This window comes from Bombina bombina, chromosome 12 (genome assembly GCF_027579735.1).
Source record: "Bombina bombina isolate aBomBom1 chromosome 12, aBomBom1.pri, whole genome shotgun sequence".
NCBI lineage: Eukaryota > Metazoa > Chordata > Amphibia > Anura > Bombinatoridae > Bombina > Bombina bombina.
In genome coordinates, this window is record NC_069510.1 from 37,071,669 (window position 1) to 37,359,119 (window position 287,451).

General features: G+C 40.3%; 1 protein-coding gene across 1 annotated transcript; it reads right to left on the minus strand.

The window, feature by feature from the left end:
- Positions 1–80,789: 80,789 nt before the first annotated feature.
- Positions 80,790–203,193, minus strand: LOC128642645 (Golgi-associated plant pathogenesis-related protein 1-like). The gene is made up of 5 exons (XM_053695426.1): positions 203,176–203,193; positions 202,546–202,651; positions 146,177–146,389; positions 103,899–103,976; positions 80,790–80,950 (listed from the first exon to the last, which is right to left on the minus strand). The coding sequence occupies exons 1-5, from the start codon at positions 203,191–203,193 to the stop codon at positions 80,790–80,792; spliced, it is 576 nt and encodes a 191-aa protein (XP_053551401.1).
- Positions 203,194–287,451: the final 84,258 nt, after the last annotated feature.

Sequence of the window (287,451 nt, forward strand, 5' to 3'; positions counted from 1 at the left end):
GAGCATTTTCTGAGCCATTTTAATGGTATCTGCCTGTGGCAGAAGGCTGTTTCTTCCAATTGTTCACAGACATGGCAGGGTCCCATGGGTACTGTGCCTATTTGTCTGGGCAATGGAGCGCCGGCCCGTGGCCTCGCTCATGGGTCGATGAGGGGCTGGTTCGAAATCTGTGCCATTTGGAGCTTTTCCCCATCATAGTGGCCCTTCGAGGCTTGGGGCGACCAGCTCCGAGACTGCAAAGTGGTATTCTGGACAGATAACATGAGCCTTGTTTTTGATATTAACAAGCTCACGTCTGGGCCTCCTCCTGTGGTGCGATACTTAAGGCTGCTGGTGCTGAGGTGTCTGCACCTGAACATTGTGTTCCGCGCTAAGCATGTCCCTAGCATTCAGAATAGGATTGCAGATGCGCTTTGCCATTTTCAATGGGAAGCCTTCTATGTGTTAGTTCCTCAAGCAGATACTAACAGATCCCTTTGTCCTGATTATCTATGGAAGGTAGCGCTGGATGGGTACCTTTGATCGGGATGATCTGTTCTTTACTTTCCCCTTATATCTGGAACACTTATGTTAAGCAATGGACTGAGCGGATTGCTTTCTGTGATAGGATGGGCTGACCATCTTGTGTTTGCGACCAATGGGGTTTTCTGGAATGGATCACTGAGCTCAAAGGTAATGGGGTATCTAAGGGAGCGGTCGGTTCTCGACTGACCGCTGCGTCCTTCTTCTGTAAGCTATATGGCCTCGCTGACTCTTCTAAGACCTTCCTGGTTAGGCAGGTATTGAGGGGTTGGGGCATATGGTGCCCAGAACAAAGGACGTTAGGGAACCCATCACTATCGAGCGCTTGATTTTCCTGTGTCAGGCTTTGCCTGCAGTGTATTCGTCTGCCTACAAGGCTACCCTGTTCTCGGCTGCCTTTGGGTTGGCTTTTCATGGGGCACTCAGGGTCGGGGAATTGGTCCCCCCCTCAAGGAACAAGCCTGGAGGTCTTCAGGCCTCTCATGTCAAGAACGACGAGTCGTCTATTCTTGTATTTCTTCCCAGATCAAAGACTGACCAAGAAGGGAAAGGAGTTTGGATGTCTTTACTGGCCCATGAAGGCTCAGCATGTTGCCCAGTCAGGCTCCTTAGGACCTACATGGACGTTGCAATTCCTTGTTTACGGGGAGGGTTCCCAGTTGACAAGATTCTAATTGCAGAGAGTCCTGGGCTAGTTGGCATCTAGAGTGGGCCTTGACCCGAGGGTCATTGCTCCTCACTCATTCAGGGTTGGAGTGGCTACCACTGCCACAGGTTTAGGCTGGTCTGCTAACCACATTAGATTACTGGGGAGATGGAGGTCTAATAGATACCTGTTGTACGTTAGGCCTTTAACTGTGTGAATGTTTGTTTCCACTTGCGATGTTTCCTGTTTAACTCTTGTTTCTTTGCAGGGCCGAGGGATGGTCCATTGAGAGTGTGGATCACGGGTCACTCCTACATCCATTGGGTGGAGCTGAGAGCAATCGCGAGACCTGATGGGCGTCAGCTGGGGTTCCCCTCATCTAGGGTCACCATTAGATGGTTGGGGCGTAGTGGTCTGACTTGGCAGGGTCTGCCTGAGTTACTGCATGGGGCATTGCATAGGTGGGAGAAACCCCACATTATGATCATTCATGCCTGGGGAATGATATGGGGCTCTTACCGTGCAAGCGGCTTAGTGCTGTAATTCAGTTTGATCTGTGCACTTTTCAGACGTGGGTTCCCAATGCAAAGTTAGGGTGGTCCAACATCATCCCTAGAATTGAGTGGCACCATATGCAGTCCCACAGGGTGGCCTTTTAGGTCCGGAAGAAACTTAATAAGGAAGTTAGGATCTTCCTAGGACAGTTAGGAGGTTTTGTTGTGGAGCACGGGAAAATCACAATGGCTGAGAGGAGCATCTACAGGAGGGAGGGGGTGCACCTCTCTGAGAGGGGCATTGACCTGTTCCTGTGTAATTTGAGGCATGCTATTTTGTTACACCTATGAGTGTGGCAGCAAGAGCTGTGCCTGTTGGGCTGCCTCTTATGGCGGTTGGCCCGCGCCCCGGTTTGCCATCAGAAAAAGAGTGACGGCTGCCCAGGGGAGGGTGGTCTCTGCAGGCGTGTGCCTGGGGTCCCTCCCCCATTCGAGAGATGCCGAGAACTCCCTAAGCCTTCTGCGTGCAGCTAAGCTCCGCTTGTGTGGGCATTCATGGGCGTGGCCCATCTTCCTAGCAGGGGGATGCTTACTCTCCTAGCAGATTGCCGCCACATCGTATAGGTTTGCCTTGTTGCTTCCAGTCGGTTCTCTTGTTCCATAATAAACGTGACCCACGGGTCTTTTCCTACACTCTGTGTTTTGTGATTATTTATAAGGTTTAAGTATATAAGTTATTATTATTATGCTTATGGTTCAGTCAGTTCTATGACTGTTATGTTATTACAGCAAGCCAGGAGGCTAGGGCATTTAATTACTTAAGACAGTGGAGGGCAGAATAGCCTGTAAGAAACATAAGAATTAAGGCCCTTAGGAGTGTGCTGCTCTGAAGTGTTGCATTAGTTTGGGTGGGGATTTAGCTTACCTATAAGAAGCTAGGTTGCAGGCCCCAGACCCTCTTTCCAGCTTGTCTTCACAGCTTCGCTCCCTCCCGTTTTTTTGGTAAGACGGCAATCTTTAGGCTGGGCATCACTATGGTGTTCTCAGCAGGGGGTCCAAGGCAGGATGAGGGCTATGTGGCTCATTTCCTTAAGTCCAAGGACAGTAGTTTTTTACTCCCCAGGTAGTGGCATGCACACGCGCCTAGTCACACCTGGTCCTACTGGTTTGGGGTTCTATGTTTACACTCTGGTTAGGTGGTTGGCCTGTGCCCCAGTTTGCCATCAGAGGTAGAGTGACGGCTGCCCAGGGGAGGGTGGTCTCTGCAGGCGCGTGCCTGGGGTCCCTCCCCCATTCTTAAGATGGAGAGAACTCCCTAAGCCTTCTGCGTGCAGCTAAGCTCTGCTTGTGTGGGCATTCATGGGCGCAGCCCATCTTCCTAGCAGGGGGTTGCTAACTCTCCTAGCTAGATTGCCGCCACCTGGTATAGGTTTGCCTTGTTGCTTACAGCCAGTTCTCTTGTTCCATAATAAATGTGGCCCATGGGTCTATTCCCACACTCTGTGTTTTGTGTTTAAAAGTTCTAAGTATATAAGTTTTTATTATTATGGTTATGGTTCAGTCAGTTCTATGACTGTTATGTTATTACAGCAAGCCAGGAGGATAGGGCATTTAATTACTTATGTTACCCTGCGTGTGTATGTGCCAGTGTGTAAATGTTCCCTTGCGTGTGTATGTACCAGTGTGTGTAAATGTTGCCCTGTTTGCATATCTGCTAGTGTGTTAATGTTACCGTGTGTGTATCTGCCGTGTTGTGTGTAAAGATTACCCTGTGTGTGTATGTGCCAGTGTGTAAATGTTACCCTGTGTGTGTATGTGCCAGTGTATAAATGTTACCCTCTGTGTGTATGCGCCAGTGTGTGTAAATGTTACCCTCTGTGTGTATGTGCCAGTGTGTGTAAATGTTACCCTGTGTGTATGTGCCAGTGTGTGTAAATGTTACCCTGTGTGTGTATGTACCGGTGTGTGTAAATGTTACCCTGTGTGTATGTGCCAGTGTATGCAAATGTTACCCTCTGTCTGTGTGTATGTGCCGGTGTGTGTAAATGTTACCCTGCGTGTGTATGTGCCAGTGTGTGTAAATGTTACCCTTTTTGTGTAAGTGCTGGTGTGTGTAAATGTTACTCTTCATGTGTATGTGCCAGTGTGTGTAAATGTTACCCTTTTTGTGTAAGTGCCAGTGTGTGTAAATGTTACCCTGCGTATGTATGTGCCGGTGTGTGTAAATGTTACCCTGCATGTGTATGTGCCGGTGTGTGTAAATGTTACCCTGCATGTGTATGTGCCGGTGTGTGTAAATGTTACCCTGCATGTGTATGTGCCTAGTGTGTAAATGTTACCCTGCATGTGTAAGTGCCGGTGTGTAAATGTTACCCTGCGTGTGTATGTGCCAGTGTGTGTAAATGTTACCCTTTTTGTGTAAGTGCCGGTGTGTGTAAATGTTACCCTGCATTTGTATGTGCCGGTGTGGGTAAATGTTACCCTGCATGTGTATGTGCCGGTGTGTAAATGTTACCCTGCATGGGTATGTGCCGGTGTGTATAAATGTTACCCTGCGTGTGTATGTGCCAGTGTGTAAATGTTACCCTGCGTGTGTATGTGCCGGTGTGTGTAAATGTTACCCTGCATGTGTATGTGCCGATGTGTGTAAATGTTGCCCTGTTTGTGTATGTGCCAGTGTGTAAATGTTACCCTGTTTGTGTATGTGCCAGTGTGTAAATTTTACCCTGCGTGTGTATGTGCCAGTGTGTGTAGAAATGTTACCCTGTTTGTGTATGTGCCAGTATGTAAATGTTACCCTGCGTGTATATGTGCCAGTGTGTAAATGTTGGTAAATTCTGGCAAGGATAAGACTCTTAAGCGCTACTGCTTAATTACCCGATATGGAAAGATAGTCTTACTATGTAATTTGAATCAATAAATTCTGTTTATTTTGAACACAATATAAATACAAACAGTTAGATCTAAAAGTTTGAAATAAAAATATAGTCTAAATCACTGTTAGTTAAAACAAATATTTAAAACAGATAGTTAAGACAAATAGGTTGGCCAACCTAAAAACATGAGTCGGATGAATCAATATAATATGCTATAATCTCATAGATGTATTGAATAAGCAAGTTAATATATGTATATATGTCTGGATATATTTGAGCCTAGGTAAAGATTGCAGATATTATTTGTGGATCTGATGTGGCGCAATTTATGATACAATAAAGTATTCACAAAGAATATTTGCAATGTTTAGTGATATTTATTTCAGTGTAAAAATAAAAACATACAAACAATTTTCATCAATAGTATCAGCCTTAAACGTATAAATGATTACATAAAATAATTTAGTAAAATGCTGAAAGGATGAAAGTCTTTTTGTAGAGAACCTGGAAATAGCAGTATTCTGCTTAAGCTGGTAAATGTTAAAAGAGTGGAAGTCTTTATTGCGGCAATTGTATGCTCGACAATGAACTGCTTATTAAGCTTCGCTGTTATATCCTTCGTAAATGTTTATGTGTGGGCGTGTCACTAGGCAAGTTTTTGGAGTCGGCAAAAGTAAAGTTATAGAGTACTGCTTTGTGATTGGCGTGATCCGCTTTTTACATGAACTTTCTTAATGTACTCACAGTTACAGGTGTCTTCAGCGTTTTTTTCTGTTCGTCTATCTCTGTTGTTTTTGATTTTCGTGTTGTCCCTTTTTTCTTTTTTTTTTTTTTTCTTTTTTTTGTAGTGGACCGCAAAGCCAACATCTGATCTGATCTGATCTGCAAACATAACGCTTGAAAGGAACATTAAGCGTTTCCACAAATAAACCGCAAACTACTTAGTCCTTTTTTCGGACAGCCAAGAAACAACAGAAGCACACTTAATAACAGCCAGCAAGAAGGAACCTGCTGACACCTGCAAAGGGAAGTACTCTGAAACAAAGAGAGTACGGAGCTAACTCCCTGCTATTTGGAAGATTTAGGAGTGGTAACAGTAACCACACACCATTGCAACTATTCCAGCATTCACTCCACCACGAACACACAATGTGGACAAAAGACACTCAAAAAAAGGGGACAACACGAAAATCAAAAACAACAGAGAACATTGTTTTTACAGGGAAACAGGAAATTAATATTTGATGAAACCCTTGGATATTTATCGATTCTTCATCACTATTATCTTGCACATACTATCTTTTGGAATACATCACCACCATTATTAAGGAACTATTCATTAATTATTTATTTCTACACGACTTGGATAATATTAGACTTTTGGATCATATTGGTGTTTTCCATCACTTGAATCATTTTTGGACCACCACTTATTCATTTTTTCACATTTTTTTTATTTTGTATTTTTACATTTTTATATATTTTTACATTTTTACTTTTTATATATTTTTGTATTTTTACCCATTTTTCACAGAACCACACGATTTTTATCATTAATTTTTTTATCATAATAATTTTTTATCACCATTTCAGGGATTTGCATATTGTTTATATCCATGGACTAACTATCCATTGTATTCATACAAACTTCCCTTCTTTTTAATATTCATATTTGTTCATCTGTTTTTACATTAATACTGCTACCAGTGTCTGAACCGCATCACCTTGGTTTTATCATTAGTGTATTATTATCATATGTTTTATTTCTTATTATCACGGATCCATGAATTTTAGCATTGTATGTTTTATAGTATTGTATGAATTTTAGCATTGTATGTTTTAATAGCATCGCTAAGATTAACTTTTATCATTGTAATAAGGCCGCCTCTAATCTAAATGCATTTTGATAGTTTTTCACCACTAGAGGGCATTAGTTCACGTGTTTCATATAGATAACATTGAGCTCATGCATGTGAATTTAACATGGAGACAGCTCTGGCTAAAATGCAAGTCTGTCAAAAGAGGGGCAGTCTGCTGAGGCTTAGATACAAGGTAATTAGAGGTAAAACTGGTATAATTACTGTTGGTTATTCAAAACTGGGGAATGGGTAATAAAGGGGTTATCTATCTTTTAAAACCACAACAATTATGGTGTTGACTGTCCCTATAATACTTTGATATTCCTTCCTCTGTAGAGGTATTTCCTGTGCCAGACCGTGCTATGGAAATTATTGCACAGGAATGGGAGAGACATGGAATTCCTTTCTCAGTCTCCTGTTTCTTAAAAAATGTTTCCTGTTGATAAATCCATTAAGGAATCATGGCTAGTGGTGCCCAAAGTGGAAGGGGTGATTTTGACTTTGGCTAAGAACTACTATTCTTATTGAGGATAGCTGCTCTTTCAAGGATCCAATGGATAAAAAGCTGGAGGCCTATTTAAAAAATGTATGCATCAAGGCCTCCAATGGCAACCTGCAGTGTGTATTGTCTGACAAGTGCAGCAGGCTATTGGTTTGACGCATTGTCTGAGTCTCTTCAGGCAGAAACTTCCTTAGACATCCAAGACAGTATTTAAGGCTCTAAAGTTATCCAATTCCTTTATTACTGATGCTGCATTGCAGGTTATTAAGTTAGGAGCAAAAATATCTGGTTTTGCGGTATTAGCGTGCAGCGCTTTATGGTTGAATTCTTGGTCATCGGATGTTTCATCTAAATCCAAGTTTTGGTGATTGCCTACAAGGGTAAGACCTTGTTTGGGCTGGTTTGGCAGAAATTATTTCCAATATCACGGGTGGTAAAGGTTCTTTTCTTCAACAAGATAATAGATCGAAAGGACGTCAGAATAATTTTCGTTTCCTTCATAACTTCAGAGGTAAGGCTTCCCCTCCCTCTTCCAAACGAACAGTACAAGCCATATTGGAAATCTAATCAGTCTTGGAACAAAAGGAGGCAATCTAAGAAGCCTGCTGCTGGTTCTAAATAAGCATTAAGGCTCTGCCCCTGGTCTGGATCAAGTTGGGGGCAGACTTTCATGGTTTTTCCAAGCATGGGTAAGGGATGTCCCAGACCCTTGGGCTGTGGGCATAGTATCCCAGGGTTACAAATTAGAGTTCAAGACCTTTCCTTCCAGGGGCAGGATCCACCTCAAGACTATCTGCAGACCAGATAGAGGCATTCTTGAAATGTGTACAGGACCTTTTAGATTTGTTAGTGGTAGTTTCTGTTCTGATTCAGGAACAGGGTCTAGGGTTCTATTCCAATCTGTTCGTGGTTCCCAAAAAAGAGGAAACTTTCCGATCTATTCTAGACCTGAAATGTCTAAAAATGTTTCACAGAGTTCCGTCCTTTAAGATGGTCACTATATGTTCCATTCTTCCGTTGGTCCAAGAGGGTCAATTCATGACAACTATAGACTTGAAGGATGCATACCTTCATGTTCCCATTCACAGGGATCATCACAAATTTGAGATTTGCCTTTCTGGACAAACACTTTCAGTTTGTAGCTCTTCCTTTTAGTCTTGCCACAGCTCCCAGAATTTCTTCAAAGGTTCTGGGTGCTCTCATGGCAGTGATTTGGTCTCGAAATTGCAGTGGCGCCCTATCTGGATGACATTCTGGTTCAAGCGCCATCTTTTCAACAAGCAAACTCTCTCATACAGAGATCTTGTTATCTTTTCTACGTTCCCACGGTTGGAAAGTGAATCTGGGGAAGAGTTCCCTTATTCTAGCTACAAGGGTTGCTTTCTTAGGGACCATAATAGATGCTCTATTAATGAGAATATGATGGGTCAGAAAAGCCAAGATCCTTTCTTCTTGCCTCTCTTCAGTCTACTGTTCGACCTTCAGTAGCTCTATGTATGGAGGTAATTAGTCTGATGGTAGCTTCCATGAACATCCTCCCATTCGCTCGGTTACATTTGAGAGCTCTGGAGTTATGCATGCGCAGATAATGGAACGGCCTCTATGTGGATCTGTCTAAGAGGATCGATCTAGATCAGTCAACAAGAGACTCTCTCCCGGGGTGGCTTTCTCAGGATCATCTCTCAGGGCACATGCTTCCAGAGACCTTCCTGGGTGATTGTGACTAAGGATGCCAGCTTGCTGGGGAGAAGTCTGGGACTCGTTAAAGGCGCCTGGACTCAGGAGTCGGTTCTCCCCATAAACATCTTGGAGTTGAGAGCAATATTCAATGCACTGATGGCTTGGTCTCAGTTAGCTTTAGCCCAGTTTATCAGGTTCCAGTCGGACAACATAACCTCAGTGGCTTACTTCAATCACCAGGGAGGAACTTGGCCATGAAGGAGGTAGCTCAAGTTATTCAGTGGGCAGAAGCTCACAATTGCTGTCTATCTGCTATCCACATTCCAGGAGTGGACAACTGAAGTGGATTTTCTGAGCAGACAGTATTTTCATCCCAGGGAGAGGGATCTCCATCCGGAGGTGTTCTCCAGCTTGACCCTCAAATGGGGGTGCTGGATCTGATGGCATCTCGGCAGAATGCCAAGGTACAGTTCGAGGTCAAGGGATCCTCAGGCCGCTCTGATGCGCTGGCGGTTTCTTGGATTTTCAGTCTTGCATACCTGTTTCTTCCATTTACTCTCCTTCCATGAGTCATTGCTCATATCAAGCAGGAGAGCATCAGTGATTCTCATAGTTCCTGCGTGGCCTTGCAGGATCTGGTATGTAGATCTAGTGGAGACATCTCTTCCAACTTGGAGACTGCCTCTCAGGAAGGATCTTCTACTTTAGGGTCCTTTCCTCCATCCAAATCTAGTTTCTCTGAAGCGGACTACTTGGAGATTGAACGCTTAGTTCTGTAAGTGTGGGTTTTCTGAGTGGGTTATTGAGACTATAATTAAGGCTCACAAGCCTGTTACTAGAAAGATTTATCATAAGTTATGGCGTAAATATCTTGGTGTGAATCCAAGGGCTACTCGGAGTAGGGTCAGGATTCCTAGAATTGTCATTTCTCCAGGAAGGTCTGGAGAAGGGTTTGTCAGCAAGTACTCTGAAGGGTCAGATTTCTGCTTTGTCCATTTTGTTCCATAAGCGTCTGGCAAAGGTCTCAGGCCTTTGTTTAAGTTGGTTTCTGCTCCTTGGAGTCGACCTTGTTTTTAAAGTTTTGCAGCAGGCTCCGTTTGAGTCTATGCATTCCATAGATATTAAGTTATCTTGGAAGGTTTTGTTTCTTATCTCTTCTGCTTGGAGAGTCTCAGAACTCTCAGCTTTGCAGTTTGATTCTCCTTATCTTTCATGCCGATAAAGTGATTCTTTGTACAAAGTTAGGTTTTCTTCCTAAAGTTGTTTCAAATAGAAATACTAATCAGGAAATTGTTGTTCCTTTATGTCCTAAGCCTTCTTGTCATAACCTGGATGTTGTGCGTGATCTTAAATTCTATCTGCAGGCATCTAAGGATTTTCACCAGTCTTCTGCCCTGTTCGTTTGTTTTTCTGGAACATGTAAGGGTCAGAAAACTACTGCTACTTTCCTTCTGGCTGAGAAATATAATTCGTTTGGCCTATGAGACTGCTGGACAGCAGCCTCCTGAGAGAATTACAGCTCATTCCACTAGGGCTGTCTCTTCTTCTTGGGCTTTCAAGAATGAAGCTTTTATGGAACAAATTTGCAAGGCGGCAACTTGGTCTCTGCATACTATTTTCCAATATCGATACTTTTGCCTCAGCTGAGGCTTCTTTTGAGGGAGAGGTTTTTAAGCAGTGATGCCTTCTGTTTAGGTTACCTGTCTTTGTCCCTCCCTAATCTGTGTCCTCTAGCTTGGGTATTTATTCCCAACAGTAATTGATGATTCTGTGGACTCACCGTGTCTTAAGAAAGAAAACAAAATTTATGCTTACCTGATAAATTTCTTTCTGGAAATGTGAGTCCACGGCCCCACCCTTATTAAAGACAGTTATTTTTGTCTAAGACCTCAGGCACCTCCACACCTTGTGTTGCTTCTTTTTCTCAATTTCCCTTAAGTTGAATCACTGGGGGTTTTGGGTAAGAAAAGTAATATTTAACAGCCTGGCTGTGGTGCTCTTTGCCTCCTCCTGCTGGCCAGGAGTGGTATTTCCAATAGTAATTGATGCCGTGGACTCATCATATCCAGAAAGAGAAATTTATCAGGTAAGCATAAATTTTGTTTTTCATATATTCAAATGATCGACTATCAAGAGTCTACAACTTAAATGGACAGGAAACCCTAAAATGTTAGTTTTATGACTCAGATAGAAGTAAATAGGAAACAAAATTAGATTCTCTATTATCAAATATGCTTTATTCTCACGTCTTGTTGTAGAGAAATCTAGATAAGTAACATCCATTTCTTGACTACTACATAGGAAATAGTATTGGCAACTAGTGTTTGTGCTAATGTAGGACAATCTGCAATATGTAGCAGCAGTGCACGCTCCTGATCTTGCCTTCCTGCTTTTCAAAAAAAAGATATTGAGAAAACAAAATTTAATAATAGAAGCTTATTGGATAATTGTTTAAAATTGCATGATCTGTCCATTAACGCAAATGCTTATTTGTAACTGCACAAAACCTCAATTGTGGGGGGGGGGGGTTGCTGCAGAAAATTTTATTTTATAGGGTTTATACCTTGTTTGTTTAAAAAGCTGGCTGACCGGTAAAACAATAAATTTCTTATACTGATATGTTTCTAATTACACACTAAGTCCAGTATTTTCATAAGATTTACATTTTATTCAAATAATCACTAATTTACACACCAAAAAACTCTCCTTGCATTTTAAAGCAGACATGTTACTTTTAATGTAATATGATGTATACGTATGGGTTTACTGTGACGCAATGTATACGTATGGACTTACTGTGACGCAATGTATATGTATGGGTTTACTGTAACGCAATGTATATGTATGGGTTTACTGTAACGCAATGTATATGTATGGGTTTACTGTGCCGTAATGTATACGTATGGGTTTACTGTGACGTAATGTATACGTATGGGTTTACTGTGGTTAAACATGTGGTGATATTGTTTGTTATGCATTTTTCACAGGAACAGAAACAAATACAATAGTTATAACCACAAAGAAGAGTAAAATACTTAAATTAAAATATGGCCATAATTAGTTTAAATGAAATCCCACTTACCTTGTAGTTATTGTTTGTATTGATGTATGGATTAAAGCCCAAATAATAAACACAACAGCTTCTGATGAAGGGAATTGTATTAAAGAGCAAATATAAAAAGTAACTCAATACATAGACACCTAATAAGGTCTTACAATTACATAAATGCTGTTTTAGAGAATATAATTATTGCACATAACTTTATTGCCCACTTCAGATGCCTGTTGCTCTCTACAGTTCTGTTCAATAGTCAGCACCACCTGTAACAAAATCATGTAAGCTATGGTCCCATTCCATAAGTCTAAATGCTAATGTGGTGGTGTCCATTTAGATATTCTACTCAGGATGTTAAAGGAACTATCACATTGAGCCAATGGCAACTACTTATCAAGCCATCAACTTACCTGCATTAGACGGCACCAATACGCTTGCCTAAGTTCGCCTAACATCGCTGCTGCAGACCTGAATACGCTCTCCAAAATTACCAAAAAAGCTGTCAAAAAGCAGCGCACCAAATACGATCAGCCAATAGAATGCGAGCTCAATCTGATTGGCTGATTGGATCAGCCAATCCGATTGAACTTGAATCCGATTGGCTGATTCAATCAGCCAATCAGATTTTTCCTACCTTAATTCCGATTGGCTGATAGAATCCTATCAGCCAATCGGAATTCGAGGGACGCCATCTTGGATGACGTCACTTAAAGGAACCTTCATATGTCGTCTAGTTGTCGGGAGAAGAGGATGTTCCGCGCCGGAGGTCTTGAAGATGGAGACGCTCCTCGTCGGATGGATGAAGATAGAAGATGCCGCTTGGATGAAGATGTTTGCCGGTCCAGATGTCCTCTTCTGCCCGGATAGGATGAAGACTTCTGCCGCTCCGGATGTCTTCTTTTGGTCCATCGCTGCTCGGCTGAGTGAAGACGACTCAAGGTAGGGAGATCTTCATGGGGGTAGTGTTAGATTTATTTAAGGGGGGTTTGGGTTAGAGTAGGGGTATGTGGGTTGTAATGTTGGGGGGTGGTATTGTGTTTTTTTACAGGCAAAAGAGCTGATTTCTTTGGGGCATGCCCCGCAAAAAGCCCTTTTAAGGGCTGGTAAGGTAATAGAACTATTAACTATTTTAATTTAGATTAGGGTAGGGAATTTTTTTATTTTGGGGGGCTTTGTTAATTTATTAGGGGGCTTAGAGTAGGTGTAATTATCTTAAAATTCTTGTAATCTTTTTTTATTTTTTGTATATTAGTGTTTGTTTGTTTTTGTAGTTTAGTTTATTTAATTGTAGGTACTTGTAGTTAATTGATTTAATTTATTTATTGATAGTGTAGTAATATAAACCCTAAAATAGCTACAATATAATTATTCGTTATATTGTAGCTATATTAGGGTTTATTTTACAGGTAAGTATTTAGTTTTAAATAGGAAGACTTTATTTAATAATATTTAATTTATTTTGTTAGATAAAAATTATATTTAACTTAGGGGGTGTTAGGGTTAGGGATAGACTTAGCTTTAGGGGTTAATACATTTATTAGAGTAGCGGCGAGGTCCGGTCGGCAGATTAGGGGTTAATACTTGAAGTTAGGTGTCACTGATGTTAGGGAGGGCAGATTAGGGGTTAATACAATTTATTATAGGGTTTGCGAGGCGGGAGTGCGGCGGTTTAGGGGTTAATACATTTATTATAGTGGCGGCGAGTGTAGGTAAAGTAGCGGCGACGTGGGGTGGGGGGGGTCAGATTAGGGGTTAATAAATATAGGGGTCGGCGATGTTAGGGGCAGCAGATTAGGGGTACATAGGTATAATGTAGGTTGCGGCGGTGTCCGGAGCGGCAGATTAGGGGTTAATAATAAAATGCAGGGGTCAGCGATAGCGGGGTCGGCAGATTAGGGGTTAATAAGTGTAAGGTTAGGGATGTTTAGACTCGGGGTTCATGTTAGGGTGTTAGGTGCAGACTTAGAAAGTGTTTCCCCATAGGAAACAATGGGGCTGCGTTGGGAGCTTAACGCTGCTTTTTTGCAGGTGTTAGGTTTTTTTTCAGCCCAAACTGCCCCATTGTTTCCTATAGGGGAATCGTGCATAAGCATGTTTTTCCAGCTAGTCGCTACCGTAAGCAACGCTGGTATTGAGAGTTGAAGTGGCGGTAAATATGCCTCTACGTTCCCTTTTTGGAGCCTAACGCAGCCCTTCAGAGAACTCTAAATACCAGCGTTATTTAAAAGGTGCAGGGGGAAAAAAACACGCGTAGCTAACGCACCCCTTTGGCCGCAAAACTCTAAATCTAGGCGATAGTGTTGTGCATTTTATGTTTGTTTTTTATACACATAAACAGATATGAGAGATTTTTAATGTATAAATACAAATGCTATTTTTTAAGATTTATTTTATTATATTCTCATTGTTTTTCTTCTCCTGATTTGTAAATGTTAAACATAATATTTGAGTGTTGAGATGCTGGATCAGACCCCGGTGCTGTACTTGCCAGTTCTTCCCTAATGCACTGCTGGGCAAAGACTGTAACATAAAAGTCTAAAATAAATAAACCTGACCATTGAAAATCAAGTGACTAAAAGACAATAATATTATATTATACTGCATTAGTCTCAATATGTCACATAAAATGTAGGTTTGAATGTAACCTGAGGTAAAATCACCTCTATCCTATAACTGCACAAATGCGCAATAGTTTATTCCCGTGCATATTAAATAGTTTTTTTTATATTTCTGTGTGAAGTTCCTGTCAGGAACACGTTACAAGAAGCATTATTCTTGTTTTATTTCATATTTATCATTTTTACTTCAGTTTTGTTGTTCTCTAACTCAGCGACCATAATAAGCAACAAGTTAAAAACAGGCAGCGCCTTAGCACAAGGAAGTAACTTATTGGCTTGTACTTATCAGGCGCTTCCCACAGTGCGCAGTGACACTAAAGCAGCAGAGTATTCTTACCTTGTATGAGGCAATTTGTGAGGCAGCGGGTAAGGGAGATTTAACAAACTACTTCTTAGTAGTGTAGATGGCTTCATAAGGGTATGAATTTGTATATCAGCAAACACTTTATGTCATAAGTTTAAATATACGTGTAATGAAGCTGTTGCTCCCAGTAAAATAACACATGATACTATAAACATATTGAGCTTGTGATTAGGGTGTATTTCATCTTTGACCAGTAGGTGTCACTGTCACACAGCTGTGCTGCGTATTTACTTACTTTTCCTGTCATAGATAACAAACGTAGTTACTGGTGAGTAGTTGAGTTTAGTTACATTTGTTTAGTATTAATAGTTGTTTCTCTGCTATCACTAAACTTTTTGTTTTCCGTTTTGTATATTCTTTTTATTGTAACCAATTGTTTTCTAAACCTATACTAGAGACTGTTAGGTATTTAATAACCTCTAATATTATGTTTGCTGCATCAAATGCTGTGCTGCATGCACATTTTAAAACCAACGGCTCTAGAAGTGCATCTGCCCCATAGAAACAGCTGTTTGCCTTTTACTTGTACACTTTTTATTTATCCTGAAATAAGTTGTATTTGCTGCAAACATAAAATATTTTATCTCCATAAACATAATGCATCTTATGCAGACTGATAAGCAATACTATATTATTATTTACTATCACATTACTATTTGTTCCATAACCATAATGCATCTTATGCAGACTGATAAGCAATACTATATTATTATTTACTATCACATTACTATTTTGTTCCATAACCATAATGCATCTTGTGCATACTGATAGCAATACTATATTATTATTTACTATCACATTACTATTTGTTCCATAATCATAATGCATCTTGTGCAGGCTGATAAGCAATACTATATTATTATTTACTATCACATTACTATTTTGTTCCATAACCATAATGTATCTTGTGCTGGCTGATAAGCAATACTATATTATTATTTACTATCACATTACTATTTTGTTCCATAACCATAATGCATCTTGTGCAGACTGATAAACAATACTATATTATTATTTACTATCACATTACTATTTTGTTCCATAACCATAATGCATCTTGTGCAGACTGATAAACAATACTATATTATTATTTACTATCACATTACTATTTGTTCCATAACCATAATGCATCTTGTGCATACTGATAGCAATACTATATTATTATTTACTATCACATTACTATTTGTTCCATAATCATAATGCATCTTGTGCAGGCTGATAAGCAATACTATATTATTATTTACTATCACATTACTATTTTGTTCCATAACCATAATGTATCTTGTGCTGGCTGATAAGCAATACTATATTATTATTTACTATCACATTACTATTTTGTTCCATAACCATAATGCATCTTGTGCTGGCTGATAAGCAATACTATATTATTATTTACTATCACATTACTATTTGTTCCATAATCATAATGCATCTTGTGCAGGCTGATAAGCAATACTATATTATTATTTACTATCACATTACTATTTTGTTCCATAACCATAATGCATCTTGTGCAGACTGATAAGCAATACTATATTATTATTTACTATCACATTACTATTTTGTTCCATAACCATAATGCATCTTCTGCAGGCTGATAAGCAATACTATATTATTATTTACTATCACATTACTATTTTGTTCCATAACCATAATGCATCTTGTGCATACTGATAGCAATACTATATTATTATTTACTATCACATTACTATTTGTTCCATAACCATAATGCATCTTGTGCAGGCTGATAAGCAATACTATATTATTATTTACTATCACATTACTATTTTGTTCCATAACCATAATGCATCTTGTGCAGACTGATAAGCAATACTATATTATTATTTACTATCACATTACTATTTTGTTCCATAAACATAATGCATCTTGTGCAAGCTGATAAGCAATACTATATTATTATTTACTATCACATTACTTTTTATTCCATAACCATAATGCATCTTGTGCATACTGATAAGCATTACTATATTATTATTTACTATCACATTACTATTTGTTCCATAATCATAATGCATCTTGTGCAGGCTGATAAGCAATACTATATTATTATTTACTATCACATTACTATTTTGTTCCATAACCATAATGTATCTTGTGCAGACTGATAAGCAATACTATATTATTATTTACTATCACATTACTATTTTGTTCCATAACCATAATGCATCTTGTGCAGGCTGATAAGCAATACTATATTATTATTTACTATCACATTACTATTTGTTCCATAACCATAATGCATCTTGTGCAGACTTATAAACAATACTATATTATTATTTACTATCACATTACTATTTGTTCCATAACCATAATACATCTTGTGCAGGCTGATAAGCAATACTATATTATTATTATTTACTATCACATTACTATTTGTTCCATAACCATAATATATTATTATTTACTATCACATTACTATTTGTTCCATAACCATAATGCATATTTTGCAGGCTGATAAGCAATACTATATTATTATTTGCTATCACATTACTATTTGTTCCATAACCATAATACATCTTGTGCAGGCTGATAAGCAATACTATATTATTATTTGCTATCACATTACTATTTGTTCCATAACTATAATACATCTTGTGCAGGCTGATAAGCAATACTATATTATTATTTACTATCACATTACTATTTGTTCCATAACCATAATACATCTTGTGCAGGCTGATAAGCAATACTATATTATTATTTGCAATCACATTACTATTTGTTCCATAACCATAATATATTATTATTTACTATCACATTGCTATTTTGTTCCATAACCATAATGCATCTTGTGCAGACTGATAAGCAATACTATATTATTATTTACTATCACTTTGCTATTTTGTTCCATAATGCATCTTGTGCAGGCTCATAAGCAATACTATATTATTATTTACTATACCATTACTATTTTGTTCCATAACCATAATACATCTTGTGCAGACTGATAAGCAATACTATATTATTATTTACTATCACATTACTATTTTGTTCCATAACCATAATGCATCTTGTGCAGGCTGATAAGCAATACTATATTATTATTTACTATCACATTACTATTTTGTTCCATAACCATAATGCATCTTGTGCAGACTGATAAGCAATATTATATTATTATTTACTATCACATTACTATTTTGTTCCATAACCATAATGTATCTTGTGCTGGCTGATAAGCAATACTATATTATTATTTACTATCACATTACTATTTTGTTCCATAACCATAATACATCTTGTGCAGACTGATAAGCAATACTATATTATTATTTACTATCACATTACTATTTTGTTCCATAACCATAATGCATCTTGTGCAGACTGATAAGCAATTCTATATTATTATTTACTATCACATTACTATTTTGTTCCATAACCATAATGCATCTTGTGCAGGCTGATAAGCAATACTATATTATTATTTACTATCACATTACTATTTGTTCCATAACCATAATGCATATTTTGCAGGCTGATAAGCAATACTATATTATTATTTACTATCACATTACTATTTTGTTCCATAACCATAATGCATCTTCTGCAGGCTGATAAGCAATACTATATTATTATTTGCTATCACATTACTATTTGTTCCATAACCATAATACATCTTGTGCAGGCTGATAAGCAATACTATATTATTATTTGCTATCACATTACTATTTGTTCCATAACTATAATACATCTTGTGCAGGCTGATAAGCAATACTATATTATTATTTACTATCACATTACTATTTGTTCCATAACCATAATACATCTTGTGCAGGCTGATAAGCAATACTATATTATTATTTGCGATCACATTACTATTTGTTCCATAACCATAATATATTATTATTTACTATCACATTGCTATTTTGTTCCATAACCATAATGCATCTTGTGCAGACTGATAAGCAATACTATATTATTATTTACTATCACTTTGCTATTTTGTTCCATAACCATAATGCATCTTGTGCAGGCTGATAAGCAATACTATATTATTATTTACTATACCATTACTATTTTGTTCCATAACCATAATACATCTTGTGCAGACTGATAAGCAATACTATATTATTATTTACTATCACATTACTATTTTGTTCCATAACCATAATGCATCTTGTGCAGGCTGATAAGCAATACTATATTATTATTTACTATCACATTACTATTTTGTTCCATAACCATAATGCATCTTGTGCAGACTGATAAGCAATACTATATTATTATTTACTATCACATTACTATTTTGTTCCATAACCATAATGCATCTTGTGCAGACTGATAAGCAATTCTATATTATTATTTACTATCACATTACTATTTTGTTCCATAACCATAATGCATCTTGTGCAGGCTGATAAGCAATACTATATTATTATTTATTATCACATTACTATGTTGTTCCATAACCATAATACATCTTGTGCAGGCTGATAAGCAATACTATATTGTTATTTACTATCACATAACCATACTTTATCTTGTGCAGACTGATAAGCAATACTATATTGTTATTTACTATCACATAACCATAATGCATCTTGTGCAGACTGATAAGCAATACTATATTGTTATTTACTATCACATAACCATAATACATCTTGTGCAGACTGATAAGCAATACTATATTATTATTTACTATCACATTACTGTTTTGTTCCATAACCATAATACATCTTGTGCAGACTGATAAGCAATACTGTATTATTATTATTATTTACTATAACATTACTATTTTGTACCATAATGCATCTTGTGCAGACTGATAAGCAATACTATATTATTATTTACTATCACATTACTATTTTGTTCCATAACCATAATGCATCTTGTGCAGACTGATAAGCAATACTATATTATTATTTACTATCACATTACTATTTTGTTCCATAACCATAATGCATCTTGTGCAGACTGATAAGCAATACTATATTATTATTTACTATAACATTACTATTTTGTTCCATAACCATAATGCATCTTGTGCAGACTGATAAGCAATACAATATTATTATTATTTACTATCACATTACTATTTGTTCTATAACCATAATGTATCTTGTGCAGGCTGATAAGCAATACTAACTATATTATTATTTACTATCACATTACTATGTGTTCCATAACCATAATGCATCTTGTGCAGACTGATAAGCAATACTATATTATTATTTACTATCACATTACTATTTTGTCCCATAACCATAATGCATCTTGTGCAGACTGATAAGCAATACTATATTATTATTATTATTATTATTATTATTATTATTTACTATCACATTACTGTTTTGTTCCATAACCATAATGCGTCTTGTGCAGGCTGATAAGCAATACTATATTATTATTTACTATCACATTACTATTTTGTTCCATAATGCATCTTGTGCAGGCTGATAAGAAATACAATATTATTATTTACTATAACATTACTATTATGTTCCATAACCATAATGCATCTTGTGCAGGCTGATAAGCAATACTATATTATTATTTACTATCACATTACTATTTTGTTCCATAACCATAATGCATCTTGTGCAGACTGATAAGCAATATTATATTATTATTTACTATCACATTACTATTTTGTTCCATAACCATAATGTATCTTGTGCTGGCTGATAAGCAATACTATATTATTATTTACTATCACATTACTATTTTGTTCCATAACCATAATGCATCTTGTGCAGGCTGATAAGCAATAATATATTATTATTTACTATCACATTACTATTTGTTCCATAACCATAATGCATCTTGTGCAGACTGATAAGCAATACTATATTATTATTATTATTATTATTATTTACTATCACATTACTATTTGTTACATAACCATAATGCATCCTGTGCAGGCTGATAAACAATACTATATTATTATTTACTATCACATTACTATTTTGTTCCATAATACATCTTGTGCAGGCTGATAAGCAATACTATATTATTATTTACTATCACATTACTATTTTGTTCCATAACCATAATGCATCTTGTGCTGGCTGATAAGCAATACTATATTATTATTATTATTATTATTTTTTTTAAGGAATATTATTTTTATTAAGGAAAAGGTATCGCAACAACAGTAAAAAAGAAATAGATCAAGGTACAGATTATACTTGACAAAAATATTTGAACATTTCTCATGTTAGTAATGAACTTTTGAAAAAAGCAAAGAAATATCATTATTGCCATTTTAGATGGGTAATCTAAGCCTGAGCTATAGAAAGGGTAACTAAATAAGAATAAAGGCTTTCAATTCAAGCTATAACATATTTGGTTATAAGGAAATTTCTTAAGAGAAGTTATATCAATGTGTCTGAAATGAAAGTCCTAAAATTTCGGATACAGTCCTATAAAAAAAGAGAAATTAAATATGGTCCAACAAAAAGGGCTGTAAGTGTAAACTACATTTACATAGAATAAGTCTTAACTGTTACTATCCTTTGACTTATTGTTTCTCTAGCAATTTTCTAGTCAGAAATGAGCACAGGGGAACGAAGAAATGATCTAATACCCTCATTATAACGTTATCCCCTTTGATTGAATCCCCGCCCCTTGACCAAAGGGATTGGGGCGTAGCACGTGGCGTGGTAAATTCCATAACATCGACAAGACAAGACATGGCAGACTAACAGACAAAACGAGACAAAAAGCAACAAAGGGAAAAAAAAACAAAAAAACCCCCCCAAAATAAGCCTATTATTTCTATTCCTCTCCCCCAACCCCCCAGAACTTAATACCACTCCGCTGGAAAAACGTTAGATAAAATTAAAGATTAAAAATATTCTGTCCTACGAAAGTTATATATAAGAGAGAATTGTATTTGCAGTGGGTAGGCTAAAATAACTCTTAGCCATTTTACAAAGAAATCTTTTGTTTTTTTCTTATATAAAGCTGATATATTCTTTTGTTTGAAAACTATCTGAGAATAAATATGGTTTGTAAAACATAGAATTGTAGGTGCCTTCTTACTTTTCCAATTTTTTAATATCAGATTACGTCCTAAAGCAATTGAAGTGTTGATAAGATTAGTATTTATTTTCTTAGTGTCTGTAAATAAAAAAAAAAATATCTCTGGATTTCAATTTAACTCTGTTTTCTAGATTTTTGTTGAGCCAAAATTCCACCTTGCTCCAGAACTGTGCTATTTTAGGACACAGTCAGAAGCAGTGTATTAAGTCTGCTTTCTCCAACATTGGTGTGTCCGGTCCACGGCGTCATCCTTACTTGTGGGATATTCTCTTCCCCAACAGGAAATGGCAAAGAGTCCCAGCAAAGCTGGTCACATGATCCCTCCTAGGCTCCGCCCACCCCAGTCATTCTCTTTGCCGTTGCACAGGCAACATCTCCACGGAGATGGTTAAGAGTTTTTTGGTGTTTAAATGTAGTTTTTATTCTTCTATCAAGTGTTTGTTATTTTAAAATAGTGCTGGTATGTACTATTTACTCTGAAACAGAAAAGGATGAAGATTTCTGTTTGTAAGAGGAAGATGATTTTAGCAGACAGTAACTAAAATCGGTTGCTGTTTCCACATAGGACTGTTGAGATGAAGTAACTTCAGTTGGGGGAAACAGTTAGCAGACTTTTCTGCTTAAGGTATGACTAGCCATATTTCTAACAAGACTGTGTAATGCTGGAAGGCTGTCATTTCCCCTCATGGGGACCGGTAAGCCATTTTCTTAGTCAAAAACAAACAGAATAAAGGGCTTATTATGGGCTAAAAAACTGGTAGACATTTTTATGGGCTAAATCGATTGCTTTATTTGTGCATATTATTCAAATTTAGGCTAACAATTGATATTTATAATCTTGGGGAACGTTTATAAAATGGCAGGCACTGTATTGGACACCTTTTTCAGGCAGGGGGCCTTTCTAGTCATAGACTGAGCCTCATTTTCGCTCCATTAATGCGCAGTTGTTTTTTGAGAACAGGGCATGCAGATGCATGTGTGTGGATCTAAGAATCTCTGAAAAAGCTTTTAGAAGGCGTCATTTGGTATCGTATTCCCCTCAGGGCTTGGTTGGGTCTTAGCAAAGACTGTATCTGGGACTGTATAGGGGTTAAATTGAAAAACGGCTCCGGTTCCGTTATTTTAAGGGTTAAAGCTCTGAAATTTGGTGTGCAATACTTTTACGGCTTTAAGACACTGTTCATACTTTTTCACATATTCAGTAATAAAGTGTTTTCTGTTTGAAATTTAAAGTGACAGTAACGGTTTTATTTTAAAACGTTTTTTGTGCATTGTTGACAAGTTTAAGCCTGTTTAACATGTCTATACCTTCAGATAAGCTATGTTCTATATGTATGAAAGCCAATGTGTCTCCCCATTTAAATTTATGTGATAATTGTGCCATAGCGTCCAAACAAAGTAAGGACAGTACTGCCACAAATAATGATATTGCCCAAGATTATTCTTCAAATGAGGGGAGTAAACATGCAGGAGGCCCCTAGTACATCTAGGGCGCCAATACTTATTACCATGCAACAATTAACGGCTGTAATGGATAACTCCATAGCAAATCTTTTATCCAAAATGCCTACTTATCAGAGAAAGCGCGATTGCTCTGTTTTAAACACTGAAGAGCAAGAGGACGCTGATGATAATTGTTCTGTCATACCCTCACACCAATCTGAAGGGGCCATGAGGGAGGTTTTGTCTGAGGGAGAAATTTCAGATTCAGGAAAAATTTCTCATCAAGCTGAACCTGATGTTGTGACATTTAAATTTAAATTAGAACATCTCCGCGCACTGCTTAAGGAGGTGTTATCTACTCTGGATGATTGTGACAATTTGGTCATTCCAGAGAAATTATGCAAGATGGACAGGTTCCTAGAGGTTCCGGTGCCCCCCGACGCTTTTCCTATACCCAAGCGGGTGGCGGACATAGTAAATAAAGAGTGGGAAAAGCCCGGTATACCTTTTGTTCCTCCCCCTGTATTTAAGAAATTATTTCCTATGGTCGACCCCAGAAAGGACTTATGGCAGACAGTCCCCAAGGTCGAGGGGGCAGTTTCTACTCTAAACAAACGCACTACTATTCCTATCGAAGATAGTTGTGCTTTCAAAGATCCTATGGATAAAAAATTGGAAGGTTTGCTTAAAAAGATTTTTGTACAGCAAGGCTACCTTCTACAACCAATTTCATGCATTGTTCCTGTCACTACGGCAGCGTGGTTCTGGTTCGAGGAACTAGAAAAGTCGCTCAGTAGAGAAACTCCATATGAGGAGGTGATGGACAGAGTTCACGCACTTAAATTGGCTAACTCTTTTATTTTAGATGCCGCTTTGCAATTAGCAAAATTAGCGGCGAAAAATTGAGGGTTTGCTATTGTGGCGCGCAGAGCGCTTTGGCTAAAGTCTTGGTCAGCGGATGTGTCATCCAAGACAAAATTACTTAACATTCCTTTCAAAGGTAAAACTTTATTTGGACCTGATTTGAAAGAGATTATTTCAGACATCACTGGGGGAAAGGGCCACGCCCTTCCACAGGATAGGTCTTTTAAGGCTAAAAATAAGCCTAATTTTCGTCCCTTTCGCAGAAATGGACCAGCCTCTAATTCTGCATCCTCTAAGCAAGAGGGTAATGCCTCACAACCCAAACCAGCCTGGAAACCAATGCAAGGCTGGAACAAAGGTAAGCAGGCCAAGAAGCCTGCCACTGCTAACAAGACAGCATGAAGGAGTAGCCCCCGATCCGGGACCGGATCTGGTGGGGGGCAGACTCTCTCTCTTTGCTCAGGCTTGGGCAAGAGATGTTCAGGATCCTTGGGCGCTAGAAATAGTTTCTCAAGGTTATCTCCTGGAATTCAAGGAACTACCCCCAAGGGGAAGGTTCCACAAGTCTCACTTATCCTCAAACCAAATAAAGAGACAGGCATTCTTACATTGTGTAGAAGACCTGTTAAAGATGGGAGTGATACACCCAGTTCCAATAAAGGAACAAGGAATGGGATCTTATTCCAATCTGTTCGTAGTTCCCAAAAAAGAGGGAACGTTCAGACCAATTTTGGATTTGAAGATCCTAAACAAATTTCTCAGGGTACCATCGTTCAAAATGGAAACTATTCGAACGATTCTACCCACCATCCAGGAAAGTCAATTTATGACTACCGTGGATCTAAAGGATGCGTACCTACATATCCCTATCCACAAGGAACATCATCAGTTCCTAAGGTTCGCTTTTCTGGACAAACATTACCAGTTTGTGGCTCTTCCATTCGGATTAGCCTTACTTGGACGACATTCTAATACAAGCGTCGTCCCTGTCAAAGGCAAAGGCTCATACGGACATCGTTCTAGCCTTTCTCACATCTCACGGATGGAAGGTGAACAAAGAAAAGAGTTCTCTGTCCCCGTCAACAAGAGTTCCCTTCTTGGGAACAATAATAGATTCCTTAGAAATGAGGATTTTTCTGACAGAGGTCAGAAAATCAAACTTCTAAGCTCTTGTCAAGTGCTTCATTCTGTTCCTCGTCCTTCCATAGCGCAGTGCATGGAAGTAATAGGATTGATGGTTGCAACAATGGACATAGTTCCTTTTGCACGAATTCATCTAAGACCATTACAACTGTGCATGCTCAAACAGTGGAATGGGGATTATACAGACTTGTCTCCAATGATTCAAGTAGATCAAAAGACCAGAGATTCACTCCGTTGGTGGCTGACCCTGGACCATCTGTCCCAGGGAATGAGCTTCCGCAGGCCAAAGTGGGTCATTGTCACGACCGACGCCAGTCTAGTGGGCTGGGGTGCGGTCTGGGAATCCCTGAAAGCTCAGGGTCTATGGTCTCGGGAAGAGTCTCTTCTCCCGATAAACATTCTGGAACTGAGAGTGATATTCAATGCTCTCAGAGCTTGGCCTCAACTAGCAAAGGCCAAATTCATAAGGTTCCAATCAGACAACATGACGACTGCTGCTTATATCAATCATCAAGGGGGAACAAAGAGTTCCCTGGCGATGAAAGAAGTGACCAAAATAATTCAATGGGCGGAGGATCACTCCTGCCACTTGTCTGCGATCCACATCCCAGGAGTGGAAAATTGGGAAGCGGATTTTCTGAGTCGTCAGACATTTCATCCGGGGGAGTGGGAACTCCATCCGGAAATCTTTGCCCAAATAACTCAATTATGGGGCATTCCAGACATGGATCTGATGGCGTCTCGTCAGAACTTCAAGGTTCCTTGCTACGGGTCCAGATCCAGGGATCCCAAGGCGACTCTAGTAGATGCACTAGTAGCACCTTGGACTTTCAACCTAGCTTACGTATTCCCACCGTTTCCTCTCATTCCCAGGCTGGTAGCCAGGATCAATCAGGAGAGGGCCTCGGTGATCTTGATAGTTCCTGCGTGGCCACGCAGGACTTGGTATGCAGACCTGGTGAATATGTCATCGGCTCCACCATGGAAGCTACCTTTGAGACAGGACCTTCTTGTTCAAGGTCCATTCGAACACCCAAATCTGGTCTCCCTCCAACTGACGGCTTGGAGATTGAACGCTTGATTCTATCAAAGCGTGGGTTTTCAGATTCGGTGATAGATACTCTGGTTCAGGCCAGAAAACCTGTAACTAGAAAAATTTACCATAAAATATGGAAAAAATATATCTGTTGGTGTGAATCCAAAGGATTCCCATGGAATAAGATAAAAATTCCTAAGATTCTCTCCTTTCTTCAAGAAGGTTTGGAGAAAGGATTATCTGCAAGTTCTCTAAAGGGACAGATCTCTGCTTTATCTGTCTTACTACACAAAAGACTGGCAGCTGTGCCAGATGTTCAAGCATTTGTTCAGGCTCTGGTTAGGATCAAGCCTGTTTACAGACCTTTAACTCCTCCCTGGAGTCTAAATCTAGTTCTTTCAGTTCTTCAAGGGGTTCCGTTTGAACCCTTACATTCCATAGATATTAAGTTACTATCTTGGAAAGTTTTGTTTTTGGTTGCAATTTCTTCTGCTAGAAGAGTTTCAGAGTTATCTGCTCTGCAGTGTTCTCCTCCTTATCTGGTGTTCCATGCAGATAAGGTGGTTTTGCGTACTAAGCCTGGTTTTCTTCCTAAAGTTGTTTCTAACAAAAATATTAACCAGGAGATAGTTGTACCTTCTTTGTGTCCGAATCCAGTTTCAAAGAAGGAACGTTTGTTACACAATTTGGGCGTTGTCCGTGCTCTAAAGTTCTATTTAGAGGCTACTAAAGATTTCAGACAAACATCTTCCTTGTTTGTTGTTTATTCTGGTAAAAGGAGAGGTCAAAAAGCGACTTCTACCTCTCTTTCCTTTTGGCTTAAAAGCATCATCCGATTGGCTTATGAGACTGCCGGACGGCAGCCTCCTGAAAGAATCACAGCTCACTCCACTAGGGCTGTGGCTTCCACATGGGCCTTCAAGAACGAGGCTTCTGTTGACCAGATATGTAAGGCAGCGACTTGGTCTTCACTGCACACTTTTGCCAAATTTTACAAATTTGATACTTTTGCTTCTTCGGAGGCTATTTTTGGGAGAAAGGTTTTGCAAGCTGTGGTTCCTTCCGTTTAGGTGACCTGATTTGCTCCCTTCATCCGTGTCCTAAAGCTTTGGTATTGGTTCCCACAAGTAAGGATGACGCCGTGGACCGGACACACCAATGTTGGAGAAAACAGAATTTATGCTTACCTGATAAATTACTTTCTCCAACGGTGTGTCCGGTCCACGGCCCGCCCTGGTTTTTTAATCAGGTCTGATGAATTATTTTCTCTAACTACAGTCACCACGGTATAATATGGTTTCTCCTATATATATTTCCTCCTGTCCGTCGGTCGAATGACTGGGGTGGGCGGAGCCTAGGAGGGATCATGTGACCAGCTTTGCTGGGACTCTTTGCCATTTCCTGTTGGGGAAGAGAATATCCCACAAGTAAGGATGACGCCGTGGACCGGACACACCGTTGGAGAAAGTAATTTATCAGGTAAGCATAAATTCTGTTTTTGAATTATTACATTTAGGGCAATTATTGCTGGAGTTTATATTCCATTTACAGACTTTCCAAGGGGTCAGGTAGGCATTGTTGAGTAACTTTAAATGGGATTCTTTCCAAGATATGGGAATAATAACGCTCTTAACCCATTTAAAACTTAGGCTTAATACTTCTAATGAGACATTGTTGTAATGGGTACTCCATTTATCTAAAAGATGGTTAGTTATTACTTGGCCCTGCTTTGCGAGCATAATTTTATATAACAACGCTATACTGTGATTGTCGGTTTTATAGCTCGCTACATAGGATTTAATTACGCCCAACCAATAGATTCTACGTTAGATTTTTGGATTCCCGTTGCAAAGTGACTTATCTGCAAGTAAGCGAAAAAGTTCTTATTGGGTAAACTAAATTCCCTGGAAATATCTTCAAAAGATCTCATTTGTAGCCGATTATTTAGACATTGATAAACATAAACCAGTCCTTGTTGCGTCCACCTATTATAAATCTCACAAGATAGACCAGGTAAAAATTTCGGGTTGCCTTGAATCGGGAGATATGGAGACAATTCAAAATTTACTTCTAACAATGTATTCAATTTTTGCCATGCTTCAATAGTATTTCGTATTATATTCAAACTTTTGAGATGATTTGGCATGTGGGTTATTGAACAGTGAAGCAGAGCTTTCAGTGAATATGGGGCACATAGTTCTTTTTCTATGGATAAGAGTGTGAGATAGTTTGCTTCGGTTATCCAGTCAAAGGCATAACGGGCTAAAATTGCAGTATTATATTTTTTGATATCTGGGAGGGACAGACCGCCCTCTTCTAATTTATGAGTTAATTTTGGGATAGATAATAAATGTCTCATATTGCTCCAAAGAAAGTTAGCACACTCTCTATTAAATCTCTTAATATCTTGGTTCGGAATAAATAGAGGGACATTCTGCATAATATACATCAGCTGCGGGAATAGAATAGTTTTAATAATCATCTCCTTAGCAGAGAGAGAGATGGGGAAGATGCTCCACCGTTTAAGTTTTTCATTTACATTTCTAAAAAATAAAGCATAGTTTAGTCTGTACCATTGATTTGGATCAGTATGGAAATAGATCCCTAAATATTTAATACTGAGAGATTCCTGGAAGGGGTGTTCCTGAATACTTTTTTTGTTTTTGTGTATCCAGAGGATTTCAGATTTATTAGCGTTAATTTTATAACCCGAAAAGGTGCTGAACGTGTCAATGATATTTAGAGCCTTGGGTATATTTATCTTAGTATTTTTAGTAAATAGTAACAGATCATCTGCATAGAGTGATAATACTAGTTTTTGCTCTCCCATCTTAATACCTTGTAGTTCCTCTCGTAAATAGATAGCAAGGGGCTCTATCGCGACGTTGAATAACAACGGGGAAAGTGGGCAGCCTTGTCTCGTCCCTCTGTGCAATATGAAGTTAGAAGTCTGACTTCCGTTTATTAATAGAGTAGATCTTGGATAATAATATATGATCTTTACAAATTGAAGAAAGTAACCTGAGAACCCGAATTTGCTCTTTCTGTTTTATTTCACAGAAAGATTGCTAAACTTCTTGATATTCACTGTTTTGTACAGGCTTTAGTTCGTATTAAGCCTGTCATTAAATCATTTTCTCCTCCTTGGAGTCTTAATTTGGTTTTGAAGGCTTTACAGGCTCCTCCATTTGAGCCCATGCATTCTTTGGACTAGAGCTGAAACAACTAATCGACATAATCGATAATAATCGATTATGAAAATAGTTGTCAACGAATCTCATAATCGATTAGTTGGTTTGCAATTAGTTGCACTAGCTGCTTTATTCCAATGAGCTCCTGCACATGGTATTGTGTTTTATTGTTATGCCCTTAGCCTAAAGGACGTCAAGAGACATTTACTTTTCACTTTTTCAGGACAGTATAAGTTTATTTTTAAGTTTACAACTACTCCTAGCTTATGTGCAACCCAGAAATAAAATAGGAGTCATAATTTGTATTGTTTATATTAAATTAGGTGATTTGGGACTATGCCCATGATTTAGTGCCAAACTTATTTACACATAGCCCTAGATTGATGGCATTTGTTATATGAATTGATATCACTATTACCTGTTTGCACAATTATTAGCGGATCACTTGCTATTTCTGATTTATATATATATATATATATATATATATATATATATATATATATATATATATATATGTATGTACTGTATAGATAAATGTGTAAGGTTGTGTCCTGTTACTGATATTTAGTCTTTAGCCCTTTTTTATTTTTTTAAATTAATTGGAATGTGTACCAAATTCAACCTCTAAGTATATATCTGTTATTTTAGGAGTGGACCTTATAGCTGGTTTGGTTGTTTACCATTGCATATAGATATTCAAGATATTTTTATGTCAGAATGAAGTCCAGGCCCCTTGCATTGGTGGAGAGCTAACAAAGATAAATAGCCCACCTTGGTGAAATTGGCAAAACCCTATTTTTGCATCTCAGGCACCTCAACACCATCTGAGTGCCTCTTCTCTGCTGCAGGCAAACTAGCTTGCAAATAAGAGAGCCAGCCTCAGCCAGGAGCATGTGACATGTTGACATTTTTGCATTTTAATGCAAAGTTTCTGAAAGAGTGAATAACAGAATGTTATAAACAGTGATAGTCTACCTATTACTAGTTCTACCTCTTTGCAACAGTTTGTGGTTTTGTTTTGCTTAATTATAAAAATGTGCTCTGCTGCTTAAAAAATCAGTTGTGTTAATGTAAAGTTTTAGTCTGAAGTTTATATTTGTAATACTCAATATGTGGATTTTATTTTAAATATAGGATTTTTTTTTTTTATCCGATTAAGCCAAAAAAATAATCGTCTCATTAATCGATTATGAAAATAGTCGTTAGTTGCAGCCCTACTTTGGACATTAAACTACTTTCTTGGAAAGTGTTGTTCCTTTTGGCTATCTCTTCTGCTAGAAGAGTTTCTGAGCTATCTGCTCTTTCTTGTGAATCTCCTTTTCTGATTTTTCATCAGGATAAGGCGGTATTGCGGACTTCATTTCAATTTTTACCCAAGGTTGTGAATTCTAACAACATTAGTAGAGAAATTGTTGTTCCTTCCTTGTGTCCTAATCCTAAGAATTCTTTGGGAAGATCCTTACATTCTTTGGATGTGGTAAGAGCTTTGAAATATTATGTTGAAGCTACCAAAGATTTCAGGAAGACTTCTAGTCTATTTGTTATATTTTCTGGTCCTAGGAAAGGTCAGAAGGCTTCTGCTATTTCCTTGTCTAATTGGTTAAAGCTTTTGATTAATTAAGCTTATTTGAAGTCGGTAAGACCCCGCCTCAGAGAATTACATTCTACTAGATCACTCTCTACTTCGTGGGCTTTTAAGAATGAAGCTTCAGTTGATCAGATTTGCAAAGCGGCAACTTGGTCCTCTTTGCATACATTTACTAAATTCTACCGTTTTGATGTATTTGCTTCTTCAGAAGCAGTTTTTGGTAGAAAAGTTCTTCAGGCAGCTGTTTCAGTTTGATTCTTCTGCTGATGTTTTAAGTTTTTCTTGTCATTAAAAGAATAAACTTATAATTTGGGTTGTGGATTATTTTTTCAGCGGAAAATGGCTGTTTTTTATTTTATCCCTCCCTCTCTAGTGACTCTTGCGTGGAGTTCCACATTTTGGGTATTGATATTCCATACGTCACTAGCTCATGGACTCTTGCCAATTACATGAAAGAAAACATAATTTATGTAAGAATTTACCTGATAAATTCATTTCTTTCATATTGGCAAGAGTCCATGAGGCCCATCCTTTTTATGGTGGTTATGATTTTTTGTATAAAGCACAATTATTTCCAAATTCCTTTGTTGATGCTTTTTACTCCTTTCTTTATCACCCCACTACTTGGCTATTCGTTAAACTGTATTGTGGGTGCGGTGAGGGTTGTATTTATATGGCATTTTGAGGTTTGGGAAACTTTGCCCCTCCTGGTAGGATTGTATAGCTCATGGACTCTTCCCAATATGAAATAAATTAATTTATCAGGTAAATTCTTACATAAATTATGTTTTTTAAATCAAGATAGCAAGAGAATTGAAGAAACCTTGATAATAGTAGTAAATTAGAAATTTGCTTTAAACTGATACTCTATCTGAATCATGAAAGAAAAAAATTGGGTTTAGTATCCCTTTAAGCAATGGTATGTGTAAAATCGTAATGACTTGCTATTTAAACTTGGATGTATTAAGTTTCCTTTTGAATAACATCAATTACTGAAAGGACCGCAAGCACTTGACAGAGCTATATATATATTTATATATATATATATATATATATATATATATATATATATATATATATATATCTCAAAACATGATAAAAATATTTTTAGAGCTTACAGATGGACAGAAGCAGTGTTCTGTTCAAACCCTCACCACTATAGACTATTTATAGTTAAACATTTACACAGAGATTGCGAGTTTTGCGGTAACAGGGGTGCGTTGCTAACAAGCATTTTTTTTCAACACTCCCTTAAGACAACGCTGGTATTACGGGGTTTTTTAAACCCGGCGTTAGACTCAAAAAAGTGAGCTGAGAGCAAAATTTAGCTCCACATCTCACTGTAATACCAGCGCTGCTTACGGTAGTGGTGAGCTGGCTAAACGTGCTCGTGCACGATTTCCCCATAGGAAGCAATGGGGCTGAGAAGGCTGCAAAAAAGCAGCGTTCAGCTCCTAACGCAGCCCCATTGATTCCTATGGGGAAAGGAATTTTATGTCTACACCTAACACCCTAACATGAACCCCGAGTCTAAACACCCCTAATCTTACACTTATTAACCCTTAATCTGCCGTCCCCGGCATCGTCGCCACCTACATTATAATTATTAACCCCTACTCTGCCACTCCGGACACCGCCGCCACCTACATTATATGTATTAACCCCTAATCTGCCGCCCCCAACATCGCCGAACCCTACATTATATTTATTAAACCCTAATCTGCCCCCACAACGTCGCCGCAATTATATTAAATGTATTAACCCCTAATCTAACGTCGCCGCCACTATAATAAATGAATAACCCCTAAACCTAAGTCTAACCCTAACCCCCCCCTAATTTAAATATAATTTAAATAAATCTAAATAAAATAACTACAATTAAATAAATTATTCCTATTTAAAACTAAATACTTACCTATAAAATAAACCCTAAGATAGCTACAATATAACAAATAGTTACATTGTAGCTATTTTAGGATTTATTTCTATTTTACAGGCAAGTTTGTATTTATTTTAACTAGGTACAATAGTTATTAAATAGTTATTAATTATTTAATAACTACCTAGCTAAACTAAAATGTACCTGTAAAATAAATCCTAACCTAAGTTACAATTACACATAACACTACACTATAATTAAATTAATTACCTAAACTACCTACAATTAATTACAAATAAATTAATAAACTAAAGTACGAAAAACAACAAACACTAAATTACAGAAAATAAAAAAATATTTTAAAATTTTTTAAACTAATTACACCTACTCTAATCCCCCTAATAAAATAAAAAAGCCCCCCAAAATAATAAAAATCCCTACCCTATACTAAATTACAAATAGCCCTTAAAAGGGCCTTTTGCGGGGCATTGCCCCAAAGTAATCAGCTCTATTAACTGGAAAAAAATACAATACCCCCCCAACATTAAAACCCACCACCACACACCCAACCCTACTCTAAAACCCACCCAATCCCCCCTTAATAAAACCTAACGCTAACCCCCTTGAAGATCATCCTACCTTGAGATGTCTTTACCCAGCCGGGCACAAGTGGACCTCCAGAGGGGCAGAAGTCTTCATCCGATCTGGGCAGAAGAGGACCTCCAGACGGGCAGAAGGCTTCATCCAGACGGCATCTTCTATCTTTATCCATCCGGAGCGGAGCGGGTCCATCTTCAATCCAGCCGATGCAGAGCATCCTCTTCAAACGAAGTCCAAGAGAAGAATCAAGGTTCCTTTAAATGACATCATCCAAGATGGCGTCCCTTGAATTCCGATTGGCTGATAGGATTCTATCAGCCAATCGGAATTAAGGTAGGAAAAATCCTATTGGCTGATCCAATCAGCCAATAGGATTGAGCTTGCATTCTATTGGCTGTTCCAATCAGCCAATAGAATGCGACCTCAATCCTATTGGCTGATTGCATCAGCCATTAGGATTTTTCCTACCTTAATTCCGATTGGCTGATAGAATCCTATCAGCCAATCTGAATTCAAGGGACGCCATCTTGGATGACGTCATTTAAAGGAACCTTCATTCTTCGCTTGGACTTCGTTTGAAGAGGATGCTCCGCGTCGGCTGGATTGAAGATGGACCCGCTCCGCTCCGGATGGATGAAGATAGAAGATGCCGCCTGGATGAAGCCTTCTGCCCGTCTGGAGGTCCTCTTCTGCCCGGATCGGATGAAGACTTCTGCCCCTCTGGAGGTCCACTTGTGCCCGGCTAGGCGAAGACGTCTCAAGGTAGAGTGATCTTCAAGGGGGTTAGTGTTAGGTTTTATTAAGGGGGGGTTGGGTGGGTTTTAGAGTAGGGTTGGGTGTGTGGGTTTTAATGTTGGGGGGGTATTGTATTTTTTTTTACAGGTAATGGAGCTGATTACTTTGGGGCAATGCCCCGCAAAAGGCCCTTTTAAGGGCTATTTGTAATTTAGTATAGGGTAGGGATTTTTATTATTTTGGGGGGATTTTTTATTTTATTAGGGGGATTAGAGTAGGTGTAATTAGTTTAAAAAAATGTAATTATTTTTTTATTTTCTGTAATTTAGTGTTTGTTGTTTTTCGTACTTTAGTTTATTTTATTTAATTGTAATTAATTGTAGGTAGTTTAGGTAATTAATTTAATGATAGTGTAGTGTTAAGTGTAATTGTAGGTTAGGATTTATTTTACAGGTAAATTTGTCTTTATTTTAGCTAGGTAGTTATTAAATAGTTAATAACTATTTAATAACTAATGTACCTAGTTAAAATAAATACAAAATTGCCTGTAAAATAAAAATAAACCCTGAGATAGCTACAATGTAACTATTAGTTATATTGTAGCTATCTTAGGGTTTATTTTATAGGTAAGTATTTAGTTTTAAATAGGAATAATTTATTTATTTGTAGTAATTTTATTTAGAGTATTTTAAATTATATTTAAGTTAGGGGGGGTTAGGGTTAGACTTAGGTTTAGGGGTTAATACTTTTAATATAGTAGCGGCGACGTTGGGGGTTGCAGATTAGGGGTTAATAAATGTAGATAGGTGTCGGCGATGTTAGGGACGGCAAATTAGGGGTTAATAAAATGTAACTAGTGTTTGCGAGGCGGGAGTGCGGCGGTTTAGGGGTTAATATATTTATTAAAGTGGCGGCGATGTCCGGTCGGCAGATTAGGGGTTAAACTTTTAATTTAAGTGTTTCCGATGTGGGGGTGGGGGTGGGGGGGGCTCAGTTTAGGGGTTAATAGGTAGTGTATGGGTGTTAGTGTACTTTTTAGCACTTTAGTTAAGAGTTTTATGTTACAGCGTTAGCCCATAAAACTTAACTACTGACTTTTAAATGCGGTAGGAGTCTTGACAGGAGAGGGTCTACCGCTCACTTCTTCCAAGACTCGTAATACCGACTTTATGCAAGTCCCATTGAAAAGATAGGATACGCAATTTACGTAAGGGGATTTGCGGTAAGCTTGAGTCGCGGAAGAAAAGTGAGCGGTACACCTGTACTTGCCTGACTCGTAATACCAGCGGGCGTTAAAAAGCAGCGTTGGGACATCTCAACGCTGCTTTTTAAGGCTAACGTAAGACCCGTAATCTAGCTGTTAGATTGTAGAATTTGCAAAGGAAAATAAGGGAAAGCTACAGGATGAAATTATAAACATATTTAAAAGACAAGAGATTCATGATTGTGGCGTCATAATAAGGGAAGGCATATCTAACCTGGGTGACACCGAGCTAGCAACCACAATAAAAATGGCTGATAGCAGTTAACTGAAAGCAAAGCACATCCACATAGTCATATTGGTTTAGCAACATAACTCTGTTACTCCACTAATTTATGTAGACATCTGCTCTCACTTTCATGGCTGTCTATGTGTCTTTATCTTCCTGCAGCTCATCTCACTGATCAATATCATTTTCATAGATTTGTATGTATAGGAAGTTTAGTTTGAATGATTTGCGTGACAGGGACATTGTGAGGGATCCGTGCATACTGCTTAAAAACAGTTTTTCAAACTATGTTTAATATATATTGTTTATTGTAAACTTCTAGGTAACACATGAAACAGTTGAAACAGCTGTGCCCAAAGAAGATTTTTCAAAGGAGTTGGATATAACCATAAAATGAGCAAAAATAGTAAAAAATAACATTATGGAATCCAATCAAAAAAAAAAAAAAAAGACATGAAGCCTTGAAAAGTATTTCATACAATGTAGGTGACTTGGTTGTTAAAAAAAAAAGTGAAATCCCTGAAAGGAAAGGTGGAAAAATAGATCAAACATTTACTGGACCCTTCACAATAGTGAATGTTGAAAGCAAAGTGGCACACATTAGGGTCGATAATGGAAAAATGGAGATGGTAAATTTTGATCATTTAAAAGCATAAAAAAACCCCATCAAAACGTGTGCCTCAGAAATATAAAACAAAAAACGTCATTAAAGAGAAAATTTCCGATAATTATACGAAATCATCAGAGACAGAAAGAAAATGTACGTGTGCAGATATCACGGAAAGAGTCAATGATTGTATAGTTGAGTTATCAGAGCAACTAATATCGTAAGATGATTTTAAAAGTGAAATAAAATCTCAAATTCCAAATGCTGAAGGTATGTTTAAATAAAATTAGAATATTAATGCATTTATATGTTAATTAGTAAAACATAAATCATATTTCTTTCTTTCTTAGTTATCCCAGAGATTTGGAGGCAAATCACAGGGCATCTCCTTGTGACAAAAATTGGGAAATTCACAGTTTTTGATGATGATTTACTTGTTTTAAAACCGGGGAATGAGCTAGAAAGTCAAGTGAGTTCTGTAAAAAATAAATAAAAAAATTTCAGTGATAAAAATGTAATGTTAAAATTGAGAATAATGTAATTTTTTTTAAACTCACACTAGCATTTATTTATTTCATACTTTTTGAAAATAAGGCCATTGTTTTATACTGAATATACTATCGTAAAATTATTTTCGCAGATCATAAATGCATACATATTTTTCTTGGTGTCTGACTTTAATAAAAAAGTACACAAAACAAGCTTTTCAAATTGACATCTACGCGATGAGGAGCATCTGGGAAGGAAAACCCCCCTTATTAAAAAAGGTAAATTATAGGGACATTCGAGTAAAAAATGAACTATCATGATTGTAATTTCAAACAAATTTTATATAATCATTTTTGCTTTTTTTCCCCTGGTATTCTTAGTTGATAATTAAACCTAGGTAGGATCATATGCTCATTTCTTAGCCCTTTGAAGGGCGCCTATTATCTGAATTTATTTTGACAATTTTTCACAGCTAGAGGGCGTTAGTTCATGTGTGCCATATAAATAACATTGTGCTCATGTCCACGGAGTTACAGTACATAGGAGTCAGCACTGATAAATTAAATAAGAGGGCTGTCTTCAGAGGCTTAGATACAAGGTAATGACAGAGATAAAAAGTATATTAATAGAACTGTGTTAGCTATTCAAAATGTATTATCAATATTTTAAAAATAAAAATCTGCTTTAGACTGTACATTTAAAATACTATCGCCTAGATTTAGAGTTCTGCGTTAGCCATCAAAACCAGCGTTAGGGGGTCCTAATGCTGGTTTTGGCCTACCGCTGGTATTTAGAGTCTTGTAGGTAAGGGTCTAACGCTCACTTTCCAGCCGCGACTTTTCCATACCGCAGATCCCCTTACGTCAATTGCGTATCCTATCTTTTCAATGGGGTCTTTCTAACGCCGGTATTTAGAGTCTTGACTGAAGTGAGCGTTAGAACTCTAACGACAAGACTCCACCCGCAGAAAAAAGTCAGGAGTTAAGAGCTTTCTGGGCTAATGCCGGTTCATAAAGCTCTTAACTACTGTGCTCTAAAGTACACTAACACCCATAAACTACCTATATACCCCTAAACCGGGGCCCCCCCACATCGCCGCCACTCTATTACATTTTTTTAACCCTTAATCTGCCGACTTCACACCGCCGCAACCTACATTATCCCTATGTACCCCTAATCTGCTGCCCCTAACATCGCCGACCCCTACATAATATTTATTACCCCCTTATCTGTCCCCCCAACGTCGCCGCTACCTACCTACACTTTTTAACCCCTAATCTGCCGACCGGACCTCGCCGCTTTTATAATAAATGTATTAACCCCTAAACCGCCTCACTCCCAACTCAAAAACCCTATAATAAATAGTATTAACCCCTAATCTGCCTTCCCTAACATCGCCGACACCTAACTTCAAGTATTAACCCCTAATCTTCCGACCGGACCTCGCCGCTACTCTAATAAATGTATTAACCCCTAAAGCTAAGTCTAACACTAACACCCCCCTAAGTTAAATATAATTTAAATCTAACGAAATAAAATAAATCTTATTAACTAAAGTATTCCTATTTAAAGCTTTATACTTTCCTGTAAAATAAGCCCTAATATAGCTACAATATAACGAATAATTATATTGTAGCTATTTTAGGATTTATATTGATTTTACAGGCAACTTTGTATTTATTTTAACTAGGTACAATAGCTATTAAATAGTTAATAACTGTCAGGTTGTCGTCCTCTCTATGTATACAACATAACAAACTTGTCTCACTTTAGGACCCAGCAGCTTACTCTCAACAGCTTTATAAGCCTCACCTGCCCTAGTCTCATTGCTTAGTATTGGAGACAGATAGTATCCTTACAGCCATCCTCTACCTGAAGAGCTATTTTACAAGCTCCCTCTTGATCCAGCTTATTCTGTGAACGCTGTTCACAAAGCACCTACTGCTTCATCCCCACATAACCTCTGCTCAACTTACTTTTTGGGGAAAGTGTCTACCTTTGTTTCAGTTCGTACAAGCAGCCTGTCATCTCTACGCTGCTGCCCGCAATCCGCTCACAGCCTCCTAGCGCTGACATCAGACGCCTGGCCCGCTCCTCACAACCTCCACGCCTGACTCTGAGCTGCAGCATTCTCCTTCTTGCAACGGCCGCAACTTACACTTAAGTTTATACCGGTAAGAACATCTACTACATGTATACATTTCTTGTAGAAAGTGTTAAGCTGCCATATTTGAACTTATAAGCGCTTGGATAAAAGTATATGCATATATTACAAGGACTGTTATCAGAATCTCTGCAAACAATCTCTCTAAATATAAAATCCATTTTGTGCACACTGCAAAAAGCACTCTTGGCGTTTTATTATAGTTAAGCTGACAGCTTGTAATATTTCCTAGATACAAAGGGCTGTTATAACTACTCTATTTCAGACTGCAGTTTTCAGTAATACTGATATTTGGTTTTGTATTTCACATTTGAACTGTTTGCTAGTTTTCCTGCCACACTTATTCAGTGTATCAATATACACATGTGGTGGCTATAGGAACTACTAACAAACGCCTTCAATATATTATATCCTGCTGTACAGGGAGTGTAGAATTATTAGGCAAATGAGTATTTTGACCACATCATCCTCTTTATGCATGTTGTCTTACTCCAAGCTGTATAGGCTCCAAAGCCTACTACCAATTAAGCATATTAGGTGATGTGCATCTCTGTAATGAGAAGGGGTGTGGTCTAATGACATCAACACCCTATATCAGGTGTGCATAATTATTAGGCAACTTCCTTTCCTTTGGCAAAATGGGTCAAAAGAAGGACTTGACAGGCTCAGAAAAGTCAAAAATAGTGAGATATCTTGCAGAGCGATGCAGCACTCTTAAAATTGCAAAGCTTCTGAAGCGTGATCATCGAACAATCAAGCGTTTCATTCAAAATAGTCAACAGGTTTGCAAGAAGCGTGTGGAAAAACCAAGGCGCAAAATAACTGCCCATGAACTGAGAAAAGTCAAGCGTGCAGCTGCCAAGATGCCACTTGCCACCAGTTTGGCCATATTTCAGAGCTGCAACATCACTGGAGTGCCCGAAAGCACAAGGTGTGCAATACTCAGAGACATGGCCAAGGTAAGAAAGGCTGAAAGACGACCACCACTGAACAAGACACACAAGCTGAAACGTCAAGACTGGGCCAAGAAATATCTCAAGACTGATTTTTCTAAGGTTTTATGGACTGATGAAATGAGAGTGAGTCTTGATGGGCCAGATGGATGGGCCCGTGGCTGGATTGGTAAAGGGCAGAGAGCTCCAGTCCGACTCAGACGCCAGCAAGGTGGAGTACTGGTTTGGGCTGGTATCATCAAAGATGAGCTTGTGGGGCCTTTTCGGGTTGAGGATGGAGTCAAGCTCAACTCCCAGTCCTACTGCCTGTTTCTGGAAGACACCTTCAAGCAGTGGTACAGGAAGAAGTCTGCATCCTTCAAGAAAAACATGATTTTCATGCAGGACAATGCTCCATCACACGCGTCCAAGTACTCCACAGCGTGGCTGGCAAGAAAGGGTATAAAAGAAGAAAATCTAATGACATGGCCTCCTTGTTCACCTGATCTGAACCCCATTGAGAACCTGTGGTCCATCATCAAATGTGATATTTACAAGGAGGGAAAACAGTACACCTCTCTGAACAGTGTCTGGGAGGCTGTGGTTGCTGCTGCACGCAATGTTGATGGTGAACAGATCAAAACACTGACAGAATCCATGGATGGCAGGCTTTTGAGTGTCCTTGCAAAGAAAGGTGGCTATATTGGTCACTGATTTGTTTTTGTTTTGTTTTTAAATGTCAGAAATGTATATTTGTGAATGTTGAGATGTTATATTGGTTTCACTGGTAAAAATAAATAATTGAAATGGGTATATATTTGTCTTTTGTTAAGTTGCCTAATAATTATGCACAGTAATAGTCACCTGCACACACAGATATCCCCCTAAAATAGCTATAACTAAAAACAAACTAAAAACTACTTCCAAAACTATTCAGCTTTGATATTAATGAGTTTTTTGGGTTCATTGAGAACATGGTTGTTGTTGTTCAATAATAAAATTAATCCTCAAAAATACAACTTGCCTAATAATTCTGCACTCCCTGTATGGTTTTATGGACTCAACTATGCTGCCAGATTTCTCTATGCTGCATCCATTAACCACCTCAGCAACATACACAAATGTATCTAAGTCCCAGCAGTTGTGGTTCACTTTTCTAACATGGCCCAAACATTCTATTTTTTTTAGATATATTAAGGTTGAGCCTGACAGAGACAGAATACTAAGCCAATTACAACATGGACCCAGCCAGGATCAACGCCCATATGCAGACATTAAACCAAAGGGTTGATATACTAACTGAAGGTCTAAATACACTCAAGTCTGAGAATGATACATTAAAAGCATATATTAGGGATGTTGTTGATAAAAGACTTCCCATAATAGAGCCTTAGGTCAGTCCTCCTGAGAAATTTCATGGTGATAGGTCTATCTATAGAGATTTTAAAAATGCCTGTTTACTAATGTTTTCTCTCAGACCCCACACTTACCCTAACGATAGAGCTAGGGTTCTCACTGTCATATCTTACCTAAGGGGAGAGCCCCGCACGTGGGCTAATGCTTATTTTGAGAACAATGATGAAATATTGAATTCCTTAGAAAAAAATTTCACTGCGATGGGTCAACTCTATGAGGACCCATACAAACAAATCACTGCAGAAAATGCTATGAGAAGTCTTAGACAAAAGAAAAGAGTAGTTGAAGACTACATTACTGACTTTAAAAAATGGGCAAAAGATACTTTATGGAACGATATTTCATTGAGAAATCAACTCAGACTAGGTCTCTCTGATGGAATAAAAGATGAACTTTCTAGATTAGAGTTACCACCTACACTTGAGCAATTAATGACCCTTACTATAACGATAGACAGACGTCTTAGGGAAAGACAGCAGGAGAGGTCTTATCACGACACATACCCAAAGAAACAGACAACACCTCACATAGTCAAACCTACATCTGAACCTATGGACATTGGTATGATAAAAGGTCCTCTGTCGCCCGAGGAAAAGATCAGGAGAAGAACAATCTCTGTTTGTATTGTGCATCGGATAACCACACTGTCAAAGAATGCCCATCTCTCCAGAGGCAAAACAAGGGTAAGACTATTATGCAACCATACTGCTGCAGTACTCTGATACAACCATCATCCTACCTAAATTTATCCCTTCTCTTACAGTGGGACCTTCACCGAGTCAACACTTCCGCGATAATTGACTCAGGAGCAACAGCCTCATATATAGATAAACAATTCACACATGTAAATAAAATACCTTTGGTGCACAAACGGACTCCTGTTTCTTTGAGAGGCATTGATGGCAATCCCATCACTTCTGGCCCAGTAGAATTTCAAACAATTCCCCTGCTAGTAGTGACCTCAGAACATCACAGGGAGTATATTACATTCAATGTTATCTCCTCGCCTATTTCACCCATAGTTTTAGGCATTAGTTGGCTCACTACACATAATCCTCACATTAACTGGGCTAATCAATCCCTTACATTTAATTCCAGTTTCTGCTTGTCTACCTGTTTTCCAGTCACTGTTTTACAAACCACTGAAGTCTTCCAAGATGTCAGCATTCCTGAAGTTTACCAGGATTATGCCGATGTGTTTAGTAAAACAGATTCTGAAAACCTGCCTACCCACAGGAAATATGATTGCCTGATTGAAATCATACCAGGCTCTGAAATCCCATCTGGGCATATATTCCCTCTATCAGAGCCAGAGCTCAAACACTTGAAATCATACCTTGATGAAAATTTAAAAAAAGGATTTATACGTCCTTCCACATCTCCGGCCAGTGCCGGTATATTTTTCGTAAAAAATAAAGATGGGTCTCTTAGACCAATTGTCGATTACAGGCAGTTAAACAAAATAACAGTCAAAAACCGTTATCCCCTGCCCCTCATTCCAGAACTCATAGAAAGATTGGAGGGGGCTAAATTCTTCACAAAATTAGACTTAAGGGGTGCATACAATCTCATACGGATTAGGTCAGGCGATGAATGGTTGACGGCATTTAGGACCCACTACGGCCTATTTGAGTATGTCGTTATGCCGTTTGGCCTTTGTAACGCCCCTGCAACCTTTCAGCACCTGATCAATGACCTATTCAGAGATATCTTAGATGTCTATATAGTTATTTACTTAGATGACATCTTAATATACTCTAAAACTTATCAAGAACACGTCCTCCACGTAAGACAAGTCCTCTCTAGGCTCAGAGGTAACCATCTATATGCAAAAGCTGAAAAGTGTTTGTTTAACTTACAGTCTATATCATTTTTGGGTTATGAAATAACTTCTTCTGGTATTCGTATGGAAAACAAAAAGATAGAAGCTATTCTAAACTGGCCTATTCCCAAAACTAAACGCCAGGTACGATGCTTCATGGGTTTCGCGAACTTCTACCGCAAGTTCATAAATTTTTTTTCAAAACTCGCAATACCTTTAACAGCCCTAACAAGAGCGAATACACCTTTTAAATGGACCCAGGAAGCTCAAACTGCTTTTGACTTCTTCAAACAAAGATTTACTACAGCACCTATTCTGCGTTTCCCCAATATGAAACTTCAGTTCATACTGGAGGTCGACGCCTCCAACCTCGCCATTGGGGCCATCTTATCACAGAGAGAAGATTTAACAAAACCTCTGCATCCTGTAGCTTTTTATTCCCGTACTTTAAATACAGCTGAACAAAACTATGCAATTGGTGACAAGGAACTTCTTGCAATAAAACTTTCATTAGAACATTGGCGTCACTTGTTGGAAGGGGTCACCATTCCTACATTAATTTACACAGACCACAGGAATTTGCAATACCTGAAAAGTACTCGTACCTTGTCAGCTAGACAAGTCAGATGGAATCTTTTCTTCTCTCGCTTCAACTTTCTTATCACTTACCGACCTTCTGGTAAAAACCAGAAAGCTGATGCTCTTTCCAGAATTGCATCTGAGACTTCAGTATCCACAACGGAACAATCTATTATCCCAAAGGATAAATTCCTTCTATTTACTTTTGAATCTTTACCGACAGTCCTGAAAGAACAAAACAAAGATCACAATAAACCATTACATATGATACAACTTCATCCAGACGGTTGTTATTACCATGGTTTAAAACTATACATTCCACCATCACTCAGACCCTCGCTACTTCGCAGTGTCCATGAATCATTTCTAGCGGGTCATCCTGGGATTACCAAAACCCATGAATTAGTCACAAGACACTACTGGTGGCCTCATTTGTATAAAGATATCAAAGAACACGTTCTTTCTTGTCCTGTCTGCACTATCTCTAAAAGAGATAAACATCCACCTTATGGCTTGCTCATGCCTTTACCTACCCCTACAAGACCATGGTCTGTAATCGCATTGGATTTTATTGTCGATTTACCAGTGTCATCCAGAAACACTACAATCCTCGTCGTAGTGGATTTATTTACTAAAATGTGCCATTTTATACCCTTTACCAAACTACCAACTGCAATGGAGACCATACATTTATTGCTTAATCATGTATTCAAGCATCATGGGCTTCCCACTACCATTCTCAGTGACCGTGGTACACAATTTTCCAGCAGATTATGGCAAGAATTTTGCAAAACATTCTCTTTACAAAGAAAACTCACTACAGCCTACCATCCTCAGGGAAACGGTCAAACCGAAAGGTGCAACCAGTGGTTGGAACAATTCCTCAGGTCCTTCTGTTCTTCTCAGCAACATCACTGGACTGACTTTATATCCTATGCTGAATTCTGTTACAATAATACTCATCATTCCGCAATTAATCAAACACCCTTCTTTGCTAACTATGGATTTCATCCTCGGTTCCACCTACTGCCAACATCCGATACCTTATCGCCCAGTATTTCCCAATTATCTGAAGATATCTCTTCGAACTTCAAGAATATTGAATTAGCTATAGGTAAAGCCAAGGATCAGTACAAGAGGTATTACGATTGCCGAAGATTGCCTGCTCCTCACTACGCACCAGGTGATTTGGTCTGGCTTTCCACCAGGAATATGAAATTGAATACACCCTCGAAAAAACTCTCTCCTCTGTTTGTTGGTCCATACCCTGTTGAGAGGGTTATTAACCTCAATGCTGTTCGTTTGACCTTACCGAATTCCCTTAAAATCCATCCGACATTTCATGTTTCCCTGCTGAAACCCTATAAGGAGCTCCGAGCCTCGACTACTGTAACTCCTCATCCTACTGTTGCTATAGACCCTAACCTGGAATATGAGGTTTCCTCTATCTTGGACTCTCGTCGAAGGAATGGTCGGTTGGAATATCTTGTAAACTGGAAAGGTTACTCCTCTGATGAAGACTCCTGGGAACCGGCCTCTAACATTTCTGCTCCTCGACTTGTATCCCGGTTTCACTAACGCAATCCGGATAGCCCTCGACCCTGAGCACCGGGAGTTGCTCCTTGAGAGGGGGGTCCTGTCAGGTTGTCATCCTCTATGTATACAACATAACAAACTTGTCTCACTTTAGGACCCAGCAGCTTACTCTCAACAGCTTTATAAGCCTCACCTGCCCTATTCTCATTGCTTAGTATTGGAGACAGATAGTATCCTTACAGCCATCCTCTACCTGAAGAGCTATTTTACAAGCTCCCTCTTGATCCAGCTTATTCTGTGAACGCTGTTCACAAAGCACCTACTGCTTCATCCCCACATAACCTCTGCTCAACTTACTTTTTGGGGAAAGTGTCTACCTTTGTTTCAGTTCGTACAAGCAGCCTGTCATCTCTACGCTGCTGCCCACAATCCGCTCACAGCCTCCTTGTGCTGACGTCAGACGCCTGGCCCGCTTCTTACAACCTCCACGCCTGACTCTGAGCTGCAGCATTCTCCTTCTTGCAACGGCCGCAACTTACACTTAAGTTTATCATGGTAAGAACATCTGCTACATGTATACATTTCTTGTGGAAAGTGTTAAGCTGCCATATTTGAACTTATAAGCGCTTGGATAAAAGTATATGCATATATTACAAGGACTGTTATCAGAATCTCTGCAAACAATCTCTCTAAATATAAAATCCATTTTGTGCACACTGCAAAAAGCACTCTTGGCGTTTTATTATAGTTAAGCTGACAGCTTGTAATATTTCCTAGATACAAAGGGCTGTTATAACTACTCTATTTCAGACTGCAGTTTTCAGTAATACTGATATTTGGTTTTGTATTTCACATTTGAACTGTTTACTAGTTTTCCTGCCACACTTATTCAGTGTATCAATATACACATGTGGTGGCTATAGGAACTACTAACAAACGCCTTCAATATATTATATCCTGCTGTATGGTTTTATGGACTCAACTATGCTGCCAGATTTCTCTATGCTGCATCCATTAACCACCTCAGCAACATACACAAATTTATCTATCTAAGTCCCAGCAGTTGTGGTTCACTTTTCTAGCATGGCCCAAACATTCTAATTTTTTTAGATATATTAAGGTTGAGCCTGACAATAACTATTTAATAGCTACCTAGTTAAAATAATTACAAAATTACCTGTAAAATAAATACTAACCTAAGTTACAATTAAACCTAACACTATACTATCAATAAATTAATTAAATAAACTACCTACAATTATCTACAATTAAATCAACTAAACTAAATTACAAAAAATAAAAAAAGATTACATGAATTTTAAACTAATTACACCTACTCTAAGCCCCCTAAAAAATAACAAAGCCCCCCAAAATAAAAAAAATGCCCTACCCTATTCTAAAATAAAAATTTAACAGCTCTTTTACCTTACCAGCCCTTAAAAGGGCCTTTTGCGGGGCATGCCCCAAAGAAAACAGCTCTTTTGCATCTAAAAAAACATACAATACCCCCCCAACATTACAACCCACCACCCACATACCCCTAATCTAACCCAAACCCCTATTAAAAAACCTAACACTAAGCCCCTGAAGATCTTCCTACCTTATCTTCACCACGCCGGGCATCACCGATCCATCCAGAAGAGGGTCCTAAGTCTTCATCCTATCCGGCAAGAAGAGGTCCAGAAGAGGGTCCGAAGTCTTCATCCTATCTGGCAAGAAGAGGGCATCCGGACCGGTAGACATCTTCATCCAGGCGGCATCTTCAATCTTCTTCCATCCGGCGCGGAGCGGGACCATCTTGAAGCAGCCGACGCGGATCCATCCTCTTCTTCTGGCGACTCCCGACGAATGAAGGTTCCTGTAAGTGATGTCATCCAAGATGGCGTCCCTCGAATTCCGATTGGCTGATAGGATTCTATCAGCCAATCGGAATTAAGGTAGGAAAAATCTGATTGGCTGATTGAATCAGCCAATCAGATTCAAGTTCAATCGGATTGGCTGATCCAATCAGCCAATCAGATTGAGCTTGCATTCTTTTGGCTGTTCCGATCAGCCAATAGAATGCGAGCTCAATCTGATTGGCTGATTGGATCAGCCAATCCGATTGAACTTGAATCTGATTGGCTGATTCAATCAGCCAATCAGATTTTTCCTACCTTAATTCCGATTGGCTGATAGAATCCTATCAGCCAATCGGAATTCAAGGGATGCCATCTTGGATGACGTCATTTAAAGGAACCTTCATTCGGCGAGTAGGCGTCGTGGCAGAAGGATGGATCCGCGTCGGCTGGAAGAAGATGGCTCCGCTCCGGATGGATGGATGAAGATAGAAGATGCCACTTGGATGAAGATGTCTACCAGTCCGGATGTCCTCTTCTGCCCGGATAGGATGAAGACTGCCGCTCCGTATGCCCTCTTTTGGTCCATCGGATGAAGACTTCGGCCTGATTGGGTGAAGACGACTCAAGGTAGGGAGATCTTCAGGGGGGTAGTGTTAGGTTTATTTAAGGGGTGTTTGGGTTAGAGTAGGGGTATGTGGGTGGTGGGTTGTAATGTTGGGGGGTGGTATTGTGTGTTTTTTTACAGGCAAAAGAGCTGATTTCTTTGGGACATGCCCCGCAAAAAGCCCTTTTAAGGGCTGGTAAGGTAATAGAGCTGTTAACTTTTTAAATTTAGATTAGGGTAGGGAATTTTTTTTATTTTGGGGGGCTTTGTTATTTTATTAGGGGGCTTAGAGTAGGTGTAATTAGCTTAAAATTCTTGTAATCTTTTTTTATTTTTTGTAATTTAGTGTTTGTTTTTTTTGTATTTTAGTTTAGTTTATTTAATTGTAGGTAATTGTAGGTACTTGTAGTCAGCGATGGTGCTGATGGTTTGTTGTGTGAGAGGGTTAGGAGGGAAATGGGTGGGCAGCCCATCGCTGGAGGGGAGCAGGAGCAGGTGGGACCGCTACGCTACAGAAAGGAAAATTAGAGCGTCAGTGAGGAGGAAGGAAGGAGAGGGGGATCCTATGCTGGAAAGGGTGGGAAAGCAATCTGACAGGGGGAGAGTAATGAGGGGGGCAGCTACACTATAGAAACAAATGTTTTTTTGCTTTTTTAAAAAAAAAAATGAAGTAAAAAGTATAGCAAACTGGGTACTGGCAGACAGCTGCCGGTACCTAAGATGGCGGCTAACTGGTAGAGGGGGGAGGGTCAGAGAGCTGTTTGGGGGGGATCAGCGAGGTTGGGGGTTAGGGGGGATCCTACACTGCAGAAAACATATTAAAAATATATTTAAATAAAAGCCTTTTATTTTCATACTGGCAGACTTTCTGCCATATTTAAGATGAAAGCGAGCATTGGGGGGTGGGGGAGGGAAGAGAGCTGTTTGAGAGGAATCAGGGGGTGGGATGTGTCAGGAGGGAGGATAATCTGTATACTAAAGCTAACATTAACCTTACAAGCTACCTAATTAACCCTTTTACTGCTGGGCATAATAAAAGTGTGGTGCACAGCTGAAATTAGCAGCCTTCCAATTAAAAAGCCATATATGTCTGCTATTTCTCAACAAAGGGGATTTTTTTTATTTGATCGCATTTGGCTGTGAAATGGTGGCATAAAATTTACCAAAATAGGCCTAGATCAATACTTTAGGTTGTCTACTAAAAAAAATATAGACAGTTTTGATAGGTAAATATTTCTGTTTAAATAGAGTGATAGCAAAAATGATAAAAATACTCTGCTCTTTTGGGGAAGTTTTAGTCTGAAATGCCGGTCCATTAAGGGGGTAAACATGGAGTATTTCTAAACTCAGGACAAAATTTAGAAACTTTTTAGCATGGGTGTTTTTTGGTGGTTGTAGATGTTTTTCATCATATTTTCAAGTTTTTCATCATATTTTGATGAAAATAGTGGTATCATTAGGAAGTCCATTTAATGGCGAGTAAAACAGTATATAATATGTGTTGCTACAGTAAATGAATAAGAGGAATATACACAGCAAAACAAAAACACAGCAGAAATGTAAAAACAGCCCTGGAGGCCTATGTATCAAGCCGTCAATTTAGTTAGATTCGCCGGCACCAATACGCTCACCTAACATTGCCTAACATCGCAGCCGCGTATCTCAATACGCTCTCCATATTTATAACAAAAGCTTTCAAAAAGCAGTCCACCAAGTACGGGGCGATGAGCAGTGGACTGTTGTTAACTAACATTCATCAATCTTGCTGCTATTCGGCTTTTTAACAACTTTATTTATACCCTGTCACTAAACACCCACACTATACTAAAATGTTTAACCCCTATCCCGCTGCTCCCGGAGCACACCGCAACTAAATAAAATATATTAACCCCTATCACGCCGCTCCCGGTGCCCACTGCAACTAAATAAAATATAATAACACCTATCCCGCCGCTCCCGGAGCCCACCACAACTAAATAAACGTATTAACCCCTAAACCCCTGGCCTCCCACATCACTACCATTAACTAAACCTATTACCCCTAAACCGCCAGCCCCCCACATCGCCATAAACTAAATTAACCTATTAACCCCTAAACCTAACAACCCCATAACTTTAAATTAAAATTACAACATCCCTATCTTATAATAAATTAAAACTTACCTCTTTAGAATTAAATTACACCCTGTTTCAAATTATTATGCCAATGATATCTTTCTCATTTACCTAAATAATTGATGTAAACAACAGTCAGCATAATTCTAATGTTATCAACTATTAAGAGTACAATTCAAATTTTATTGAACAAACCTCCTAATGGTAACAGTATTTTTTTTTTTTTTAAATAAAAAACTTACAATGCACTGTTCCAAATTATTATGCACAATAAGGTTCAAAACACTTTATAGGTTGTAAAGAACTGAAATATGTCATTTGTTGTGTTTGCAGCATATTTACTGAAATCAAAAGCTATTTCAATCAAACTTTGAACAACATTTTAACTTTTTAAACATTTTAACAGGTCACGTTACATTTTAAAATAGGACCCCTTATTTGATAGCAGCTTCACAAGTCTTGCATCCATTGAACTTGTGAGTTTTTGGACAGTTTCTGCTTGAATTTGTTTGCAAGATGTCAGAATAGCCTCCCAGAGCTGCTGTTTGGATGTAAACTGCCCCCCACCCTCATAGATCCTTTGCTTGAGGATGCTCCAAAGGTTCTCAATAGGATTGAGGTCAGGGGAGGATGGAGGCCACACCATGACTTTCTCTCCTTTTATCCCCATAGCAGCCATTGATGCAGAGGTATTCTCTGCAGCATGAGATGGTGCATTGTCATGCATGAAGATGATTTTATTACGGAAAGCATAGTTCTTCCTTCTGTACCAGGGAAGGAAGTGGTCAGTCAGGAACTCCACATACTTTGCAGAGGTCATCTTTACACCTTCGGGGGCCCTAAAGGGGCCGACCAGCTCTCTTCCCATGATTCCGGCCCAAAACATGACTCCACTACCGCCTTGCTGACTTTGCAGCCTTGTTGGAACAGGGTGGCCGTCCACCAACCATCCACTACTCCATCCATCTGGACCATCCAGGGTTGCACGGCACTCATCAGTGAACAGGACTGTTTGAAAATTAGTCTTCATGTATTTTTCTGCCCAATGCAGCCGTTTCTGCTTGTGAGCATTGGTTAGTGGTGGCAGAATGGAAGGTTTATGCACAATTTCAAGACTCTGGAGAACTCTACACCTTGATGTCCGTGGGACTCCAGAGGCACCAGCAGCTTCAAATATCTGTTTGCTGCTATGTAATGGTATTTTAGCAGCTTCTCTTGTCACGCTCGCCAGCAGAGGTTCTGGCGGCTCCTTCAGCGTGTCTGTTGCCGGGTAACGTCTTCTCCACTCTGAGCCGTCCCCCTCTGCTGACGTAATGACTGGCTTCTTATTCCGGTCTCCCTCTTCCTCCGGTGCCTGATTGTTTGTTTCATTTGGTTGCTGTTGTGAGTACTCTTACTTTGTTGCTACTTCAATTCCTGAACCTTTGCCTGAACGACCACTCTATTTCTTATTCCTCAAACTGCCTGATTACAAGTTGCCAGACTTTGCATATGCGACTACTCTATTGCTTAGCCCTCAAACTGCCTGATTACAAGTTGCCAGACTCTACATATACGACTACTCTATTGCTTAACCCTCAAACTGCCTGATTACTAGTTGCCAAACTCTGCATAAATGACTACTCTATTGCTTAACCCTCAAACTGCTTGATTACAAGTTGCCAAACACTGCATAAACGACTACTCTATTGCTTAACCCTCAAACTGCCTGATTACAAGTTGCCAAACTCTGCATAATCGACTGCTCTTATGCTTAACCCTCAAACTGCCTGATTTCAAGTTGCAAAAACTCTGCTTCATTTTCCACGCCTGGCTTAACCCTTAAAGTGCCTGATTTCAAAGTACCTAAATCCTTCCTTATTGACTGTTTGTTTATGGTACCCTATTCTGAAGTTTTGACCTGCAGCAATCTCTCCAGAGGACCTAGACCAACACTGCTCCATATTGTGAGTACCTTGTTTTGTAGTAGTTGTCGTGGGGTCACGTCCTGGATTAAACTCAGAGTGGAAGGGTGTTATTTCTCCAACATTGGTGTGTCCGGTCCACGGCGTCATCCTTACTTGTGGGATATTCTCTTCCCCAACAGGAAATGGCAAAGAGTCCCAGCAAAGCTGGTCACATGATCCCTCCTAGGCTCCGCCCACCCCAGTCATTCTCTTTGCCGTTGCACAGGCAACATCTCCACGGAGATGGTTAAGAGTTTTTTGGTGTTTAAATGTAGTTTTTATTCTTCTATCAAGTGTTTGTTATTTTAAAATAGTGCTGGTATGTACTATTTACTCTGAAACAGAAAAGGATGAAGATTTCTGTTTGTAAGAGGAAGATGATTTTAGCAGACAGTAACTAAAATCGGTTGCTGTTTCCACATAGGACTTTTGAGATGAAGTAACTTCAGTTGGGGGAAACAGTTAGCAGACTTTTCTGCTTAAGGTATGACTAGCCATATTTCTAACAAGACTGTGTAATGCTGGAAGGCTGTCATTTCCCTTCATGGGGACCGGTAAGCCATTTTCTTAGTCAAAAACAAACAGAATAAAGGGCTTATTATGGGCTAAAAAACTGGTAGACATTTTTATGGGCTAAATCGATTGCTTTATTTGTGCATATTATTCAGATTTAGGCTAATAATTGGCATTTATAATCTTGGGGAACGTTTATAAAATGGCAGGCACTGTATTGGACACCTTTTTCAGTCAGGGGGGCCTTTCTAGTCATAGAATGAGCCTCATTTTCGCGCCATTAATGCGCAGTTGTTTTTTGAGAGCAGGGCATGCAGATGCATGTGTGTGGATCTAAGAATCTCTGAAAAAGCTTTTAGAAGGCGTCATTTGGTATCGTATTCCCCTCAGGGCTTGGTTGGGTCTTAGCAAAGACTATATCTGGGACTGTATAGGGGTTAAATTGAAAAACGGCTCCAGTTCCGTTATTTTAAGGGTTAAAGCTCTGAAATTTGGTGTGCAATACTTTTAAGGCTTTAAGACACTGTGGTGAAATTTTGGTAATTTTTGAACAATTCCTTCATACTTTTTCACATATTCAGTAATAAAGTGTTTTCTGTTTGAAATTTAAAGTGACAGTAACGGTTTTATTTTAAAACGTTTTTTGTGCCTTGTTGACAAGTTTAAGCCTGTTTAACATGTCTGTACCTTCAGATAAGCTATGTTCTATATGTATGAAAGCCAATGTGTCTCCCCATTTAAATTTATGTGATAATTGTGCCATAGCGTCCAAACAAAGTAAGGACAGTACTGCCACAAATAATGATATTGCCCAAGATTATTCTTCAAATGAGGGGAGTAAACATGATACTACATCATCTCCTACTGTGTCTACACCAGTTTTGCCCATGCAGGAGGCCCCTAGTACATCTAGGGCGCCAATACTTATTACCATGCAACAATTAACGGCTGTAATGGATAACTCCATAGCAAATCTTTTATCCAAAATGCCTACTTATCAGAGAAAGCGCGATTGCTCTGTTTTAAACACTGAAGAGCAAGAGGACGCTGATGATAATTGTTCTGTCATACCCTCACACCAATCTGAAGGGGCCATGAGGGAGGTTTTGTCTGAGGGAGAAATTTCAGATTCAGGAAAAATTTCTCATCAAGCTGAACCTGATGTTGTGACATTTAAATTTAAATTAGAACATCTCCGCGTACTGCTTAAGGAGGTGTTATCTACTCTGGATGATTGTGACAATTTGGTCATTCCAGAGAAATTATGCAAGATGGACAGGTTCCTAGAGGTTCCGGTGCCCCCCAACGCTTTTCCTATACCCAAGCGGGTGGCGGACATAGTAAATAAAGAGTGGGAAAAGCCCGGCATACCTTTTGTTCCTCCCCCTATATTTAAGAAATTATTTCCTATGGTCGACCCCAGAAAGGACTTATGGCAGACAGTCCCCAAGGTCGAGGGGGCAGTTTCTACTCTAAACAAACGCACTACTATTCCTATCGAAGATAGTTGTGCTTTCAAAGATCCTATGGATAAAAAATTGGAAGGTTTGCATAAAAAGATTTTTGTACAGCAAGGCTACCTTCTACAACCAATTTCATGCATTGTTCCTGTCACTACGGCAGCGTGGTTCTGGTTCGAGGAACTAGAAAAGTCGCTCAGTAGAGAAACTCCATATGAGGAGGTTATGGACAGAGTTCACGCACTTAAATTGGCTAACTCTTTTATTTTAGATGCCGCTTTGCAATTAGCAAAATTAGCGGCGAAAAATTCAGGGTTTGCTATCGTGGCGCGCAGAGCGCTTTGGCTAAAGTCTTGGTCAGCGGATGTGTCATCCAAGACAAAATTGCTTAACATTCCTTTCAAAGGTAAAACTTTATTTGGACCTGATTTGAAAGAGATTATTTCAGACATCACTGGGGGAAAGGGCCATGCCCTTCCACAGGATAGGTCTTTTAAGGCTAAAAATAAACCTAATTTTCGTCCCTTTCGCAGAAATGGACCAGCCTCTAATTCTGCATCCTCTAAGCAAGAGGGTAATGCCTCACAACCCAAACCAGCCTGGAAACCAATGCAAGGCTGGAACAAGGGTAAGCAGGCCAAGAAGCCTGCCACTGCTAACAAAACAGCATGAAGGAGTAGCCCCCGATCCGGGACCGGATCTGGTGGGGGGCAGACTTTCTCTCTTTGCTCAGGCTTGGGCAAGAGATGTTCAGGATCCTTGGGCGCTAGAAATAGTTTCTCAAGGTTATCTCCTGGAATTCAAGGAACTACCCCCAAGAGGAAGGTTCCACAAGTCTCACTTATCCTCAAACCAAATAAAGAGACAGGCATTCTTACATTGTGTAGAAGACCTGTTAAAGATGGGAGTGATACACCCAGTTCCAATAAAGGAACAAGGAATGGGATTTTATTCCAATCTGTTCGTAGTTCCCAAAAAAGAGGGAACGTTCAGACCAATTTTGGATTTGAAGATCCTAAACAAATTTCTCAGGGTACCATCGTTCAAAATGGAAACCATTCGAACGATTCTACCCACCATCCAGGAAAGTCAATTTATGACTACCGTGGATCTAAAGGATGCGTACCTACATATCCCTATCCACAAGGAACATCATCAGTTCCTAAGGTTCGCTTTTCTGGACAAACATTACCAGTTTGTGGCTCTTCCATTCGGATTAGCCACTGCTCCAAGGATTTTCACAAAGGTGCTAGGGTCCCTTCTAGCGGTTCTAAGACCAAGGGGCATTGCAGTAGTACCTTACTTGGACGACATTCTAATACAAGCGTTGTCCCTGTCAAAGGCAAAGGCTCATACGGACATCGTTCTAGCCTTTCTCACATCTCACGGATGGAAGGTGAACAAAGAAAAGAGTTCTCTGTCCCCGTCAACTAGAGTTCCCTTCTTGGGAACAATAATAGATTCCTTAGAAATGAGGATTTTTCTGACAGAGGTCAGAAAATCAAAACTTCTAAGCTCTTGTCAAGTGCTTCATTCTGTTCCTCGTCCTTCCATAGCGCAGTGCATGGAAGTAATAGGATTGATGGTTGCAACAATGGACATAGTTCCCTTTGCACTAATTCATCTAAGACCATTACAACTGTGCATGCTCAAACAGTGGAATGGGGATTATACAGACTTGTCTCCAATGATTCAAGTAGATCAAAAGACCAGAGATTCACTCCGTTGGTGGCTGACCCTGGACCATCTGTCTCAGGGAATGAGCTTCCGCAGGCCAGAGTGGGTCATTGTCACGACCGACGCCAGTTTAGTGGGCTGGGGTGCGGTCTGGGAATCCCTGAAAGCTCAGGGTCTATGGTCTCGGGAGGAGTCTCTTCTCCCGATAAACATTCTGGAACTGAGAGCGATATTCAATGCTCTCAGAGCTTGGCCTCAACTAGCAAAGGCCAAATTCATAAGGTTCCAATCAGACAACATGACGACTGTTGCCTATATCAATCATCAAGGGGGAACAAAGAGTTCCCTGGCGATGAAAGAAGTGACCAAAATAATTCAATGGGCGGAGGATCACTCCTGCCACTTGTCTGCGATCCACATCCCAGGAGTGGAAAATTGGGAAGCGGATTTTCTGAGTCGTCAGACATTTCATCCGGGGGAGTGAGAACTCCATCCGGAAATCTTTGCCCAAATAACTCAATTATGGGGCATTCCAGACATGGATCTGATGGCGTCTCGTCAGAACTTCAAGGTTCCTTGCTACGGGTCCAGATCCAGGGATCCCAAGGCGACTCTAGTAGATGCACTAGTAGCACCTTGGACTTTCAACCTAGCTTACGTATTCCCACCGTTTCCTCTCATTCCCAGGCTGATAGCCAGGATCAATCAGGAGAGGGCCTCGGTGATCTTGATAGCTCCTACGTGGCCACGCAGGACTTGGTATGCAGACCTTGTGAATATGTCATCGGCTCCACCATGGAAGCTACCTTTGAGACAGGACCTTCTTGTTCAAGGTCCATTCGAACACCCAAATCTGGTCTCCCTCCAACTGACGGCTTGGAGATTGAACGCTTGATTCTATCAAAGCGTGGGTTTTCAGATTCGGTGATAGATACTCTGGTTCAGGCCAGAAAACCTGTAACTAGAAAAATTTTCCATAAAATATGGAAAAAATATATCTGTTGGTGTGAATCCAAAGGATTCCCATGGAATAAGATAAAAATTCCTAAGATTCTCTCCTTTCTTCAAGAAGGTTTGGAGAAAGGATTATCTGCAAGTTCTCTAAAGGGACAGATCTCTGCTTTATCGGTCTTACTACACAAAAGACTGGCAGCTGTGCCAGATGTTCAAGCTTTTGTTCAGGCTCTGCTTAGGATCAAGCCTGTTTACAGACCTTTGACTCCTCCCTGGAGTCTAAATCTAGTTCTTTCAGTTCTTCAAGGGGTTCCGTTTGAACCCTTACATTCCATAGATATTAAGTTACTATCTTGGAAAGTTTTGTTTTTGGTTGCAATTTCTTCTGCTAGAAGAGTTTCAGAGTTATCTGCTCTGCAGTGTTCTCCTCCTTATCTGGTGTTCCATGCAGATAAGGTGGTTTTGCGTACTAAGCCTGGTTTTCTTCCTAAAGTTGTTTCTAACAAAAATATTAACCAGGAGATAGTTGCACCTTCTTTGTGTCCGAATCCAGTTTCAAAGAAGGAACGTTTGTTACACAATTTGGACGTTGTCCGTGCTCTAAAGTTCTATTTAGAGGCTACTAAAGATTTCAGACAAACATCTTCCTTGTTTGTTGTTTATTCTGGTAAAAGGAGAGGTCTAAAAGCGACTTCTACCTCTCTTTCCTTTTGGCTTAAAAGCATTATCCGATTGGCTTATGAGACTGCCGGACGGCAGCCTCCTGAAAGAATCACAGCTCACTCCACTAGGGCTGTGGCTTCCACATGGGCCTTCAAGAACGAGGCTTCTGTTGACCAGATATGTAAGGCAGCGACTTGGTCTTCACTGCACACTTTTGCCAAATTTTACAAATTTGATACTTTTGCTTCTTCGGAGGCTATTTTTGGGAGAAAGGTTTTGCAAGCTGTGGTGCCTTCCGTTTAGGTGACCTGATTTGCTCCCTCCCTTCATCCGTGTCCTAAAGCTTTGGTATTGGTTCCCACAAGTAAGGATGACGCCGTGGACCGGACACACCAATGTTGGAGGAAAACAGAATTTATGCTTACCTGATAAATTACTTTCTCCAACGGTGTGTCCGGTCCACGGCCCCGCCCTGGTTTTTTAATCAGGTCTGATGAATTATTTTCTCTAACTACAGTCACCACGGTACCATATGGTTTCTCCTATATATATTTCCTCCTGTCCGTCGGTCGAATGACTGGGGTGGGCGGAGCCTAGGAGGGATCATGTGACCAGCTTTGCTGGGACTCTTTGCCATTTCCTGTTGGGGAAGAGAATATCCCACAAGTAAGGATGACACCGTGGACCGGACACACCGTTGGAGAAAGTAATTTATCAGGTAAGCATAAATTCTGTTTTTAGTTCGCCCTAGCATTTGGGTCTTTTACTGGACATTACCTAACCTGACATCTCTCTTGATCCGATGCATGGATCTGGCAGAAATCTTCATCAATGTGCCTTTATCTGCATAAACCCATCTGTGCTCTGAATCAGCCACAAATCTCTTAATAGTGCAATGATCACGTTTTCAGGAAATATCTAATGTTTTCATACCTCGTCCAAGGCATTGAACTATTTCACTCTTTTCGGTAGCAGAGAGATCCTTTTTCTTCCCCATATTGCTTGAAAATGGTGCTCTGCTTAATAATGTGGAACAACCTCCTTTAGTAGTTTTTCCTTTAATTGGGCTCACCTGGCAATCTAATTATCACAGGTGTCCAAGAATGTTTTCAGTGATCATAAGAGCCCTGAGACACAATGCCATCCATGAGTTAATCTGAAAAACAAAAATGTAATCTTTTGTGACACTGAAATAGAATTTGCATAATAATTTGGAACAGGGTGTAAACTATATTAAACTATTAATTAACCTACCCTAACTATTATACTAAAATTTTATTAAACTAAAAATTTTATTAAATTAACTATATCACATATTTAAAAAGCTAACCCTACTCAAGTTATTTAAATATACTATTAAAAATTACTAAGTTACACAAAAAAATAAAAACTAAGTTACACAAAATAAAAAACACTAAGTTACACAAAATAAAAAATAAATTATGAAATATTTAAACTAATTACACCTAATATAATAGCCCTATCAAAATAAAAAAGAACCCCCAAAATAAAAAACCCTAGCCTACACTAGACTACCAATGGCCCTTAAAAGGGCATTTTGCGAGGCATTGCCCCAAAGAAATCAGCTCTTTTACCTGTTAAAAAAAATACAAACAACCCCCAACAGTTAAACCCACCACCCACACAACCAACACCCCCAAATAAAAACCTATCTAAAAAAACCTAAGCTCCCCATTGCCCTGAAAAGGGCATTTGTATGGGCATTGCCCTAAAAAAGGGCATGTAGCTCTTTTACATGCCCAGACTCTACTCTAAAAATAAAAAACCCACCCAATAAACCCTTAATAAAACCTAACACTAACCCCGAAGATCCACTTACAGTTTTATAAAACTTACAGTTTATAAAACTTACCAGGATAGGCTCAATGACCTAAATATGTATAGCTTAGAGGAGAGAAGGGAAAGAGGTGATATGATAGCAACTTTCAAGTACATTAAAGGGTTTAGTAAAACTGAGGCTGTGGGTATTTTACATAAAATGGAAAATTCAAGAACAAGGGGTCATGAGCTCAAGCTAAAGGGTAGTAGATTCAGGAGTAATTTGAGGAAGCACTTCTTTACAGAAAGAGTGATTGATTTATGGAATAAACTTCCTCAAGAGGTAGTAGCAACAAACACTGTGGGGGACTTTAAAAATGCATGGGACAAGCATAGGGCTATCCTACGAACTAGATAAGTTTATACTGTTAGGTAAGGTGGGGCAGACTTGCTGGGCCTATGGCTCTTATCTGCCGTCAATATCTATGTTTCTATGTTTTTGAAGACCCGACATCCATCTTCATCCATCCGGGAGAAGTCTTCATCCAAGCGGCAAGAAGTCCTCAACGAAGCTGGGAGAAGTCTTCATCATGCAATCAGCCAATGGGATTAAGGATTTTTTTACCCTTTAATTTTGATTGGCTGATAGAATTCTATCAGGCAATCGGAATTCAAGGTACGCCATCTTGGATAACGTCCCTTAAAGGGGACCTTCAGTGCATGGCTGGGACCATATGAAGAGGATGCTCCACGCCGGATGTCTTGAAGATGGAGCCGCTCTGCATCGGAGGGATGAAGATAAAAGATGCCGTCTGGATGAAGACTTTTGCCCGTCTGGAGGACGACTTCTTGCCGCTTGGATGAAGACTTCTCCCGGATGAATGAGGATGGATGTCGGGTCTTCAAAAACTGTAAATGGATCTTCGGGGGTTAGTGTTAGGTTTTATTAAGGGTTTATTGGGTGGGTTTTATTTTTAGAGTAGGGTCTGGGCATGTAAAAGAGCTAAATGCCCTTTTCAGGGCAATGCCCATACAAATGCCCTTTTCAGGGCAATGGGGAGCTTAGGTTTTTTAGATAGGTTTTTATTTGGGGGGTTGGTTGTGTGGGTGGTGGGTTTAACTGTTGGGGGGGTTGTTTGTATTTTTTTTAACAGGTAAAAGAGCTTATTTCTTTGGGGCAATGCCCAGCAAAATGCCCTTTTAAGGGCTATTGGTAGTTTAGTGTAGGCAATGGTTTTTTATTTTATTTTGGGGGTCTTTTTTATTTTGATAGGGCTATTTGATTAGGTGTTATTAGTTTAAATATTTCATAATTTTCTTTTTTATTTTGTGTAACTTAGTATTTTTTATTTTGTGTAACTTAGTTTTTATTTTTTTGTAACTTAGTAATTTTTAATAGTATATTTAAATAACTTGAGTAGGGTTAGAATTTTTAAATATCTTATATAGTTAATTTAATTGTTAGTTTAATGTAATTGTAGTATAATAATTCTAAAGGTAAGTTTAAATTTATTATAAGATAGGGATGAGGTCATTTTAATGTAAAGTTAGTGGGTTGTTAGGTTTAGGGCTTAATAGCTTAATTTAGTTTATGGCGATGTGGGGGGTTGGCGGTTTAGGGGTTAATAGGTTTAGTAAGTGGTAGTGATGTGGGAGGCCAGGGGTTTAGGGGTTAATATATTTATTAAGTTGCGGTGGGCTCCGGGAGCGGAGGGATAGGGGTTAATAACTTTATTTAGTTGCAGCGATGTCAGGGAGCGGCGGGATAGGGGTTAATAATATTATGTAGGTGGCGGCAATGTCAGAGCAGAAGATTAGGGGTGTTTAGACTTGGGGTATATGTTAGGGTGTTAGGTGTAAACTTTACTTGTTTTCTCCCATAGAAATCAATGGGATATCTGGCAGCAGCGAACATAAGCTTTCGCTGCTTTCAGACTCCCATTGATTCCTATGGAATCCGCGGCCTCCAGGGTGGCGGATTGAAAAGCAGGTACGCTGGGCCGGAATAGTGGCGAGCGTACCTATTAGATATTTGTTAACACGAAAAAGTTGTCAGATAGTGCCGAATTTGTATTCGGAACATCTGTAATGACGTAAGCATCGATCTGTGTCGGATTGCAACTGGAGGATCGTATGTTACGTCACAAATTTCAACTTTTGCTGGTCTGTAGGCTTTGATAAATAAGGCGAATCAGGCTCGCCACAATTACGCTGTGGAATTCCGGCGTATTCGCGGTTGACGGCTTGATAAGTAGGCCTCCTGGTCTTTAACTATAATAAAATGGAAAAAACGGTCTGGTCACTAAGGGGTTAAAAGGGTTGTCGATCAAGTAGGGTGCAAGGGATCAAGTCCGTATTTTAGTATGTTATTGACAATTTGATGATGCACCTAGAGATACCACTTGTTTGGGGGTGCTACCTTCTGGAAAAATGGGGGACAGTTTAAATCCGGTTATCACTATTAAACACAACAAACTACCAAAAATACATTTTAATGTAAATGCAATGCTTAAAGCATTATGCAATATACATGCATAACTGTTTAAATATTGAATATCAATGCAAGGCCTGACTACATTATATCTACAATCTTTGAAATAAAATGCATGGTCATGTATAATACATATTAGTTTGAGTATTGGATTTATAAAATACAATGTAGATATTCTTGCTTGATGCGTTTATTATTTTAAATACAAATATATTTTTAAAATAGATATTTATGTTATAAAAGACAATTGCATTATAATTATAGTATTACATAACTGCATGCCTGTTATATAATAAAACAGTTGTGATGCTAATACCTTTTGTGACATGAATATACACTTTAAAATATATCTTTATCTTTAAAATAATAAACTCAAGACAAAATGCATACATATTAATTTATATACAGAAGTTAAAAGAAAATGCATCATACATAAGAATGCATATTTTTATTTTAAAAAGTATAGATAAATACACTATTAACCCCTAAGATGCCGTAACTTAAATATGTAATCAACTCCCATACAGGTATGTTGGTGGTTAGTTGATTAAGGCCTAATAAATGGTAGCCATCAATAATCACCTAATCAACCCCCATACAGGTATGATGGGTGGTTAGGAGATTAAGGCCTACAAAATACTAACAATAATTACCTAGTCAACCCCCATATAAGTATGAGCAGTGGTTAGGAGATTAAGGCCTAAACCGCCACCTCCCAACGCAAGCAATAACTACACTAACACCTAAGTTACAAAAATAAAAAAGGCTAAGTTATAAAAAAAAAACTACAGTATTCAAAATAATAAAACATTATACCTAACACATGCCCCATAAAATAATAAACCCATCCAAAAAAAAGCCTCCAAAACCTCATGCCCTAACACTAAAATAAATTACAATAGCCTTTAAAAGGGCCTTTTGTTGGGCATTACTCTAAAGTGATTTTAGCTTTTTTTTAAAAAAATAAAATAAATACAAAACCCCCCATCTACATTACAAGTATCCCCTACCCCCAAAATGACAAAAACTAACTCAAAAAACCTTTGCTAGAAAACAAAAAACAAAAAGCCCATTCTTAAAACTAAAAAACACCCCAAAAAAAGCCCTAACTAACCCCAAAAATTGATAGGGAATCCGGCTCCTCTTGATTCAATGTTGGGCCCTCTTCATCTAGGTGCTGATGGTCCATCTTCACGGTGCTGGACGTGGACTTTTGGCGGCCTCTTCTGCCGCCTCCACTCCGCTATCTCCTGGGAGCCCTGCTCTTCATGAGTTTTTTGCCACACACTGAAATCCCGGAAGTGCAGAATCCCAATATATAGGGGTACCACTTAATTCCAATTGGTTGATTTTAAATCAGTCAATCCCTATTGGCTAATTTGGCTAACCAATAGTAAGAACTTTTTTTAAATTTAAAGGGACTGTCTACACAAAAAATGTTCTTATTTAAAAAGATAGATAATCCCTTTATTACCCATTCCCCGTTTTTGCATAACCAACACAGTTATATTAATGTACTTTTTACCTCTGTGATTACCTTGCATCTAAGCCTCTGCAGACAACCTCCTTATCTAAGTGCCTTTGACAGACATGCAGTGTAGTCAATCAGTGAAGACTCCTAAATAACTTCACGGGAGTGAGCACAATGTTATCTATATGACACACATGAACTAACACTGTTTAACTGTGAAAAACCTTCAAAATGCTCTGAGCTAAGAGGCGGTTTTCAAAGGTTTAGAAATGTGTTTGAGCCTAGCTAGGTTTAGCTTTTCAAAAATACCACCAAGGGAACAAAGCAAATTTGATGATAAAAGTAAATTTGAAAGTTGTTTAAAATTGCATGGCCTATCTGAATCATGAACGTTTAGTTTTGACTTTACTGTCCCTTTAAATTCTAATTATCCTTACTAATTGTAATTTTTTTTTAGTGTTATGGGTTTAGGTTTTTTGTTTTGGGTGGGGTTTTTTATGCGCTATGTAGTTTAGTGTTAGGTATAATGGTGTGCTTTTTATTTTGGATATACTTTTTCTGTAACTTAATGGGGTTAGTGTAGAGGGGGGTTTAGATTAGAGGAGGGGTAGGTGTTAGGTAGAGTAGGGTTACATTGTGTTTGAGATTTGGCGGTTTAGGTTTATTTATTTTTTTACTTAGATTTTTTTAATTTTTTTATTCTAACTTAGGGGGTTTAGTTTAGAGGGGGGTTAGGTTAGTTTGCATTTGGGGTGTATGGTGGCATAGGGTTTAATAGAGACATAGGGGGGTAGTTATCAAGCTGTCAACCTCAAATACGCTGGAATTCCGCAGCGTATTTGTGGCGAGGCTGATTCGCTTTAGTTATCAAAGGTTAGACACCGGCAAAAGTAGAATTTTGTGACATAAGCTTCGATCCGCCGGGCAAAGTCCGACACAGATCGATTCTTACGTCACTCCAGATGTTCCGCACACAAGTGCGGCACAATCTGACTACTTTTGGTAGTTATCAAAAAACTAGCAGGTACGCTCGGCACTTTTCCGGCCCAGTGTACCTGGTTTTCAATCCGCCGCCCATAGGAATCAATGGGAGTCTGACCATAGCGAAAGTACAAGTTCGCTGCTGCCCGACATCCCATTGATTTCTATGGGAGCTGTCTACACCTAACACCCTAACATGTACCCCGAGTCTAAACACCCCTAATCTGTCCCCCCCTACACCGCCGCAACTAAATAAAGTTATTACCCCTAAACTGCTGCTCCCAGAGCCCACCGCAAGCTACTCTATACATATTAACCCCTAAACCGCCGCTCCCTGACCCCGCCGCAACTATAATAAATGTATTAACCCCTAAACCGCCGCTCCCTGACCCCGCCGCAAATATAATAAATGTATTAACCCCTAAACCGCTGCTCCCGGACACCGCCGCAACCTACATTATACCTAGTAACCCCTAACCTGCCCCCCCATACCGCCGCCCTCTATAATAAAGTTATTAACCCCTATCCTGCTGATCCTACACCTCGCCGCAACTAAACAAAATAGTTTAACCCCTAAACCGCCGCTCCCGGACCCTGCCGCAACCTATATTAAATTTATTAACCCCTAATCGGCCCCCCCTAACCGTCGCCACCTATAATACATTTATTAACCCCTATCCTGCCCCCCACTACACCGCCGCCACTGTAATAAATGTATTAACCCCTAAACCTAAGTCTAACACTAACCCTAACACCCCCCTAACTTAAATATTAATTAAATAAATCTAAATAATATTTCTATTATTAACTAAATTAATCCTATTTAAAACTAAATACTTACCTTTAAAATAAACCCTAATATAGCTACAATATAAATAATAATTATATTGTAGCTATTTTAGGATTTATATTTATTTTACAGGTAACTTTGTATTTATTTTAGCTAGTTAGAATAGTTATTAAATAGTTATTAACTGTTTAATAACTACCTAGCTAAAAGAAATACAAAATTACCTGTAAAATAAATCCTAACCTAAATTACAATTAAACCTAACACTACACTATCATTAAATTAATTAAATAAATTAACTACAAATAACTACAATTAAATACAATTACATAAACTAACTAAAGTACAAAAAATAAAAAAAGCTAAGTTACAAAAAATAAAAAAATAGGTTACAAACATTTAAAAAATATTACAACAATTTTAAGCTAATTACACCTAATCTAAGCCCCCTATTAAAATAACAAAGCCCCCCAAAATAAAAAAATTCCCTACCCTATTCTACATTAAAAAAGTTCAAAGCTCTTTTACCTTACCAGCCTTTAAAGGGCCTTTTGTGGGGCATGCCCCAAAGAAAACTGCTCTTTTGCCTGTAAAAGAAAAATACAACCCCCCCCAACATTAAAACCCACCACCCACATACCTAATCTAACCCAAACCCCATTAAAATAACCTAACACTAATCCCCTGAAGATCATCCTACCTTTAGTCGTCTTCACTCAGCCGAGCCACCGATGGAACTGAAGAGGAGATCCGGAGCGGCAGAAGTGATCCTCCAAGGGGCGCTGAAGAAATCTTCCATCCGATGAAGTGATCCTCCAGGTGGCGCTGAAGAAGTCTTCTATCCGGGCGATGTCATCTTCCAAGCGGGGTCTTCAATCTTCATCCCGCCGACGCGGAACATCCTTCTTTCCCGACGGACTACCGACGAATGAAGGCTCCTTTAAGGGACGTCATCCAAGATGGCGTCCCTTCAATTCCGATTGGCTGATAGGATTCAATCAGCCAATCGGAATTAAGGTAGGAAAAATCTGATTAGCTGATTGAATCAGCCAATCAGATTGAGCTTGCATTCTATTGGTTGATCGGATCAGCCAATAGAATGCGAGCTCAATCTGATTGGCTGATTGGATCAGCCAATCGGATTGAACTTCAAATCTGATTGGCTGATTCAATCAGCCAATCAGATTTTCCTACCTTAATTCCGATTGGCTGATAGAATCCTATCAGCCAATCGGAATTGAAGGGACGCCATTTTGGATGACGTCCCTTAAAGGAGCCTTCATTCGTCGGTAGTCCGTCGGGAAAGAAGGATGTTCCGCGTCAGCGGGATGAAGATTGAAGACCCTGCTTGAAAGATGACATCGCCCGGATAGAAGACTTCTTCAGCGCCGCTTGGAAGATGACATCGCCCGGATGGAAGACTTCTTCAGCGCCGCCTGGAGGATCACTTCATCGGATGGAAGATTTCTTCAGCGCCCCTTGGAGGATCACTTCTGCCGCTCCGGATCTGCTCTTCAGTTGCATCGGTGGCTCGGCTGAGTGAAGATGACTAAAGGTAGGATGATCTTCAGGGGATTAGTGTTAGGTTATTTTAAGGGGGGTTTGGGTAGATTAGGGGTATGTGGGTGGTGGGTTTTAATGTTGGAGGGGGGTTGTAATTTTCTTTTACAGGCAAAAGAGCAGTTTTCTTTGGGGCATGCCCCACAAAAGGCCCTTTTAAGGGCTGGTAAGGTAAAAGAGCTTTGAACTTTTTAATGTAGAATAGGGTAGGGAATTTTTTTATTTTGGGGGGCTTTGTTATTTTATTAGGGGGCTTAGATTAGGTGTAATTAGCTTAAAATTGTTGCAATATTTTTTAATGTTTGTAACCTATTTTTTTATTTTTGTAACTTAGCTTTTTTTATTTTTTGTACTTTAGTTAGTTTATGTAATTGTATTTAATTGTAGTTATTTGTATTTAATTTATTTAATTTATTTAATGATAGTGTTGTGTTAGGTTTAATTGTAACTTAGGTTAGAATTTATTTTACAGGTAATTTTGTATTTCTTTTAGCTAGGTAGTTATTAAATAGTTAATAACTATTTAATAACTATTCTAACTAGCTAAAAATAAATACAAAGTTACCTGTAAAATAAAAATAAATCCTAAAATAGCTACAATGTAATTATTAATTACATTGTAGCTATCTTAGGGTTTATTTTACAGGTAAGTATTTAGTTTTAAATAGGAATAATTTATTTAAGTATAGTGTAGTGTTAGGTGTAATTGTAACTTAGGTTAGTTTTTTTTTTTTACAGGTAAATTTCTCTTTATTTTAACTAGGTAGCTATTAAATAGTTAATAACTATTTAATATCTATTGTACCTAGTTAAAATAAATTGAAAAGTTACCTATAAAATAAAAATAAATCCTAAGATAGCTACAATATAATTATTATTTATTATTTTTTATTTTTTTTATTTTCAAAGAGTTTTATTGGTATTTTATCACAAAAATACAGTGATGTTAGTGAGATAACATTTCTTTAAAACATTTAACTTTACAACACGGTACACGTCAGCTTAACATATTGAAAGTTACTTTCTGAGATTACATCTCTTCCTGGTATATATATAGTCTAGGCGAGCATTTGATAACTTCATGCTTACTAGTTTCATGTTATACATTCTACTTCCTATACACCTATAGAAGTAATCACTCAGCACCCCGCTTCGAGCCTCATGTCCTGTTCCAGGGGTGTCGAAGGTCGGGCCAGCCATGATTGTGTGAAACCTGCTTTTGTCAGATCCCAATATAATTTGATGTCTAAAAATAATGCCTTTCTCTGTGTTTTAAAATAGCTGTATTCCTCTAATAGTAGTGTGTCTTCGACATGTTTCATCCACTCCTGCACTGTAGGTTGTACAGGGGTTTTCCATTTACTAGCTATCAAGGACCTAGCTGAGTTTAGAGAAAACTGGACCACCTTTTGTCTGATTTGGCACATATTTCTGGGGAGGGCGTTCAGCAATGCAATAACAGGGGTTAGTGTGAATGCGTCGCCTACCAGTTGCCTTAGGAAAAGTTCTATCTCTCGCCATAATGGCCTAACCACGGGACAATACCACCACATATGGGACATAGACCCCCTGTGGCTGCATCCCCTCCAGTAGAGGTCGGATGTGTGTGGGTATATGCTTTTAAGGCGTGATGGTGTCAGGTACCACCTGGATAATAACTTATAATTGAGTTCTAGCATTCTAGTTGATGATGATGACCTCCCCACCAGGGCATAGATTCTACTCCATTCTTTGTCCTCTAAGTCAATATTTAGGTCTTGCTGCCATTTGGTGGTATATGACGGTCGTGTAACCCTGCCGTCTGCCTGTAACATGGATTTTGCTAGTGATAAAGTGTGCTTGAGGGGGCCTTGAGCAGTACATATGGTCTCGAACCGGGTCATGGGTCTCGTCCAGTCCGGTTTATGCTTAGACGTATCAAAAAGATGTTGCAACTGTCCATACTTCAACCAATTTGCAAACACCCCATGCAGGATGTCCCCTAGCTTTTGTCTGTTTTTGAAAGGGCAAGTCCTCAAAATTTCGTCCCAGATCGTAAATACTGAGGTGTAAAATTTGAAAGTGTTAGTCGCTACTGGTCTATGTGACTTGGGAATCCAACACAGGGCTCCTACATGCGGGGTTTTCAATATGTGGGAATCAATCGTTATCCAGGCTTTTGTGGCCTCATTCCTATTCCAATCTAATACCCTCTGAACCCCTATTGACCTGTAGTATGTCTCCACGCAGGGGAGTCCCACCCCCCCCCCACCCGCCAGAGTCCTGTAGAGTGTGTTCCTATCCACTCGAGGTTTTATCGAGCCCCCCACATATTTATTCAGTAAAGCCTGTAGTTTTTGATAAAGCTGGGCGGAAGGTGTATTGGAAGCGCTTGCATAATATACAAAATTCTAGGGAGAGCTGTCATTTTCAATGTTTGAATCCTCCCCCACCAAGAGAAGGGCTTCGTCCCCCAGACCTATAAATCTTTCTGTGTGTTATTATAGAGTGACCCAAAGTTAAAATTGAACAGAAGCTTGTGTTTTGGCGCTAGTTTTATTCCTAGATATTTAATAGCCTTAGACTGCAATTGGTAGGGGCAGTCCTTCATTAGTGATTCTAACTCCTTTTCTGTCAAATTTACGTTTAATATCTCAGACTTTTGATGGTTAATTGAAAAATATGATAATCTACCAAATTCCCTAAACTCCTCTGTCACCGCGGGTAAGGAAGTGTCGGGGGAAGTAAGAGACAGCAGCACATCGTCCGCATACAGCGAGACCTTGTAGTTATTTGGTCCTAGGGGTATCCCTTTGATTAGCTCATTCTGTCTTATGCGCGCCGCCAGCGTTTCAATACCCAGCACAAATAGCAAGGGGGACAGAGGGCACCCTTGCCTCGTCCCATTCCCTATCTGAAAGGAAATCAGACAAAACAACCGTTCACCTTAATCTTTGCTGTTGGTTTGACATACATTGACTGAATTCTATTTATTACTAACTCTCCGAAGCCGAATTTTTTCAGGGTAGCAAATAAAAAGGACCAATTAAGGCGATCAAACGCCTTTTCTGCGTCTGACGCTAATAAAATGGAGCTTATTCCCTGTGTCTTGGCGTACTCCATTAACTGCAGGGCTCTTATGGTGTTGTCCCTGGCCTCTCTGCCAGGAACAAAACCAACCTGGTCTGTATGTACTAATGTTGGAAGGAAGGGGCTAATTCTAGCTGCCAGGATTTTCGCGTAGATTTTCAAATCCGTATTCAGGAGGGATATTGGTCTGAATTTAGATGGGGTATCTGATAGGTTTTCTAATTTTGGGATCACTGCGATGTGCGCTTCTTTGGTTAGAATGGGGAACTGCTCTCTTTCATCAACAGCCTGAAACAACGAAAGTAGGTGGGGCGCTAGGACCGTACCAAAGGTTTTATAGTATTTATTTGATAGGCCGTCTGGACCAGGGCTCTTTCCTGCAGGCAGCGATTTAATAGCTTTAAGAATTTCTTGTATTGTTATTGGCTCTTCCAGCGCTAATCTTTGTTGTTCGCTCAACCGTGGAAGCTCTACAGATCCTAAGTAGTTGTCAATATCTGCTTCACTAGGGGAAGGTATGGACCTGTCCAAATTGTAGATGTTGTCATAGAAGCGTCTAAAAACTTCTGCTATCTCTGGACTCTTATGAATGTTATTTCCAGAGCTGTCTTTTATACTAAAAATGTGGTGTTTGGCTGTTTTCTTGCGTAGAGCTTTTGCTAATAGTGCTCCCGCTCTATTACCTCCCTGGAAATATACCCTGTTCAGAAATAATGCCCTCCTATGAGCGACTTTGGTTAGATACGAGTTAAGCGCTAATCTAGCCTCTGTTAACTTAGTGAGGGACCTGTCATCAGTGGGGGTCTGTTTGTGAGTGGTTTCCGCCCTGTGTAGTTCTGCTGAAAGTTCTTTGTATGTCAAGTTATGGAGTTTCTTTAGTCTGATGCTGTGACTAATAAAATTACCTCTTATTACAGCTTTAATGAGCTTCCCATAGGACACCTTTCGTATCTACTGAGTCGGAATTATGAGCGAAATATTCTTCCAATTTCTCCCTAATGTCTTGTACTATATCAGGGTTGTGAAGTTGTGAATCATCTAGTCTCCAAAATGAGTGTCTCTGGGGTTTTGTGGGCCAATTTATCTCTAAAAGTACTGTCGCATGATCAGACCAAGCTGCCGGGGTGATCTCTGTATGGGTTGCTAAGGTGAGGTGACTGTGTTCTATCAACAGGTAGTCTATTCGGGAGTATGATTTCTTTGCATATGAGTAAAAAGTGAAGTCTCTAGAGAGTGCATGCTGTAGTCCATCTTCGGCTCTAGGGGTACATTCAGGTCACCACCCACTATTAATATTCCTCTTTTAATCTCAAGGAGTTTTTCACATACCCTTCTGATAAACCTTGCTTGTTTCACGTTGGGAGCATAAACACAGGCCAGCGTGACTGGTGTTTCGAATATAGAGCCTCTCAATATGAGGAGTCTGCCCTCTCTGTCTTCATATTTATCTAGTAGTTGAAAGGGGACATTTTTATGTAACAAGACCCCTACTCCCGCTACCTTCTTGTTTGGGTTGGCGTTAAAAAAACCCAAAGGGTAATCCGGTGACATAAATTTGGGCGCATTAGATCCCAAAAAGTGGGTCTCTTGGATGAAAACTACGTCACCCTTAAGTTTACGAAAGTGGTTTAGTGCTATGGACCTCTTTGTGGGAGAGTTGAGGCCTCTGCAGTTTTGGGACAACAACACTAGTGGTTTGCTAGCCATAACCTATGAGACCTAAGTGGTTTGTGCTGTTCAGCTAGTGTTTCGACATGTATTATAGTGTGGTGCAGGCCGGCCTCCTCCGCTCCCAGAAAAACACGAGACTTACCGCTGCTTTCTCTATCTCTCGACTGTCTAAAAATTCTAACACCTTCATGGACAGTTGTAACGCTTACATAGGAATAGTATCTCTGGTGAATCGCTGGCTGACTTATTAAAAACAGAACAACAATAACAAAAATCAATGATAACATAACAGAAACAAAATTATCAACAACAATTAACATATTGTGGTCTTCAGACACAGTAGTGTCTAAACTAAATAGGGGGTGGATAGAGACTGAAATACTCTCAACATTCACATTGGGAAATGGACAGTAATAGAATCTTATTGTACATGCATATCTTGTGAAATTTACGGATCTAGCTCATTATTAATCTAACTTGTAAAGGGCAACAGCATTATAAACTTCAAAACCAAAATGCACAATTATGTCTTCTCTTAACTAGGTCATTATTCTCTTAAGTTAAAGTCCTATTAATGGAGGGTGAGCTCTCATTCATGGTCAATGACCCATCTTATAAGTCTCACTCTCAGTTGATCAAGTGTCCTCCACCACCTTCAGTCTATTCTGTATTGGTGGAATCTGATTTTTTGTCCTTTTCCGATTGACCTTTTGCCAATGGGGTCTCTGAGGGAGCTGTACCTCCCCCGTAGGTTGCTCCCTGAGAGAGCTTTCTTGTGTATTGATGGTGTGGGTGGGTAGCGGTATGTCAATCAATTTACAGAATTCTTCAAGATCCTCAGTGGACTTATAGGTGGCGACTTTGTTTCCTTTGTTGACCCTTAAGCAGAAAGGGAATCCCACCTATAAGGGTATCTCCAGCTCTCGCAAGTGTTCGGTGAGGTACCTGGCTTCTTTTCTATTATTTAATGTCATAGGACTAAGGTCTGCGTAAATTTGTATCGAGGGACCCTCGAAGTTGAGAGGAATGCCTTCCTCGCTGCTTGTTGCAACTAGTTCTTTATCTTGGTATTGATGAAATTTAATGATTAAGTCCCGTGGGGGGTCAGCATCTCCTGGCTTGGGCCTAAGTGCCCTGTGGGCCCTGTCTAGCTGATATGGGGGTGAAGTGGTATCCTTTGTTAAATGTTGGAAAAGTCTTTGCAAATATTGTGGGGTGAGATCGTGTGTGACGCTTTCTGGGACTCCTCTAATTCTTAGATTTTGCCGTCTCCCCCTATTGTCTAGATCCTCCAGATGGCTCTTTAATTGCTGAATTTCAATATCTTGTACCGAGAGGCATCTAGAGTGACCATCTAACACAGTGTTAGTGTCATTCACTTGCTCTTCCATATAATCAATTCTCTCCCCCATCTCTACCAGATCTTTCCTTACTTCTGCCAAACCATCCTTTACAATCTTTGCAACTTGCTGCAGTAGGGTATTAAAGTCCTCTTTGGTTGGCAAGGTATCTAAATCAGCTCTTGTTAGTGGGGCACTTCTCTCTGATAGTGTTGATTTAGGGGATGTATTTGTAGACATTTCTCCTGCCTCTTCATCTAATTCCACATCTGAGTGCTGTGAAGTAGTCAAAGCTTTAAAGTATGTGTTCAATTTGGTACTTGCAGCTAAAGTGGATTTTGCTGCTTTGTGAGCCTTTTTGAAGACATTCTGTTATACAGGTAATGCAGTGCAACTTGGTGTGCAGTCTGGGCTGCTTGCTTGTTTGCGGTCTGTGGCCTGGTGGAAGTGACAGGATTTCTAATGAGGGTGTATGCGTTTATCTCTGTCTGACGTCACTTCAAGTGTCTGAGCCTTTAATAAAGTTTGTCTCTGATTAGATTTAGAGTACGGCCCCAAAGTAGGTGTTTTGAAGGCAGTGTGCAAAACTGTGTGTATCTCAGGGGGCCACGTGTATAACTAGGGCCGTGTGGCGTACCTTTAGCTTGTCTCCCGTGTCTGGCTGTGTATCAAGTACGTCCCAAGCAAGTTTTTAACATATGAGCAATGTCCATGTGCTTTTTAAGCCCTTTCTCTGTACCCCTCAGTTAAAATGAATGCGCTGTGTGCGCTCTGTCTGGGTGCTGCTACAATCAAAGATGGCGCATGTGAGGTAGCGTGGTTCTTGTTTCGGGCCCCACCCGGTGTCTTAGCGCAATTGTAAGGTAAAGATGCTAAATTGGCCCCTTCAGATTCTTACTTTGTGATCCGGAGAGGGTTGCTGATAATCTGTAGCCTTTCTATTGCGGGTTATGAGTAGGCCCGGCTCCGGTGTGATCTGTATGGCACTCCGGTGTCTGTGTAGCTCCGGGGCAGGGACTTTCCTCCTTTCAAGTGCTTTGTAGCAGCAGTGCTGTTTATAGAGGGGTAATCAGGCTATTAAGGGGCAGAAAAGTGCGGTCGATTACATGTTTATCTGCTCCCAATGTAAACTATCGCACAGAGCTTCTCCTAAGTGCGACTCTCCATCTTGGTAGTCGGCTCTGCCCCCCATAATTATTATTTATATTGTACTATCTTAGGGTTTATTTTATAGGTAAGTATTTATTTTAAATAGGATTAATTTAGTTAATAAGAGTTATAATATTTAGATGTATTTAATTAATATTTAAGTTAGGGGGGTGTTATGGTTATGTTAGACTTAGGTTTAGGGGGTTAATAAATTTATTACAGTGGCGGCGGTGTAGTGGGGGGCAGGATAGGGGTTAATAAATTATTATAGGTGCGACGGTGTAGGGGGGGAAGATTAGGGGGTTAATAAATTTAATATAGGTTGCGGCAGGGTCCGGGAGCGGCGGTTTAGGGGTTAGAACTTTATTTAGTTGCGGGCGAGGTGCGGGATCAGCAGGATAGGGGTAATAACTTTATTATAGAGGGGCGGCGGTATAGGGGGTGGGCAGGATAGGGGTTACTAGTGTATAATGTAGGTTGCGGCGGGTGTCCGGGAGCGGGCGGTTTAGGGGGGTTAATTAACATAATTTATGTAAGAACTTACCTGATAAATTCATTTCTTTCATATTAGCAAGAGTCCATGAGCTAGTGAAGTATGGGATATACATTCCTACCAGGAGGGGCTAAGTTTCCCAAACCTCAAAATGCCTATAAATACACCCTCACCACACCAACAAATCAGTTTAACGAATAGCCAAGAAGTGGGGTGATAAGAAAAAAGTGCGAAAGCATATAAAATAAGGAATTGGAATAATTGTGCTTTATACAAAAAAATCATAACCACCACAAAAAGGGGTGGGGCCTCATGGACTCTTGCTAATATGAAAGAAAATGAATTTTATCAGGTAAGTTCTTACATAAATTATGTTTTCTTTCATGTAATTAGCAAGAGTCCATGAGCTAGTGACGTATGGGATAATGACTACCCAAGATGTGGATCTTTCCACGCAAGAGGTCACTAGAGAGGGAGGGATAAAATAAAGACAGCCAATTCCTGCTGAAAATAATTCATCACCCAAAATAAAGTTTAATGAAAACATAAGCAGAAGATTCAAACTGAAACCGCTGCCTGAAGTACTCTTCTAACCAAAAACTGGCTTCAGAAGAAGAAAACACATCAAAATGGTAGAATTTAGTAAAAGTATGCAAAGAGGACCAAGTGCTGCTTTGCAAATCTGATCACACCGAAGCTTCATTCCTAAACGCCCAGGAAGTAGAAACTGACCTAGTAGAATGAGCTGTAAGACCTTTTGAGGCGGAGTTTTATACCCGACTCGACATAGGCATGATGAATTAAAGATTTCAACCAAGATGCCAAAGAGAATGGCAGAAGCTTTCTGGCCTTTTCTAGAACCGGAAAAGAATAACAAATAGACTAGAAGTCTTTCGGAAAGATTTAGTAGTTTCAACATAATATTTCAAAGCTCTAACAACACCAAAGAATGCAACGATTTCTCCTTAGAATTCTTAGGATTAGGACATAATGAAGGAACCACAATTTCTCTACTAATGTTGTTGAATTCACAACCTTAAGGTAAAAATTGAAAAGAAGTTCGCAACACCGCCTTATCCTGATGAAAAAATCAGAAAAGGAGACTCACAAGAAAGAGCAGATAATTCAGAGACTCTTCTGGCAGAAGAGATCGCCAAAAGGAACAAAACTTTCCAAGAAAGTAATTTAATGTCCAATGAATGCATGGGTTCAAAAGGAGGAGCTTGAAGAGCCCCCAGAACCAAATTCAAGACTCCAAGGAGGAGAAATTGACTTAATGACAGGTTTTATACGAACCAAAGCTTGTACAAAACAATGAATATCAGTGAAGATTAGCAATCTTTCTGCGAAAAAGAACAGAAAGAGCAGAGATTTGTCCTTTCAAGGAACTTGCGGACAAACCTTTTATCTAAACCATTCCTGAAAGAAACTGTAAAATTCTCGGTATTTCTAAAAGAATGCCAAGAAAAATGATGAGAAAGACACCAAGAAATATGTCTTTCCAGACTCTATAATATATCTCTCTAATACAGATTTACGAGCCTGTAACATAGAATTAATCACAGAGTCAGAGAAACCCTCTTTGACCAAGAATCAAGCGTTCAATCTCCATACCTTTAAATTTAAGGATTTGAGATCCTGATGGAAAAAAAGGGACCTTGCGGACAGAAGGTCTGGTCTTAACGGAAGAGTCCACGGTTGGCAAGAGGGCCATCCGTACAAGATCCGTATACCAAAACCTGTGAGGCCATGCCGGAGCTACCAGCAGAACAAACGAGCATTCCTTCAGAATCTTGGAGATTACCTCTTGGAAGAAGAACTAGAGGGCGGAAAGATATAGGCAGGGATGATACTTCCAAGGAAGTGATAATGCATCCACTGCCTCCGCCTGAGGATCCCGGGATCTGACAGATACCTGGGAAGTTTTCTTGTTTAGATGAGACGCCATCAGATCTATTTCTGGAAGTTCCCACATTTAACAATCTGAAGAAATACCTCTGGGTGAAGAGACCATTCGCCCGGATGCAACGTTTGGCGACTGAGATAATCCGCTTCCCAATTGTCTATACCTGGGATATGAACCGCAGAGATAAACAGGAGCTGGATTCCGCCCAAACCAGAATTCGAGATACTTCTTATCATAGCCAAGGACTGTGAGTCCCTCCTTGATGATTGATGTATGCCACAGTTGTGGACATTGTCTGTCTGAAAACAAATGAACGATTCTCTCTTCAGAAGAGGCCAAGACTGAAGAGTTCTGAAAATTTCAGACGGAGTTCCAAAATATTGATCGGTAATCTCACCTCCTGAGATTCCCAAACTCCTTGGTTGCCGTCAGAGATCCCCACACAGCTCCCCAACCTGTAAGACTTGCATCTGTTGAAATTACAGTCCAGGTCGAAGAACAAAAGAAGCCCCCTGAATTAAACGATGGTGATCTGTCCACCACGTCAGAGAGTGTCGTACAATCGGTTTTAAAGATATTAATTGAGATATCTTTGTGTAATCCCTGCACCATTGATTCAGCATACAGACTGAAGAGGTCGCATGTGAAAACGAGCAAAGGGGATCGCGTCCGATGCAGCAGTCATAAGACCTAGAATTTCCTTACATAAGGCTACCGAAGGGAATGATTGTGACTGAAGGTTTCGACAAGCTGAAATCAATTTTAGACGTCTCTTGTCTGTCAAAGACAGAGTCATGGACAACTGAATCTATCTGGAAACCCAGAAAGGTTACCCTTGTCTGAGGAATCAATGAACTTTTTAGTGAATTGATCCTCCAACCATGATCTTGAAGAAACAACACAAGTCGATTCGTATGAGATTCCTGCTAAATGTAAAGACTGAGCAAGTACCAAGAGATCGTCCAAGATAAGGAAATAACCACAATACCCTGTTCTCTGATTACAGACAGAAGGGCACCGAGAACCTTTGTAAAAATTCTTGGAGCTGTAGCTAGGCCAAACGGCAGAGCCCAAACTGGTAATGCTCGTCCAGGAAAGAGAATCTCAGGAACTGATAGTGGATCTGGATGAATCGAATATGCAGATATGCATCCTGTAAATCTATTGTAGGACATATAATGCCCTTGCTGAACAAAAAGGCAAAGATAGTCCTTACAGTTACCATTTTGAATGTTGGAATCCTTACATAACGATTCAATATTTTTAGATCCAGAACTGGTCTGAAGGAATTCTCCTTCTTTGGTACAATGAAGAGATTCGAATAAAACCCCAGCCCCTGTTCCAGAACTGGAACTGGCATAATTACTCCTTGCCAACATCTAGATCTGAAACACATTTCAGAAATGCTTGAGCTTTCACTGGATTTACTGGGACAACGGGAAAGAAAAAATCTCTTTGCAGGAGGTCTTATCTTGAAACCAATTCTGTACCCTTCTGAAACGATGTTCTGAATCCAAAGATTGTGAACAAATTGATCCAAATTTCTTTGAAAAAACGTAACCTGCCCCCTACCAGCTGAGCTGGAATGAGGGCCGCACCTTCATGTGGACTTAGAAGCTGGCTTTGCTTTTCTAGAAGGCTTGGATTTATTCCAGACTGGAGATGGTTTCCAAACTGAAACTGCTCCTGAGGAAGAAGGATCAGGCTTTTGTTTCTTTGTTGAAACGAAAGGAACGAAAACGATTATTAGCCACTGTTTTTTACCCTTAGATTTTTTATCCTGTTGGTAAAAAAGTTCCTTTCCCACCAGTAACAGTTGAGATAATAGAATCCAACTGAGAACCAAATAATTTGTTACCCTGGAAAGAAAGGGGAATGCAGAGTTGATTTAGAAACATATCAGCATTCCAGGTTTTAAGCCATAAAGCTCTTCTAGCTAAAATAGCTAGAGACATAAACCTGACATCAACTCTGATAAGTATCAAAAATGGCATCACAGATAAAATTATTAGCATGTTGAAGAATAATAATATTTTGAGAATCATGATCTGTTACTTGTTGCGCTAAAGTTTCCAACCAAAAAGTTGAGAGCTGCAGTAACATCAGCCAATGATATAGCAGTCTAAGAAGATTACCTGAACACAGATTAAGCATTTCTTAGAAAGGATTCAATTTCCTATCTAAAGGATCCTAAACGAAGTACCATCTGCCGTAGGAATAGTAGTACGTTTAGCAAGGGTAGAAAATAGCCCCATCAACTTTAGGGATTTTGTCCCAAAATTCTAATCTGTCAGATTGGCACAGGATATAATTGCTTAAAACTTTAGAAGGAGTAAATGAAATTACCCAAATTATTCCACTCTCTGAAATTACTTCAGAAATAGCACCAGGAACAGAAAAACTTCTGGAATAACCCACAGGAGATTTAAAAGACCTTATCTAAATGTTTAGATTTAGTATCAATGAGGACCAGAATCCTCAATTTCCTAAAGCAAGTTAGTACTTCTTTAAGTAAAGAACGATAAATTCCATTTTAAATAAATATTAAGATTTATCAGCATCAACCTCTGAGACAGAATCCTCTGAACCAGAAGAGTCATTAGAATCAGAATGATGATGTTCATTTAAAAATTCATCTGTATAAAGAGAAGTTTTAAAAGATTTTTTATGTTTACTAGAAGGAGGAATAACAGACATAGCCTTCTTGATGGATTCAGAAACAAAATCTCTTATGTTATCAGGAACACTCTGAACATTAGATGTTGATGGAACTGCAACAGGTAATGGTACTTTACTAAAGGAAATATTATCTGCATTAACAAGTTTGTCATGACAATTAATACTAACAACAGCTGGAGGAACAGCTACCAAAAGTTTACAGCAGATACACTTAGCTTTGGTAGTTCCAGCACCAGACAGCGATTTTCCTGAAGTATCTTCTGACTCAGATGCAAAGTGAGACATCTTGCAATATGTAAGAGAAAAAACAACATATAAAGCAAAATTGATCAAATTCCTTAAATGACAGTTTCAGGAATGGGAAAAAATGCCAAGGAACAAGCTTCTAGCAACCAGAAGCAATGAAAAATGAGACTTAAATAATGTGGAGACAAAAGCGACGCCCATATTTTTTTAGCACCAAATAAGACGCCCACATTATTTGGCGCCTAAATGCTTTTGGCGCCAAAAATGACGCCACATCCGGAACGCCGACATTTTTGGCGCAAAAGAACGTCAAAAAATGACGCAACTTCGGCGACACGTATGACGCCAGAAACAGAAAAGATTTTTTGCGCCAAAAAAGTCAGCGCCAAGAATGACGCAATAAATTGAAGCATTTTCAGCCCCCGCAAGCCTAACAGCCCCACAGGGAAAAAAAAAAAGTCAAATTATTTAAGTAAGAAAAAATGATTGATTCAAATGCATTATCCCAAATAGTGAAACTGACTGTCTGAAAATAAGAATGTTGAACATCCTGAGTCAAGGCAAATAAATGTTTGAATACATATATTTAGAACTTTATTAAAAAAGTGCCCAACCATAGCTTAGAGTGTCACAGAAAATAAGACTTACTTACCCCAGGACACTCATCTACATGTTTGTAGAAAGCCAAACCATTACTGAAACGAAAATCAGCAGAGGTAATGGTATATATATAAGAGTATATATCGTCGATCTGAAAAGGGAGGTAAGAGATGAATCTCTACGACCGATAACATGAGAACCTATGAAATAGACCCCGTAGAAGGAGATCATTGAATTCAAACAGCTAAACATCTCCTCACATCCCTCTGACATTCACTGCACGCTGAGAGGAAAACCGGGCTCCAACCTGCTGCGGAGCGCATATCAACTTAGAATCTAGCACAAACTTACTTCACCACCTCCATAGGAGGCAAAGTTTGTAAAACTGATTTGTGGGGTGTGGTGAGGGGGTGTATTATAGGCATTTTGAGGTTTGGGGAAACTTTGCCCCTCCTGGTAGAATGTATATCCCATACGTCACTAGCTCATGACTCTTGCTATTACATGAAAGAACATTTATAGAATTGCGGCGGGGTCTAGAGCGGCGGTTTAGGGGTTAATAACTTTATTTAGTTGCGGGGGGGCTCCGGGGGGCGCCGGTATAGGGGGTAGAACAGTGTAGTTAGTATGTGGTGCTTAGTTTTCAGGCTAGCAATAAAAGCTGTGAAAAAGCCGAAGAGCAGCGAGATCGATGAGTGATAACTATCACAGTCCGCTGCTCATCGCCCCGTAACTTTGTGGCGCTGCTTTTTGACAGATTTATTGATAACTTTAGGTGAATTTTTTCCGCGGCGGCGATGGTAGGCGAGCTTAGGCGGGTGTTTTGGGCCGGCGAAGGCAGGAAAGTTGACACGTTGATAACTATCCCCCATAGGGGTTATTAGTTTATTGCGGTGGGTATATGGCAGCATAGAGGTTTATAGTTAGTGACTTGCAGTGGGTATGTGGCGGCATAGGGGTTAATAGATAGATCAAAAGAAAAAAAGTGGGGGGAAGCAATAAATTAGTCTCTAGGGAACCCTCAAATTAGGAAAGATATCTTAGAGGCTTTTCTAGCCAGGATATAAGCACAGTATAGACAATTACTGGCTAATTGTAATTGGGCATAAAGCTAGACAAATCAGTGCTCGATACTGTGTTTAAATAATAGTTACTGCTGATGAAAAAAATAGCATGAGAAATAAATCATAGAGACTTGCATATCATCATTTATTCTAATTCTTTATTAAATAAGCAAACAGGCATGCCAGCTACACGGTTAAAAACACTAACTCCCTAAATTTTAAGCCATATTTAATGTTAATATTACGTGAGGATAACAAATATCAGTAATAAAGATACTGCAGTACTCCTACAATCCGGGAGCTATATTTAATGTTAATATTACGTGAGGATAACAAATATCAGTAATAAAGATACTGCAGTACTCCTACAATCCGGGAGCCATATTTAATGTTAATATTACAATGAAAGTCTAGCTGTAGATTTCCTAATTTAATACCACAGACTCATTTACAGGTTTATCTGACTCTTGCATTTTAAATAAAGATACCAAGAGAATGAAGAAAATTTGATAATAGGAGTAAATTAGAAAGTTGCTTAAAATTTCATGCTCAATCTGAATCATGAAAGAAAATGTTTGGGTACAGTGTCCCTTTAAGCTGTGGCGGGTAAAACATTCCTCTCAAAATACCCAGGGCTCATCACGTTTCCTGCTGGGCTGTATTGTCCAACACAATAGAAAAGCCCTTTGCCATCGGTGGCTACGCCAACTCCCAGCAGTTTGCTGTCCTTCCAGACCACCTGGGTGAAGTGACCTGTTGCATTAGAGAGAGATTTATCATATGAGATATTATTCTTTTTTGTAAATTCCTTATATTTAATTAGACAATGCAAAGTTTTTTTTAATAGTCAAGCTGCTGAGTTTCTAGAATCTTCAGAATATTCTAAAATCTTAACTTACTTTAAAGGGACATGAAACCCAAATGTTACCTTTCATGATTCAGAATGAGCAGCAATTTTAAGCAACTTTCTCATTTACTCCTAATATCAGTTTTTTCTTTGTTATCTTTATTTAAAAAGCAGAATGTAAGCTTAGGAGTCCGCCCATTTTTGGTTCAGAACCTGGTTAGCTCTTGCTGATTGGTTGCTAAATGTCCTAATTACATTTCTGTTTTTCAAATAAATATACCAAGAGAACGAAGATAATTTGATAATAGGAGTAAATTAGAAAGTTGCTTAAAATTGCATGCTCTATCTGAAACATGAACGAAAACAAAAATGGGTTTCATACAATAAACTCAGAATCAATTCCATTTCACAGACTCCTTTCACTTTTCAGTTTTATAACGTTTATAATGTATTTGAATCAGAACACATGGCAGATTTTAGTAATATAGATACTGAAAAAGCAACAACAGAACATAATACTCTATTTGTTTAATGATATACTTAAAGGGACATAAAACCCAAATTTTTTTTTCATGATTCAGATAGAGCCTGTAATTTTAACAACTTTCCAAGTTACTTTTATTAATTCATTTGCTTCGTTCTCTTGGTATCCTTGGCTGAACAGCATATCTAGGTAGGCTCAAGAGCAGTAATGCACTATTGGGAGCTAGCTGCTGATTGGTGACTACACATCAATGCTATTGGCTCACCCGATGTGCTCAGCTAGCTCCCAATAGTGCATTGTTGCATCTTCAACAAAATATACCAAGAGAATGAAGGAAATTTGATAATAGAAGAAAACTGGAAAGTTGTTTAAAGGGATGTGAAACGCAAAACTTATCTTTTGTGATTCAGACAGAACTTACAGTTTTAAGAAAGTTTCCAATTTACTTTTATTATTGAATTTGCTTAATTCCCATAGTATTCTGTGTTGAAGAGATACCTAGGTAGGCATCTGGAGCACTATATGGCAGGAAATAGTGCTGCCCTCTAGTGCTCTTGCAAAACTGCTGCCTATACTCATGATACTTGTACGCTCCTGAGCTCACGTCCCTACTTTTCAACAAAAGATACCAAGTTAACAACATAATTTATGTAAGAACTTACCTGATAAATTAATTTCTTTCATAGTGGCAAGAGTCCATGAGCTAGTGACGTATGGGATATACATTCCTACCAGGAGGGGGCAAAGTTTCCCAAACCTCAAAATGGCTATAAATACACCTCCCACCTCACTTATACCTTAGTTTAATGTGTAGCCAAAAAAGTGAGGTGTAAAAGGAGTTAAAAGCATACAAAAAGAGGAACTGGAAAAAATAAAGTGCTTTATACAAAAAATCATAACCACAAAAAATAGAGTGGGTCTCATGGACTCTTGCCACTATGAAAGAAATTAATTTATCAGATAAGTTCTTACATAAATTATGTTTTCTTTAATGTAAGTGGCAAGAGTCCATGAGCTAGTGACCTATGGGATATAATACCCAAGATGTGGAAATTCACGAGTCACTAGAGAGGGAGGGATAAAATAACAACAACTAAATCCGCTGAGAAATTTAATTAAAAAAATAATGATGTTTTCTTAAAAATTTCAAAAAAACTCAAACCAATGGCACTAGAATCAAACTTAGACAACTTCCTGAAGAATCTTTCTTCCAAAGGCTGCTTCCGAAGAAGCAAACACATCAAAATGGTAAAATTTTGTAAAAGTATGCAAAGAAAACCAAGTTGCTGCTTTGCAAATTTGATCAACTGAAGCTTCATTCTTGAAAGCCCAAGAAGTGGCAAATGATCTAGTAGAATGAGCTGTAATTCTCTGAGGCAGAGACTGCCCCGCCTCCAAAAGAGCTCTGTGAATCAAAAGTTTCAACCGAGATGCCAGAGAAATAGCAGAGGCTTTCTGACCATTCCTGGAGCCAGAAAAAAATAACAAATAGACTAGAAGTCTTTCTGAAATCTTTAGTAGCCTCAACATAATATTTCAAAGCTCTTACCACATCCAAAGAATGTAAAAACCTTTTAAGAGTATTCTTAGGATTAGGACACAAAGAGGGAACAACTATTTCCCTATTGATGTTGTTAGAATTCACAACTTTAGGCAAAAATGTAAAAGAAGTCCGCAAAACAGCTTTATCTTGATGGAAAATCAGATAAAGAGACTCACAAGAGAGAGCAGACAATTCAGAAACTCTTCTAGCAGAAAAGAGAGCCAAAAAAATACCACTTTCCAAGAAAGTAATTTAATATCCAGAGAATGCATAGGGGCCTATCAAGCTCCGAAAGGAGCTTGACGGCCCGTGTTTCTGGCGAGTCTTCGGACTCGCCAGAAACAAAAGTTATGGAGCAGCGGTCACAAAGACCGCTGCTCCATAACCCTGTCCACCTGCTCTGAGCAGGCGGACAGGAATCGCAACAATTCAACCCGATCGAGTACAATCGGTTGGGGCGTAGTTGCACCAGCAGCTCTCCACATTCAGCGATGTCTTGCGGACCTGATCCGCACTGTCGGATCAGGTCCGCAAGACATTTCTTAAATAGGCCTCATAAGCTCAAAAGGAGGAGCCTGTAAAATCTTAAAAACTAAATTGAGACTCCAAAGAGGAGAAATAGATTTAATAACAGGTTTCATACGAATGAAAGCCTAAACAAAACAGTGAATATCAGGACGTTTAGCAATCTTTCTATGAAATAAGACAGAAAGAGCAGAAATTTGTCCTTTAAAAGTATTTGCAGACAACCCCTTATCCAAACCATCCTGAAGAAATTGTAAAATCCTAGGAATTCTGAAAGAATGTTAAGAATAATTATGAGTGGAACACCATGAAATATAGGTCTTCCAAACCCGATGATACATTTTCCTTGAAACAGACTTGCGAGCCTGTATCATAGTGCTAATCACTGAGTCAGAGAAACCTCTATGACTAAGTACTAAGCATTCAATTTTCATGCCTTCAAATGTAGAGATTTGAGAAACTGATGGAAAAACGGGCATTGAGACAGAAGGTCTGGCCTTAAAGGAAGTGGCCAAGGCTGGCAACTGGACATCCGGACAAGAACCGCAAACCAAAACTTGTGAGGCCATGCAGGTGCTATCAGAAACACTTAAGATGTTTCCATTATGATCTTAGAGAGCACCCTCGGAACCAAAGGCGGAAAAATGTAAGCAGGTTGGTAAAACCAAGGAACTGCTAAAGCATCCACTATCTCCGCCTGAGGATCCTTGGACCTGGAAAGATATCTGGGAAGCTTCTTGTTTAGATGAGAGGCAATCAGATCTATTTCTGGAAGACCCCACATCTGTACAAGATGAAAAAACACATCTGGATGGAGAGACCACTCCCACGGATGTAAAGTCTGACGGCTGAGATAATCCGCTTTCCAATTGTCTACACCTGGGATATGAATCGCAGAAATTTGACAAGAGTTGGATTCCGCTCAAGAAAATATACGAGGTACTTCTTTCATAGCTGAAGGACTGCAAGTCCCTCCTTGAAGATTGACATATGCCACTGTTGTGATATTTTCTGTCTAAAAATGAATGTAAAGTTCTCTCTTCAATGGAGGCCAAGCCTGAAGAGCTCTGAAAATAGCACAGAGTTCTAAAATATTTATTGGTAACCTCTCCTCTTGAGGATTCCAAACCAATTGTGCTGTCAGAGACCCCCAGACAGCTCCCCAACCTGTAAGACTTGCATCTGTTGAGATCACAGTCCAGGAAGGACAAACAAAGGAGGCCCCTTGAAAAATAAGGTGATGGTCAAACCACCAAGTTAGAGAGAGTTGAGTGTTGGGATTTAAGTATATCAGTTGTGATATCTGAGTATAATCCCTGCACCATTGGTGACACATGCAAAGCTGTAGAGGCCTCATATGAAAACGAGCAAAAGGGATCGCATCCGATACTGCAGTCATGAGACCTAAAACTTCCATGCACATAGCCACTGAAGGTAAACCAACTTCATTCATCTCTTGTCTGTCAGAGAAAGAGACATGGACACTGAATCTATCTGGAAACCTAAAAAAGGTGACCCTTGTCTGAGGAATCAAGAAACTCTTTTGTAAATTGATCCTCCAACCATGTCTTTGAAGAAACCATACTAGGAGGCCGTATTATCAAGTTGTCAACTATGCTGCATTCGCCGGCACCAATACACTTGCCTAACATTGCGGCCACGGACCTGAATATGCTCTCCTTATTTATTAAAAAAGCTGTCAAAAAGCCACGCACCAAGTACGGGGCGATGAGCAGCGGACTGTTGTTAACTAACAGTCATCGATCTCGCTGCTATTCGGCTTTTTCCCAACTTTATACCCTGTCACTAAATACCGCCACTATACTAAAATGTTTAACCCCTATCCCGCAGCTCCCGGACCCCACCGCAACTCTAATAAATGTATTAACCCCTATCCCGCTGCTCCCGGAGCCCACCGCAACTAAATAAAGTTATTAACCCCTATCCCCTCGCTCCCGTAGCCCACCACAACTCTAATAAAGTTATTAACCCCTATCCTGCCGCAACTAACTAAATGTATTAACCCCTATCCCACCATTCCCGGAACCCACAGCAACTAACTAAATGTATTAACTCCTATCCCGTCGCTCCCGGAGCCCACCACAACTAATTAAATGTATTAACCCCTAAACCCCTGGCCTCCCACATCACTACCACTTACTAAACCTATTAACCCCTAAACCGCCAGCCCCCCACATCGCCATAAACTAAATTAAGCTATTAACCCCTAAACCTAACAACCCGCTAACTTTACATTAAATATTAACTCATCCCTATCTTATAATAAATTTAAACTTACCTTTAGAATTAAAATAAACTATATTAAACTATTAATTAACCTACCCTAACTAGTATACTAAAATTACATTAAACTATATTAAACTATTAATTAACCTACCCTAACTATTATACTAAAATTACATTAAACTATATTAAACTATTAATTAACCTACCCTAACTATTATACTAAAATTACATTAAACTACAAATTAAATTAGCTGTATTATATATTTAAAAACCTAACCCTACTCAAATTATTTAAATCTACTATTAACAATTACTAAGTTACAAAAAAATAACAACTAAGTTACACAAAATAAAAAACACTAAGTTTCACAAAATAAAAAACACTACAATAGCCTACAATAAACTACCAATGGCCCATAAAAGGGCGTTTTGCGGGGCATTGTCCCAAAGAAATCAGCTCTTTTACCTGTAAAATAAAATATAAACACCCCCCCCCAACAGTAAAACCCACCACACACACACAACCAACCCCCCAAATAAAAACCTATCTAAAAAAAACTAAGCTCCCCATTGCCCTGAAAAGGGCATTTGTATGGGCACTGCCCTTAAAAGGGCATTTAGCTCTTAATATAATGCAAGCTCAATCCTATTGGTTTATTGGTTCAGCCAATAGGATGAAAGCTCAATCTATTGGCTGGTTGCAACAGCCAATAGGATTTTTTTCCCCTTAATTCCGATTGGCTGATAGAAGTCAGCCAAGCAGAATGTAAGAGACGCCATCTTGGATGACGTCATTTAAAGGGAAACTTCATTCGTAAGAAGAGGATGTCTTGAAGATGGAGCCGCTCCCCACTGGATGGATGAAGATAGAAGATGCCGTCTGGATGAAGACTTCTGCCCGCTTGGATGAAGACTTCGGCCCGCTTGGATGAAGACTTCGGCCCGCTTGGATGAAGACTTCTGCCGGCTTCGCTGAGGACTTCTGCCGCTTGGATGAGGATGGATGTCCGGTCTTCGAAAACTGTAAGTGGATCTTCGGGGGTTAGTGTTAGGTTTCTCCAACATTGATGTGTCCGGTCCACGGCGTCATCCATAACTTGTGGGAATATTCTCTTCCCCAACAGGAAATGGCAAAGAGCACAGCAAAAGCTGTCCATATAGTCCCTCCCAGGCTCCGCCCCCCCAGTCATTCTCTTTGCCGCTCTGAACAAGTAGCATCTCCACGGAGATGGTGAAGAGTATGTGGTGTTTAGTTGTAGTTTTTTATTCTTCTATCAAGAGTTTGTTATTTTAAAATAGTGCTGGTATGTACTATTTACTCTGAAACAGAAAGAGATGAAGAGTTCTGTTTATAAGAGGAGGATGATTTTAGCAGCAGTAACTAAAATCGATTGCTGTTCCCACACAGGACTGTTGAGCTGAGAGAACTTCAGTTGGGGGGAACAGTTTGCAGACTTTTCTGCTTAAGGTATGACTAGCCTTTTTTCTAACAAGACTGTGTAATGCTGGAAGGCTGTCATTTTTCCCCTCATGGGGATCGGTAAGCCATTTTCTTAGTCTCAAACAGAATAAAGGGCTTATTATGGGCTATAAACTGGTAGACACTTTTATGGGCTAAATCGATTGCTTTATTTAGGTATTATATACAGTTTGAAGTTGAATTTCACACTTTTATAACTTTGGGGAACGTTTTTTACGCCAGGCACTTGTTTAGACACCTTCCCAGTCAGGAAGGGCCTTTCTCTGTAGTAGGCAGAGCCTCATTTTCGCGCCATTACTGCGCAGTTACTTTTGAGAGCAATACATGCAGCTGCATGTGTGTGGGTCTGGAATTCACTGAAAAGGTTCCTAGAAGGCTTCATTTGGTATCGTATACCCCCTGGGATTGGTGAAGTCGCAGCAAAGGCTGGGGCTGGGACTGTAAGGGGGTTAAAGTTGTAAACGGCTCCGGTTTCCACATTTTAAGGGTTAACAGCCTGAAATTTGGGATGCAATGCTTTGAATGCTTTAAGACACTGTGGTGAAAATTTGGTAAAGATTGGATAATTCCTTCATAGTTTTTCACATATTCAGTAATAAAGTGTGCACTGTTTAACATTTAAAGAGACAGTAACGGTTTTGTTTTAAAACGGTTTTTGTGCTTTATTAACCAATTTAAGCCTGTTTAACATGTCTGTGCCTTCAGATAGATCATGTTCTGTATGTATGGAAGCCAAGGTGATTCCCCCTTCTAATATGTGTGATAATTGTGCCATAGCGTCCAAGCAAAGTAAGGACAGTACTGTCACAGATAATAAAGTTGCCCAAGATGATTCCTCAGATGAAGGAAGTAGACATAGTTCTACATCATCTCCTTCTGTGTCTACACCAGTTTTGCCCACGCAGGAGACCCCTAGTACTTCTAGCGCGCCAATGCTTGTTACTATGCAACAATTGACGGCAGTAATGGATAACTCCATAGCAAATATTTTATTCAAAATGCCAGCATTTCAGAGAAAGCGCGATTGCTCTGTTTTAAACACTGTAGAGCAGGAGGGCGCTGATGATAATTTTTCTGTCATACCCTCACACCAATCTGAAGTGGCAATGAGGGAGGTTTTGTCAGATGGGGAAATTTCTGATACAGGAAGAATTTCTCAGCAGGCAGAACCTGATGTTGTGACATTTAAATTTAAATTAGAGCATCCCCGCGCATTGCTTAAGGAGGTGCTATCTACTTTGGATGATTGTGACAATCTGGTCATCCCAGAAAAATTGTGCAAGATGGACAAGTTCCTAGAGGTCCCGGTGCACCCTGACGCTTTTCCAATACCCAAGCGGGTGGCGGACATAGTGAATAAGGAGTGGGAGAAGCCAGGCATACCTTTTGTCCCTCCTCCTATATTTAAGAAATTATTCCCTAGGGTCGACCCCAGAAAGGACTTATGGCAAACAGTCCCTAAGGTCGAGGGGGCGGTTTCTACACTAGCCAAACGCACGACCATTCCTATTGAGGACAATTGTGCTTTCAAAGATCCTATGGATAAAAAATTGGAGGGTTTGCTTAAAAAGATTTTTGTACAGCAAGGTTACCTCCTTAAGAAAGAAATTAAGAAATTATTCCCTAGGGTCGACCCCAGAAAGGACTTATGGCAAACAGTCCCTAAGGTCGAGGGGGCGGTTTCTACACTAGCCAAACGCACGACCATTCCTATTGAGGACAATTGTGCTTTCAAAGATCCTATGGATAAAAAATTGGAGGGTTTGCTTAAAAAGATTTTTGTACAGCAAGGTTACCTCCTTCAACCTATTTTGTGTATTATTCCTGTCACTACAGCAGCGTGGTTCTGGTTCGAAGAACTAGAAAAATCGCTCAGTAGGGAAACTCCGTATGAGGAAGTTATGGACAGAATTCACGCACTTAAGTTAGCTAATTCCTTTATTTTAGATGCCGCTTTACAGTTAGCAAGATTAGCTGCGAAAAATTCAGGGTTTGCAATTGTGGCGCGCAGAGCGCTCTGGCTAAAGTCTTGGTCAGCGGATGTATCTTCCAAGACAAAATTGCTTAATATCCCTTTCAAAGGTAAGACCCTTTTTGGGCCAGAATTGAAAGAAATTATTTCAGACATCACTGGGGGTAAGGGCCATGCCCTCCCACAAGATAGGCCTTTCAAGGCTAAGAATAAGTCTAATTTAGTTCCTTTCGCAATTTTAGGAACGGACCGGCTTCCAACTCTGCAGCCTCTAGACAAGAGGGTAACGCTTCCCAGACTAAACCAGCTTGGAAACCGATGCAAGGCTGGAACAAGGGTAAACAGGCCAAGAAGCCTGCTGCTGCTACCAAGACAGCATGAAGGGGTAGCCCCCGATTTGGGACCGGATCTAGTAGGGGGCAGACTCTCTCTCTTTTCTCAGGCTTGGGCAAGAGATGTTCAGGATCCCTGGGCACTAGAAATAGTCTCTCAGGGTTATCTTCTAGAATTCAAGGAACTACCCCCAAGGGGAAGGTTCCACATGTCACACTTATCTTCAAACCAAATAAAGAGACAGGCATTCTTACATTGTGTAGAAGACCTGTTAAAGATGGGAGTGATACACCCAGTTCCAACTGTGGAACAAGGTCAGGGGTTTTACTCAAATCTGTTTGTAGTTCCCAAAAAAGAGGGAACTTTCAGACCAATTCTGGATTTAAAGATTCTAAACAAATTTCTCAGAGTTCCATCGTTCAAAATGGAAACTATTCGAACGATTTTACCTACAATCCAGGAGGGTCAATTTATGACTACCGTGGATTTAAAGGATGCGTATCTACATATTCCTATCCACAAAGATCATTTTCAGTTCCTAAGGTTCGCCTTTCTGGACAAGCATTACCAGTTTGTGGCTCTTCCATTCGGGCTAGCCACTGCTCCAAGGATTTTCACAAAGGTGCTCGGGTCCCTTCTAGCGGTTCTAAGACCAAGGGGTATTGCAGTGGCACCTTACCTGGACGACATTCTAATCCAAGCGCGTCCCTTTCCAAAGCAAAGGCTCATACAGACATTGTTCTAGCCTTCTTCTCAGATCTCACGGGTGGAAGGTGAACGTAGAAAAGAGTTCCCTGTCTCCGGTCGACAAGAGTTCCCTTCTTGGTGAACAATAATAGATTCTTTAGAAATGAAGATTTTCTGACAGACGTCAGAAAGTCAAAGCTTCTAAACGCATTGTCAAGTTCTTCACTCTATTCTGCAGCCTTCCATAGCTCAGTGCATGGGAAGTAGTAGGGTTGATGGTTGCAGCAATGGACATAGTTCCTTTTGCTCGAATTCATCTAAGACCATTACAACTGTGCATGCTCAGAGCAGTGGAATGGGGACTATACAGACTTGTCTCCAAGGATTCAAGTAGACCAGATGACCAGAGACTCACTCCGTTGGTGGCTGACCCAGGATCACCTGTCCCAGGGAATGAGCTTCCGCAGACCAGAGTGGGTCATTGTCACGACTGACTCCAGTCTATTAGGCTGGGGCGCGGTCTGGGATTCCCTGAAAGCTCAGGGTCTATGGTCTCGGGAAGAGTCTCTTCTCCCGATAAACATTCTGGAACTGAGAGCGATATTCAATGCTCTCCGGGCTTGGCCTCAACTAGCGAAGGCCAGATTCATAAGATTCCAGTCAGACAACATGACGACTGTTGCTTACATCAACCATCAGGGGGGAACAAGGAGTTCCCTGGCGATGAGAGAGGTGTCCAAAATCATCAAATGGGCGGAAGATCACTCCTGCCATCTATCTGCGATCCACTTCCCAGGTGTAGACAACTGGGAGGCGGATTATCTGAGTCGTCAGACTTTCCATCCAGGGGAGTGGGAACTTCACCCGGAGGTGTTTGCCCAGTTGACTCAATTATGGGGCATTCCAGACATGGATCTGTTGGCGTCTCGTCAGAACTTCAAGGTTCCTTGCTACGGGTCCAGATCCAGGGATCCCAAGGCGACTCTAGTGGATGCATTAGTGGCGCCTTGGTCCTTCAACCTAGCTTATGCGTTTCCACCGTTCCTCTCCTTCCCAGGCTGGTAGCCAGGATCAAACAGGAGAAGGCCTCAGTGATTCTGATAGCTCCTGCGTGGCCACGCAAGGACTTGGTATGCAGACCTGGTGAATATGTCATCGGCTCCACCATGGAAGCTACCTTTGAGGACAGGATCTTCTAGTGCAAGGTCCATTCGAACATCCAAATCTAATTTCTCTCCAGCTGACTGCTTGGAAATTGAACGCTTGATTTTATCCAAGCGCGGGTTTTCGGATTCAGTGATAGATACTTTGGTCCAAGCCAGAAAACCCGTGACTAGAAAGATTTACCATAAAATATGGAAAAGATATATCTGTTGGTGTGAATCCAAGGGATTCTCATGGAAGTAAGATTAAAATTCCCAGGATCCTCTCCTTTCTCCCAAGAAGGTTTGGATAAGGGATTGTCAGCGAGTTCTCTAAAGGGACAGATTTCTGCTCTATCTGTCTTGTTACAACAAACAACTGGCAACGGGTGCCAGATGTTCAAGCTTTTGTACAGGCTTTGGTCAGGATCAAGCCTGTTTACAGACCTTTGACTCCTCCCTGGAGTCTAAATTTAGTTCTTTCAGTTCTTCAAGGGGTTTCGTTTGAACCTTACATTCCATAGATATCAAGTTATTATCTTGGAAAGTTCTATTTTTGGTTGCTATTTTCTTCTGCTAGAAGAGTTTCTGAATTATCTGCTTTGCAGTGTGACCCACCCTATCTGGTGTTCCATTCAGATAAGGTTGTTTTGCGTTACCAAGCCTGGTTTTCTTCCAAAAGTTGTTTTCCAACTAGAATATTAACCAGGAAATAGTTGTTCCTTCTTTGTGTCCGAATCCAGCTTCAAAGAAGGAAAGTTTGTTACACAATTTAGATGTAGTCCGTGCTTTAAAGTTCTATTTAGAAGCAACAAAGGATTTCAGACAAACTTCTTCTCTGTTTGTTGTTTATTCTGGTAAGAGGAGAGGTCAAAAAGCTACTGCTACCTCTCTTTCCTTCTGGCTGAAAAGCATCATCCGATTGGCTTACGAGACTGCCAGACGGCAGCCTCCTGAACGAATCACAGCTCACTCTACTAGGGCTGTGGCTTCCACATGGGCCTTCAAGAACGAGGCTTCTGTTGATCAGATATGTAGGCAGCGGACTTGGTCTTCTCTGCACACTTTTGCCAAATTCTACAAATTTGATACTTTTGCTTCTTCGGAGGCAATTTTTGGGAGAAAGGTTTTGCAAGCCGTGGGTGCCTTCTGTTTAGGTAACCTGATTGGCTCCCTCCCCTTCATCCGTGTCCTAAAGCTTTGGTATTGGTTCCCACAAGTTATGGATGACGCCGTGGACCGGACACACCAATGTTGGAGAAAACAGAATTTATGCTTACCTGATAAATTACTTTCTCCAACGGTGTGTCCGGTCCACGGCCCGCCCTGGTTTTTTAATCAGGTTTGAAAAATGTCTTTCTTTATACACTACAGTCACCACGGCACCCTATAGTTTCTCCTTTTTTTCTCCTATCCGTTGGTCGAATGACTGGGGGGGGCGGAGCCTGGAGGGGACTATATGGACAGCTTTTTGCTTGTGCTCTTTGCCATTTCCTGTTGGGAAGAGAATATTCCCACAAGTTATGGATGACGCCGTGGACCGGACACACCGTTGGAGAAAGTAATTTATCAGGTAAGCATAAATTCTGTTTTTTTTAAGGGTTTAATGGGTGGGTTTTATTTTTAGCTTAGGGTTTGGGCAGAAAAAAGAGATAAATGCCCTTTTAAGGGCAATGCCCATACAAATGCCCTTTTCAGGGCAATGGGGAGCTTAGGTTTTTTAGATAGGTTTTTATTTGGGGGGGTTGGTTATGTGGGTGGTGGGTTTTACTGTTGGGGGGTGTTTGAATTTTTTTTACAGGTAAAAGAGCTGATTTCTTTGGGGCAGTGCCCCGCAAAAGGCCCTTTTAAGGGCCATTGGTAGTTTAGTGTAGGATAGGGTTTTTTTTATTGGGGGGGCTTTTTTATTTTGATAGGGCTATTAGATTAGGTGTAATTAGCTTAAATATTTGATCATTTATTTTTATTTTGTGTAACTTAGTTTTTTTTATTTTGTGTAACTTAAATATATAATATAGTTAATTTAATTGTTAGTTTAATGTAATTTAGTATAATAGTTAGGATAAGTTAATTAGTAGTTTAATATAGTTTAATGTAATTTAAGTATAATAGTTAGGGTAGGTTAATTAATAGTTTAATATAGTTTAATGTAATTTTAGTATAATAGTTAGGATAAGTTAATTAGTAGTTTAATATAGTTTATTTTAATTCTAAAGGTAAGTTTAAATTTACTATAAGATAGGGATGAGTTAAAATTTAATGTAAAGTTAGCGGGTTGTTAGGTTTAGGGGTTAATAGCTTAATTTAGTTTATGGCGATGTGGGGGGTTGGCGGTTTAGAGGTTAATAGGTTTAGTATGTGGGAGGCCAGGGGTTTAGGGGTTAATACATTTAGTTAGTTGCGGCGGGGTCCCGGAGTGGCGGGATAGGGGTTAATATATTTATTTAGTTGCGGTGGGCTCCGGGAGCGGCGGAATAGGGGTTAATACATTTATTAGAGTTGCGGTGGGCTCCGGGAGCGGCGGAATAGGGGTTAATACATTTATTAGAGTTGCGGTGGGCTCCGGGAGCAGCGGATAAGGGTTAATACTTTTATTAGAGTTGTGGTGGGGCTCCGGGAGAGGCGGGATAGGGGTTAAACATTTATTTAGCTTGTGGCTATGTCGGGGCGGCAGATTAGGGGTGTTTAGATTTGGGGCTTATGTTAGGGTGTTAGGGTGTAAACGTTACTTTTATTCTACCATAGAAATCAATGGGATATCTGGCAGCAGCGAACATAAGCTTTCGCTGCTTTCAGACTCCCATTGATTCCTATGGCATCCGCCGCCTCCAGGGTGGCGGATTCAAAACCAGGTACGCTGGGCCGGAATAGCTGCGAGCGTACCTATAGAAGTTTGATAAATGGCAAAAGTTGTTCAGACTCCTTAATACCCAAAGTAAACAAAACTTCCTTTAAGAGAGATTGAATATATTCTAACTTAAATAAAAAAGATTTGTCTATATCAGTCTCTGACGTGGCATCCTCTGAATAAGAGGAGACCCCATCAGTAGAGGATGCTGAAGGTCAGAACTTAATTCACTAAGTTTAGGAAAATGTTGCAAAAACTTTATACATTTATTTGAAGGCAAAATAGCAGTCATTGCCTTCTCTTAGCTGTAGCAATAAAATCTTACATTTCTGCAGTAATGCTATGTACATTTAGACTGAGATAGAACATCAGTGTGTGTATTTGTACTCATAGATATGTTTAACAGTTTGTTAAACAAGAGCCACATAATAGAGCTGAATAATTAAGATCAGCTTAAATACAACATGCATACTTAGGTTCAGTGACGTGCAGTAATAGGAGGCAAGGGAGGCAGTGCCTACCCTGTCCAATCAGAAAAAGAAGTTTTTATTTATGATTAAAAAAAATAAAAAAAGTTTGTGTAATTTTTTTTGTACATTTTGTGACCACGCCCCCCCCAGCTACAATACCCCCCCCCTTGCCGGCTCCACAGATGCAATACCATCCATTCCCATCCATGTTGCGCAATTAAGAGCAGTGAGCTGCTCCGCTGCCCTCCATTAATTGCGCAACATGGATGCTAGCTACTGTTTTAGTGCTCACTATGAGCTAGCGCCACCCAGTGGTGTCTCACCGGGCCCATGCCTCTCTCCCAATAGAGGCGGTTCTCTTAAACCGCCGCTATGAGATGGGAGGTGACCACAGCCAATCAGCATCAGTGCTGCTAGGGAGGCGTGCCGGCCGGGCTTGTTTGAAGCAGTGACTGGGACGGCTGTTGGCGGGAAATAGTGAGCAGGGGGAGCTGCAGCAAGAGAGGTGGACTGTCTGAGAGACCGGTGTCAGAGGTAAACAGACCGGTAAGTAATAACAGTTTATTTGGGTCATCAAGGTCTATTCCCCAATCCCCTCCCCCCCCATTGCTATACACACTCACAGTCACTCCGCATACCCTCTCAGCCAGGCCAACAGACTAGAGCAGTCACTCAGAAGAATGTGTGTCCACCGGCTGCAATATACTTTATTTCAGGATCATCTCTCCTCCTGGGCACTCTGTGTTGTTAAGCAAGTTCTCACTGCAGCAGTATGGCTATGTGATGATCGTGACATGATGTTATTTTTTTCCTGATCTAAGGGACTGAAGATTCAGAATCATTAGCATTTTCTAATGGGAAATGCTAATGATTCTGAATCTTCAGTCCCTTAGATCAGGAAAAAAATAACATCATGCCCACGATCATCACATAGCCATACTGCTGCAGTGAGAACTTGCTTAACAACACAGAGTGCCCAGGAGGAGAGATGATCCTGAAATAAAGTATATTGCAGCCGGGTGGACACACACTGTTGTGAAGTCAGTAGGGGGCTAGGGACCTCAGGCAATCCCATATACTGAGCTCAGCACTTTCCTGTAACGGCTCTAACTAACAAACAGAGCCTGCTGCCTTAGCACAATATAGTGATTTAGAACTGAGGGGAAATGCAGCCTACAACGGCAGCTGTTATATGACAAGTGGGAACGCTGCCTGATAAGAGAACACCTATAAATCAAATCCTTCCCTCAGTAGCCCAGCCCTGCATTTACAACCCCTTCGTTCTCAGGGAAGAGCCTGTCATCCTCCTGCTGCTTAGTGCTGCTATGTAAGGAATGTGCCCTTCTTCTTACTTTGCTATGTAAGAATACTCTATCTCTAACCTGTGTTTTCTCTTGGATTGTGGATCTCTACTTGAAAAGGTGCATGTATGTATTTAGGGAGTGCACTATTTTCTGTGTTATCAATTACTAGTTAACCTCTTTGATGCCTGTGGATTTAATGAACACTGCTTATCAATGGAATGCAGTAGCTCTGGCACCTTGTAAATTAAGAGCACTCTGCCTGCCTTTGTAAGCCTTCCCTACACAGCTAGCTATTGTGTAGAATAAATCTCATATTACATTTCCACATGTCAGTTTGCATTGCAACACACACAGCACATCACTAATGCATGCAGTTCACATTTAAAGTTAAAGAAGAATTGTCTTCCCATTGTGCCTGGGTCATTCCTGTCCTTTCTGGGGGAATAGAATGAATTTGCTGATTTGTAGCTCTGGTTCTTATTGGAAATAGGGAGAAAATGTAAAGATATTACAGTGAAAATCAGCACAGAAATGTAGCTTGCAAAATTGCTGCTGATTATAGATTGCAAAACTTTTCTTAGCCTTTATCCCAAACCCTAAAAATAACCACATCTCTTATCTCTAACCCCAAATATTTATCTATTTCCATGAGTTATGAGTACTGGATTTGCATATTTAGTATTTACAAATTGCATTAAACTCTATGCTTTTTAAATAAATATAAATATTAAATATAAATAAGCACATGGCTCTTTATAAACACTGTGTGTGCATTTGTAAGCTTAGTATACAAGTCTGTTTGTCATTGAGTCAAGTGAACTTAGTGAAGAGTGCTCAGTGGTACTAGTAGTGCTTTATCTTTTACTATATATTGAATTATTCCTGTTTTTATTTTATTTTTTAAAAACTCCCCTCCTTTATCCCTGCATGAGCCAGAACACAACACTTGATATGTACAGTGTGTGTGTGTTACTGTCTGTGTGGGTTTGGGGGGGTCTGTGTGTGTATAGATCTGTGTGTGTGGGTTTGTCTGTCCTGTGGATGTGTGTGTGTCTGTGTTTGTGTGACTGTATGTCTGTGTGTTTGGGGGTCTGTGTGAGTGGGTCTGTGTTTATTTGTGTGGATGTTTCTGTGGTGTGTGTTTGGGGTGTGTGTGTGTGTGTGGGTCTGTCCCTGTGTGTATACCTGTGTGTTTGTGTGGGTCTGTGTGTGCATGTGTGTGTCTGTTTGGTAGGGGTCTGTGTTTGTGGGTCTGTCCCTGTGTGTGTCTTTGTGTGTGTGGGGGGTCTGTCTGAGTGTGTGTTTCTGTCTGTGTTTGGGGGTCTGTCTCTGTGTGTGCATCTGTTTGTGTGTGGGTCTATTTCAGTGTGTGTGGGGTCTGTGTGTGTGAGTCCAGTACTTGTGTTATGTGCTATTTCCCATAATGCTCAGCCACCTTTTCAGCTGGGAAATCTAGTTCCAAAACCTCTGGAGGGTCACAATTGATGAGCCCTGTGCTGTAGGTGAACATAACTAACTCTTTTCAGGTGCAAAATATTTGTTGGTGCCAGTAATTTAGTGATATTTATATGTGTGTGTGTGTGTATGTATGTATATTATATATATATATATATATATATATATATATAATATATATATATATATATATATATATACACACACATGTATACATATATATGTGTGTGTGATTCTTGTGCGTATCATTGTCAGTGCCTCACTAGCCGCTGACGTCACTGCACGTCACTGCTTAGGTTTGTTAAATACCTGTTTAGGCAGCTCAAATCCTATGGTAGCTAAGAATTTTGATTGTATGTACAAAAAACAAAATGTACCAAAATAAAACATCATGGATACTGCTATTATAGCTGCATAAAATGTGATTATCAACATTCCATAAGACTAACATAATACTTAGCATCCTAATTTATAAATAAATGACTAGTTCCAAAAAAAAACCTGTATGTTTCACAGACTCTACCAACCTTGACAAATATTTAGCCACAAATAAAGTCGCTAAAAAAGAGCACTGAATTACTGGCTCAAGGCATGTATACAAACACTATATAACAACTTTACTTAAAAAGTGCCCAATCTATAGCTTAGAGTGTCTTATATAATAAAAGTATATTACTTACCGTGTAGGGACACCCATCCACATATAGCAGACAGCCAAACCAGTACTGAAACATATCAGCAGAGGTAATGGTAGAGGAGTATAATGTCGATCTGTAAAGGGAGGCAGCAGGTGAATCCCTGCGACAGATTTACAGAGAGCCTTAGAAAAGATTTCCCATAGGCGAAAGCATGGTGTCGTCAGGCAATACTCCCTTCACATCCTCAAACACTGTACTCAGAGAGGAATTGGGCTTCAAAATGCTTAGAGGCGCCTTTCACAGAAGAAAATCAACTTGCTTCACTACCTCCACAAGGAGGCAAAGTTTGTAAAACTAAGGTATGAGTGAGGTGGGAGGTGTATTTATAGGCATTTTGAGGTTTGGGAAACATTGCCCCCTCCTGGTAGGAATGTATATCACATACATCACTAGCTCATGGACTCTTGCCACTTACATGAAAGAATAAGAAAATTTTATAATAGAATAATTAGAAAGTTGTTTAAAATGACATGTCCTATCTGGGTCATTAAATATTTACTTTGAATGGATATAAGACTCAAAGTATTGATTAAGATAGCGTGAAAGTTTTTAAAATTGTTCCACTTTACTGCTATTATCAAATGTGTTTTCTGTTTTTGTCCTTTGTTAAAAAGCTAGTTAATCTTAGGAGCATTCACATACTTGGAGGACTATATGGCAGCATTTTTTTCACATCACAAAACTGCAGCTATATAATGCTCCATACAAATGCATATTCTTTTGCCTACCTAGGTATGTTACTCAACAAAGATAAAAAATAGAACAAAGCAAATTAGATAATAGAAGTAAATTGGAAAACTGTTTAAAACTGCATCTATCTGAATCACAAAAGAAAAATAAATCTTGTCCTTTTTAGCTGCACCCTTTTACCATTAGAGAGAGGCTGTGACGTGGGCCATGTTAGAAACACTATTAGGGCAGGATTATTACTCAGAAAGGTGATATTAAAGATCAGCAGGTTCAGGAGATCACAAAGGTTCCGCTGTATTATTTTAATCTCTTGTTTAACAGTTTGTGTAATTGACCATTTTTATTGACACCTTTTGTAATTTGATTGAGCAGTATGTTGTTGTACTTTGTGTTCTAGGTTTTCTTTGTCTAAACTGATACATTATAAGACAATGGGTACAGGTTTTTTTTCTGGTCTAGTTATGGGGGTCTCAAGAGGTCAGTATTTCAGGATCTGATCATTTTATATAATGCGGCTTATCAGTGTTAGCTCAAAATGGGCTCAAGCAAAAAATATCCTTAAATCATGTTAATTAAACAAGAACAGCGTAGCATTTACTGCTTAGGAGATAACTTGCAATGTAAAAAACCACATGAAACAGTCCATCTCATGTGGTGCCGAGGGAACCAGCTGACTTGTTTTGGCAAAATGCCGTAGTCATAGCTGTACATCCCTCTCAGCATCTGTTAACAATTTTAAAACACGTTACGTTTTTTTTAAAGTGGTTTAACTTTTTCCCTAATTATGGGTCCATCCTCAAATCATGGCCTGCACAGGGGTTCTGAGGACTGTAGTTATTAAACACTGGGGCACAGGAAGTTAGTAGAGGCATCTAGATCAGTGTTACTTCTCAATTCCTGGCCTCAGAGCACATTACCAGATCAGGTTTTCAGGATTACCTTAGGTGAGAGCAGGTTGTTAATCATTGCTACTGATTAGCTGATTATTTCACCTGTGTTCTTGTTCAGGTATTCTGAAAATGTTGCCTGTTAGTGTGTCCTGAGGAGGGTAAGTTAGTAGAGGGGAACTATAAAACAGAAGACAACAGAGGGGCGCCTCATGTGTAGAATTATCTTGGTGGTAAAAGAAATATAATAGAATAGCCAAATGGGTACTTACACACTCCAAAAGCACACTTATGTGCTGGTAGGGACAGGCTGTAGATTTATATAGGTGTAACAGCTCACCCGTTCTGGGATACTTCCAATACTGTAATGCTGCAGCAAGTAGGAAAAAGCAAACAGAAAGCACTATATGTGCAGACCATTAAAAATAAAACATAGGTGTGTAATTAGTGGTATAAAGTGGGTACTCACATACTCCCATAGCACACCAATGTGCTAGTAGATGCAGGCTGCAGATTCAAACAGGTGTGGCAGCTCACCCAAACAGATAATCCTTCAGGTGTAAAAAATGAGAGGAAATGCAGGTTTGGTACTCCACAGTGGCTGTATCCTTTTCAGTAGAAATGAGCAGATGGTAGGAAATGAGATCCACTCCCAAGATAGAAGTTAAAAAATATTTATTAAAAACAGGTAAAAAATTAAAATTAAACAACAACACCAAGGTTGTTGTAAAGAGTGGATTAAAGGGTTAACCAATTGGCCCCAATAATTGCAACGCGTTTCTCGGTCCGCAGACCGTTTCATCAGGCATATCATAATCATTCCTACCTCTGCTCTTTATACCCTACATACAAACAAACAATTGACTCCTTTCTAGTGGGTGTGTGTCTAATTGATTCCCACCTGTGTGGACAGTCAGGTGTTTCTAGGACTGATTTGGGAAAAAGGAATAATAAAATAAATAAAAAAAACTAAGTGTTCCCCTTTTGTTTATATATTCATGTATTTATATGAAATGATGTTTCAGGAAATGCCATTGTACATATATATTTTTATTATTTGTATTTGAATACAAAATAAAAACCTCCTTAGTCTGTTAGAGTTTTAAATTATAACTGATAACTCCAACAGTTTAAATTTCATCCAAGGATGTGAATCGTAGTAGATAGATTAAGATAGTAACAGTGGCACTCCAAAACAAAACAACAACAAAAAGCAGTATATTTACTTTTTAATTTATTTAGTTAAGAAAGAAATTTTTTTGTATATTCCAAAACCGCTATCCGCCGAAGGAACTGTAATATGATTGGATGATGGGTGTGTGTTGACTAACCAATCATATGTCATCTGAGGGAATTTTTTCGGACAAAATAATTCCAAAATTTCAGTGGCCCCCTGTTTGTATTTGATAATTTACATCGCAACTGCAGCTAGCACTCTGTAAAATGCCCGCACAGCTGCGCTTAGACACAGAACATGTCTAATTTAGAAATCTGTGTTCAAGTTGCGTAAGTCACATGACTGGGGGTGTGTATCAGTCGTCCAATGACGAACTGGTTAGAATAGCTTGTTGGAAATGTCATTTGAGAAATCGTTTCTCATAGGTATAGCTGAAGACATCAGCCTCGCTTTTATGCTCTATAGTGCAGCAGACGTTTAAAAGTATAAATATAACTATGCCATTAATATTGCGCTCTGATCTGTAGAGCATAGGCGGCAAAAAAAGAAAGAATTTTTTGTAAATACTAAAGTGATGTAATTTAAACTACGATCGGCTGTAGTATCCCCAAATTGTCTCCAAAGTTAGATTAGAAACAAAGTTATATAGACATATGTGAATTCATATATATATGCAAAAAAACGAAACTGAACTAGTTTCTTAAAAAAAAGGGCTCTCGTCCTAGCCCAAAGAAGTGGATATGATCACATATACCCTTGTGCGCAAGTGCACATGTGTAATGACTGCTGTGGTTTGAACAACTATAGATAAGAGATAGCATTACACTAATGCTGACTCAGATGGATGATTGTATGTTTATCAATTGTAGCCAATAAAAACTTATCTTACTAGATGTTAAAGGGTCCTGATATCATGATGTGTGGAATGGATGTAAAATTGAACTAAAAATCTATGTGCATGTGGCTATATAATTGTGATGTTTAATAACCCTACAAGGGAGATAGAGTGACTCTAAAGCTGGCCTGAACCAACGTTGTATTTAATCAACTAGGGCCAGTTTAATTTTGGTGGCAAATATGATTGTACTTGGATATAACTAAGGTGAGTCTATAACTAATATATAATATAAATACGTGGGGAACTCTCTTTGTTATGTCTGTCTTTCAGCTTCAAAGTTAAAGGAACATTGATACACACACATGTAGGATTTATTTTCCCATATTTTATTACCCACCTTGGTGTCACCTTAATATTTCTCTTCTGATCATCGAAACACATATGTCACATTAGTAGAGTTCCCCACTCTAACAGACCAAGGAGATTTTTATTTTGTATTAAAATACAAATAATACAATTATATAGGTACAATGGCATTTCCTGAAACATCATTTCATATACATACATGAATATATATAAACAAAAGGGGAACACTTAGTTTTTTTTATTTATTTTATTATTCCTTTTTCCCAAATTAGTCCTAGAAACACCTGACTGTCCACACAGGTGGGAATCAATTAGACACACACCCACTAGAAAGGAGTCAATTGTTTGTTTGTATGTAGGGTATAAAGAGCAGAGGTAGGAATGATTATGATATGCCTGATGAAACGGTCTGCTGACCGAGAAACGCGTTGCAATTATTGGGGCCAATTGGTTAACCCTTTAATCCACTCTTTACAACAACCTTGGTGTTGTTGTTTAATTTTAATTTTTTACCTGTTTTTAATAAATATTTTTTAACTTCTATCTTGGGAGTGGATCTCATTTCCTACCATCTGCTCATTTCTACTGAAAAGGATACAGCCACTGTGGAGTACCAAACCTGCATTTCCTCTCATTTTTTACACCTGAAGGATTATCTGTTTGGGTGAGCTGCCACACCTGTTTGAATCTGCAGCCTGCATCTACTAGCACATTGGTGTGCTATGGGAGTATGTGAGTACCCACTTTATACCACTAATTACACACCTATGTTTTATTTTTAATGGTCTGCACATATAGTGCTTTCTGTTTGCTTTTTCATACTTGCTGCAGCATTACAGTATTGGAAGTATCCCAGAACGGGTGAGCTGTTACACCTATATAAATCTACAGCCTGTCCCTACCAGCACATAAGTGTGCTTTTGGAGTGTGTGAGTACACATTTGGCTATTCTATTATATTTCTGTTACCACCGAGATAATTCTACACACGAGGTGCCCCTCTGTTGTCTTCTGTTTTATAGTTCTTCTCTGGATCATCTGGTGAAGAGGAGACTTTCTACACCAACCATCAGTTCATTTACAAAAAGACTTTTACTTTTTTTCTATACCATAGAGACTTACACAAAGTTAACCCTTTTATATCTAATAAGATTTTTATTGGTCTGTATTATAATTTGTTTGTATTATCTGTTTTAGTTGCAATTGCCCCTAGGGGCCAGTATTGATCACTACTCTATTATACATAACCTTGTGCGCCCCCTCCACTGTGATTGTATCACACATTAGAAGTTAGTAGAGGGACTTGTTTCTCAGTTACAGTCTTCAGGACTCATTAACGTTGATTAATGTCATATTCTCAGGGTTTTATCTTGAGTGGCAACAGGTTAATAACCATGGTTACTGGAACAGCTGATTATTTTACCTGTGCTGCAAAATCTTGCTTGTTAGTGTGCCCCGAGGAATGAAATTGAGAAACACAGATCTGCACAATCTCTGGAATATAATTTGTTAAACTAAGATCTATGTTGCATGACACAAATTTTCAAAATGTCTTCAGTACTGAGTTCTGCCAGTAGAGGGCACATACGGATAGCATACCGTTCAATTGAACTTGTCCATTATAGCAAATGTTTTATCGTAAAGCTTCATCTGAGAAACGTTCTCCGTATCTACCCAACCAATATACATGTGTTATTCCTTCATTTTACCTGTATTCATCGCAAATCCTGGCTGGCTGAAGTTATAGTACTGAATCTCATTGTACCAGGAATCGACAGGCTGTTGACCTTGGAGGATCAAAAGAAGGTAAAAAGTCAATAATTTTCATTTATATCACTTCATAGGGAAAATGCAAATATCTCAGAATAAGCAGATAATAATGCATTCACACTAAAAAATAAATATTTTTCATAAAAACATAACATAAAACAAACAAACTAAATAAACAACTAAATAAACAACTAAATGCAATGATATTTGAAACTCCAACACTGAGAAATATTTAGGTCTAATAATAGAGCTGTGCCTAGGGCGATAGGATTTAGAGGGGGTCAGTTCATTTAAATGGGTGGTTCTAGGCAATAATGCCTTCCCACTCCACTACTCTCCGAATATTTGTCTGTATTCATTTTAATACAAATAAATAATCCTTGGGTTTCAAGTGGGGCTACATGAGCCCTTCTGTGCGTCCGTAGCTTCCATTTGTGAACAGTATGGGCAATATTACAAATGGTGCTCAAACTGTTCTCAAAGTAAACTTTTAACACGGGTGGGTTAGCACATTTTACAGTCAAAGTCATCACTAATGTCTAATAAAGTCATCATAAATATATAGTGCCTAAATGTGTATGCATCATTAGAAATACATATAGTGCAGAAATATATCTTGACACCTTCCATCAGAGAGTATAAGCCTACCTGCTCCACGTAGTGATGGTGAATGTAAAAGCGTCCATGAGGCCTAGTTATCAACGTGTCAACTTTCCTGCCTTCGCCGGCCCAATACGCCCGCCTAAGCTCGCCTACCATCGCCGCCGCGGACCAAAAAAAAACCCGCCTAAGTTATCAATAAATCTGTCAAAAAGCCGCGCACCAAGTACGGGGCGATAAGCAGCGGACTGTGAGAGTTATCACTCATCCGATCTCGCTGCTCTTCTGCTTTTTTACAGCTTTATTGCTAGCCTGTCACAAAGCACCCACACTAACTATACTGTTCTACCCCCTATACCGGCGCCCCCGGAGCCTCCCGCAACTCAATAAAGTTAGTAACCCCTAAACCGCCTCTCCTAGACCACGCCGCAACTCTTATAAATGTATTAACCCCTAAACCGCCGCTCCCGGACACCGCCGCAACCTACATTATACCAAGTTACCCCTATCCTGCCCCCCCTACACCGTCGCCACCTATAATACATTTATTAACCCTTATCCTGCCCCCCCTACACCGCCGCCACTGTAATAAATTTATTAACCCCTAAACCTAAGTCTAACACTAACCCTAACACCCCCCCCAACTTAAATATTAATTAAATAAATCTAACTAATATTTCTATTATTAACTAAATTAATCCTATTTAAAACTAAATACTTACCTTTAAAATAAACCCTAATATAACTACAATATAAATAATAATAATTTAGGATTTATTTTTATTTTACAGGTAACTTTCAATTTATTTTAACTAGGTACAATAGCTATTAAATAGTTATTAACTATTTAATAGCTACCTAGCTAAAATAAAGAGAAATTAACCTGTAAAATAAAAACTAACCTAAGTTACAATTACACCTAACACTGCACTATACTTTAATAAATTATTCCTATTTAAAACTAAATACTTACCTGTAAAATAAACCCTAAGATAGCTACAATGTAATTAATAATTACATTGTAGCTATTTTAGGATTTATATTTATTTTACAGGTAACTTTATATTTATTTTAGATAGTTAGAATAGTTATTAAATAGTTATTAACTATTTAATAACTACCTAGCTAAAAGAAATACAAAATTACCTGTAAAATATATCCTAACCTAAGTTACAATTAAACCTAACACTACACTATCATTACATTAATTAAATAAATTAACTACAAATAACTACAATTAAATACAATTACATAAACTAACTAAAGTACAAAGAATAAAAAAAGCTAAGTTACAAAAAATAAAAAAAAAATAAGTTACAAACATTTAAAAAATATTAGAACAATTTTAAGCTAATTACGCCTAATCTAAGCCCCCTAATAAAATAACAAAGCCCCCCAAAATAAAAAAATTCCCTACCCTATTCTACATTAAAAAAGTTCAAAGCTCTTTTACCTTACCAGCCCTTAAAAGGGCCTTTTGTGGAGCATGCCCCAAAGAAAACTGCTCTTTTGCCTGTAAAAGAAAAATACAACCCCACCCAACATTAAAACCCACCACCCACATACCCCTAATCTAACCCAAACCCCCCTTAAACAAACCTAACACTACCCCCCTGAACATCATCCTACCTTGAGTCGTCTTCACTCAGCCGAGCCACCGATGGAACCGAAGAGGTCTTCAATCTTCTTTCTTCAGGATCCATCTTCATCCCGCCGACGCGGAACATCCTTCTTTCCCGACGGACTACCAACGAATGAAGGCTCCTTTAAGGGACGTCATCCAAGATGGCGTCCCTTCAATTCCGATTGGCTGATAGGATTCTATCAGCCAATCGGAATTAAGGTAGGAAAAATCTGATTGGCTGATTGAATCAGCCAATCAGATTGAGCTCGCATTCTATTGGCTGATCGGAACATCCAATAGAATGCGAGCTCAATCTGATTGGCTGATTGGATTAGCCAATCGGATTGAACTTCAATCTGATTGGCTGATTCAATCAGCCAATCAGATTTTTCCTACCTTAATTCCGATTGGCTGATAGAATCCTATCAGCCAATCGGAATTGAAGGGACGCCATCTTGGATGACGTCCCTTAAAGGAGCCTTCATTCGTCGGTAGTCCGTCGGGAAAGAAGGATGTTCCGCGTCGGCGGGATGAAGATGGATCCTGAAGAAAGAAGATTGAAGACCCCGCTTGGAAGATGACATCGCCCGGATGGAAGACTTCTTCAGCGCCGCCTGGAGGATCACTTCATCGGATGGAAGACTTCTTCAGCACCCCTTGGAGGATCACTTCTGTCGCTCCGGATCTCCTCTTCAGTTCCATCGGTGGCTCGGCTGAGTGAAGACGACTCAAGGTAGGATGATCTTCAGGGGGGTAGTGTTAGTTTTTTTTAAGGGGGGTTTGGGTTAGATTAGGGGTATGTGGGTGGTGGGTTTTAATGTTGGGGGGGGTTGTATTTTTCTTTTACAGGCAAAAGAGCAGTTTTCTTTGGGGCATGCCCCACAAAAGGCCCTTTTAAGGGCTGGTAAGGTAAAAGACCTTTGAACTTTTAAAATGTAGAATAGGGTAGGGAATTTTTTTATTTTGGGGGCTTTGTTATTTTATTAGGGGGCTTAGATTAGGTGTAATTAGCTTAAAATTGTTGTAATATTTTTTTAAATGTTTGTAACTTATTTTATTTATTTTTTGTAACTTAGCTTTTTTTATTTTTTGTACTTTAGTTAGTTTATGTAATTGTATTTAATTGTAGTTATTTGTAGTTAATTTATTTAATTAATGTAATGATAGTGTAGTGTTAGGTTTAATTGTAACTTAGGTTAGGATTTATTTTACAGGTAATTTTGTATTTCTTTTAGCTAGGTAGTTATTAAATAGTTAATAACTATTTAATAACTATTCTAACTAGCTAAAATAAATACAAAGTTACCTGTAAAATAAATATAAATCCTAAAATAGCTACAATGTAATTATTAATTACATTGTAGCTATCTTAGGGTTTATTTTACAGGTAAGTATTTAGTTTTAAATAGAAATAATTTATTAAAGTATAGTGTAGTGTTAGGTGTAATTGTAACTTAGGTTAGGATTTATTTTACAGGTAAATTTCAGTTTATTTTAGCTAGGTAAGCTATTAAATAGTTAATAACTATTTAATAGCTATTGTACCTAGTTAAAATAAATTGAAATTTGCCTGTAAAATAAAAATAAATCCTAAGATAGCTACAATATAATTATTAATTATATTGTAGCTATCTTAGGGTTTATTTTAAAGGTAAGTATTTAGTTTTAAATAGGATTAATTTAGTTAATAATAGAAATATTATTTAGATTTATTTAATTAATATTTAAGTTAGGGGGGTGTTAGGGTTAGGGTTAGACTTAGGTTTAGGGGTTAATAATTTTATTACAGTGGCGGCGGTGTAGGGGGGGCAGGATAGGGGTTAATAAATTTATTATAGGTGTAGGGGGGGCAGATTAGGGGTTAATAAGTTTAATATAGGTTGCGGCGGGGTCCGGGAGCGGCGGTTTAGGGGTTAAACTATTTATTTAGTTGCGGCAAGGTCCGGGATCGGCAGGATAGGGGTTAATAACTTTATTGTATAGGGGGGCAGGATAGGGGTTACTAGGTATAATGTAGGTTGCGGCGGTGTCCGGGAGCGGCATTTTAGGGGTTAATACATATATTATAGTTGCGGCGGGGTCAGGGAGCGGCGGTTTAGGGGGTAATACATTTATTTAGTTGCGGCGGTGTAGGGGGGCAGATTAGGGGTGTTTAGACTCGGGGTACATGTTAGGGTGTTAGGTGCAGACATCTCCCATAGAAATCAATGGGATGTCGGGCAGCAGCGAACTTGTACTTTTGCTATGGTCAGACTCCCATTGATTCCTATGGAATCCGCCGCCTCCAGGGCGGCGGATTGAAAACCAGGTACGCTGGGCCGGAAAGGTGCCGAGCGTACCTTCTAGTTTTTTGATAACTAGCAAAAGTAGTCAGATTTTGCCGCACTTGTGTGCGGAACATCTGGAGTGACATAAGCATTGATCTGTGTCGGACTGAGTCCGGTGGATCGAAGCTTACGTCACAAAATTCTACTTTTGCCGGTATCTAGGGCTTGATAACTAAGGCGAATCAGCCTCGCCACAAATACGCTGCGGAATTCCAGCGTATTTGAGGTTGACAGCTTGATAACTAGGCCCCTATGTCTCTTAAATATGGAATGAATCCAATATAGTGCCAAAGATATAATAAACAAAGGGAACTAATAAAAAAAAAATAAAAAATTAAAGGGATATGAGCCTGAAGTAAACGCTACCAGTTCAATGTATAAACCCCAAAGCATATTCCTGAGTCAACAAGTATGACGCCATTATGTATACCCTACTATTGAAACTCAAGAAACGTGAGGTGGATTTACAATTGCATGGTGGCTTTTTATCGGATTATCACCGAAATGGTCTTATACCTAGAGACTTCAGGATCAAGAATTTTCCAGGAAGACGACGTCCTACTAAATAACACCCTAAATCGTTACTTACTATTGACAGCTCAGGAGATAGCACAGATTCTAATGACCCTACAACTGTAACAGCAACTCAACAGGCAACACAAGTTCAGTCACCTAAAGAGACACAACTGGGGGTACAAACAAGCTCAAAAACGCTAGAGGAGGCAGAGGCCACATCACAGGCATGGGAGGCTCTGAGGGAAAACCACCCAGACCATGTAAAAGAGAATTTAGTCTTCAATCTAACAAATGTATTGTCTGATGCTGAATTATCCTTAATAAGTAAGGGACTCACTTTTGTGCCATCTTACATGGGGAACAATTTTAATACAAATATAGACATTAATAAATGTACACAATTACTACTTTTAAGGGAAATTTTCCTAATCCATCTACACAGGACACCATATTTAAACAAAAAACAGGTTTTATCCTGTGAGCAAGATTATTACATTCCAAATTTATGGACAGCATGGGTACAAATTCTGAACTTTGTTTTTTTTTTCAATTTAACTAAAGAGGGAATTAAGAACCTGGCCACCAGGAGGAGGCAAAGACACCCCAGCCAAAGGCTTAAATACCTCCCCCACTTCCCTCATCCCCCAGTCATTCTTTGCCTTTCATCACAGGAGGAGTGCCGGAGTTCGGAGTAGTCTCTTATGGAGGGTTTTACTCTTCGCAGTGTGACTGGAGTTTTAAGTAGTCCTGTCAGTCTCTCAGTGAGGGCCTGGGCGAAAGTTAGAGTCCGGAGATGCAGGGAGAGTCTTTCTGCGAAACCATCACGACTCATATTAAAAGCTCCATATGCAATCAGCGTTGACGGGTTTCGTTGCCTGCTTTCTTCACTCAAGTACATGTCAGGAGCGACGCTACTAACCTGTCACACTTGAAGGGCCGTGTTCCTGTTCCACAGCGTAGATTCTGGTAAGATTGTTTCATTTTTATTAATGATGATAACATAGAAGACAGGGTCACTGTGTGGCGCCTTTTTATCTGTACAGAATCAAGGGTTAATATTCCTGGAAGGGGGATTATTGAACAGGGACGTTTATACATGATATTGTTTATTGTGTCATTGCTGTGCTATGTGCGAGATGGGGCTCTGGCAATGTGTGGAACTTTAAGGCTACTTGCGGGAATCCTACGCGGCTATTTTTGGCTCACTTTTCCCTAGTGCAGGGGCGGTCCTGCCAGGCATTCCACGTGACTGGGTGTGTCTATCCTTCTCTGTTGATCTGTGGTGCAGGAGACATAGCGGTTTCTGTAGTCCGGGTCATAGGAGGTGGTGATTGCCCCGGCAATTGGTGGTATAAAGGTGTCTTTTTTGTAATTTAGTTAGTCTACCCATAAGCGCAAGCGTTGGAGGACACTGACGCATTAGAGGGCTCTCCCTCCTTAATGAAGTCTCATTCCTGTGTTTATTGTGAGGAGGTTCTGGTAGATCAGCCTGCTCAACTATGTTCCACATGCCTTGATAAAGTTACAACATCTAAATGTAAACGGATGTTTAGTACTACTGCGCCATCCACCTCTGAGGGCTCTTCGTCCCGGGAGGTGCATTCCCTACATTCATCTCCGATTGCACATGTAGCACCCTGGGGGTCCAATCGTTACTCCTTCGGAAGAGATTTGTTGGCCGTCAGACTTTACTGACCAACTGGAATCAGCGGTTTCTAAAGTGATCCATGCCTTACCATGTTCTGCTGAGCGCAAGCATAGGGTTCATCATAGCGGCTCGGCCCAGGGTTTGTTATCACCGATGGTAGATCCAGAGGCTCTATATGATGACAAGGCCCACTCCGACTCTTCGGAGGAGGCCCCTTCTGGGTCGGAGTCTGTGTCATCTAAACCTCCGGCGGCGGAGGAACCTGGTTATAGGTTTAGGATGGAGAATTTGCACTTTCTGCTATGGCAGGTGCTTGCTACTCTGGAGGTTTTGGAACCTAAGATACCAGAGGAACCTGCGATTCCTAAGCTTGACAAGGTATACGAGGACAGGGTAGTACCTCAGTCTTCACAGGGCTCTGTGGCTAAAATCTTGGTCTGTGGACATGACCTCCAAGTCGAGGCTGTTGTCCCTGCCTTTTCAAGGAAAGATCCTGTTCGGTCGAGGATTGGACTCGATCATATCCACGGTTACGGGAGGCAAGGGAGCTTTCCTACCGCAGGATAAGAAGGTTAAGCCCAAGGGATCTACTTTTTGTCCCTTTCGTGCGGACAAGGCCCAGCACCAGCAACCCGCCGTGAAAGCGGACCAGTCCAAAGGATCTTGAAAACCGGCTCATTCTTGGAACAAGTCTAAGCAGTGCAAGAAGCCCGCCGAGACTAAATCGGCATGAAAGGACATCCCCCGACCGGTCTCCAGATCATGAAGGGGGAAGATTATCTCAATTCTCAGAAGCATGGTTGCAGGACTTTCAGGACCCCTGGGTTCTAGAAGGTGTCTCCCAGGGTTACAGGATAGGGTTCAGATCCAATCTGCCCGAGGGCAGATTCCTCCTGTCAAACCTGTCTTCAAGACCAGAGAAGAGAGAGGCCTTTCTAGAGTGTGTGAGGGATCTCGCCTCTCTAGGGGTTATCATACCAGTACCCCTAGCAGAGAGGGGTCTAGGGTACTATTCCAAACTTTTTGTAGTTCCGAAGAAGGAGGGCACGTTCCACCTGATTCTGGACCTAAAGTGTTTAAACAAGTTTCTGAGTGTTCCATTGTTCCAAATGGAAACGATCAGATCAATTCTGCCCCTAGTTCAAGAGGGACAGTTCATGACAACTGTAGATTGGAAGGATGCTTACCTTCATGTGCCAATTCACAGGGACCACTTCAGGTTCCTAAGATTTGCATTTTTGGACCAGCACTTCCAGTTTGTGGCCCTTCCTTTTGGTCTGGCGATGGCCCCGAGAGTCTTCACAAAGGTTCTGGGGGCACTGTTGGCAGTAGCCAGATCCAGGGGCATTGCGGTGGCGCCTTACCTGGACAACATCTTAGTTCAGGCGCCGCCGTTCAGACTCACAGAAGATCATTTGAGGGCTCTTCTTTTGCTACTCCAATCTCACGGTTGGAAGATCAACTCAGGAAAGAGTTCCCTGGTTCCCAGCAACAGGGTAGATTTCCTGGGCACGATAATAGACTCCATGTCCATGAAGATATTTCTCACAGATCAGCGGCACAGGAAGCTTGCGTCCACCTGTCTTGCCCTTCAGTCCTCCGCAAGCCCATTGGTGGCTTAATGTATGGAGGTGATAGGTCTCATGGTGTCAAGCATAGATGTCATCCCATTCGCCAGGTTCCATCTCAGACTTCTCCAGTTGTGCATGTTGAGACAGTGGAATGGTGATCATTCAGATCTATCACAACTGATATCCATGGATGCTTGGACTCAGAACGCCCTCTCTTGGTGGATCCATCCAGAGCAACTGTCCATGGGGACATCCTTCTTGAGACCGTCCTGGGAGATTGTGACCACGGACGCTAGTCTGACATGATGGGGAGCTGTTTGGGGTGCCAGAAAGGCACAAGGAAAGTGGTCCAGGGAGGAGACTCTCCTTCTGATCAACATCCTAGAACTACGAGCAATCTACAATGCTCTGAAGGCATGGCCTTCTCTAGGGTCGGTCAGTTTCACAAGATTCCAGACCGACAACATTACCTTGGTGCCTTACGCTCAACCAACAGGGGGGTATGAGGAGCCTCCTCGCGATGGAGGTGTATCGTATTCTGGAATGGGCGGAGTCCCATGACTGCTCGCTCTAAGCGATTCACATTCCTGGTGTGGACAACTGGGAAGCAGACTTTCTCAGGAGACAATCCTTCCATCCGGGGGAATGGTCTCTGCACCCCGAGGTGTTTGCGGAGATTTGTTACAGATGGGGAGCACCAGAGATAGATCTCATGGCGTCCAGACTCAATTGCAAGCTACCTCGATACGGGTCGAGGTCCAGGGATCCCCAGGCAGTGCTGATAGATGCCTTAGTGGTTACTTGGGGATTCAACCTAGCTTACATTTTTCCACCGCTACCACTTCTACCTTGAGTAGTGGCATGCATCAAACAGGAGCGGGCCTCGGCCATTCTGATTGTGCCTTCGTGGCCGCAGAGGACGTGGTTTGGGGATCTGGTGGGGATTAGTGATGTCGCGAACGGCGGACTCGAACTTCCGCAAATGTTCGCGAACCGGGCGAACTGCCATTGACTTCAATAGGCAGGCGAACTTTAAAACCCACAAAGACTCTTTCTGGCCACAATAGTGATGGAAAAGTTGTTTCAAGGGGACTAACACCTGGACTGTGGCATGCCGGAGGGGGATCCATGGCAAAACTCCCACCGAAAATTACATAGTTGATGCAGAGTCTGGTTTTAACCCATAAAGGGCCTAAATCATCTAACATTCCTAAATTGTTTGGAATAACGTGCTTTAAAACATCAGGAGGAATGTTGTATCGATCAGGTAGTGTAAGGGTTACGCCCGCTTCACAGTGACAGACCAAACTCCCCGTGTAACGCACCACAAACAACCGCAAACAGTCCATTTGCACAACCACGAGATAGATTTGATAGATAGATACATTGAAGGCAACTTCAATTAGATTACACTAGCAGACTGATGTTTCACAGTCAAAAAATATTTTTTTTAAATATTTACACTACTGTTATAACAAATATGATTGGTGGCACTAGTTGGCAAGTGGGCCTGGCACACACGCTGGGAAGAAGGCAACTGCAATTAGATTACACTAGATGACTGATGTTTCTCAGTCAAAAAAGTTTTTATTTTAAATATTTACAATACTGTTATAACAAATATGATTGGTGGCACTAGTTGGCAAGTGGGCCTGGCACACATGCTGGCAGGCAGGCAACTGCAATTCAATTGCACTAGCAGACTGATGATTCACAGTCAAAAAAGTTTTTATTTAAAATATTTACACTACTGTTATAACAAATATGATTCGTGGCACTACTTGGAAAGTGAGCCTGGCACACATGCTGGCAGACAGGCAACTGCAATTAAATAACAATAGCAGACTGATGTAAAAGTTTTTTTTTTAAAAAGTTACACTAATGTTACAACAGATAGGAGTGATGGCACTCAGGATAGAAGTAGGCACAGTATGTGCTGGCAGCCTGACACACAGGCTGGTACTAGTGGCAGGCTGGCCTGGCAACTAAAATTAAATAACACTAGAAGACTAATGTAAAACTTTTTTCTCTTGTAAGGTGTATCCAGTCCACGGATCATCCATTACTTGTGGGATATTCTCATTCCCAACAGGAAGTTGCAAGAGGACACCCACAGCAGAGCTGTAATATAGCTCCTCCCCTAACTGTCATAGCCAGTCATTCTCTTGCAACTCTCAACAAGCAAGGACGTTGTAGGAGAGAGTGGTTAAATATAGCTAGTTTATTTTCTTCAATCAAAAGTTTGTTATTTTTAAATAGTACCGGAGTTGTGCTATTTTATCTCAGGAAGTAAATAGAAGAAGAATCTGCCTGAGGTTTCTATGATCTTAGCAGGTTGTAACTAAGATCCATTGCTGTTCTCACATATGTCTGAGGGGATTACACAGATGAGGTAACTTCAGCGAGAGAATGGCGTGCAGTTTATTCTGCTATCAGGTATGTGCAGTTATAATTTTTTCTAGAGATGGAAAACACTAGAAAATGCTGCTGATACCGGATTAATGTAAGTTAAGCCTGAATACAGTGATTTAATAATGACTGGGATCATGCTTACTCCTAGGGGTAATACCCTTATGATATTGCAATATAAAACGTTTGCTGGCATGTTTAATCGTTTTTATATATGCTTTGGTGATAAAACTTTATTGGGGCCTAGTTTTTTCCACATGGCTGGCTTAAATTTTGACTAGAAACAATTTCCACTGTTGTAGTATAAAAGTTACAGTTGGTGCAGTTAAAATTACAAACTGTGACATCCAGCTTCCCTCAAAGGCCCTCTGAATGCTATAGGACATCTCTAAAGGGCCCAAAGGCTTTCCAAAGTCGTTTATTGGGGAAGGTAGGGCCACAGCTTGCTGTGGCATTTGGTTGTGACTGTTAAAAAACGTCTATTTAGTTTTTTTGATCCGTTTTTTGAACTAAGGGGTTAATCATCCATTTGCAAGTGGTTGCAATGCTCTGTTAGCTTATTATACACACTGTAAAAATTTCGCTTGATTTACTGCATTTTTTCACTGTTTTTCAAATTCTGACAAAATTTGTTTCTCTTAAAGGCACAGTACCGTTTTTTATATTTGCTTGTTAACTTGATTTAAAGTGTTTTCCAAGCTTGCTAGTCTCATTGCTATTCTGTATAAACATGTCTGACATAGAAGAAACTCCTTGTTTATTATGTTTAAAAGCCATGGTGGAACCCCCTCTTAGAATGTGTACCAAATGTACTGATTTCATTTTATGCAATAAAGATCATTTTCTATCTTTAAAAAATTTATCACCAGAGGAATCTGACGAGGGGGAAGTTATGCCGACTAACTTTCCCCACGTGTCAGACCCTTTGACTCCCGCTTAAGGGACTCACGCTCAAATGGCGCCAAGTACATCTAGGGCGCCCATAGCGTTTACTTTACAAGACATGGCGGCAGTCATGGATAATACACTGTCAGCGGTATTAGCCAGACTACCTGAACTTAGCGGTAAGCGAGATAGCTCTGGGGTGAGACAAAATGCAGAGCATACTGACGCTTTAAGAACCATGTCTGATACTGCCTCACAATATGCAGAAGCTGAGGAAAGAGAGCTTCAGTCAGTGGGTGATGTTAATGACTCAGGAAAGATACCTGATTCTAATATTTCTACATTTAAATTTAAGCTTGAACACCTCCGCGTGTTGCTTAGGGAGGTTTTAGCTGCTCTGAATGATTGTGATACCATTGCAGTGCCAGAGAAATTGTGTAGACTGGATAAATACTTTGCAGTGCCGGTGTGTACTGTTGTTTTTCCAAATACCTAAAAGGTTTACAGAAATTATTAATAAGGAATGGGATAGACCAGGTGTGCCGTTCTCTTCCCCTCCTATTTTTAGAAAAATGTTTCCAATAGACGCCACCACACAGGACATATGGCAGACAGTCCCTAAGGTGGAGGGAGCAGTTTCTACTCTAGTAAAGCATACTACTATCCCTGTCGAGGACAGTTGTGCTTTTTTTTTTTTAGATCCAATGGATAAAAAATTAGAGGTTACCTTAAGAAAATATTTATTCAACAAGGTTTTATCCTACAGCCCCTTGCATGTATTGCCCCTGTTACTGCTGCTGCGGCGTACTGGTTTGAGTCTCTAGAAGAGGCTTTACAGGTAGCGACTCCATTGGATGACATACTTGGCAAACTTAGAGCACTTAAGCTAGCCAATTCTTTTATTCTGATGCCATTGTTCATTTGACTAAACTAACGGCTAAGAATTCTGGTTTTGCTATACAGGCGCGCAGAGCGCTATGGCTTAGATCATGGTCAGCTGACATGACTTCAAAATCTAAGCTACTTAACATTCCCTTCAAGGGGCAGACCCTATTCGGGCCTGGTTGAAGGAGATTATTGCTGATATCACTGGAGGAAAAGGTCATGCCCTTCCTCAGGACAGGTCCAAATCTAGGGCCAAACAGTCTAATTTTCGTGCCTTTCAAAACTTCAAGGCAGGTGCGGCATCAACTTCCTCTAATAATAAATAAGAGGGAACTTTTGCTCAATCCAAGACGGTCTGGAGACCAAACCTGACCTGGAAAAAAGGTAAGCAGGTAAAAAAAGCCTGCTGCTGCCTCTAAGACAGCATGAAGGAACAGCCCCCTATCCGGGAACGGATCTAGTAGGGGGCAGACTTTCACTCTTTGCCCAGGCGTGGGCAAGAGATGTTCAGGATCCCTGGGCGTTGGAAATTATATCCCAGGGATATCTTCTGGACTTCAAAGCTTCCCCCCCAAAAGGGAAATTTCACCTTTCACAATTATCTGCACACCAGATAAAGAGAGAGGCATTCTTACACTGTGTACGAGACCTCCTAGTTATGGGAGTGATCCATCCAGTTCCAAAGGAGGAACAGGGACAGGGTTTTTACTCAAATCTGTTTGTGGTTCCCAAAAAAGAGGGAACCTTCAGACCAATTTTGGATCTAAAGATCTTAAACAAATTCCTCAAAGTTCCGTCGTTCAAGATGGAAACTATTCATACCATCCTACCACTGATCCAGGAGGGTCAATATATGACTACAGTGGATCTAAAGGATGCTTATCTTCACATTCCGATACACAAAGATCATCATCGGTTTCTCAGGTTTGCCTTTCAAGACAGGCATTACCAGTTGTAGCTCTTCCCTTGGGATTAGCTACAGCCCCAAGAATCTTTACAAAGGTTCTAGGGTCGCTTATGGCGGTCCTAAGGCCACGGGGCATAGCAGTAGCCCCTTATTTAGACGACATCCTGATACAGGCGTCAAACTTCCAAATTGCCAAGTCTCATACGGACGTAGTACTGGCATTTCTGTGGTCGCATTGGTGGAAAGTGAATGAGGAAAAGAGTTCTCTATTCCCACTCACAAGAGTTTCCTTTCTAGGGACTCTGATAGATTCTGTAGAAATGAAAATTCACCTGACGGAGTCCAGGTTATCAAAGCTTCTAAATTCCTGCCGGGTTCTTCATTCCATTCCGCGCCCTTCGGTGGTTCAGTGTATGGAAGTAATCGGCTTAATGGTAGCGGCAATGGACATAGTGCCGTTTGCACGCTTACATCTCAGACCGCTGCAACTATGCATGCTCAGTCAGTGGAACGGGGATTACACAGATTTGTCCCCTCAACTGAATCTGGACCAAGAGACCAGGGATTCTCTTCTCTGGTGGCTATCTCGGGTCCATCTGTCCAAAGGTATGACCTTTCACAGGCCAGATTGGACAATTGTTACGACAGATGCCAGCCTTCTAGGTTGGGGTGCAGTCTGGAACTCCCTGAAGGCTCAGGGATCGTGGACTCAGGAGGAGTCTCTCCTTCCATTAAATATTCTGGAACTAAGAGCGATATTCAAGGCTCTTCAGGCTTGGCCTCAGTTAGCAACTCTGAGGTACATCAACCATCAAGGGGGAACGAGAAGTTCCCTAGAGATGTTAGAAGTTAAAAAAATAATTAGCTGGGCAGAGATTCACTCTTTCCACCTATCAGCTATCCATATCCCAGGTCTAGAGCACTGGGAGGCGGATTTTCTAAGTCGTCAGACTTTTCATCCGGGAGAGTGGGAACTCCATCCGGAGGTATTTGCACAACTGATTCATTGTTGGGGCAAACCAGAACTGGATCTCATGGCGTCTCACCAGAACGCCAAGCTTCCGTGTTACGGATCCAGGTCCAGGGATCCCAAGGCGACACTGATAGATGCTCTAGCAGCGCCCTGGTCTTTCAACCTGGCTTATGTGTTTCCACCATTTCCTCTGCTCCCTCGACTGATTGCCAAGATCAAGCAGGAGAGAGCATCGGTGATTCTGATAGCACCTGTGTGGCCACGCAGGACCTGGTATGCAGATCTAGTGGACATGTCATCCTTTCCACCATGGTCTCTGCCTCTGAAACAGGACCTTCTACTTCAGGGTCCTTTCAACCATCCAAATCTAATTTCTCTGAGGCTGACTGCCTGGAGATTGAACGCTTGATTTTATCAAAGCGTGGCTTCTCCGAGTCAGTTATTGATACCTTAAGACAGACACGAAAGCCTGTCACCAGGAAAATTTACCATAAGGTATGGCGTAGATATCTTTATTGGTGTGAATCCAAGGGTTACTCATGAAGTAAGGTCAGGATTGCTAGGATATTATCTTTTCTCCAAAAAGGTTTGGAAAAAGGATTGTCAGCTAGTTAAGCGTCTGGCAGATGTTCCAGACGTTCAGGCATTTTGTCAGGCTTTAGTTAGAATCAAGCCTGTGTTTAAACCTGTTGCTCCACCATGGAGCTTAAACTTGGTTTTTAAGGTTCTTCAAGGAGTTCCGTTTGAACCTCTTCATTCCATAGATATCAAGCTTTTATCTTGGAAAGTTCTTTTTTGGTAGCTATTTCCTCGGCACGTAGAGTCTCTGAGCTATCTGCCTTACAATGTGATTCTCCTTATCTGATTTTTCATACGGATAAGGTAGTCCTGCGTACCAAACCTGGGTTCTTACCTAAGGTGGTATCTAACAAGAATATCAATCAAGAGATTGTTGTTCCATCCTTGTGTTACACAATCTGGACGTGGTCCGTGCTTTAAAGTTTTACTTACAAGCTACTAAAGATTTTCGTCAAACATCTGCTTTGTTTGTTGTCTACTCTGGACAGAGGAGAGGTCAAAAGGCTTCGGCAACCTCTTTTTCTTTTTGACTAAGAAGCTTAATCCGCTTAGCCTATGAGATATGAGACTGCTGGACAGCAGCCTCCTGAAAGGATTACAGCTCATTCCACTAGAGCTGTGGCTTCCACTTGGGCCTTTAAAAATGAGGCTTCTTTTGATCAGATTTGCAAGGCGACGACTTGGTCTTCGCTTCATATTTTTTCAAAATTTTACAAATTTGATACTTTTGCTTCTTCGGAGGCTATATTTGGGAGAAAGGTTTTACGGGCAGTGGTTCCTTCCATTTAAGTTCCTGCCTTGTCCCTCCCTTCATCCGTGTACTTTAGCTTTGGTATTGGTATCCCACAAGTAATGGATGATCCGTGGACTGGATACACCTTACAAGAGAAAACACAATTTATGCTTACCTGATAAATTTATTTCTCTTGTGGTGTATCCAGTCCACGGCCCGCCCTGTCATTTTAAGGCAGGTAATTTTTAAATTTAAACTACAGTAACCACTGCACCCTATGGCTCCTCCTTTCTCGGCTTGTTTTCGGTCGAATGACTGGCTATGACAGTTAGGGGAGGAGCTATATTACAGCTCTGCTGTGGGTGTACTCTTGCAACTTCCTGTTGGGAATGAGAATATCCCACAAGTAATGGATGATCCGTGGACTGGATACACCACAAGAGAAATAAATTTATCAGGTAAGCATAAATTGTGTTTTTTTACAAAATTTAAACTAATGTTACACCAGATAGGAGTGGTGGACTGGCACTGAGGATGGAAGTAGGCACAGTATATGCTGGCAGCCTGACACACAGGCTGGCACGGCAACTAAAATTAAATAACACTAGAAGAGGACTGATGTAAAAAAAATGTTTAAAAAAAAATTTACACTAATGTTACACCAGATATAAGTGGTGGAAAAAAGAGCTATTAATCACACTATATGATGTGGGCCTGACACACAGGCCTGATGGAGAATGAAATTAGATTACACTAGCAAAATGATTTAAAAGATTTTTTAAAAAAATTTACAATAATGTTAAGCAGATATAAGTGGTGGCTGGCACAGCAATTAACCACAGTATATGCTGTGTGAGCCTGAGACACAGGCCTGATAGAAAATGAAATTAGATTACATTAGCAAAATGATTTAAAAGTTTTTTTTCTCCAACATTGGTGTGTCCGGTCCACGGCGTCATCCATAACTTGTGGGAATATTCTCTTCCCCAACAGGAAATGGCAAAGAGCACAGCAAAAGCTGTCCATATAGTCCCTCCTAGGCTCCGCCCACCCCAGTCATTCTCTTTGCCGCTGAACAAGCAGCATCTCCACGGAGATGGTGAAGAGTATGTGGTGTTTAGTTGTAGTTTTTTATTCTACTATCAAGAGTTTGTTATTTTAAAATAGTGCTGGTATGTACTATTTACTCTGAAACAGAAAAAGATGAAGAGTTCTGTTTGTGAGAGGAATATGATTTTAGCAGCAGTAACTAAAATCGTTTGCTGTTTCCACATAGGACTGTTGAGATGAGATAACTTCAGTTGGGGGAAACAGTTGGCAGACTTTTCTGCTTAAGGTATGACTAGCCATATTTCTAACAAGACTGAGTAATGCTGGAAGGCTGTCATTTTCCCCATCATGGGGACCGGTAAGCCATTTTCTTAGTCTCAAACAGAATAAAGGGCTTAATATGGGCTATAAAACTGGTAGACACTTTTATGGGCTAGATCGATTGCTTTATTTGGGCATTTTATACAGCTTGATGTTGAAATTCACACTTTATAACTTTAGGGAACGTTTTTTTACGTCAGGCACTGTTTAGACACTTTCCCAGTCAGTAAGGGCCTTCTATGTAGTAGGCAGAGCCTCATTTTCGTGCCATTACTGCGCAGTTACTTTTGAGAGCTGGACATGCAGCTGCATGTGTGTGGGTCTGGAAGTAGTTGAAAAGATTCCTAGAAGGCTTCATTTGGTATCGTATACCCCCCTGGGTTTGGTAAAGTCGCAGCAAAGGCTGTAGCTGGGACTGTAAAGGGGTTAAAACTGTAAACGGCTCCGGTTTCGTCATTTTAAGGGTTAAAGGTCTGAAATTTGGGGTGCAATGCTTTGAATGCTTTAAGACACTGTTGTGAAAATTTGGTTAAAATTGAACAATTCCTTCATAGTTTTTCACATATTCAGTAAAAAAGTGTGCCCTGTTTAAAATTTAAAGAGACAGTAACGGTTTTGTTTTAAAACGTTTTTTTGTATTTTATTGACAAGTTTAAGCCTGTTTAACATGTCTGTGCCTTCAGATAAACTATGTTCTGTATGTATGGAAGCCAATGTGTCTCCCCCTTCAAAATTGTGTGATAATTGTGCCATAGCGTCCAAACAAAGTAAGGACAGTACTGCCACAGATAGTAAAGTTGCCCAAGATGATTCATCAGATGAAGGGAGTAGACATAGTTCTACATCATCTCCTTCTGTGTCTACACCAGTTTTGCCCACGCAGGAGACCCCTAGTATTTCTAGCATGCCAATGCTTGTTACTATGCAACAATTGACGGCAGTAATGGATAACTCCATAACAAATATTTTATCCAAAATGCCTGCATTTCAGAGAAAGCGCGATTGCTCTGTTTTAAACACTGTAGAGCAGGAGGGCGCTGATGATAATTGCTCTGTCATACCCTCACACCAATCTGAAGTGGCCATGAGGGAGGTTTTGTCAGACGGGGAAATTTCTGATTCAGGTAGAATTTCTCAACAGGCAGAACCTGATGTTGTGACATTTAAATTTAAATTAGAGCATCTCCGCGCACTGCTTAAGGAGGTGCTATCTTCTCTGGATGATTGTGACAACCTGGTCATTCCAGAAAAATTGTGCAAGATGGACAAGTTCCTAGAGGTTCCGGTGCACCCCGACGCTTTTCCTATACCCAAGCGGGTGGCGGACATAGTGAATAAGGAGTGGGAGAAGCCCGGCATACCTTTTGTCCCCCCTCCTATATTTAAGAAATTATTTCCTATGGTCGACCCCAGAAAGGACTTATGGCAGACAGTCCCTAAGGTCGAGGGGGCAGTTTCTACACTAGCTAAGCGCACTACTATTCCTATCGAGGATAATTGTGCTTTCAAAGATCCTATGGATAAAAAATTGGAGGGTTTGCTTAAAAAGATTTTTGTACAGCAAGGTTACCTCCTGCAACCTATTTCGTGCATTATTCCTGTCACTACAGCAGCGTGGTTCTGGTTCGAGGAACTAGAACAGTCGCTCAGTAGAGAGACTCCGTATGAGGAGGTTATGGACAGAATTCACGCACTTAAGTTAGCTAATTCCTTTATTTTAGATGCCGCTTTGCAGTTAGCTAGATTAGCGGCGAAAAATTCAGGGTTTGCAATTGTGGCGCGCAGAGCGCTCTGGCTAAAGTCTTGGTCAGCGGATGTATCTTCCAAGACAAAATTGCTTAATATCCCTTTCAAGGGTAAAACCCTTTTTGGGCCAGAATTGAAAGAGATTATCTCAGACATCACTGGGGGTAAGGGCCACGCCCTCCCACAAGATAGGCCTTTCAAGGCCAAGATTAAGTCTAATTTTCGTTCCTTTCACAATTTCAGGAACGGACCGGCCTCCAACTCTGCAGCCTCTAGACAAGAGGGTAATGCTTCGCAAACCAAACCAGCTTGGAAACCGATGCAAGGCTGGAACAAGGGTAAGCAGGCCAAGAAGCCTGCTGCTGCTACCAAAACAGCATGAAGGAGTAGCCCCCGATCCGGGACCGGATCTAGTAGAGGGCAGACTCTCTCTCTTCGCTCAGGCTTGGGCAAGAGATGTTCATGATCCCTGGGCACTAGAAATAGTTTCTCAGGGTTATCTTCTGGAATTCAAGGAACTACCCCCAAGGGGAAGGTTCCACATGTCTCACTTATCTTCAAACCAAATAAAGAGACAGGCATTCTTACATTGTGTAGAAGACCTGTTAAAAATGGGAGTGATACACCCAGTTCCAACTGTGGAACAAGGAATGGGGTTTTACTCAAATCTGTTTGTAGTTCCCAAAAAAGAGGGAACTTTCAGACCAATTCTGGATTTAAAGATTCTAAACAAATTTCTCAGAGTGCCATCGTTCAAAATGGAAACTATTCGAACGATTTTACCTTCAATCCAGGAGGGTCAATTTATGACTACCGTGGATCTAAAGGATGCGTATCTACATATTCCTATCCACAAAGATCATCATCAGTTCCTAAGGTTCGCCTTTCTGGACAAACATTACCAGTTTGTGGCTCTCCCATTCGGGCTAGCCACTGCTCCAAGGATTTTCACAAAGGTACTCGGGTCCCTTCTAGCGGTTCTAAGACCAAGGGGCATTGCAGTAGCACCTTACTTGGACGACATTCTGATACAAGCGTCGTCTCTTTCAAAGGCAAAGGCTCACACAGACATCGTTCTGGCCTTTCTCAGATCTCACGGGTGGAAGGTGAACAAAGAAAAGAGTTCCCTGTCTCCGTCGACAAGAGTTCCTTTCTTGGGGACAATAATAGATTCTTTAGAAATTAAGATTTTCCTGACAGATGTCAGAAAGTCAAAACTTCTAAACGCTTGTCAAGTTCTTCACTCTGTTCCACGACCTTCCATAGCTCAGTGCATGGAAGTAGTAGGGTTGATGGTTGCAGCAATGGACATAGTTCCTTTTGCGCGAATTCATCTAAGACCATTACAACTGTGCATGCTGAAACAGTGGAATGGGGACTATACAGACTTGTCTCCAGTGATTCAAGTAGATCAGAAGACCAGAGACTCACTCCGTTGGTGGCTAACCCAGGATCACCTGTCCCAGGGAATGAGCTTCTGCAGACCAGAGTGGGTCATCGTCACGACCGACGCCAGTCTAGTGGGCTGGGGCGCGGTCTGGGACTCCCTGAAAGCTCAGGGTCTATGGTCTCGGGAAGAGTCTCTTCTCCCGATAAACATTCTGGAACTGAGAGCGATATTCAATACTCTCAGGGCTTGGCCTCAACTAGCAAAGGCCAGATTCATAAGATTCCAATCAGACAACATGACGACTGTTGCTTACATCAACCATCAGAGGGGAACAAGGAGTTCCCTGGCGATGAGAGAAGTGACCAAAATCATAAAATGGGCGGAGGATCACTCCTGCCACCTATCTGCGATCCACATCCCAGGAGTGGAAAACTGGGAGGCGGATTATCTGAGTCGTCAGACATTCCATCCGGGGGAGTGGGAACTCCACCCGGAGATATTTGCCCAGTTGACTCAATTATGGGGCATTCCAGACATGGATCTGATGGCGTCTCGTCAGAACTTCAAGGTTCCTTGCTACGGGTCCAGATCCAGGGATCCCAAGGCGACTCTAGTGGATGCATTTGTAGCGCCTTGGGCCTTCAATCTAGCTTATGTGTTTCCACCGTTTCCTCTCATTCCCAGGCTGGTAGCCAGGATCAAACAGGAGAGGGCCTTGGTGATCTTGATAGCTCCTGCATGGCCACGCAGGACTTGGTATGCAGACCTGGTGAATATGTCATCGGCTCCACCATGGAAGCTACCTTTGAGACAGGATCTTCTAATACAGGGTCCATTCGAACATCCAAATCTAGTTTCCCTCCAGCTGACGGCTTGGAAATTGAACGCTTGATTTTATCTAAGCGTGGATTTTCGGATTCTGTGATAGATACTCTGGTACAAGCCAGAAAACCTGTAACTAGAAAAATTTACCATAAAATATGGAAAAGATATATCTGTTGGTGTGAATCCAAGGGATTCTCATGGAGTAAGATCAAAATTCCTAGGATCCTTTCTTTTCTTCAAGAAGGTTTGGATAAGGGATTATCAGCGAGTTCTCTAAAGGGACAGATTTCTGCTTTATCTGTCTTGTTACACAAACGACTGGCAGCTGTGCCAGATGTTCAAGCTTTTGTTCAGGCTTTGGTCAGGATCAACGAGAAAAAGAGGTGTACTAAGGCACTACTATTATAGTGATACAGGAATTTTATTTTCTCTGAATAAGCCAGCTAAATATTGTCGCTGGGTTATATAGTAAAGAGAGAGGTGGGGTGCTATGTACTTTAATTTTAAACTAGGACAAATCAGTATTATACTGACAAAAACTGTACATCTGATTAGCACTCACATTCCTGAGATAGAATTTTTGTGGATATTGACTTAGATGAGACTCCTAGGTGGAGTTCAGAGCTAGAATATTAAAATTTAACTTTTATTCGAAATTATTAAAATATATTACAAACACACAAAGACAAAAACTTTTAAAATTATCATCTGCTGTTGAGATTGTTTTCTTTATTAGGTGAATTCTCAATAGGACTAAGCTTGTAACATATGAGTTATGAACTATAGTGATAAACTTATCTATAGTTTAATGTTTCATTACATAGCATGATCACTGGTTTATCTTGAGATCTGAGTAGATAGTTTACTTGTGGAGGTTCTTGGGTTGCTCAGATGTCAATCGTCTAATGTAATGTTAGAGTTAGAGCAAAGTGAGTATTGCTACCCTTCACCCTATATTCCCATTAAAGTGGAGCACTATATCTGAGAGGATATCACCAACCTTAATATGACCTACAAATCCTATTTTTCCAGGTGACTGCAATTTATCAGTTAATAGACAGTGACTGATTTTTGCTCCTTTATTTGTTATAGTAAGAAGGCATTGCCTGGTATTGCAGAGGATTGGATTAATTTGTTAAATATTTTGAACTTATTGTTACAAGCTCCAAACACTATTTAACTAATAGTGGATGTTTTGGCTCCAATTTTGCCTGAACAAGTTATAATAATGTTGATACTATGTATTGAATTAAATCTCCACTAGGTGTCAGTGTTGTCACATAAATTCTCCCTTTTAATAATATCAGAAATGCCGTTCAGTATATACTGGTAACTTTCAGATTATTTTGGATGTGGGGAGCCTGTGAAAATTACTGTGAGTACAATTATATGTGTTAGCGGATTGCTGTTAGCCCTACTATTAACTTAGGAGTCTTAAGAGTCTTTTGAATATCATTAGATTATATTGCAACTCGATAATAATAGACTCGCAAGGAAAAGTGAACACTGGGAGAGTGTTTAGAAATTTTACTTGAACAGTCAGTGATCCTATAGATAGAACAAATGGTTACATTGTTACAGTATGGTTGTGTTTGTTTAACTTGTATCACATCTCATTTGTAAGTTCAGATTCAAGAGAATTTGTGTATCTAAATTAACTCTGCAATTTAAAGCTTGGCATTTAGATGCTTACACAATTTATTTTGAAGATTTCCTCGGCTTCCACTTAGATTAAGCAATTGTAGCGTTTTTGCAAGTATCTCTGTGTGCATAGAATTAGGCTTAGTATTAACTCGTTGTGTGCTGTGATAACATTAAAATTTTTTATTCATAATTGTCTCAGTTGAAGCAATTGTTTACTATAATAAGTTATCCGTTTTTTACCTTTGTATTCTCTTAGATAGATATGTTACCGGTCTACACCATTAATCTGTCTATTATCAGTGAATAGTTTCTACAGAGATTAACCGGACTATACCTTTATTCTGTTGGTTGAAAAATGGTCTCTATAATGATTTACCAGTTAATGCCTTAATGTTGAGATTTCTTAATAGATAGTCTCTAAGAGGATTTACCGGCCTATACCTTAGTTTTATTAGTTGTAAATATCTAATCTCTATAACTCTTTACCGGCCTATACCTTTAAGGGCTGACCTGTTGCTCTCGCAGGTTTGTATCTTAGAAATAATATAGATGGTTTTGTATAGGGGTTTACCGGTCTATACCTTGGGTAATTCTCATAAAATAAACAAGGCTAGTTTTTTATCTTTATAAGGGTATCGCATCTAAGTTTGGACTCACGAGTAATACTTTATATTTTTCTTAGGAGATACAACTTTGTACTTGCAAATTATAAATAGAGCTAACTAATTTTCTAAGGTGGTTACCGGCCTATACCAGGTGAAAAATAACTAAAGTAGCACCATTACTGATTTTGCAGGTTACCTTTTAATACCAGTAAAATGTTACCGTTAAATACCGGTTACCTATTAATACCTGTGAAAAATAATTCTCTAAATGTTACTGCTTGTTGCCTTAATAACATGCATATAGATACTGAGGTTAAGGGGATGGCAGTGTGCCTCAATAGTATTAAATTGTAAAATAACCCCTACACCACCATTGATCTCAGACAGCAGACGAGCTAAAATTTACAAAACAACACCTTCCCCTAACATGTTTCGCCAGTAACCTGGCTTTGACAAAGCCAGGTTACTGGCGAAACATGTTAGGGGAAGGTGTTGTTTTGTAAATTTTAGCTCGTCTGCTGTCTGAGATCAATGGTGGTGTAGGGGTTATTTTACAATTTAATACTATTGAGGCACACTGCCATCCCCTTAACCTCAGTATCTATATGCATGTTATTAAGGCAACAAGCAGTAACATTTAGAGAATTATTTTTCACAGGTATTAATAGGTAACCGGTATTTAACGGTAACATTTTACTGGTATTAAAAGGTAACCTGCAAAATCAGTAATGGTGCTACTTTAGTTATTTTTCACCTGGTATAGGCCGGTAACCACCTTAGAAAATTAGTTAGCTCTATTTATAATTTGCAAGTACAAAGTTGTATCTCCTAAGAAAAATATAAAGTATTACTCGTGAGTCCAAACTTAGATGCGATACCCTTATAAAGATAAAAAACTAGCCTTGTTTATTTTATGAGAATTACCCAAGGTATAGACCGGTAAACCCCTATACAAAACCATCTATATTATTTCTAAGATACAAACCTGCGAGAGCAACAGGTCAGCCCTTAAAGGTATAGGCCGGTAAAGAGTTATAGAGATTAGATATTTACAACTAATAAAACTAAGGTATAGGCCGGTAAATCCTCTTAGAGACTATCTATTAAGAAATCTCAACATTAAGGCATTAACTGGTAAATCATTATAGAGACCATTTTTCAACCAACAGAATAAAGGTATAGTCCGGTTAATCTCTGTAGAAACTATTCACTGATAATAGACAGATTAATGGTGTAGACCGGTAACATATCTATCTAAGAGAATACAAAGGTAAAAAACGGATAACTTATTATAGTAAACAATTGCTTCAACTGAGACAATTATGAATAAAAAATTTTAATGTTATCACAGCACACAACGAGTTAATACTAAGCCTAATTCTATGCACACAGAGATACTTGCAAAAACGCTACAATTGCTTAATCTAAGTGGAAGCCGAGGAAATCTTCAAAATAAATTGTGTAAGCATCTAAATGCCAAGCTTTAAATTGCAGAGTTAATTTAGATACACAAATTCTCTTGAATCTGAACTTACAAATGAGATGTGATACAAGTTAAACAAACACAACCATACTGTAACAATGTAACCATTTGTTCTATCTATAGGATCACTGACTGTTCAAGTAAAATTTCTAAACACTCTCCCAGTGTTCACTTTTCCTTGCGAGTCTATTATTATCGAGTTGCAATATAATCTAATGATATTCAAAAGACTCTTAAGACTCCTAAGTTAATAGTAGGGCTAACAGCAATCCGCTAACACATATAATTGTACTCACAGTAATTTTCACAGGCTCCCCACATCCAAAATAATCTGAAAGTTACCAGTATATACTGAACGGCATTTCTGATATTATTAAAAGGGAGAATTTATGTGACAACACTGACACCTAGTGGAGATTTAATTCAATACATAGTATCAACATTATTATAACTTGTTCAGGCAAAATTGGAGCCAAAACATCCACTATTAGTTAAATAGTGTTTGGAGCTTGTAACAATAAGTTCAAAATATTTAACAAATTAATCCAATCCTCTGCAATACCAGGCAATGCCTTCTTACTATAACAAATAAAGGAGCAAAAATCAGTCACTGTCTATTAACTGATAAATTGCAGTCACCTGGAAAAATAGGATTTGTAGGTCATATTAAGGTTGGTGATATCCTCTCAGATATAGTGCTCCACTTTAATGGGAATATAGGGTGAAGGGTAGCAATACTCACTTTGCTCTAACTCTAACATTACATTAGACGATTGACATCTGAGCAACCCAAGAACCTCCACAAGTAAACTATCTACTCAGATCTCAAGATAAACCAGTGATCATGCTATGTAATGAAACATTAAACTATAGATAAGTTTATCACTATAGTTCATAACTCATATGTTACAAGCTTAGTCCTATTGAGAATTCACCTAATAAAGAAAACAATCTCAACAGCAGATGATAATTTTAAAAGTTTTTGTCTTTGTGTGTTTGTAATATATTTTAATAATTTCGAATAAAAGTTAAATTTTAATATTCTAGCTCTGAACTCCACCTAGGAGTCTCATCTAAGTCAATATCCACAAAAATTCTATCTCAGGAATGTGAGTGCTAATCAGATGTACAGTTTTTGTCAGTATAATACTGATTTGTCCTAGTTTGGTCAGGATCAAGCCTGTTTACAGACCTTTGACTCCTCCCTGGAGTCTGAACTTAGTTCTTTCAGTTCTTCAAGGGGTTCCGTTTGAACCTCTACATTCCATAGATATCAAGATGTTATCTTGGAAAGTTCTGTTTTTGGTTGCTATTTCTTCTGCTAGAAGAGTTTCTGAGTTATCGGCTCTGCAGTGTAATCCGCCCTATCTGGTGTTCCATTCAGATAAGGTTGTTTTGCGTACTAAACCTGGTTTTCTTCCAAAGGTTGTTTCCAACAAGAATATTAACCAGGAAATAGTTGTGCCTTCTTTGTGTCCGAATCCAGTTTCAAAGAAGGAACGTTTGTTACACAATTTAGATGTAGTTCGTGCTTTAAAGTTCTATTTAGAAGCAACAAAGGATTTCAGACAAACGTCTTCTCTGTTTGTCGTTTATTCTGGCAAGAGGAGAGGTCAAAAAGCTACTGCTACCTCTCTTTCCTTTTGGCTGAAAAGCATCATCCGATTGGCTTATGAGACTGCCGGACGGCAGCCTCCCGAATGCATCACAGCTCACTCTACTAGGGCTGTGGCTTCCACATGGGCCTTCAAGAACGAGGCTTCTGTTGATCAGATATGTAAGGCAGCGACTTGGTCTTCCCTGCACACTTTTGCCAAATTCTACAAATTTGATACTTTTGCTTCTTCGGAGGCTATTTTTGGGAGAAAGGTTTTGCAAGCCGTGGTGCCTTACGTTTAGGTAACCTGATTGGCTCCCTTCCTTCATCCGTGTCCTAAAGCTTTGGTATTGGTTCCCACAAGTTATGGATGACGGCGTGGACCGGACACACCAATGTTGGAGAAAACAGAATTTATGCTTACCTGATAAATTACTTTCTCCAACGGTGTGTCCAGTCCACGGCCCGCCCTGTTTTTTTAATCAGGTTTGATGAATTTCTTTCTTTAACTACAGTCACCACGGCACCCTATGGTTTCTCCTGTTTTTTTCCTGTCCGTCGGTCGAATGACTGGGGTGGGCGGAGCCTAGGAGGGACTATATGGACAGCTTTTGCTGTGCTCTTTGCCATTTCCTGTTGGGGAAGAGAATATTCCCACAAGTTATGGATGACGCCGTGGACCGGACACACCGTTGGAGAAAGTAATTTATCAGGTAAGCATAAATTCTGTTTTTTTTAAATTTACAATAATGTTAAGCAGATATGAGTGGTGGCTGCTGGCACGGCAATTAACCACAGTATATGCTGTGTAAGCCTGACACACAGGCCTGATAGAAAATGAAATTAGATTACAGTAGCAAAATGATTTAAAAGTTTTGTTGTTTAAATTTACACTAATGTTAAGCAGATATCAGTGGTGGCACTAATCACAGTATATGCTGTGAGCCTCACACACAGGCTGAAAGCCAGGCAAATGCAAATAAAATTACAAATAATAAAAAAAAAACGACTGAAGTTCTAGCCCTAAAAAGGGCTTTTTGGGGTGCTGTCCTTACAGCAGAGATTAGATGAGTCCTTCAGGACTGTAGTGGACACTAAATACACTAGCCTAGCTATCTATTTCCCTATAATGTCAGCAGCAGCAGCACTAAACCTCCTCTCACTAAGAAAGCAGGATCGTAATGAATCTAAAATGGCTGCTGCCCAGGAGCTGGGAGGGTCTGTGAGGGAGTTTCTGCTGCTGATTGGCTCAAATGTGTCTGAAGGCTGTGAGATACAGGGTCAAAGTTTCCTCAATGATGACTAATAGGGGGCGGATCGAACATCGCATATGTTCACCCGCAGCGGCGAACGCAAACAAGTTATGTTCGCCGGCGAACTGTTCGCGACATCACTAGTGGGGATGTCATCCTCTCCGCCATAGAGGTTACCCTGTCGCAGGGATCTGCTGTCACAGGGCCCCTTTCAACATCGAAATCTAGATTCTCTGAGGCTGACTGCGTGGAGATTGAACGCCTAGTCTTAGCAAAGAGACGGTTTTCTGAAAGTGTGATTGATACTTTAATTCAGGCAAGGAAGCCAGTCACTTGTCGCATCTACCATAAGGTGTGGAGAACTTAGTTGTCCTGGTGTGAGAAGCATGGATATCCTTGGCATAAGGTGAAGGTATCCAGGATTCTTGCTTTTCTCCAAGATGGTTTGGAGAAGGGTCTTGCCGCTAGTTGCTGAAAGGGACAGATTTCGGCATTATCAGTTTGTTACATAGGAGACTTGCTGAGCTCCCTGACATCCAATCTTTTGTTCAGGCTCTGTCTTAAGGTTTTGCAGAGGGTTCCGTTGGAACCTATGCATTCCATTGACATTAAGATTCTGTCCTGGAAGGTTTTCTTCCTCTTGGCTATTGCATCGGCACGCAGAGGATCTGAACTAGCTGCCTTGCAATGTGATCCTCCTTATCTGGTGTTTCATGCGGATAACTAGTACTTTGCACTGGGTTGGGGTTTCTCCCCAAGGTGGTGTCTAACCGTAACATTAATCAGGAAATAGTTGTTCCTTCTTTGTGTCCTAACCCTTCTTCTTCAAAGGAGAGGTTAATTCATAACTTGGATGTGGTTTGTGTCTTGAAGTTCTATCTTCAGGCTACAAAGGATTTCAGACAGTCTACATCTCTTTTTGTGGTGTATTCTGGGAAGTGCAAGGGGCAAAGGGCCTCTTCTACTTATTTGTCTTTTTGGTTGAGGAGCTTGATTTGCTTGGCTTATGAGACAGTGGGACATAAGCCTCCTCAGAGGATCACTGCTCATTCAACTAGAGCTGTGGCTTCATCTTGGGCCTTCAAGAATGAGGCCTCTATGGAGCAAATTTGTAAGGCGGCTACCTGCTCCTCCTTACACACTTTTACAAAGTTTTATAAATTTGAAGTTTTTGCTTCTGCGGAAGCTGTTTTTGGGAGAAAGGTTTTGCAGGCTGTGGTGCCCTCAGATTAGGGTCCGCCTTTTACCCTCCCGGTTTCATTCAGTGTCCTCTAGAGCTTGGGTATATGTTCCCAATAGTAATGAATGAAGCCGTGGACTCTCCTAGACACAGATGTTTTTGTTATGGTGTAACTGTACTTGTATTTATTAGATGTTGTTATTATGGTGTAACTGTACTTGTAATGTATTTATTAGATGTTGTTATTATGGTGTAACTGTACTTGTAATGTATTTATTAGATGTTGTTATTATGGTGTAACTGTACATGTAATGTATTTATTAGATGTTGTTATTATGGTGTAACTGTACTGTGTAATGTATTTATTAGATGTTGTTATTATGGTGTAACTGTACTGTGTAATGTATTTATTAGATGTTGTTATTATGGTGTAACTGTACTTGTAATGTATTTATTAGATGTTGTTATTATGGTGTAACTGTACTGTGTAATGTATTTATTAGATGTTGTTATTATGGTGTAACTGTACTGTGTAATGTATTTATTAGATGTTGTTATTATGGTGTAACTGTACTTGTAATGTATTTATTAGATGTTGTTATTATGGTGTAACTGTACTGTAACGTTTTTATTAGATGTTATTATGGTGTAACTGTACTGTGTAATGTATTTATTAGATGTTATTATTATGGCGTAACTGTACTGTAACGTATTTATTAGATGCTGTTATTATGGTGTAACTGTACTTGTAATGTATTTATTAGATGTTGTTATTATGGTGTAACTGTACTGTGTAATGTATTTATTAGATGTTGTTGTTATGGTTTAACTGTACTTGTAATGTATTTATTAGATGTTGTTATTATGGTGTAACTGTACTGTGTAATGTATTTCTCTTGTAAGGTGTATCCAGTCCACGGATCATCCATTACTTGTGGGATATTCACCTTCCCAACAGGAAGTTGCAAGAGGATCACCCACAGCAGAGCTGCTATATAGCTCCTCCCCTAACTGCCATATCCAGTCATTCTCTTGCAACTCTCAACAAGCATGGAGGTAGTAAGAGAGAAGTGGTGTAACGTAGTTGTCTTTTTTCTTCAATCAAAAGTTTATTATTTTTAAATGGTACCGGAGTTGTACTATTTTGTCCCAGGCAGAAAATAGAAGACGAATCTGCCTGTGATTTCTATGATCTTAGCAGGTTGTAACTAAGATCCATTGCTGTTCTCACACATGACTGAAGAGAGAGGTAACTTCAGCGGGGGAATGGCGTGCAGGTTATCCTGCTATGAGGTATGTGCAGTTAAAACATTTTCTAGAAGATGTGAATGCTAGAAAATGCTGCTGATACCAGATTTATGTAAGGTAAGCCTGAATACAGTGATTTAAAAGCGACTGGTATCATGCTTACTTTCTGAGGTAATACTCTTATAGATTTGCAATATAAAACGTTTGCTGGCATTTTTAAACGTTTTTATATACGTTTTTATATATACTTTGGTGATAAAACTTTATTGGGGCCTAGTTTTTTTCCACATGGCTGGCTTAAATTTGCCTAGAAACAGTTTCCTGAGGCTTTCCACTGTGTTACTATGAGTGGGAGGGGCCTAATTTAGCGCTTTTTTGCGCAGTAACTTTTACAGACTGAGACATCCAGCTTCCTCCAGGAGTCCCCTGAATGCTATAGGTCCTCTCTCAAGGGCTCTTAGGCTTTCCAAAATCGTTTGTTGGGGAAGGTAGGCCCACAGCAAGGCTGTGGCAGTTTGGTGTGACTGTTAAAAAACGTCTGTATCGTTTTTTTGATCCGTTTTTTGAACTAAGGGGTTAATCATCCATTTGCAAGTGGGTGCAATGCTCTGTTAGCTTATTATACACACTGTAAAAATTTCATTTGATTTACTGCTTTTTTTAACTGTTTTTCAAATTCGGACAAAATTTGTTTCTCTTAAAGGCACAGTACCGTTTTTATTTTTTGCTTGTTAACTTGATTTAAAGTGTTTTCCAAACTTGCTGTTCTCATTGCTAGTCTGTTTAAACATGTATGACATAGAGGAAACTCCTTGTTCATTATGTTTAGAAGCCATGGTGGAACCCCCTCTTAGAATGTGTACCAAATGTACTGATTTCACTTTAAGTAATAAAGATCATATTCTGTCTTTAAAAAATTTATCACCAGAGGAATCCGACGAGGAGGAAGTTATGCCGACTAACTCGCCCCACGTGTCAGACCCTTTGACTCCCGCTCTAATGGCGCTAAGTACATCTAGTGCGCCCATAGCGTTTACTTTACAAGACATGGCGGCAGTCATGGATAATACCCTGTCAGCGGTATTATCCAGACTACCTGGGTTTAGAGGAAAGCGAGACAGCTCTGGAGTTAGAGGAAATACAGAGCATACTGCCGCTTTAAGAGCTATGTCTGATACTCCCTCACAATATACAGAAGCTGAGGAAGGAGAACTTCTTTCTGTGGGTGATGTTTCTGACTCAGGGAAAAAGATTCAACCTGATTCTGATGTGTCTACATTTAAATTTAAGCTTGAACACCTCCGCGTGTTGCTCAGGGAGGTTTTAGCTGCTCTGAATGACTGTGATACAATTGCAGTGCCAGAAAAATTGTGTAGATTGGACAAATACTATGCAGTGCTGGTGTGCACTGATGTTTTTCCAATACCTAAAAGGTTTACAGAAATTATTACTAAGGAATGGGATAGACCAGGTGTGCCATTCTCTCCCCCTCCTATTTTTAAGAAAATGTTTCCAATAGATGCCACCACACGGGACTTATGGCAGACAGTCCTTAAGGTGGAGGGAGCAGTTTCTACTCTAGCTAAGCATACTACTATCCCTGTCGAGGACAGTTGTGCTTTCTCAGATCCAATGGATAAAAAATTAGAGGGTTACCTTAAAAAATGTTTATTCAACAAGGTTTTATTCTACAGCCCCTTGCATGCATTGCCCCAGTCACTGCTGCTGCGGCTTTCTGGTTTGAGTCTCTGGAAGAGGCTTTACAGGTAGAGACTCCATTGGATGACATACTTGACAAGCTTAGAGCACTTAAGCTAGCCAATTCTTTTGTTTCTGATGCCATTGTTCATTTGACTAAACTAACGGCTAAGAATTCTGGTTTTGCTATTCAAGCGCGCAGGGCGCTATGGCTTAAATCATGGTCAGCTGACGTTACTTCAAAGTCTAAGCTGCTTAACATTCCCTTCAAGGGGCAAACCCTATTCGGGCCTGGTTTGAAGGAGATCATTTCTGATATCACTGGAGGAAAAGGTCATGCCCTTCCTCAGGATAGGTCCAAATCAAGGGCCAAACAGACTAATTTTCGTGCCTTTCGAAACTTCAAGGCGAGTACGGCATCAACTTCCTCTAATGCAAAACAAGAGGGAACTTTTGCCCAGTCCAAGTCGGTCTGGAGACCTAACCAGACCTGGAACAAAGGTAAGCAGGCCAAAAAGCCTGCTGCTGCCCCTAAGTCAGCATGAAGTATCAGCCCCCTATCCGGTAACGGATCTAGTAGGGGGCAGACTTTCGCTCTTCACCCAGGCTTGGGCAAGAGATGTCCAGGATCCCTGGGCATTGGAAATTGTATCCCAGGGATATCTTCTGGACTTCAAAGCTTCTCCTCCAAAAGGGAGATTTCACCTTTCACAATTATCTGCAAACCAGATAAAGAGAGAGGCATTCTTACACAGTGTTCAAGACCTCCTAGTTATGGGAGTGATCCATCCTGTTCCACAGGAGGAACAAGGACAGGGATTTTACTCGAATCTGTTTGTGGTTCCCAAAAAAGAGGGAACCTTCAGACCAATTTTAGATCTCAAGATTTTAAACAAATTCCTCAGAGTTCCATCATTCAAGATGGAGACTACAGTGGATTTAAAGGATGCTTATCTTCACATTCCGATACACAAAGATCATCATCGGTTTCTCAGGTTTGCCTTCCTGAACATGCATTACCAGTTTGTAGCTCTTCCCTTTGGGTTAGCTACAGCCCCAAGAATCTTTACAAAGGTTCTGGGGTCACTTCTGGTGGTCCTAAGACCACGGGGCATAGCAGTGGCCCCTTATTTAGACGAAATTCTGATACAGGCGTCAAATTTCCAAATTGCCAAGTCTCATACGGACATAGTTCTGGCATTTCTGAGGTCGCATGGGTGGAAGGTGAACGAGGAAAAGAGTTCTCTATCCCCTCTCACAAGAGTCTCCTTTCTGGGAACTCTAATAGATTCTGTAGAAATGAGGATTTACCTGACAGAGTCCAGGTTATCAAAACTTCTAAATTCCTGCCGTGTTCTTTATTCCACTTCTCGCCCTTCGGTGGCTCAGTGTATGGAAGTAATCGGCTTAATGGTAGCGGCAATGGACATAGTGCCGTTTGCACGTCTACATCTCAGACCGCTGCAACTATGCATGCTCAGTCAGTGGAATGGGGATTACACAGATTTGTCCCCTCTGCTAAATCTGGATCAAGAGACCAGGGATTCTCTTCTCTGGTGGCTATCTCGGGTCCATCTTTCCAAGGGAATGACCTTTTGCAGGCCAGATTGGACAATTGTAATGACAGATGCCAGCCTTCTAGGCTGGGGGGCAGTCTGGAACTCTCTGAAGGCTCAGGGATCGTGGACTCAGGAGGAGACACTCCTTCCAATAAACATTCTGGAACTGAGAGCGATATTCAATGCTCTTCAGGCTTGGCCTCAGCTAGCGACAATGAGGTTCATCAGATTTCAGTCGGACAACATCACGACTGTGGCTTACATCAACCATCAAGGGGGAACAAGGAGTTCCCTAGCGATGTTAGAAGTCTCAAAGATAATTCGCTGGGCAGAGATTCACTCTTGCCACCTATCAGCTATCCATATCCCAGCTGTAGAGAACTGGGAGGCGGATTTTCTAAGTCGACAGACTTTTCATCCGGGGGAGTGGGAACTCCATCCGGAGGTGTTTGCACAATTGATTCATCGTTGGGGCAAACAAGAACTGGATCTCGTGGCATCTCGCCAGAACGCCAAGCTTCCTTGTTACGGATCCAGGTCCAGGGACCCCAAGGCAACGCTGATAGATGCTCTAGCAGCGCCTTGGTCCTTCAACCTGGCTTATGTGTTTCCACCGTTTACTCTGCTCCCTCGTCTGATTGCCAAAATCAAGCAGGAGAGAGCATCTGTGATCTTGATAGCGCCTGCGTGGCCACGCAGGACTTGGTATGCAGATCTGGTGGACATGTCATCCTTTCCACCATGGACTCTGCCGCTGAGACAGGACCTTCTAGTTCAAGGTCCTTTTAACCATCCAAATCTAATTTCTCTGAGGCTGACTGCCTGGAGATTGAACGCTTGATTTTATCAAAGCGTGGTTTCTCTGAGTCAGTCATTGATACCTTAAATCAGGCACGAAAGCCTGTCACCAGGAAAATCTATCATAAGATATGGCGTAAATATCTTTATTGGTGTGAATCCAAGGGCTACTCATGGAGTAAGGTCAGGATTGCCAGGATATTATCTTTTCTCCAAGATGGATTGGAGAAAGGATTGTCAGCTAGTTCCTTAAAGGACAGATTTCTGCGCTGTCTATTCTTTTGCACAAGCGTCTGGCGGATGTTCCAGACGTTCAGGCATTTTGTCAGGCTTTAGTTAGAATCAAGCCTGTGTTTAGACCTGTTGCTCCACCTTGGAGCTTAAATGTGGTTCTTAAAGTTCTTCAGGGGGTTCCGTTTGAACCTCTTCATTCCATAGATATCAAACTTTTATCTTGGAAAGTTCTTTTTTTGGTAGCTATTTCCTCGGCTCGTAGAGTTTCCGAGTTATCTGCCTTACAATGTGATTCTCCTTATCTGATCTTCCCTGCAGATAAGGTAGTTCTGCGTACCAAACCTGGGTTTTTACCTAAGGTGGTATCTAATAAGAATATCAATCAGGAGATTGTTGTTCCATCATTGTATCCTAATCCTTCTTCAAAGAAGGAACGTCTATTACACAATCTTGACGTGGTTCATGCTTTAAAGTATTATTTACAAGCTACTAAAGATTTTCGTCAAACATCTGCTTTGTTTGTTGTCTACTCTGGACAGAGGAGAGGCCAAAAGGCTTCGGCAACCTCTCTTTCGTTTTAGCTAAGAAGTATAATCCACTTAGCTTATGAGACTGCTGGCCAACAGCCTCCTGAAAGGATTACAGCTCATTCTACTAGAGCTGTGGCTTCCACATGGGCCTTTAAAAATGAGGCTTCTGTTGAACAGATTTGCAAGGCGGCGACTTGGTCTTCGCTTCATACCTTTTCAAAATTCTATAAACTTGATACTTTTGCTTCTTCGGAGGCTATTTTTGGGAGAAAGGTTTTACAGGCAGTGGTACTTTCCGTTTAAGTACCTGCCTTGTCCCTCCCTTCATCCGTGTACTTTAGCTTTGGTATTGGTATCCCACAAGTAATGGATGATCCGTGGACTGGATACACCTTACAAGAGAAAACATAATTTATGCTTACCTGATAAATTTAATTCTCTTGTTGTGTATCCAGTCCACGGCCCGCCCTGTCATTTTAAGGCAGGTATTTTTTAATTTTAAACTACAGTCACCACTGCACCCTATGGTTTCTCCTTTCTCTGCTTGTCTTCGGTCGAATGACTGGATATGGCAGTTAGGGGAGGAGCTATATAGCAGCTCTGCTGTGGGTGATCCTCTTGCAACTTCCTGTTGGGAAGGTGAATATCCCACAAGTAATGGATGATCCGTGGACTGGATACACCACAAGAGAAATAAATTTATCAGGTAAGCATAAATTATGTTTTATTAGATGTTGTTATTATGGTGTAACTGTACTGTGTAATGTATTTATTAGATGTTGTTATTATGGTGTAACTGTACTGTGTAATGTATTTATTAGATGTTGTTATTATTATGGTGTAACTGTACTGTGTAATGTATTTATTAGATGTTGTTATTATGGTGTACCTGTACTGTGTAACGTATTTATTAGATGTTGTTATTATGGTGTAACTGTACTTGTAATGTATTTATTAGATGTTATTATGGTGTAACGGTACTTGTAATGTATTTATTAGATGTTGTTATTATGGTGTAACTGTACTGTGTAATGTATGTATTTTAGATGTTGTTGTTATGGTGTAACTGTACTTGTAATGTATTTATTAAATGTTGTAGTTATAGTGTAACTGTACTTGTAATGTATTTATTAGATATTGTTATTATGGTGTAACTGTACTGTGTAATGTATTTATTAGATGTTGTTGTTATGGTGTAACTGTACTTGTAATGTATTTATTAGATGTTGTTATGGTGTAACTGTACTTGTAATGTATTTATTAGATGTTGTTATTATGTTGTAACTGTACTGTGTAATGTATTTATTAGATGTTGTTATTATGGTGTAACTGTACTGTGTAATGTATTTATTAGATGTTGTTATTATGGTGTAACTGTACTGTGTAATGCATTTATTAGATGTTGTTATTATGGTGTAACTGTACTTGTAATATATTTATTAGATGTTGTTATTATGTTGTAACTGTATTGTGTAACGTATTTATTAGATGTTATTATGGTGTAACTGTACTGTGTAATGTATTTATTAGATGTAACTGTACTGTGTAATGTATTTATTAGATGTTGTTGTTATGGTGTAACTGTACTGTGTAATGTATTTATTAGATGTTGTTGTTATGGTGTAACTGTACTTGTAATGTATTTATTAGATGTTGTTATTATGGTATAACTGTACTTGTAATGTATTTATTAGATGTTGTTATTATGGTGTAACTGTACTGTGTAATGTATTTATTAGATGTTGTTATTGTGGTGTAACTGTACTGTGTAATGTATTTATTAGATGTTGTTATTATGGTGTAACTTTACATGTAATGCATTTATTAGATGTTGTTGTTATGGTGTAACTTTACTTGTAATGTATTTATTAGATGTTGTTATTTTGGTGTAACTGTACTGTGTAATGCATTTATTAGATGTTGTTATTATGGTGTAACTGTCCTTGTAATATATTTATTAGATGTTGGTATTATGTTGTAACTGTATTGTGTAACGTATTTATTAGATGTTATTATGGTGTAACTGTACTGTGTAATGTATTTATTAGATGTTGTTATTATGGTGTAACTGTACTGTGTAATGTATTTATTAGATGATGTTATTATTGTGTAACTGTACTTGTAATGTATTTATTAGATGTTGTTATTATGGTGTAACTGTACTATGTAATGTATTTATTAGATGTTGTTGTTATGGTATAACTGTACTGTATAATGTATTTATTAGATGTTGCTATTATGGTGTAACTGTACTGTGTAATGTATTTATTAGATGTTGTTATTATGGTGTAACTGTACTGTTTAATGTATTTATTAGATGTTGTTATTATGGTGTAACTGTACTGTGTAATGTATTTATTAGATGTTATTATGGTGTAACTGTACTTGTAATGTATTTATTAGATGTTGTTATTAAGGTGTAACTGTACTGTGTAATGTATTTATTAGATGTTGTTATTATGGTGTAACTGTACTGTGTAATGTATTTATTAGATGTTGTTATTATTGTGTAACTGTACTGTGTAATGTATTTATTAGATGTTGTTATTATGGTGTAACTGTACTATGTAATGTATTTATTAGATGTTATTATGGTGTAACTGTACTTGTAATGTATTTATTAGATGTTGTTATTATGGTGTAACTGTACTGTGTAATGTATTTATTAGATGTTGTTATTATGGTGTAACTGTACTTGTAATGTATTTATTAGATGTTGTTATTAAGGTGTAACTGTACTGTGTAATGTATTTATTAGATGTTGTTATTATTGTGTAACTGTACTGTGTAATGTATTTATTAGATGTTGTTATTATGGTGTAACTGTACTATGTAATGTATTTATTAGATGTTATGGTGTAACTGTACTTGTAATGTATTTATTAGATGTTATTATTATGGTGTAACTGTACTGTGTAATGTATTTATTATATGTTGTTATTATGGTGTAACTTTACGTGTAATGTATTTATTATATGTTGTTATTATGGTGTAACTGTACTGTGTAATGTATTTATTAGATGTTATTATGGTGTAACTGTACTGTGTAATGTATTTATTAGATGTTGTTATTATGGTGTAACTGTACTTGTAATGTATTTATTAGATGTTGGTATTATGGTGTAACTGTACTTGTAAAGTATTTATTAGATGTTGTTAATATAGTGTAACTGCACTGTGTAACGTATTTATTAGATGTTATTATGGTGTAACTGTACTGTGTAATGTATTTATTAGATGTTGTTATTATGGTGTAACTGTACTGTGTAATGTATTTATTAGATGTTATTATGGTGTAACTGTACTGTGTAATGTATTTATTAGATGTTGTTATTATTGTGTAACTGTACTGTGTAATGTATTTATTAGATGTTGTTATTATGGTGTAACTGTACTATGTAATGTATTTATTAGATGTTATTATGGTGTAACTGTACTTGTAATGTATTTATTAGATGTTATTATTATGGTGTAACTGTACTGTGTAATGTATTTATTAGATGTTGTTATTATGGTGTAACTTTACGTGTAATGTATTTATTATATGTTGTTATTATGGTGTAACTGTACTGTGTAATGTATTTATTAGATGTTGTTATTATGGTGTAACTTTACGTGTAATGTATTTATTAGATGTTGTTATTATGGTGTAACTGTACTGTGTAATGTATTTATTAGATGTTGTTATTATGGTGTGATTGTACTGTGTAATGCATTTATTAGATGTTGTTATTATGGTTTAACTGTACTGTGTAATGTATTTATTATATGTTGTTATTATGGTGTAACTGTACTGTGTAATGTATTTATTAGATGTTGTTATTATGGTGTAACTTTAGGTGTAATGTATTTATTATATGTTGTTATTATGGTGTAACTGTACTGTGTAATGCATTTATTAGATGTTGTTATTATGGTGTAACTTTACGTGTAATGTATTTATTAGATGTTGTTGTTATGGTGTAACCTTACTTGTAATGTATTTATTAGATGTTGTTATTATTGTGTAACTGTACTTGTAATGTATTTATTAGATGTTGTTATTATGGTGTAACTGTACTTGTAATGTATTTATTAGATGTTGTTATTATGGTGTAACTGTACTGTGTTATGTATTTATTAGATGTTGTTATTATGGTGCAACTGTACTGTGTAATGTATTTATTAGATGTTGTTATTATGGTGTAACTGTACTGTGTAATGTATATATTAGATGTTGTTATTATGGTGTAATTGTACTGTGTAATGTATTTATTAGATGTTGTTATTATGGTGTAACTGTACTGTGTAATGTATTTATTAGATGTTGTTATTATGGTGTAACTGTACTGTGTAATGTATTTAATGTTGTTATTATTGTGTAACTGTACTTGTAATGTATTTATTAGATGTTGTTATTATGGTGTAACTGTACTGTGTAATGTATTTATTAGATGTTGTTATTATGGTGTAACTGTACTGTGTAATGTATTTATTAGATGTTGTTATTATGGTGTAACTGTACTTGTAATGTATTTATTAGATGTTGTTATTATGGTGTAACTGTACTGTGTAATGTATATATTAGATGTTGTTATTATGGTGTAACTGTACTGTGTAATGTATATATTAGATGTTGTTATTATGGTGTAATTGTACTGTGTAATGTATTTATTAGATGTTGTTATTATGGTGTAACTGTACTGTGTAATGTATTTATTAGATGTTGTTGTTATGGTGTAACTGTACTGTGTAATGTATTTATTAGATGTTGTTATTATTGTGTAACTGTACTTGTAATGTATTTATTAGATGTTGTTATTATGGTGTAACTGTACTGTGTAATGTATTTATTAGATGTTGTTATTATGGTGTAACTGTACTGTGTAATGTATTTATTAGATGTTGTTATTATGGTGTAACTGTACTTGTAATGTATTTATTAGATGTTGTTATTATGGTGTAACTGTACTGTGTAATACATTTATTAGATGTTGTTATTATGGTGTAACTGTACTGTGTAATGTATTTATTAGATGTTGTTATTATGGTGTAACTGTACTGTGTAATGTATTTATTAGATGTTGTTAATATGGTGTAACTGTACTGTGTAATGTATTTATTAGATGTTGTTATTATGGTGTAACTGTACTGTGTAATGTATTTATTAGATGTTGTTGTTATGGTGTAACTGTACTTGTAATGCATTTATTAGATGTTGTTATTATGGTGTAACTGTACGTGTAATGTATTTATTAGATGTTGTTGTTATGGTGTAACTGTACTGTGTAATGTATTTATTAGATGTTGTTATTATGGAGTAACTGTACTGTGTAATGTATTTATTAGATGTTATTAGGGTGTAACTGTACTATGTAATGTATTTATTAGATGTTGTTATTATTGTGTAACTGTACTTGTAATGTATTTATTAGATGTTATCATGGTGTAACTGTACTGTGTAATGTATTTATTAGATGTTGTTATTATGGTGTAACTGTACTGTGTAATGTATTTATTAGATGTTGTTATTAAGGTGTAACTGTACTGTGTAATGTATTTATTGGATGTTGTTATTATTATGGTGTAACTGTACTGTGTAATGTATTTATTAGCTGTTGTTATTATGGTTTAACTGTATTGTGTAATGTATTTATTAGATGTTGTAATTATTGTGTAGCTGTACTTTTAATGTATTTATTAGATGTTGTTATTATGGTGTAACTGTAATTGTAAAGTATTTATTAGATGTTGTTATTATAGTGTAACTGCACTGTGTAACATATTTATTAGATGTTATTATGGTGTAACTGTACTGTGTAATGTATTTATTAGATGTTGTTATTATGGTATAACTGTACTGTATAATGTACTTATTAGATGTTGCTATTATGGTGTAACTGTACTGTGTAATGTATTTATTAGATGTTGTTATTATGGTGTAACTGTACTGTTTACTGTATTTATTAGATGTTGTTATTATGGTGTAACTGTACTGTGTAATGTATTTATTAGATGTTGTTATTATGGTGTAACTGTACTGTATAATGTATTTATTAGATGTTGTTATTATGGTGTAACTGTACTGTGTAATGTATTTATTAGATGTTGTTATTATGGTGTAACTGTACTCTGTAATGTATTTATTAGATGTTGTTATTATGGTGTAACTGTACGTGTAATGTATTTATTAGATGTTGTTATTATGGTGTAACTGTACTGTGTAATGTATTTATTAGATGTTGTTATTATGGTGTAACTGTACTGTATAATGTACTTATTAGATGTTGTTATTATGGAGTAACTGTACTTGTAATGTATTTATTAGATGTTATTATTATGGTGTAACTGGACAGTGTAATGTATTTATTAGATGTTGTTATTATGGTGTAACTGTACTTTGTAATGTATTTATTAGATGTTGTTATTATGGTGTAACTTTACGTGTAATGTATTTATTATATGTTGTTATTATGGTGTAACTGTACTGTGTAATGTATTTATTAGATGTTGTTATTATGGTATAACTGTACTGTGTAATGTATTTATTAGATGTTGTTATGGTGTAACTGTACTTGTAATGTATTTATTAGATGTTGTTATTATGGTATAACTGTACTGTGTAATGTATTTATTAGATGTTGTTATTATGGTGTAACTGTACTTGTAATGTATTTATTAGATGTTGTTATTATGGTGTAACTTTACGTGTAATGTATTTATTAGATGTTGTTATTATGGTGTAACTTTACGTGTAATGTATTTATTATATGTTGTTATTATGGTGTAACTGTACTGTGTAATGTATTTATTAGATGTTGTTATTATGGTTTAACTGTACTTGTAATGTATTTATTAGATGTTGTTATTATGGTATAACTGTACTGTGTAATGTATTTATTAGATGTTGTTATTATGGTTTAACTGTACTTGTAATGTATTTATTAGATGTTGTTATTATGGTATAACTGTACTGTGTAATGTATTTATTAGATGTTGTTATTATGGTGTAACTGTACTTGTAATGTATTTTTGATGTGCTTTGTGACTTGTTTTTGTTTTGCACAACAGTTAACCAGAGCTCTGAGGAGGCTGTAGTTATTTTTGCATAAATCACAATTGCATTTACTTTCAACTTGCTCCAGACACCAACCTAGGTATCTCTGCAACAAAGAACACCACAAAAACTAAACAAATTAGATAATAGAAGTAAAGCTTTTGTAAAATTAAATTCTCTATTTGAATTTTGGGTTTCATATTCCTTAAAGACAAGTGCTGGGTTATTTTTTATTTAGATTATTGAAATACGTTACTAAGTTTCACCATGTCATTTGTTTTATACAGACCAGTATGACACATTACATTGCTATGATGCTAGTAGTGCCCCCTACTGGTGTTTCTAATGTAGTTAGCCCTGTACCTTTTAGTTCCTTAAAGCCGTAGGCGTAGTAAATGTTTTCTCCATATCCACTGCCGCTGTGCTTCATAGTTCTGATGGACAGCAGATAATTTGCCCATTGTTGTGCTGAATTACTGAGTTCCCTGCTGAGCTGAAGAGGAGGCGAACCATGTCGCTTGCGATAAGCATTATGTGCAGACAGGAAATCGTTCTCAAATTGCGCCATATTGACACCTTTAGAAAAAGGGAAAAAAAAGATATTATATTACAATACGGGAGGCTCCTATTTTGCGTTACTTTCTTCAAACTCTCTAGCAGTACATAGCAACAGAGAGAAAAGTAACAACCAATAAACATGAAGCAGAGACAATAAAGGGTCCCTCCCAAAACATAACATCCCCTTTCTTTACCGCTCTCTGGCAGAGAAAGGTGATGTCATTTATGTGATTTCTTATTTTAATTTTCATGTTATTGCTGTTATTTTAACCCCTATCTAACGAATTCACTCATTCACTGAGAGTGACTTATTTTCTTTTACTGTCCTTTTTTTAAAATATTTCTGTCTCTTTTCTTATTTTTATATTACGTATCAATCTAACTGGATAACCTTCTATTACTGTTTTTCTTCTCTAATGTTTTTTCCAACTATCGCATAACCATTACGATTCTCATTCTTATATTTTCCTTCTGCATCCACACAGTCTAATCAGAAGACTTGTTTTCGGTCCCGCTTCTTTCCACCGCCATTGCAAAGCGCACTTGCGCGTCTTTCCTTTGCGGCGGCCATCTTAACTGTGGACACTCTGTATTCTATTGACTATTTTTTCTATTACAAATAAAATAAACAGATCTCATGAGGCGCTATTTAAGCAAAGAGTGTATAAATTTATTTTGGTGCAAAATGTAAAAAATTCAAAAATATATATAAAAGATATAAAGAATATATTTATGTGATACTCAGTGTATTAATTCAATGTTAGATTTGCTCGAAAAGATTATAATAATGTCTTCCCTTTAAATTCAAAGCTATATTCAAACACTGATGCTAATTATATTCTAAGCATAATGACAATGCTTACTTTGTAACTACTTCAAATCTGTGTGTAAAATGTGAAGTTGTATCTGAAAGGGACACTGAACCCATTTTTTTTTCTTTCATGATTCAGATAGAGCATGACATTTTAGGCAACTTTCTAATTTACTCCTATTATCATTTTTTCATCGTTCTCTTGCTATCTTTATTTTAAAAGCAGGAATGTAAATCTTAACAGCCAGCCCATTTTAGGTTCAGCACCATGGATAGCGCTTGCTTATAGAAGGCTTACATCTACCCACCAATAAGCAAGCATAACCCAGGTTCTCAACCAAAACCAAAAATTAGCCTGCTCCTACGCATCACATTCCTGCTTTTTAAATAAAGATAACAAGAGAACAAAGAAAAATTGATAATAGGAGTAAATTGGAAAGTTGCTTAAAATTTCATGCTCTATCTGAATCATGAAAGAAAATTAAAATTGGGTTCAGTGTCCCTTTAATACAAGATTATATCCTAATATAAAATGATGTGAACCTCAATTCAGTGGTGAAATACGAAATTGTATCTTAATACAAAATTGTATCTTAATAAAATACAGTGGAAACTTACAATTAGTAGAAACAAGAGTTTAATATCAACGGTTATAATAACAGCAATTTGTGTATAGTATCCAAAATGTTAATTCAGATGATATACATATGGGGTCACCTCTCCCCATAACAAACGGCTAGATTACGATTCTTGCATTATGAGCTGTGCGGTGCTACCGTGCAGTTTTCTCTTGCAAGGTGTATCCAGTCCACGGCTTCATCCTTTACTTGTGGGATATTCTCATTCCCTACAGGAAGTGGCAAAGAGAGCACACAGCAGAGCTGTCCATATAGCTCCCCCTCTAGCTCCGCCTCCCCAGTCATTCTCTTTGCCGGCTCTGACAGCAGGGCCACTCTGCGGAAGGGTAAAGTGAATGTGGTGTTAGATTTGTAGTTTTATATCTTCAATCAAGAGTGTGTTATTTTTAAATGGTACCGGTTTGTACTATTTACTCTATAGCAGAAATGTGATGAAGAATTCTGCTGAGAGGAAAATGATTTTAGCATGTTGTAACTAAAATCCATTGCTGTTCCCACACAAGACTGAGGAGTACCAGAAAACTTCAGTTGGGGGGAACAGTTTGCAGGCTTAACTGCAATAAGGTATGTTCAGTCATCTTTTTCTAGACAAGACTCAGTTAATGCTAGAAGACTGATAAGAATCCCCATGAGGGGAAGGTAAGCCATGTTCTGAGACTCAGTATAGAAGGAAGGCTTACTTAACAGGGCTCAATAGGCTGGTGGACACTGTTACAGGGCAATCGATTATTTAATGGGAAAAAATACTCGTTATAGACGTTTTTATGCACTTTGGTGTGTTATTATGGGGTTATCTTCCACATGGAATATGTTTAGTCACCTATTTGGGATTTTGAAGGCCCCACAACTCCGGAGTGGAGGGGGAGGGGGCCTAAATTTCGCGCCTCAGTTGCGCAGTTAATATTTGCAGACAGTTCATGCAGCTTCACGTGGAGGGTCCAAAGACTGCTTGAGGACTTCAAAGAAGCTTGTTTTCCACAAAACTAATCCCCAGGGGCAGGTAGGGCCACAGCAGTAAGCTGTGGCAAGGTGCTGTAGTTTATTAACCGGTTGTCAGCTTTAGGTTGCTCCGGTTTGGGCATTAAGGGGTTAATTGGGCTGAAAATTGTTGTGCAATCATTTCAAAGCCTTAGGCTCATGCGATAAAAATTTCAGAGAGATTGGATCATTTTTCACGGTTTGGTAAAATTGTGTGCGCTTTTTATTTCTTAAAGGCACAGTAACGTTTTTTTCAAATTGTAAATTTTATTTGAATAAAGTGTTTCCAAGCCTGCTTGTGAATAATACTAGTCTGTTAAACATGTCTGACACTAAAGAGAGGCCTTGCTCTATGTGTTTAGAAGCCATGGTGGAACCCCCTCTAAAATTGTGTTCCAAGTGCACTAATGTGTCTATACACTTTAAAGATCATATTGTGTCACTTAAAAATGTAGCCCTAGATGATTCTTTGACGGAAGGTAACGAGGATAGTCCGCCTTCCTCTCCCCATGTGTCGCCACCAGTTACGCCCGCACAAGCGATGCCTAGTACCTCTAGTGCATTGGCCCCTATTACATATCAACAATTAGCGACAGTCATGGATAATTCCCTTGCGACATTTCTATCCAAACTGCCAGTTTTTCCTACAAAGCGTGATAGCTCTGTTTTAAGAACAGATTATGAGCAGTCAGAAGCTTTGGGAGGTTTATCTGATGTACCCTCACAACACTCTGAAGTGGCGGTGAGGGATTTGATGTCTGAAGGAGAAATTTCTGACTCAGGAAAGGTTTCTCAGCGGGCAGAATCAGATTCTTTAGCGTTTAAATTTAAACTGGAACACCTCCGCGTATTGCTTAGGGAGGTATTAGCCACTCTGGATGATTGTGATCCTATGGTTGTCTCAGAGAAATTGTGTAAAATGGACAAGTACCTAGAGGTCCCTGTATACACTGATGCGTTTCCGATCCCTAAAAGGGTTGCAGATATTGTTACTAGGGAGTGGGATAGACCAGGTGTCCCTTTTGTCCCCCCCCCCTATTTTTAAGAAAATGTTCCCCATAAATGACCCCAGGCGGGACTCGTGGCAGATGGTCCCTAAGGTTGAGGGGGCTGTTTCTTCTCTTGCTAAGCGCACAACCATACCAATTGAAGACAGTTGTGCTTTTAAAGATCCGATGGATAAAAAATTAGAAGGTTTACTTAAGAAAATTTTTGTTCAACAAGGTTTCCTTCTCCAACCTATTGCCTGCATTATTCCTGTAACTACCGCAGCGGCTTTCTGGTTTGAGGCGCTGGAGGATTCGCTCCAGACGGAGACTTCATACGACGAAATTATGGATAGAATTAAGGCTCTAAAGCTGGCTAATTCTTTTATCACGGATGCCGCCTTGCAATTAGCTAAGTTAGCAGCAAAAAATTCAGGTTTCGCCATTATGGCGCGCAGAGCGCTTTGGCTCAAGTCATGGTCGGCCGATGTGTCGTCAAAATCTAAATTGTTAAATATCCCTTTCAAGGGGAAGACCCTTTTCGGGCCAGAATTGAAAGAGATTATTTCAGAAATCACCGGGGGAAAGGGCCATGCTCTCCCTAAGGACAAGCCCTTTAAGGCTAGAAACAAAGCTAATTTTCGTTCCTTTAGTAACTTCAGGAGCGGGCCGGCTTCAGCCTCTACAGCTGCAAAGCAAGAGGGTAAGGCTTACCAGGGCTGGAACAAGGGTAAACAGGCCAAAAAGCCTGCAGCTGCTACCAAGACAGCATGAAGGGGTAGCCCCCGATCCAGGACCGGATCTGGTAGGGGGCAGACTCTCTCTCTCTTCGCTCAGGCTTGGGCAAGAGATGTTCACGATCCCTGGGCAGTAGAGATTGTTACCCAGGGATATCTTCTAGAATTCAAGGACTCCCCTCCAAGGGGAAGGTTTCACATTTCTCGTCTGTCTTCAGACCAGACAAAGAAAGAGGCGTTCTTACGCTGTGTAGAAGATCTACTCACGATGGGAGTGATATGTTCAGTTCCAATTGCAGAACAAGGAACAGGCTTTTACTCAAACCTGTTTGTGGTTCCCAAAAAAGAGGGAACTTTCACACCAATCCTGGATCTAAAAATTCTAAACAAATTCCTCAGAGTCCCATCATTCAAGATGGAGACCATTCGAACGATCTTACCAATGATCCATGAAGGTCAATATATGACTACTGTGGATTTAAAGGATGCGTACCTACATATCCCTATCCACAAAGATCATCACCAGTTTCTCAGGTTCGCTTTTCTGAACAAGCATTACCAGTTCATGGCTCTTCCCTTCGGTTTGGCCACTGCTCCCAGAATTTTCACAAAGATGCTAGGTTCCCTTCTGGCGGAGCTAAGACCGCGGGGCATAGCAGTAGCGCCTTATCTAGACGACATCCTAATTCAGGCGTCGTCTTTTCCCAGAGCCAAGGCTCACACGAAGATTGTACTGGCCTTTCTAAGGTCTCACGGGTGGAAGGTGAACATCTAAAAGTTCACAAGGGTTCCCTTCCTGGGAACACTAATAGATTCGGTAGAAATGAAAATATTTCTGACGGAGGTCAGAAAGTTAAAGCTTTTAGCTACTTGCCGAGTACTTCATTCCACTCCTCAGCCATCTATAGCTCAGTGCATGGAGGCAATCGGATTAATGGTAGCGGCAATGGACATAGTCCCTTTTGCTCAAATACATCTCAGACCACTGCAACTGTGCATGCTCAAACAGTGGAATGGGGATTACGCAGACTTGTCTCCTCAGATACAATTGGACCAGAGGACCAGAGACTCTCTTCTCTGGTGGTTGTCTCAGGATCATCTGTATCAGGGAACATGTTTCCGCAGACCAGAATGGATCATTGTAACGACCGATGCCAGTCTGTTAGGCTGGGGTGCAGTCTGGGACTCCCTGAAAGCTCAGGGCCTATGGTCTCGGGAAGAATCTCTTCTCCCGATAAACATTTTGGAACTGAGAGCGATATTCAATGCGCTTCAGGCATGGCCTCAACTAGCTGCGGCCAAATTCATCAGATTTCAGTCGGACAACATCACGACTGTAGCTTACATCAATCATCAGGGGGGAACGAAGAGTTCCTTAGTGATGAAGGAAGTCTCCAAAATAATCAGGTGGGCGGAGGATCACTCCTGCCATCTCTCAGCAATTCACATCCCAGGAGTGGACAACTGGGAAGCGGATTTTCTAAGTCGTCAGACTTTTCACCCGGGAAAGTTGGAACTCCACCCGGAGGTTTTTGCTCAGCTGACTCAGCTATGGGGCACTCCAGAATTGGATCTGATGGCGTCCCATCAGAACACCAAACTTCCTCTCTACGGATCCAGGTCCAGGGACCCCAAGGCGGTATTGATAGATGCTCTAGCAGCGCCTTGGTCCTTCAATCTGGCTTATGTCTTTCCACCGTTTCCTCTTCTCCCTCGTCTGGTCGCCAGAATCAAGCAGGAGAAGGCTTCAGTGATTCTGATAGCGCCTGCGTGGCCATGCAGGACTTGGTATGCAGACCTAGTGGACATGTCATCTGTTCCACCATGGACACTGCCATTGAGGCAGGATCTTCTAATACAGGTTCCATTCAAGCATCCAAATCTAGTTTCTCTGCGTCTGACTGCTTGGAGATTGAACGCTTAATTCTATCTAAGCGTGGTTTCTCTGAGTCAGTTATAGATACTCTGATTCAGGCTAGAAAGCGTGTCACTAGGAAAATCTACCATAAGATATGGCAAAAATATCTTTGTTGGTGTGAATCCAAGGGTTACTCATGGAGTAAGATTAGGATTCCCAGAATATTGTCTTTTCTCCAAGAAGGATTGGAGAAAGGATTGTCAGCTAGTTCCTTAAAGGGACAAATATCTGCTCGGTCTATTCTCTTACACAAGCGTCTGGCAGAGGTACCAGACGTTCAAGCGTTTGCTCAGGCTCTAGTCAGAATCAAGCCTGTTTATAAACCTGTGGCTCCGCCATGGAGTCTTAATCTAGTTCTTTCAGTTCTTCAAGGGGTTCCGTTTGAACCTTTACATTCCATAGATATTAAGTTATTATCTTGGAAAGTTTTGTTTTTTGGTAGCTATATCTTTTGCTCGAAGAGTTTCAGAATTGTCGGCTTTACAGTGTGATTCACCTTACCTGGTGTTTCACGCAGATAAGGTTGTTTTGCGTACCAAACCTGGTTTTCTTCCTAAGGTTGTTTCTAACAAGAATATTAACCAGGAAATAATAGTTCCTTCTCTGTGTCCTAACCCATCTTCAAAGAAGGAACGCCTGCTACACAATCTTGATATGGTTCGTGCTTTAAAATTATATTTACAAGCAACTAAAGACTTCAGACAAACATCATCCTTGTTTGTCATTTATTCTGGTAAGAGGAGAGGTCAGAAAGTGACTGCTACCTCTCTTTCCTTCTGGCTGAAATGCATCATCAGGTTGGCTTACGAGACTGCTGGCCAGCTTCCTCCTGAACGAATTACTGCTCATTCTACCAGAGCTGTGGCTTCCACATGGGCTTTCAAGAATGAGGCTTCTGTCGAACAGATTTGTAAGGCAGCGACTTGGTCTTCACTGCATACTTTTGCCAAATTTTACAAATTCGATACTTTTGCTTCTTCGACGGCTATTTTTGGGAGAAAGGTTTTGCAAGCAGTGGTGCCTTCCGTTTAAGGTACCTGTCTTGTTCCCTCCCTTCATCCGTGTCCTAAAGCTTTGGTATTGGTATCCCACAAGTAAAGGATGAAGCCGTGGACTGGATACACCTTGCAAGAGAAAACAGAATTTATGCTTACCTGATAAATTACTTTCTCTTGCGGTGTATCCAGTCCACGGCTCGCCCTGACAATTAAATCAGGTAAATATTTTTTTTGTTTAAACTACAGTCACCACTGCACCCTATGGTTTCTCCTTTTACTCCTAACCTTCAGTCGAATGACTGGGGGGCGGAGCTAGAGGGGGAGCTATATGGACAGCTCTGCTGTGTGCTCTCTTTGCCACTTCCTGTAGGGAATGAGAATATCCCACAAGTAAAGGATGAAGCCGTGGACTGGATACACCGCAAGAGAAAGTAATTTATCAGGTAAGCATAAATTCTGTTTTTTCTCACCGCTCACTTACCTACAGCGCTGGTATTACAGGTTTTTACTTACCCGGCGTTAAAAGGAAAGAAGTGAGCGTAGAGCAAAATTGAGCTCCATACCGCACTACAATACCAGCGCTGCTTAAGTCAGCGGTGAGCTGGTCGTACGTGCTCGTGCATGATTTCCCCTTAGACATCAATGGGGAGAGCCGGCTGAGAAAAAGTCTAACACCTGCAAAAAAGCAGCGTAAAACTCAGTAACGCAGCCCCATTGATTCCTATGGGGAAACTAAAGTTATGTTTACACCTAACACCCTAACATGAACCCAGAGTCTAAACACCCCTAATCTTACACTTATTAACCCCTAATCTGCCGCCCCTGACATCGCCGACACCTACATTATATTTATTAACCCCTAATCTGCCACTCCAGACATCGCCGACACTTACATTATATTTATTAACCCCTAATCTCCTGCCCCCAATGTCGCCGCAACCTACCTACATTTATTAACCCCTAATCTGCTGCCCCCAATGTTGCCACCACTATATTAAATGTATTAACCCCTAAATCTAACCCTAACACCCCCTAATTTAAATATAATTTAAATAAATATAAATAAAATTCCTATTATTACCTAAATTATTCCTATTTAAAACTAAATACCTATAAAATAAACCCTAAGATAGCTACAATATAACTAATAGTTACATTGTAGTTAACTTAGGGTTTATTTTTATTTTACAGGCAAGTTTGTATTTATTTTAACTAGGTAGAATAGTTACTAAATAGTTATTAACTATTTAATAACTACCTAGCTAAAATAAATACAAATTTACCTGTAAAATAAAACCTAACCTAAGTTACACTAACACCTAACATTACACTATAATTGAATAAATTCCCTACATTAAATACAATGAAATAAATTAAATAAAATTAGCTAAATTACAAAAAAACACTAAATTACAGAAAATAAAAAACAAATTACAGATCTTTAAACTAATTACACCTAATCTAATAGCCCTATCAAAATAAAAAAGCCCCCCCAAAATAAAAAAAAAACCCTAGCCTAAACTAAACTATCAATAGCCCTTAAAAGGGTCTTTCTCTTGTTAGGTGTATCCAGTCCACGGATCATCCATTACTTGTGGGATATTCTCCTTCCCAACAGGAAGTTGCAAGAGGATCACCCACAGCAGAGCTGCTATATAGCTCCTCCCCTAACTGCCATACCCAGTCATTCTCTTGCAAGCTCTCAACATAGCTGGAGGTAGTAAGAGGAAAGTGGTAAAATATAGTTAGTTTTTTCTTCAATCAAAAGTTTATTGTTTTTAAATGGTACCGGAGTGTACTATTTTATCTCAGGCAGCATTTAGAAGAAGAATCTGCCTGCATTTTTCTATGATCTTAGCAGAAGTAACTAAGATCCACTGCTATTCTCACATATGTCTGAGGAGTGAGGTAACTTCAGAGGGAGAATGGCGTGCAGGGTATCCTGCAATAAGGTATGTGCAGTTAAGTTTTTCTAGGGATGGAATTTGCTAGAAAATGCTGCTGATACCGGATTAATGTAAGTTAAAGCCTAAATACAGTGATTTAATAGCGACTAGTATCAGGCTTGCTATCAGAGGTATATACTCTGATTAATGTGCAATATAAAACGTTTGCTGGCATGTTTAATCGTTTTTATATATGCTTTGGTGATAAAACTTATTGGGGCCTAGTTTTTTCCACATGGCTGGCTTTATTTTTGCCTAGAAACAGTTTCCTGAGGCTTTCCACTGTTATAGTATAAAAGTTACAGTTGGTGCAGTTAAAATTACAAACTTTGACATTCAGCTTCCCTCAGCAGTTCCCTGCATGCTATAGGACATCTCTGAAGGGCTCAAAAGGCTTCAAAAGTAGGAGCTGTGGCAGTTGTTATGACTGTTTAAAAAACATATTTTTCGTTTTGTTAATCTGTTTTTTGTATTAAGGGGTTAATCATCCATTTGCAAGTGGGTGCAATGCTCTGCTAACTTGTTACATACACTGTAAAAATTTCGTTAGTTTAACTGCCTTTTTTCACTGTTATTTCAAATTTTGGCAAAATTTGTTTCTCTTAAAGGCACAGTAATGTTTTTTTATATTGCTTGTTAACTTGATTTAAAGTGTTTTCCAAGCTTGCTAGTCTCATTGCTAGTCTGTATAAACATGTCTGACATAGAGGAAACTCCTTGTTCATTATGTTTAAAAGCCATGGTGGAACCCCATAGGAGAATGTGTACTAAATGTATTGATTTCACTTTAAACAATAAAGATCAGCTGTTATCTTTAAAAGAATTATCACCAGAGGATTCTGACAAGGGGGAAGTTATGCCGACTAACTCTCCCCATGTGTCGGACCCTTTGACTCCCGCTCAAGGGACTCACGCTAAAATGGTGCCAAGTAGATCAAAGACGCCCATAGCGATTACTTTGCAGGACATGGCGGCAATCATGGATAATACCCTGTCAGCGGTATTAGCCAGACTGCCTGAATTCAGAGGAAAGCGCGATAGCTCTGGGGTTAGACGTAATACAGATGTTTTAAGGCCCATGTCTGATACTGCATCACAATATGCAGAAGCTGAGGAAGAGCTTCAGTCTGTGGGTGACGTCTCTGACTCGGGGAAACCTGATTCAGATATGTCTACTTTTAAATTTAAGCTTGAGAACCTCCGGGTGTTGCTTGGAGAGGTTTTAGCTGCTCTGAATGACTGTGACACAATTGCAGTGCCAGAGAAATTGTGTAGACTGGATAAATACTATGCGGTGCCGGTGTGTACTGACGTTTTTCCAATACCTAAAAGGTTTACAGAAATTATTACTAAGGAGTGGGACAGAACCGGTGTGCCGTTTTCCCCCCCTCCTATTTTTAGAAAAATGTTTCCAATAGACGCCACCACACGGGACTTATGGCAGACGGTCCCTAAGGTGGAGGGAGCAGTTTCTACTTTAGCAAAGGGTACCACTATCCCTGTCGAGGACAGTTGTGCTTTTTCAGATCCAATGGATACAAAATTAGGTTACCTTAAGAAAATGTTTATTCAACAAGGTTTTATCCTGCAGCCCCTTGCATGCATTGCTCCTGTCACTGCTGCTGCGGCGTTCTGGTTTGAGTCTCTGGAAGAGGCCTTTCAGACAGCTACTCCATTGACTGAAATACTTGACAAGCTTAGAACACTTAAGCTAGCTAATTCTTTTGTTTCTGATGCCATTGTTCATTTGACTAAACTAACGGCTAAGAATTCTGGATTCGCCATCCAGGCACGTAGGGCGCTATGGCTTAAATCTTGTTCAGCTGACGTGACTTCAAAGTCTAAATTACTTAACATTCCCTTCAAGGGGCAGACCCTATTCGGGCCTGGTTTGAAGGAAATTATTGCTGACATTACTGGAGGTAAGGGTCATACCCTTCCTCAGGACAGGGCCAAATAAAGGGCCAAACAGTCTAATTTTCGTGCCTTTCGAAACTTCAAGGCAGGTGCAGCATCAACTTCCTCTGCTTCAAAACAAGAGGGAACTTTTGCGCAATCCAAGCCGGCCTGGAAATCTAACCAGGCCTGGAGCAAAGGCAAGCAGGCCAGAAAGCCTGCTGCTGCCTCTAAGACAGCATGAAGGAACGGCCCCCTATCCGGCAACAGATCTAGTAGGGGGCAGACTTTCTCTCTTCTCCCAGGCGTGGGCAAGAGATGTTCAGGATTCCTGGGCGTTGGAGATCATATCTCAGGGATATCTTCTGGACTTCAAAGCTTCCCCCCCCACAAGGGAGATTTCACCTTTCGAGATTATCTGTAAACCAGATAAAGAAAGAGGCATTCTTACACTGTGTGCAAGACCTCCTAATAATGGGAGTGATCCATCCAGTTCCACAGATGGAACAAGGACAGGGATTTTATTCAAATCTGTTTGTGGTTCCCAAAAAAGAGGGAACCTTCAGACCAATTTTGGATCTAAAGATCTTAAACAAATTCCTCAGAGTTCCATCGTTCAAAATGGAAACTATTCGGACAATCCTACCTATGATCCAGGAGGGTCAGTACATGACCACAGTGGATTTGAAGGATGCTTACCTTCACATACCGATTCACAAAGATCATCATCGGTTCCTAAGGTTTGCCTTTCTAGACAGGCATTACCAGTTTGTGTCTCTTCCCTTCGGGTTAGCTACAGCCCCAAGAATTTTTACAAAGGTTCTTGGGTCTCTTCTGGCGGTCCTAAGACCACGGGGCATAGCAGTGGCCCCTTATCTAGACGACATCTTGATACAGGCGTCAAACTTCCAAATTGCCAAATCTCATACGGACATAGTGTTGGCATTTCTGAGGTCGCATGGGTGGAAAGTGAACGAGGGAAAGAGTTCTCTATCACCCCTCAGAAGGGTTTCCTTCCTAGGAACTCTGATAGATTCTGTAGAAATGAAAATTTACCTGACGGAGTCCAGGTTATCAAAGCTTCTAAATTCCTGCAGTGTTCTTCACTACATTCCGCGCCCTTCGGTGGCTCAGTGCATGTAAGTGATCGGCTTAATGGTAGCGGCGATGGACATAGTGCCATTTGTACGCCTACATCTCAGACCGCTGCAATTATGCATGCTCAGTCAGTGGAATGGGGATTACACAGATTTGTCCCCTCTGCTAAATCTGGATCAAGAGACCAGAGATTCTCTTCTCTGGTGGCTATCTCGGGTCCATCTGTCCAAAGGTATGACCTTTCGCAGGCCAGATTGGACAATTGTAACAACAGATGCCAGCCTTCTAGGTTGGGGTGCAGTCTGGAATTCCCTGAAGGCTCGGGGATCGTGTACTCAGGAGGAGAAACTCCTCCCAATAAATATTCTGGAGTTAAGAGCAATATTCAATGCTCTTCTAGCTTGGGCTCAGTTAGCAACCCTGAGGTTCATCAGATTTCAGTCGGACTACATCACGACTGTGGCTTACATCAACCATCAAGGGGGGACCAGGAGCTCCCTAGCGATGTTAGAAGTCTCCAAGATAATTCGCTGGGCAGAGACTCACTCTTGCCATCTATCAGCGATCCATATCCCAGGTGTAGAGAACTGGGAGGCGGATTTTCTAAGTCGTCAGACTTTTCATCCAGGGGAATGGGAACTCCATCCGGAGGTGTTTGCTCAATTGGTTCATCGTTGGGGCACACCAGAATTGGATCTCATGGCGTCTCGCCAGAACGCCAAGCTTCCTTGTTACGGATCCAGGTCCAGGGACCCAGAAGCGACTCTGATAGATGCTCTAGCAGCACCGTGGTTCTTCAACCTGGCTTATGTGTTTCCACCGTTTCCTCTGCTCCCTCGACTGATTGCCAAAATCAAACAGGAGAGAGCATCGGTGATCTTGATCGCGCCTGCGTGGCCACGCAGGACCTGGTATGCAGACCCGGTGGACATGTCATCCTTTCCACTTTGGCCTCTGCCTCTGAGACAAGACCTTCTACTACAAGGTCCTTTCAATCATCCAAATCTAATTTCTCTGAGACTGACTGCCTGGAGATTGAACGCTTGATTTTATCAAGGCGTGGCTTCTCCGAGTCAGTCATTGATACCTTAATACAGGCATGAAAGCCTGTAACCAGGAAAATCTACCATAAGATATGGCGCAAATATCTTCATTGGTGTGAATCCAAGAATTACTCATGGAGTAAGGTTAGGATTCCTAGGATATTGTCCTTTCTCTAATAGGGTTTGGATAAAGGATTATCAGCTAGTTCTTTAAAGGGACAGATTTCTGCTCTGTCTATCCTTTTGCACAAGCGTCTGGCAGAGGTTCCAGACGTCCAGGCATTTTGTCAGGCTTTGGTTAGAATTAAGCCTGTGTTTAAACCTGTTGCTCCTCCATGGAGCTTAAACTTGGTTCTTAAGGTTCTTCAAGGAGTTCCGTTTGAACCCCTTCATTCCATTGATATCAAACTTTTATCTTGGAAAGTTCTGTTTTTGATGGCTTTTTCCTCGGCTCGTAGAATATCAATCAAGAAATTGTTGTTCCATCATTGTGTCCTAATCCTTCTTCAAAGAAGGAACGTCTTTTACATAATTTGGACGTAGTCCGTGCTTTAAAGTTTTACTTACAAGCGACTAAAGATTTTCGTCAAACATCTTCCCTGTTTGTTGTTAACTCTGGACAGAGGAGAGGTCAAAAGGCTTCAGCAACCTCTCTTTCTTTTTGGCTTCGGAGCGTAATACGCTTAGCCTATGAGACTGCTGGACAGCAGCCCCCTGAAAGGATTATAGCTCATTCTACTAGAGCTGTGGCTTCCACCTGGGCCTTTAAAAATGAGGCTTCTGTTGAACAGATTTGCAAAGCGGCGACTTGGTCTTCGCTTCATACCTTTTCAAAATTTTACAAATTTGATACTTTTGCTTCTTCAGAGGCTATTTTTGGGAGAAAGGTTCTACAGGCAGTGGTCCCTTCCGTTTAAGTACCTGCCTTGTCCCTCCCTTCATCCGTGTACTTTAGCTTTGGTATTGGTATCCCACAAGTAATGGATGATCCGTGGACTGGATACACCTAACAAGAGAAAACATAATTTATGCTTACCTGATAAATTTATTTCTCTTGTGGTGTATCCAGTCCACTGCCCGCCCTGTTCTTTTAAGGCAGGTCTAAATTTTAAACTACAGTCACCACTGCACCCTATGGTTTCTCCTTTCTCGGCTAGTTTCGGTCGAATGACTGGATATGGCAGTTAGGGGAGGAGCTATATAGCAGCTCTGCTGTGGGTGATCCTTTTGCAACTTCCTGTTGGGAAGGAGAATATCCCACAAGTAATGGATGATCCGTGGACTGGATACACCACAAGAGAAATAAATTTATCAGGTAAGCATAAATTATGTTTTTGCGGGGCATTGCCCCAAAGAAATCAGCTCTTTTACCTGTAAAAAAATACAAACACCCTCCCTCACAGTAAAACCCACCACCCACACAACCAAACCCCCAAATAAAACCCTAACTAAAAAAACCTAAGCTCCCCATTGCCCTGAAAAGGGCATTTGGATGGGCATTGCCCTTAAAAGGGCATTTAGCTCTATTGCGGCCCAAAGCCCTAACTTAAAAAAACACCCCACCCAATACACCCTTAAAAAATCCTAACACTAACCCCCGAAGATCCACTTACCGGGAGAAGTCTTCATCCAAGCAACAAGATGTCCTCATTGAAGCCGGCAGAAGTGGTCCTCCAGATGGGCAGAGGTCTTCACCCAGACACAACCAACCCCCCAAATAAAATCCTAATCTAAAAAACCTAAGATCCCCATTGCCCTGAAAAGGGCATTTGGATGGGCATTGCCCTTAAAAGGGCATTTAGCTCTATTGCTGCCCAAAGCCCTAACCTAAAAAATAAACCCACCCAATACACCCTTAAAAAATCCTAACACTAACCACTGAAGATTCACTTACCGGGAGAAGTCTTCATCCAAGCGGCAAGATGTCCTCAACGAAGCCGGCAGAAGTGGTCCTCCAGACGGGCAGAAGTGGTCCTCCAGACAGGCATAAGTCTTCATCCAGATGGCATCTTCTATCTTCATCCTTCCGACACGGAGCGGCTCCATGTTCAAGACATCCGGCGCTGAGCATCCTCTTCAAATGACGTCTTCTTCGTAATGGATATCTCTTTAAGTAACGTGATCCAAGATGGCATCCCTTAGATTCCGATTGGCTGAGAGAATTCTATCAGCCAATCAGAATTAAGGTAGAAAAAATCATATTGGCTGATGCCCTTGTATGTTTGCCTCTTGCTTTTTTTCTCTATCAGAGGCCTATGCTATTGCATTTTTTCCCATTCCTGAAACTGTCATATAAGGAAATAGATAATTTTGCTTTATATTTTGTTTTTTCTCTTACATTGTGCAAGATGTCCCAATCTGATCCTGTCTCAGAAGTTTCTGCTGGAACATTGCTGCCTGACATCGGTTCTACCAAAACTAAGTGCATTTGTTGTAAAATTGTAGAAATTATTCCACCGAATGTCATTTGTAATAGTTGTCATGATAAACTTTTACATGCAGATAGTGTTTCCATCAGTAATAGTACATTGCCAGTTGCAGTTCCTTCAACTTTTAATGTGCATGATATACCTGTAAATTTTAAAGAATTTGTTTCTGATTCTATTCTGAAGGCTTTGTCTGCATTTTCACCTTCTAATAAACGTAAAAGGTCTTTTAAAACTTCTCATTTAGCTGATGAAATTTCAAATGACCAACAACATAATAATTTATCCTCTTCTGATGAGGATCTATCTGATTCAGAAGATCCTTCCTCGGACATTGACACTGACAAATCTACTTATTTATTTAAAATAGAGTAAATGCGTTCTTTATTAAAATAAGTGTTAATTACTTTGGATATTGAGGTAACCAGTCCTATTGACGTTCAGTCTAATAAACATTTAAATGCTGTTTTTAAACCTCCTGTGGTTTCTCCAGGGGTTTTTCCTATTCCTGAGGCTATTTCTGATAGGATTTCTAAGGAATGGAATAAGCCAGGTAATTATTTTATTACTTCTTCAAGGTTTAAAAAATTGTATCCTTTACCAGCAAAATCTATAGAGTTTTGGGAAAAAATCCCCAAAGTTGATGGGGCTATTTCTACTCTTGCTAAACGTACCACTATTCCTATGGAAGATAGTACTTCCTTTAAGGATCCTTTAGATAGGAAGCTTGAATCTTATCTAAGGAAGGCCTATTTATCTTCAGGTCATCTTCTCAGACCTGCTATTTCTTTGGCTGATGTTGCGGCTGCATCAACTTTCTGGTTGGAGAATTTAGCGCAACATGAATTGGATTCTGACATATCTAGCATTATTCACTTACTGCAACATGCTAATCATTTTATTTGTGATGCCATTTTTTATATTATCAAAATTGATGTTAGATCCATGTCTTTAGCTTTATTAGCTAGAAGAGCTTTGTGGCTTAAATCTTGGAATGCTGATATGACATCTAAATCTAGATTACTATCTCTTTCTTTCCAAGGTAATAATTTATTTGGTTCTCAGTTGGATTCTATTATTTCAACTATCACTGGGGGAAAAGGAGTTTTTCTGCCTCAGGATAAAAAACCTAAGGGTAAATCTAAGGCTTCTAACCGTTTTCGTTCCTTTCGTCAGAATAAGGAACAAAAACTTAATCCTTCACCCAAGGAATCTGCTTCCAATTGGAAGCCTTCCTCAAATTGGAATAAATCCAAGACATTTAGGAAACCAAAGTCAGCCCCTAAGTCCGCATAAAGGTGCGGCCCTCATTCCAGCTCAGCTGGTAGGGGGCAGATTAAGGGTTTTCAAGGATTTTTGGATAAAAACTGTCCAAAATCATTGGATTTAGAGCATTGTCTCTCAAGGGTATCGAATAGGATTCAGAGTAAGACCTCCTGTGAGAAGATTTTTTCTCTCACGTATCCCTGTAAATCCAGTAAAAGCTCAGGCTTTTCTGAAGTGTGTTTCAGACCTGGAGTCTTCAGGGGTAATCATGCCAGTTCCTCCTCAGGAACAAGGTTTGGGGTTTTATTCAAACATATTCATTGTACCAAAGAAAGAAAATTTATTCAGACCAGTTCTGGATCTGAAAATTTTGAATCGTTATGTAAGAGTACCAACTTTCAAGATGGTGACTATAAGGACTATTCTGCCTTTTGTTCAGCAAGGACATTATATGCCCACAATAGACTTGCAGGATGCATACCTTCATATTCCGATTCATCCAGAACACTATCAGTTTCTGAGATTCTCTTTTCTAGACAAGCATTACCAATTTGTTGCTCTTCCATTTGGCCTAGCAACAGCTCCAAGAATCTTTTCAAAGGTTCTGGGTGCACTACTATCTGTAATCAGAGAACAGGGTATTGTGGTGTTTCCTTATTTGGACGATATCTTGGTACTAGCTCAGTCTTTACGTACTGCAGAATCACACACAAATCAACTAGTGTTGTTTCTTCGGAAACATGGTTGGAGGATCAATTTACCAAAAAGTTTCTTGATTCCTCAGACAAGGGTCACCTTTTTAGGCTTCCATATAGATTCCGTGTCCATGACTCTGTCTCTAACAGACAAGAGAAGTTTAAAAATGGTTGCAGCATGCCGGCACCTTCAGTCTCAGTCATTCCCTTCAGTGGCTATGTGCATGGAAGTTTTAGGTCTCATGACTGCAGCATCGGACACGATCCCCTTTGCTCGTTTTCACATGAGACCTCTACAGCTTTGTATGCTGAATCAATGGTGCAGGGATTATACAAAGATATCACAATTAATATCCTTGAATCCCAAAGTACGACACTCTCTGACATGGTGGATAGATCACCATCGTTTGGTTCAAGGGGCTTCTTTTGTTCGGCCAACCTGGACTGTGATCTCAGCAGATGCGAGTCTTTCAGGATGGAGAGCTGTTTGGGGATCTCTGACAGCACAAGGGGTTTGGAAATCTCAAGAGGCGAGATTACCAATAAATATTTTAGAACTCCGTGCAATTCTCAGGGCTCTTCAGTTCTGGCCTCTGCTAAAGAGAGAACCGTTCATTTGTTTTCAGACAGACAATATCATAACTGTGGCTTATGTCAATCATCAGGGTGGAACTCACAGTCCCCAAGCTATGAAAGAAGTATCTCGGATACTTGCTTGGGTGGAATCCAGCTCCTGTCTAAACTCTGCGGTGCATATCCCAGGTGTAGACAATTGGGAGGCGGATTATCTCAGCCGCCAGACTTTACATCCAGGGGAGTGGTCTCTCCATCCAGATGTGTTTTCTCAGATTGTTCAGATGTGGGGTCTTCCAGAGATAGATCTCATGGCCTCTCATCTAAACAAGAAACTTCCCAGATACCTGTCGAGGTCCAGGGATGTGCAGGCGGAAGCAGTGGATGCGCTGACACTTCCTTGGTGTTATCATCCTGCTTACATCTTCCCGCGTCTAGTTCTTCTTCCAAGAGTGATCTCCAAGATCATCATGGAACAGTCTTTTGTGTTGCTGGTGGCTCCAGCATGGCCACACAGGTGTTGGTATGCGGATCTGGTTTGGATGTCCAGTTGCCCACCTTGGCCACTTCCGTTACGGCCAGACCTACTATCTCAAGGTCCGTTTTTCCATCAGGATCTCAAATCATTAAATTTGAAGGTATGGAAATTGAACGCTTAGTTCTGAGTCATAGAGGTTTCTCTGACTCAGTGATTAATACTATGTTACAAGCTCGTATAGAGTTTGGAAGACTTACATTTCATGGTGTTCTTCTAATGAATTCTCCTGGCATTCTTTTAGAATTCCTAGAATTTTACAGTTTCTTCAGGATGGTTTGGATAAGGGTTTGTCTGCAAGTTCCTTGAAAGGACAAATCTCCGCTCTTTCTGTTTTATTTCACAGAAAGATTGCTATACTTCCTGATATACACTGTTTTGTACAGGCTTTTATTCGTATTAAGCCTGTCATTAAGTCAATTTCTCCTCCTTGGAGTCTTAATTTGGTTCTGAAGGCATTACAGGCTCCTCCATTTGAACCTATGCATTCTTTAGACATTAAACTACTTTCTTGGAAAACACAAAAAAGTACAACACCTCTCAGATTTTCTTTTCCATAAATGACCATAGACAGGCTATAAAATTGCAATTAAAACGTCCTTTTTATTTGGTTACTCAGATAAAAGTTTCAAAAGGCACAGTACATTCAGACCTGATCACCGCTGACGCGTTTCCTGCCACACTCGGCACTTCATCAGAGCTTACAAAACAGGTGTGCAGGTAACCCTTTGTACCCTATTCCGGAGAAAAACACTCCTCCCACACCTGGTGCATAAATCACATTAAATGTAATACAAATATCATCACATTTAAACTATATAAACATTAACATAACAATTGTAAATTTCATAGACACTAACTTTGTAATTAAAATTCGTTTGGAGACGTCATATGTTCAAATAAAATACAAATTTTGTTCTCTTAGAAAAAGCTGAATGATGTTTGATATCTAACTCTATGCAGCACAATAATCATACGTAAAAATCTTCAATTTGTCATCTCGCTGACATTATACAAAGTTATCAATAAAGCCTTACAATCAATTCATAAGATAGATAGATTTATAAATATATATCCATCTATCAAATCTACAGGGATATGCATAGACAAAAGCCTGTGTATTGTCCATTTTCCAAATTACAGAACTACGAGAAGGATAAAAAAATTAGCTTTTAAATAAAAAAATATTTTGTTTGTGTGCTTGTTGTTATTATACTTATGCAGATAACAATGATCATATAAACCAGAACTCCTATGGCTATACCCATACACATAGGGCCTATCTATTAAGCTCCGAATGGAGCTTGATGCCCCGTGTTTCTGGCGAGCCTGCAGGCTCGCCAGAAACAGCAGTTATGAAGCAGCGGTCACAAAGACCGCTGCTCCATAACCTGTCCGCCTGCTCTGAGCAGGCGGACAGACATCGCCGGAATTCAACCCGATCGAGTACGATCGGGTTGATTGACACCTCCCTGCTGGCTGCCGATTGGCTGCGAATCTGCAGGGGGCGGCGTTGCACCAGCAGCTCTTGTGAGCTGCTGGTGCAATGCTGAATACGGAGAGCGTACTGCTCTCCATATTCAGCGAGGTCTGGCGGACCTGATCCGCACTGTCGGATCAGGTCCGCCAGACTTTGATAAATATAGGCCATTGTGCTGGATGTTATTCGAATGATGGAGATACAACTGATTCTATAACCAGCACTTGTGGTTATAACAAAGAACAAGTATCACTGCTGTGTATTTGTATAGTGCTTGTTGTTATTATACAAATGCAGATACACATCTAGTATTTCAAACATGCTAAATGTATTAGATAACTTATCAAACAATATCCCTGGCATTCTCTTGAAAAGCCACTAACTTTATTTACAATAAATACTTTTAAATTATTCATATAATTTTATGATAAATAAAATTAATATTAAAGTTTTGGCAGACACTTCAAGGGATATTCACATTTTGACTATTCATGTGTTTATATATATATATATATATATATATATATATCATATAATGCATATAATATGTTGGACATATAGTTGTATTATATATATATATATATATATATATATATATATAATGCAAAAAAGAAATAAATATATATATATACTTTGTTATCCAGTATAAATAAGTGGGTATACTGTATGTATTTAGTCTTTGAATACTGACTTACTACAGGGTTATAACACACTTTGTATACAGCATCTATGAAGTCATTGCAATATTTGAAATATTAACAATTATTTGTAAAGTAATTAATACATTTTAAATATATATGTTTACAATATAGATTATTAGTTGAGAGAGACAGTGTCTACATAGTTAAAAATGTAAGTTTAGGTTCTTTTTCAGACTTGATTATTAAATTATACAATGTTTTAGGGCTTCAAAAATATGTGTCCATAATTAAGTATAAAGTTATAAACAACAATAATTAATAGTATTGTCAAAAACTCTAGTGTAAGCAAAAAAAAAAATTTAGTTTTTCAATATTACCTATTATACGATGTGTATTTCAAACCACAAGCTCAATGCAGCAAGTGCATAATTGATATAATATAAAAATTCTATACAATCAGTCAATAATTGAGATTGTGGTTTGATAATAGACATACGAATAAAAGGCAATAAATTACACTGGTAGATAAGCATTAGAAGACTTAGCTTATTGCATTATAAGGATTAGCTTGTAATCAAGCCGTACACAGTGGCCTAGATTTAGAGTTGGGCGGTAGCCGTCAAAACCAGCGTTAGAGGCTCCTAATGCTGGTTTTTACCGCCCTCTGGTATTTGGAGCCAGTCATTAAAGGGTCTAGCGCTCACTTTTCAGCCGCGACTTTTCCATACCGCAGATCCCCTTACGTCAATTGCGTATCCTATCTTTTCAATGGGATCTTTCTAACGCTGGTATTTAGAGTCGTGTCTGAAGTGAGCGTTAGAACTCTAACTACAAAACTCCAGCCGCAGAAAAAAGTCAGTAGTTAAGAGCTTTCTGGGCTAACGCCGGTTCATAAAGCTCTTAACTACTGTGCTCTAAAGTACACTAACACCCATAAACTACCTATGTACCCCTAAACCGAGGTCCCCCCACATCGCCGCCACTATATTTAAATTTTTTAACCCCTAATCTGCTGCTCCGTATACCGCCGCCAACTACGTTATCCCTATGTACCCCTAATCTGCTGCCCCTAACACCGCCGACCCCTATATTATATTTATTAACCCCTAATCTGCCCCCCACAACGTTGCCGCCAGCTACCTACAATTATTAACCCCTAATATGCCGACCGGAGCTCACCGCTAGTATAATAAATGTATTAACCCCTAATCCGCCTCACTCCCGCCTCAATAACCCTATAATAAATAGTATTAACCCCTAATCTGCCCTCCCTAACATCGCCGACAGCTAACTTCAAGTATTAACCCCTAATCTGCCGATCTGAGCTCACCGCTACTCTAATAAATTGTTTAACCCCTTAAGCTAATTCTAACCCTAACACTAACACCCCCCTAAGTTAAATATAATTTTTATCTAATGAAATAAATTAACTCTTATTAAATAAATTATTCCTATTTAAATCTAAATACTTACCTGTAAAATAAATCCTAATATAGCTACAATATAAATTATAATTATATCTTAGCTATTTTAGGATTAATATTTATTTTACAGGCAACTTTGTAATTATTTTAACCAGGTACAATAGCTATTAAATAGTTAATAACTATTTAATAGCTACCTAGTTAAAATAATTACAAAATTACCTGTAAAATAAATCCTAACCTAAGTTACAATTAAACCTAACACTACACTAGCAATAAATTAATTAAATAAAATACCTACAATTATCTACAATTAAACCTAACACTACACTATCAATAAATTAATTAAATACAATATCTACAAATAAATACAATTAAATAAACTAACTAAAGTACAAAAAATAAAAAAGAACTAAGTTACAAAAAATAAAAAAATATTTACAAACATTAGAAAAATATTACAACAATTTTAAACTAATTACACCTACTCTAAGCCCCCTAATAAAATAACAAAGACCCCCAAAATAAAAAAATGCCCTACCGTATTCTAAATTACAAAAGTTCAAAGCTCTTTTACCTTACCAGCCCTTAAAAGGGCCCTTTGCGGGGCATGCCCCAAAGAATTCAGCTCTTTTGCCTGTAAAAAAAAACATACAATACCCCCCCCCCAACATTACAACCCACCACCCACATACCCCTAATCTAACCCAAACCCCCCTTAAATAAACCTAACACTAAGTCCCTGAAGATCTTCCTACCTTGTCTTCACCATGCCAGGTATCACCGATCGTTCCAGGCTCCGAAATCTTCATCCAAGCCCAAGGGGGGCTAGACATCCATCATCCGACGGCTGAAGAAGTCCAGAAGAGGGTCCAAAGTCTTCATCCTATCCGGGAAGAAGAGTAGATCCGGACCGGCAACCATCTTCTTCCAAGCGGCATCTTCTATCTTCATCCGATGAGGACCGGCTCCATCTTGAAGACCTCCACCGCGGACCCATCTTCTTCTTCCGACGACTTCCCGACGAATGACGGTTCCTTTAAGGGACGTCATCCAAGATGGCGTCCCTCGAATTACGATTGGCTGATAGGATTCTATCAGCCAATCGGAATTAAGGTAGGAAAATTCTGATTGGCTGATGGAATCAGCCAATCAGAATCAAGTTCAATCCGATTGGCTGATCCGATCAGCCAATCAGATTGAGCTCGCATTCTATTGGCTGATCGGAACAGCCAATAGAATGCGAGCTCAATCTGATTGGCTGATTGAATCAGTCAATTGGATTGAACTTGATTCTGATTGGCTGATTCCATCAGCCAATCAGAATTTTCCTACCTTAATTCCGATTGGCTGATAGAATCCTATCAGCCAATCGGAATTCGAGGGACGCCGTCTTGGATGACGTCCCTTAAAGGAACCGTCATTCGTCGGGAAGTCGTCGGAAGAAGATGGGTCCGCGGTGGAGGTCTTCAAGATGGAGCCGGTCCTCATCGGATGAAGATAGAAGATGCCGCTTGGAAGAAGATGGTTGCCGGTCCGGATCTACTCTTCTTCCCGGATAGGATGAAGACTTTGGACCTTCTTCTGGACTTCTTCAGCCGTCGGATGATGGATATCTAGCCCCCGCTTGGGCTTGGAGGAAGATTTCGGAGCCTGGAACGATCGGTGATACCTGGCATGGTGAAGACAAGGTAGGAAGATCTTCAGGGGCTTAGTGTTAGGTTTATTTAAGGGGGGTTTGGGTTAGATTAGGGGTATGTGGGTGGTGGGTGTTAATGTTGGAGGTGGGTATTGTATGTTTTTTTTTTACAGGCAAAAGAGCTGAATTCTTTGGGGCATGACCCGCAAAGGGCCCTTTTAAGGGCTGGTAAGGTAAAAGAGCTTTTTTTTTTTGGGGGGGGGGGTCTTTGTTATTTTATTAGGGGGCTTAGAGTAGGTGTAATTAGTTTAAAATTGTTGTAATATTTTTCTAATGTTTGTAAATATTTTTTTATTTTTTGTAACTTAGTTCTTTTTTATTTTTTGTACTTTAGTTAGTTTATTTAATTGTATTTATTTGTAGATATTGTATTTAATTAATTTATTGATAGTGTAGTGTTAGGTTTAATTGTAGATAATTGTAGGTATTTTATTTAATTAATTTATTGATAGTGTAGTGTTAGGTTTAATTGTAACTTAGGTTAGGATTTATTTTACAGGTAATTTTGTAATTATTTTAACTATTTTAGCTATTAAATAGTTCTTAACTATTTAATAGCTATTGTACCTGGTTAAAATAAATACAAAGTTACCTGTAAAATAAATATAAATCCTAAAATAGCTATAATATAATTATAATTTATATTGTAGCTATATTAGGGTTTATTTTACAGGTAAGTATTTAGCTTTAAATAGGAATAATTTATTTAATAAGAGTTAATTTATTTCGTTAGATTTAAATTATATTTAATTTAGGGGGGTGTTAGGGTTAGGGTTAGACTTAGCTTTAGGGGTTAATCCATTTATTACAGTAGCAGCGAGATTCGGTCGGCAGATTAGGGGTTAATAATTGAAGTTAGGTGTCGGCGATGTTAGGGAGGGCAGATTAGGGGTTAATACTATTTATTATAGGGTTATTGAGGCGGGAGTGAGGCGGATTAGGGGTTAATAACTTTATTATAGTAGCGGTGCGGTCCGCTCAGCAGATTAGGGGTTAATAAGTGTAGGCAGGTGGAGGCAACGTTGTGGGGGGCAGATTAGGGGTTAATAAATATAATATAGGGGTCGGCGGTGTTAGGGGCAGCAGATTAGGGGTACATAGGGATAATGTAGGTAGGGCGGTTTACAGAGCGGCAGATTAGGGGTTAAAAAAAATATGCAGGTGTCGGCAATAGCGGGGCGGCAGATTAGGGGTTAATAAGTGTAAGGTTAGGGGTGTTTAGACTCGGGGTTCATGTTAGGGTGTTAGGTGCAGACGTAGGAAGTATTTCCCCATAGAAAACAATGGGGCTGCGTTAGGAGCTGAACGCTGCTTTTTTGCAGGTGTTAGGTTTTTTCAGCTCAAATGGCCCCATTGTTTTCTATGGGGGAATCGTGCACGAGCACGTTTTTGAAGCTGGCCGCGTCCGTAAGCACCGCTGGTATCTAGAGTTGCAGTGGCGTTAAATTATGCTCTAAGCTCCCTTTTTGGAGCCTAACGCACTGAAAACTCAGCCATTCTGTGAACTCTAAATACCAGCGGTATTTAAAAGGTGCGGGAGAAAAAAAGCATGCGTAGCTAACGCACCCCTTTGGCCGCAGAACTCTAAATCTAGGCCAGTGTGAATAGGAGTACCTATTCAATCTATCTAATTTTGAAAGCACAAAGTAACTTGTTTTGGGTAAGTCTGGCATCTAAGAGGTAATATGCGCATGCGCTAATGGCCGTATAGTATTGCGCATGCGCCGGGTGATGAATACAAGCAATAATGAGATGCAAGAAATCGCGCTGTGATTGGCTAATAGTTTTTGCATTGACAGTAGCAGAAACGGGGTTTGGCTTTGATGACGTTTTTTTAGAAATGTAATATATTATTTTATTCATCTTCTAACGCTCGTTTTCCATTCTAAGTGGGTAAGTTTAGCTAATGAGGGTTTATAGATACGATTTTGATTAAATTTAGACAACGAAAAAGTCAAAGTTTTGGAATCCTTTAAGGACCAGGGCTATTTTTACATTTCTGCTTTGTTTGTGTTTGCTGTAATTTTCCTCTTACTCATTTACTGTACCCACACATATTATATACCATTTTTCTTGCCATTAAATTGAACTTTTAAAGATACCATTATTTTCATCATATCATATAATTTACTATAATTTTTTTTAAAATAACTTTTTCTAACTTAGACCCCCAAAATCTGTTATATATCTACAACCACCAAAAAAAAAACACCCATGCTAAAAAGTTTCTAAATTTTGTCCTGAGTTTAGAAATACCCAATGTTTACATGTTCTTTGCTTTTTTTGCAAGTTATAGGGCAATAAATAGCACTTTGCAATTTCAAACCATTTTTTTTCCCAAAATTAGCCATAGTTACATTGTAACACTGATATCTGTCAGGAATCTCTGAATAACCCTTCACATGTATATATTGTTTTTAGTAGACAACCCAAATGATTGATCTAGGCCCATTTTAGTATATTTCATGCCACCATTTCACTGCCAAATGCGATCAACAAACTTTAGGTTTCTCACTAAAATTATTTAAAAAACAGCTTATGCAAATACGGCACAAATGGTTGTAAAAGCTTCTCTGGGATCCCCTTTGTTCAGAAATAACAGACATTAATGGCTTTGGCATTACTTTTTTTTAATTAGAAGGCGGCTAAATGCCGCTGCGCACCACACTTGTATTATGCCCAGCAGTGAAGTGGTTAATTAGGTAGCTTGTAGGGTTAATTTTAGCTTTTAGTTTTATTTAAATATATATTATCTGCAGTGTAGATTCCCCCCAACCTCTGCGATCCCCCCCAAACAGCTCTCTTAACCTCCCCCCTCTTCCTATTTGCGGTCATCTTAGGTACTGGCAGCTGTCTGCCAGTACCCACTTTGCACTAAAATTGTGCTGTTTCATTTATATTTTCCATAGTATAGTTGCCCCCCCCCTCAGTATCCTCCCCCTCCCAGATTTCTCCCAAGACTTATCCCCCTCCTTTTCCCTCTCCCTCCCTCTCCCTACTTCCAATCAGCATTCCACTAAGTACTACAGAAGTGCCCCCCCCCCCCACGCGCTCCCACCCCCTTGCTGCACTGGATCAAAGGAATCATCACTGACAGGACATGATCCAGCGATGGGCCACCCACCTGCCTTCCTCGTATCCCTCCCATGCCACCAACGATCGGCACCATTGCTGGCCGATGCAGAGAGGGCCACAGAGTGTCTCTCTCTGCATCGGTTGATAAAAAAAAGGGTATTTCAGGAAGCCTCAATATCGAGGCATCACTGCCAGGCACGTCCTTGATCATTAACTGACACTTTTTATAGGACGTGCCTGGCACGTCCTTGGTCGTTAAAGGAATACTAAACCCATTTGTTTTATTTAATGATTCAGATAGAGCATGCCATTTTAAGCAACTTTCTAATTTACTCCTATTATCACATTTTCTTTGTTCTCTTGCTATCTTTATTTAAAAAGCAGGAATGTAAAGCTTAGGAGCCGGCCCATTTTTGGTTCAAAACCTGGGTTGTGCTTGCTTATTGGTTTGCTAAACGTAGCCACCAATAAGCAAGCACTATCCAGGGTACTGAACCTAAAATGTGCCAGCTCCTAAGCTTTACATTTCTGCTTTTTAAATAAAGATAGCAAGAGAACAAAATTGATAATAGGTTAAAATTTGAAAATTGCTTAAAATTGCATGCTCTATCTGAATCATGAAAGAAAAAAATTGGGTTTAGTGTCCCTTTAATAAGGTTAACAATCCTGATGCCACAAGGCAGGCTATTGATTACTCAATAATACATACTCTATTAATTCTTATAATATAATTATTGTTTTCATTCAATTGTCTAAAATATTATGTACAGACAAAAAAGAATATAGATTTTCTTACCTATATGTTGGCTTTAAGAGTGTCCTGTTTCTGTTATCAGGACTGGAAGGTCACAAAGAGGGATGAAGTTTAGGAGACTTTATACTATACTATACAGACATCCCTTACGCAAGCAATGTAATTACTGATGTCTTGTTTGTCACACAGCCAAGATATATAAATAGTGCTTTGCAAGTGTGGCACACCTATGGTAAGTGTGCTCTCCCGCCTACATAATCCCCAGGTTTTTGTAAAACTGGTATTTTATTGTATGGATCTGCAGTATTTACCCAGCATGATTAAAGGGTGCCTTTTTTGGTACTAAAAGCAAGTTTGTAAATAAAAAAATGTACAAACAATAACAAAAAAAAATATATACAGGGAGTGCAGAATTATTAGGCAAGTTGTATTTTTGAGGATTAATTTTATTATTGAACAACAACCATGTTCTCAATGAACCCAAAAAACTCATTAATATCAAAGCTGAATAGTTTTGGAAGTAGTTTTTAGTTTGTTTTTAGTTATAGCTATTTTAGGGGGATATCTGTGTGTGCAGGCGACTATTACTGTGCATAATTATTAGGCAACTTAACAAAAAACAAATATATACCCATTTCAATTATTTATTTTTACCAGTGAAACCAATATAACATCTCAACATTCACAAATATACATTTCTGACATTCAAAAACAAAACAAAAACAAATCAGTGACCAATATAGCCACCTTTCTTTGCAAGGACACTCAAAAGCCTGCCATCCATGGATTCTGTCAGTGTTTTGATCTGTTCACCATCAACATTGAGTGCAGCAGCAACCACAGCCTCCCAGACACTGTTCAGAGAGGTGTACTGTTTTCCCTCCTTGTAAATCTCACATTTGATGATGGACCACAGGTTCTCAATGGGGTTCAGATCAGGTGAACAAGGAGGCCATGTCATTAGATGTTCTTCTTTTATACCCTTTCTTGCCAGCCACGCTGTGGAGTACTTGGACGCGTGTAATGGAGCATTGTCCTGCATGAAAATCATGTTTTTCTTGAAGGATGCAGACTTCTTCCTGTACCACTGCTTGAAGAAGGTGTCTTCCAGAAACTGGCAGTAGGACTGGGAGTTGAGCTTGACTCCATCCTCAACCCGAAAAGGCCCCACAAGCTCATCTTTGATGATACCAGCCCAAACCAGTACTCCACCTCCACCTTGCTGGCGTCTGAGTCGGACTGGAGCTCTCTGCCCTTTACCAATCCAGCCACGGGCCCATCCATCTGGCCCATCAAGACTCACTCTCATTTCATCAGTCCATAAAACCTTAGAAAAATCAGTCTTGAGATATTTCTTGGCCCAGTCTTGACGTTTCAGCTTGTGTGTCTTGTTCAGTGGTGGTCGTCTTTCAGCCTTTCTTACCTTGGCCATGTCTCTGAGTATTGCACACCTTGTGCTTTTGGGCACTCCAGTGATGTTGCAGCTCTGAAATATGGCCAAACTGGTGGCAAGTGGCATCTTGGCAGCTGCACGCTTGACTTTTCTCAGTTCATGGGCAGTTATTATGCGCCTTGGTTTTTCCACACGCTTCTTGCGACCCTGTTGACTATTTTGAATGAAACGCTTGATTGTTCGATGATCACGCTTCAGAAGCTTTGCAATTTTAAGAGTGCTGCATCCCTCTGCAAGATATCTCACTATTTTTGACTTTTCTGAGCCTGTCAAGTCCTTCTTTTGACCCATTTTGCCAAAGGAAAGGAAGTTGCCTAATAATTATGCACACCTGATATAGGGTGTTGATGTCATTAGACCACACCCCTTCTCATTACAGAGATGCACATCACCTAATATGCTTAATTGGTAGTAGGCTTTCGAGCCTATACAGCTTGGAGTAAGACAACATGCATAAAGAGGATGATGTGGTCAAAAACATAATTTATGTAAGAACTTACCTGATAAATTAATTTCTTTCATATTAGCAAGAGTCCATGAGCTAGTGACGTATGGGGTATACATTCCTACCAGGAGGGGCAAAGTTTCCCAAACCTTAAAATACCTATAAATACACCCCTCACCACACCCACAATTCAGTTTAACGAATAGCCAAGAAGTGGGGTGATAAAAAAAGGAGCGAAAGCATCAAAAAAATAAGGAATTGGAATAATTGTGCTTTATACAAAAAATCATAACCACCACAAAAAAGGGTGGGCCTCATGGACTCTTGCTAATATGAAAGAAATGAATTTATCAGGTAAGTTCTTACATAAATTATGTTTTCTTTCATGTAATTAGCAAGAGTCCATGAGCTAGTGACGTATGGGATAATAAATACCCAAGATGTGGAACTTCCACGCAAGAGTCACTAGAGAGGGAGGGATAAAATAAAGACAGCCAATTCCGCTGAAAAATTAATCCACTACCCAAATCAAAAAAGTTTCAATTTTTATAATGAAAAAAACTGAAAATATAAGCAGAAGAATCAAACTGAAACAGCTGCCTGAAGTACCATTCTACCAAAAGTGCTTCTAAAGAAGAGAAAACATCAAAATGGTAGAACATAGTAAAAGTATGCAAAGAAGACCAAGTCATTGCTTTGCAAATCTGATCAACAGAAGCTTCATTCTTAAAAAGCCCAGGAAGTAGAAACTTACCTAGTAGAATGAGCCATAATCCTCCGAGGCGGGAATCCACCCGACTCCAAATAAGCATGATGAATCAAAAGTTTAAGCAAGATGCCAAATAAATGGCAGAAGCCTTTTGACCTTCCTAACACCAGAAAAGATAACAAATAGACTAAAAGACTATCTGAAATCTGAATAGCTTCAACATAAGATTTCAAAACTCTTACCATATCCAAAGAATGTAAGAATCTTACCAAAGAAGTCTTAGTAAAAGACAATAATTCCTCCCTAATGTTGATAGAAATCACAACTTTAGGTAAAAATTGAAATGAGGATAGCAAAAACCACCTTATCCTGATGAAAAAATCAGAAAAAGGAGACTCACAAGAAAGAACAGATAATTAAAAATTGTTCTAGCTGAAGAGATGTCTAAAAAGAACAATACTTTCCATGAAAGTAAATAATGTCTAGAGAAAACATATGCTCAAATAGAAGAGCCTGTAAAGCCTTTAGAACCAAATTAAAACTCCAAGGAGGAGAAATTGGCTTAATGACAGGTTTGATAAGAACCAAAGCCTGAACAAAATAATGAATAACAGGAAGGAACACTGCCTTACCCTGATGAAAAATCAGAAAAGGAGATCCACAAGAAAGAGCAGAAAACTCAGAAACTCTTCCAGTAGAAGAGATAACCAAAAGGAACAATACTTTCCAAGAAAGTAATTTAATGTCCAGAGAACGCAAAGGTTCAAACGGAGGAGCCTGTAAAGCCCTCAGTACCAAATTGAGACTCCAAGGAGGAGATATTGACTTAATGACAGGCTTGATACAAACCAAAGCCTGCACAAAACAATGAATATCAGAATGAATAGCAATCTTTCTGTGAAAAAGAACAGAAAGAGTAGAGATTTGTCCTTTCAAATAACCTGCAGACAAAACCAACCTGAAAAATTGTAAAATTCTAGGAATTCTAAAAGAATGCCAAAAGAATTTATGAGAAGAACACCAAGAAATGAAAGTCTTCCAAACTCGATAATAAATCTTTCTAGAGACAGATTTACAAACCTGTAACATAGTATTAATCACTGAGTCAGAGAAACCTCTATGACTAAGAATCAAATGTTCAATCTCCATATCTTCAAATTAAATGATTTGAGATCCTGATGGAAAAATGGGCCTTGAGATAAAAGGTCTAGTCTTAACGGAAATGTCCAAGGTTGGCAACTGGCCATCCGAATGAGTTCCGCATACCAAAACCTGTGAGGCCATGCTGGAACCACCAGCAGTACAAACGAACGCTCCATTAGAATTTTTTGAAGAACTAGAGGCGGAAGATATAGACAGAATGATAATTCCAAGGAAGTGTCAAAGCATACGCTACTTCCGCCTGAGGATCCCCGGACCTGAAATAGGCCCCTGGGAAATTCCTTGTTAAGACGAGAGGCCAACAGATCTATTTCTGAAAGCCCTCACATCTGAAAAATTGAAAAACATATCTGGGTAAAGACCATTCTCCCGGATGTAAAGCTTGATTAACAGAGATAATCCGCTTCCCAACGTCTATACCTGGGAAAAGGACCCCAGAATTTAGATAGGAGCTGGATTTAGCCCAAGCAAATATCCGAGATACTTTGTCACAGTCTAAAGACTGATAGTCACACCCTGATGATTGACATACACCACAGATGTGATGTCTGAAAAAAACAATAAACGTCTCTTCTTCAAAAGAAACCAACTGAAGAACTCTGGGAATGCACGGAGTTCCAAAATATCAAATGGTAATCTCGCCTCCTGAGATTTCCAAACCCCTTGTGCTGACAGAGAACCTCAGACAGCCTCCCAACCTAAAAGACTTGCATCTATAGAGATCATGGTCCAGGTTGAAAAAATCGAAGAGACCTGTAGAACTAAATGATGGTGATCTTAACCACCGAATCAAAGATAGATAAACATAGAATTCGAAGATTTAAAAAGTGAAATCCTAGAATCCCTGCACCATTATGCAGCATAAAAAACTGGAAAGGTTTTCTATGAAAATGAGCAAAGGAAAATGAATCCAATGCGGCAGCCATAAGACCTAAATTTCCATGCATATATAGCAACTGAAGGAAAAAATAGAGACTGAAGGTACCGACAGACGGAACCCAATAAGAAAAAAATCACTTATCTGTTAGAGACAAAGACAGTGACACAATCTATCTGGAAACCTAAAAAAGGTGACCCTTGTGTGAGGAATCAAGAGCTTTTAATAAAAAGATCCTCTAACCCTGTCTTGAAAAAACAAAATTGAATCATATGAGATTCCGTAGTCTCAGAAAATAAAAATAATCTGAATGAAAACAGAAATGAAGATATGCATCTATTGTATCTAATGAAAACAAATAATGCCATCACTGACCAAAAAAAGTCAGAATAGACCATATAAATACCAATCTAAAAGATGGTACATTTATATAATAAAAAGATTTTCTATCTTTGGAACAATGAATAGTTTGAATAAAACCCCAAAACCCAGATCCTAAAAATGGAACTGGAATAAATACCCCAGAAGATTCCAGATCTGAGCAGCGCTTGATCCTCAACAGGTGATCAACCGCACTTCAACATTACCCAAAATATATGGGACTGAAACACCTTAAGGAAAGTGTTAGCCTTACTGGAATAGCTGGAATATAATAGAGAGAAAAAGACTTCTCACAGACGGTTTTACTTCAAATTTTATTTTGTACCCAAAATCTAAGAATTTTGGACCGAACAGAACCAAAAAAACTTCGAAATAAAAACATGTTACTTGGGTAAGAATTTAGAATTTTGTTCTTTAGTAAGAACAACCAAACTAAAATAAGCTTAAAGTTTTAGTCTAAGAACTTAATCTTGAAGCCCAGAGTAACAGTTAAGAATTGAATCCAAAATAATTGATTATCTTGGAAAAAAAGAAATAAGGATTTTTTAGAAATCACAAAATTTCTTCTAGCTAAAAACAGCTAAAGACATAGATTAAACCTCATTTGTGAAAATATTCAATAAAAATGAAGAAACAAATAAAATTATTAGCATGTTAATCCAGTTAAGGGACCAGAACACACCGGACTTGCATAAACAAAAATGCAAGACAACAAGACAAATGCAACAGCACCCAGTCTGAACCTCAAATGAGCAGTAGACTTTGTCCCTTAACAATGCTAAATAATACATACTCTGATACTTGATCTTTAAAGTAAACAGAAAAAATGGAGCAAAAGCAACATCATCCAAATAAATTACAGGTCCAAGAAAAGTACCTGAAAATAAAAAATTTCCTTAAATAGGATACAACCATTTAAAAAGAAAATAAATACTATTTTGCTATAGAAACAATAGCATAATTTAGCAGGAGTAGAGATAGCCCCATTAAATTGGAGAACCCTCAAAATTGAATTTAACTGTCGGCAAAGAATATAATTTAAAACCTTTGAAGAAAATTGTCAGCCTATTCCATTCCCTAGTATGAAGGAATGGAAAAAAACCTCTGAAGACACAGAAGATAAAATAAGCAGAAATAAAATGTTAGCTAGTTTTGAAAAAGAACTAGTTACCTCAATATCCAAAATAATCAACACCTTTTCAACAAAAAACAAATGTACTCTAATAAAAAATAAAAAAGTAGATTTGTTAGTGTCAATATCTGATGAAGAAAAGTTCTGAAAGAGAAAAAACATCATCAGAGAAGGATAATTCAGTATGTTGTTGGTCATTTGAAACTTCATAAAAAAGAAGTTTGAAAAAGACCTACAAATTTTTTAATAGAAGGCGCAAAGTCAGACAAAGCCTTAACCTAGAATCAGAAAAATATTCTTATAAATTTTCTAAGTATATCTTGTACATAAGATGTAAAAAGAAAAGCAATACATAAAGCATAAATACTAATGGATTCTGCATGTAAAAGTTTATCATGATAACTTATTACAAACCATAGCTAAAGATAAAGATTCATAACATTTAAAATAAATGAACTTAGCTTTGGTAGGACTTCTTAGTCAACAGGAATCCCTCAGTATGTTCTGATCCAGGAATAATTTATGGAAAATCTTGCAATATGTAATAGAAAAAAACAACATATAAAGCAAAATTATCAAATTCCTTAAATGACAGTTTCAGGAATGGGGAAAAAATGCAAAACAAACAAGCCTCTAGCAACCAGAAGCAACAAAAAAGTGAGACTTAAATAATGTGAAAAAAAGTGGCTCCAAGTATGACGCCCACATCTTTTGGCGCCAAGTATGACGCCCACACTTTTTGGCGCAAAAAAACATCTGTAACACACATGCGTCAAAAATGACGCAACCACGTGTAAACTTCCGGCGTCAACTATGGCGCCGGAAATGACAAAATTTTGCGCCAAAAAAGTTTGTGCCAAGAATGACGCAATAAATTGAAGCATTTTCTGCCCCCACGAGCCTAACAGCCCGCAAGGAAAAAAGTCAATTAGAAAATTTCTTAAGGTAAGAAAAAATATTTCATTCATATGCATTTTCCCAAATAATGAAACTGACAGTCTGAAAGATGGAATACTGATTATTCTGAATCATGGCAAATATAAGTTTAAAGACATATATTTAGAACTTTACGTATAAAGTGCCCAACCATAGCTTAGAGTGTCACAAAAAATAAGACTTACTTACCCCAGGACACTCATCTACATATAGCAGATAGCCAAACCAGTACTGAAACGAGAATCAGTAGAGGTAATGGTATATAAGAGTATATCGTCAATCTGAAAAGGGAGGTAAGAGATGAATCTCTACGACCGATAACAGAGAACCTATGAAATAGATCCCGTAGAAGGAGACCATTGAATTCAAATAGGCAATACTCTCTTCACATTCCTCTGACATTCACTGCACGCTGAGAGGAAAACCGGGCTCCAGCCTGCTGCGAAGCGCATATCAACGTAGAATCTAGCACAAACTTACTTCACCACCTCCACGGGAGGCAAAGTTTGTAAAACTGAATTGTGGGTGTGGTGAGGGGTGTATTTATAGGCATTTTAAGGTTTGGGAAACTTTGCCCCTCCTGGTAGGAATGTATATCCCATACGTCACTAGCTCATGGACTCTTGCTAATTACATGAAAGAAATACTCATTTGCCTAATAATTCTGCACTCCCTGTATATAACAACATATTATAAAGCGCAACAGAGTACGCTAAAATAAATTAACATATTACAAGCAACTAATGTTATGTTACTTTGTGGCATCAAACAGGGGTATTTTAAATTGTATCAGTGTCAAAAACACGTTCCTGTCCTCAGTAAAAAAAAAAATTAATCATTTTGAAGGCGTCTTGTTGTCCTCTTATATAATTATACTTATTAGCCAATACGCCCTTGATCAATGTGTACCAAACGTGCATAAGCTGTACACAAACTTTAGTTGAAACAGAATTATCCTTAAATGATCCTCCCAAGTTTAAAATGAATGGATTTTTTATTTGGTCTTTTAAAAATGAGTAAATAAATTAAATGTATTTTAAACCCCTACACGTTGCTGGTTGTTAAGTTTTTTATTGGTTACAAAATCATGGGTTCTGCTATTGTGCCCTCCCTCCGTTCATTAAAAATATAAGCCCATAGAAAGACCAGCAACAGGGTACTTCGCTAGTAGCTGTCAGCATTACTTTATTATCAGGGATCTCTCTTATATGTTCAAACTTTTTAAAAGTCTCCCAGGCTCCATTATTTATCTGATCTTAGACCATTATTTCTATTATTTATTTAAAATGTAATGTCATTAATTTCAAACATATAATATTGTACTCTTGTAAATCTGATTTAGTTATTAATGTTGATGTATCTGATAGTTTAATGTCTTTACTCCACCTGTGATTTAAATGAGAAATAGAAGTCACAGATTTGCAAAACGTTGTTGAATGTATTAAACTAGACTGTGTGAATGAAGATGATTTGTATGAATTATTTTTTGTACCAAACTGTAAAATAAAGTTGTTGTTTTTTTCCCAGTAACTGTAGAATTTGTTGATTTCCTATTTAAAATTCCTTATTTTCTTCAAAAAAAAAGTTGACACCCCTAGCTGCTCCAGACAATTATGTGGCCAGTGATTTAGGGCATACATACATATGCCTGCACCTCATTGATTCACTGACTATATCCTTATTTGGAGAAGTTAAGTAACAGAAGTTGACTTATTTGGAGGAGCCAATCTCCAGAGAAGGCTCTACCATTAGGCCAAATAGGCTATTGCCTAAGGCCTCACTCATGATGGGGCCTCGCTCAGAGGAATAGAAAAAAATCTTATTGCAAACGGTTGCTTGTATCTCATTATAACTTAGGGATTCCTGCTTCAATAAGCCCTGTGCTCAAAGAATGCCTAGTTTGTAGTAGTGTGTGTGTCCATATGTGTAGACATTTATAGGTCTGTATGTGTCTAAACACACTAATCTAGTCATGAGCTGTAAGTAAAATGGAATTTACCTAGCATAATGAGGCTGTGGAGGACTGAACAACTGGAGGCCTAGTTATCAAGCCGTCAACCTCAAACACGCTGGAATTCCGCAGCGTATTTGTGGCGAGCCTGATTCGCCTTAGTTATCAAGCCCTGCTGCCCGGCAAAGTAGAATATAGTGACGTAAGCTTCGATCCGCCGGACTCAGTCCGACACAGATCGATTCTTACGTCACTCCAGATGTTCCCAACGCAAGTTCAGCACAATCTGACTACTTTTGCTAGTTATCAAATGACTAGCAGGTACGCTCTGCACTTTTCCGGCCTAGCGTACCTGGTTTTCAATCCCTGGAGGCGGCGGATCCCATAGGTATCAATGGGAGTCTGACCATAGCGAATGTTCATGTTCGCTGCTGCCCGACATCCCATTGATTCCTATGGGAGATGTCTGTACCCAACACCCTAACATGTACCCCTAAACACCCCTAATCTGTCCCCCCCTACACCGCTGCAACTAAATAAATGTATTACCCCCTAAACCGCCGCTCCCGGAGCCCACCACCACTCTAATAAACTGATTAACCCCTAAACCACCGCTCCCGGACCCCGCCGCCACTATAATAAATATGTTAACCCCTAAACCGCCGGTCCCCTGGACCCCGCCGCAACTATAATAAAATTATTAACCCCCTAAACCTAAGTCTAACCCTAACACCCACCTAACTTAAATATTAATTAAATACATCTAAATAAATATTATTCTTATTAACTAAATTAATCCTATTTAAAACTAAATACTTACCTATAAAATAAACCCTAATATAGCTACAATATAACTAATAATTATATTGTAGCTATTTAATAAATTTATTATAGGTGGCGGCGGTATAGGGGGGGGCAGGATAGGGGTTACTAGGTATAATGTAGGTGGCAGTGGGCTCTGGGAGCAGAGGTTTAGGGGTTAATACATTTATTATAGTTGTGGCGGGGTCTAGGAGCGGCGGTTTAGGGGTTAATAACTTTATTTAGTTGCGAGGGGCGCCGGTATAGGGGGTAGAACAGTGTAGTTTAGTGTGGGTGCTTAGTGACAGCTTATCAATAAAGCTGGGAAAAAGCCGAAGAGCAGCAAGATCATCGCCCCGTACTTGGTGCACGGCTTTTTGACAGCATTTTTGATAACTTTGGCGAGCTTATTCAGGTCCGCCGCGGCGATGGTAGGCGAGCTTAGGCGGGCGTATTGGGCCGGCGAAGGCAGGTAAGTAGACATGTTGATAACTAGAGGCCCTGGTCTGTGGTACGGATGTGGCACATAAACTTTCTAAAGTACTTAAGGGAGTCATGCATCTTGTCTGGGGTTGGGATCTAATGTGGCACTTATCTGGCCAAAGAGGAGCTCAGGGGACCATGTATCTGTTCTGGTGCAACTGGTCTGATTTAGTATATATCTATTATAAATAGAAGTGTAAGAGGGATTTTGGTCCTGGGGTCTGATGTGGCATATTTTCAGCAGAAAAGGGTACGTTGGACATTGGTTTGGTTTTGGTCTAATGTGGCATATATATGGCATAATAAATACAGTAGGACAATGTATCTCGACAGTAATTTGCTGTGGCATATATTTGGCATAAGGGGGCAGGAGGCTATGTTTCTGTTCTGGGGTCTGATCTTCTGCACTATAGTTTGCAATTGCAGATGCATAAAGGGAGCAGATATTTAGTTTGGGATCTACTGTATTGCATCTTTTGTTGGTGGTGGCTGGCAAATACAAGCAATGTGTATATCAGATTGTAGGATCTTATACCTATAGTTTCCATTAAAATGCTCTTTTAAGCAATGTTGATTTATGGCTTCCTCTGTATTATTATGTACGTGATGATATTGAAAACAAATGTATTTCAGATTTAGGAGCTTAGTAATAAGTCATCTACATACTTCTTAGGACCCAGACAATGGTGATTTGGTATAAGTATGCAAAAAGTTGTAAGCCAGAAGTAAAATTCTAGGATCCTTACATAAAAAATATTGTTTATACAAATAAATATATGGGTCTAATTTTTGCAGTTTTTGTCTTTTATGTGTGACGAGAGGCCTCAAATATTAGTTTTCTTTCTAATGGCAGGTAGAGTCCTCAAATGCATTAATTACTGTTGGGAATACAACTTCTGGCCATCAGGATGAGGCAAAGACACCCTAGCCAAGTATCCTTCCTACTTCCCCTACTTCCACAGTAATTCTTTTCCTTGTCTACTAAAAGGAGGTAGGCAGAGAATGTGCTCTGAATAATTGGGTCATACGTCCTTTAATGGGTAGTTCCCTGCATGACAGGACTGAGGTTCTTGGAGTAGCCATGTAATCCTCTTAGTAAGAGTTGTGGTGAAAGTTAGCATCTGGATGTCACAGGGAAGCTTTCCTAGCCTATTTCCAGTGTATGTCTGCTAACACCCCTTCTGGCAACCGGTGAAGCTTACACTGCTTTCCTTTGTATCTCAGGTCCCTGTCAGAAGTGAACGAGGTATGCTGTCAGACCTGGAAGGCTGTGTCTGCTCCACAGCAGAGATCATGGAGGGTAAGTCCTTTTTATTTTTCTATTTATGGCTTCCCTTATTGGGTATATAAAAAGCAGGTGACCGGCTGGCACCTCATTTTCCTCATGTAAGTGATCAAGGGGCTGTTAAAATATTCCTCTCAGGATATTAATTTATTATGAGCAGCTTGGGTGATTATACCTTTAAAGCAGGGATTGTTCTTTCGACAAGAGGTTTAGATCTTACCCTTTCTCTTGTTAAGTGTATCCAGTCCACGGATCATCCATTACTTATGGGATATTCTCCTTCCCAACAGGAAGTTGCAAGAGTCCACCCACAGCAGAGCTGCTACATAACTCCTCCCCTAACTGCCATATCCAGTCATTCTCTTGCAAGCTCTCAACATAGCTGGAGGTAGTAAGAGGAAAGTGGTGTAAGAAGTAACTAAGATCCACTGCTGTTCTCACATATGTCTGAAGAGTGAGGTAACTTCAGAGGGGGAATGGCGTGCAGGTTATCCTGCTATAAGGTATGTGCAGTTATAAGTTTTTCTAGGGATGGAATTTGCTAGAAAATGCTGCTGATACCGGATTAATGTAAGTTAAGCCTAAATACAGTGATTTAATAGCGACTAGTATCAGGCTTACTATGAGAGTTATATACTCCTGTAAATTTGCAATATAAAACGTTTGCTGGCATGTTTAATCGTTTTTATATATGCTTTGGTGATAAAACTTGATTGGGGCCTATTTTTTTCCACATGGCTGGCTTAAATTTTGCTTAGAAACAGTTTCCTGAGGCTTTCCACTGTTGTAATATGAGTGGGAGGGGCCAATTTTAGCGCTTTTTTGCGCAGTTAAAATTACAAAATGAATCATCCAGTTTCCCTCAGCAGTCCCATGATTACTATAGGACATCTCTAAAGGGCTAAAAAGACTTCCAAAATCGGTTATAGGGAAGGTAAGACCACAGTACAGCTGTGGCAGTTTGTTTTGTCTGTTAAAAAACGTCTATGTTGTTTTTTTGATCCGTTTTTTACATTAAGGGGTTAATCATTCATTTGTAAGTGGGTGCAATGCTCTGTTAACTTATTACATATACTGTAAAAATTTCGTTTGATTTACTGCCTTTTTTCACTGTTTTTCAAATTTTGACAAAATTTGTTTCTCTTAAAGGCACAGTAACATTTTTTTATATTTGCTTGTTAACTTGATTTAAAGTGTTTTCCAAGCTTACTAGTCTCATTACTAGTCTGTACAAACATGTCTGACATAGAGGAAACTCTTTGTTCATTATGTTTAAAAGCCATGGTGGAACCCCATCTTAGAATGTGTACCAAATGTACTGATTTCATGTTAAGCAATAAAGATCATTTTTTGTCTTTAAAAAATTATCACCAGAGGATTTCTGTCGAGGGGGAAGTTATGCCGACTAACTCTCCCCACGTGTCAGACCCTTTGACTCCCACTTCAGGGACTCACGCTCAAATGGCGCCAAGTACATCAAGGGCGCCCATAGCGTTTATTTTACCAGAGGATTCTGTCGAGGGGGAAGTTATGCCGACTAACTCTCCCCACGTATCAGACTCTTCGACTCACGCTTCAGGGACTCACGCTCAAATGGCGCCAAGTACATCAAGGGCGCCCATAGCGTTTATTTTACAAGACATGGCGAAAGTTATGAATAATACTCTGGCAGCGGTATTAGTCAGACTACCTAAAATTAAAGGAAAGCAAGATAGCTCTGGGGGTAGATACAGAGCATACAGATGCGTTAAGAACCATGACAAATTGGTTAGCAAAAGAAACTAACCGAAAAAGATACTAATAAGCACTCAAAAGACCCCCAATTATATGGAGTTGGAAAAAGAAACACACTAATTAAAACATAAATCTTTATTAGAAATATTAAAATCTGGGATTTAAAACTAAAATGCTGGTCTCGAGTTCCCAGTACAAAGACTGGATATGAAACACTAGAACCTCTGGTTAGTGGTCAACAAATGGCAAATTAGAGAGCCGCTGGTTTATGTATCACTAGAAAATATCAATTGGGGTCAAGAAAGTATGGTTGGTAAGGTGATATGATCTCTGCAAAAGCAGCTGGCACTCTCACCTAATGTATCCTTAATGGTAAGGTAAATCACATAAAAAATAGGTAACAATAGTGTTATATGTTAAACACATAGATAAAGTTGTGCCCTGTAGCAATCATATTATATATGATCAATTATAACATTGGTTAACTGCATATACAGTTAACAATTTTATAAAGTTAACATCATACTGGTTGTAAAACACACTGAAACCTATTTGAACAGTGGGAGGCAAAGCCCCCTTATATTAGGTAAATAGAATAATGAATTTATACAATTGATACTGATAAAGTTCTTGGTTCTGTAAATTATATCATATATCCCTATATAGGGGGTTAAATATTTGATTAACCAACAGCTTAATCAATTGAGATTGTTAGATGTCTCTGTTACCAGAATACATGTGGCGAGAAAAAGGGTTAAAGTGCTTGGTGTAAACTTTTTGCAGGCGTGATACAGCCTGACTATATTTACTCATAGACCCTGATTGAACTTTGATTAGAGTAAAACACAACAGATATACAAGAGTAAATTATATTGTTCTAAGAGCTGACATTAAGCCCATTAGAAACTAATGTATTAAATATAGTTCTATTAAATCAACTGTAGTGTTAGTGATACTGATTACAAAGCCAGTGGTTAATTTTAATTCAGCATTACATTTATATCCTAGCAGCGTTCATATGGTTTGGGCAGCTGCCAATTCTGACGCTTATTCATATAGGTATCAAACCAAGTGACACCTAAAACTATACTAGCTGCTGTAGTGCAGTCCCAATTGGCTAAGTGAAAAAAAGAACTCTGTCAGCAGGGAGCTCCTAATTTTGGGTTTCCCTGCGAGTTAATTCAGCGTCTATATTATGTGGAACGCTGCCAGTTTCATTTCTCATTGCTAAATGTTGATAATAAAGGATACATCATTCCCAGCTCTGTCGCTTCATTACAGCCTCTATTTAATAAATAAATTGTTAAGAATGGCTATGTTAGCAAAGAGCTATTTCTGTGTAGGTTTGCAATGGTGCTATTTAATTAGATAGCCTGAATGTAATGTGAGCCGTTGCCGTCTGTGACCCGCTTCACTATACATTGTAGCTGTCTCGAGGTATCAGCTGTTATGCTTAAGTGCAAATTGTAAATCAATTTAAGTGCGGGTCTCGAGTCTATTCTGTATCATTATAATCTGTATATCACCAAATATTGTATAATAGTTCTAACTACAGTTCCCTTATATCAACTGGAGTACTGGTGACACAGATTATATAAACAGTAGCTAGTTTCGATTCAACATAACATTGGTATCCTAGCAGCGTTCATATAGTTTGGACTGCTGCCAATTATAACGCTTATTTCTATTAGGTATCAAACCAAGTGACACCTCAAATTCTGCTAGCTGCTATTATGCAGCCTCAGTTAGCTTAATAAAAAAAGGACTTTGTCGGCAGAGAGCTCCTAAATACTTGATTCCCTGTGAGTCTATTCAGCGTCTTTATGATCTGGAACGCTGCCAGTATAGGTGCTCATTGCTCAGTGTCAGTTATGAAAGACACATCATTCCCTGCTCTGCCGCTTCAATACAGTCTATATTCAGTGAGTAGATTATAAAAAGAGCTATATTAGCAGAGCGCTATTAGTCTGTGGGTTTGCAATGGTACTACTTACTAAGTAGTATAAGTGTAATGCGGACTATTGCCATTGTGACACGCTTCACTATATACAATAGATGTCTCGAGATATCAGCTATTAATATTGCTTCAACATAAATTTTAAGTCAACTAGGGTACAGATCTCGAGTTTGTTTAATACCTATATAGTCTTAGTGACACCAGTTACTTGTACATAGTTCTAGTTAAAGAAATATTGCCAGCAAGTATGAACTTAAAAACTACAACGAGCTCCCATAAGCTCCCCCTTCCTCCCTTGACATGTTTCGCCGGGTTTCCGGCTTTATCAAAAGGCAGGGTGCCGCGGGAAACGCGGCTATTTATGAGTCTCACTCCTCCTCCTTCATTCATCTTGACCAATTAGAAACATCCAGTTTCGTGTCTGTATACAGGAGGAATCACTTTGAAATATAACTTCTCACTTCAATTGTGATATGCTCATAATGTAATATTGTTCTTATTTGTTACAATTCTATCATAGAGAAATTGGATTAAATGTATTTGATGATATCGTTCATTTCTCTTCTATATTAAATACAGAAAATTCATCCTTCATACAGGTTTATAACTATTGTGTTTATACACTAGTGATGTGTGCATTTATTAAATATTTATAACAATTGCTCCTAAAATATTATCTAGATACGCAAAATTGATATTATGTATCAGACTCTCTCCATCAAACATTTATTTATTTATATAAAACTGAGCCAACAATAGTCCCACTGTGACTGTGTGAACTAATAATTTAAAATATTTAAAACCCTTATTCTGACAAATTTCATGTCAGGCTTCATAATGTGTATATTAATTCCAAAGTGTATCAAATAATTGTGTATATAATAGTTGATATATTGTGTTATAAATTATAAACTTAATAAAAATAAATAAGAAGTGCAGATTATACAATTGGTGATTGTGTATGTGTGTATTTATTCTTTACATTAATTGTGTCATTAAATTTATTCATCATTAATTCTAAATGAAATTTAGTTTTTGCAAATTTTCTTAAAAAGTGCTTGTGCCAACTAGACAAAACAACAAAACTCTATGAGTGACTAAAATAACTAATAGTGAAAAAGACCCTAATAATTATATAGAAATTGTGTTTATTTGTGTTTAGTGAAGAGAAATACTTATACAGGAGCATAAAATTACAAATAATTCCAATTTGGTTATAATACTGATACATCACACTCCTTATGGACTGTATATGTATCTGTGTCTTCCCGTGTTTATGAAAATTAGCGTATATCAGATTTTGAGAAAAGAACCATATTTATTATGTCTTATTATAGATAAGTAAAAAAATTGTTATTTCTCTTGTTAAGTGTATCCAGTCCACGGATCATCCATTACTTATGGGACACTAACTCCTCCCCAACAGGAAGTGCAAGAGGATTCACCCAGCAGAGCTGCTATATAGCTCCTCCCCTAACTGCCATTACCAGTCATTCTCTTGCACCCAACGAATAGATAGCATGTGTGAGAGGACTGTGGTGATTATACTTAGTTTCATACCTTCAATCAAAAGTTTGTTATTTTATAATAGCACCGGAGTGTGTTATTCCTTCTCTGGTAGAATTTGAAGAAGAATCTACCTGAGTTTTTCTATGATTTTAGCCGGAGTAGTTAAGATCAAATTGCTGTTTCTCGGCCATCTGAGGAGAGGTAAACTTCAGATCAGGGGACAGCGGGCAGATTAATCTGCAAAGAGGTATGTAGCAGCTTATTATTTTCTGACAATGGAATTGATGAGAAAATTCTGCCATACCGATATAATGTAAACTCAGCCTTAAATGCAGTAGCAGCAACTGGTATCAGGCTGTCATGTATGTATATTTTACACTTCAGTATTCTGGGGAATGGCACTTCACTGGAATTATACTGTATGCATAAAACTTTAGCCTAATTTGCAGGGACTAGCAACAGGCTTTTTAATAACACTCAATTTATTAATGTTAAACGTTTTTTGCTGGCATGTAAAATCGTTTAATTTTCTGAGGTACTGGGTGAAAAAATGTTTTGGGCACTATTTTTTTCCACTTGGCAGTCGTTTTATTTAATTTATGACAGTTTACTGATCTCTCTCACTGTTAGCTATCAGGGTTAGTTATCCTTTGCTAATGGGAGCAATCCTTTGCTAAAATTGTGTTTTTTACAAAGATTTGATGCTATAACTTTTCAGTTTATTAATTTTCAACTGTCATAACTTTTTTCTGTGCTTCTTATAGGCACAGTACGTTTTCATATTATAGTAAATTACTTGAAAAGTATTTCCAAGTTGCTAGTTTATTTGCTAGTGTGTTAAACATGTCTGATTCAGAGGAAGATATCTGTGCTATATGTGCTAAAGCCAAAGTGGAGCCCAATAGAAATTTATGTACTAACTGTATTGATGCTACTTTAAATAAAAGTCAATCTGTACAAATTGAACATATTTCACCAAACAACGAGGGGAGAGTTATGCCGACTAACTCGCCTCACGTGTCAGTACCTGCATCTCCCGCTCGGGAGGTGCGTGATATTGTAGCGCCGAGTACATCTGGGCGGCCATTACAAATCACATTACAGGATATGGCTACTGTTATGACTGAAGTTTTGGCTAAATTACCAGAACTAAGAGGTAAGCGTGATCACTCTGGGGTGAGAACAGAGTGCGCTGATAATATTAGGGCCATGTCAGACACTGCGTCACAATTTGCAGAACATGAGGACGGAGAGCTTCATTCTGCGGGTGACGGTTCTGATCCAAACAAACTGGATTCAGATATTTCAAATTTTAAATTTAAGCTGGAAAACCTCTGTGTATTACTAGGGGAGGTGTTAGCGGCTCTGAATGATTGTAACACAGTTGCAATACCAGAGAAAATGTGTAGGTTGGATAAATATTTTGCGGTACCGGCGAGTACTGACGTTTTTCCTATACCTAAGAGACTTACTGAAATTGTTACTAAGGAGTGGGATAGACCCGGTGTGCCGTTCTCACCCCCTCCGATATTTAGAAAGATGTTTCCAATAGACGCCACCACACGGGACTTATGGCAAACGGTCCCTAAGGTGGAGGGAGCAGTTTCTACTTTAGCTAAGCGTACCACTATCCCGGTGGAGGATAGCTGTGCCTTTTCAGATCCAATGGATAAAAAGTTAGAGGGTTACCTTAAGAAAATGTTTGTTCAACAAGGTTTTATATTGCAACCTCTTGCATGCATTGCGCCTGTCACGGCTGCAGCAGCATTTTGGTTTGAGTCTCTGGAAGAGACACTTGAATCAGCTCCATTAGATGAGATTACACACAAGCTTAAAGCCCTTAAGTTAGCTAACTCATTTATTTCAGATGCCGTAGTACATTTAACTAAACTTACGGCTAAGAATTCCGGATTCGCCATTCAGGCACGCAGAGCACTGTGGCTAAAATCCTGGTCAGCTGACGTTACTTCTAAATCTAAATTGCTTAATATACCTTTCAAAGGGCAGACCTTATTCGGGCCCGGGTTGAAAGAAATTATCGCTGACATTACAGGAGGTAAAGGCCATGCCCTGCCTCAAGACAGAGCCAAACCTAAGGCTAGACAGTCTAATTTTCGTTCCTTTCGTAATTTCAAAGCAGGAGCAGCATCAACTTCCTCTGCACCAAAACAGGAAGGAGCTGTTGCTCGCTACAGACAAGGCTGGAGACCTAACCAGTCCTGGAACAAGGGCAAGCAGGCCAGGAAACCTGCTGCTGCCCCTAAGACAGCATGAATCGAGGGCCCCCGATCCGGGAACGGATCTAGTGGGGGCAGACTTTCTCTCTTCGCCCAGGCTTGGGCAAGAGATGTCCAGGATCCCTGGGCGTTAGAGATCATATCTCAGGGATACCTTCTAGACTTCAAATTCTCTCCCCCAAGAGGGAGATTTCATCTGTCAAGGTTGTCAACAAACCAAATAAAGAAAGAGGCGTTTCTACGCTGCGTACAAGATCTTTTATTAATGGGAGTGATCCATCCGGTTCCGCGGTCGGAACAAGGACAAGGGTTTTACTCAAATCTGTTTGTGGTTCCCAAAAAAGAGGGAACTTTCAGGCCTAAACAAATTCCTAAGAGTTCCATCGTTCAAAATGGAAACTATTCGGACAATTTTACCCATGATCCAAAAGGGTCAGTACATGACCACAGTGGATTTAAAGGATGCTTACCTTCACATACCGATTCACAAAGATCTTTACCGGTATCTAAGGTTTGCCTTTCTAGACAGGCATTACCAGTTTGTAGCTCTTCCATTCGGATTGGCTACGGCTCCGAGAATCTTCACAAAGGTTCTGGGTGCTCTTCTGGCGGTACTAAGACCGCGAGGAATTGCGGTAGCTCCGTACCTAGACGACATTCTGATACAAGCTTCAAGCTTTCAAACTGCCAAGTCTCATACAGAGTTAGTACTGGCATTTCTAAGGTCGCATGGATGGAAGGTGAACGAAAAGAAGAGTTCTCTCTTTCCACTCACAAGAGTTCCCTTCTTGGGGACTCTTATAGATTCTGTAGAAATGAAGATTTACCTGACAGAAGACAGGTTAACAAAGCTTCAAAATGCATGCCGTGTCCTTCATTCCATTCAACACCCGTCAGTAGCTCAATGCATGGAGGTGATCGGCTTAATGGTAGCAGCAATGGACATAGTACCCTTTGCACGCCTACATCTCAGACCGCTGCAATTGTGCATGCTAAGTCAGTGGAATGGGGATTACTCAGACTTGTCCCCTACTCTGAATCTGGATCAAGAGACCAGAAATTCTCTTCTATGGTGGCTTTCTCGGCCACATCTGTCCAGGGGGATGCCATTCAGCAGGCCGGACTGGACAATTGTAACAACAGACGCCAGCCTACTAGGTTGGGGCGCTGTCTGGAATTCTCTGAAGGCTCAGGGACAATGGAATCAGGAGGAGAGTCTCCTACCAATAAACATTCTGGAATTGAGAGCAGTTCTCAATGCCCTTCTGGCTTGGTCCCAGTTAACAACTCGGGGGTTCATCAGGTTTCAGTCGGACAACATCACGACTGTAGCTTACATCAACCATCAGGGAGGGACAAGAAGCTCCCTAGCAATGATGGAAGTATCAAAGATAATTCGCTGGGCAGAGTCTCACTCTTGCCACCTGTCAGCAATCCACATCCCGGGAGTGGAGAACTGGGAGGCGGATTTCTTAAGTCGTCAAACTTTTCATCTGGGGGAGTGGGAACTTCATCCGGAGGTCTTTGCCCAAATACTTCGACGTTGGGGCAAACCAGAGATAGATCTCATGGCGTCTCGACAGAACGTCAAGCTTCCTCGTTACGGGTCCAGATCCAGGGATCCGGGAGCAGTTCTGATAGATGCTTTGACAGCACCTTGGACCTTCGGGATGGCTTATGTGTTTCCACCCTTCCCGATGCTTCCTCGATTGATTGCCAGAATCAAACAGGAGAGAGCATCAGTGATTCTAATAGCGCCTGCATGGCCACGCAGGACTTGGTATGCAGATCTAGTGGACATGTCATCCTGTCCACCTTGGTCGCTACCTCTGAAACAGGACCTTCTGATCCAGGGTCCCTTCAAACATCAAAATCTAATTTCTCTGAAGCTGACTGCTTGGAAATTGAACGCTTGATTTTATCAAAACGTGGTTTTTCTGAGTCAGTTATTGATACCTTAATACAGGCTAGGAAGCCTGTTACCAGAAAGATTTACCATAAGATATGGCGCAAATACTTATATTGGTGCGAATCCAAGAGTTACTCATGGAGTAAGGTTAGGATTCCGAGGATATTGTCTTTTCTACAAGAAGGTTTAGAAAAGGGTTTATCCGCTAGTTCCTTAAAGGGACAGATTTCAGCTCTGTCCATTCTTTTACACAAACGTCTGTCAGAAGTTCCGGACGTTCAAGCTTTTTGTCAGGCTTTAGCTAGGATCAAGCCTGTGTTTAAAACTGTTGCTCCACCATGGAGTTTGAACTTAGTTCTTAATGTTTTACAGGGGGTTCCGTTTGAACCCCTTCATTCCATTGATATCAAGTTGTTATCTTGGAAAGTTCTGTTTTTAATGGCGATTTCCTCGGCTCGAAGAGTCTCTGAGTTATCTGCCTTACATTGTGATTCTCCTTATCTGATTTTTCATTCAGACAAGGTAGTTCTGCGTACTAAACCTGGGTTCCTACCTAAGGTGGTCACTAACAGGAATATCAATCAAGAGATTGTGGTTCCATCTTTGTGTCCTAATCCTTCTTCGAAAAAGGAACGTCTGCTACACAATCTAGATGTAGTCCGTGCCCTGAAATTTTATCTACAGGCAACTAAGGATTTTCGACAAACGTCTTCCCTGTTTGTCGTTTATTCTGGTCAGAGGAGAGGTCAAAAAGCTTTGGCTACCTCTCTCTCCTTTTGGCTTCGTAGCATAATACGGTTAGCCTATGAGACTGCTGGACAGCAGCCTCCTGAAAGAATTACAGCACACTCTACTAGAGCTGTGGCTTCCACTTGGGCCTTTAGAATGAGGCTTCTGTTGAACAGACTTGCAAGGCTGCAACTTGGTCTTCTCTTCATACTTTTTCCAAATTTTACAAATTTGACACTTTTGCTTCTTCGGAGGCTGTTTTTGGGAGAAAGGTTCTTCAGGCAGTGGTTCCTTCCGTATAAAGAGCCTGCCTGTCCCTCCCGTCATCCATGTACTTTAGCTTTGGTATTGGTATCCCATAAGTAATGGATGATCCGTGGACTGGATACACTTAACAAGAGAAAACATAATTTATGCTTACCTGATAAATTTATTTCTCTTGTAGTGTATCCAGTCCACGGCCCGCCCTGTCACTTTAAGGCAGGTAATTTTTCCATTAAACAACAGTCACCACTGTACCCTATGGTTTTCCTTTCTCTGCATGTTTTCGGTCGAATGACTGGTAATGGCAGTTAGGGGAGGAGCTATATAGCAGCTCTGCTGGGTGAATCCTCTTGCACTTCCTGTTGGGGAGGAGTTAGTGTCCCATAAGTAATGGATGATCCGTGGACTGGATACACTACAAGAGAAATAAATTTATCAGGTAAGCATAAATTATGTTTTTCATTTAATCCATAAGGTTGTAAAGAGTTGAGAAGATAAATCCAGCGGCTTTCTGCTCGCAGAAGTTGTTGTTCAATGTCGCCCCCTCTGATTCCAAGTTTTACTGTCTGTATTCCAAAACAGTGGAAATCAGCGATCTTGGATCTGTGGATTTTTGTGGAAATGAGATGCAACTGAATTAATAATTTTCTTATCTTTTAAATCTTTGTCTGCATTTCTGATGTTGCTTAGATGTTCCAACATTCGTGTCTTGAATTTTCGTGTCGTCATGCCGACATAGACTTTATTACAACTACAGGTAATTCCATAAATTATGGATTCTGTGTTGCAATTAATGTGAGAATTGATGGTGTGGGTTTGATTGAATCTATCATTTATGGATTTAAGTGGTAGAAGATGTTGGCATACTGAACAATTCCTGCACTTAAAGTTTCCTAGTGCAATGGGGTTCGTTTTCCGTTTCCTTTTTTCAAAGTGACTGGGGCTTAGGAGATCTTTAAGATTATTCGATCTTCTGTATCCCACTTGGATTCTATCTCCCACAATCTCCTTCAGTATTGGATCTGATTGGAGTATCCCCAGATGCTTATTGAGGATATCAACTACCTCTCTTACTTGGGGTGAATACGTTACAATGATTCTGGTGGTATCATCTTTAGCCATTTTGTTTTTATACAGTTGTTTTCTGTTGGTATTTTCAGCTCTTTGTCTGGCTTTTTTAATTAACCGATTACTGTACCCTCTTGCCTGTAGTCGAGTTTGTAATTCCGTTGCTCTCTTTTTGTATAATTTTGGATCTGAGCAATTCCTTTTCATTCGGAGAAATTCTCCAATTGGGAGGGACCTTACAGTATGGGGACAGTGAGCGCTGTCCGAATGTAAAAGGCTGTTAGTAGCTGTTTCTTTTCGATAAACGTCCGTAGTAACTTCCCCATCCGGATTTTTGAAGATTTTTAGATCTAGGAACGTTATACTTTCTTTACTGAGCTCCCACGTGAGTTTGATGTTGAAGATATTCGTGTTTAGGATATTTAGGAATTCGTCTAGTTCTCTTTGGGGGCCCTCCCAGATGAAGAACACATCGTCGATGTATCTTAGCCACAGCGGTATGTGCTCGACAAATGTGGCATTTGCATCTGAGAAGATGACATGTTGCTCCCACCAGCCTAGATATAAATTGGCGTAGGTGGGAGCACAAGCTGTCCCCATAGCTGTTCCCCTGATTTGCAGGTAAAACTGCTGATCAAATACAAAGTAATTATGATACAACACAAAATTAAGGAGTCTGATTATAAAATCATCATGATCTTTATCTTCGTCAGATGAAGTACAAGTTAAGAACCATGTCTGATACTGCCTCACAATATGCAGAAGCTGAGGGGAGCTTCAGTCTGTGAGTGATATTTTTGACTCAGGGAAGATGATTTAACCTGATTCCGATATTTCTACATCTAAAATTTATGCTTGAGATCCTCCACTGGTTGCTCAGGGAGTTTTTAGCTGCTCTGAATTACTGTGTTAAAATCACAGTGCCAGAGAAATTGTGTAGACTGAATAAATACTAAGCAGTGCCGGTGTGTACTGATGTTTTTCCAATACCTAAAGAGATTTACAGAAATTATTAATAAGGAATGGGATAGACCAGGTGTGCCGTTCTCTTCCCCTCCTATTTTTAGAAAAATGTTTCTAACAGATGCCACCACACGGGACTTATGGAAGACAGTCCCTAAGGTGGAGAAAAGAGTTTCTACTCTAGCCAAGCGTACCACTATCCCTGTCGAGGACAGTTGTGCTTTTTTAGAGCCAATGGATAAAAAATTAGAGGGTTACCTTAGGAAAAGGTTTATTCAACAAGGTTTATCCTGCAGCTCCTTGCAAGCATTGCTCCTGTCACTGCTGCTGCAGCGTTCTGGTTTGAGTCTCTGGATGAGGCTTTACAGGTAGCGACTCCATTGGATGAATATTCTTGACAAGCTTAGAGCACTTAAGCTAGCCAATTCCTTTGTTTCTGATGCCTTTGTTCATTTGACTAAACTAACGGCTAAGAATTCTGTTTTTACTATACTGGCGCGCAGAGCGCTATGGCTTATATCATGGTCAGCTGTCGTGACTTTAATAAATAAGCTACTTAACTTCCCTTCAAGGGGCAGATCCTATTCGGGCCTGGTTTGAAGGAGATTATTGCTAATATCACTGGAGGAAAAGGTTACGCCCTTCCTCAGGACAGGTCCAAATCAAAGGACCAAAAAGTCTAATTTTCGTGCCTTTCGAAACTTCAAGGCAGGTGTGGCATCAACTTCCTCTAAGGCAAATCAAGAGGGAACTTTTGCTCAGTCCATGACGGTCTGGAGACAACCGGACCTGGAACAAAGATAAGCAGGCCAAGGAGCCTACTGCTGCCTCTAAGACAGCATGAACGGTCCCCTATCCGGTAGCGGATCCTGTAGGGCGCAGACTTTCATTCTTCGCCCAGGCGTGGGCAAGAGATGCCCAGGATCCCTGAGCATTTTAAATTATATCCCAGAGATATCTTCTGGATTTCAAAGCTTCCCCTCTAAAAAGGGGAGATTTCACCTTTCACAATTATCTGCAAACCAGATAAAGAAAGAGGCATTCTTATGTTGTGTACGAGACCCATCCAGTTCCAAGAGAGGAACAGGGACAGAGTTTTTCTCAAATCTGTTTGTGGTTCTCAAGGAGAGGGAACCTTCAGACCTATTTTGGATCTAAAGATCTTAAACAAATTCCTCAGAATTCCATCATTTAAGATGGAAACTATTCGTACCATCTTAACTATGATCCAGGAGAGTCAATAGAGGACTACAATGGATTTAAAGGATGCTTATCCTCACATTACGATGCATAAGGTTCACCATTGTTTTTTTCAGTTTTGCCTTTCTAGTCAGGCATTACCAGTTTGTAGCTTTTTCCTTTGGGTTAACTACAGCCCCAAGAATCTTTATGGAGGTTCTGGGGTCGCTTTGGCGGTCCTTCAGCCGCGGGGCATAGAAGTGGCCCCTTATTTAGGCGTCGAACATCCAAATTGCCAAGTCTCATACGGACGTAGTACTGGCATTTCTGAGATCGCATGGGTGGAAAGTGAACAAGGAAAGAGTTCTCTATCCCCGATCTCAAGGGTTTCCTTCCTAGGGACTCTGATAGATTCTGTAGAAATGAAAAATTTACCTGACGTAGTCCAGGTTGTCAAAGTTTCTAAATTATTGCCGTGTTCTTCATTCCATCCGTGCCTTTCGGTGGCTCGGTACATGAATGTAATCGACTTAATGGTAGCGGCAAGGGACATAGTACCGTTTGCATGCCTTCATTTCAGACCGCTGCAACTATGCATGCTCAGTCAATGGAACGGGGATTACACAGATTTGTCCCCCTCTTAAATCTGGACCAAGAGGCCAGAGATTCTCTTCTCTGGTGGCTATCTCGGGTCCATCTGTCCAAAGGTATGACCTTCCGCAGGTCAGATGGGACAGTTGTTAAAACAAATGCCAGCCTTTTAGGTTGGGATACAGTCTGGAACTCCCTGAAGACTCAGGGATAGTGGACTCAGGAGGAGACCTTCCTTCTAATAAATATTCTGGAACTGGGAGCGATCTTCCATGCTCTTCAGGCTTGGCCTCAGTTAGCAACTCTGAGGTACATCAAATTTCAGTCGGACAATATCACGACTGTGGCTTACATCAACCATCAAGGGGGAACAGAAGTTCCCTAGCGATGTTAGAAGTCTTAACATAATTCACTGGACAGAGACTCTCTCTTGTCTATGAGCTATCCATTTCCCAGGTGTTGAGAACTGGGAGGCGGATTTTCTAAGTCGTCAGTCTTTTTCATCCGGGGAAGGGGGAGTTCCCTCCGGAGGTCTTTGTACAAGATCAAGCAGGAGAGTGCTTGGTATGTTTGACAGCGCCTGCGTGGCCACGCAGGACCTGGTATGCAGTTCTGGTGGACATATCATCCTTTCCATCATGGTCTCTGCTTATGAGACAGAACCCTCTACCTTAGGGTCCTTTCAACCATCTAAATTAAACTTCTCTGAGATGGACTGCCTGGAGACTGAACGCTTGATGTTATCAAAGCATGGCTTCTCCGAGTCAGTCATTGATACCTTAATACAGGCATGAAAGCCTGTCACTAGGAAAATTTAACATAGTTATGGCATAAATATCTTATTGGTATGAATCCAAGGGTTACTCATGGAGTAAAGTCAGGATTCCCAGGATATTATCTTTTCTCCAAGATGATTTTGAGAAAAGGGTTGTCAGCTAGTTCCTTAAAAGGACAGATTCTACTCTGTCTATTCTTTTGCACAAGCGTCTGGCAGATACTCCAGACGTTCAGGCATTTTGTCAGGCTTTGGTTATAACCAAGCCTGTGTTTAAACTGTTGCTCCGCCATGGAGCTTAAAACCTGATTATTAAGAACCTTCAAGGAGTTCCGTTTGAACCTCTTCATTCCATAGATATCAAACTTTTTATCTTGGAAAGTTCCTTTTTGGTAGCTGTTTCCTCGGCTCGTAGAGTCTACGAGTTATCGGCTTTACAATGTGATTCTCCTTATCTGGTCCTCCGTACGGATAAGGTAGTCCTGCGTATCAAACCTGTTTTTTTTTTACCTAAGGTGGTATCTAACAAGAATATCACTCAAGAGAGTGTTGTTCCATTCTTGTATCCTAATCCTTCTTCAAAGAAGGAACGTCTATTACACAATTTGGACGTGGTTCGTGCTTTAAAGTTTTACTTACGAGCTACTTCAGATTTTCATCAAACATTTACTTTGTTTGTTGTCTACTCTGGACAGAGGAGAAGTCAAAAGACTTCAGCAACCTCTCTTTTTGGTTAAAAAGTATAATTCATTTAGCTTATGCGACTGCTGGACAGCAGCCTCCTGAAGGGTTTACAGCTCATTCTACTAGAGCTGTGGCTTTCACTTGGGCCTTTTTAAAATGAGGCTTCTGTTGAACAGATTTACAAGACGGCGTCTTGGTCTGCGCTTCATACTTTGCTTCTTCGGAGGCTATTTTTGGGAGAAAGGGTTTTTTTCAGGCAGTGGTACCTTCCGTTTAAGTACCTGCCTTGTCCCTCCCTTCATCCGTGTACTTTAGCTTTGGTATTGGTATCCCATAAGTAATGGATGATCCGTGGACTGGATACACTTAACAAGAGAAAACATAATTTATGCTTACCTGATAAATTTATTTCTCTTGTAGTGTATCCAGTCCACGGCCCGCCCTGTCATTTTAAGGCAGGTAATTTTTTCATTTAAACTACAGTCACCACTGCACCCTATGGTTTTTCCTTTCTCTGCATGTTTTCGGTCGAATGACTGGATATGGCAGTTAGGGGAGGAGCTATGTAGCAGCTCTGCTGTGGGTGGACTCTTGCAACTTCCTGTTGGGAAGGAGAATATCCCATAAGTAATGGATGATCCGTGGACTGGATACACTACAAGAGAAATAAATTTATCAGGTAAGCATAAATTATGTTTTCTACCGTGACTCTGAGGGTAGATATTTGAGGATTGAGAGCATAAGGTGGCATTTAGCCTTTATTTCAAATGGGGCTTTTACTCTTTGGGGACTTCTTTGACCCTCCTGCGGATCGCTTAGTGTTTGAGCTGCAGCAGCTTTACATTCACTGCTTTGCACACTTTCTCAGCTCTAGAGGGGTGGACCTGCTTGTTCACCACGACCAGAATCTCCTATTGCTATCATAGTTAGCAGTCAGTGCGATTGTGAAAGGAGTTGTCTCTACTTTAGCCCAGGAGGTGGTGAGTGCACCAGTCTTAGCTGGAATCATTAGAGGGGCCGAGCTACATTTTCATTTAATATTGCCTTTACTGTGTTTGGGTGGCTCTATAGATATGGAGGACAATTTAGGTTTTTCATTAGAGGATGCTAATCATGCTATTCCTCAATTAGATAGATGCATGTTTTGTGAGGAGGCCCAAGTTTTCCCTCCTGCTCAATTTTGCTCAGTCGGCTGGACATCTGTTTGAAAGAGGCCCAAGTCATATTCTGCTATCTCGAACATTATTAACCCCTCTGAGCTTTCAACCTCTCAGGACTCTGTGGTCCAAGACTTGCTACATCTATTTCCTTAGTCTCTGTCTCCTAATGTTACACAAGCAGTACTCTGTGGCTCAGCACAGTCATCATCTGTGGTTGTTTGCCTTCCAGTAGACTTTGCAGCACAGCTACAGTTGGTTGTTTCTGCTGAGCTGAATGCCTTTTTGTTTTCCTGGCAAAAGAAAGAGAACAGTTAAACATGTTTCCTCTGACCGAGGAATCAATAATACTTTGGAAACTGCATTGCTCAGTACGTCTCAGCACTCTGAAGATGATCATTCCTCATCATCTTCTGAAGATGAGATCTCTTCTTCTGACTCTGCTGAGAAAAAGTTAGTGGAGCCTGAGGAAATAAATTTCAGATTTAAACTTGAACGTCTTTGCTTCTTACTCAAGGAGTGCTTATCACTGATGTCTCTGAGCCCAAATCAGAGGAAGAGAAAGAATCCTAAGCTTTATATGGTCTTATCAAAAAAGGCCTAAGGCTCCTAAGGTTTTCTCGGTTCCGTTCTGCATGGCGAACTTCATTTCCAAGGAGTGGGAGAAACCAGGGATCCTGTTTTCGCCATCCCCTAATTTTTAGAGGATGTTCACAGTCCTTGAATCTTATCTTAAACTGTGGAGTGCCATCCCCAAGTCGGACTGAGCTATCTCATCTCTGACTAAGCAAACTACCATTCCTCTTGAGGATAGTACCTTTTTCAGAGACCCCATGGACAGAAAGATAGAGGGGTATTTAAGGAGACTGAGAAGCTGCTACTTTCTGGTGCGATTCTTTATCGGATATGGGTTTCGTTGAGACTCCGTTGGAAGATATTCAGGATAGGATTAAGGCCCTCGAGGGGATACTGCCCGTCACTCACGCTCAGACGAGGAATCACTGGAGCTAACTCAAGCCACAATAGCCCCCAGAAAGATGTGACTGGTTAGCTGCCGGGATCCAATGTGTAGTAGCAGCAACTGCTGGGCTGCTCATGCAGCGAAGATACTATTCATTTGGTTCCTGCTACAACAAGCCCATTCAGATCAAGATGGCTGTAATTTACCTAAGCCCAAATTCTCGTCAGTAAACATGCACACTGTTTTAACATGGTCACCAGTAAATATTTCAAGTGGAGTGCTCTATGATGTTAAATACAAAATGTATGATTCTTATGAATGGCAAAACAAAGTAGAATGCACACAGATCAATAAAACTTGGTGTGATTTATCAAATGAAACATATGATTTTTCACAGAAATACTTTGGCATGGTTACAGCAACTTATAAAGGCAAAAACTGCTCAAATGAAAGCCAGAAATTTTATCCCTTCCTGGACATGGGTTGTTAAGAGACTGGATGTTAAAGATTTAGACCCAAACATCACGTACTGTGTTAATATAACACTCATTGATCCATCACTGGGTAAATCAAGTGAGTCTGCTGTGACTTGCGAAACCACACCAATAGATCGCACCTCAGATGAAGTTGTTAAAATGTTGTTTATCATTACTTCACTTATTATGACAATCATTTTAATATTAGTTATAATATATGTTGTTTATAACTATATTCATGTTAGCAAGCTGAAGTATCCTCAAAATCTGAATCTACCTGCCGGAACAAACAATGTTATTTTTAATGTTGATTCAGACAATGTCAAGTTTTACTTAATTAATGCTGACCAGGATTTCTGTAAGTTAAAAATGCAAGAAACATGTCTGTCCTGTGAAAATAGAGAACTTAAAAGTGAACCACAAAAGACTAACGAAGACATCATGGAGAATGAAAGTGACATTATGGAGAAAGATCTGGGTTATGCAACTCTTAAGAAAAATGTATCCTTTATTAAGCCCAGCATTACACCATATGACATGCCGCATTATTTTCCAAAACAACCGCCCTCAATTGAGCCTCCAGAAGTTTTAGAATTAGTTAATATTGAGGACAGCAAATATGGAAAAATGAAGGAAAACTCTGCCATTTGTTCTGTACACAAGGATAATATATTAGGTGTAACGGAAAATGCCTATAAAGCCCACACAAATTCTGTGACATATGTTCCTAAGGCTTTTGATGAATCCATAAATCAGTGCAATGGCAAAGTAGAAGAAATACCTGTAAACTATATTTCAAACAATTTGCCTCAAGAACTGAAGGTCACACATTTTTACAATGACAACTTTGCAGTTGATTGGAGCACTACTTCCTTTCAGCTAAATGTATTAAAGTTATGCAAAGAAAATACTTTGGAAGATTCTATCAATGAGGAGGAGGGACTCTTGTCAAAACTTTATGTACCTGTCAAACCTGAGGATTGCGCTGAGGAAGATGAAATCATACAATTCAGCGAACGCTGGGGGCTGAAGATACAAATGCTAGAATAGATACAATACTGTACTGCATGTTCAAAGAATGCATAAAATATTGTGTTGTATGTGCAAATATGAAAGTTTAAAAATTTATATGGAAGAAGATTATCATTGTTAAAGGGACAGTCTACCATAGAATTGATATTGTTTTTAAAGATAGATAATCCCTTTATTACCCATTCCCCGGTTTTGCACAACCAACACAGTTATATTAATATACTTTTTACCTCTGTGATTACCTTGTATCTAGGAACCTTCTTCCAGCCCCCTGATCACATGACTGTTTATTATCTATTGTCAAAAAAAAAAAAAGAAAAAAAAAAAAAAAAAGGATTAAGGCCCTCAAGATGGCCAATTCCTTTATATGGGAGGCTATTATGTAGATCATTTGCCTTAATGCTAAATCTTCTGTATTTGCGATCCTGTGGCACAGAGCTCTTTGGTTAAAATCATGGTCAGCTGATATGGTATTTAAATCCAGACTTCTTTTGTTAGTGTTTAAGGGAAAGACTCTGTTCGGTCCAGGTCTGGACTCCATTATTTCCAAAGTGACCGGGGGTAAGGGTGTTTTCCACCACCAGGATAAGAAGGCTAGATCTAAGGGCCAGCAGTCTGGTAATTTTTGTCCCTTTCTTCCAATAAGGTACAGAGATCCCTGGCTTCTTCCAAGTCAGACAAACCTAAGAGTACCTAGAAACCAAATTAATCCTGGAACAAGGGCAAGCATTCAAATAATCTCCCTTCTTACCACAAGTCTGCATGGACGGATGGCCCCCGATCTGGGATTTGATCGCGTAGGGGACAGACTATCCTTTATTCATGATGCTTGGTTTCGGGATCTTCAAAATCCCTGGGTCTTGGACGTAGTTTCCCAGGGGTACAGGATAGATTTTTGATCTCACCCTCCAAGGGTCAGCCTTTTTAAATTGCGTCCAGGACCTTGTCTTCCTAGGAGTGATTGTCCCAGTACACCCCTCAGAAAGGGGTCAAGAGTTTTAGTCAAACCTCTTTGTAGTCCCCAAAAAAGAGAGTATATTTCGCCCTATTCTAGACTTAAAGTGGCAGTAAACTTACAAACTAATGTTATATAATTCTGCAAATAGTGCAGAATTATATAACATTAGCTTATCGCCACATTTATACTTTAAAGGATTGCAGAGAAATTATAACTAAAACTTCCTTTCACCAGAACGCCGCTCCTTGCTCTACTGAGCGGGTCTGGTTTTTACACAGCACATCTCCGCAACACTGTGTGCCTGGTCGCTCCATTAAAATTAAAGTAGCCCGCTCTGGTCTAGTAGCAGGAGCGAGCTACATTCATTTTAGTGGCACAACCTGGCACACGGTGTTGCAGAGATGCACTGTGTAAAATCCAGACCCGCTCAGTAGAGCAAGGAGCGGCATTCTACTGAAAGGAGGTTTTAGTTACAATTTCTCTGCAATCCTTTAAAGTATAAATGTGCTGGTAAGCTAATGTTATATAATTCTGTACTATGTGCAGAATTATATAACATTAGTTTGTAAGTTTATTGTCCCTTTAAAGTATCTCAACAAATTTCTGAAGGTTCCCTCCTTCAAGATGGAGAATATCAGATCCATCCTTCCGTTAGTCCAGAAGGGTTACACAAGGGGTCATTTTCAATTCCTGTGACAAACAATAACAACAAAATAAAAAAAATATCTATATAAAAAAATAATATATACAGTATATATATTAAAACATATTATAAAGTGCAACAGAGTGGGCTAAAATAAATTAACATATTACAAGCAACTAATGTTATGTTACTTTGTGGCATCAAAGAGTGGGTATTTTACATTGCATCAGTGTAAAAAACACGTTCCTGTCCTACAGTAAAAAAAATAAAAAATTAAATCATTTTGAAGGTGTCTTGTTGTCCTCTTATATAATTATCCTCATTAGCCAATAAGCCCTTGATGCATAATGCATAAGCTGTACACAAACTTAAAACAGCATTATCCTTAAAGGATCCTCCCAAGGTTAAAAATAAGTAAATAAATTAATACAATTTATTTTTAACCTCTACACGTTGCTGGTCGTTAAGGGTTTTTACAAAATCACAGGTTCTGCTGCCAGCGGCGGGGTCGCTCTATTGTGCCCTCCCTCCGTTAATTAAAAATATAAGCCCATAGAAAGACCAGCAACAGGGTACTTCGCTAGTCCTTAAGGGGTTAACAAAATCTATTTTTATATTACCCTGTTACTGCTGCTTTTAGGGTTGTCAGCACTACTTTATTATCAGGGCTCTCTCTTATATGTTCAAACTTTTTTAATAGCTCCCTTATTTATCTGTTCTCTTATTTATTTAAATATAATGTCATTCATTTCAAACATATAATATTGTAGTCTTGTAAACCTGATTTAGTTAATAACGTTGATGTATCTGACAGTTTAATTTCTTTACTCCACCTGTGATTAATTAAATGAGAAATAGAAGTGACGGATTTGCAAAACGTTGTTGAATATATTAAACTAGACTGTGTGAATGAAGATGATTTGTATGAAGTATTTTTTTGCACCAAACTGTAAAATAAAGTGTTTTTTTCCAGTAACTACTGTAGAATTTGTTGATTTCCTATGTAAAATTCCTTAGTCTCCCTTATTTTCTTCAAAAAAGATGACAACTCTAGCTGCTCCAGACAATTATGTGGCCAATGATTTAGGGCATACATACACATGTCTGTAACTTATTGATTTATTTACTATATCCTTATTTGGAGAAGTTAAGTAACAGAAGTTGACTTATTTGGAGGAGCCAATCTCCAGAGAAGGCTCTACCATTAGGCCAAATAGGCTATTGCCTAAGGCCTCACTCATGATGGAGCCTCGCTCAGAGGAATAGAAAAAAATCTGCATTTTTTTTCTTATGACAAACAGTTGTTTGTGTCTCATTATAACGTAGGGATTTTGGTTTCGATAAGCCCTGGGCTCAAAGAATGCCTAGTTTGCAGGGACCAAGTAGTAGTGTGTGTCCATATGTGTAGACATTTATAGGTCTGTATGCGCCTAAACACACTCAACTGGTCATGAGCTGTAAGTAAAATGGAATTTACCTAGCATAATGAGGCTGTGGAGGACTGAACAACTGGTCTGTGGTACGGATGTGGCACATAACCTTTCTAAAGTACTTCAGGGAGTCATGTATCTTGTCTGGGGTTGAGATCAAATGTGGCCCATATCTGGCCTATGAGGAGTGCAGGGGAACCATGTATCTGACCTGGTGCAACTGGTCTGATTTAGTATATAGCTAGTATGAATGGATGAGTAAGAGGGCTTTGCATTTGGTCCTGGGGTCTGATGTGGCATATTCTCAGCATAAAAGGGTGCATGGGACATTGGTCTGGTTTTGGTCTAATGTGGCATATATATGGCATAATAAATACAGTAGGACAATGCATCTCGTCAGTAATTTGGCATAAGGGGGCAGGAGGCTATTGGGCATATTTATCAAGCTCCGTATTGAGTTTGAAGCCCCGTGTGAAACACAAGTTATGAAGCAGAGGTCTAAGGGCCGCTGCTCTATAACCTGTCTGCCTGCTCTGAGGTGGCGGACAGAGATCGCCGGAAATCAGAGAGAGGCCTCAAATATTAGTTTTCTTTCTAATGGCAGGGAGAGTCCACAAATTCATTCATTACTGTTGGGAATGCAACACCTGGCCACCAGGAGGAGGCAAAGACACCCCATCCAAGTATCCCTCCTAGTTCCCCAGTAATTCTTTTCCTTGTCTACTTAAAGGAGGTAGGCAGAGAATGTGCTCTTAATAATTGGATATTACGTCCTTTAAGGGGTGACACCACTTGATGTAGCATCACATATGGATCTAAGTGAACGAATGGGCACCTGCGAAGACCCCAGCTCCTTAGTCCAACTCTACAACAAAACCATGAGAGACACCCTAGAAAGCATTGTACCATCTCGCATACGCACTGTCCAAACCCACAACAATGCACCGTGGTTTGATAGCTCCATCAGAGAAATGAAAAGAACAGGACGTAAGCTCGAGAGAAAGTGACACAGAACACATGATCCAGAGGATAAAGCCGCTCTTACCAAACATCTTAATAAATATCAATCCAAGATAACTCAGAAAAAATCTTAATTTTTATCACGCAAAATTGCACTCTCCCACAATAGACCCAGGCAACTGTTTCGCACAGTAGAAAGGCTCTGCAAACCAGCATGCATGCTTAGCCCTACAAACTTTTCTCAGGATAAATGTGAAGCATTTGCGAACTTCTTCAGAGAGATTTCCTCAATCCGAACCGCTATCACAGCATGCCAAACAGTTACACACCAGAACCACTACAATGGAATGCCAGATTGCCCCAGTTTATGGGCCACTTTTACAAATGTTGATATAAAAGAAGTTAAAAACACCATACAAAAGTTGCACCCTACTACGTTTGACTTATACCCTGCTCCAACTCAGCTCATATCTGGATGCATTGAAACACTCACCCCAGTCCTCACAAAAATAGTGCAGTGTTCACTAAAAACAGGAGACTTCCCAGATCCTCTAAAAGAAGCTGTGGTAAAACCACTCCTAAAGAACCCTTTATTAGACCCCGACTGCATGACTAATTACAGACCAGTATCCAACCTCCCATTTCTGGGGAAAGTAATTGAAAAAGTAGTGGCAACTCAACTGGAAGCCCATCTATCACGCCTAAACATATTCGATCCTTTCCAGTGAGGCTTCAGATGCCGCCACAGCACTGAAACAGCGCTAGTCCGAGTGCTAAATGATCTCCTCATGGCAAGAGACAAAGGTGATTACTCCATTCTAATCCTCCTGGATCTCTCAGCTGCATTTGACACCATTGACCATAGGATTCTAATAGAGTGTTTGCAGTACATCTGTGGTCTAGGAGGCACAGTCCTTAACTGGTTTAAATCTTTCCTCGCTGGTAGATCACAGAGAGTAATATCAGGATCAAGCTCATCAGCAGCAACAGAACTAGCCTGCGGAGTTCCACAAGGATCTATCCTGCCTCTCCTGCTATTCGCAATTTACTTACTACCACTGAGGGACATCATTAACCAACATGGCCTAAGGTATCATTGTTACGCTGATGACACACAACTCTACTTCTCCTTTGCTCCAGATACTACAGATCCAGCATGCCGCATAAACAATTGCTTAACAGACCTCATAGAATGGATGAATGCTAGCTGTCTCAAAGTGAACCCAGACAAAACAGAGTTACTCTTGGTGAGGGGACCCCGGGCATCAAAAATATCCCACGATCACCCAACTGGCCTGGAGCTTGGAGGCTCTAAACTCGTTAGTTCAGCAAAGGTACGAAACCTCGGAGTGCTGATTGACGCTGGACTATCTTTTAAACAGCAGATTTCCTCCGTAATAAAATCTGCCTACTTTCATCTGAAAAACATAGCCAGGATACAACACTTAATTCCACCGGATAATATGCCAACATTAATCCATGCATTTGTATCCTCTAGGCTAGATTACTACAATGCACTTTACTTGGGCCTCCCAAAAAAAGAACTCCATCGCCTTCAGACAGTACAAAACGCAGCAGCCAGACTATTGACTAATCAAACTCGTTCCTGCCACATAACACCTGTTCTCCACTCCCTGCATTGGCTTCCAATTAAATGGTGAACATATTTTAAAATTGGCCTGCTGACCTTCAAAACCTTAAACAACCAAGGCCCACAGTACCTGAAAGAGCTCCTAACACCCTACATCCCATCCCGTTCACTTAGGTCATCCAACACATCCCTCCTCTCAGTGCCAAGAATAAGGACAAACTCAGGCTCCAGAGCATTCGGCCACGCTGCCCCTACTTTCTGGAACTCTTTACCATGCGCAATCAGAGAGGCACCGTCCTTACAGACTTTTAAAAAAAAGCTAAAGACCCACCTCTTCCATCAGGCATTCAGTCCGCTTATCTGACCTTTAGAAACTCCTAACTTTTATGTCTTATGTTGGTATATATGTAAAGTGCTTTGAGTCTCACAGGGAGAAAAGCGCTATATAAATTGCAAATTATCATTATTATATATATTATTATTATTATTATCTCATGGTCGCTGTATGGCATGCAGACAGCCGCAGGAGACAGGAGCTGCCTGCACTTGCTATCAATCCGGCCAGGAGTGGGAGGAGCAGAGGTCTCCGAGATCTGTGCTGCTGGCCTGGGAGGAAATGAAAAGGGTGACATAGTGACCTCCCACAAACCCATCACTTCATCTCAGTGTCCTATGTAGCGCGCGCACATGAAGGAGGGAAGAGGACGAGGGAGGCAGCCACTTCCAGCATGACTGTACTAGGTACTGTACAAACCGCTATTTTTCTGTAATTTCCCGCTCTCCTCATAATGCAGCACCTAAACGATCCACATATCCTCTCCAGCAGTGCGTATCAACTTACAGGCTGGGTGTACAGAGGAAAAGTGACAGGGGACTGATAGGTTGGGGAGCAAGGAAGTGTGACAAGGACTCATATTCTGGCGGTGCGGGAGGAGAGTGACAAGGATTAACACGCTGGAGATGCAGTGAAAGAGGGAAAACCACAACTGATACAGGTATTTAGTAGATATGCTATAAGGGCTTTCTGGCTGTGTCCGACTATATTCCACCATAAGAGAAGCAATTGTGCTGCGTCTGCTTCCCACACACACATAAAATACACAGCAATTTTATGATCACACATAGCAGGTTTACATTATTTTGCACTTTATTTTTCTTAAAGATTTTTTTCTGTTTCAGAATAAAGTTTGCAGACTTACAGCTTCCCATAAGAAAAAATGCTTCCTAATTGTATATTCTATCATATAAAGGAAAAGGTACAAAAACTCATAGACGGAGATTTACAGAAGCAAATTTTTATCTGGTCTTTTTGGAAAGCCAGAAAATGACTTTTTTATTGAGCTGATTTTGCACGGACATGTTCCCAAGTGAAAGTAAAAGGAGATTTATGCTTTAGCTAAAGAGTAAAGCTGGAGAACTTCTTTGATTAATTACCATAAACCTCAGCAAATAGTACAATCTGTTAATTTAATGCTTCTAACAGATGCACAGCAGAAATCTTTTTCACAAACTACAGTTCATATCACTTTTCAGTGTCTTGCACAATTCTATTTTTATAGGGAGCATAATAAAGTTCTAATATTCATAAAGATATGTCAATAACCTTTTGCAAATTCTTTTACAACATAAAACCAGCTACTTTTTTTATTTCAAATCTATCTATATACCTATATGTCTGTCTGTCTGTATATAGGCCTCTATTTATCAACCTGTCAACTTACCTGCATTCGCCGGCACCAATACGCTCGCCTAAGATCGCCTAACATCGCTGCTGCGGACCTGAATACGTTCTCCAAAATTATCAAAAAAGCTGTCTAAAAGCCGCACACCAAGTACGGAGCGATGAGCAGCGGACTGTTGTTAACTAACAGTCATCGATCTCACTGCTCTTCGGCTTTTTCCCAGCTTTCTTGGTACCCTGTCACTAAGCACCCCCACTATACTATACTGTTTTACCCCTTATACCACCGCTCACGGAGCCCACCACACTTAAATAAAGTTATTAACCCCTAAACCTCCGCTTCCGGAGCCCACCGTAACTCTAATTTACCCCTAAACCGCCGCTCCCGGAGCCCACCGCAACTCTAATAAAGTGTTTAACCCCTAAACATGCCGCTCCCGGAGCCCACCGCAACTCTAATAAAGTGTTTAACCCCTAAACCGCCGTTCCTGGAGCCCACCGCAACCTACATTATATGTTTTAACCCCTAAACCGCCACTCCCGGACCCCGCCGCAACTAAATAAAGTGTTTAACCCCTAAACCGCCGCTCACGGACCTTGCCGCCACCTACATTATATTTATTAACCCCTAATCAGCCAATCGGAATTCTATTAGCCAATCGGAATTAAGGTAGGAAAAATCCTATTGGCTGATGCAAGTTCAATAGAATCAGCCAATAGGATTTTTCCTACCTTAATTCCGAATTCTATCAGCCAATCGGAATTCAAGGGACGCCATCTTGGATGACGTCATTTAAAGGAACCTTCATTCGTCGTTAGTCGTCGGCCAAGATGGATGCTCCGCGTCGGATGGCTTGAAGATGGACCCGCTCTGCGCCGGATGGATGAAAACTTCTGCCCATCTGGAGGACCTCTTCTTCCCGGCTTGGATGAAGACTTCGCCCGGCTTCGTGGAGGACTTCGACCCGGTTGGGTGAAGACATTCAAGGTAGGGTGATCTTCAAGGGGTTAGGTTTTTTTTTAAGGGGGGATTGGGTGGGTTTTAGAGTAGGGTTGGGTGTGTAGGTGGTGGATTTTAATGTTGGGGGGGTTATTGTACTTTTTTTTCAGGTAAAAGAGCTGATTACTTTGGGGCAATGCCCCGCAAAAGGCCCTTTTATGGGCTATTTGTAATTTAGTATAGGGTAGGGCTTTTTATTATTTTGGGGGGCTTTTTTATTTTATTAGGGGGATTAGATTAGGTGTAATTAGTTTAAAGATCTTGTGATTATTTTATTATTTTCTGTAATTTAGTGGGGGGGTTGTACTTTAGATAATTTTATTTAATTTTATTTAATTGTATTTAATTGTATTTAGTTTAGGTAATTAATTTAATTATAGTGTAGTGTTAGGTGTAATTGTAGCTTAGGTTAGGTTTTATTTTACAGGTAAATTTGTAATTATTTTAGCTAGGTAGTTATTAAATAGTTAATAACTATTTAATAACTATTCTACCTCGTTAAAATAAATACAAACTTTCCTGTAAAATAAAAATAAATCCTAAAATAGCTACAATGTAACTAACTATTGGTTATATTGTAGCTATTTCTCTTGTAAGGTGTATCCAGTCCACGGATCATCCATTACTTGTGGGATATTCTCATTCCCAACAGGAAGTTGCAAGAGGACACCCACAGCAGAGCTGTAATATAGCTCCTCCCCTAACTGTCATAGCCAGTCATTCTCTTGCAACTCTCAACAAGCTAGGATGTTGTAGGAGAGAGTGGTTAAATATAGTTAGTTTCTTTTCTTCAATCAAAAGTTTGTTATTTTTAAATAGTACCGGAGTTGTGCTATTTTATCTCAGGCAGTAAATAGAAGAAGAATCTGCCTGAGGTTTCTATGATCTTAGCAGGTTGTAACTAAGATCCATTGCTATTCTCACATATGTCTGAGGGGATTACACAGATGAGGTAACTTCAGGGAGAGAATGGCGTGCAGTTTATTCTGCTATCAGGTATGTGCAGTTATAATTTTTTCTAGAGATGGAAAACACTAGAAAATTCTGCTGATACCGGATTAATGTAAGTTAAGCCTGAATACAGTGATTTAATAACGACTGGTATCATGCTTACTCCCAGGGGTAATACCCTTATGATATTGCAATATAAACGTTTGCTGGCATGTTTAATCGTTTTTATATATGCATTGGTGATAAAACTTTATTGGGGCCTAGTTTTTTCCACATGGCTGGCTTAAATTTTGACTAGAAACAGTTTTACTGAGGCTTTCCACTGTTATAGTATAAAAGTTACAGGTGGTGCAGTTAAAATTACAAACTGTGACATCCAGCTTCCCTCAGGAGTCCCCTGTATGCTATAGGACATCTCTAAAGGGCTCAAAGGCTTTCCAAAATCGTTTATTGGGGAAGGTAGGACCACAGCTTGCTGTGGCAGTTGGTTGTGACTGTTAAAAAAAAAAAAAAAAAACGTCTATTTCGTTTTTTTGATCCATTTTTTTAACTAAGGGGTTAATCATCCATTTGCAAGTGGATGCAATGCTCTGCTAGCCTATTACATACACTGTAAAAATTTTGTTTGATTTACTGCATTTTTTTCACTGTTTTTCAAATTCTGACAAAATTTGTTTCTCTTAAAGGCACAGTACCGTTTTTTATATTTGCTTGTTAACTTGATTTAAAATGTTTTCCAAGCTTGCTAGTCTCATTGCTAGTCTGTATAAACATGTCTGACATAGAAGAAACTCCTTGTTCATTATGTTTAAAAGCCATGGTAGAACCCCCTCTTAGAATGTGTACCAAATGTATTGATTTCATTTTATGCAATAACATAATTTATGCTTACCTGATAAATTCCTTTCTTCTGTAGTGTGATCAGTCCACGGGTCATCATTACTTCTGGGATATTAACTCCTCCCCAACAGGAAGTGCAAGAGGATTCACCCAGCAGAGCTGCATATAGCTCCTCCCCTCTACGTCACTCCCAGTCATTCGACCAAGGACCAACGAGAAAGGAAAAGCCAAGGGTGAAGTGGTGACTGGAGTATAAATTAAAAAATATTTACCTGCCTTAAAACAGGGCGGGCCGTGGACTGATCACACTACAGAAGAAAGGAATTTATCAGGTAAGCATAAATTATGTTTTCTTCTGTTAAGTGTGATCAGTCCACGGGTCATCATTACTTCTGGGATACCAATACCAAAGCAAAAGTACACGGATGACGGGAGGGATAGGCAGGCTCTTTATACAGAAGGAACCACTGCCTGAAGAACCTTTCTCCCAAAAATAGCCTCCGATGAAGCAAAAGTGTCAAATTTGTAAAATTTGGAAAAAGTATGAAGCGAAGACCAAGTTGCAGCCTTGCAAATCTGTTCAACAGAGGCCTCATTCTTAAAGGCCCAAGTAGAAGCCACAGCTCTAGTGGAATGAGCTGTAATCCTTTCAGGAGGCTGCTGTCCAGCAGTCTCATAAGCTAAACGAATTATGCTACGAAGCCAAAAAGAAAGAGAGGTAGCAGAAGCTTTTTGACCTCTCCTCTGCCCAGAGTAAACGACAAACAGAGAAGACGTTTGTCGAAATTCCTTAGTTGCCTGTAAGTAAAATTTTAGAGCACGGACTACATCCAGGTTGTGCAGTAGACGTTCCTTCTTCGAAGAAGGATTTGGGCATAAAGAAGGAACAACAATCTCTTGATTGATATTCCTGTTAGTAACTACCTTAGGTAAGAACCCATGTTTAGTACGCATAACTACCTTATCCGAATGAAAAATCAAATAAGGAGAATCACAATGTAAGGCTGATAACTCAGAGACTCTTCGAGCCGAGGAAATAGCCATTAAAAATAGAACTTTCCAAGATAACAACTTTATATCAATGGAATGAAGGGGTTCAAACGGAACGCCCTGTAAAACATTAAGAACAAGGTTTAAACTCCATGGTGGAGCAACCGTTTTAAACAAAGGCTTAATCCTGGCCAAAGCCTGACAAAAAGCCTGGACGTCAGGAACTTCTGACAGACGTTTGTGTAACAGAATGGACAGAGCTGAGATCTGTCCCTTTAATGAACTAGCGGATAAACCCTTTTCTAAACCTTCTTGTAGAAAAGACAATATCCTAGGAATCCTAACCTTACTCCAAGAGTAACCTTTGGATTCACACCAATATAGGTATTTACGCCATATCTTATGGTAAATCTTTCTGGTAACAGGTTTCCTAGCCTGTATTAAGGTATCAATAACTGACTCAGAAAACCCACGTCTTGATAAAATCAAGCGTTCAATTTCCAAGCAGTCAGCTTCAGAGAAGTTAGACTTTGATGTTTGAAGGGACCCTGTATCAGAAGGTCCTGTTTCAGAGGTAGAGACCAAGGTGGACAGGATGACATGTCCACCAGATCTGCATACCAAGTCCTGCGTGGCCACGCAGGTGCTATTAGAATCACTGATGCTCTCTCTTGTTTGATTCTGGCAATCAATCGAGGAAGCATCGGGAAGGGTGGAAACACGTAAGCCATCCTGAAGTCCCAAGGTGCTGTCAGGGCATCTATCAGGACTGCTTCTGGATCCCTGGATCTGGACCCATAACGAGGAAGCTTGGAGTTCTGTCGAGACGCCATGAGATCTATCTCTGGTTTGCCCCAACGTCGAAGTATTTGGGCAAAGACCTCCGGATGAAGTTCCCACTCCCCCGGATGAAAAGTCTGACGACTTAAGAAATCCGCCTCCCAGTTCTCCACTCCCGGGATGTGGATTGCTGACAGGTGGCAAGAGTGAGACTCTGCCCAGCGAATTATCTTTGATACTTCCATCATAGCTAGGGAGCTTCGTGTCCCTCCCTGATGGTTGATGTAAGCTACAGTCGTGATGTTGTCCGACTGAAACCTGATGAAACTCCGCGTTGTCAACTGGGGCCAAGCCAGGAGGGCATTGAGAACTGCTCTCAATTCCAGAATGTTTATTGGCAGGAGACTCTCCTCCTGACTCCATTGTCCCTGAGCCTTCAGAGAATTCCAGACGGCACCCCAACCTAGAAGGCTGGCGTCTGTTGTTACAATTGTCCAGTCTGGTCTGCTGAATGGCATCCCCCTGGACAGATGTGGCCGAGAAAGCCACCAAAGAAGAGAATTTCTGGTCTCTTGATCCAGATTCAGAGAAGGGGATAAGTCTGAGTAATCCCCATTCCACTGACTTAGTATGCACAGTTGCAGTGGTCTGAGGTGTAGGCGTGCAAAGGGTACTATGTCCATTGCCGCTACCATTAAGCCGATTACCTCCATGCATTGAGCCACTGACGGGTGTTGAATGGAATGAAGGGTGCGGCAAGCACTTTGAAGTCTTGTTAACCTGTCCTCTGTCAGGTAAATCTTCATTTTTACAGAATCTATAAGAGTCCCCAGGAAGGGAACTCTTGTGAGTGGAACGAGTGAACTTTTCTTTTCGTTCACCTTCCATCCATGTGACCTTAGAAATGCCAGTACTAACTCTGTATGAGACTTGGCAGTTTGAAAGCTTGAAGCTTGAATCAGAATGTCGTCTAGGTATGGAGCTACCGAGATTCCCCGCGGTCTTAGTACCGCCAGAAGAGCACCCAGAACCTTTGTGAAGATTCTTGGAGCTGTAGCCAATCCGAATGGAAGAGCTACAAACTGGTAATGCCTGTCTAGGAAGGCAAACCTTAGGTACCGGTAATGATCTTTGTGAATCGGTATGTGAAGGTAAGCATCTTTTAAATCTACAGTGGTCATGTACTGACCCTCTTGGATCATAGGTAAAATTGTCCGAATAGTCTCCATCTTGAACGATGGAACTCTTAGGAACTTGTTTAGGATCTTTAAGTCCAGGATTGGTCTGAAAGTTCCCTCTTTTTTGGGAACCACAAACAGATTTGAGTAAAACCCCTGTCCCTGTTCCGATCGTGGAACTGGGTGGATTACTCCCATTAACAAGAGCTCTTGTACGCAGCGTAGAAACGCCTCTTTCTTTGTCTGGATTGTTGACAACCTTGACAGATGAAATCTCTCTCTTGGAGGAGAGTATTTGAAGTCCAGAAGGTATCCCTGAGATATTATTTCTAGCGCCCAGGGATCCTGGACATCTCTTGCCCAAGCCTGGGCGAAGAGAGAAAGCCTGCCCCCCACTAGATCCGATCCCGGATCGGGGGCCCTCAATTCATGCCGTTTTAGGGGCAGCAGTAGGTTTCCTGGTCTGCTTGCCCTTGTTCCAGGACTGGTTAGGTTTCCAGCCTTGTCTGTAGCGAGCAACAGCTCCTTCCTGTTTTGGTGCAGAGGAAGTTGATGCTGCTCCTGCTTTGAAATTACGAAAGGAACGAAAATTAGACTGTCTAGTCTTAGCTTTGGCTTTGTCCTGAGGCAGGGCATGGCCTTTACCTCCTGTAATGTCAGCGATAATCTCTTTCAACCCGGGCCCGAATAAGGTCTGCCCTTTGAAAGGTATATTAAGCAATTTAGACTTAGAAGTAACATCAGCTGACCAGGATTTTAGCCACAGCGCCCTGCGTGCCTGAATGGCGAATCCTGAATTCTTCGCCGTAAGTTTAGTTAGAAGTACTACGGCCTCCGAAATGAATGAATTAGCTAGTTTAAGGACTCTAAGCCTGTCCGTAATGTCGTCCAGAGTAGCTGAACTAATGTTCTCTTCCAGAGACTCAATCCAGAACGCCGCTGCAGCCGTGATCGGCGCAATGCATGCAAGGGGTTGCAATATAAAACCTTGTTGAACAAACATTTTCTTAAGGTAACCCTCTAATTTTTTATCCATTGGATCTGAAAAAGCACAGCTATCCTCCACCGGGATAGTGGTACGCTTAGCTAAAGTAGAAACTGCTCCCTCTACCTTAGGGACCGCTTGCCATAAGTCCCATGTGGTGGCGTCTATTGGAAACATTTTTCTAAATATCGGAGGGGGTGAGAACGGCACACCGGGTCTATCCCACTCCTTAGAAACAATTTCAGTAATTCTCTTAGGTATAGGAAAAACCTCAGTACTCGTCGGTACCGCAAAATATTTATCCAACCTACACATTTTCTCTGGTATTGCAACTGTGTTACAATCATTCAGAGCCGCTAACACCTCCCCTAGTAATACACGGAGGTTTTCCAGTTTAAATTTAAAATTTGAAATATCTGAATCCAGTCTGTTTGGATCAGAACCGTCACCCACAGAATGAAGTTCTCCGTCCTCATGTTCTGCAACCTGTGACGCAGTATCTGACATGGCCCTAATATTATCAGCGCACTCTGTTCTCACCCCAGAGTGATCACGCTTACCTCTTAGTTCTGGTAATTTAGCCAAAACTTCAGTCATAACAGAAGCCATATCCTGTAATGTGATTTGTAATGGCCGGCCAGATGTACTCGGCGCTACAATATCACGCACCTCCCGAGCGGGAGATGCAGGTACTGGCACGTGAGGCGAGTTAGTCGGCATAACTCTCCCCTCGTTGTTTGGTGAAATTTGTTCAATTTGTACAGATTGACTTTTATTTAAAGTAGCATCAATACAGTTAGTACATAAATTTCTATTGGGCTCCACTTTGGCATTGCAACAAATGACACAGGTATCTTCCTCTGAATCAGACATGTTTAACACACTAGCAAATAAACTTGCAACTTAGAATACAATTCAATTAGAATAATATTAAAAACGTACTGTGCCTTTAAGAAGCACAGAAAATCTATGACAGTTGAAAATTAATAAATTGAAACAGTTATAGCCTCAATCCTTGTAAACAACACAACTTTAGCAAAGGTTTAATCCCAATAGCAAAGATAACAAATTCTGAAAGCAGGAAACAATTACAGAATAAACGTTTTTTATCACAGTCAACTATAATTCTCACAGCTCTGCTGAGAGAAATTACCTCCCTCAAAATAAGTTTGAAGACCCCTGAGTTCTGTAGAGATGAACCGGATCATGCAGGAAATACAATGAGCTGCTGACTGAAATAACTGATGCATAGAAAAGGCGCCAAAAAACGGCCCTTCCCCCTCACACACAGCAGTGAGAGAGAACAGAAACTGTCAGAAAAAGATTAAGCAACTGCCAAGTGGAAAAATGGTGCCCAAACATTTATTCACTCAGTACCTCAGCAAATGAAAACGATTTTACATTCCAGCAAAAACGTTAAACATAATTTCTAGTTATTAAACAGCTTAATGTACTTCTTACAGTGTAATTCTAGTGAAGTACCATTCCCCAGAATACTGAAGTGTAAAGTATACATACATGACATTATATCGGTATGGCAGGATTTTCTCATCAATTCCATTGTCAGAAAATAAAAGCTGCTACATACCTCTATGCAGATTCATCTGCCCGCTGTCCCCTGATCTGAAGTTTACCTCTCCTCAGATGGCCGAGAAACAGCAATATGATCTTAACTACTCCGGCTAAAATCATAGCAAAAACTCTGGTAGATTCTTCTTCAAACTCTGCCAGAGAGGTAATAACACACTCCGGTGCTATTTTAAAATAACAAACTTTTGATTGAAGATATAAAACTAAGTATAATCACCATAGCCCTCTCACACCTCCTATCTAGTCGTTGGGTGCAAGAGAATGACTGGGAGTGACGTAGAGGGGAGGAGCTATATGCAGCTCTGCTGGGTGAATCCTCTTGCACTTCCTGTTGGGGAGGAGTTAATATCCCAGAAGTAATGATGACCCGTGGACTGATCACACTTAACAGAAGAAAAAGATCATATTCTGTTTTTAAAAAAAATTATCACCAGAGGAATCTGACGAGGGGAAAGTTATGCCGACTAACTCTCCCCACGTGTCAGACCCTTTGACTCCCGCCCAAGGGACTCACGCTCAAATGGCGCCAAGTACATCTAGGGCGCCCATAGCGTTTACTTTACAAGACATGGCGGCAGTCATGGATAATACACTGTCAGCGGTATTAGCCAGACTACCTGAACTTAGAGGTTAGCGAGATAGCTCTGGGGTGAGACAAAATGCAGAGCATACTGAAGCTTTAAGAACCATGTCTGATACTGCCTCACAATACGCAGAAGCTGAGGAAGGAGAGCTTCAGTCAGTGGGTGATGTTAATGACTCAGGAAAGATACCTGATTCTAATATTTCTACATTTAAATTTAAGCTTGAACACCTCCACGTGTTACTTAGGGAGGTTTTAGCTGCTCTGAATGACTGTGATACCATTGCAGTGCCAGAGAAATTTTGTAGACTGGATAAATGCTTTGCAGTGCCGGTATGTACTGATGTTTTTCCAATACCTAAAAGGTTTACAGAAATTATTAATAAGGAATGGGATAGACCAGGTGTGCCGTTCTCTTCCCCTCCTATTTTTAGAAAAATGTTTTCCAATAGACGCCACCACACGGAACTTATGGCAGACAGTCCCTAAGGTGGAGGGAGCAGTTTCTACTCTAGCAAAGCGTACTACTATCCCTGTCGAGGACAGTTGTGCTTTTTTAGAGCCAATGGATAAAAAATTAGAAGGTTACCTTAAGAAAATATTTATTCAACAAGGTTTTATCCTACAGCCCATTGCATGCATTGCCCCTGTCACTGCTGCTGCGGCATACTGGTTTGAGTCTCTGGAAGAGGCTTTACAGGTAGAGACTCCATTGGATGACATACTTGGCAAATTTAGAGCACTTAAACTAGCCAATTATTTTATTTCTGATGCCATTGTTCATTTGAATAAACTAACGGCTAAGAATTCTGGTTTTGCTATACAGGCGCGCAGAGCGCTATGGCTTAAATCATGGTCAGCTGACGTGACTTTAAAATCTAAGCTACTTAACATTCCCTTCAAGGGGCAGACCCTATTCGGGCCTGGTTTGAAGAAGATTATTGCTGATATCACGGGAGGAAAAGGTTGTGCCCTTCCTCAGGACAGGTCCAAATCTAGGGCCAAACAGTCTAATTTTCGTGCCTTTCGAAACTTCAAGGCAGGTGCGGCATCAACTTCCTCTAATAATAAACAAGAGGGAACATTTGCTCAATCCAAGACGGTCTGGAGACCAAACCAGACCTGGAAAAAAGGTAAGCAGGTCAAAAAGCCTGCTGCTGCCTCTAAGACAGCATGAAGGAACGACCCCCTATCCGGTAACGGATCTAGTAGGGGGCAGACTTTCACTCTTCGCCCAGGCGTGGGCAAGAGATGTTCAGGATCCCTGGGCGTTGGAAATTATATCCCAGGGATATCTTCTGGACTTCAAAGCTTCCCCCCCAAAAGGGAGATTTCACCTTTCACAATTATCTGCAAACCAGATAAAGAGTGAGGCATTCTTACACTGTGTACGAGACCTCCTAGTTATGGGAGTGATCCATCCAGTTCCAAAGGAGGAACAGGAACAGGGTTTTTACTCAAATCTGTTTGTGGTTCCCAAAAAAGAGGGAACCTTCAGACCGATTTTGGATCTAAAGATCTTAAACAAATTCCTCAAAGTTCCGTCGTTCAAGATGGAAACTATTCGTACCATCCTACCACTGATCCAGGAGGGTCAATATATGACTACAGTGGATCTAAATGATGCTTATCTTCACATTCCGATACACAAAGATCATCATCGGTTTCTCAGGTTTGCCTTTCAAGACAGGCATTACCAGTTGTAGCTCTTCCCTTTGGATTAGCTACAGCCCCAAGAATCTTTACAAAGGTTCTAGGGTCGCTTTTGGTGGCCCCTTATTTAGATGACATCCTTATACAGGCGTCAAACTTCCAAATTGCCAAGTCTCATACGGACGTAGTACTGGCATTTCTGAGGTCGCATGGGTGGAAAGTGAATGAGGAAAAGTGTTCTCTATCCCCACTCACAAGAGTTTCCTTTCTAGGGACTCTGATAGATTCTGTAGAAATGAAAATTTACCTTGACGGAGTCCAGGTTATCAAAGCTTCTAAATTCCTGTTAGGTTCTTCATTCCATTCCGCGCCCTTTGGTGGCTCAGTGTATGGAAGTAATCGGCTTAATGGTAGCGGCAATGGACATAGTGCCGTTTGCACGCTTACATCTCAGACCGCTGCAACTATGCAGGCTCAGTCAGTGGAGCGGGGATTACACAGATTTGGCCCCTCAACTGAATCTGGACCAAGAGACCAGGGATCCTCTTCCCTGGTGGCTATCTCGGGTCCATCTGTCCAAAGGTATGACCTTCGCAGGCCAGATTGGACTATTGTAACAACAAATGCCAGCCTTCTAGGTTGGGGTGCAGTCTGGAACTCCCTGAAGGCTCAGGGATCGTGGACTCAGGAGGAGTCTCTCCTTCCAATAAATATTCTGGAACTAAGAGCGATATTCAAGGCTCTTCAGGTTTGTCCTCAGTTAGCATCTCTGAGGTACATCAGATTTCAGTCGGTCAACATCACGACTGTAGCTTACATCAACCATCGAGGGGGAACAAGAAGTTCCCTAGAGATGTTAGAAGTTTCAAAAATAATTCACTGGGCAGAGATTCACTCTTGCCACCTATCAGCTATCCATATCCCAGGTGTAGAGCACTGGGAGGCGGATTTTCTAAGTCGTCAGACTTTTCATCCGGGAGAGTGGGAACTCCATCCGGAGGTATTTGCACAACTGATTCTCCGTTGGGGCAAACCAGAACTGGATCTCATGGCGTCTCGCCAGAACGCCAAGCTTCCGTGTTACGGATCCAGGTCCAGGGATCCCAAGGCAACACTGATAGATACTCTAGCAGCGCCCTGGTCTTTCAACCTGGCTTATGTGTTTCCACCGTTTCCTCTGCTCCCTCGACTGATTGCCAAGATCAAGCAGGAGAGAGCATTGGTGATTCTGATAGCACCTGCGTGGCCACGCAGGACCTGGTATGCAGATCTAGTGGACATGTCATCCTTTCCACCATGGTCTCTGCCTCTGAGACAGGACCTTCTACTTCAGGGTCCTTTCAACCATCCAAATCTAATTTCTCTGAGGCTGACTGCCTGGAGATTGAATGCTTGATTTTATCAAAGCGTGGCTTCTCCGAGTCAGTTATTGATACCTTAATACAGGCACGAAAGCCTGTCACCAGGAAAATTTACCATAAGGTATGGCGTAGATATCTTTATTGGTGTGAATCCAAGGGTTACTCATGGAGTAAGGTCAGGATTCCTAGGATTTTATCTTTTCTCCAAGAAGGTTTGGAAAAAGGATAGTCAGCTAGTTTCTTAAAGGGACAGATTTTTGCTCTGTCTATTCTTTTGCACTAGCGTCTGGCAGATGTTCCAGACGTTCAGGCATTTTGTTAGGCTTTAGTTTGACAACAAGAATATCAATCAAGAGATTGTGGTTCCATCCTTGTGTTACACAATCTGGACGTGGTCTGTGCTTTAAAGTTTTACTTACAAGCTACTAAAGATTTACGTCAAACATCTGCTTTGTTTGTTGTCTACTCTGGACAGAGGAGAGGTCAAAAGGCTTTGGCAACCTCTTTTTCTTTTTGGCTAAGAAGCTTAATCCGCTTAGCCTATGAGACTGCTGGACAGCAGCCTCCTGAAAGGATTACAGCTCATTCCAGTAGAGCTGTGGCTTCCACTTGGGCCTTTAAAAATGAGGCTTCTGTTGAACAGATTTGCAAGGCGGCGACTTGGTCTTCGCTTCATACTTTTTCAAAATTTTACAAATTTGATACTTTTGCTTCTTCAGAGGCTATATTTGGGAGAAAGGTTTTACAGGCAGTTGTTCCTTCCATTTAAGTTCCTGCCTTGTCCCTCCCTTCATCCGTGTACTTTAGATTTGGTATTGGTATCCCACAAGTAATGGATGATCCGTGGACTGGATACACCTTACAAGAGAAAACACAATTTATGCTTACCTGATAAATTTATTTCTCTTGTGGTGTATCCAGTCCACGGCCCGCCCTGTCATTTTAAGGCAGGTCATTTCTCCAACATTGGTGTGTCCGGTCCACGGCGTCATCCTTACTTGTGGGAATATCTCTTCCCCAACAGGAAATGGCAAAGAGTCCCAGCAAAGCTGGCCATATAGTCCCTCCTAGGCTCAGCCCACCCCAGTCATTCTCTTTGCCGTTGCACAGGCAACATCTCCACGGAGATGGTTAAGAGTTTTTGGTGTTTAAATGTAGTTTTTTATTCTTCTATCAGTGTTTGTTATTTTAAAATAGTGCTGGTATGTACTATTTACTCTGAAACAGAAAAAGATGAAGATTTCTGTTTGTGAGAGGAAGATGATTTTAGCAGACAGTAACTAAAATCGATTGCTGTTTCCACATAGGACTGTTGAGATGAAGTAACTTCAGTTGGGGGAAACAGTTAGCAGACTTTTCTGCTTAAGGTATGACTAGCCATATTTCTAACAAGACTGTGTAATGCTGGAAGGCTGTCATTTTTTCCCTCATGGGGATAGGTAAGCCATTTTCTTAGTCTCAAACAGAATAAAGGGCTTAATATGGGCTATAAAACTGGTAGACACTTTTATGGGCTAAATCGATTGCTTTATTTGGGCATTTTATACATGTTTATGATGATATTTCACATTTATAAGCTTGGGGAACGTTTTTTAACGGCAGGCACTATGTTAGACACCTTTTCCAGTCAGGGAGGGCCTTCCCAGTTGTAGGCTGAGCCTCATTTTCGCGCCATTACTGCGCAGTTGTTTTTGAGAGCAAGACATGCAGATGCATGTGTGAGGACCTGAAAATAGCTGGAAAAGTTTCTAGAAGGCTTCATTTGGTATCGTATTCCCCTCTGGGCTTGGTTAGATCTCAGCAAAAGCTGTAGCTGGGACTGTATAGGGGTTCAATTTGTAAACGGCTCCGGTTCTGTTATTTTAAGGGTTAAAGCTCTGAAATTTGGTGTGCAATACTCTTAATGCTTTAAGACACTGTGGTGAAATTTTGGTAATTTTTGAACAATTCCTTCATAGTTTTTCACATATTCAGTAATAAAGTGTTTCTGTTTAAAATTTAAAGAGACAGTAACGGTTTTCTTTTATAACGTTTTTTGTGCTTTATTAACAAGTTTAAGCCTGTTTAACATGTCTGTGCCTTCGGATAAGCTATGTTCTATATGTATGAAAGCCAATGTGTCTCCCCATTTAAATTTGTGTGATAATTGTGCCACAGCGTCCAAACAAAGTAAGGACAGTACTGCCACAGATAATGAAATTGCCCAAGATGATTCCTCAGATGAGGGGAGTAGACATGATACTACATCATCTCCTACTGTGTCTACACCAGTTTTGCCCACGCAGGAGGCCCCTAGTACATCTAGCGCGCCAATGCTTATTACCATGCAACAATTGACGGCTGTAATGGATAACTCCATAGCAAATATTTTATCCAAAATGCCTGCATATCAGTGATTGCTCTGTCTTAAACACTGAAGAGCAGGAGGGCGCTGATGATAATTGTTCTGTCATACCCTCACACCAATCTGAAGTGGCCATGAGGGAGGTTTTGTCAGATGGGGAAATTTCAGATTCAGGAAAAATTTCTCAACAAGCTGAACCTGATGTTGTGACATTTAAATTTAAATTAGAACATCTCCGCGCACTGCTTAAGGAGGTGTTATCTATTCTGGATGATTGTAACAACTTGGTCATTCCAGAGAAATTATGCAAAATGGACAAGTTCCTAGAGGTTCCGGTGCACCCCAACGCTTTTCCTATACCCAAGCGGGTGGCGGACATAGTGAATAAGGAGTGGGAGAAGCCCGGCATACCTTTTGTTCCCCCTCCTATATTTAAGAAATTATTTCCTATGGTCAACCCCAGAAAGGACTTATGGCAGACAGTCCCTAAGGTCGAGGGGGCAGTTTCTACTTTAAACAAGCGCACTACTATTCCTATCGAGGATAGTTGTGCTTTCAAAGATCCTATGGATAAAAAATTGGAAGGTTTGCTTAAAAAGATTTTTGTACAGCAAGGTTACCTTCTACAACCCATTTCGTGCATTGTTCCTGTCACTACTGCAGCGTGGTTCTGGTTCGAGGAACTAGAAAAGTCACTCGGTAGAGAGACTCCATATGAGGAGGTTATGGACAGAGTTCACGCACTTAAGTTGGCTAACTCTTTTATTTTAGATGCCGCCTTGCAATTAGCTAAATTAGCGGCGAAAAATTCAGGGTTTGCAATTGTGGCGCGTAGAGCGCTTTGGCTAAAGTCTTGGTCAGCGGATGTATCATCCAAGACAAAATTGCTTAACATCCCTTTCAAAGGTAAAACTCTCTTCGGACCAGAATTGAAAGAGATTATCTCAGACATCACTGGGGGAAAGGGCCACGCCCTTCCACAAGATAGGCCGTTCAAGGCCAAGAATAAGTCTAATTTTCGTTCCTTTCGCAATTTCAGGAACGGACCGGCCTCTAATTCTGCATCCTCTAAGCAAGAGGGTAATGCCTCACAGCCCACACCAGCCTGGAAACCTATGCAGGGCTGGAACAAGGGTAAGCAGGTCAAGAAGCCTGCTGCTGCTAACAAGACAGCATGAAGGAGTAGCCCCCGATCCGGGACCGGATCTAGTAGGGGGCAGACTCTCTCTCTTTGCTCAGGCTTGGGCAAGAGATGTTCAGGATCCCTGGGCACTAGAAATAGTTTCTCAGGGTTATCTTCTGGAATTCAGGGAACTACCCCCAAGGGGAAGGTTCCACATGTCTCACTTATCCTTAAACCAAATAAAGAGACAGGCGTTCTTACATTGTGTAGAAGACCTGTTAAAAATGGGAGTGATACACCCTGTCCCAATAAAAGAACAGGGAATGGGATTTTATTCAAATCTGTTCGTAGTTCCCAAAAAAGAGGGAACATTCAGACCAATTTTGGATCTGAAGATCCTAAACAAATTTCTCAGGGTACCATCGTTCAAAATGGAAACCATTCGAACGATTCTACCCACTATCCAGGAAGGTCAATTTATGACTACTGTGGATCTAAAGGATGCGTACCTACATATTCCTATCCACAAAGAACATCATCAGTTCCTAAGGTTCGCCTTTCTGGACAAACATTACCAGTTTGTGGCCCTCCCATTCGGGTTAGCCACTGCTCCAAGGATTTTCACAAAGGTACTCGGGTCCCTTCTAGCGGTTCTAAGGCCGAGGGGCATTGCAGTAGTACCATACCTGGACGACATTCTAATACAAGCGTCGTCCCTGTCAAAAGCAAAGGCTCATACAGCTCAGATCGCACGGATGGAAGGTGAACGTAGAAAAAAGTTCTCTGTCTCCGTCAACAAGAGTTCCCTTCTTGGGAACAATAATAGATTCCTTAGAAATGAGGATTTTTCTGACAGAGGTCAGAAAATCAAAGCTTCTAAGCGCTTGTCAAGTTCTTCATTCTGTTCCACGTCCTTCCATAGCTCAGTGCATGGAAGTAGTAGGGTTGATGGTTGCAGCAATGGACATAGTTCCTTTTGCACGAATTCATCTAAGACCATTACAACTGTGCATGCTCAAACAGTGGAATGGGGACTATACAGACTTGTCTCCAATGATTCAAGTAGATCAGAAGACCAGAGATTCACTCCGTTGGTGGCTGACCCTGGACCATCTATCCAAGGGAATGAGCTTCCGCAGACCAGAGTGGGTCATTATCACGACCGACGCCAGTCTAGTGGGCTGGGGCGCGGTCTGGGAATCCCTGAAGACTCAGGGACTATGGTCTCGGGAAGAGTCTCTTCTCCCGATAAACATTCTGGAACTAAGAGCGATTTTCAATGCTCTCAGGGCTTGGCCTCAACTAGCAAAGGCCAGATTCATAAGATTCCAATCAGACAACATGACGACTGTAGCGTATATCAATCATCAGGGGGGAACAAGGAGTTCCCTGTCGATGAAAGAAGTGACCAAAATAATACAATGGGCGGAGGAACACTCCTGCCATCTATCTGCGATCCACATCCCAGGTGTGGAAAACTGGGAAGCGGATTATCTGAGTCGTCAGACTTTCCATCCGGGGGAGTGGGAACTCCATTCGGAGATCTTTGCCCAACTGACTCAATTATGGGGCATTCCAGACATGGATCTGATGGCGTCTCGTCAGAACTTCAAGGTTCCGTGTTACGGGTCCAGATCCAGGGATCCCAAGGCGACTCTAGTAGATGCACTAGTAGCACCTTGGACCTTCAACCTAGCTTATGTGTTTCCACTGTTTCCTCTCATTCCCAGGCTGGTAGCCAGGATCAAACAGGAGAGGGCCTCGGTGATCTTGATAGCTCCTGCGTGGCCACGCAGGACTTGGTATGCAGACCTGGTGAATATGTCATCGGTTCCACCATGGAAGCTACCTTTGAGACAGGACCTTCTTGTTCAGGGTCCATTTGAACATCCAAATCTGGTCTCCCTCCAGCTGACGGCTTGGAGATTGAACGCTTGATTCTTTCAAAGCGTGGGTTTTCAGATTCTGTGATAGATACTCTGGTTCAGGCCAGAAAACCAGTAACTAGAAAGATTTACCATAAGATATGGAAAAAATATATCTGTTGGTGTGAATCCAAAGGATTCCCATGGAATAAGATAAAAATCCCTAAGATTCTCTCCTTTCTACAAGAAGGTTTGGAGAAAGGATTATCTGCAAGTTCTCTAAAGGGACAGATCTCTGCTTTATCTGTCTTACTACACAAAAGACTGGCAGCTGTGCCAGATGTTCAAGCATTTGTTCAGGCTCTGGTTAGGATCAAGCCTGTTTACAGACCTTTGACTCCTCCCTGGAGTCTAAATCTAGTTCTTTCAGTTCTTCAAGGGGTTCCGTTTGAACCTTTACATTCCATAGATATTAAGTTACTATCTTGGAAAGTTTTGTTTTTAGTTGCTATTTCTTCTGCTAGAAGAGTTTCTGAGTTATCTGCTTTGCAGTGTTCTCCGCCTTATCTGGTGTTCCATGCAGAAAAGGTGGTTTTGCATACTAAGCCTGGTTTTCTTCCAAAGGTTGTTTCTAACAAGAATATTAACCAGGAGATAGTTGTTCCTTCTTTATGTCCGAATCCAGTTTCAAAGAAGGAACGTTTGTTACACAATTTGGACGTAGTCCGTGCTCTAAAATTCTATTTAGAGGCTACAAAAGATTTTAGACAAACATCTTCTTTGTTTGTTGTCTATTCTGGTAAAAGGAGAGGTCAAAAAGCGACTTCTACCTCTCTTTCCTTTTGGCTTAAAAGCATCATCCGATTGGCTTACGAGACTGCCGGACGGCAGCCTCCTGAAAGAATTACAGCTCACTCCACTAGGGCTGTAGCTTCCACATGGGCCTTCAAGAACGAGGCTTCTGTTGACCAGATATGTAAGGCAGCGACTTGGTCTTCACTGCACACTTTTGCCAAATTTTACAAATTTGATACTTTTGCTTCTTCGGAGGCTATTTTTGGGAGAAAGGTTTTGCAAGCTGTGGTGCCTTCCGTTTAGGTGACCTGATTTGCTCCCTCCCTTCATCCGTGTCCTAAAGCTTTGGTATTGGTTCCCACAAGTAAGGATGACGCCGTGGACCGGACACACCAATGTTGGAGAAAACAGAATTTATGCTTACCTGATAAATTACTTTCTCCAACATTGGTGTGTCCGGTCCACGGCGTCATCCATTACTTGTGGGAAATATTCTCCCCCACAGGGAAAGGCAAGGAGAGCACACAGCAAGAGCTGTCCATATAGCTCCCCCTCTGGCTCCGCCCCCCAGTCATTCTCCTTGCCGCTCTGAACAAGTAGCATCTACCACGGGGATGGCGAGGAGTTTGTGGTGTTAGTTGTAGTTTTTTATTCTTCTATCAAGAGTTTGTTATTTTAAAATAGTGCTGGCTTGTACTATTTACTCTATAACAGAAAAGTGATGAAGATTTCTGTTTAAGAGGGCTATGATTTTAGCAGACTAACTAAAATCCATTACTGTTATCACGCAGGACTGTTGAAACAAGAGAACTTCAGTTGGGGGTAACAGTTTGCAGACTCATCTGCTTCAGGTATGACTGGTCTCCTTCTAACAACACAGGCTAATGCTAGATGACAGTCATATTTCCCCTCAGGGGAAAAGGTAAGCCATTTTTCTTTCACCTCAGCAAAAAAGATAACAGGCTTCCCCTTTTTGTTTTTTATGCTGGTAGACACTGTTAGGGGCAAAATCGATTGGTTTTTATTACAATATGATACCATTTGAAATATTTTATAAGCTCACATACACTGGGGAACGTTTTTTATTGATCTGGCTTGTTTTAGACACCTAAATCTAGTCAGGAAGGCCCCTTCACTCTAGTGTGCTGAGGGAGGAAGCCTCATTTTGGTGCTTCAGCTGCACAGTTGATTTACAAGGCAGTGCATGCAGATAGGGTCCTGTGGCTCAGAAAGTGACTCCAAAAGGCTTTTTTCTGTGAATGGTGACCCCTAAGGAAGGTAAAAAGCTGCAACAAGTCTGTAGCAGGGATTGTAGTGTATACAAACGGTTAAATTCTACAATTAGCTCCGGTTTGCTTGTTTTAAGAGCTAGAGTCTCCATATTTGCTGTGCAATACTTTCTAAGCATTAAGACTCTGGGGTCCAAATTTCAGAAAAATCGGATATTGCCTTCATAGTTTTTTGAACATTCAGAAATAAATGTGTCATTTTATTATTTAAAGAGACAGTACCGTTTTTGTTTAAAATCGTTTTTATTGCATTGTTTGCCTGCCTAAATCTGTTTAACATGTCTGTTCCATCAGATAACCTATGTTCTGTGTGTATAGAGACAAATGTGGTTCCCCCTTCGAGTGTTTGTGATAATTGCGACATAGCGTCCAAACAAAATCAGGACAGCTCTGTTATTTTTCATAATGTTGCCCAAGATGATTTATCTAATGAAGGTAGTGGGGATAGCTCTACATCCTCTCCTTCTGTGTCTACACCAGCTTTGCCCGCGCAGGCGACACCTAGCGCGCCAGTGCTTATTTCTATGCAACAATTATCAGTAGTAGTGGATAATTCTATAGCAAATCTTTTATCCAAACTGCCAGCTTTTCAGAGAAAGCGTGATTGTTCAGTTTTAAATACAGATAAAAAGGATGAACAATCAGACGCTGACGATGCCTTATCTATTTTACCCTCCCATCAATCGGAATTGGCTGTAAGGGAAGGGCTGTCTGAGGGTGAAATTTCAGATTCAGGAAAAATTTCTCAACAGGCAGAACCTGATCTAGTGGCATTTAAGTTTAAACTAGAACATCTCCGCGCTTTGCTTAAGGAGGTATTAGCTACTCTGGATGACTGTGATTCCATGGTAGTACCAGAGAAGTTGTGCAAATTGGACAAATGTTTAGAGGTCCCAGTGCACGACAACGCTTTTCCAATACCTAAGAGGGTAGCGAACATAGTGGAAAAGGAGTGGGAGAAGCCAGGTGTACCCTTTGCCCCACCTCCTATATTTAAGAAAATGTTTCCCATAGTAGACCCTAGAAGGGACGCATGGCAAACGGTCCCGAAGGTTGAGGGAGCTGTTTCAACACTAGCGAAGCGCACAACTATTCCTATAGAGGACAGCTGCGCTTTCAAAGATCCTATGGATAAAAAATTGGAAGGATTGCTTAAAAAGATTTTTGTTCAGCAAGGGTTCATCCTTCAACCAGCTACGTGTGTTATTACTGTCACTTCAGCGGCATCCTTTTGGTTCGAAGAACTAGAAAGGTCGCTCCAGAAAGAGACTTCCTATGAAGAAGTCATGGACAAAATTCATGCATTAAAGTTAGCTAATTCCTTTATATTGGATGCCGCCTTTCAAATAACGAAATTGGCGGCGAAAAACTCAGGTTTTGCTATAGTAGCGCGGAGGGAGCTTTGGCTAAAATCCTGGTCGGCACATGTGTCGTCCAAGACTAAGTTACTGAATATTCCTTTCAAGGGTAAGACCCTTTTTGGGCCGGAATTGAAGGAAATTATTTCAGACATCACTGGGGGTAAGGGCCATGCCCTCCCACAGGATAGGCCTTTTAAGGCTAAGAACAAGTCTAATTTTCGTTCCTTTCGCAATTTCAGGAACGGACCGGCTAATAACTCCACTGCCGCTAGACAAGAAGGTAACGCGGCCCAGCCCAAACCCGCTTGGAAGCCCATGCAAGGCTGGAACAAGGGTAAACAAACCAGGAAACCTGCTGCTGCTACCAAGACAGCATGAAGGGGTAGCCCCCGATCCGGGACCGGATCTGGTAGGGGGCAGACTATCTCTCTTCGCTCAGGCTTGGGCAAGAGATGTTCTGGATCCCTGGGCACTAGAGATAGTTTCCAAGGGATACCTGTTAGAATTCAAGGGACTTCCTCCAAAGGGAAGGTTCCACCTGTCTCGCTTATCTTCAGACCAGATAAAGAAACAGGCATTCTTACATTGTGTAAGAGACCTATCAAAGATGGGAGTGATAAACCCAGTCCCCTCCGGGGAACAAGGTCTAGGTTTTTACTCAAACCTGTTTGTGGTTCCCAAAAAAGAGGGAACTTTCAGGCCAATTCTGGATTTAAAGATATTAAACAAGTTCCTCAGAGTTCCATCCTTCAAGATGGAAACCATTCGGACAATCTTACCGACAATCCAGCAGGGTCAATTTTTGACTACCGTGGATCTAAAGGATGCGTATCTGCATATCCCAATCCACAAATCTCATCATCAGTTCCTGAGGTTCGCCTTTCTGGACAAACATTACCAGTTTGTGGCTCTTCCATTCGGTTTAGCCACCGCTCCCAGAATTTTCACAAAGGTGCTAGGGTCCCTTCTAGCGGTCCTAAGGCCGAGGGGCATCGCTGTAGCACCTTATCTAGACGACATCCTAATCCAAGCGTCGTCCCTTTCCAAAGCGAGGGCTCATACAGACATTGTGTTGGCCTTTCTCAGATCTCACGGGTGGAAGGTGAACATAGAAAAAAGTTCACTGTCACCGTCCACAAGGGTTCCTTTTCTGGGAACAATAATAGATTCTGTGGAAATGAAGATCTTTCTCACAGAAGTCAGAAAGGCAAAGCTTCTTAAAGCTTGTCGAGTTCTTCATTCTATTCCTCAACCCTCCATAGCTCAATGCATGGAAGTAATAGGACTAATGGTCGCAGCAATGGATGTGGTTTCTTTTGCTCAAATTCATCTAAGACCATTACAGCTATGCATGCTCAATCAGTGGAATGGGGACTATACAGACTTGTCTCCCCAAATTCAAGTAGATCAGGTAACCAGGGACTCACTTCTCTGGTGGTTGACCCAGGATCACCTGTCTCAGGGAATGAGTTTCCGCAGACCGGAGTGGGTCATCGTCACGACCGACGCCAGCCTCTTGGGGTGGGGCGCGGTCTGGGACTCCCTGAAAGCTCAGGGCCTATGGTCGCGGGAAGAGTCGCTTCTCCCGATAAACATTTTGGAATGCGCTCCTGGCTTGGCCTCAGCTAGCGGAAGCCAGGTTCATAAGATTTCAGTCGGACAACATAACGACTGTTGCGTACATCAATCATCAGGGGGGAACAAAGAGTTCCCTAGCGATGAAGGAAGTAACCAAGATAATCCAATGGGCAGAGAATCACTCCTGCCATCTATCTGCTATTCACATCCCAGGAGTAGACAACTGGGAGGCGGACTATTTGAGTCGTCAGACTTTCCATCCGGGGGAGTGGGAACTCCATCCGGAGGTCTTTGCTCAGTTAACCCAATTATAGGGCATTCCAGACAAGGATCTAATGGCGTCCCGTCAGAACTTCAAGATACCTTGCTACGGGTCCAGATCCAGGGATCCCAAGGCGACTCTAGTGGATGCATTAGTGGCGCCTTGGTCGTTCAACCTAGCATATGTGTTTCCACCGTTTCCTCTCCTTCCCAGGCTCATAGCCAGGATCAAACAGGAGAAGGCCTCGGTGATTCTGATAGCTCCTGCGTGGCCACGCAGGACTTGGTATGCAGACCTGGTGAATATGTCATCGGCTCCACCATGGAAGCTACCTTTGAGACAGGATCTTCTAGTACAAGGTCCATTCGAACATCCAAATCTAGTTTCTCTGCAGCTGACTGCTTGGAAATTGAACGCTTGATTTTATCCAAGCGTGGGTTTTCAAATTCTGTGATAGATACTCTGGTCCAAGCCAAAAAAACCTGTGACTAGAAAGATTTACCATAAAATATGGAAAAGATATATCTGTTGGTGTGAATCCAAAGGATTCTCCTGGAGTAAGATTAAAATTCCAAAGATTCTCTCCTTTCTCCAAGAAGGTTTGGATAAAGGGTTGTCAGCTAGTTCTCTAAAAGGACAGATTTCTGCATTATCCGTCTTGTTGCACAAACGACTGGCAGCTTTGCCAGATGTACAAGCTTTTGTTCAGGCTTTGGTTAGAATCAAGCCTGTTTACAGACCCATGACTCCTCCTTGGAGTCTAAATTTAGTTCTTTCAGTTCTTCAAGGGGTTCCGTTTGAACCTTTACATTCCATAGATATTAAGTTATTATCTTGGAAAGTTCTGTTTTTGGTTGCTATTTCTTCTGCTAGAAGAGTTTCTGAATTATCTGCTTTGCAGTGTAATCCACCATATCTGGTTTTTCATTCAGATAAGGTTGTTTTGCGTACTAAGCCTGGTTTTCTTCCAAAAGTTGTTTCCAACAAGAACATCAACCAGGAAATAGTTGTTCCTTCTTTGTGTCCGAATCCAGTTTCAAAGAAGGAACGTTTATTACACAATTTAGATGTTGTTCGTGCTTTAAAGTTCTATTTAGAAGCAACAAAATATTTTAGACAAACCTCATCTTTGTTTGTCGTTTACTCTGGTAAGAGGAGAGGTCAAAAAGCTACTGCTACCTCTCTCTCTTTCTGGCTGAAAAGCATTATCCGCTTGGCTTATGAGACTGCCGGACGGCAGCCTCCTGACCGTATCACAGCTCACTCTACTAGGGCTGTGGCTTCCACATGGGCCTACAAGAACGAGGCTTCTGTTGACCAGATATGTAAGGCAGCAACTTGGTCTTCTCTGCACACCTTTGCCAAATTCTACAAATTTGATACTTTTGCTTCTTCGGAGGCTATTTTTGGGAGAAAGGTTTTGCAAGCCGTGGTGCCTTCCGTTTAGGTAACCTGATTTGCTCCCTCCCTTCATCCGTGTCCTAAAGCTTTGGTATTGGTTCCCACAAGTAATGGATGACGCCGTGGACCGGACACACCAATGTTGGAGAAAACAGAATTTATGCTTACCTGATAAATTACTTTCTCCAACGGTGTGTCCGGTCCACGGCCCGCCCTGGTTTTTTAATCAGGTTGAAAAAATTTTCTTTATACACTACCGTCACCACGGCACCCTATAGTTTCTCCTTTTTCTCCTAACCGTCGGTCGAATGACTGGGGGGCGGAGCCAGAGGGGGAGCTATATGGACAGCTCTTGCTGTGTGCTCTCCTTGCCTTTCCCTGTGGGGGAGAATATTTCCCACAAGTAATGGATGACGCCGTGGACCGGACACACCGTTGGAGAAAGTAATTTATCAGGTAAGCATAAATTCTGTTTTCTCCAACGGTGTGTCCGGTCCACAGCCCGCCCTGGTTTTTTAATCAGGTCTGATGAATTATTTTCTCTAACTACAGTCACCACGGTACCATATGGTTTCTCCTATATATTTTCCTCCTGTCCGTCGGTCGAATGACTGGGGTGGGCGGAGCCTAGGAGGGACTATATGGCCAGCTTTGCTGGGACTCTTTGCCATTTCCTGTTGGGGAAGAGATATTCCAACAAGTAAGGATGACGCCGTGGACCGGACACACCGTTGGAGAAAGTAATTTATCAGGTAAGCATAAATTCTGTTTTTTAAATTTAAACTACAGTAACCACTACACCCTATGGTTCCTCCTTTCTCGGCTTGTTTTCGGTCGAATGACTGGCTATGACAGTTAGGGGAGGAGCTATATTACAGCTCTGCTGTGGGTGTCCTCTTGCAACTTCCTGTTGGGAATGAGAATATCCCACAAGTAATTGATGATCCGTGGACTGGATACACCAAAAGAGAAATAAATTTATCAGGTAAGCATAAATTGTGTTTTTAGGGTTTATCTTATAGGTAAGTATTTAAATAGGTATAATTTATTTAATGCTAGGAATATTTATTTAGATTCATTGAAATTATATTTAAGTTAGGGGGGTGTTAGGGTTAGACTTAGGTTTAGGGGTTAATAAATTTAATATAGTGGCGGCGACGTTGGGGGCAGCAGATTATGGGTTAATAAATATAATGTAGGTTGCGGCGGTGTAGGGGGGGGGCAGATTAGGGGTTAATAAATATAATGTAGGGGGGCAGATTAGGGGTTAATAAATATAATGTAGGTGGCGGGGGTGTAAGGGGGGCAGATTAGGGGTTAATAAATATAATGTAGGTGGCGGCGGGGTCCGGGAGCGGCGGTTTAGGGGTTAAACACTTTATTTAGTTGCGGCGGGGTCCGGGAGCGGCGGTTTAGGGATTAATAAGTATAATGTAAGTGGCGGCGGTGTAGGGGGCGGCAGATTAGGGGTGTTTAGACTCGGGGTACATGTTAAGGTGTTAGGTGTAGACTTTCCCATAGGAATCAATGGGATATCGGGCAGCAGCGAACATGAGCTTTCGCTGCCTTACTTCTATTATCTAATTTGCTTTATTCTCTTGATATCATTTGTTGAAAAGCATGTCTAAATAGGCTTAGTAGCTGCGGATTGGTGGCTGCACATAGATAGCTTGTGTGATTGGCTCACTAATGTGCATTTCTATTTCATCAACAAAAGATATCTAAAGAATGAAGCAAATTAGATACAAGAATTGAGTTTGAATGTTGTTTAAAATTGTATGCTCTATCTGAATCATGAAAAAAATGTTTTGGGTTTCATGTCCCTTTAAACAAGTATTATACTTGCCATGTTTAGTATACGGTTAAATAAGAAAGGTGAGCAAGAGACTTCCGGTGGGCGGGCAAAGAGTGAGGACGCAGGTAGAAGGAGCTCCGGAGACATAGACTGATAAACTCCTAAATCCTACACCTCAATAGCCCACAAAGCTCGCCAACCTTGACAGGTGACCTACTGGACCTGTCCGGACATTATTGCAGCACGGAGTCAAAGCCAACGGCTCCCCCACCGGAACGAGATATCGCTAATAAGAAAAGTCGCGGCCGCGACGAAACAACTGCTAACACCCCACTGCTGCTCAGATTTCACCGCACTCAGATAACCTACCGTACCGGTCTTATAGGCTGCCAAGACAAACGCTATTAAGACCGAGGAGTGGCGGAGTGAGAGACCGGAGAAAAGCATAGAGGGGAGCCGCCATCTTGGAAACACGGGCACTTAACATACAGCAAAACACATTTAAGGGCTGCGAACTGAACATAGCCAGACTCCCCTGCTGTGTGGTGCACATAAACTCTGGCATTGCTACCCGTACAGCCATACGACAGGCCTGTCCCAATCTTAAACACTTTTAGGCGAACTCTAAGCCACGTGGGCTGGCCTGCACTGAGAACAGAGACGCTCCAAATACATGCACCGACCCGGTGTTATTACACATTGGGGAAATAGAAGTCCTATCACTGAGGAATGACAAGCGGGAATAAAAGTTTAAAAGCAGACACCCTCAGGCGTAGGGATTGACTATAAGCCACCTCCGAATGGACAATAAGACAAATAAAGAGAGAAGAGGGCTGACTATGCCGATTTTTTATATGGCTCTGAAAGATACTGAGAATAATGCACGATTTCTGGTTATGAAATAAGCCTTTCACACTGCGCTGCACCCCCCGCAATCCATACCTTTATACGGCACCTAGAGCCACTTACAGCGCAAACCACTTTCCCTGAGTGGAGGAACATTGCATGCAGAGGTACTACTCCAGTTTTGTGAAGACCACTGGTACAATGTCGAGCAGACAGAAACGCCAAGACAGAAAAACCAAGGCTGTAGCAGAAATTCATACTGCTGAGGTTATGGCCACAGATGCTGCAGATGAAGAGACATTGGAAACCCACCCTATAGTGTCCCAAATATCAGCCCTGTTCCTGCCTAAAATAGAACAACTACAAACGGGAATGGATACTCTGTCATCTGAGTTTAAATCGTTCTCCTCAAGGCTCCAACATGTGGAACAAAGGGTGGGAGATGGAGAAATTAGGCAGCGAGAAAACTCCGGCAAAATAATAGCGCTTGAGGCCCAAAACAAGTTATTAACTGACAAACTCGACGACCTCGAAAACCGCTCAAGACGGAACAACCTGCGCATTGTGGGACTGCCAGAAACTATCTTAAGCACTGACCTCCTAGAATTTGCAGAAAAAACCTTGCCCACTCTCTTGCACCTCTCATCTGAGGATATACCATGTGTAGCTGAGAGAGCCCACAGAATAGGGATCATTAACCAAGACCCAAAGACAACCAGGGGACCCCGACAAGTGATGATACGCTATCTTAATTTCAAAGATAAAATCACGATCTTGAGAGCCTATCGTCAATGTTCCCCACTGCTGTTTGAGGGGAAGAAAATCCTCATCTTCCAAGATTACTCTGCCGAGATCTCCAGGAGAAGAAGGGAGTTCTCTCCCTACTGCAAATCGCTGATTGAGGCAGGGAGATCTGTGTCCCTGCTGTTCCCAGCAAAACTTAAACTACAGAGCCAGCAGGGAATTAAGTTTTTCGATGACCCTAAACATCTAGCTGACAAGGAAGCCTGAAAGGATGGAGAACCCAATCTGAGGGACTGGTAACATGCTAAGACCTGTTGATAAGCACTGAGAGGGAAGAAAATTTGAAAAATTTACTATTGAGACACCCACATTTACATGAGTCTGCCTCACTAAAAGACTTTATGGAAGGGAACACCCCTCTCCCTCATTATGTTAATAGCTTTTGTTGTCTTTCAGTGGTTAATATGGTAACATGAACGCCTTTGGGAATATGTTTGTTCATTTGTTCTGTTTCATACTGCAAATACCTTTTAGCTTATAATTTCGGTGAGCAGCCAGTAGAAGAGTATTAGAGGCTACCGAATGACATGATTGATTACCTAGCTCTAGCTCCCAAGCTCCCCCACTATGAAGGTCATTTACCTAGGGAGAGGGTACCCTCCAGCACACTACTAGTACCAGTGCCCCTATACATTATACTCCCTTCCTATGCTGGCCCCCGCTGGCAGGCGGGCGGAGAGGATCACATGCTAGAACTGATAGGCTGACTTCCACCAATACAAATTACACATACGGGAGACACGTACTCTGAGGAGAGGTGACCCTTTCTGGCCCTAGATAATAGAGGGATGCGAAACACGAAGGTAGTCACAACCACATCATTAAGGTAGAGACCTGACTTGAGCAACTGAGGGAAAAATCATTCTCAACATACCAAAGTAGAACAACTAAAGGGGATAAAGTGCAGCAAAGTAATGAATAAGTTTATACACAGTTATTGATTTAGACGCTAAGTGATTGCTATTTCAATGGAAAGAAAAAAACAATTGGTTCTGTTTTCTAAAAGCTATCTTTTGAAATGTCTGTTTAATTTGTTTTCAATGTTGTTAATCGTGTTGTTTTTATTTTTAGTTAGCTGGCAGGATGCTCTCCTCTTCCCCCGGGACTCTCCGACAAAGGGAAATGTTCTTAGTCTGAAATCTGGTGGTAAAGTACAAACAAGACACCTAAAATGTTTCTTACACATTGTGTTATCGGACCTACGTGTAGTCAGTTTCTTACCCTACATCCCATCCACAAACCGAGTTACAGATGACACATAACCTACATATTATGAGCTGGAATGTGGGAGGCATAACCTCTCCGCAAAAACGCAGATCTATCCTGCGTTACCTAAGATCTAGAAAAGTTGACATAGCCATATTAGAGGAAACACATTTGAAGAACCTTGAACACAAAAAATTGCAACAGGGCTGGGTGGGAGAAGTTATATATACCCCATACGAACTGAGACGAGCTAGAGGTGTGGCTATACTACTTAGAAAACACCTGACGTACACTATCACTAAGACCGACATAGATCAGGAGGGGAGATTTGTAATGCTTCAATTAGAGGTCATGGGAGTCCCCTTTGCTCTGGTAGGAGTGTATGGGCCACAAAGACAGAAACAACATTTCTGGAGGGGATTGCACGCTAAGATAATGCAGTTTACCACGCTGCCCACTGTTGTCGGAGGAGATTTCAATATTGCTCCTCAGGTCCCTGCCGATAGATTCTATAACCCAGATAAGAAAGCCGTTACCCCTCAGAGTTTTAGAAACTCCAAAAAAGAATCCCTAATACTTCATAATTTCAAGAAAACCTTAGGGCTACAAGATATTTGGAGAGCCAGATACCCGGAGCAGAGGGATTTTACCTGCATGTCAGTAGCAAAGGACACCATGGCCAGACTTGATTATTTTCTGATATCCACAGAGCTATGCCCCAGAGTGTTGGGAGCTGAGATAGACCCAATAACGATCTCAGATCATGCCCCAGTAGCAGTCAAGATCCAACTTAGTCCCGGGAGGGGGAAAACCAATAGGTGGGTGTTCCCAGCGTATTTATGTAAAGACCCCAACTTCTATAGACACATCTTAGGGGAATGGCTGGCATTTGCAGAGACCAATCAATTGCATGCAGGTGACCCTATACTGTTCTGGGAAACAGCTAAGGCTGTCTTGAGGGGGGTTATCTCGGCTTACGCCGCAAACATCAAGAAAAAGAGCAGGGCACAGTCAGAGCTCCTACTAGCACAGATCTTAAATGCGAGGAATAAATATCTTAGGAACCCAAACACAATCAACAGACTCAAATACAAGGACATTAAGCGAGCAAGAGATGACTATATACTCCAACAAACTAACAAAACTCACTCTAAAATACAGGCTAGGTACTATAGGTTCGGAGGCAAGACGTGAAGACTGCTAGCGAGAATGACGAAATTGACGACAAAAAGAAATCCTATACTGGCTATTAAGCGGGGCGACGTAGTTTTGAATAGGGAGGAAGACATCCAAAGGGCATTTACTGACTTTTACAAAGACCTCTACTCACCACAGGAGGTACTGCCAAGGGATATAGACAGATTCTGGGAACAGTTGCGGATACCAACGATTGACAGAGCCCAACTTGACAGCCTTAACAGCCCCGTTACTTTGAACGAAATTCTGACCACAATTAAGGATCTAACATTAGAGAAAACTCCAGGGCCTGATGGCTTGCCAGCAGAGTTTTATAAAATAATGGGAACCGATATAGGCCCGACTTTGACGCAGCTGTTCAATGGTCTCCTCAGTGGTGAAGTTAGACCCTCCCCCAGGTTTGCGGAAGCCAATATCAGTATTATTCCAAAGGAGGGTAGAGACCCCCTTTTAACACAGTCATACCGTCCTATTTCCCTGCTTAATCAGGACTACAAAATCCTAACTAAACTCCTTGCAAACAGGCTAGCAAATATACTCCCGACATTAGTACACGAGGACCAGACGGGTTTCGTTAAGGGGAGATCTTCAGTACTTAACATTCGAAGAGTCCAAACAATTATCCAACACTATTGGAATATAACACAACATAACCAGAACATAGCGACACATGACGAGGCAGCCCTACTATTCTTAGACGCTGAAAAAGCCTTTGATAAGGTCTTGTGGGAACATTTATACACCACCATGGGCAAGATGGGCATCGAAGGTGCATTTGTCAGGGCAATTGAGAATCTTTATAGAGAACCCCAAGCATCCCTCCTAATCAATGGCACACCTACCAGACCCTTCACACTCCATAGAGGCACTAGACAGGGCTGCCCTCTCTCCCCACTCCTTTTTGACCTGGCTATAGAGCCCCTGGCAATAAAAATTAGGCAGACAATGCAAGGGATGCGCATAGGCGAGTCGATCTTACATGTCTCGCTCTTTGCTGATGACATGGTGTTATACGTACAAGACCCTCAAAAAAATATTCCAAAATTGATGGAAATAGTCAATGAATTCGGCTTAGTCTCTGGATACAAAGTCAACACTGACAAAACTAAACTACTCTGGTTATTGTCAAAAGGTAAAAAACAAATTCCCGGCTATGACTTTAGGATAGTGGAGGGTAACTTCAAATATTTAGGTATTACACTACACACAGACCCACGCAGATGGTACTCTATTAACTATGGTCCCTTGCTTAAGCAATTAGACAGCCTGATTGGGGGGTGGACTTTGCTGCCCTTGAACCTATCGGGAAGGGTGGGACTTATAAAGATGATCTATTTCCCCAAACTGCTTTATTTTTTCCAGACTCTGCCAGCAATACTGCGAAAATCAGACTTAAACCACATTAAGGGAAGGGTGCTTAAATTTATTTGGAACAACAAGAAACACAGGGTCAGTTTTCTCAAGCTTACCGCCCCAAGGGAGATGGGGGGATTAGCACTACCAAACTTTGAACTATACAACTGGGCGGCCCAATGTAAATTTGTTATTGACTGGCTGACGGGACGGGGAAAGTTCTCTGACCCTAGGTTGGAAAATGAACTGACGAAAGCATGGGCTTTAGAGATGATCCCACACATGACCCAAACCCAAGCGACCAAACACTTAAAAGACATGGAGCTCCTGGCCCAACCGGCGAGAGCTTGGAGACAGTTTTGCAAGACGCTAGGGGGCAACCACAGATTGACCGCATATTTTCCATGGTGCGGCAACCCTGAGTTCCCTGCAGGTATATCGACTAAGGCTTTTCTTCAGTGGAAGAGCCAGGGACTTCGTACAGTAGGTCAAACAATGACAAGGGAGGGGGGACTCATGCAGACTTTTGAAACCCTAAGAACCACGTTTGACTTGCCCAGAACACATCACTATGCTTACTTGCAAGCCAGACATTACTTTGACACACTACGGAGGGAGGGGAACAACAAAGACCAAACAGCTATAAAACAAAGCATAGAATTAGCTCGACATGGCATCACCTCTATAGCACCATTGTACACAAAGATGAACAGACTAGCGGGGACAACCTGCATAGACAAGATAGCCTCCATTTGGAGTGATAGGCTTGCAAAAGATGTGACAGCGGCGGAAGTTGAGAAAAGCATCAGTAGAGTAAAGTTAGCAACTCTCTCCTCAGAGGTGAGAGAATCCCATTTTAAGCTAATACACGACAGCTATGTTACCCCTGGGAAATTCCAGAGATGGAAGGCAGACAGGGACAGTAAGTGTCCTCGATGCAGTCTGATAGACGCAGATATTGAACACATGGTGTGGAACTGTCCTAAACTAGTCAGATTCTGGAAGATGACGGCACACTGGGTAAAGACAAAAATACAGTGTCCCTGTGGGGATTGGACATTTCAGAATGTAGTATTCCTTGACTTCTTAGGCCTACCCAAACATATTAAACTACTTATCTCTAATATAGTATTGATGGCGAGACATCTGATCTTCCAAAATTGGCTCAAACGAAATCCACCCACTGTTACACAGCTAAAGCAGGCGTTGCTAAAACAACTTTTTATTGAGCAAGCAGACGGCTTAGGAGACATGAATGCTAGGGTTCGGTCCTTCTTTAACAAATGGGGACCCTTTATTCACACACTACCAGATACTTTGCGTACTATAATCATTGCACCATTTAAGAACACAGAATACGTTTTAGAGGCAACATTGCGAGGAGACTGGTAGACTAGTTCGGAGAGGTCCCCGGGGGGGGGGGGGGAGGAGGTTGTCGGAGAGTGAACTATGCCAGCTGAGAGTTAGGAAGTTAATATTATTTTGTGTTTAAGGTAAAAAGAAAAATTGTGCACGATGGAAATTTTTTTTTTTTTTTTTTTTTTTTTTTTTTTTTGCTCCTTTCTTTTATCACTTTTCAAGATCCAGGCTACAGTATTGACATGACAACTGTTTTATAATTGATGTTATCATTTGCCATGTAATCATATACTACGTAAATACTACCGAATGTAATTACCTCCATCTGTCTGTTGCACTTGAAAAATAAAGATATTTAAAAAAAAAAAGAAAGGTGAGCAAAGTGGGTGGGGTGGGGTGGGTAGAGGGTCAGCCCGGTCTGACTTTGTTTGCATATCACGCTATCCTGCTAAATTGAGAACTGTCTGCTTTATTGCCACTATTTCATCACATCTGCTTGCTTTTGCATTTCATGCATTCATATTGAACTGTCTTTGCAATACCGCATCAAGTGGAGGGTCAGCCCGGTCTGACTTTGTTTGCATATCACGCTATCCTGCTGAATTGAGAACTGTCTGCTTTGTTGCTATTATTCATCACATCTGCTTGCTCTTTGCATTTCATGCATTCATACTTTTTCATGGCATTGCTACTCTGTGTGAAGGGCCAACCTGGAATGACTCTGTTTGCACTATACTTCATCCAGCATGCTTGTTGATTGCTGTTCCGTTGTATATTAACACATATATATCTGGCTTTTGCATGTATCTTATATGGCTGCTTCATTACATATGTATGCTAATACAAGAAATCTAGCTCATTCTTAGAACCTCTCAATACTTAGAACCCAGCCACTTACCTGTCCGGTATTAATCCCTTGTATATACTTGGGTACCATGTACAGTTTGGGTGCAGTATGTGTCAGGTACTATAGAACGATACATATAATTTTCGCTACAAGATGTGCACATCTTTCAGGGTAACGCATTGTCATATGCCTGTACATCACATATAATAATAATAATAATAATAATAATAATTTGCGATTTATATAGCGCTTTTCTCCCTGTGAGACTCAAAGCACTTTACAAATATACTGTACCAACATAAGACATAAAAGTTAGGAGTTTCTGAAGGTCAGAGAAGCGGACTGAATGCCTGATGGAAGAGGTGGGTCTTTAGCTTTTTTTTTAAAGTCTGTAAGGATGGTGCCTCTCTGATTGCGCACGGTAAAGAATTCCAGAAAGTAGGGGCAGCGTGGCCGAATGCTCTGGAGCCTGAGTTTGTCCTTATTCTTGGCACTGAGAGGAGGGATGTGTTGGCTGACCTAAGTGAACGGGATGGGATGTAGGGTGTCAGGAGCTCTTTCAGGTACTGTGGGCTTTGGTTGTTTAAGGTTTTGAAGGTCAGCAGGCCAATTTTAAAATATGTTCGCCATTTAATTGGAAGCCAATGCAGGGAGTGGAGAACAGGTGTTATGTGGCAGGAGCGAGTTTGATTGGTCAATAGTCTGGCTGCTGCGTTTTGTACTGTCTGAAGGCGATGGAGTTCTTTTTTTGGGAGGCCCAAGTAAAGTGCATTGTAGTAATCTAGCCTAGAGGATACAAATGCATGGATTAATGTTGGCATATCATCCGGTGGAATTAAGTGTTGTATCCTGGCTATGTTTTTCAGATGAAAGTAGGCAGATTTTATTACGGAGGAAATCTGCTGTTTAAAAGATAGTCCAGCGTCAATCAGCACTCAGAGGTTTCGTACCTTTGCTGAACTAACGAGTTCAGAGCCTCCAAGCTCCAGGCCAGTTGGGTGATCGTGGGATATTTTTGATGCCCGGGGTCCCCTCACCAAGAGTAACTCTGTTTTGTCTGGGTTCACTTTGAGACAGCTAGCATTCATCCATTCTATGAGGTCTGTTAAGCAACTGTTGTTTGTGATATGATATACACCTTTGTGATTATTAGTTCCTTGGGAGTTGAATAGCTAATTGTATTACTATCGATTTCCCATATTTGTGTTCAATAAATTGCGTTTATTCTTTATGATTATATTGGTCAGAGCTTTACTACCTACATTGTATGTAACACATATCTATTTCAGTATTTAAAGAGTGCTTCATTCCCTATCTTTCCCATGTTACATTAATTTTCATGTTCCAAATCTTTTCTTAAAGTTTTTGTATATATATATATATATATATATATATTATAAAAATGTTAGAAAATTTGAGCTTATCCTGTCCAGCACTAACCAATCCCTGTCAATATAAAGGGATATGCATTATCAGAAGTGTTCACTCTATAGTGGCATAAGCAGTTATATCTTCTAAAAATCAATCTAAATTGGACCAAAAAGGAGCATTAAAAGGAGCGTTTATTAGAAACAACAAGAGAAAATTAACTTGATGACCTGCAGGATACTATTTAAATACCTCTCATAGTGCACTATGATTATATCTACCAGCTGGAAAAATCATAAAAATTAAATTCAAAAATACTCTGAACAGGTTGCAACCATAATCATCAAAAGCAAAAATTAAACTGTTAATAGTCACAGAATAATAAAAAGTCCCAGTTAGTAGTATAGCAGAAGAATCCTTGCTGGTCCATGTCTTATCTGATTATAATAAATCGTGTGACAAGTAGGCCACAAATAGTAGAATAGTCATTAAAGGCTGTTAGACGACCTGCAGAAAGGGTTACTAGGCATAAAAGTAGATTCCGCCGTAGTGATAAATATAGAACAATCCTTAGCTTCAAGACACTGTGTGAAGTAACATATACCGCCGTAGCTGTAAGCATTAACCAGTTCTGGTAATCAACAGTATCCCATATTGTGTTTCACCTTAGCGGTAAGTATTAACCAGTTCTTGGCTTTATGGCAATTTTGTAGCAAACACTGTGTCTGAGCGTGTGGTCCGCCGTAGCGGTTATACTTGCGGTTTGAATTAAGAGTCCCACTGTCGCGGCGCTGCACCTCCTGTGTCCCTTCTGTCCACGCTGTAAGACAGGTAAATCCTGGGGTGCTCCTCTCAAGTTGAACTTGAGAGGAGCACCCCAGGATTTAAGCTAAGGATTGGTCTATATTTATCGCTACGGCGGAATCTACTTTTATGCCTAGTAACCCTTTCTGCAGGTCGTCTAACAGCCTTTAATGACTATTCTACTATTTGTGGCCTACTTGTCACATGATTTGTTATAATCAGATAAGACAAGGACCAGCAAGGATTCTCCTGCTATACTACTAACTGGGACTTTTTATTATTCTGTGACTATTAACAGTTTCATTTTTGCTTTTGATGATTATGGTTGCAACCTGTTCAGAGTATTTTTGAATTTAATTTTTATGATTTTTCCAGCTGGTAGATATAATCATAGTGCACTATGAGAGGTATTTAAATAGTATCTTGCAGGTCATCAAGTTAATTTTCTCTTGTTGTTTCTAATAAACGCTCCTTTTAATGCTCCTTTTTGATCCAGTTTAGATTGATTTTTAGAAGATATAACTGCTTATGCCACTATAGAGTGAACACTTCTGATAATGCATATCCCTTTATATTGACAGGGAATGGTTAGTGCTGGACAGGATAAGCTCAAATTTTCTAACATTTTTATAATTTAATTACAACTATACCTAGATTAAATACCATAGTAAGAGTGGGGTATTAACTCTCCTTAGGTTACTTAATTGCTGGTCTGCTTAATTACAAGTAGAGCGGGGAGCCTAGACTGAAACCGGGGTTGATTCAGTAGATTAATCTAACTACCAAGACCCTAAATATATCAGCGCTTCCCCTACCTTAATGCAATATTCGAACTCTCAGCAAACTTGCATAAAAAACAGATCCTAAGGTAAACACCCCATATTTCACCTGACCACACTTTTTGTACATACAAGTATAAGGGGGCGCATAAGATACCCTCTAATAAACCTGTGAATCAGGTACCGGGTGAATACTGACGCCGAATAATTGGCGGATAGAATGCAATGCCAGCGTGTATAACGAACCAAATAATGATAAGAAAATGTAGTATATTAAAAATAGTGGCACATTAAAAAACGGTGCATACAAGTTACCAGAAAGCATATACCAGCTATCATTTAATTATAACACAATATCTTGTAATTTGCCAGAACCGAATACACAAGGGTATTAGAATATCCTATCATCCCTTAACTTATTATTTATTCCCACAAGTTTATATTCACCTGTGACTGCAACTTTTAAACCAGGGCAGTGTGTGATCACAAGATCGCTTGCTTACTTGAAGCAGTATACTGTCATCGTTACACGGATCAAGATTAACATATCTGCGCCCTTAGAACAACTATCACAATAGGATTAGATATTATAGCTAGTGAGGGGAGGGTCACTGGTCATGTCGACTTGAATACCGGGTATTATATAATGTGATGTTAAGTACATAACTCAATAAATATCATAAATTAATTTTATTATATTTTCCCCGTACGTACTAGAGACAGAACACACATTTATCACTACCTGACGGGAACTCAGTCATTTACATTTGTCCGAATTTATAATAGCTATTATCTATTACTGTTTACTGTTACTGGAGGCAGTACAGATGTAAATACCTCTATGAAGGGGAGAATTGTTCTGGTCCCTAACAATAATAGTTTTATTTAAATGTTCATAAAAATCGAACAGTTCAGATACCATTCTCTCTCATGAGAATTTCACCTCAGTTGACATAAGAATATGCTAAGAGTATACCAGTAGCCCATCACTACCTAGCACATCTGCTAAGGATATTATGTGATATTATTTAGTGGTTAACGATGCAATATTCTCCCAGAGTATCTTTATTGATTAATTGAGTATTATAGATAGGCTGACCATATTTCCGTGAGACAAAAACGGGACGGGGTTAATATTCTTTATTTATATGAAAAAAAGTACAATTTTAACAAAAGTTAACTTTTATGACATGAATTTAAACTATTGAGCCAACAATTATCCTTCAGATTATCCTATGTTGTCAAGGCAAATTCCCCCATATTAACTGATTTTAAAGTGTAAAAGCCTCTGAACTTGCATTTGGTTTGAATATCTGGATAGTAGTTGTAGATTTTTTTTAGCTGAGTTGCCCAAAATCATTGTTACACATGTAAATGGTGGAAGAACTGATAAAAATGTGGAACTACATAGTTACTTGATAATAACCGTTATTTTATAACGTCTGTACTACAACCAGCACTGCAGCAGCATTATAATAATAAGCATATGATATAATAAATGAAAATTAATTTAATTTAATTGATTGCCAGGCACAGACACTGGTCTTATCTTGTGCACAATTCTTGCAGAAGCTGAAGTTCAGAAAATAGACTGTAGACAGTTGAATCGATCTACTTCCAGACCAGACCATAACACTAGTTTGTATGTTCACTTCACACGTCTGGACACAAACAAGAAGAAGATGGCAACAAGAATTATCTCTCTGGTGTCTGTTGATGGTCATGTCAGCCTATAATTCAGATGATGGTGAGGCAGCGACTAAAGGCAGATGATTGATCATCACATCAGATCCAGATGATGACTGACTAAATTTCAGATATTTTTAGTCTCACTCCTGCCGACCCCTGTGCTGAGCCTGTCCTGAGTGTAAGTTACTAGTAAAGTATTGGCACTACTGCAGCTGAGCTAGCTAGTAATCTAACTTCCCTCACGCTGACCAGTGACCAGTCTCCCTCCTAGGCTCAGTCTGACAGCTCACGACTGAGTACTGACCTGCTGTCACTGACTCTTTATAGGCACCTATCAATGACACGCCCCTAATTTTGAAGAGCGCGGGCGGCATAGACTGCTAAGACTGCATGCTGTGGATCATGTGGGCATGGCCACCCAACCCCAACCCAGCTGCAGTTAAAAAAAAAATAATGGTTTTTTAAAAAACTGCTCTCCCCGCCGGCGGGGAGTTTAAAAAAACTTTAAGTGGTGTGTGTGCAATAAAAAATTACACTTGCGCTGCCCACACGGTCTGATAACCCTCAAAACGGGACAAAATGACTATTAATAAAGAAACGACGGGACAGGGAAAAAAACATAAAATAACGGTACTGTCCCTTTCAAAACGGGACGTATGGTCAGCCTAATTATAGATATTCTGGGGTACACCCATAACGTGAGCACACACTGGGGAATCGACTTTTCTCACAAGAATCTCTTCAAGGAACTTACACCCTACACACAATACTGTGGCATTTTACCTCCACTGATACTTTTTATTTATGAACATAGTATCAATAGAGGCTAGTGTATCTATGAATGTGATATAGGTCTGATACTGACCAGAATTTGATATAAGGTTTATTTTGCCTCCAATTGATTTATGTTACATTCCTTGGAGAACACACCAAGGTTTTTCTGACTATATACAAACCTAGGCCCCTGAGAGAAATTATATCACCAATAAATGTTAAGCTTTATCCTACCCCTATTCTTAGGGCCTCTCTACCTATGGCAAATGTAGTATCTACTTGACTCTGTGCTGTTGAGTGCTACTTTAGTACATTCTTTCAATTGCATCTGCAATTGATTTTCTACTGTCTGTCTGTCTCAGTGTACAGCACCTAAGTCCCGGAGTATATTATTAATAAATTACATATTTCTCCTATTACACATAGGGATATAATAGGGACACAGCACTAGTAGTGCTGTCGTCTTTTTTCTCTCTTTTTTTTCTCTCTTTTTTCAACATAATTACAACTTTCCCCTTGCACCAGTGGTCTGAGAAGTACTAATAAATCAGACCACTGTAAACACTGCCCTTTTTATAGGCAATACTGATAGTGCTGACAACACCCTCTCTTTTTCAATATATATATATATATATATATTTCTTCTGTTAAGTGTGATCAGTCCACGGGTCATCATTACTTCTGGGATATTACTCCTCCCCAACAGGAAGTGCAAGAGGATTCACCCAGCAGAGCTGCATATAGCTCCTCCCCTCTACGTCACTCCCAGTCATTCTCTTGCACCCAACGACTAGATAGGATGTGTGAGAGGACTATGGTGATTATACTTAGTTTTATATCTTCAATCAAAAGTTTGTTATTTTAAAATAGCACCGGAGTGTGTTATTACCTCTCTGGCAGAGTTTGAAGAAGAATCTACCAGAGTTTTGCTATGATTTTAGCCGGAGTAGTTAAGATCATATTGCTGTTCTCGGCCATCTGAGGAGTGAGGTAAACTTCAGATCAGGGGACAGCGGGCAGATGAATCTGCATAGAGGTATGTAGCAGTTTTTATTTTCTGACAATGGAATTGATGAGAAAATCCTGCCATACCGATATAATGTCATGTATGTATACTTTACACTTCAGTATTCTGGGGAATGGTACTTCACTAGAATTACACTGTATGAAATACATAAAGCTGTTTAATAACTAGAGATTATGTTTAACGTTTTTGCTGGAATGTAAAATCGTTTTCATTTACTGAGGTACTGAGTGAATAAATGTTTGGGCACTATTTTTCCACTTGGCAATTGCTTAATCTGTTTTTCTGACAGTTTCTGTTCTCCCTCACTGCTGTGTGTGAGGGGGAGGGGCCGTTTTTTGGCGCTTTTACTATGCATCAAATATTTCAGTCAGCAACTCATTGTATTCCCTGCATGATCCGGTTCATCTCTACAGAGCTCAGGGGTCTTCAAAACCTATTTTGAGGGAGGTAATTTCTCTCAGCAGAGCTGTGAGAATTATAGTTTGACTGAGATAAAAAACGTTTATTCTGTAATTTGTTTCCTGCTTTCAGAATTGTTATCTTTGCTAATGGGATTAAACCTTTGCTAAAGTTGTGTTGTTTACAAGGATTGAGGCTATAACTGTTTCAATTTATTAATTTTCAACTGTCATAGATCTTCTGTGCTTCTTAAAGGCACAGTACGTTTTAATATTATTCTAATTGAATTGTATTTCCAAGTTGCAAGTTTATTTGCTAGTGTGTTAAACATGTCTGATTCAGAGGATGATACCTGTGTCATTTGTTGCAATGCCAAAGTGGAGCCCAATAGAAATTTATGTACTAACTGTATTGATGCTACTTTAAATAAAAGTCAATCTGTACAAATTGAACAAATTTCACCAAACAACGAGGGGAGAGTTATGCCGACTAACTCGCCTCACGTGTCAGTACCTACATCTCCCGCTCAGAGGGAGGTGCGTGATATTGTAGCGCCGAGTACATCTGGGCGGCCATTACAAATCACATTACAGGATATGGCTACTGTTATGACTGAGGTTTTGGCTAAATTACCAGAACTAAGAGGTAAGCGTGATCACTCTGGGGTGAGAACAGAGTGCGCTGATAATATTAGGGCCATGTCAGACACTGCGTCACAGGTGGCAGAACATGAGGACGGAGAACTTCATTCTGTGGGTGACGGTTCTGATCCAAACAGACTGGATTCAGATATTTCAAATTTTAAATTTAAGCTGGAAAACCTCCGTGTATTACTAGGGGAGGTGTTAGCGGCTCTGAATGATTGTAACACAGTTGCAATACCAGAGAAAATGTGTAGGTTGGATAAATATTTTGCGGTACCGACGAGTACTGAGGTTTTTCCTATACCTAAGAGACTTACTGAAATTGTTACTAAGGAGTGGGATAGACCCGGTGTGCCGTTCTCACCCCCTCCGATATTTAGAAAAATGTTTCCAATAGACGCCACCACAAGGGACTTATGGCAAACGGTCCCTAAGGTGGAGGGAGCAGTTTCTACCTTAGCTAAGCGTACCACTATCCCGGTGGAGGATAGCTGTGCTTTTTCAGATCCAATGGATAAAAAGTTAGAGGGTTACCTTAAGAAAATGTTTGTTCAACAAGGTTTTATATTGCAACCCCTTGCATGCATTGCGCCGATCACGGCTGCAGCGGCATTCTGGATTGAGTCTCTGGAAGAGAACATTGGTTCAGCTACTCTGGACGACATTACGGACAGGCTTAGAGTCCTTAAACTATCTAATTCATTCATTTCGGAGGCCGTAGTACATCTTACTAAACTTACGGCGAAGAATTCAGGATTCGCCATTCAGGCACGCAGGGCGCTGTGGCTAAAATCCTGGTCAGCTGATGTTACTTCTAAGTCTAAATTGCTTAATATACCTTTCAAAGGGCAGACCTTATTCGGGCCCGGGTTGAAAGAGATTATCGCTGACATTACAGGAGGTAAAGGCCATGCCCTGCCTCAGGACAAAGCCAAGACTAGACAGGCTAATTTTCGTTCCTTTCGTAATTTCAAAGCAGGAGCAGCATCAACTTCCTCTGCACCAAAACAGGAAGGAGCTGTTGCTCGCTACAGACAAGGCTGGAAACCTAACCAGTCCTGGAACAAGGGCAAGCAGACTAGGAAACCTGCTGCTGCCCCTAAAACAGCATGAATTGAGGGCCCCCGATCCGGGATCGGATCTAGTGGGGGGCAGACTTTCTCTCTTCACCCAGGCTTGGGCAAGAGATGTTCAGGATCCCTGGGCGCTAGAGATAATATCTCAGGGATACCTTCTGGACTTCAAATACTCTCCTCCAAGAGAGAGATTTCATCTGTCAAGATTGTCAACAATCCAGACAAAGAAAGAGGCGTTTCTACGCTGCGTACAAGAGCTCTTGTTAATGGGAGTAATCCATCCAGTTCCACGATCGGAACAGGGACAGGGGTTTTACTCAAATCTGTTTGTGGTTCCCAAAAAAGAGGGAACTTTCAGACCAATCCTGGACTTAAAGATCCTAAACAAATTCCTAAGAGTTCCATCGTTCAAGATGGAGACTATTCGGACAATTTTACCTATGATCCAAGAGGGTCAATACATGACCACTGTAGATTTAAAAGATGCTTACCTTCACATACCGATTCACAAAGATCATTATCGGTACCTAAGGTTTGCCTTCCTAGACAGGCATTACCAGTTTGTGGCTCTTCCATTCGGATTGGCTACAGCTCCAAGAATCTTCACAAAGGTTCTGGGTGCTCTTCTGGCGGTACTAAGACCGCGGGGAATCTCGGTAGCTCCATACCTAGACGACATTCTGATACAAGCTTCAAGCTTTCAAACTGCCAAGTCTCATACAGAGTTAGTGCTGGCATTTCTAAGGTCACATGGATGGAAGGTGAACGAAAAGAAAAGTTCACTCGTTCCACTCACAAGAGTTCCCTTCCTGGGGACTCTTATAGATTCTGTAGAAATGAAGATTTACCTGACAGAGGACAGGCTAACAAGACTTCAAAGTGCTTGCCGCACCCTTCATTCCATTCAACACCCGTCAGTGGCTCAATGCATGGAGGTAATCGGCTTAATGGTAGCGGCAATGGACATAGTACCCTTTGCACGCTTACACCTCAGACCACTGCAACTGTGCATGCTAAGTCAGTGGAATGGGGATTACTCAGACTTATCCCCTTCTCTGAATCTGGATCAAGAGACCAGAAATTCTCTTCTATGGTGGCTTTCTCTGCCACATCTGTCCAGGGGGATGCCATTCAGCAGACCAGACTGGACAATTGTAACAACAGACGCCAGCCTTCTAGGTTGGGGTGCCGTCTGGAATTCTCTGAAGGCTCAGGGACAATGGAGTCAGGAGGAGAGTCTCCTGCCAATAAACATTCTGGAATTGAGAGCAGTTCTCAATGCCCTCCTGGCTTGGCCCCAGTTGACAACTCGGGGGTTCATCAGGTTTCAGTCGGACAACATCACGACTGTAGCTTACATCAACCATCAGGGAGGGACAAGAAGCTCCCTAGCTATGATGGAAGTATCAAAGATAATTTGCTGGGCAGAGTCTCACTCTTGCCACCTGTCAGCAATCCACATCCCGGGAGTGGAGAACTGGGAGGAGGATTTCTTAAGTCGTCAGACTTTTCATCCGGGGGAGTGGGAACTTCATCCGGAGGTCTTTGCCCAAATACTTCGACGTTGGGGCAAACCAGAGATAGATCTCATGGCGTCTCGACAGAACGCCAAGCTTCCTCGTTACGGGTCCAGATCCAGGGATCCAGGAGCAGTCCTGATAGATGCTCTGACAGCACCTTGGGACTTCAGGATGGCTTACGTGTTTCCACCCTTCCCGTTGCTTCCTCGATTGATTGCCAGAATCAAACAAGAGAGAGCATCAGTGATTCTAATAGCACCTGCGTGGCCACGCAGGACTTGGTATGCAGACCTGGTGGACATGTCATCCTGTCCACCTTGGTCTCTACCTCTGAAACAGGACCTTCTGATACAGGGTCCCTTCAAACATCAAAATCTAACTTCTCTGAAGCTGACTGCTTGGAAATTGAACGCTTGATTTTATCAAGACGTGGATTTTCTGAGTCAGTTATTGATACCTTAATACAGGCTAGGAAACCTGTTACCAGAAAGATTTACCATAAGATATGGCGTAAATACCTATATTGGTGTGAATCCAAAGGTTACTCTTAGAGTAAGGTTAGGATTCCTAGGATATTGTCTTTTCTACAAGAAGGTTTAGAAAAGGGTTTATCTGCTAGTTCATTAAAGGGACAGATCTCAGCTCTGTCCATTCTGTTACACAAACGTCTGTCAGAAGTTCCTGACGTCCAGGCTTTTTGTCAGGCTTTGGCCAGAATTAAGCCTGTGTTTAAAACTGTTGTTCCACCATGGAGTTTAAACCTTGTTCTTAATGTTTTACAGGGCGTTCCGTTTGAACCCCTTCATTCCATTGATATAAAGTTGTTATCTTGGAAAGTTCTATTTTTAATGGCTATTTCCTCGGCTCGAAGAGTCTCTGAATTATCAGCCTTACATTGTGATTCTCCTTATTTGATTTTTCATTCGGATAAGGTAGTCCTGCGTACTAAACCTGGGTTCTTACCTAAGGTAGTTACTAACAGGAATATCAATCAAGAGATTGTTGTTCCTTCTTTATGCCCAAATCCTTCTTCAAAGAAGGAACGTCTACTGCACAACCTGGATGTAGTCCGTGCTCTAAAATTTTACTTACAGGCAACTAAGGAATTTCGACAAACGTCTTCTCTGTTTGTCATTTACTCTGGGCAGAGGAGAGGTCAAAAAGCTTCCGCTACCTCTCTTTCTTTTTGGCTTCGTAGCATAATTCGTTTAGCTTATGAGACTGCTGGACAGCAGCCTCCTGAAAGAATTACAGCTCATTCTACTAGAGCTGTGGCTTCCACTTGGGCCTTCAAGAATGAGGCCTCTGTTGAACAGATTTGCAAGGCTGCAACTTGGTCTTCGCTTCATACTTTTTCCAAATTTTACAAATTTGACACTTTTGCTTCATCGGAGGCTATTTTTGGGAGAAAGGTTCTTCAGGCAGTGGTTCCTTCTGTATAAAGAGCCTGCCTATCCCTCCCGTCATCCGTGTACTTTTGCTTTGGTATTGGTATCCCAGAAGTAATGATGACCCGTGGACTGATCACACTTAACAGAAGAAAACATAATTTATGCTTACCTGATAAATTCCTTTCTTCTGTAGTGTGATCAGTCCACGGCCCGCCCTGTTTTTAAGGCAGGTAAATATTTTTTAATTTATACTCCAGTCACCACTTCACCCTTGGCTTTTCCTTTCTCGTTGGTCCTTGGTCGAATGACTGGGAGTGACGTAGAGGGGAGGAGCTATATGCAGCTCTGCTGGGTGAATCCTCTTGCACTTCCTGTTGGGGAGGAGTAATATCCCAGAAGTAATGATGACCCGTGGACTGATCACACTACAGAAGAAAGGAATTTATCAGGTAAGCATAAATTATGTTATATATATATATATATATATATATATATATATATATATATATCCTATAATATAAAGGCCAAGTGTGTTTGTCCGAAGCTGTCATGCGCAGTGGAAACAGCGTGAGGACAAAAAACACCTGGCATTCAACAGACAGACCTCCTCGCATCTGATCCTCCGAGAATAGTACTCGTGAGAGGGCGACCAGCGTGACAGGGGCAGGGCCGGACGGGCGTGATGGGGCTGGGCATGATGAGAGTGGGGCCAGGACCCGTGGCAGTGAGAAAACTCAAAAGAGGGGGCATAGGGAGAGAACAAAAGAGGGGAGATAGAGAGAGCAAAAGAGAGGGAGACAGCAAAAGAGAGGGGGAGAGAGAGCAAAAGAAAGGGGGGAGAGCGAGAGCAAAAGAGGAGTGAAGGGAAAGAGCAAAAGAGAGGGGGAGAGCACAAAAGAGAGGGGGGAAGAGAGAGAGCATAAGAGAGGGGGGAGAGAGAGCAAAAGAGAGGGAGAGAAAGACAAAAGAGAGGGAGAGAGACAGCAAAAGCGAGGGGGAGAGAGAGCAAAAGAAAGGGAAGAAAGAGCAAAAGAGGGGGATAGAGAGAGCAAAATAAAGGGAGGGAGAGAGACAGCAATAGAGAGGCGGGAGAAATGGGAGAGAGAGCCAAAGATAATAGAGAGAGCAAAAGAGAAGGAAGAGAGAGCAAAAGAGAGGGGGAGAAAGGAGAGAAAGATAGAGCAAAAGAGAAGGGAGAGCAAAAGAGAAGGGAGAGCAAAAGAGAAGAGAGAGAGAGCAAAAGAGAGGGGAGAGAGAGCAAAAGTGAGGGGAAGGAGAGCAAAAGAGAGGGGAAGGAGAGCAAAAGAGGGGGAATAGAGCACAAAAGAGAGGAGAGAGATAGCAAAATAGAGGAGAAAGAGAGGAGGAGAAAGAGCAAAAGAGGGGGAGAGAGAGCAAAAGAGGGGGAGAGAGAGCAAAAGAGGGGGAGAGAGCAAAAGAGGGGGAGAGGGAAGAGAGAGCAAAAGAGAGAGAAGAGAGAGCAAAAGAGAGGGAAGAGAGAGCAAAAGAGAGGGGGAGAGAGAGCAAAAGGGGGAGAAAGAGCAAAAGAGAGGGAGGAGAGAGAGCAAAAGAGAGGGAGGAGAGAGAGCAAAAGAGAGGGGGTTGAGAGAGAGCAAAAGAGAGGGGAGAGAGAGAAAGCAAAAAAAGAGGGGGGAGAGAAAGAGCAAAAGAGAGGGGGAGGGAAAGAAAGCAAAAGAGAGGGGGGAGAGAGAGCAAAAGAAAGGGGGGGAGAGAGAAAGCACAAAAGAGAGGGGGGAGAGAGAGAGCACAAAGAGAGGGGATAGAGAGAGCACAAAGAGAGGGGGAGAGAGTGCTCAAAAGAGAGGTGGGAGAGAGAGAGTGCAAAGAGAGGGGGAGAGAGAGTGCAAAAGAGAGGGGAGAGAGAGAAAAAGAGAGGAGGGGAGAGAGAGGGGCAAGAGAGAGAGAGCACAAAAGAGGGGGGAGAGAGAGCGCAAAAGAAAGGGGGGGGGAGAGTGCAAAAGATAGGGGGAGAGAGCAAAAGAGAGGGGGAGAGAAAGCAAGAGAGGGGGAGAGCGCAAAAGAGAGATGGGGAAGGGAGAGAGCAAAAGAGAGGGAGAGAGACAGCAGAAGAGAGGGGGAGAGAGAGCAAAAGAAATGGAAAAAAGAGAGAACAAAAGAGGGGGGAGAGAGCAAAAGAAAGGGAGGGAGAGAGAGAGCAAAAGAGAGGGGGGAGAAAGGGGAGAGAGAGAGAGCCAAAGAGAATGGAGAAAGAGCAAAAGAGAAGGGAGAGAGAGCAAAAGAGAGGGGGAGAAAGGAGAGAAAGAGAGAGCAAAAGAGAAGGGAGAGAGAGCAAAAGAGAGGGGATAGAGAGCAAAAGAGAGGGGAAGGAGAGCAAAAGAGGGGGAAGAGAGAGCAGAAGACAGAGAGAGCAAAATAGAGGAGAAAGAGCAAAAGAGGGGGAGAGAGAGCAAAAGAGAGGGGAGAGAGAGCAAAAGAGAGGGGAGAGAGAGCAAAAGAAAGGGAGATAGAGCAAAAGAGAGGGGAGAGAGAGCAAAAGAGAGGGGGAGAGAGAGCAAAAGAGAGGGGAGAGAGTGCAAAAGAGGGTGAGAGATCAAAAGAGAGGGGAGTGAGCAAAAGCGGCGGAGAGAGCAAAAGAGGTGGGTGGGGAGAGAGAGCAAAAGAGGGGGGAGAGAGAGCAAAAGAGAGGGGTGAGAGAGAGCAAAAAAGAGGGGGTTGAGAGAGGGGGAGAGAGAGAAAGCAAAAAAGAGGGGGGAGAGAGAGCAAAAGAGGGGAGAGAAAAAAGCAAAAGAGAGGGGGGAGAGAGAGCAAAAGAAAGGGGGGAGAGAAAGTGCAAAGAGAGGGGGGAGAGAGAGAGCGCAAAGAGAGGGGGGAGAGAGAGAGTGCAAAGAGAGGGGGGAGAGAGAGGGTGCAAAGAGAGGGGGAGAGAGAGAGAGCAAAAGAGGGGGGAGAGAGCAAAAGAGGGGGAGAGAGAGCAAAAGAGAGGGGAGAGAGCGGAAAAGAGGGTAGAGAGCAAAAGAGAGGAGGGGAGAGAGATCAAAAGAGGGGGGAGGGAGAGAGAGAGCAAAAGAGGGGGGAAGAGAGAGAGCAAAAGAGAGGGGGGAACGCAAAAGAGAGGGGGGAGAGAGAGCGCAAAAGAAAGGAGGAGAGAGAGAGTGCAAAAGATAGGGGGAGAGAGAGTGCAAAATAGAGGGAAAGGAGAGCAAAAGAGAGGAGAAAGAGAGGAATAGAGAGCAAAAGAGAAGGGAGAAAGAGCAAAAGAGGGGGAGACAGAGCAAAAGAGGGGGGGGGGAGAGAGCAAAAGAGGGGGGAGACAGAGCAAAAGAGGGGGAGAGAGAGCAAAAGAGGGGGAGAGGGAGCAAAAGAGAGGAAAGAGAGCAAAAGAAAGGGGAGAGAGAGCAAAAGAAAGGGGAGAGAGAGCAAAAGAGAGGGGGGAGAGAGCAGAAGAGAGGGGGAGAGAGCAAAAGAGAGGGAAGAGAGAGCAAAAGAGAGGGGGAGAGAGAGCAAAAGGGGGAGAAAGAGCAAAAGAGAGGGAAGAGAGAGCAAAAGAGAGGGAAGAGAGAGCAAAAGAGAGGGAAGAGAGAGCAAAAGAGAGGGGGAGAGAGAGCAAAAGGGGGAGAGAGTGCAAAAGAGAGGGAGGAGAGAGAGCAAAAGAGAGGGGGTTGAGAGAGAGCAAAAGAGAGGGGAGAGAGAGAAAGCAAAAAAGAGGGGGGAGAGAAAGAGCAAAAGAGAGGGGGAGGGAAAGAAAGCAAAAGAGAGGGGGGAGAGAGAGCAAAAGAAAGGGGGGAGAGAGAAAGCGCAAAAGAGAGGGGGGAGAGAGAGAGCACAAAGAGAGGGGATAGAGAGAGCACAAAGAGAGGGGGAGAGAGTGCTCAAAAGAGAGGTGGGAGAGAGAGAGTGCAAAGAGAGGGGGGAGAGAGAGTGCAAAAGAGAGGGGAGAGAGAGAAAAAGAGAGGAGGGGAGAGAGAGGGGCAAGAGAGAGAGAGCACAAAAGAGGGGGGAGAGAGAGCGCAAAAGAAAAAGAAAAAGGGGGGAGAGTGCAAAAGATAGGGGGAGAGAGCAAAAGAGAGGGGGAGAGCGCAAAAGAGAGATGGGGAAGGGAGAGAGCAAAAGAGAGGGAGAGAGACAGCAAAAGAGAGGGGGAGAGAGAGCAAAAGAAATGGAAAAAAGAGAGAACAAAAGAGGGGGGAGAGAGCAAAAGAAAGGGAGGGAGAGAGAGAGCAAAAGAGAGGGGGGAGAAAGGGGAGAGAGAGAGAGCCAAAGAGAATGGAGAAAGAGCAAAAGAGAAGGGAGAGAGAGCAAAAGAGAGGGGGAGAAAGGAGAGAAAGAGAGAGCAAAAGAGAAGGGAGAGAGAGCAAAAGAGAAGGGAGAGAGAGCAAAAGAGAGGGGATAGAGAGCAAAAGAGAGGGGAAGGAGAGCAAAAGAGAGGGGAAGAGAGAGCAGAAGACAAAAAATAAATTGTTTAACCCCTAAACTGCCGCACCCGGAGCCCACCGCCACCTACATTACATTTATTAACCCCTATCCTGCCCCCCACTACACCGCCACCTACATTAAACTAATTAACCCCTAAACCGCCGCTCCCGGACCCCGCCGCCACCTATATTAAACTTATCAACCCCTATCCTGCCCCCCTATACCGCCACCTATATTAAACTCATTAACCCCTAAACCTAAGTCTAACACTAACACCCCCCTAACTTTAATATTATTTTAATAAATCTAAATAAAACTATTATTAACTAAATTATTCCTATTTAAAACTAAATACTTACCTGTAAAATAAACCATAAGATAGCTACAATATAATTAATAATTATATTGTAGCTATTTTAGGATTTATTTTTATTTTACAGGCAAATTTGTATATATTTTAACTAGGGGTAGAGAGAGCAAAAGAGGGGGGGAGAGAGAGAAAAAGAGAAGGGGGAGAGCACAAAAGAGAGGGGGGAAAGAGAGCAAAAGAGAAAGGGAGAGAGCTTAAGAGAGGAGGGAGAGAGAGAGAGCAAAAGATAGGGGGAGAGAGAGCGTGCAATAGAGAGGGGGAGAGAGAGAGCAAAAGAGAGGGGAGAGAGAGCAAAAGAGAGGGGGGAGAGAGAGAGCAAAAAAGAGGGGGGAGAGCACAAAAGAGGGGAGCGAGAGCGTGCAATAGAGAAGGGGGAAAGAGAGGGGGAGAGAGAGACAGCAAAAGAGAGGGGGGAGAGAGCAAAAAATAGGGTAGGACAGAGAGCAAAAAAGAGGGAGAGAGAGAAAAAGAGAGGGGAGAGAGAAAGCAAAAGAGAGGGTGAGAGAAAGCGGGCAAAAGAGAAGGTGATAGAGAGAGTGCAAAAGAGAGGGGGAGAGAGAGAGCAAAAGAGAGGAGAGAGAGAGCGCAAAAGAGAGGGGGAGAGAGCAAAAGAGAAGGGGTAGAGAGAGAGAAAAAGAGAAGGGGAAAGAGAGCAAAAGAGAAAGGGAGAGAGCTTAAGAGAGGAGGGAGAGAGAGAGAGAGCAAAAGATAGGGGGAGAGAGAGGAAAAGAGGGGGGAGAGAGAGCAAAAGAGAGGGGGAGAGAGAGCAAAAGAGAGGGGGAGAGAGAGCAAAAGAGAGGGGAGAGAGAGAGCAAAAGAGAGGGGAGAGAGAGCAAAAGAGGGTGAGAGATCAAAAGAGAGGGGGGAGAGAGAGAGCAAAAAAGAGGGGGGAGAGCACAAAAGAGGGGAGCGAGAGCGTGCAATAGAGAAGGGGGAAAGAGAGGGGGAGAGAGAGACAGCAAAAGAGAGGGGGGAGAAAGCAAAAAATAGGGTAGGACAGAGAGCAAAAAAGAGGGAGAGAGAGCAAAAGAGAGGGGAGAGAGAAAGCAAAAGAGAGGGTGAGAGAAAGCGGGCAAAAGAGAAGGTGATAGAGAGAGTGCAAAAGAGAGGGGGAGAGAGAGAGCAAAAGAGAGGAGAGAGAGAGCGCAAAAGAGAGGGGGAGAGAGCAAAAGAGAAGGGGTAGAGAGAGCAAAAGAGAGGGGGAGAGAGAGAGAAAAAGAGAAGGGGAAAGAGAGCAAAAGAGAAAGGGAGAGAGCTTAAGAGAGGAGGGAGAGAGAGAGAGCAAAAGATAGGGGGAGAGAGAGGAAAAGAGGGGGGAAAGAGAGCAAAAGAGAGGGGGAGAGAGAGCAAAAGAGAGGGGAGAGAGAGAGCAAAAGAGAGGGGAGAGAGAGCAAAAGAGGGTGAGAGATCAAAAGAGAGGGGAGTGAGCAAAAGCGGCGGAGAGAGCAAAAGAGGTGGGGAGAGAGAGCAAAAGAGGGGGGAGAGAGAGCAAAAGAGAGGGGTGAGAGAGAGCAAAAAAGAGGGGGTTGAGAGAGGGGGAGAGAGAGAAAGCAAAAAAGAGGGGGGAGAGAAAAAAGCAAAAGAGAGGGGGGAGAGAGAGCAAAAGAAAGGGGGGGAGAGAAAGCGCAAAGAGGGGGAGAGAGAAAGAGCGCAAAGAGAGGGGGGGAGAGAGAGAGTGCAAAGAGAGGGGGGAGAGAGAGAGTGCAAAGAGAGGGGGAGAGAGAGAGAGCAAAAGAGGGGGGGAGAGCAAAAGAGGGGGAGAGAGAGCAAAAGAGAGGGGAGAGAGCGGAAAAGAGGGTAGAGAGCAAAAGAGAGGAGGGGGGAGGGAGAGAGAGAGCAAAAGAGGGGGGAAGAGAGAGAGCAAAAGAGAGGGGGGAGCGCAAAAGAGAGGGGGGAGAGAGAGCGCAAAAGAAAGGAGGAGAGAGAGAGTGCAAAAGAGAGGGGGAGAGAGAGAGTGCAAAATAGAGGGAAAGGAGAGCAAAAGAGAGGAGAAAGAGAGCAAAAGAGAGGAGAAAGAGAGCAAAAGAGAGGAGTAGAGAGTAAAAGAGAAGGGAGACAGAGCAAAAGAGGGGGAGACAGAGCAAAAGAGGGGGGAGACAGAGCAAAAGAGGGGGGAGACAGAGCAAAAGAGGGGGGAGAGAGAGCAAAAGAGGGGGGGAGAGAGAGCAAAAGAGGGGGGAGAGAGAGCAAAAGAGGGGAGAGAGAGCAAAAGAGGGGGGAGAGAGAGCAAAAGAGGGGGGAGAGAGAGCAAAAGAGGGGGGAGAGAGCAAAAGAGAGGGGGAGAGAGAGAGCAAGTGGTGGCATCGCTGTACTGCAAAAAATGGCCCGTGTGAACGGGCTTTAGGACTAGTATATATCGATCGGGTTGAATTACGGCGATGTCTGTCCACCTGCTCAGAGCAGGCGGACAGGGTTATGAAGCAGCGGTCTTTAGACTGCTGCTTCATAACTGCTGTTTCTGGCGAGTCAAACACAGACCTTCGAGCTCCATTTGGAGCTTGATAGATAGGCCTCAATGCCTGCGCATATCTGGACAACATTGCGATACCTGGGAGGAACATCTGCTTCACCTGGGTACTGTGTTGGACTGCATTAGGGCTAGGGGACTGATCATAAAGCCAGATAAGTGTAGCATAGGTATGTCCAACGTACAGTACCTCGGGTATCGGGTGGGCTGTGGGTGACAGAGTCCTGAACCTGCAAAGGTTGAGGCCATTGCCCACTCCCAGATGAAAATCCAGGTCTTGGCTTTCCTAGGAACGGCAGGGTATTACAGGAGATTTGTCCCAGACTACAGCACAATAACCAATCCCCTTGCTGACCTTACTAAGAAAAAAATTCTCTATCAGATCCTATGGTCCCAAGAGTGCGAGGCTTCTTTCCAACGCCTCAAAAATGCTTTGACATCCGCACCTATTCTAGCTGCTCCTATACAAAACAAACGATTTTGTGTCCACACAGCTGCCTCTACTTTTGGGTTGGGAACAGTACTGAGTCAAGTAGGAGCTGACGCCAGTGAGCACCCAGTGGCCTACATCAGCCACAAGCTGCTGCCCCCGGGAAGTGGGGTATGCAGCCGTAGAGAAGGAATGTTTGGCGCTGGTGTTGGCCTTGAAGAAACTACAGCTGTATCTCTATGGAAGATCTTTCACGATGCTTCACAGTACAGTATCGGCCAGGAAAGCAAAATGGAAATGCTGATGGGCTAACTGGGCGAACGGATCTATAAGGTGTCCTTCCCTGAGCTGACCCGTGTGGATCAAGCTGCGTCTGCCGGACTATGGAACGGGGGGGGGGGGGCATTGTGATGGACATAGGGCTGCAGGGGTACCATCTTTTCCCAGAACCAGAATACCAGCTGGGCATGAGGGTTTTAGGTACTGATTGGAGAGAAGGGGGCATTACGGTATTCGGGACAGTGACTTGGTAGAGAGAGGCTAAGACGCAGCTCACGTAACCGGCCTCCTGGAACTAATTTCAGACAGTTTACACCTATGCTGGGTACCAAGGAAAAATACAGCTTTACACCATCATCAGCCTGTTTCCTACCAGCAATTGGACCCTTAGGAACCCTGTGTTGCATGGGTTTTACAAAGACATGCTTCTTTCATGGCAGGGATTCACCCCACACATAGCAGGGTCTGTGGAACCAGTCTCTGCCAACTTCAGACCACACCGGCTGACTATCCCTTATCAGTGTTATCAGTGAAACATGTCCCCAGGTACGTAGACTTCAAGGCTCCCCTACTGATAAGAGAGGGTCTGCGTGCCTATTTTTGTTATCTGGCATCTTTTAACCAATGTTTATGCATGAAGCGGGATTGTCCCTGAGCAAGTATAAAATGTGTGTGTACAGTTGATCCTGTTTTACTCCAAAATCAGTCTCGCCTTATTATTGGGGTAATCTTCTAGTGTTTGGTTTGTGGGAAAAAGTAATTAGTGGACCTTTGGGGTACCAAGGATATCCGTCACAGCATCTTTAAAAAAAAATCCTAATTATATTTTATTACACATTTCAGTAAATATTTATCATTACTAAGTCCATATAAAACTTGTTGCATCTAAAAAGGGCATTTTAAAATGGATTATTATTATTATGTTTTAATTAAGTGAAAAAGTGATATTCCATGTTTTTTATTTTCATAGAGGTGTGTTCCTATCAATCAATGGAGTTGGAGAATGTTCCTTTCTCTTGTTAAGTGTATCCAGTCCACGGATCATCCATTACTTATGGGATATTAACTCCTCCCCAACAGGAAGTGCAAGAGGATTCACCCAGCAGAGCTGCTATATAGCTCCTCCCCTAACTGCCATTACCAGTCATTCTCTTGCACCCAACGAATAGATAGGATGTGTGAGAGGACTGTGGTGATTATACTTAGTTTCATACCTTCAATCAAAAGTTTGTTATTTTATAATAGCACCGGAGTGTGTTATTCCTTCTCTGGTAGAATTTGAAGAAGAATCTACCTGAGTTTTTCTATGATTTTAGCCGGAGTAGTTAAGATCATATTGCTGTTTCTCGGCCATCTGAGGAGAGGTAAACTTCAGATCAGGGGACAGCGGGCAGATTAATCTGCAAAGAGGTATGTAGCAGCTTATTATTTTCTGACAATGGAATTGATGAGAAAATTCTGCCATACCGATATAATGTAAACTCAGCCTTAAATGCAGTAGCAGCAACTGGTATCAGGCTGTCATGTATGTATATTTTACACTTCAGTATTCTGGGGAATGGCACTTCACTGGAATTATACTGTATGCATAAAACTTTAGCCTAATTTGCAGGGACTAGCAACAGGCTTTTTAATAACACTCAATTTATTAATGTTAAACGTTTTTTGCTGGCATGTAAAATCGTTTAATTTTCTGAGGTACTGGGTGAAAAAATGTTTTGGGCACTATTTTTTTCCACTTGGCAGTCGTTTTATTTAATTTATGACAGTTTACTGATCTCTCTCACTGTTATGTGTGAGGGGGAGGGGCCTTTTTTGGCGCTTTTGCTACGCATCAAAAAATTCAGTCAGAAGTTTATTGTCTTCCCTGCATGATCCGGTTCATCTCTACAGAACTCAGGGGTCTTCAAAACTTGTTTTGAGGGAGGTAATCACTCACAGGAGAGCTGTGAGATTGTAGTTGACTGTGATAAAAAAACGTTTATTTCTGTATTTTTTTTCTGCTATCAGGGTTAGTTATCCTTTGCTAATGGGAGCAATCCTTTGCTAAAATTGTGTTTTTTACAAAGATTTGATGCTATAACTTTTCAGTTTATTAATTTTCAACTGTCATAACTTTTTCTGTGCTTCTTATAGGCACAGTACGTTTTCATATTATAGTAAATTACTTGAAAAGTATTTCCAAGTTGCTAGTTTATTTGCTAGTGTGTTAAACATGTCTGATTCAGAGGAAGATATCTGTGCTATATGTGCTAAAGCCAAAGTGGAGCCCAATAGAAATTTATGTACTAACTGTATTGATGCTACTTTAAATAAAAGTCAATCTGTACAAATTGAACATATTTCACCAAACAACGAGGGGAGAGTTATGCCGACTAACTCGCCTCACGTGTCAGTACCTGCATCTCCCGCTCGGGAGGTGCGTGATATTGTAGCGCCGAGTACATCTGGGCGGCCATTACAAATCACATTACAGGATATGGCTACTGTTATGACTGAAGTTTTGGCTAAATTACCAGAACTAAGAGGTAAGCGTGATCACTCTGGGGTGAGAACAGAGTGCGCTGATAATATTAGGGCCATGTCAGACACTGCGTCACAATTTGCAGAACATGAGGACAGAGAGCTTCATTCTGCGGGTGACGGTTCTGATCCAAACAAACTGGATTCAGATATTTCAAATTTTAAATTTAAGCTGGAAAACCTCCGTGTATTACTAGGGGAGGTGTTAGCGGCTCTGAATGATTGTAACACAGTTGCAATACCAGAGAAAATGTGTAGGTTGCATAAATATTTTGCGGTACCGGCGAGTACTGACGTTTTTCCTATACCTAAGAGACTTACTGAAATTGTTACTAAGGAGTGGGATAGACCCGGTGTGCCGTTCTCACCCCCTCCGATATTTAGAAAGATGTTTCCAATAGACGCCACCACACGGGACTTATGGCAAACGGTCCCTAAGGTGGAGGGAGCAGTTTCTACTTTAGCTAAGCGTACCACTATCCCGGTGGAGGATAGCTGTGCCTTTTCAGATCCAATGGATAAAAAGTTAGAAGGTTACCTTAAGAAAATGTTTGTTCAACAAGGTTTTATATTGCAACCTCTTGCATGCATTGCGCCTGTCACGGCTGCAGCAGCATTTTGGTTTGAGTCTCTGGAAGAGACCCTTGAATCAGCTCCATTAGATGAGATTACACACAAGCTTAAAGCCCTTAAGTTAGCTAACTCATTTATTTCAGATGCCGTAGTACATTTAACTAAACTTACGGCTAAGAATTCCGGATTCGCCATTCAGGCACGCAGAGCACTGTGGCTAAAATCCTGGTCAGCTGACGTTACTTCTAAATCTAAATTGCTTAATATACCTTTCAAAGGGCAGACCTTATTCGGGCCCGGGTTGAAAGAAATTATCGCTGACATTACAGGAGGTAAAGGCCATGCCCTGCCTCAAGACAGAGCCAAACCTAAGGCTAGACAGTCTAATTTTCGTTCCTTTCGTAATTTCAAAGCAGGAGCAGCATCAACTTCCTCTGCACCAAAACAGGAAGGAGCTGTTGCTCGCTACAGACAAGGCTGGAGACCTAACCAGTCCTGGAACAAGGGCAAGCAGGCCAGGAAACCTGCTGCTGCCCCTAAGACAGCATGAATCGAGGGCCCCCGATCCGGGAACGGATCTAGTGGGGGGCAGACTTTCTCTCTTCGCACAGGCTTGGGCAAGAGATGTCCAGGATCCCTGGGCGTTAGAGATCATATCTCAGGGATACCTTCTAGACTTCAAATTCTCTCCCCCAAGAGGGAGATTTCATCTGTCAAGGTTGTCAACAAACCAAATAAAGAAAGAGGCGTTTCTACGCTGCGTACAAGATCTTTTATTAATGGGAGTGATCCATCCGGTTCCGCGGTCGGAACAAGGACAAGGGTTTTACTCAAATCTGTTTGTGGTTCCCAAAAAAGAGGGAACTTTCAGGCCAATCTTGGATTTAAAGATCCTAAACAAATTCCTAAGAGTTCCATCATTCAAAATGGAAACTATTCGGACAATTTTACCCATGATCCAAAAGGGTCAGTACATGACCACAGTGGATTTAAAGGATGCTTACCTTCACATACCGATTCACAAAGATCATTACCGGTATCTAAGGTTTGCCTTTCTAGACAGGCATTACCAGTTTGTAGCTCTTCCATTCGGATTGGCTACGGCTCCGAGAATCTTCACAAAGGTTCTGGGTGCTCTTCTGGCGGTACTAAGACCGCGAGGAATTGCGGTAGCTCCGTACCTAGACGACATTCTGATACAAGCTTCAAGCTTTCAAACTGCCAAGTCTCATACAGAGTTAGTACTGGCATTTCTAAGGTTGCATGGATGGAAGGTGAACGAAAAGAAGAGTTCTCTCTTTCCACTCACAAGAGTTCCCTTCTTGGGGACTCTTATAGATTCTGTAGAAATGAAGATTTACCTGACAGAAGACAGGTTAACAAAGCTTCAAAATGCATGCCGTGTCCTTCATTCCATTCAACACCCGTCAGTAGCTCAATGCATGGAGGTGATCGGCTTAATGGTAGCAGCAATGGACATAGTACCCTTTGCACGCCTACATCTCAGACCGCTGCAATTGTGCATGCTAAGTCAGTGGAATGGGGATTACTCAGACTTGTCCCCTACTCTGAATCTGGATCAAGAGACCAGAAATTCTCTTCTATGGTGGCTTTCTCGGCCACATCTGTCCAGGGGGATGCCATTCAGCAGGCCGGACTGGACAATTGTAACAACAGACGCCAGCCTACTAGGTTGGGGCGCTGTCTGGAATTCTCTGAAGGCTCAGGGACAATGGAATCAGGAGGAGAGTCTCCTACCAATAAACATTCTGGAATTGAGAGCAGTTCTCAATGCCCTTCTGGCTTGGCCCCAGTTAACAACTCGGGGGTTCATCAGGTTTCAGTCGGACAATATCACGACTGTAGCTTACATCAACCATCAGGGAGGGACAAGAAGCTCCCTAGCAATGATGGAAGTATCAAAGATAATTCGCTGGGCAGAGTCTCACTCTTGCCACCTGTCAGCAATCCACATCCCGGGAGTGGAGAACTGGGAGGCGGATTTCTTAAGTCGTCAGACTTTTCATCCGGGGGAGTGGGAACTTCATCCGGAGGTCTTTGCCCAAATACTTCGACGTTGGGGCAAACCAGAGATAGATCTCATGGCGTCTCGACAGAACGCCAAGCTTCCTCGTTACGGGTCCAGATCCAGGGATCCGGGAGCGGTTCTGATAGATGCTTTGACAGCACCTTGGACCTTCGGGATGGCTTATGTGTTTCCACCCTTCCCGATGCTTCCTCGATTGATTGCCAGAATCAAACAGGAGAGAGCATCAGTGATTCTAATAGCGCCTGCATGGCCACGCAGGACTTGGTATGCAGATCTAGTGGACATGTCATCCTGTCCACCTTGGTCGCTACCTCTGAAACAGGACCTTCTGATCCAGGGTCCCTTCAAACATCAAAATCTAATTTCTCTGAAGCTGACTGCTTGGAAATTGAACGCTTGATTTTATCAAAACGTGGTTTTTCTGAGTCAGTTATTGATACCTTAATACAGGCTAGGAAGCCTGTTACCAGAAAGATTTACCATAAGATATGGCGCAAATACTTATATTGGTGCGAATCCAAGAGTTACTCATGGAGTAAGGTTAGGATTCCGAGGATATTGTCTTTTCTACAAGAAGGTTTAGAAAAGGGTTTATCCGCTAGTTCCTTAAAGGGACAGATTTCAGCTCTGTCCATTCTTTTACACAAACGTCTGTCAGAAGTTCCGGACGTTCAAGCTTTTTGTCAGGCTTTAGCTAGGATCAAGCCTGTGTTTAAAACTGTTGCTCCACCATGGAGTTTGAACTTAGTTCTTTATGTTTTACAGGGGGTTCCGTTTGAACCCCTTCATTCCATTGATATCAAGTTGTTATCTTGGAAAGTTCTGTTTTTAATGGCGATTTCCTCGGCTCGAAGAGTCTCTGAGTTATCTGCCTTACATTGTGATTCTCCTTATCTGATTTTTCATTCAGACAAGGTAGTTCTGCGTACTAAACCTGGGTTCCTACCTAAGGTGGTCACTAACAGGAATATCAATCAAGAGATTGTGGTTCCATCTTTGTGTCCTAATCCTTCTTCGAAAAAGGAACGTCTGCTACACAATCTAGATGTAGTCCGTGCCCTGAAATTTTATCTACAGGCAACTAAGGATTTTCGACAAACGTCTTCCCTGTTTGTCGTTTATTCTGGTCAGAGGAGAGGTCAAAAAGCTTCGGCTACCTCTCTCTCCTTTTGGCTTCGTAGCATAATACGGTTAGCCTATGAGACTGCTGGACAGCAGCCTCCTGAAAGAATTACAGCACATTCTACTAGAGCTGTGGCTTCCACTTGGGCCTTTAAGAATGAGGCTTCTGTTGAACAGATTTGCAAGGCTGCAACTTGGTCTTCTCTTCATACTTTTTCCAAATTTGACACTTTTGCTTCTTCGGAGGCTGTTTTTGGGAGAAAGGTTCTTCAGGCAGTGGTTCCTTCCGTATAAAGAGCCTGCCTGTCCCTCCCGTCATCCGTGTACTTTAGCTTTGGTATTGGTATCCCATAAGTAATGGATGATCCGTGGACTGGATACACTTAACAAGAGAAAACATAATTTATGCTTACCTGATAAATTTATTTCTCTTGTAGTGTATCCAGTCCACGGCCCGCCCTGTCACTTTAAGGCAGGTAATTTTTCCATTAAACTACAGTCACCACTGCACCCTATGGTTTTCCTTTCTCTGCATGTTTTCGGTCGAATGACTGGTAATGGCAGTTAGGGGAGGAGCTATATAGCAGCTCTGCTGGGTGAATCCTCTTGCACTTCCTGTTGGGGAGGAGTTAATATCCCATAAGTAATGGATGATCCGTGGACTGGATACACTAAAAGAGAAATAAATTTATCAGGTAAGCATAAATTATGTTTTTCAGCCAATGCCATAAGCAAGATTTTCCTGTTTCAATATCAATTTGAGTAACATAAATTTTCTTTCAAAAGATAGATCTCTCTGTGCCTTTATGTTTGGTGGTACTCCTGCATGTCTAGTTCAAAATAAAACTGAACTGCTCATACAAGTATGTTTTGGTGAGGCCAATAGAATTGTTAGTGCCTAGGGCAGCACAAAACCTAAATACGCCTCTGCTATGTCTTCTCTTTTGTATTCATCTTACATTTCGCAACATTATGTTTACTTTGCTGGGTCACAAGCTCTGTACCCAGACCTACTGAAGGGATTGAAGCTTATCCCTTTGTGTGCTCTTGGAGGCACTGTTCTGGATCCATATTTATTAGCATGGCATATTTAACCCCTTAATGACCACAATGTACCCTGTATGTCACTGGTCGTTAATGTTTTTTTCAGGACATAATAGCGTAAGTCTAGCAAGAACACGCTATTAATGCACTCCCTCCAGCAGGCTTTGTGGAATAGAGCAGTCTCAACGCTGGTGGCAAGACCGCGCTATAAAACAATCAAGTCCCAAAAAAAGGCCAGTGACATACAGGGTACGTCGCTGGTCCTTAAGGGGTTAAGTCTTCCCGCTGGCCCCAGAATCAATCACACTATACACTCTCTCATACATATAACATATAGTATAAGAATGTCCACAGCACGATATGTAATTCAAAGATTTTTTTTTTAAGGACTATAAAAATACAGTGATGTTTCGGGGTAATTCCCCTTAAAGGGACAGTATACACTCATTTTCATATAACTGCATGTAATAGACACTACTATAAAGAATAAGATGCACAGATACTGATATAAAAATCCAGTATAAAACTGTTTGAAAACTTATTTAGAAGCTGTCAGTTTGGCTCTGTTGAAAAGATAGCTGGAAAGCCCACTGCAAGTGGCAAATAAGACACTCCCCCCCCCTCCCCCTTCTTTTGCATATGAAAAGACCCTTTACACAAACAGGAGCAAGCTGGAGAAGGTAGCTGACAGTATTCACATAAAACTTTGGGGCTTGGTTAGGAGACTGAAAATCAGAGCAATGTTATTCAAAAATAAGCAAAACTATACATTTATTTAAAAAAAAAAAACTTTATGGGCTATATAAATAGATCATCTACAAAACATTTATGCAAAGAAAAAATGAGTGTATAATGTCCCTTTAATCATGCATGGGTTATGTGCAATATTCCAAACTTTTATACACTTAGTTTTGGCGCCAACTGTCAAATTTTCCAAGTTACATGTATCTCTAACCCCACCTAGTGGTGGTTCACCGTAATTACATTAAAAAACAAATTGATAATATATACATCAATCAATATGGACACAAATGTGTCCAAACATGCAATTTAATGAATGTCTAATGTTTCCACTTACAATTAATTTATTATTTAAAGCAAATGTATAAAAATGGGAGATTTAAAAATATACAGACATACCATAGTCTCTGTTTAAACCTTTGGGGACAAGAGTCTCCAGTTTGTGAATCCACCATACCATTCCTTTGTACACATATATGATCAATAATTTGCCACCTCATTTGGCTAACACTGTGTCCCTTCTCTATAAAGTGGCTAGAGACTGGTGCCTCTAAATTTCTACACCGTATATATTGGAGCGATGTTGGCTCATTCTATCTCTAAATTTACAGGTTGTTTCCCCTAAATATACAAGGGAACAAGGACACTTAGAGGTATGGTAAACTCACTATTGACCGAATATATAATCAATCTTGTTCATTCTTCTTCAATGTGCACACAAATTTTCAATTTAAACATTATATAGCCATTTACTTAGAATGACATAATAAAGAATCTCTCTGTTCCGTGAAATCGCCACCCCCCGTGACGTCATATCCCTTTTGCCGTTTTTCGTCCAATCATCAATCCTGCTGCCAGATAGGCTTCCTTCAATGCAATTGGATTCACGCATGCGCATTAATGAGCAATCCTAACATCCAATCAACAGCTTCTAAATCCGAATGTTATGTGTGAGGCATGCGTGTTTTGTTATTTTCCACACGGCACGCTAAAGTAAGCACTGTTTTGTATACTATTACTATACAATTCATAGATTACTTGGAACAGTGCCAGTAAGTACATTGCTGCATTCTATATGTTCAATTCTTTTAATACCAACACATTTGTCCTATATCGTTCCAATTCTAAAAAAAATTATATATCTGATATGCATTTACTTAATTTATTATGTAAAAATAATTGATATATTTGGATAATGAATATTAAATATATATGAGTATAAACTATGAAATATATATATATATATATATATATATATATATATATATATATATATATATATATATGTTGAAAATACTTCCAAAAACAATATTGCAAAAACAAAATTTATATAGTGCGAATATATATATATATTTATTTATTTTCAATTGTAATAGATTTAAAAAATGTATTGCATATATATATATTAGTCTTTATGTATTTATTTTTTTATTTTATTTTTGTCGATAAATGAATGACTTTTGAGCCAATTTACTAATAATTTCCTAATTCAGAAAACTGCTCGTTTTTAGATGGGTAAGATCGCTCGCACACTCGATCCACGCAAAGTTTGCGGTCACACTGAACCAAGTAAACATTGAATCTTGTGACTCGATGTTTACTTGGTATACGTCATGCTAACCAATGCGCATGCGTGAAAAATTATAATGTCGGGACGTGTAGAGAGGGTGGAGACCAGATCAACAGACAATATTCAGTGCAACATCTAAGAGGGGTGGAGCAAGGCGAAGAGATGCGGCGCAACAAGGTTTTATAAATGTATTAAAATTTACATTCAAATACATAAAAAAATAAAGGTTTGATAATGCGGTTTAATACTTAATATATAAACTAATGTAAATATGTAATTTGCAAATAACTGAGTTTACCATAACTTTAATTATATATATTACATGAGTTGTTTCACAAGTATAGAATCCATTGATTTTAAACTGTTTTCCATTATGTTTGTGATGGAAAAACTTCCCTCTTATAATTTAACTACAACTCGTGCAATTCAAACAAGGGTATAACCTATGCCACCTATATGGGATTGTGTACTCCCCTTACTTGGGACTATATCTGATTTAACTAGATGATCACAGAGATTTGAACCCTTCTATGGGCCATTAACGGGGGATTCTTGAACAGGTGAACCTTCTCATTGCAATCCCTCAGTATATGCCAGTGCTTTCTAATACTCTTAGATATCTGACTACTCAAAGGGTTATACTGGGAAATAAAGACCTTTCTATTACTCTTATCTCTAGGACCCTCCTGTTTATTTCTGTTTAGTATTTCTGTTTTCTTCTCCAGAATAAGATGTTTTAGGTAACCTCTATCCATAAATTTCTCAGACATTTCTTGAAATTGTTCCGATGTAGGCACTTTAGCCCAGACTCGAAAGGGTTAAATTTAGCATTGTTTTGTGCTAAATCATAAATAACCCCCTGTGCCTGAACACAGTGTTATCTATATGGCCCACGTGTACTTTCTGTTGATAAGCCCTCAAAGGCTTAGAAATTAGCACATGAGCCTACCTATGTTTAGTTTAAACTAAGAATACCAAGAGAAAAAAGAAAATTTGATGATAAAAGTAAATTGGAAAGTTGATTAAAATGAAATGTCCTATCTGAATAATGAAAGTTTAATTTATACTAGACTGTCCCTTTAACCTCTAACCCTAACACCCCCTAACTTAAATATAATTAAATTAAATCTAAATCAAACCTACTATTAATAACTAAATAATTCCTATTTAAAACTACTTACCTGTAAAATAAACCCTAAGCTAGCTGCAATATAACTAATAGTTACATTGTAGCTATCTTATGTGTTATTTTTATTTTACAGGCAAGTTTGTATTTATTTTAACTAGGTAGAATAGTTACTAAATAGTTATTAACTATATAATAACTACCTAGCTAAAATAAATACAAATTTACCCGTAAATAAAACCTAACCTGCCTTAAACCTAACCTTACCCTACAATTAAATACATTACCTAAATTAAATACAATTAACTTAATTCAATACAATTAGCTAAATTATAAAAACAAACAAACACTAAATTACAGAAAATAAAAAACAAATTACAAGATCTTTAAACTAATTACACCTAATCTAATATTCCTATAAAAATAAAAAAAAGCCCACCCAAAATAAAAAAAACCCTAGACTAAACTAAACTACCAATAGCCCTTAAAAGGGCCTTTTGCAGGGCATTGCCTCAAATAAATCAGCTCTTTTACCTGTCAAAAAAAATACAAACAACCCCCCCAACAGTAAAATCCACCACCCACACAACCAACCCCACAAATAAAACCATAACTAAATAAAAATTAGCTCCTCATTGCCCTGAAAAGGGCATTTGGATGGGCACTGCCCTTTAAAAGAGCATTTAGCTCTATTGCAGCCCAAAGCCCTAACCTAAAAATAAAACCCACCCAATACACCCTTAAAAAATCCTAACACTAACCCCCGAAGATCCACTTACAGTTTTAAAGAGCGACATCCATCGTCAACAAAGCCGGGAGAAGTCTTCACCCAAGCGGCAAGATGTCCTCAACAAAGCCGGCAGAAGCGGTCCTCCAGACAGGCAGATATCTTCACCCAGACGGCATCTTCTATCTTCATCCATCTGGCGCGGAACGGGTCCAACTTCAATACATCCGACGTGGAGCATCCTCTTCAATCGACAGCTTCTTCTACAATAAAGGTTCCTTTAAATGACGTCATCCAAGATGTTCCAATCAGCCAAAAGAATGCGACCTCAATCCTATTGGCTAATTGGATCAGCCAATAGGATTGAAGCTTAATTTTTTAGATTTTTTTCAACCTTAATTGGCTGATAGAATTCTATCAGCCAATGGGAATCTAAGGGATGCCATCTTGGATGACGTCATTTGAAGGAACATTCATTTTAGAAGAAGCCGTCGATTGAAGAGGATGCTCCACGTCGGATGTCTTGAAGATGGACCTGCTCCCTGCCGGATGGATGGATGAAGATAGAAGATGCCGCCTGGGTGAAGGCTTCTGCCCATCTGGAGGACCACCTGCCAGCTTCATTGAGGACATCTTGCCGCTTGGATGAAGACTTCTCCTGGCTTCGTTGACAATGGATGTCGGCTCTTCAAAACTGTAAGTGGATCTTCGGGGTTAGTGTTAAGATGTTTTAAGGGTGTATTGGGTGGGTTTTATTTTTAGGTTAGGGCTTTGGGCTGCAATAGAGCTAAATGCCCTTTTTTTTTGTAAATATTTTTATTGAGGATTAAATAAAAGAACAGACATAAATGCAATTATACAATAACAGAGCAAGATACATGTGATATATGTCATATCAATAAAGTGACAAAAGATCATATTGACACAGATACATAAAAATAATGAAATATAATAAGACTTCCTTGAATCCCAATTGTATCTGCACAGTAATATAATAAAAAAAGGAAAGTATATTGTGTATCCTCAATTTTTACCTCCATAACATAGGTGAGGCCACTTTCGGGCCTCCAACACGTCAATTATAAAAGATAATAAAAAATACCAGGAGGGTTTTATATTATAGGGTCCGATTTTGGATCCTCGAAATATAATCAAAATCTATTGCTCTTCTTCATAGCCTATACAGCTATTATAAAGAGTTCATAGTACAAATCAACATAAGGGAAGGGGTAATATAAAGTAAAAGAAGCTTGTTAAAGCATTTGTACTTTCAATTCTCCAACGGCATGAGAGCATATGAAAAAACAACTATCTCTGAAAAATAACTTGAGTGAAATAAAACTAATTATCCTGTCTTATAAAGGCAAGATTTAAACCATAAAGAGATAGTAGTCTGAATAGGCAACAGCAATATGGACACACATATCACATATATTGGCAATATCTAGCAAGCAATATCACCATTGGACATTGTATTATTTATATATCGCAAGCTCTCAGCTCATCTAGATTACATTATATGAACAATCGCTTCTTAAGATTGGTAGACTAGTTTTTGAAGTTGAATAGGGAGGTTCTATGGAATCTACGTTCCTGTGTTTATTAAATAAACAAGAAGTTTAGGGGGGGGGGGGCGGGATGGTGTTACTAAGGGTCGTGGTTACTAAAATAGCCAGATATAAAAAAGACAAATAAATAATACACCTAACCCTACTAGGAAAGTACACTCTTATATTGCTACAGGGATGGACATAATTATCAGCTTGCAACTAGTTTTTACCTTAACATAGAGTCCTGATATTAAACTAATAGAGACTAGGATATTGCCCGGTATATCTTCACAAATAGTATGCATGCCTAATGCCAGGCAAGACTAGAGTGGAATTACAAAAATCATTATGGACAATCTAGTGCAGGACCAACACGCCACATAATAAACTCTATCTATATAAATTGCCCTTTCTAGGGAGTGTTCAAGTATATAAAAGTGCTTGTCTACAATGTTCTGTCATGCCCTGTCTAACGCATATTACTAAGATAAGGTGGTGGGTTACCCCATAAGACTATGATAAACTATGCCTGCAACTTGTTAATGTTCGATACAACTATGACATTGAAACTAAACTAAACAGGGTGGCTTAGCAAGGAGCTCTTATTCATGTTCAGCTCAGATTATGCTCTACCTTTACTTAACTATGAAAAAGATACGAATTTAGCACAAAGGTTATTTCCAGCCATTTTCAGTGATCAAGCTCCCTGAATCATAGAAGAAATCTAGTAAATCCCCTTCCTCCTGAGTCATATGTTATGTTGCCCGGCCGCAGACAACATCTACCTTAAGCTCTTATATAGTATGAGGGGTAGCTACTTCTGTAAGTATAGGGTATTAGAGATATGAGTATCAATCTTAGAGCATGTCTGATGAATAACATATCAAATATCTCAGCTAAGCAACTCCAGTTCCACAAACATATCCATAAGCAGCACTTAGCCTCTAAATTTGTTCCAGGGTGAATCAGCAAATGATATACAGCAAATATATAGAACAAGCATACATGTGTGCTGCCAGGTAAAAGAACTAAACTGTAGATGAACAACACTCTAGCAGTTCTTACTTAAACAAAAAAACATGTGAGACAGCATAGAAATTCTTATATGTAAGACTGAGCATAATAATATATATGTGTTCTAAGGGGATATTAATAGCTTACATTAGTAGGGAAAACATATTTTAAAACTATAGGAGACAAAGCTATATCATCTGGTGAAGAACCCAGCCATACATACAATCCATCAATTATGGCCATTATCCTATTCCAACGGTCAGTATAGTCCAGACATCTTTCTCAAGGGCTTGACATTTATATGCATAGGTATAGCACCTACGATCCATTACCAAGCCGCATAGCCGGTCAATCTCACGGACACGACCACTAAGCATGGCCAGCACATCTTTCAGAGCCGAACCAGTCTCTGCAAGCATGTCGCTATCCAGATCTTTATCTCTCGCTCTTCTGCCGACTTTCAACACTATTACCAGCTCGATGTCTCCCAGCCTCACAAACGGGGCACATCCAGCACTGAAATTTTCATCGCCGTCTGATGGAGGTAAAAACCGAGTAGCTCCTCAGGACCCTTGCTCCCCGCCTAACACCTTTTGCACCACAGATGTATCCTCTGCTGATGGTGAGGCAGATTGCTGCATTGTCTGTCGGCTCTGTATCTCATGCCTCTCGGTACTATAATCGAGTACCCTTTCCGACTTCACTTGTTGCTCATAAGCAGGAGGCAGAGAGTGGGTATAATTGTCAAATATCTGGGAAATTTCTCTCTTCAGCTCCCAAAACACTATATGGACAGTGTTACAAATATCCTCCATGGCTGAGTGGTTTTGCCAGGTTACTAACAGTCCATATACGAATGAGCTGTAACTGTCCGGGCTACAATGTGCCACAAGGGTAATAGAGGCAAGATGGCCGCTACACAATAGCTTCTATACCAACCAGGCCACGATCAAAGTGTGCAGCTCCACTGTTCCAGTATTTTGAAGTATAGGTTACATCAATAGACTAGGTAGTCTCAGTAGAATTCAGTCTCGCTTTTATAGCATTATTCAGTCAGCTGGATGGCAATTTTTAATGTAAAAAGAGAAAAGTTATCAGGAGCTCTACAAATGTGCGTCCATTCTGTTTCCAAGTTGGCTCCGCCCCCCGAGCTAAATGCCCTTTTAAGGGCAATGCCCATCCAAATGCCCTTTTCAGGGCAATGGGGAGCTTAGGTTTTTTTAGTTAATGTTTTATTTGGGGGGTTGGTTGTGTGGGTGGTGGGTTTTACTGTTGTGGGGGTTGTTTGTATTTTTTATGACAGGTAAAAGAGCTAATTTCTTTGGGGCAATGCCCCACAAAAGGCCCTTTCAAGGGCTATTCGTAGTTTAGTTTAGTTTAGGCTAGGGTTTTTTTTTATTTTGGGTGGGCTTTTTATATTGATAGGCCTAATAGATTAGGTGTAATTATTTTAAAGATCTTGTAATTTGTTTTTTATTTTCTGTAATTTAGTGGGGGGGGGGTTGTAATTTAGCTAATTGTATTGAATTTAGTTAATTGTATTTAATTTAGGTAATGTATTTAATTGTAGGGTAAGGTTAGGTTTTATTGTAAGGCAGGTTAGGTTTTATTTTACAGATAAATTTGTATTTATTTTAGCTAGGTAGTTAGTAAATAGTTAATAACTATTTAGTAACTATTCTACCTAGTTAAAATAAATACAAACTTGCCTATGAAATAAAAATAAAACCTAAGCTAGTTACAATGTAACTATTAGTTATATTGTAGATAGATTAGGGTTTATTTTATAGGTAAGTATTTAGTTTTAAATAGGAATTATTTAGTTATTAATAGTAGGTTTTATTTAGATTTATTTTAATTATATTAAAGTTAGGAGGTGTTAAGGTTAGACTTAGGGTTAGGTTTAAGGGTTAATAAATTTAGTATAGTGGCGGCAGATTAGGGGTTAATAATATTTAACTAGTGTTTGCTAGGCGGGAGTGCAGCGGTTTAGGGGTTAATATGTTTATTATAGTGGCGGCGATGTCCGGAGCAGCAAATTAGGGGTTAATAATTTTATTATAGTGTTTGCGATGCGGGAGAGCCTCGGTTTAGGGGTTAATAGGTAGTTTATGGTTGTTAGTGTACTTTTTAGCACTTTAGTTATGAGTTTTATGCTACAGCTTTGTAGTGTAAAACTCATAACTACTAACTTTAGAATGCAATACTAATCTTGATGGGATACGGTGTATCGCTCACTTTTTGGCCTCCCAGGACAAGCTTGTAATATCGGTGCTATGGAAGTCCCATTGAAAAAAGACTTTATGCAATTTGCGTAAGTTGATTTGCATTAAGACCAAAAAAGTGTGCGGTGCCCCTAAACCTGCAAGACTCGTAATAGCAGCAGTAGTGAAAAAGCAGCGTTATAGCCTGATAACGCTGCTTTTTCACCTTAACGCAAAACCCGTAATCTAGCCGTATATGTAAGCACTGCACTTGTGTGTAATTATTGCTATGAAGAAGGGGAAACATTTCCCTGAAACGTCAATATAATTTGACTTTTCTTGTTGATGAAAATCCTGGTTTGTTTCTGTTTTTGGTATTATATTATGATTCACGGATCAACTAGGTAGCTGACCACAGGAGGGCGTATTCATGCATGGACTGTGTTTACATAAATCTATATATGTATAGATATATGTGTGTGTATGTATATATATATATATATATATATATATATATATAGTGTGTGTGTGAATGTATATATATATATATATATATATATATATATATAGTGTGTATGTGTATATATATAGTAAATTAAAGAGCGTGCACTCACCAGGACTTATTAACAAATTTATTCCATAGATGTATAGACTTAAAGACCTCTGCTTCATAACTGGTCCACCTGCTCTGAGGCTGTGGACATCAATCCGCCCGATCATATATGATCGGGCTGATTGACACCCCCTGCTAGTGGAGAACTGCTTGTGCAATGATACATGCCAACAGTGTCAGCATTTATCAATGTGCAGCGGACATGATATGCTACATCGTATCATGTCCAGTCACACTTTAATATATCGGCCCCTATGTGTGTATTTTGTTCTCTGTATGCTTCTATATATGCATGTGTGTAGGTCTTCGTGGTTAGCCATAGCTCAGTATCTGTCAGGGTGAAATGAATCTAACAGACGAGAAGTGCAAAAATAATCACACCTTTATTAATAGCAAAAAATAATAAAAAAGTCCACAAGTCAAATAACAAGCCAGGAATCAAAACCAGAGCTGATAGTCAGATGAGCCGAGTCAGGAGCCAAAGCGAGTAGTCAGACGAGCCAGAATCAGGAACAAGGAGAACAGCATAGTCAGGAACAAGCCAGGGATCATGAACCAGGAGGGACATCAGACAGCCAGGTAATACACAGGAGGTCTCACAAACAAGTCTGAGACAACGCAAGGGCAAAGCATACTGGACAAAGGCCCTTTAAATAATAAGTGATGACATCACAATTCTGAGACTGCATCCTGTCTCACACGGATGATGTACACCAGTCTGGCCATAAAAGGAAGTGCAGGAAATGAGAAGCATCACACAGTATGCACCAAAGTCAGCAAGAGAGGTGAGTAAAATGGCTGCCAGCAGCACATGGCAAACAAAGCAGGAAAAAACCCTGACAGTATCGGCCTCCAGCACAAGCACACTATGCTCTCCTGGCTGAAAATGGGATGGTCAGGTCACTGCTCCACACAAGTTTTCGGGTGTCCTTAGAGGCCACCATAAAGTTGTCACTGGGGCTGTGTGCACTTGGACAAAAAGTCCTGGAAGTGCAGTGCTTAGCTTAGTATGCTCCAAATTGAAACGGGATTCCATGATGTCTTTGTGCCTCAGACCTGGAGCAATGCAGGGCACACAGGGAGCGAGAGGGAAGCTCTGGTGACCAGGGGGCCACACTCATTTGAAATTGATATTATTAATACATTAGCTTAACCCCTTAACAACAGTATTGGCCTTTGGTTTTACACTATGGGGTTAAATAGTACGGGTCTCCCTGACAGCAGCAAGACCACACCGTTTTTAAATGCCTCCGGCAGTGATGCAGGCAGTAATGACTCTGTCTTGCCACTGTCAGCGAGACCCTTGCTATTACAGGGCTGAAAACTCATAAGGACATGTGAGATAAAGGATGTGTCTGTGTGTTAAGGGGTTAAGTGCCTCTATAATATAGTTGCAGAGTGGGGGTTATAGGTGTGCAAAGTAATGTGGTATTGGCACAGGGATCTGAGATCAGAGGGGGGATTGACATCAGTTACCATAAAGTATTACATGGAGCATTTCTGTTTGGCTAAGTCCCCTGGGACACAAACAATAAGCAGATACTGCTTCTAGGGCAGTAGGTCCTATTCTCAGCAACCTGCTGCTGGTTCCTAGTGTTCTTGGTGTCACTTGTATAGTGTTTCAGTTGTATGAGCTATGTGCCTCAGCCCACAGGTAGTTTGATACACACTGTGTGCTCAGCCTGAAAGGTGACCTAGTCAGGGGGGAGGCACATGTCTCACCTGCATGGAGTGGTCGCAGGGACTTTACTATGGCAAGACGTGGGGTGCACAATGCAGGTAATTTTGTAAGAAAAAATAAGGAAATTAATTGGCAAAAAATGTTAATGCCAAAGTTTACATTTTTCAATTAAAAAGCAATGAAATTCTAAACTTAAATTACCCCACCCCACTTGGGGTCCAGATGATCTGCACAGGCGACAAGTAGAACCTCACTCAGCCTCCTGCCTAGCAGACATTCAGCTTCCGTCTTAGGCCCCAATATTCAAAGCATCGACAAACCATCTGGAAACTGCTTTGATGGCATCGGAACCGATAGTTTGTTGAAATATTTAAAAAAAAGGGAGTGTCTGAACAATCTCAAAATGTTGCCACATGGGGGGGCCCTATTTGAAGTTCAGGCTACTCCCACTAGCACCCTTCGTTTAATCCCCCTGAATGCCTATAACTATGTCACACCTAACCAACACTTCCCCTACTCCACCTCTCTACCTCCCACCTAACGCCTACACCTACATCACAGCTGACCTACACTCTTGTTGCACCGCACAGCTTACTCCCCCTTGTGGTGACATCGCTTACAGATTTATCCCTGGAAAATTCACATAGCTGGCTTTAAAATCCCTCCCCCCCCCCCCCCATATCCACATTTCTCTCTTAGCTAGGTGTGTTAAAGACACTCTTAATAGCCTTTGAATGACAATTGATAAACCACTCCCTATTGAATTGGGGCATAAAAACTGGAACATCAAAACCTATTTTTTTCTCTCTCTCTTGTCCTGTTCCTGCTGAAAGGATGGCTGATGTTGGACACATTGAAGAATTTGGCTAAGTATTCCTGGGATAAAATTCTGTGATTATTTTAGCAGTGTTGCACAAATTGAGGTTGTTGCCCTGTTATAATTATTTGGACTGTTTTGCTGTAAAATATATGTGTATATATATCTGTAAATATATTCCTCTTATTACAACATATATTGATTCCTAATAAATTCTTTGGAAACAATGGAGACCCTTTTATAGTGTTTATTTAAGAGCTTAGTTGTAATGGATTCTGTGGTTTCCAGATAATTTACCATAGAATTATTTTAGTATAAATTTAAAAATCTAGCTACATTAATAACCACCTACCCCAACATCACAACTAGCCTACACATCCCCGGAACACCCAGTCAAGGCCGGATTGGCCCGACGGAATACCGGGAAAAATGCCGGTGGGCCGCCGGCTGGCAGAGGTTGCTCAGCTGCAGTGGAGAAAGAGCAGCAGCAAGCCAAGCAAGCAACTTAGCACTGTTAGCACAGTTGTGTGAGGGGGCGCAGCCGCTGTCAGAGCCGCCAGCAGCACTGCACACAGACTTACACACTAGGGGGCGCCGAGAGCATGAGGGATTTGCCTGGCAAAGCAGCGTGACGTTAGCGGTAAGTGCTGCTCAGCATCAATCTGCGCCTGATTGCAAGTTCTACGCTACTGTGGGCGTGCCGTGTGGATCTTCCTTGCGCTGCAATGCCTAATAAGAGACGTATGACGTATAGAGTCTTTCTGATAGGGAAAGCGTGGCACAGTGGGGATGCCTGGGCTGGCGCCATGTGATTGACGCAGCACTCTACTGAAAATGGATACGAAAGTTTAAGGAAGACCCAGGAAACTTCTGGGCCGGGTTGATGTTGCTTCTGCTTTGAGTTGTAAGCCCCTGGTTTCCTTTTGGTGTGTCTCATTAAAATGAAAAAAAAAGGTGAGCACGCAGTATTGGTCATGGGATAGACGATCGTATTTGTCACGGGGCAGGGAATGAAGGAGCCGCAGAGTCAGATCATGTCAGGCAACATACGTCTAGGGAAGGGCATATGCTAAGCTACAGATGGTACCAAGGGGTCACAGCTGAAGTAATATAAATGCCTTGTTGTAGAGGTTAACTAATAGAGGTGTGATGTACTTGGATATGGTATCCTTTTATTTTGTCTACCAATAAATGTTATGTTTTAAATTTCCACCTGTCCCCTGCCACACTCTTTTTTTATTTAATAACTAATAGAGGTGTCCAAGGTTACAGATCAACTAATAGAGGGGCTTGTGGGTACTGATCAACTAATAGAGAGGCCTGTGGGTACTGATCAATTCATTGAGATGCCCTGGGTACAGACAAACAAATAGAGGTGTCCATTGATACATATCAACAAATAGAGGTGTCTAGGAGAACAAGTCAACACTAATTAGTGTTTTTACTCAGTATTTACAATCAGAGAAGCTAGTAACACAATGGTTCAATAATATTAATTTTATAGAGTAGAACTTATACTTTGTGCTCTACTTCCTTCATAGTTTATTATATCCTTTTTCCCATTTGTAATCATTGTTCAATAAAAGTTGTGTTTGTTTATGTGTGTGTGGCATAGTATATGTGTGTTTGTGTATGTTTGTGCATGTATGTGTGTGTGTGTGTGTCTGTGTAATTATGTATGTATGTTTGTGTGTGTAAGTATGTGTGTCTGTGTCATTGTGTGTATATGTGTGTGGTTGTGTGTGTGTAAATTTGTCTGTCATTGTGTATGTATGTATATGTGTTTGTGTGTATATGTATGTAAATATGTGTATAAATATGTATGTCTTTGTGTGTGTATGTAAATATGCGTGTATGTAAATATGTGTATAAATATGTATGTGGTTGTGTGTGTATGTATGTAAATATGTGTGCATGTAAATATGTGTATAAATATGTATGTGTTTGTGTGTGTATGTAAATATGTGTGTATGTAAATATGTGTATAAATATGTATGAGGTTGTGTGTGTATGTAAATATGTGTGTATGTAAGTATGTGTGTGTATATAAATATGTGTATAAATATGTATGAGGTTGTGTGTGTGTGTGTGTGTGTATATGTGTGTATAAATGTGGGTGTGTGTATGTAAATGTGTGCATGAGTATGTGTAAATATGTATGTGTGTGGGTGTAAATGTGTGAGTATGTATGTATAAATGTGTGGAAATATGTGTCCACGAGTATGTGTATGTATGTTTGTGTGAAAATATTTATGTGTATGAGTATATACAGTATATATATATATATATATATATATATATATATATGTGTGTGTGTGTGTGTGTGTGCAGGAACATGTGTGTGTGCCACCACTTTGGCACATTGTTATGCAGAAATTAACTATTATAGCTATTGCACATTACTAAAACATTTTGTTAAGAATCAGCAAAGGTAGGGTATATCATTTTCTTTGGGGGGGGGGGGGCAGCAAAATGTGTCTTTGCCTGTGCAGCCAAAAATCCAAGCACTGGCCCTGCATCTCACAGTGCTCAGCTGACAGCTTGGATGCATAGATAGGTGATGCGTAAGTGCCCGCTTACGCTCCACCTGACCGCCTTCCAGTCCCAGCATCACACAATTTGCTAGTTGCTTTGCAGAACTTAAGAAAGGAAGGTATGTTGTTAATACATACTGAGTTTAGGGGAAAGCCAACGAAAGCATAGTTGGCTGGGCTGGAGGGGGCGTGGCTAGTATGGAGGGGGAGTGGCTGTGCTGGAGGGGGCGGGTCTGGGCGGTCTATACAAATTTCCAGGACCGGTCTGATTTCCCAGTCTTGCCCTGCACCCAGTTAAGTTCTTAATACCACCTACACTTAAATAATGTCTAACCTACACTCCACTGGATCACCCAGCTAACTGTCTACTGTCAAGAAATAACTCACTATAATAAACTATACTATAAATAATAAACCTCCTTATTATAACTATGAAGCTATGTAGCTAAAGTTATCATCAATGTTTAAATAATCTGTCAAAGATGTATCAGAGCTAAACCGCCGGCTTAGAATAGTTGGCTGGGCTGGAGGGGGCGTGGCTAGTATGGAGGGGGAGTGGCTGAGCTGGAGGGGGTGGGTCTGGGCGGTCTATACAAATTTCCAGGACCGGTCTGATTTCCCAGTCTTGCCCTGCACCCAGTTAAGTTCTCTAACCTACACTCCACTGGATCACCCAGCTAACTGTCTACTGTCAAGAAATAACTCACTATAATAAACTATACTA

Bases quoted from the DNA above. Each gene is read 5' to 3' on its own strand.
- LOC128642645 (XM_053695426.1), bottom strand. The intron at 146,390-202,545 runs GTACTGCTTGTG...CTTTTTCTAAAG, and splicing joins TGACTGTGCTGAGCCACAGA to GTGTCAATATGGCGCAATTT. The intron at 80,951-103,898 runs GTAAAATGAAGG...CTAATGCAACAG, and splicing joins AGGATTTGCGATGAATACAG to GTCACTTCACCCAGGTGGTC.